The 288,358-nt window shown below is 41.9% G+C and overlaps 10 protein-coding genes across 22 annotated transcripts; 4 read left to right on the forward strand and 6 right to left on the reverse strand.

Annotated features, from left to right (window-relative positions):
- Positions 1–473: 473 nt before the first annotated feature.
- LOC133406055 (insulin receptor substrate 2-like) lies at positions 474–15,113 on the reverse strand. Its single transcript, XM_061683302.1, has 3 exons — positions 12,277–15,113; positions 11,258–11,745; positions 474–3,559 (listed from the first exon to the last, which is right to left on the reverse strand). Exons 1-3 carry the CDS (start codon positions 14,931–14,933, stop codon positions 3,555–3,557), a joined length of 3,150 nt encoding a protein of 1,049 aa, XP_061539286.1. The 5' UTR covers positions 14,934–15,113; the 3' UTR covers positions 474–3,554.
- An 8,416-nt stretch (positions 15,114–23,529) lies between these two features.
- acp2 (acid phosphatase 2, lysosomal) lies at positions 23,530–47,834 on the forward strand. Of its 4 annotated transcripts, none has more exons than XR_009769024.1 (13): positions 23,530–23,717; positions 28,721–28,816; positions 29,237–29,323; positions 30,175–30,235; positions 30,378–30,469; positions 30,549–30,647; positions 30,768–30,857; positions 30,940–31,023; positions 31,109–31,157; positions 36,346–36,434; positions 36,538–36,640; positions 40,952–41,127; positions 46,749–46,837. XR_009769024.1 is itself a non-coding variant. In XM_061683322.1 (13 exons), the coding sequence occupies exons 1-13, from the start codon at positions 23,631–23,633 to the stop codon at positions 46,709–46,711; spliced, it is 1,128 nt and encodes a 375-aa protein (XP_061539306.1). In that variant the 5' UTR covers positions 23,530–23,630; the 3' UTR covers positions 46,712–46,789. The 4 variants fall into 4 exon arrangements, 2 of the variants coding, with proteins under 2 accessions (XP_061539306.1, XP_061539297.1); XR_009769025.1 differs by having other exon boundaries at positions 46,701–46,789; XM_061683322.1 differs by having other exon boundaries at positions 36,538–36,644; positions 46,701–46,789.
- Positions 47,835–50,943: 3,109 nt separating this feature from the next.
- gpr137c (G protein-coupled receptor 137c) lies at positions 50,944–70,143 on the reverse strand. The gene is made up of 8 exons (XM_061683401.1): positions 69,530–70,143; positions 63,579–63,628; positions 63,039–63,146; positions 61,502–61,634; positions 59,006–59,152; positions 55,987–56,109; positions 55,422–55,540; positions 50,944–54,122 (listed from the first exon to the last, which is right to left on the reverse strand). Exons 1-8 carry the CDS (start codon positions 69,890–69,892, stop codon positions 53,897–53,899), a joined length of 1,269 nt encoding a protein of 422 aa, XP_061539385.1. The 5' UTR covers positions 69,893–70,143; the 3' UTR covers positions 50,944–53,896.
- On the forward strand, positions 69,685–108,075 carry txndc16 (thioredoxin domain containing 16). Of its 6 annotated transcripts, none has more exons than XM_061683360.1 (21): positions 69,685–69,900; positions 72,126–72,297; positions 72,382–72,464; positions 72,590–72,663; positions 72,806–72,880; positions 79,382–79,503; positions 82,543–82,633; positions 82,764–82,911; positions 83,387–83,556; positions 83,652–83,712; positions 84,346–84,481; positions 84,562–84,708; positions 87,234–87,293; positions 87,404–87,608; positions 90,606–90,742; positions 90,936–91,020; positions 92,264–92,405; positions 93,392–93,579; positions 97,549–97,739; positions 99,320–99,448; positions 105,069–108,075. In XM_061683360.1, exons 2-21 carry the CDS (start codon positions 72,132–72,134, stop codon positions 105,185–105,187), a joined length of 2,529 nt encoding a protein of 842 aa, XP_061539344.1. In that variant the 5' UTR covers positions 69,685–69,900; positions 72,126–72,131; the 3' UTR covers positions 105,188–108,075. The 6 variants fall into 6 exon arrangements, with proteins under 6 accessions (XP_061539344.1, XP_061539335.1, XP_061539327.1 ...); XM_061683351.1 differs by lacking the exon at positions 69,685–69,900 and adding an exon at positions 70,580–71,128; XM_061683343.1 differs by lacking the exon at positions 69,685–69,900 and adding an exon at positions 70,580–70,893.
- Positions 108,076–110,235: 2,160 nt separating this feature from the next.
- Positions 110,236–130,057, reverse strand: ptger2a (prostaglandin E receptor 2a (subtype EP2)). Of its 3 annotated transcripts, none has more exons than XM_061683432.1 (3): positions 129,940–130,057; positions 120,748–121,670; positions 110,236–110,458 (listed from the first exon to the last, which is right to left on the reverse strand). In XM_061683432.1, exons 2-3 carry the CDS (start codon positions 121,594–121,596, stop codon positions 110,408–110,410), a joined length of 900 nt encoding a protein of 299 aa, XP_061539416.1. In that variant the 5' UTR covers positions 121,597–121,670; positions 129,940–130,057; the 3' UTR covers positions 110,236–110,407. The 3 variants fall into 3 exon arrangements, with proteins under 3 accessions (XP_061539416.1, XP_061539408.1, XP_061539398.1); XM_061683424.1 differs by lacking the exon at positions 110,236–110,458 and adding an exon at positions 113,176–114,448 and having other exon boundaries at positions 120,748–121,666; XM_061683414.1 differs by lacking the exon at positions 110,236–110,458 and adding an exon at positions 113,176–114,448.
- Positions 130,058–135,661: 5,604 nt separating this feature from the next.
- nid2a (nidogen 2a (osteonidogen)) lies at positions 135,662–201,314 on the forward strand. Its single transcript, XM_061683482.1, has 52 exons — positions 135,662–135,951; positions 137,630–137,815; positions 140,527–140,646; positions 148,562–148,663; positions 148,815–148,954; positions 154,854–154,986; positions 155,746–156,072; positions 156,923–157,031; positions 160,407–160,446; positions 160,529–160,638; positions 160,734–160,867; positions 160,971–161,082; positions 162,589–162,789; positions 162,869–163,099; positions 169,863–170,009; positions 171,355–171,483; positions 173,642–173,764; positions 174,812–174,948; positions 177,001–177,106; positions 178,268–178,392; positions 178,472–178,577; positions 178,674–178,807; positions 180,467–180,572; positions 180,664–180,788; positions 180,862–180,967; positions 181,058–181,182; positions 181,258–181,363; positions 181,453–181,577; positions 181,651–181,756; positions 181,847–181,971; positions 182,443–182,548; positions 182,636–182,760; positions 182,836–182,941; positions 183,029–183,153; positions 183,229–183,334; positions 183,424–183,548; positions 183,628–183,733; positions 183,836–183,960; positions 184,857–184,962; positions 185,057–185,181; positions 185,253–185,358; positions 185,471–185,598; positions 186,492–186,597; positions 187,484–187,613; positions 188,575–188,675; positions 188,762–188,934; positions 189,007–189,136; positions 189,217–189,388; positions 191,519–191,676; positions 191,885–192,008; positions 192,116–192,228; positions 200,702–201,314. Exons 1-52 carry the CDS (start codon positions 135,745–135,747, stop codon positions 200,710–200,712), a joined length of 6,690 nt encoding a protein of 2,229 aa, XP_061539466.1. The 5' UTR covers positions 135,662–135,744; the 3' UTR covers positions 200,713–201,314.
- rtraf (RNA transcription, translation and transport factor) lies at positions 201,282–208,139 on the reverse strand. Of its 2 annotated transcripts, XM_061683457.1 has the most exons (9): positions 207,993–208,139; positions 207,738–207,821; positions 206,852–206,976; positions 204,500–204,599; positions 202,659–202,739; positions 202,493–202,581; positions 202,343–202,411; positions 201,800–201,848; positions 201,282–201,710 (listed from the first exon to the last, which is right to left on the reverse strand). In XM_061683457.1, the coding sequence occupies exons 1-9, from the start codon at positions 208,051–208,053 to the stop codon at positions 201,556–201,558; spliced, it is 813 nt and encodes a 270-aa protein (XP_061539441.1). In that variant the 5' UTR covers positions 208,054–208,139; the 3' UTR covers positions 201,282–201,555. The 2 variants fall into 2 exon arrangements, with proteins under 2 accessions (XP_061539441.1, XP_061539453.1); XM_061683469.1 differs by lacking the exon at positions 207,738–207,821 and having other exon boundaries at positions 201,286–201,710.
- Positions 208,140–209,657: 1,518 nt separating this feature from the next.
- On the reverse strand, positions 209,658–213,843 carry sap18 (Sin3A-associated protein). The gene is made up of 4 exons (XM_061691395.1): positions 213,668–213,843; positions 212,492–212,601; positions 210,039–210,161; positions 209,658–209,946 (listed from the first exon to the last, which is right to left on the reverse strand). Exons 1-4 carry the CDS (start codon positions 213,737–213,739, stop codon positions 209,790–209,792), a joined length of 462 nt encoding a protein of 153 aa, XP_061547379.1. The 5' UTR covers positions 213,740–213,843; the 3' UTR covers positions 209,658–209,789.
- Positions 213,844–222,019: 8,176 nt separating this feature from the next.
- On the forward strand, positions 222,020–227,898 carry LOC133410381 (gap junction alpha-3 protein-like). Its single transcript, XM_061691530.1, has 3 exons — positions 222,020–222,088; positions 222,217–222,767; positions 227,115–227,898. The coding sequence occupies exons 1-3, from the start codon at positions 222,020–222,022 to the stop codon at positions 227,896–227,898; spliced, it is 1,404 nt and encodes a 467-aa protein (XP_061547514.1).
- A 6,204-nt stretch (positions 227,899–234,102) lies between these two features.
- hpxb (hemopexin b) lies at positions 234,103–241,071 on the reverse strand. Of its 2 annotated transcripts, none has more exons than XM_061683505.1 (10): positions 241,000–241,071; positions 240,544–240,569; positions 238,818–238,916; positions 238,499–238,656; positions 238,261–238,414; positions 235,478–235,690; positions 235,281–235,373; positions 235,062–235,192; positions 234,485–234,632; positions 234,103–234,413 (listed from the first exon to the last, which is right to left on the reverse strand). In XM_061683505.1, the coding sequence occupies exons 1-10, from the start codon at positions 241,053–241,055 to the stop codon at positions 234,187–234,189; spliced, it is 1,305 nt and encodes a 434-aa protein (XP_061539489.1). In that variant the 5' UTR covers positions 241,056–241,071; the 3' UTR covers positions 234,103–234,186. The 2 variants fall into 2 exon arrangements, with proteins under 2 accessions (XP_061539489.1, XP_061539479.1); XM_061683495.1 differs by having other exon boundaries at positions 235,478–235,711.
- Positions 241,072–288,358: the final 47,287 nt, after the last annotated feature.

The raw sequence follows: 288,358 nt of genomic DNA on the forward strand, positions 1-288,358 counted from the left end.
GTGGCAGAAATGAAGGTAAGGAGTGAGCAGGTTGGAAAGGATTAGAAATGAGCTCATCAGAGGGACAGCCAATGTTAGATGTTTTGGAGACAGAGTTAGGAGAGCAGACTTCCATGGTTTGGACACGTCCAGAGGAGAGATAGGGAGTATATCGGTAGAAGAATGATGAGGATGGAGCTGCCAGGCAAGAGAGCTCGAGGAAGACCAGAGAGAAGGTCGATGGATGTCGTGAGGGAAGACAAGAGGGCAGTTGGTGTTCGAGAGGAGGAGATAGCCTTAAATGGAAAAGGATGACAGGCTGTGGCAACCCCTAACGGGACAAGCCGAAAGGAAAAGAAAAAAAAATAATCACCATCTCTACAAATTAAAATACACGAGACGATCAATGATTTTTAATATGGAAATTAAGAACATTACGGAATGATTCATTACACATGGGCCTCATTGAAAAACAAACAAGGAAAGCAGTGGTACTGGTTTAAATGTATTTATTTAGGTCACTATGCACAATCTATTGAGATCAAAGCAATAATTGACCACCAGAATCCATAAATTGTTATAATTTCTTGTGTCACAATAGAGCATAGTGTTGTATGTACAATGGAAGACTGACAGAAGACAAAACAATTGGTGAGAAGAATATATTTTTTGGAACCACAACAGCAAACCAAACCAAATAGAATCATAAACGAGTTTGTTACATTTGGTTCCACTGTTAAAAACTACATCATATTCATGTCACTATTGCATATTATACTATTAGGTCAAAGTCTGTCAACAAGGCAATTGATTTTTATATTAAAATATTTTGCTTTTAGACTGAAGGAGAAAGCATACAATACACTGTAAAAACTGAACACAATAATAATAATTACGTTTGCGAAAACATTTTTACAGCAATAGTGTATATATGCAGCACAGGTAAAATTTATATTTATTAATTCTCTGTACTCAGTAGAATTGTTTTCAGTTAAACTCTGTCTATTTACACCATATTCACATCCAGGTAGTTAATAAATACTAATACCAGTACCATCATGGTATACAGCTCTAATGTCATAAAACTGTTAAACCTATAGCCAGCTCTGATATTTTGGGACCTGATTCTAAGGTTTTCAAGTTCTTTGTATAGTACCCTGAAAGCGTGGAGGTGGATTCGGCACATGTGTATGACACCATGGAGGAAGGACATCTAATATTGACCGCTTTAAGACTAGAGGGAAAACTGAATACTGCAATCACATGAATAGAGGGCTTAAAAGTGTCATTCACTTTGATAATTGAGTCAGATGATTAAGCATCTAATGACAGGTAAGAGATCTAAGATGTATTATCATTTTAGTATGCAAAATCAGTGCAAATAAATGAGATGTAGCGTGATTAGTAATGTTAGCTTTGATGCTAATGCAAAGACAAATGGTGTGCATAGACCGTGAAGTATGGTGGCGCTCAGCGATGCCGTTCTTATTATAAGCCAGTGTAGAATCCATCTTAAAAGCTCTTTGAGTGACAACTATTAGATATTTACGCTTTAATCTCATCTATATTTTCAGTTCTTCAGACCAGTGGTTCTCAAACATTTTGGGTCCCGGAATACCTTACAGGGGAGACATTTTTCTGACAACTCGCTCATAATGCTAAGGCTGATTACTACTACTTATACCCCTAAATACCATAGGAATTAAAAAGGTACCTATTTTTGAGAGAGAAAAATAAGTTTTGTCATGATGAAAACAAGAATTTCTTTTCAAGATAAAGTAAAAAAGCGGTTTGGCAGATACTGAACAATTATTTTTTTAAAAGACGCTTCAAGCTGTTTAATGCCACTGCCAGTTGAAATTTGCTGTAAAACTTAACCTAAAACAAATAAAATTACATGTGTATTTCAAGCTACCACATAGCTTTGCCTTAAGAAAGTCTGCTTAGCTTAATGCTAAAACAATGCAAAACGTCATAGAGCGGCTAACGAATAGCATCTACGTATGTGGTCGCGTTATAATCCTTTAACGTGGATATCTGAACACAAAAGGTGCATCAACACATCAAGACAAACAACATAATACTCACAGGCATATTGTATATTTTTTATCGTCTGCGAAAAACAACTAATGTTACAGCAGTATATGTAGTTTGTTGTGAAACTCTTCTTTATGTGTCTGTCTATATTATACTTCCCCTGGTGGCCAAGTCATGCAGACTAGAAGGAGCCACAAAACAGTTTAATTCTTTACGTTCTATTTAATTATGCTACTAAGTATGTTTTTATAGAGTGCTATTTATTTAAAACACATTACAAAGATTTTTGGATGAGTCTGGAACAGATTAATGCCATTTCCTTTCATACAATGGGCAGAGATGATTTCAGATACAAGTCACTTGTGTTACAAGCGTGGTCACGGAATGAATTCAACTCTTGTCTTAAGGCACCCCTGTACAATGTTATGCTTGCAAGACTACGCCAATAATTCTGGAAAAGATGCATTTATTTTTTATCGACCCATATTATCCAAAAAATACACCTTTTTTTCTGAGGCGCAAATATACTTTATTCCTGTAATAATATGCCTATTAGTCTATAAAAAATAAATAAAAAAATAAACATTCAGGCAGGGATGTAAGATTTACGTGATGTATCGTCACAGAGTCATATCAGCGTTTTTAATTGGCCTAAAGCTAAGGTAGGGAGAAGTAATTGGTTTATTATGCTGTTTTGGCCGGACCCCATAGGTAGGTATGCACTTTTTTAAATGATACAACTTAATTTATTTAAAATAATTTTGCAGCGGACCCCTAAGCTACAGCTCCCTGACCCACAGTTTGAGAACCGGTGCTTTACAGACAGCAGACCCCCTGAGAGTTTCCATGGTGGTGCCAGATGTTTCAGCCTTCATAGTATAGCTCCTCTCTTCAATACACCTTTGTACCGTTCAATGGCATCATAGCAAGACAGCGCCTGCATGCATGGAGCAAGCATCAGGCTGCAGGCTGGTGTCATGTAGCTCAGATAAATTTTGTATATATTTAGAAATATATCTTCTTAATATTGGTTACAAAAAATAATCTTGTGAGAATAAATAGCAAATTAAGAAAATACTTTCAATGTACTTTTCTGAAATAATACTATTTTCCCAAGCGAATAACAATATAGAAGTCCAAACAGACATACAGTAATAGAATATTTATCTCTTATTTCATTGAAAACATGGAGAATATAGACATTTAAGGCATTGGGTGGTACCCACTAGACATTCGTCCTCTTAAAATAAATAAACTCACCAAATATAGTTCTATACTCAGTGTACTTCATACAGTCTGGTGGCCAGGTTTCATGGTAACAGTGTTCACTGACTGAATTGGTGCTCCATTACGCACGCACACACTCTTACCCTTAGCTAATTCGCCAACATGCATAAACGGTGGCCTACTGTAGACATATATATGTGTGTGCGTGTGTGTGTGTGTGTGTGTGTGTGTGTGGCGTCGAGGTTGCATGCCATCTCATGGGGTCGTAGAGGTAAAAGGGGTCATGTTGAACACAAGGACAGATGACTGCTTCAATCTGGAAGAAATGAGAGAAAAAAAATTATTTGACACTTTAAATCAAATAAAGGACCAATTCAACTACTGTTAATCCATCCAATACTGGGTGGAATTTGGAAAATTGTTTCAGACAAAGGATGGATTCCAATTTCACCACCACACACGTACGCACACACACACACACACATATATATATATCCATCCAACCATTATCAGAGCCTCTCTCTCTCTCTCTCTCTCTCTCTGTATATATATATATATATATATATATATATATATATATATATATAATATATATAGACACACACACACACACACACACACCACGTCCACCTATATACATTGCACATGGATGCGACAGGTTGCCGTGTTTCATGTTATCACTGGCGACACGCCGGTTGATTCTCTGGGGGAAGGCACGCAAATGATGGCGAGCAGAAAGGCGAAGCTCGGTAGCATTTCAGCAACTGTCATTATTACATAATATGGGATGTAGAGTGATGGGTGAAAGGCTGGGGGATCTTAGTCAGGAGGCTGTGTTGCTATGGCCACCAATTGAGCAGAGGACGACCAATTAGAAGCTGTGAGCATGGATTGCTATATGGCACCCAATGAAGTGCAGAGCTACACCAATTGTGTAATAATTACTGCATGTTGTGGAACACTTTATTCGCAAACAATGGAAAATGTCGACCTATATTAATACAATGCTTGTACAGAATAAATTATGTTAACATATGCTAAGGCTAAAACGATTAATCCAATAACTCGATAATATGATTACAAAACAAAGTCGAAGCAAAAGCTCTGCCTTGAAGCTTCGCAGTGTCCATTTTCCCCCACGTATTACTGCAGACTCCAGCACCACCCCATGTAAAAATAAGTTGATGCGATGGTGGTTAGTGAGGAGACAAGCGTACATAAAAGACAAAGTCAAAAGTTTTGGGATCATTTCACACTTAAAAAAAGAAGAAAAAGTGTAATGTGTCAATTGCAGAGCACAACTAACTAACGTACCACAACAGCACTTCTACTATCGCCAAGACAAGGTATTTCGGAGGATTAGCCCATTTAATCAAGCCTACCACAGCTAGTTACAACACATTGTAATGTGTAACACACAAATGCCGATACTTTCAATCGCTTTATTGAACAAAATAAATATGGAATAAGCACATACACTAGCTGCTCCGGCCACAACTGATGTCCAGGTACTTAACAGTACGCAGACTGGCCAGTTAACAGCTAACTGCTAACCACAGCTCACAACAGCCAACTCTATGCTCTCATTTACTAACTCCCAAGTCAATCACCATTTTGTTGTTTCCTAATTCAAAATCTAATTTTATCTGAACACTTCGATTAATCGATCTGCTAATCGGTACAATAATTCTAAAAATATTCCATAGCTGCAGCTCTAATATATACATAGGTCAAAACTTTGGCCAGTCACAAATGAATGCTTATCTGCATTTGATTTAACCCACCGTTTCAGTTCCAGTTTAACTTGTTAGCTACCTCAATGTTGGCATAAGACGTATTTTATTGTTTTACTTGCCTGAATCAGAGTGGTGACATCACATGATATTGCACTTCCCTGTCAATTTCAATTGCATGTTACACCATTCTATTTATGTTGTACGCATCCTAAATAGCCATCCATCCATTTTCCGCTTATCCTCACTAGGGTCACTCACGGGCATGCTGGAGCCTATCCCAGCTATCTTCGGGCGAAAGGCAGTGTACACCCTGAACTCGTCGCCAGACAACCGCAGGGCACATAAAAACAAACAACCATTCGCACCCACATTCACATAACGGCAATTTAGAGTCTCCAATCAACCTACCATGCATGTTTTGGGGCTGTGGGAGGAAAACGGAGTACCCGCAGAAAATCCAGGCAGGCATAGGGAGAACATGCAAACTCCACACAGGTGAGGCCAAATTTGAACCCCATTCATCTGAACTGTGAGGCAGATGTGCTAACCAGTCATCCACCGTGACATCCTAAATATCTGCGCAAGATTTCCATGACTTTACCAAAATGATTTTTTAATAACTTTTCGAGGACCTAGAAAACGCATTTTCAATTTCCATAACTTTTCCAGGTTTTTCATGACCGTACGAACCCTGAATACAATATAGCAAAACAAATATGGAGTAAGTTATATATTGCAATGAACTTAACTCACTTCACAAAAAGCAGCAATTTGGCAGATGGTGAACAATTCTCCCCCAAAAAAAGAGAAATAGAAATTGAAATTTGCTGTCAAACTAAACATAAGACAAAGAGAATTACCAGTTCACGCGGTGTTCTTAAAACAATCAAACAACTTGCCCCTGCAACCAACAGATAATGTAAATGTAATGTAAAGTCATGTAACATTCAACACAAACCGCAACACATGTAGATGGACAAAATCACAATACTGACAGGCATATATTCTTTTTCCTCTGCTAAAAGAAATATCGAAGCTGTTGAATCCCTGAAAGTAGTGTTGACTGAATTGTTTGGGTCTACTCTGTATGGCAGTATTATATTAACCCCCCCTGTAGTTAATTCACATTCTAATTTGATTATATTAATACTCTATGTTTTTATAAAGTACAATATTAATCGAGCGCTATTTTCCTTTTCTCCATTAAAAAACACATTTTTGCAGTTTTTTTGGTGGGGGGAGAGGCTCGAACAGATCATGGCATTTCCATTAAGTACATGGAACAAATTAAACTCGTATCTCAATAGACCACTGTACAAGATAGATCCAAGTTAGACTGGATTGTTCTGACATTCTAGTTCTATCAATATATTTATCATGATGTTATAAACAAGCTTGTATCCAGACATGCTTTGATTCCATAGTAGGCAGCATCTGATCAAGGCCTGCTGTCTAATCTGCCCTGCAGAGGATATAATCTCATTGGAGCCAAGGCCGGCACTACGCTGGCCACTCACTTATCGAGCGGCTCACACGTCTATCTGGAACATCCCAGCCTACTTTATCCCGCTAGACACATACACACCGCACATAAGCACACTATGCACAGAGACTGGAAAATGTCACACAATTTGCCTGCTGTGTTACATTACATGTATGGATGTTTTCTACTGTAGAGTATCAGGTGATGTGGCCCTAATGTTTTTGGATACGCATGTGTGCAGCATATGTCTTTGTGAGCACACATGTCCAGTTCAAAGCGTTAGCAGTTTGATGAAAATGCAATTAACTAAGGGTGCTTTCACACTTGCACCCAATGGTTGGTTTTAATCAAACTCTAGGTTGTTTTCCCTCTTGGTGCGTTTCAGTTGCAGACCAAATTAACTGGTCGGTATGGTTTCAAACCCATTCAAGTGGTTTGCATGTGATGTAAAAGTGTAAGCTACTGTAACAGTATGCACGATTTGAACATTAACACTGCACTTAAATGTAGGAAAATGGAAAGAAAAAAAAGTACTTAAATAACGATTCAATTAAAATGTATTGAACATAAATTAGGCGGCACGGTGGCCGACTGGTTAGAGCGTCAGCCTCACAGTTCTGAGGACCCGGGTTCAATTCCCGGCCCCGCCTGTGTGGAGTTTGCATGTTCTCCCCGTGCCTGCATGGGTTTTCTACGGGCACTGCGGTTTCCTCCCACATCCCAAAAACATGCATTAATTGGTGACTCTAAATTTCCCGTAGGCATGACCGTGAGTGCGAATGGTTGTTTGTTTGTATGTGCCCTGCGATTGGCTGGCAACCAGTTCAGGGTGTACCCCGCCTCCTGCCCGATGACAGCTGGGATAGGCTGCAGCACGCCCGCGACCCTAGTGAGGAGAAGCGGCTCAGAAAATGGATGGATGGATGAACATAAATGACATTAATACCTCAATATTTCAAATCAAAGATCTGTAAAAATTAAAAGTTAAAAGGTCCAATATTTTACCAAACAAAATTGATTTAGTAGTTGGGTTGTTATATTGGCTCTATGGTGCCTTAGTATACATGTGAAATATGAATTAAAATCACCCACGCATTCCTGAGCTCCAGATGTTTTTCTGCCGAGAGGCCTGAAATCAGGTCATTCGAATTTCTCAAACTTATTTATGTCACTAGAGAAGATCTCTGCCTACCTCTCTGCCCCTAAACCAGCACTGTCAACAAAACAAACGTGTGCTCTGGCAAGTGGTGAGGGTTGGGTCTTCTACACGACACTTCTAAACCAATCAGAGGAAAGGGGACAGTCTTAGCCAAATATGGCCAAAGCGGGAACTGGGTCAAACAGAAGAAATAGCTGTCAGAGGGGCCTTTTCTGGACACTAGTGTGACAAAACCTAATTGTTTTATAAATGAAATGGACACTTTTACACAAAGTCCATGTTGGAGAGTCACTCCATGGGGGTCTAAATAGCCAAAATATGGGACCTTTAAATACAACTGAACAATGTACTATACTGGATTTTAAAAAAAAAATGTAAGCCATTGCAACTTAAGCACAGTTTGAACATTTAAATTCACTCCCATTGACAGCTGTTGAATTCAAATATCCATGTTATCATGCGACTAGCAGCGAATGAGTTAATTCAGTGATGATTCTCACTTTTCAATGGAATTGCACTTCCTTGTTCATAAATAACTTCAACCGGTTTTACCAGTATAACATGCAACTGGCCATGAAAGTATGCCCACAACTTGAAAAAATACATATTCCCTCAAGTGTAATGTCTGTTGTGTTATTTGGGAAACGTGTCTCACAGTTCTGAGGAGCCGGGTTCAAATCCGGCCTCGCCTGTGTGGAGCTTGCATGTTCTCCTCATGCCTGTGTAGGTTTTCTCCGGGTACTCTGGTTTCCTCCCACATCCCCAAAACATGCATGGTGAGCTCGTTGAAGACTCCAAATTGCCATAGGAGTGAACGTGAGTGCGAACGGTTGTTCGTTTATTCGTGCCCTGCGATTGGCTCGTGACCACTTCAGGGTGTACCCCGCCTCTCTCGCCCAGAGTGAGCTGGGATAGCCTCCAGCACGCCCGCAACCCGTGTCAGGAGAAGCGGTACGGAAAATGGATGTATGGATGTTTTGTGACTATACCTTGTTGTATATTTACTGTTTAACCTATCGGTATTAATATAGGCAATTTTAAAACATTTTGTGGGTTGCATCAATTTGTAGTTGTTCGCCATTTGTGGCTAGGCACAGTCCCTATCCCCTGCAAATAGTGGGGGAGTGTGCATCATATTTTTGGGTGAGATAGAAGATGAGAAAATATGTTGGTGACACATGGTGGAGCGGCCACACGGTGCGCACCGCGCTTAAGAGTTATCTTATGTACCAATGCTAGTGTGTCATGGATGCGTTATTAGGTTTCCCACATACATTAGTTTCCAGGCAGGACACACCCCACTGCAACAGGGAAGCCCAAACATCACACTCACACAAAAAAAAACCAAAGAACTTTGTTATGGTTAGGTTTAGGGAAAGGGTTGGGTTTTAAAGCGGTTTAGGATGGGTTAAGATTAGGATTAAGGTGGGTTAGGGTTAGTGGGAAACATTCACGCCGCCACACTTAAGTCACATACTGGAAGTAGTAGAGCGTGTTCTACCGGGACACAGCATCCAATCATAGTGCAGCGGGAATGCACATTATACACGAGACATTACGGTACTTAATATGTTAACATGTATGTGTCCATACATTTTTAGCTCAGGTTCACAGCATTGCATGTTTTTTTGTTTTGTTTTTTATGATCACACATGGGTATAGTTCCATTTTTTTGTAATGTGCACTTGATAATGTTTTTTTTTGTACGCATAAAAAGTATTCATAAAATCCTTTACTCGAATGCCAGAAGGGGCAGATTGGAAGTTTGGAATCAAAAATATGTGCGCAGGTTAACATTTGAGGATTTGTATTTATTCTTTTTTTTTTAACTTTAGTATTGTTATTGCCAATTGTTGCAACAACAGTTTTTTTTTTGTGTGTTTTTTTTTTACAAAAAAAACAAATTGAGATTGGACTCCATCAGTCTGTTATGGTTGCTAAAAACATGGAAAACATGTTAAAAGGGCTATTTATGACTTATTATTTGCTAAGGATTAAAATAGACCAGTATTTTGATCTAATAAAGTAAACTGTTATGACTGTTATTTATTTTTATGATTTGTGATTTTCATTATTTTTTGCCCAGTGTAATGTTTTACAGGAAAGAAAACCGATTATTAATAATTACATCACATCGCTGTTGTTGTTAGAAAATACTTTTATTATATTTTCAGATTTCTCTCTCAATTTATATTTGATGTGGAGCTGCATATTTTTCAAGTAGTGAATGAAACGGTAGAGAGTTAGTTACCCAATGCCGCATAGAAACAGAACCACTTTGTTATTTCCCCTTCTTGCCTTCAAGGACAGATATTCACTTGTGCCAGATCACACATGTCAGCTCTCAAAGTTCCACATGCTGTCTCCAGCCTTTGAGGGTTCACAGAAATGTGTGAGCCCACCGTGCACACAGTGGTGGTCAGGTTCGAATTTCACGACATTTGGCCCTCTCGGTTTCCGACGGATGCTGGCCTGTTTTGTTCGTTGTGATATTTTGGGATAGTATTGATCATATGGTGCGGGGTCCATAGAGGTCGCATCGATGTGCAACATATCCTTAATGCCTAGCCGACTGAAAAACAACAAGCCGGCATTACCTTCGGCCCAATGACCAAAACTTTGAGAAAATCTAATATCGACGAGGAATTCTTTATTGTAAATTACAAACCACAGAAACGTGAGACGATAACTAGAACCTCTTTGCCATTTTACAGGGAAGTATTTGCTCCAAGCACTTGAATGACGGATTTCTTTGAGAAATAATTGTTGGCTTTGATTTCAGTTCATTCTTAGAAGTTATGTACAAACTGTACTGTGAGTGAAAGCGCTTGCAGGTTACGCCCGCAGCAGCGTCACGCTCACTCACAGGGTTGTTTACTTCACTGTTCTCGGCCCAGTCACGTTTCACTGCAGCTTAGTGCTGCCTTCATTTACTGGGGGTGAATGTTAGGATTCAACCACATGGTTTCTTATTGTGAAAATACATAAGGTGCAGAATCGCATGCCTCCAGTTATGTCATTAAGTCCCCATTTAATTTCAAGATTTATACTGTGGCCACAAAAATACATTACAACAAACAGTAAGTCATCAAATGTACAGTTTGGAAGCAGAGCACAAGGACATCCAAAATTAAACTAATTCAGAAAGAGGTTTAATCAGAAAGAGGTTTAAAAGTCATAGAAATTAAGGCGTTTTACTATGACCAGTTGTTTACTTGGGATTACTATTTCTTTATTATTGTTCATGATTAATTATAATAATAGCATTTAAACAGAGGATATTTGGATGATCATGTATCACCATTTTCTGTAATTTATAACATGATACCTTGTCTAAGAGACTTTGTATTGCCTTCTGCTGATGAGGAAGTTAAAATAATGTTGAATTTTTAATCACACTCCCTTTCATAATTGAATTCACAATCTGTTTTTGTGTCTGTACGAGGGTGTTCCTTTCCTTTTTTATGAGTTAGAAATAAACTCAGTAGAGCACCTAAAGACAATATATTCACTAGGTACTGTATGTGAAATTGACAGACACTTTTTGAAGTGCATGTTTGCCTTCCTCGTGATATGTAATTGTTGCGAAGTCCAGGAAAAGTTACGGGCAAAGGCTGCAAAAAATAAAAGTCTCACCTTTGGCAGTAGTTGCAGACTCCTTGAAGCCCAAGGAGACATATGGCGTGCTGTGTAATCCATTGATTCCCTGTTTGCAGCTGTTAGTCGGGTTGAAGACAACCAGTTCATCACATTTGTTGTCCAGGAGGTTCAAGGCAATGTAGTTCAGTCTGTTTGGGTAAGCAGCAGAGTTCCGCCGGTTCACGGGGCTGCCGTACTCGTCATCGGAGCCCTCGCTGCTCCGCGATGAGATGTTCTCCACGGAGCTGTGCCTCTTCCCGGTCTCACCGCGGGCAAACGAAGGGAAGACCGGTGTCACAGTGGTCGTGGAGGAGAAAGTCTCAGAGCTGTGGCGTCTCCGTCCTTGCGGATTGGCGCGGATCACCTTGGCAGAGGAGTCGGGGTCGAGTACAGACGAAGAGGCAGCCCCAAGGAGGAAGACTCCAATTTGTTCTGGGACAGCTGGCTCCTCCAGCGAATCCTTTTTCCCTCTGTTGCTCTGGCTACTAGAGAAGCCAATTACAACAAAATAGACCCTTAAATCCAACACACTATTAAAGATCTTACTACCGCTGAGCTGACTATCAATTAGGCCTGGGCCGGTATCAAATTCTGACGGTGTGATAACTGTGAGCAAAAATATCCAGACTTCATGGATCACGGAATTGCATTTACAACTCTTAAATGTATTATTTTGAAATATTTAGGGGGGAAAAAACTACCACTGACGGAAAGTTTTAGCAGTGTTGAAACCATGACTTTTGAAAAACCACGGTATACGTCGAAACTGGCCCAATGCCTAGTATCAATGTGTACAATTTGTTGCCGTAGGAGAGGCCCATTTTGTGCCATTGTAGTATAATAAGCCACAAGCCTGTTTGAAAGCCACTACTTCCTCTAGATATGATCAGTCACGTGCCCTAAAATATTGAACTTGCTTGAGCTTGTGGTCATTCATGAATCAACTACAGTCCGTGGTTTCAAACATAAAATAAAATAAAAAAAATAAAAAATGAAAAAAAAGAAAACCAACATACCTTGTTGTGTTTTGAGGAACAAGCTGTGGGGGTGAGCTGGTCATCCCGAACGTCATCTCAGTATAGTCATTCCTCCCCCCGTTTCCTTCTCCTGGCTCTTTCTCTCTATCCAAATGGTACACTCCATCCTCCTGTGAGCTGGGACACAAGGATAGGTCTGGGAGTGCAGCAAGAGTGTCAGCTTCCTTTGGCGGTTGCAAGGCCATCTCAAGTTTGATGTAGGAAGTCAGACAGGGCCTTCTGGAACTCTCGTAACTGGAACTCAAAGATGACGACTGGCTCTCTGTGGACTCCGTTGAAGGCGGAGAGATTCGAGTGCCACTGAAGTCGATGTTAATGTATTCTCCGGGACTGCGGGGCTCTCCGGTTAGGGGGTACTCGTGCATGCTAGGCAGGGTCCTGAGAGTGTCGAGGGAAAGCCTGTTTGGTCTGCTGAGCCTCCCTCTGTGGGTCAGGTTCTGACCTAGGCTGTGTCTGTCTGGAGAAGCTGTTGAAGGACTCAACGGTGAGTCTTGAGCTGCAACAGGTGGCATCATGGAATAGTAGTCCATACCCGCTGCCCTCTGCCTCGAACTTTGAGGGCTCATCAACACATACTGGTTGCACTCATCGTTGTTGGAGGCTTGGACTTTAGCGGGGAGGGAGAGGGAGTTGGGCTGGTAAGCCGACCTGATGGATGTCAGCTCTCCAGCCATTAAACCCATATAGTAGTCAGGGGAGGGCTGGAGTGCAGGTGGGTTTCCGGGTGACATGTTCATGTATTCTTCGTTCCTGTCTGGGCTCTCCACGGAGGACTTGGAGCCGCGCCACATTCTCATGTAGCCGTTTTCCTCCAGTGAGATGCTGGAGGGGGAGCTGGTCTTGTAGCACCTGCTGGTAGCCCCGTGAGGGTGCACTCTGGGGTTCACAATCTGCTTTGGTGCAGACACACACATGGGGCTCATGAGCACGTAGTTGTCTACCTTTCCGGATTGCTGCGCCGCACCTGGAGTCATGGGAATGTACCCATCGTCACCAAGGTTACTACTAGAACTTCTGGTTGAGCCAATCTCTATGTCTCCGTAATCTTCTGGGTAGCAGATTTTAGGTGAGGCAGAATGAGAGTTGTGTCCATCACGGGCCTGGATGAGTGTGTTCTCATCCAGGGATGCAGAAGACAGCGGCGCCACCGCTTTCTGCTGATGTGGCGTGGTGAGGGAGTGTGTTCGCTTCCTGTAAGCTTTATCCATCACCACCCCTTCGCCACCCGCCCTCGACTTAATGGCATTCGCACCCACCATTAGCATGTAGCCACAAGGGTCACTCATGTCACGGGACGAAGGGGTGCTCGACAGGGAGTCGGGTGTGTCACTGCGGATCAGGGGGAGGAACTTTGATTCGACTGGACTACAACTGTAATCATCACACAGCATGAAGCCGGTGTCACTAAGGGAGCCGGAGAAGGAGGTGCTGCAACTAAAAGGCTGTCCAGCCTTGTTGGGAGTGGAGAGATTATGCCCAGGAGACATGCTGATGGGGATGGAGGCGGCGGGAGGGGAGTTGGGCACTGGCATGGACAGGTTGTAATGCAGGTCGGAGGATGACTCGAGCATCCTACAAGTGCGCCCGTTGCTCAGAGTGTGGGACCTGCTGAGTTGAGTACCAGCGTTTGGACTGGCGGGTCTTCCGTTCACAGGCATCGACATGGATACTGGCCGCGGCACACTTCCGTCACCCTCACTGGAGGTTCTGACCCGGCAGGACGCGAACTTCGCCCCCGGAGATGCGGCGGCCGCGCTGGCTGTTCTGGATCTCCTCACCAGGCCCGTCTGACTCGGGGGCAAGTTATTGAGGTTCCGTCGCGTGGGCACCGAGATGGGGTTGGTGCCTGCCGACTGGCTTTTGCTCCTGGGCCTGAACTCGGAGAGCTCCTTCATGGCCTTCATGGCTTCCAGGATGGTCTCGTGGATGTTCTGGGCCACCACCGAATCCTCTGCCTGCATCCAGAATTCCCCAGCCCCAGTTACTGCTGAACGCCCTACTTCGATGAAGAAGAAGCTGTCAGAGTGGCCACATCTCCTGACGTTCATGAGCTGTAAACATACCGCGGCTGTCTCGGAGTTCAGCTTCACAAAACTGATGGTTCGGCTGGACAAACAGAGCCTATAAACTCCCGTGAGGTTCTTCACCTGACCCAGACCTTTGGATTTTAAATTGACCTGCCATACCTCCTTGTACGCCGCTGTCGCTGGGTTAACGGGTCCATAGTTGGACTCTTCAAAGCCGACGAGGGAGGAGGTGGAAGCGGGGCTGTCGGACACCCTCCTCTCGGCGAGGAGGTCAGTCAGAACCACATACCAGCTCTCCTGCTCCTGCTCGCTGTCCGCAGCCACGGCAAAGTACTCGTCCTTGGTGTAGAGGGCGATCAGGTGTTTGTGTTTGGCGTCCGCCCGCTTGTTGACGCACAGGCAGGAGTCCAAACTTATCACCCGTTTGGCAGCGCCCTTGTTCCGCCATTTCTTCTCGCTCTCGTAGTACTCCAGTCGAGCCGGCGAGTGATCAGCGGACTCCCTCAGCAAGAAAAAGCGCCTGTGTCCGTGTTTCTGCTTCCTCAAGTAGCCGCACTTCTTCACGCCGTGAGATAACAGGTGTTCCACCGCCCCCGGGGGACTCGCCATCTCTCTTGTCAATTCGAATTCGGCCAAATTCAAGATATTACGACGCTACTTTCATTTGATCCATGACAGACGTGTCCGCTGCTGTGTTCAAAGTCATTACCAAAAAAAACAAAAAAACGGTGCGAGCAAGATTGCCCTCGGACTGGTGCGGTTGTGGGGAAAAACAACATGTGACGGGCTGCTCCAAAACCAGAGGAGAACACTGAGTCATAGGGGGGCGTGCCTGTCAATCATCCAGCTCCGAGGCCGCCTATTGGCTTTCTTGATCATTCAAACATGGCAAAACACGCCCCTTGTACATACCTCTGAACAAGAGCCATTGAAAGCCAGTGAAAATTATGTTTGTTCAAAACACAGTAGAAGTTCTGCCACATGATACATACACAGATAAATCAAGCTTAAAAAATGATTTATTTCTGTTGATTTGGAATGAATTTGCAACAATAACGTTGGCACTACCACTTGTAAACAACCCTGACGTCCCAATTGTTATATAAGCATATTCGTGGTGTATTTTTAAACCAGTGAATCTTCCTCTCATCTTATTTCAGTGTAGCACATCACATTTTTTACACTCCCAGGCAGCAAACGGTGTATCTGTGATCGCATTTGACTGCACTTGATTGCAAACCTTAAAACAACAAATGTCGAAGAATACTGCAGTTCGAAACGTTCAAAACCTTGGCAACGGGCCACTTGACAAGAGTAAATAGGCATGGTCTGACTATCATACGTCATAAACGCTGTTGCCGAACGGACAAAACATCCTTACGTCAGAGGGAAGGTGACTTCAGCAAACGTGTCAAAGGATTCAGTGTACTTGCTGTACTGGAACAAGCACTGTGGAGAAATGCTGCCATCCTCTGGCCTTTTAGCTACACTTTGGTCAAGTGAGGAACTCTTTAAGAAAATAATATGAGACGTTACTTAACGATAAATGGGAAACCATTGTGTTTTTACCATTATTTTTATTACACCATTCATGATTAACCTGCATTTTTCTAAAAATGTTCATCACTCCGCAGACTTCTTTTTGGAAGAAGACATGTGCATAAATGTTCTGTATTTAAATCACAAACAGTTCTTGGTTCTTCCTTCCCACCAGTTCAGAATAAACACACCCTTAATGTTCAGACTGAGACACTAAACAATTGAAATTGAAATGACTTGTGTTCCAGGCTATATTGAACTGCCATGTGTGGCAAGGATGTTAGAAAAGCATGCAGCTGGATGTTAAAATGTCAGTAATTAAAAGTTGTTACTGTAAAAAGTGTTATATTTGAGTGACACTCATTCCCTGTTTGAGAAAAGTGTGTTGTTGTTTTTTGAACAATATTTGCTTCAAACATTTTCATCACAACTGCAAGATGTAACAGCTCAGGACTCGGTATTGGCGAGTACTGATAAGTGCTCGTACTTGGTCTCAGTGGTATCTGTGCATCCCTACTATTCTGTCCATTTTAATGAGATCCCCCCTCCAAAACGAGAACCTATCACAAGGGGATACGACTAATCATGGAAAATGTGAAGAACTTACGTAAACTTAAAGAACAAAATACGCATCTCCTTCGGAACGTTATAATTATGTGTGGAAAGCTCAGACAGACGCATCAATTAGAGCAGAGGCGTCATTTTCATCACGAGCCACATTAAAGTTATGGTTTCCCTCAGAGGACTGTTATGACTGCGACCATATTAATGTATAATCACCTCATCTTATTATTACATATACACAACAAATTGATGGGTAACTAGATTTGACATCAGACGAAGGAAAATAGTTCTTCAACTATTGTTCAATTTATTTTAAAAAGGTGTTTGGTAACAACAACAAAACTTGCTAGCAACCTCTCAACATTTTAAAAATAGTCTTGAATTTGACACCTATGAACAAGACTGACACCAGATAATAAACTGACAAGTGCATAAGATTTCAAAGGAATTTGAATACTGGTGTCTGAGCCGCATGCATCTGTGAATGAGGCAGATATTTACCAAATTTACTGCTGGAAAAATTATATCCCTCTGTATGTGTAGCAACACTGTTCAATAATTCTGTTAATTCCCTTTTTAAAATAATCTCTCGAGTGCTTTTCTTCCTTTGTTTTTTTTGTTGTTTTTTGTTTTGTGTTTATTGAGAATTTGTTACTGAATCTGAATGGAGGTTTTTATTTCTTTGCGCATCTGTCAAATCATAGCAGGCGGCGAATGCTGAAAAACACATGCTCCAAACAGGCTTAACCCTGATGAATCAACAGCTCAACTGAAAAATAGGCAAGGGTCAAATGTCAAAGGCTTCTCTCTCCTACGCACACACACACACACACACACACGCACAAGATGGCATCACATTTTGAGATGAACAATGAAGCATGATGAGGTGATTACCCCTAATCTGTAGTATCGGGTAGACTGGTTGTTCGGTGAATAGATAACATCATTTGGAGTCATCCCATCAGCTGTGATTTTACATTTCGTCACACCTCAGTAACCATGTCACAACTTGCTTGATGTAATCAGATCAAACACAGGTGCATCTCAATCAATTTGAGTTAGAAAACATCATGAATTTCTTTTTCTTTATTATTATTATTATTATTTTAAAACCTGTCCTAATCAGCTGTTCCCTTCTATGCCAGAACAGTTTTACTGTGCAACAGTGGAGTTTTTGTTTTTTTTAATTCTCACTTTGGTTCTTTATTTTTTTTTGTCTATTTGTTTACAATATTTCTTTATTATTATTATTATTATTATTATTTTAAAACCTGTCCTAATCGACTGTTCCCTTCTATGCCAGAACAGTTTTACTGTGCAACAGTGGGGTTTTTTTTTTTTTTAATTCTCACTTTGGTTCTTGATTTTTTTTGTCTATTTGTTCATAATTTCAGATGGACAGGACAAGGTTTTAAAGGGGTGCGACAGAAAGAAAAAAATGAACAATAAAAGACAGGACACGAGCTGTAATATAAGTAAGAAAAACAAATCATTATAATATGCATAATACAATGTCATATTGCATTCAAATATTGTAAGAGGGCAGTAGTGCTACACCCTGTGAGGGAAGAACAGGACACGACAGGACAAGGATAGTGGAAACGGCTGTAGAACTGGCGTGTGGTGACAGTGGTTATGTAAATTCTAAACATCTATTGAAATGGAGTGCAAGTGAGTGGGGCCTCCAAAAAAGTTCACAAGGTCATAAGAGTTATTTATTGCGAATAGGGAGTGCCCCCACACCAGGCAACTGAGTCCCGGGGGTGTGTGTCTGCGGACACATGCAACCAAATTGACACTGTCTTGCATGCACAATAACTATCAGAGGTGTCCTGGGAATGCTGTGCCAACACAACAGGAGCTATGGACCGCACTCCACCCAGCCGAGCAAGGGAGTATTCTAATTTATTGAGATGCATCTGTGAATAGAAACCCAAGTGAATAGAAACCCATAGCTTTATGACTATATTTAAGTGAATCATGATAGGTTAGGTTATTATTATTTAATATCATTTCCTGGCCACTTAATAATAATAATAATCCATCATCCATCCATTTTCCGTACCGATGAGCCTCAATAGGGTCACAGCCGTGCTGGAGCCTATCCCGCCTGACTCTGGGCGAGAGGCGGGGTACACCCCGAACTGGTCACTCGCCAAACGCAGGGCACACATAGACAAACAACCATTCACAATCACATTCAAAACTACGGGCAATTTAGAGTCTTCAATTACTTTAAGCTTCCATGCGTGTTTTTGGGATGTGGGAGGAAACTGGAATTCCCGGAGAAAACCCACGCAGGCACGGGGAGAACATGCAAACTCCACACAGGTGAGCCCAGATTTGAACCCAGGTCCTCAGAACTGTGAAGCAGATGCCCTAACCAGTCGGTCACCAATAATAATAATTCATTTTATTTATTGCGCCTTTCAAGAAACCCAAGGTACATCCATCCACCATCCATTTTCTGAACCACTTCTCCTTTTAAGAAGCGGCAATTTAGAGACGCCAATTAACCTATCATGCATGTTTTTGGGATGTGGGAGGAAACCGGAGTGCCTGGAGAAAACCCACGCAGGTAAGGTGAGAACATGCAAACTCCACACAGGCGGGGCCTGGGGATTGAACCCCGGTCCTCAGAACTGTGAGGCTGACGCTCTAACCAGACGCCCACCGTGCCGCCAGGCACCATACAAACAAAGTTAAAAGAAATCAAACATCCATTCATCCATCCTTTTCTGTACCGCTTATCCTCACTAGGGTCGCGGGTGTGCTGGAGCCTATCCCATTTGACTCTACAATACAATAAAAAATAACAAAACATAAACCAATTAAAATGGAAAATAATATGAGAAATATTAAAGTGAATAAGCAGTCCGTAGTAGCTGTGTCTTGAGTTTAGATTTGAAGAGGGTTCATGAGTCTGTGTCTTGGAGGTAAGGTGGTAGTGAGTTTCAAAGACGGGGGCCCAGAGCGGCTGAAGGTGGACAGATGGGCAGAAGGAACGGTGAGGTTCATGGAGGATGAAGCTCTCAGAAAGCAGGAGGGTATGGCAACGTGAAGGAGGTCAGCAAGGTATGGTGGGGCGAGGTTATTGATGGCTTTGAAGGTGCAGATCAGTATATTATATTGGATGTGGTATTGGACAGGCAGCTAGTGAAGGAGGGGGTGGGGGGGCGGTGATTGATGTTTCCTAAGTGAGAGTATGCAGACTGGGGGATGTTGTTTATGTGTACTTGGAAGCAGAGTGTGCTGTCGAGGATGACACCCAGACTGGTAACCTGAGGGGAGGGGGAAACAGAGGAATTATAAGTGTGGAAAAACTTTGTGTGGACTTGCTACCTATGAGTAGGATTTCGGTTTCATCTCTGTTGAGTTGCAGAAAGTTGGATGACAAACAGTGTTTGAGTTCAGAGAAGCAGTCAGTCAGAGAGGAGAGAGGAAGAGTGGTAGAGCTGGGTGTCAATCGCATAACAGTGAAAGCCTAGGTTTAATTCACGGAAAGTTTTGCCAATACTATATTGAGTTTGTTGGTACTTTACTTTTTTTTTGGGTAAAAAAAATAAAAATAATAATCGGCCTAACGACACCAGTGGGTTATGTCCCAAAAACGTTTGGTTTTTATCAGAGAAATTGCACTCAACAGTACGGTATCAGAATCAGAATCAGAATCATCTTTATTTGCCAAGTATGTCCACAACACACAAGGAATTTGTCTCCGGTAGTTGGAGCCGCTCTAGTACAACAGACAGTCAATTTACAGAACACTTTGGAGACATAAAGACATTGACAAAAAACAATTGTGCAAAAAGATGCAGAGTCCTCTAGCACTTAGAGCAGTTCGAATGACTAATATTGCAATAGTCCGGTGCAATGACCATTGTGCAAAGGGCGCTGAGACTTCAAGGAGTGTATGCGGTTTAAAGTGACGAGTAGTGCGATCATCTGGGACAATGTTGGTTGTGCAAATGTTACAGATACTCCTCAATCAGTGTGCAAATGGAGCAGATGCTACTCTGGCATGAGTGGCCAGTATATGCAAATAGTGCAGCATGGCGAGACAACTACAGTGAGTGCACGAGTAATACATAATTGGCCCCACAGAAATGTGACAACGAACACAAGTCAAAAACTTGCCAGCTTGTTGTAATGGAATTATAGGTTAGGTGTTTAAGAAGTTGATAGCAAGAGGGAAGAAGCTGTTGGAATGTCTACTAGTTCTAGTTTGCGTTGATCGGTAGCGCCTACCTGAGGGAAGGAGCTCGAAGAGCTGGTGACCGGGGTGCGGACGGTCCGAGAGGATTTTGCACGCCCTTGTCTTAGTTCTGGCAGCGTGCAAGTCCTCAATGGTGGGTAGGGGGGTACCGACAATCCTTTCAGCAGTTTTGATTGTCCGTTGCAGTCGGAGTTTGTCCTTTTTTGTAGCAGCACCAAACCAGACTGTGATGGAAGAACACAGGACCGATTCGATGACCGCTGTGTAGAACTGTCTCAGCAGCTCCGGTGGCACGCCGTGCTTTCTCAAAAGCCGCAGGAAGTACATCCTCTGCTGGGCCTTTTTGAGGACGGAGTTGATGTTGGTCGCCCACTTCAGGTCCTGAGAGATTGTAATTCCCAGGAACTTGAAGGTCTCGACGGTTGAGACAAGGCAGCTGGACAACGTGAGGGGCAGCTGTGGCGAAGGATGTCTCCTGAAGTCCACGATCATCTCTACCGTCTTGAGCGTGTTCAGCTCCAGGTTGTGTCGGCCGCACCACAGCTCCAGCCGCTCCGCTTCCTGTCGATATGCAGACTCGTCACCGTCCTTGATGAGGCCGATGACAGTGGTGTCATCTGCAAACTTCAGGAGCTTGACAGTCGGGTTCGCTGAGGTGCAGTCGTTCGTGTAGAGAGAGAAGAGCAGCGGAGAGAGGACACAACCTTGGGGCGCCCCAGTGCTGATGCTGCGTGTGGATGAGGTGGCCTCCCCCAGCCTGACCTGCTGTGTCCTGCCCGTCAGAAAGCTGTAAATCCACTGGCAGGTGGCAGGTGAGACGCTGAGCTGGAGAAGCTTGGTTGAAAGGAGTTCAGGGATGATGTTGTTGAACGCTGAGCTGAAGTCCACGAACAGGATCCTCGCGTAGGTCCCTGCACTGTCGAGGTGTTCCAGGATGAAGTGCAGTCCCATGTTGACTGCATCATCCGCAGACCTGTTCGCTTGGTAGGCAAACTGCAGGGGGTCCAGCAGGGGACCTGTGACACTCTTGAGGTGGTCCAGCACGAGACGTTCAAAGGACTTCATGACCACAGATGTCAAAGCGACAGGCCTGTAGTCATTCAGACCAGAGATTGCAGGTTTCTTGGGGACTGGAATGATGGTGGAGCGTTTGAAACAGGATGGAACTTTGCACATTTCCAAAGATCTGTTGAAGATCTGAGTGAAGACTGGAGCGAGCTGGTCCGCGCAGACTTTGAGGCAGGATAGGGACACATGGTCCGGGCCTGCCGCTTTATTCATCTTCTGTTGTTAGAAGATGCGTCTCACATCCTGTTCATGGATGGTTAACGCAGAAGTCAGAGGTGTGATTGTGGTCGCGGGTGCGGCCGGGTGGTTGTGTGGTGTGAAACTGTCCTTTTCAAATCTGCAGTAGAAGGTATTCAAGTCGTTGGCTAGTGTGCTATTGTTCTCAGCTTGGGGGGATCGTCGCTTGTAATTAGTCAGCGATTGGAATGCATGCCAGACTGATTTAGAGTCGTTCGCGCTAAACTGTTTTTCCAACTTTGCTGCATAGATCCTCTTTGCAATGTTAATTTCTTTAGTCAGCTGGTTTCTAGCTCGATTATACAGGGCCCTGTCCCCGCTCTGATATGCATCTTCCTTAGCTTGGCGAAGCGGCGAAGCTGCTTAAGTTTAGCAGTGAACCACGGCTTGTTGTTGTATTGTGTACAAACACACAGTAACAACATTCGTCCCCCCACATAACCTGCTGTTCTTCTTTCATAATATTATGCAACTTAGAGAAAACACACAGCTTTACAACTTAGAGCAAACTTAGAGCAAACACACAGTTGTATTGTGTACAAACACACAGTAACAACATTCGTCCCCCCACATAACCTGCTGTTCTTCTTTCACAATATTATGCAATTTAGAGCCTCCGCTGTTGTGTAAACCACAACATGCCATTAGCATGTTTGGCTCCCGTCTTCTGCAGAATACACTCTTTGTCACTGCATCTCTAACTTTTCTGTCGTAATGGATCTGTTGTCCCCAGCTTAAAATGGTTTTAAACACCCTTGGCTAGTGTTATCTTGTTTGTATGTTATGTTAATTGTTAAATGGTAAATGGACTGCACTTCTATAGCGCTTTATGTTCACCATCCCAGTGCCCAAAGTGCTTTACAAAGCCTCACATTCACCAACATTCATACACCAATGGGCGGCTGCTGGGGAAGCAAAGTATTTTGCTTGCCCAAGATACTTTGATATGTGGAAAGTCGTAGCCAGGATTCGAAGGGTCACTGGACGACCCACTCTACCTACTGCGCCACAGCCACCCTTATGCTATCCCATATGGCTGTGGTATTTTCCATTATATGTTTGATGGAGGTTATGTGGTTGTTTCAAATACACAACGTGTAATTCTATTTGATGGTTAGTTGGACAGTAAACTGGTTGTGGTAATCAACAGCTTAAAACCTCTTTTTTTCTAAAGAACATTAATTAATTATAGTAGCAAACCACTCCTTATTGTCAAGTGAGTGGAGGTTTAGGAGTACTCATATTTCAAGTTTGGGCTTGCAAATAAAAGCAAAAACTTGGCAGATCGATGGCTTGTACTTCAAAATAAAAACCTAAATTGGGTGATTTGTATCTCAAGGCACCACTGTAGCTAGTTTGTAAATCAGAAGCAAAGGAATATAGTGTGCTCAACAATTCTTCAATTTATTTTAAGCAAGAAAAATGCTTGCAATATTTCAATGTGATGAAAGGTGAAGAGAGTTTGCAATTATTGTACAGATTGTAATTACTCGAGTGAGGGTCTGCCACCTTCAATATGGCGGACTCGCTGTCGTATCGTAGGACCGGACCAAGATCTAGCACGTCTGTGCTCGTTCGTGTTATACTCTCGTGGCGTCACGTGACAGACAGCGAGCCGTTTGCTGCTGTGCTAAAGCCACTTGCAGTTGGTTAAACAGAAGCTCGGCTTTTCGGACTCTGTCATGCTTCCTATAGTTCTGCTCCTCCTGGCCGTGGGCTCGCTCCCTGGGAAAGGCACAGCGGGGAAAAAACTGGAATATGTAACCGTGGTGAGTATAGTAAGTCCTCTGTACTGGGTTGTGGGTGCCAAGCCGAACGAGAAGCCGCATAAGGTTATTACAAAGTGGTTACAACGACAACAGTTACGTCAATTATGAAAATATTTTTAAAAATACATGTCTACCATATTGAGCCTCAGGCATTAAATGGTGGTGGTGGCGGTGGGTGTGGGGGGAGGGGGGTAAATATTATGCCGCAATCTATTTAACGTGCGTACAAAATCCACATTTCTGGTGGCGAAATAACTCATGTGTGGCTTTAATATCATTCCTATGAACAACTTGGACGTCTGGGTAAACAAAAGTGACTTAATGGGGCGCCACATTGCTAGAAACGTCAATGCGCGATCGCCGCCCTAACCTGTCCGCAACCCTTGAAATCCCTCTCGCTAAATCAAAAATGATTCCTTGCAGTGCCGAGCTTTTCACAACGTCTTTGTATCTCATCCGCAGCCTAAAATAAAAGTTGATCGTAAGATTGCGTTGCTGCGACCTCTAAATTAGCATGATTGCAGACAAAATGCGCTTGATTTGCCTACCTGACGTTCCAAAACGGAGGAGCCACAGCTACTTCGTGGCTCAAAAATCACCCCCACCCCCACGCCGCCCGTCATGTGTGGGTCGCTGGACTATCTGAATATAGGCTGTACAATACAATGAAATGGTCGTGTAGGTGTCCAGTATGTGAGTGTCACCAATAAATTGTTAATTTATAGCAGGGATTTCCAACCTTTATGGAGCCAAGGCAAATATTTTACAAATGAAAACTCTCACGGCGCACCAACAAACAAAAATGTCACAAAAAGTGGATACATTAATTACTGTATGTACTTCCTGCCATCTAATAGAAGAGCATTTATTTGTTCTGTCTGTCACTATGCCTCACTGGCATAAATAGATGAACAAAGATACATTATTTCCTTTAAATAAAACATTTTTCAAGAATTTTCAATGTTAACATCCTGGCATCAAGCATGGCACGTGTTACAGTGTTACACAACTTGAGAAGGTCCACTGAGTACAATGTCCAGCTAAAAATCTTAACATTGTTTTCCCCCCTCCAAACAAAAGTTGTTTTGTTGGCTGTTGCGTGTTTTTATTGAGCTTATTTTGAAGAGGGCGGCACGGCACGGTGGACGACTGGTTAGCACATCCGCCTCACAGTTCTGAGGACCCAGTTTCAAATTCGGCTTCGCCTGTGTGGAGTTTGCATGTTCTCCCCGTGCCTGGGTGGGTTTTCTCCGGGTACTCCGGTTTCCTCCCACATCTCCAAAAACATGCACGGTAGGTTATTTGAAGACTCAAAATTGTCCGTAGGTACGAATGTGAGTGCGTATGGTTGTTTGTTTATATGTGCCCTGCGATTGGCTGGCAACCGGTTCAGAGTGTACCTACCTTCTGCCCAGTTAGCTGGGACAGGCTCCAGCATACCCGTGACCATAGTGAGGATAAGCGATGTAGAAAATGGATGGATATTCTGAAGAGCACAGAGAAGACCAAAGACCAGATAAGAACAGCAGTAGAGTTTGGGGCGTTTTCAATAGTATGGGGATCAATGTGTGATAGGTATTTGCAAGGGATGCAATGATACTGATATTGTCTGCACCGAGTATCAGTGCCAATAACAGACTGCAAGTTATGCTCTGCTCGGACAGCGACGGCCCCAGAGCCGACCGGCAAGCACCAAGTTTTGAGCCCCATCGCCCTTTTTACTCACTTTATTTTGTAGTTAACGCACAAAGGTAACATGACATCCGTATTCCTACATGTTTCTGTCCATCTTCTTTGTCTCCTATTTCTTCTTCGTCTCCTATCGCCTATGTTTACTCCTTTGATATGGTGCCCTGGAGTGTTCAGACTGAGACACCACATAACTGAATGCGTTATCTTACAGGCTACATTTAAATTAAGTGTATGACGAGACATAGAAAAACATGAAGTTGGATTTTAAAATGTTAATATTGACAAGTTGTTACTCCAAAAAGTGTTATATTCAATAAAACCTATGCTATGTTCAAGAAAAGTTTGTCTTTTGTGGTTTTGGAATATTTTATTTGACTTTTCATAGCAACTGATTCGTTATAAACTACATAACTGTTGCACACTGGTCAATTGTCTATCATTCCTAGAGTCTTGTGACTTTGGAATTTTTGTCTAAATTATGTGGCTTTTTTTCTCTTTTTCTAGATAACCAATTTTAGTGGCACACACAGATAAAAGGAAGACATGGGTTTCATACTTGTACCGGTCATAGAATTTAAAAAAAATAGTTAATACAAGTAAAAACAAAAAACAAAAAAAAACGGTCCCATCTTTCTGCTTAGTCATGCACTATGCCGCAATCTGTATGGACTGGGAAGGCAGTACAATCACCACTGAAACAACTTGAAACCAATGAGACTGGAATTTGCTAAAATGCATATTCAATCCACAATGCTTCTGTGACAATATTCTTAAAATGATTGTGGGGTTTTCTGTAACAAAAGGGTACCAACAAGTTTGCCTGTGCCGTGTGCAGAAAGAGGAAAATTACTGTACCTATTGTAAAACAAACAGCTGGTTCCCCTCCAAACGTATGGGAACGGCAAGGTCAATTCCTTTTTTTGTTGTTGTTTAGTGAAGACATTTGGGTTTCAGATCAAAAGATGAATATGAGACAAACGTTCACAATTCCAGCTTTTATTTCATGGTATTTACATCTAGATGTGTTAAACAACTCAGGACAGCGCACCTTTTGTTTGAAGCCACCCACTTTTCAAATGAGCACAAGTATTGGAACAGACATTATTAGATTAACTTAAAGTGAATTACGTAATATTTGGTGGCATAACCCTTGCAAAAATCACATCAAGCCTGCGAGCCATTGTTGTGTTGGCAGTGTGTTTTGGGTCATTGTCTTGTTGCATGATGAAGCTTCTCCCGATTAGTTTGGATGCATTTTTCTGTACATTGCAAGACAAAATGGTTTTCCATCCATCCATCCATTTTCTACTGCTTAACCGAGGTCGGGTCGCGGGGGGAGTAGCTTTAGCAGGGACACCCAGACTTCCCTCTCCCCAGCCACTTCATCCAGCTCTTCTGGGGGGGATCCCGAGGTGTTCCCAGGCCAGCCGAAGGACGTAGTCTCTCCAGCGTGTCCTGGGTCGTCCCCGGGGTCTCCTCCCGGTGGGACGTGCCCGGAACACCACACCGGGGAGGCGTCCGGGAGGCATCTGAATCAGATGCCCCAGCCACCTCATCTGGCTCCTCTCGATGTGGAGGAGCAGCGGCTCTACTCTGAGATCCTCCCGGATGACCGAGCTTCTCACCATCTCTAAGGGAGACACCCCTGCGGAGGAAACTCATTTCAGCCGCTTTTATCCGGGATCTTGTTCTTTCGGTCACGACAAAATGGTTTTGTAGACTTCAAAATTAATTCTATTGCTGCCGTCATGAGTTACATCTTCAATAAAGGCAAGTGAGCCTGTTCCAGAAGCAGCCATGCAAGCCCAAGCCATGACATTACCTCCATCATGCTTCACAGATGAGCTTGTGTGTTTTGGATCATAAGCAGATCCTTTCTTTCTCGATACTTTGGCCTTTCCAGCACTTTGGTAGAGGTTAATCTTGGTCTCATAAGTCCATAAAACTGTTCCAAAACATTTGTGGTTCATCACTGTACCTTTTTGCAAAATCCACCCTGTCCTTTTTGCAGATGAGTGGTTTACATCATGTGGTATGGCCTTTATATTTCTTCTCTCGAAGTTTTCTTCAAACAGTGGATTGTGATACATTCACCCCTGCCCTGTGGAGGTTGGCAGTGATGTCACTGACTTTTGTCTTTCGGTGTTTCTTCACAGCTCTCACAATACGTCTGCCATCAACTTCTGCTGCTACCCTTGGCCGACCTGTTCGATGTCTATTGCTCAGTACACCAGTAGTTTCTTTTTCAGGACATTCCAAATTGTTGTATTGGCCATGTCCAATCTTTGTGGAATAGCTCTGATCGATTTTCCCTCTTCTTTCAGCTTCAAAATGGTTGGCTTTTCTCCCATAGACAGCTCTCTGGTGTTCATGTTTGCTTAACAGCAAATGCAGTTTTCACAAGTGAACCCCAAAAACTAGCACTATCTAATGTTTAAGAAATCAAGCTAAACGGCAACACCTGAGCAACTAGAAACACCCATCAGTCACATGTTCCAATATTTGCTCACTTGAAAGGCTGGTGGGTTCAAACAAAATGTGGTCTGTCATGAGTCATTTAACACATCTAGATGTAAATACCATGAAATAACATCTGGAATTCTGTACTTTTGTCTCATTTTCATCTTTTGAGCTGAAAAGACGGCACGGTGTACGACTGGTTAGAGCGTCTGCCTCACAGTTCTGAGGACCGGGGTTCAATCACCGGCCCCGCCTGTGTGGAGTTTGCATGTTCTCCCCATGCCTGCGTGGGTTTTTTCAGGGGCACTCCGGTTTCCTCCCAAAACATGAATGGTAGGTTAATTGACAACTCAAAATTGCCCGTAGGTGTGAATGTGAGTGCGTATGGTTGTTTGTTTGTATGTGCCCTGCGATTGGCTGGCAACCAGTTCAGAGTGTACCCCGCCTCCTGCCCGATAATAGCTGGGTTAGGCTCCAGCACTCCGCGACCCTAGTGAGGAGAAAATGGATGAATGGATGGCTCTGAAATCCAAATGGCTTCAGTATACAACAAAAACAAAGAGATTGACCTTGCCGTTCCAATACTTTTGTAGCGGACTGTATGTTCTGTGGCTGCTTTGGTAGATCCGGCACAGGGTGTCTTGAACCTGGGCTGAGTGCAAAGAAAACTCAGGACTATCAAGGCATTGTGGGGCAAATGTGTCAGAAAGACACAGCGAGTAGAAAAAGCAGAATGGATATGACACTGATACTATGAAAGGACAAAACAGGACTTTCCAGAATTAAGGGCTTTGGAATCCACTGATTGGCGACATTGAGTCTGTGACACATCTGGCTTCTCTGTCGTGCAGTTGTTTCGACATGGTGACAGATCACCAGTCAAAGCCTATCCCACTGACCCACACCAAGAGAGCGCCTGGCCTCAAGGCTTTGGACAGCTATCACAGGTACCAGACGTTCAGTAGATATAATACACTATAACATTACAAAAGCATTTGTTTTACCCCCACTTTATACAGAATGTGATTCCCTCTGTGAAGTTACTTTGGTAAATACCAAAACTGTGGTAAATGTAATTTATTATTATTTTTTAATATGTATGAGGGACAGAGCTGTTTGTAATGTATTCCTTTTGTTCTTCTGGGTGCATTTTGGCTGTAGTATGCATGAAAAATTGGCCTCTTTAGGTTTGGTACATAATTCAATGTTGCACTTTGAGGTTTTTTATAAAAACATGCAAAAGGAAGGAAATATAATGAATTTTAGATTTATTATATTAACAAGTTGTTTGAGTATTTAAAATGAAGTTTATTCTAGTCGTGGATAGTATTTGTGATGTCGCGCTGCATGGTTTTTCTTGTTTTCAGGAAGGGATGCGGCAACACTTAGAGCTGGGTCAATTTCTGAGGAAGCGTTATGACGGCTTTCTCAATGAAAGCTATGTCCGACATGAGGTAAATGTATGGACATTTTCGTAATATTTGTAAACTATAGGCGCCAAGGTAATTCCGATCCCGATCCGATCACATATTTTTCAGCTAATCGGATCAGGTGAAAAAGATCTTATTTTTTATTTTCTTAATTTTTATAGGTCATAAATTAACCAGATAATCCCCAGGTACAAAGACAACTGCTGGTACTAGGTATCGGCAGATCTTCAAAATCAAGTGACTTGGGTGGAAAATAAGGTGTTCTGGACATCTCTCTTTGGATGTCTTTGAGTAACTTAGCAAAACGTAGTAGCTAGCCCGTTACTGGATGATATTGCACCATTATTCCGGTAAAAAACTTAACGTCCATTAACCAGTTTAGCTAGTCCCTCAATGTGCATGCTAAAAATATCTAAAGTTCCACCACACCTACGATTGACGCGGCGACATAAATTAACGCCTCTGTTCCGTCTCCCTTCAAAGCATGTTACCTCAGGCAACATGTCTTTTTTTTCAATGACACATCACACAAAACTAGAACGGTAGAGAAGAAGGTAAATTCATCATTAAAGCTGTTTAGCCAGGTTTCTCAATTACTCTTGCCTTGATCAAAACAGAGAAGTGTTTGCTTATAAATCTCATGTCGCCCGCAAGGACTTTTGAAAAGGTTTATTGACATCACATGACCTATGACATGAATGTGTACATGTTTCTTAGACAGTACCTCATTCCATATTGGTGCAATGCCCCTTTTCCAATTCTTTGAACAATAAAGCAGTTGAGAGGTGTTCAGGTGTTATGGCTATCTTATTACTCTCCTCTCTATTTCAAGTAAAGTGTAGTCCAGGCTTCAACTGCAACTCCTGTGTCCTCAGATCTCAGTTCGCAGCACAGACTATGATCGCACCCTGATGAGTGCCGAGGCCAACCTTGCAGGTAATGTCACCTGTTTATTCTTCCGGTTGCTTTCAGGGTTCCCACAGGAGCTTGAAATGTTTGGAAATTGTTTTGTTGACTTTTCAATGTTGGAAACGGGTTTGCATTTTGAACTTGAAATTGTACCTGAGCTGTCCTGCAGGTCTTTACCCTCCCAATGGTGAGCAGGTCTTCTCACCAAACATAAAGTGGCAGCCCATCCCTGTCCACACAGTTCCACAAAGTGAAGAGAGGGTAGGCATAAGGACATATCAGCTATTATTGGGATTTATTATAATATTGATTTATTAGAGAATGTTTGTATACTTTTCAGCTGCTGGCCTTTCCTCAGAGAGATTGCCCTCGTTTCGAAGAGCTCATGAAGGAGACTGAACAAACGGAAGAATTCATTAACATCACAGCTGCTAACAAGGTTTCCCCCCCCACTCGTTTTTCCACAGAGTGAACAATATAATGAGATTAACTGTAATTGAAATAGACCATCTTTATTTGGAAGCAGTGGGATTAGAGAAACTCTTGTTTTTCCCTCTAGGACATAATGGAGTTGGTGCGGAATAAAACGGGATTGAAGACGACGACTGTGGATTCAGTCTGGAGTGTGTACGACACACTCTTTTGTGAGGTGAATGTTTTTTCCACTTCTATTGTCTCGTCTTCTGTGACTTTCCCCCTATATAAATTGTGCATATGTATGTGTTTCTTAGTCACATCATAACAAATCAGCTCCTGATTGGGTGACTCCTTCTGTCTGGGCAAAGCTCCGCTTTCTGAAAGACTTTGGATTTCGGGTAAAAACAGTTTCTTTATTCTCCTGGATTTCAACCCGTTTAGACACAAACTGTTCATAATCCATGTACATGCCAATCTTCTTAGGTTTTATTTGGGGTCTACAATCAGCAGGAGAAGAGTCGGCTGCAGGGAGGTGTGTGTTAAGCCTGGTACACACAAAGATTTTTAACATCCATCCACTCATCCATCTATTTCCTGAGCCGCTTATCCTCACAAGGGTCGCGGGCGTGCTGGAGCCTATCCCAGCTATCATCGGGCAGGAGGCGGGGAACACCCCGAACTGGTTGCCAGCCAATCGCAGGGCACATAGAAACAAACAGCCATTCACACTCACATTCACACCTGCGGGCAATTTAGAGTCTTCAAATAACATACCATGCATGTTTTTGGGATGTGGGAAGAAACCGGAGTGCCCGGAGAAAACCCACGCAGGGACGGGGAGAACATGCAAACTCCATACATGCGGGACCGGGGATTGAACCCCAGTCCTCAGAACTGTGAGACAGACGCACTAACCAGTCACCCACCATGTATCGGCATTATATCAGACTAAATTAGAATGTGTATTCTTAATGCTTTTTGGTGAGAAAATTAGTTTTCCCTTCATTGTACATACTGTACGGTGAATGGTTGTTTGTCTTTATGTGCCCTGCGATTGGCTGGTGTCCAGTCCAGGGTGTACCGCACCTCTAGCCCAGAATGAGCTGGGATAAATTTTAGCTCACCCACGACCCTAATTGGCACAAGCGCTATAGATGGGTGGATGGTTACATTTTATTCATTGTTTATTATTAATATAGATTAAATTGAATTCAATTCTATATTACTGGTACAAAATATTGAAACATTGTATTATGAGTTACACTGGGATTCGACATCCCTAATGCACAAATGCGTGCCATATGTACCAAATATAGTACAGTATACTTACTGTAACTGCATATGGCTATGATTTTGGTGTCCCCTCGTCATGCAAGAATCATATACAAGTGCAAAGTCTAAAACTACTACACAGCTTGAGGTACAGTCACAGTTGTGTAACATACATAACAAAAGCCAAAACACACACACACACAAACACACGGTATATATTTTATGCAATTATAATGGGCATCAATTTCCCCTGGATTTTCAATATCCATCCGGCCTGGTCCCTATCCCTCGCGAAGAGAGGGGGAGGAAGAGAAACCACATTAAATCCTTGCAGTGGTTAGTCGTGGGGTCCTCACATATACAGTATATCATGTTGACAGAAGGCCAATATCGGTTTCTGGTGTAACCAAGTAACAAAAAAGTAATAACGTTTCAAAGTCCTCAGTTTACCTCTAGTGAGCACAATTATCTGATGGGCCACAGTGTTTGAGCAGATGTCATATGACCAGTCAGACCGGCCTTATTACTTCTTCCTCCCTTAACTGCGATTCAAAGGAATATTCCTTAAGCTTAACCAATTTTCCCATTTAAATTTTTTTTTTTTTTTTTTTTTTTAATGTGAGCGATAGATATAAAACAATTCTACAAAAAAGAGACTTCAAGCTGTATACTGACACTTTTGCACATTGCACATTGTGTGTTTAAAACAACTGCATAACTTTGCCTTAGGGAATTCCACTTGCTTAATGCTAACACAAAAATGCAAAACACCATAGAAGGGCTGATGAATACCATCTGTGTCGTCGTTTTATAACTCTTTACAGAACAGATATTTGAAAAGAAATGGTGGAGCAATACATGGGGAGAGACAGTATAGCAATAATCACAGGCACATATTCTTTATCCTTTGCCAAAAACGACTAACATTACTGCACCTTACTGAGCAGTTATGACCTTCTCTTTTATGTATAGTTGAAACCAGAAGTTTACTTACACTATATAAAAAGACGCATATGCTTTGTTTTTCCTCACTGTCTGACATGAAATCCGATTAAACCTTTCCTGTTTTACATCCAATAGGATTGCTAAAATTCTATTTGCTGAATGCTGCCAGAATAATGGAAGAAGAATTTTTTTTGGGGGGACAATTTTTCATTACTTTTGTCAAAGTCAGAAGATTACATACAAAAACATTACTATGCCTTTAAACAATTTGGGAAAACCAAGATGATGAAGTCATGTCTTTGGAAACTTCTGATAGGTTTATTGACACCTGGGGATGTATTGGGGATGTGACGCTTGCAAGCCCGAGAACACCAGCATGTTGTGGGGTTGTTTTGCTCCAGGATTGACTGGTGCACTTCACAAAATAGATGGCGTCATTAGGAAAGAACATCAAAGATGTATATGTGCAAATACTGAAGCAACATCTAAAGTCATCAGCCAGGATGTTAAAGCCTGGGTGCAAATCGGTCTTCCAAATAGATGATGACCCGGAGCACACTGCCAAACTGGTTGCAAAGTGGCTTAAAGATGTTTTGGAGTGCCCAATGCAAAGCCCTGATCTCAATCCTATTGAAAATTTATGGACAGACTTGAAAGGACATGTGCGAGCTACTAATCTGGCTCAGTTACACCAGTTCTGTCAGGAGGAATGGGCCAAAATTCCTATTGTGAGAAGCTTGTGGAAGGATATCCAAAACGTTTGACCCAATTCATGCAGTTTAAAAGCAATGGTACTAAATACTAATTTAGTGTATGTAAACTTCTGACTTGGAAGAAAGTAATGACAAATTCTTTAAAAAAAAAAAAAACATTAATTCAACTCATTATTCTGGCATTTAGCAAATACAAATGTTGGTAAACCTGATTTACCCCAAACAGGAAAAGTCTGTTTTCACATCAGACAGTGAGGGGGGGGAAAGCTCAGAGGTGTCCAAACGTTCATGTACAGAAAAATCTGTATTAAATAAACTAAAAGCAGTCTATCAAGCAATCATATCGTGCAGTATATACTGCGGCTAAAATAAGTATTTAACACGTCACCATTTTTCTCATTAAATATATTTCCAAAGGTGCTATTGACATAAAAATTTCACCAGCTGTTGGGAACACCCCAAGTAATCCATACATACAAAGAAAGTAGAACAAATTATAAATTAAGTTGTGTGTAAATGTGAAATGACACAGGGAAAATGTATTGAACACGCCAACTGGTATTTATTTAATACTTTGTACAAAAGCCTTTGTTTACAATAACAGCTTCAAGACGCCTCCTGTATGGAGAAACTAATCACATGCATTTCTCTGGTGTGACTTTGGCCCATTCCTCCACACAAGTAGTCTTCAAATCTTGAAGGTTCCGTGGGCTTCTTTTATGACCTTGACTTTCAGTTCTTTCCATAGATTTTCAATTGTATTCATGTCAGGTGATAGGCTAGGCCATTCTAGCATCTTTATTTTTTTTCTTTGTAACCAATGACAGTTTCCTTGGCAGGATGTTTTGGATCATTATCCTGCTGAAATGTCCACCCTCGTTTCATTTTCATCATCCTCGTAGATGGCAGCAACAATTAGCTTGCAATGGTCTTGAGACAGCTCTCTGCTCTTACCTATCATAAGATGTGTCTTGACTCACACCTTGGCAACGAGACATTTTTGTAGGCCATCAATTAGTACTGAACCAGCTGATATTCATTTGCACTGACAATGGACTGGATTGCTGTTTGATTATTGATAGATTTTAGGTGTTGTCTTGGCTTTCTATGCCTTTTTGCACCTCCCTTTCTTCATGTCTTCAATAGTTTTTCCCTGTGACATTTCCCGTTTTTACACAGAACTTAATTTCTGATCTTATTTGTTCTACTTTCTTTGTATATATGGATTAGTTGGGCTCTTCCCAACATCTGGTGATATGTTCATGTCAATAACACCTTTGGAAGTATATTTAGTGAGAAAAAATGGGGACGTGTTAAATAGTTATTTCAGCCACTGTATTATAGTTATTTGGAAAAACTGCTACGTCACAGAAGTCTGTTAAAGTTGATTTTTTTTTTTGGGTCAGATTTTGAGGTGGCCCGCTGCTATGTATCCAGTACAATAGGGCCCCCTAGAACTGAGCAGCAGCCGAATCACATCTACACATTTAGAAGCAGAACAAAAGAAATTGTAGTAAGCTGACATTTGTTAAAGCAGTTACTTGAGGGTCATCAAATTGAACCTTGACATGGAGGAGAAAGTTATTCATCAGGGTGTTATGACGACAAAAGCGTTTCTATTTTAGCTGTAAATAGTTTCTGTGTCTGTAGAAAAAAAAAAAATATATATATATATAAAAAATAATTGTAGTATTAGTTTTTAGGGGGTGTGACAACCATGGGGAGGTGGGTGTGCAGCAACATCCACACTTTGCCTACCTACTGTCCCCACCTTTTTGTTCAGTAACATTGTGGGCCGTGTCAGATGTTATTTTTAGTATATGCCGCGGGCTGCAAAAAAATAAAAAAAAACAGCGGGCTGCAAATGGCCCCCGGGCTGTAGTTTCGACACCAAATTACCGTAGTTTTATGATAGTTTATGTAAACTTGTTGTTTCAACTGTATAACAGGTGTACTGCCCTCTGGTGGCCAAGGTGTTAACACCAGAAGGAGCTACACAATAAATTAATCATGACCCACAAACTGCTCAAATCTCTGTATTCTATAAGTATTTTATCATATTTACATGTATTATATTTAATTATGACATTACGGTATGTTTTTATAAAGTACATTATTACAGAGTCCAGTTTTCATTATTAAAAAGATAATACTACATCATACATTTATGGCGCATTCAATGGGGAAAAGATTAAATCTTTCGCGTTACGTGCATGGTAGCTAAATGAATTAAACTTGTAAGTCAGGGTACCACTTTTCAAAGAAGAATAAAAAGAAGCTTGGCTAAATGTTAGCCTATCTGGTAACTACATTGCAGTAACAAATGGATGTCATTTTGTGGTGCATTCTGCCTGTTGTCATGGTAATGAAAACCCTTTGAAAATACGCTAATTTCCACGAGGGGGGAAAGCATTGTATTTTGTTGCCAATGTGTATTACATTGATTATTAAAACAACAATTGTCTATGCTCAGTTTCAGATTTTCCTGGTTAAGACTATATTTGTACTAGTTAGAAGTGTAAATAACCTGATAGTGGATCCTTCATCATATAGCAAGATAATGACCCTAAGCAGACTTTTGAGACTGGCCAGGTCAATCTCCAGATTTAAACCCTAGAGAACATGTATTTTACCTGCTAAAGAGAAGACTGACGGTACATCCAGGTAACATCCAATATCCAAATCCAAACAAATACTTCAGCACATTGTGCTCACCATTAGAGTTACGCAGCATATCATGGTATTGAACTGTGTGGATAACAAGATATATTAATAGCCTCTGTATTTCAGGGATCTTATTGGGTGAAATAGTAAAGAATCTTTCCCGAGCGGCTGTATCTGAAGAAACGCAGCGTCTGAAAATGATGATGCTTTCTGCGGTGAGATACAGTAACTGCAATATACAAATCCTGCACTTCAATAGGGTTTATTCATGTATTTACATTGACTCAGGTAATAACATTGTGTGTGTGCGTTTGACAGCATGACACCACTGTGGCAGCTCTGCAGGTCAGCTTGAATGTCTTCAATGGCAGACAACCACCGTATGCGTCCTGTCACATGATTGAGCTATATTCGGATGATGGCGGGTACACACACACACACACACACACACACACTGGCTGTCTTTTGTGTGTAAGGCAGTGTTTCCCAATATTTATTGAGCCTTGGCCAAGGCTCCAGACTGTATATGATTATTTTTTTAAAAATTAGGACCACAGTGGCCTCTAACTAAAAAATTTGAAGTTAAGGGTTGCAGTATTTTATTTACATTTTCAGTTCATTGAATTTCTCTCCCTGTCATACCTTAGCCAGGTAAACTCACACAGCAACTCATCCTGAAAACAGAGTTTCCTGCCTTTTTTCGCTATGATTGTTTCCTTCCAAATTGAGTTGGACTCAATATTAGGATGTCTCCTCTGGCACTAGGTTTATTGGGGAGAAAGTAAGCACTGATAGTGCTCTAAGCCATTCTTCGTTATTTACAAGAGTTAATGTGAAACGTGTAGATTTGCGCAATAACCCTAATACCCAATCACAGTGGAATTGTAAGAATTGAAGTGAAATTGGAAAATTTTCTGGTGCATACCTGATGATCGCTCACGCGGGGGTTGGGATTCACATGTGCAAGGTACCAATGCCAGATGGTGGGGTTGAAGTCAAGTCACAAATTTGCCATCTTTCGGAACCCACCAATGCTGACAGTGTATGAAGTCGTAACAACCGAAGTTCAGTGCCCAGTCCCCTTTACATTAAAAGTAGGGCTGCACGATATTGGAAAAAATGACTTCGTAATTTTTTTTAAAACTGCAATATGTATTGCGATGTGAAATAATACAGGACCAGTGTTGGGAAAGTTCATTTTCTATGCGAACTAAAGTAGTTCCAAGTACAGTGCACCATTCCAAAAGTGTACTAGTTCAGTTCATAATTCAAAATTTTGAACTAAGCTCACTGGTGCAAAAATAAACTAGTTGATAGTTCTTTTTTTTTTCCAATAGTGTATGACGGCCTATTACCCTCAAAATACTGGCATTTCATTTCCCCATTGTTGCCACCCATTCAGTCCAAACTCGTAGCCCGTGGCAGCTTTCACCCTACAATCTCAAAAACATCAGAATCAGAATCATCTTGTTTGCCAAGTGTGTCAGAAACACACAAGGAATGTGTCTCTGGTAGCTGGAGCCGCATCTAGTATGACAACAGACAGTCTCTGTGACGAAAATAATTTTAGAATATTACTTCCGTGGTTCCACGCGTGCTCGTTTTCGTGAAAGAACTTCGTTCACAACAATGTATAAAAACCAACCAATTTATTCCTGACAGAGGAGTCTATAACTTTTGCAGAGCTCTGGGTTCGTAACTACCCTATCTTATCCTTAGCAGATAAAGTAGTCGAACTAAAACTATCTGATTCTACCCCAGACTTATACAATGTTTCAAAACGGGCCAGTATGGAATCACTGTCGTCTGATTGGTCCGTAATCTGACATCATCGATGTTCGGCAGAATGATGACTATCTGATCTGGCTCCAGACGCCGCCTCCAGGTGTCGCCTGCAGATGTCGCCTGTATTCAATGTTTATAGTGGCTCCACGCAGTTCCTTTCTTCCTTGACATCTGTCTCTTATTTGTCTCCAAATACCCCCTGATGGGGGGGCCTTCCTGCAATATACTCCTATCTGATTATACTCAATTCACATTCTTGCTCTTCCAATCCAGTTAAACCATGAAACTCTATATTGTATTCTATTACATATAGAATAACATATTAGAATATAAAGTATTCTATATTCCCTTTACTACGGAAAGTCACTTAGTAATGAATGGTTGCCAGTAACGTGGTAATGCTAATACAATGACAACTGAACAAATGATGCAATCCTCAAGCAATTTAGAGCACTTTGAAGTGATTAAGAGAGCGATAATCTGGTACAGTGTCAATTGTGCAAATGATGCAGTCCTCAAGCGATGTGCAAAACATAAGGAAAAGCATGTTTGAATGTTGTGTTTTTTTAAATGAGGAATTAAAACAAAAACAGGACTGTAGTCCTTAATCTGCAAACTAAAATACGCAACAGAGTATGACAGAAACAATGGTGAAAGGACATTAACTGTGCATTCGGAGGAGCGCTGGCTGATTATATAAATGCTGATTATACTGGGCGGCTGTGACTTAGTTGGTAGAGCGGGTTGTCAGTAACCGAAGGGTCGCTGGTTCAAATCCCGGCTCCAAGTGTCCGCATGTCGAAGTGTCCTTGGGCAAGACACTGAACCCTAATTTGCCACGATCCGCAATGCCGTAAGGGCAGATCCCAAAAAATAGACTCCAGGTCAGAGGTCCGAACAATTTTAATTAAATGGCAGAGCATGTGATGGCGAGACATACGAAACTAAAGGAACTCACAACCAGAGAGAATCAAAAACAGATAACGCAGGGAGACACGACAAACGGTCCGTGTGGTATAATCGTATTTAGCCTAAATTTGGACAGCGGTCAGAACGGCGGCAAACGAAGCCGTCCGGAAGTCTTTCTCCATGGCCTCACCGAACTCCTCCCATGCCCGAGTTTTTGCTTAAGCGACCACCAAAGCTGTATCCGCTTGGCCAGCCAGTAGCCATCAGCTGCCTCAGGAGTAGCACATGCCAAAAAGGCCCGATAGGACTCCTTCTTCAGCTTTACGGCATCCCTCACCGTTGGTGTCCACCAACGGGTTCGGGGATTGCCGCCACGACAGGCACCGACCACCTTACGGCCACAGCTCCGGTCGGCCGCCTCAGCAATGGAGGCGCGGAACATGGTCCACTCGGACTCGATGTCCCCCGCTTCCCCCGGAACATGAAAGTTCTGTCGGAGGTGGGAGTTGAAACTCCTTCTGACAGGGGATTCCGCCAGACGTTCCCCACAGACCCTCACAATGCTTTTGGGCCTGCCACGTCGGACTGGCATCTTCCCCCACCATCGGAGCCAACTCACCACCGGGTGGTGATCAATTGACAGCTCCGCCCCTCTCTTTACCCGAGTGTCCAAGACATGCGGCCGCAAGTCCGATGACACGACCACAAAGTCGATCATCGAACTGCAACCTAGGGTGTCCTGGTGCCAAGTGCACGTGTGGACACCCTTATGCTTGAACATGGTGTTCGTTATGGACAATCCGTGACGAGCACAGAAGTCCAATAACAGAACACCGCTCGGGTTCTGATCGGGGGGCCATTCCTCCCAATCACGCCCTTCCAGGTCTCACTGTCATTGCCCACGTGAGCATTGAAGTCCCCCAGCAGAACAATGGAGTCCCCAGCAGGAGCGCTCTCCAGCACCCCCTCCAAGGACTCCAAAAAGTGTGGGTACTCTGAACTGCTGCATAGGCACAAACAACAGTCAGGACCTGTGCCCACACCCGAAGGCGGAGGGAGGCTACCCTCTTGTCCACCGGGGTGAACCCCAACGTACAGGCGCCGGGCCGGGTAGCAATAAGTGTCTCACCGTGGGCAACTCCAGAGTGGAAGAGAGTCCAACCCCTCTCGAGAGGACTGGTACCAGAGCCCAAGCTGTGCGTGGACGCGAGTCCGACTATATCTAGTCGGAACTTCTCGACCTCACACACCAGCTCTGGCTCCTTCTCTGCCAGAGAGGTGACATTCCACGTCCCTAGAGCCAGCTTCTGTAGCCGGGGATCGGATCGCCAAGGTCCGCCCAGCTCGCACTGCACCCGATCCCTATGGCCCCTCCCACATGTGCTGAGCCCATGGGAAGGGGGACCCACGTTACCCTTTTTGGCTGTGCCCGGCCGGGCCCCATGGGTGCAGGCCGGGCACCAGGTGCAGGCCGGCCACCAGGTGCTCGCCTTCGAGCCCCACGTCCGGGCAAGGGAAACCCGAATCCATTTATTGTACTCGTCATAAGGATTTTTGGAGCCGTGCTTTGTCTGGTCCCTCACCTAGGACCTGTTCGCCATGGGTGACCCTTCCAGGGGCATAAAGCCCCAGACAACTTAGCTCCTAGGATCATTGGGACACACAAACCCCACCACCACGATAAGGTGACGGCTCAAGGAGGGGCATTTAAATAAATATTTTATCTTATCTACTCTTATATTACAAAACAAAATAAACTCCATATTATCAGTGTGATCGTACAGTGTTCTAACTAAAGTATTCTGATACAAATAATAATTTTCACATCGCAGCCGACCCTGCGATGTGACTATACCGCACACATACATCGCGATGACGCTGCTCAAACAATTCATAGTGCAGCCCTAGCTGAAAGCAATTGTCGCTGTCGCATTGAAGTTGCCATACACTGACTCATCTTGCACACGGCAATACACAGAGAAACGTGCAGGGAAACACAGAGAAACCATGACTAACCTTATGCTTTTTGTTTGCCCAGGTCTATGTCGGTGTCCATGTTTTACCGAAATGACAGCACAGTTGAGCCGTATGCCCTTCAGTTGCCAGGTTGCTCCATCGACTGCCCCCTGGAGGAGTTTGTGAAAATTACAAAGCTCTCTCTTTCTGATGACAGAGAGAGAGAGTGTCAGGTGGCTTCAAGTGGGAACAATAAAGGTAAGCGTTTTACTCTTCAACACAAAAATAAAACTCAGGGTTCGCGCTGGCCGTTTGTCACCTCGCCAATGTCAATTTGAAAAACGATGTGGCGGAGCAAATGTTGCCAATGTTAGCCACGCTGGCGAATCAAAATCGCCTACGTCAAAAGCCCTCTCTGATAAAAGTTAAAGTGAGCGTGCTCATTCTGCCGTATGTGAACATTGTTTATGGTTTAGCTTTTTCTCCCCGCTTCGTTAAATGCTTCAATTCACCGTTCAGCTGCTGCTGGCTGTAAGCAGTCAGGCTCACAGGCTTTCCCAGCGGGGGGAGCGGAGCAGCACATCGAGGAAGACAAGACCCGATGCGTACCGACGTACGTTGGAAATGTTGATTGTCAATGTGTCTTGCAAGTCACAGTTCTTGCAGCTAGCCAGCTGCCTTCTTCACCAGTGCATGAGCTGCTAATCCCACTTAGGATGTAATGCCAAGCGGCGGGGGAACTGGCTCGAAGCAGGGCCGTAGCTAGTTATTTGGGGGCCCAAGGGAAACATAGTCATGCCCCCACCCACTCTCTTATGCAATTCGGACCACTTTGTCCTGCATTTGAAATCTGTTACCATTATCTGACAAAGTTAGCCTTCTAATATTTACCTACAAAGATTTAGAACATTATTTTTTATCTTCAACAACAAAGTTTAAAATGGAGAAAATTCTCCCATTTGAGAAGAGATAAAGTCCTTAAATCCTTCCAGGATTATTAGATAACAATCATCTCACCATTTTTACTGTAATTGAAAAGAACATAGCGGCACGGTGATCGACTGTTTAGCACATCTGCCTCACAGTTCTGAGGACCAGTGTTCAAATCCGGCCTCGCCTATGTGGAGTTTGCATGTTCTCCCTGTGCCTGTGTGGGTTTTCTCCAGGAACTCCGGTTTCCTCCCACATCCCAAAAAACATGCATGGTAGGTTAATTAAAAACTCTACATTTCCAATAGGTGTGAATGTGAGTATGAATGGTTGGTTGTTGATATGTCCCCTGGGATTGGCTGGTTTTATGTGTACCCCACCTCTCGCCCGAAGATAGCTTGGATAGGCTCCAGCACGCCTGCGACCCTAGTGAGGATCAGCGGTACAGAAAATGAATGAATGAAGTTAAATCAATAAGTCAATATTCTGCTGTGATGGAAGTTTTCTTATTAGTAATATCCATCCATCCATTTTCTGAGCCACTTCTCCTCACTTGGGTCGCGGGCGTGCTGGAGCCTATCCCAGCTGTCATCGGGCAGGAGGCGGGGTACACCCTGAACTGGTTGCCAGCCAATCGCAGGGCACACAGAAACAAACAACCATTCGCACTCACAGTCATGCCTACGGGCAATTTAGAGTCTCCAATTAATGCATGTTTTTGGGATGTGGGAGGAAACCGGAGTGCCCGGAGAAAACCCACGCAGGCACAGGGAGAACATGCAAACTCCACACAGGCGGGGCCGGGGATTGAACCCGGGTCCTCAGAACTGTGAGGCAGATGTGCTAAACAGTCGATCACCGTGCCGCTATGTTCTTTTCAATTACAGTAAAAATGGTGAGATGATTTCTATTGATTTCTATTCTTGGCAGAATATAAAACAAATACGCCCAATCCCTGACATGAAAACCATTTTACAACCACTGTTTCATGGTGTACAATTCTTTAAAAATATAAATGGAAAAATTGTTTCTGGTGGTGCTATCCTTGACACATTTCTGCTGTGCAGTTTGAACTGTGAAGTGCACAGTTTTTTTTTTTGCACTGTTAAGTTTTTAGCACACTCCTTCTTTTGTGTGGTTCCACTTGTTTTCACATTGGGGTGTCGAAAATATTTTGTCATGCTTGTATTTCCACCGATGTAGTTTATTTAGCATTGTGTGACAGTTCGACATACGTTGTACTTTTGTCTGCAATGCGCTTGCTATCAGGGTCATACTTAATACCAAAACTAATGTAGTTCCAAAAGCCAGATATGAAGGATAGTGGTGAACTTCGAGTACAGGCACATTTAAGGCATTAGTCATGTTGCAACGGCTAGGTTAGCATGTAGCTGCTGTCTCAGCAGCAGGTCTGAATGAATGCGGGAGGGGCAGTTTAGTGGATCTGTGCTCCACAGTGAGTAGTCGAGCGCACATCCACACCATCAGAAGTTGATGAAGTTAATGTAAAGTTGCATATTGTTCGATGCAGTGGTCATAGTTTGGTAATTCACGATATTTAAAAGTTTGATACAGATATAGGTATTGTTGCACCCCTAATATTATACATATAAACATACACACGTGGACAATATTGTTGGTACCCAGTTGCGAGGCCGGCCTTAATTAGAACTAAATTTAAAGTTGCCTTAGCCCAGCCGATGAATTCGACCTCAAATTGTAAAAATTTTTTAAAGAAAAAAGCATTCTGTGGTGACAGCACACGCTTTGGCTTTGACAAAAAAGTAAACCCCGTGAAAATCAGTTGGGAAACGCTACACACATTTCCAGCTGTGTTAATGCTAATGACCAGGTAATTGGCTGATTTACAACACTGACACAATCTATGAAATGACAGTTAACCACACGGCGACGCGTCAATGCCTCCTCTTGAATTTCTGTGTGTTATGTGTTGGCACTGACTTGGCAGGGGCTTGTCATGGTGCGTACTGCATAGCTATTAGCTAATAAGCTAAGTAGGCACTTGGAGCAATCACTAGCTAATTGAATAGCAAATATGTTTTGCCCAGTGTATCTGATATGATATGAAATGTCTCACCGAATTTTTTTTGGATGGGGCCCTGGAGGTGGGGCTCGAAGGCGAGCGCCTGGTGGGCTAAGGGCTCACCACCTGCGCGAGGGGCCATCGGGGTCGGGTGCAGTGTGAGCTGGGCGGTGGCCGAATTAAATGTGGCGAAAACACAGCGGACGGAATGTGCGAACCAGGCGTGAAAACTGCCCAACAGCTCATTCATTTACTGCTCCAAAAAAATACACAGTCTCCCTGAGTACTGTGAGCCCCCACTCCACAAGCCGTTCCCCCGCTGTGTCCACAACTATCCGTCTATCCATCAATTTTCTGAATTGCTTATCCTCACTAGGGTTGCGGGTGTGCTGTAGTCTATCTCAGCGGACTTCGGATGAGAGGCGGTATACACAACTATACTCATTAAGTGATCCCACAGCTTCTAGGTTGGGACTCGGGAGACGACCACACAAGTACTACATGCGCTGATGAGCTGATGACACGTCAGCCAATCATTGTAGCATGCACACGTCACGTGATGCATATTGTAGTGCCAATGGCTTTTAAGTAGATTTTACTAAATGTTTTTTGTTTTGGTAACACTTTTGACTGTTTTCACTAGGTAGTGTAGGTAAAATTTACCCTATATTTTAGGATACCTCACCAATCTAAAATAATGTAAATTTGAGATGGTTTTCATGGCTTATATTTACCACTCTACAAAATAGTTTTTTTACAGGGTGTATAAAATACATTTCCAACACTGTCTATTAATCAAATCAAAAGGTGAACTTATAAACAACTTACTTCTTCTTTAACAAAGCTAGAGACTAGCAAAAATGTTTTTAATATTGCTTTCCTCTTGAGATGAAATACTCATTGTATTCATACAATTACAAAAGGTCTGCTTTTCTGACAATACACCAAACTTTTATAATGTATTGACTAAATATATAATAATAATAATAAACTATAAATGAATAAAATAATAACTAGTATTTGTATTATTCATTATTATTATTAGTGCCGAGGCTCGCCCTATTTTGGGTTGTCCACCAAATGGTCTTTTTCAAGGTCTAAAAAGTTTGATCAAATTTGAGAAGGGTACTTTCTAAAATTAGGTCATGGGCTTTTAGCCCACCCAAAGTACTTGACCTAGACTTGCCCATGTTGGTACCACTCTGTTAATGAAAGAAAAACCCACAGTGGTCACAAAAATCATTTGAATCTGATCAAAGTAATATTAAATTTAAAAAAATATGAAAATTAACCAATGAAAATCAGACATTGAATTTGAATTGTGATTCAACAGAATTATTTTAACAAAAATACGCCTGGGCAAAAATGATGGTACCCTTAACTTAATGTATTGTTGCATAACCTTTTCAGGCCATCACTGCTATCAAACGATTTTTGTAAGTTTCAATGAGACTTCTGCACCTCTCAGCAAGTATTTTGGTCCACTCTTCATGAGCAAACTGTTGGAGTTGTCTCAGGTTTGAAGGGTGCTTTCTCCAAACGGAATGTTACAGCTCCTTCCGCAGATGTTCAATAGGATTTAGATCAAGGCTCAAAGAAGGCCTCTTCAGAAGAGTCCAATGTTTTGCGCGTAGCCATTCTTGGGTGTTTTTAGCTGTATGATTTGGGTCACTATCCTGTTGCAAGACCCATGAGCTGTGACTAAGAGCAAGCTTTCTGACACTCGGCAGCACATTTCTCTCCTGAATACCTTGATAGTCTTGAGATTTCATTGGAACGTGCACAGATTAAAGACACCCTGTGCCAGATGTAGCAAAGCAGACTGAGAATATAAGAGAGCCTCCCCCATTTTTCACAGTAGGGACAGTGTTCTTTTCTTGGTATGCTTCAATTTGGCATCTGTGAACGTAGAGCTGATCCGCCTTGCCAAAAATTTCCAGTTTTGTCTTGTCTCTCCATAGGACATTCTCCCAGATGCTTTGTGGCTTGTCAACATGCAGTTTGGCTAATTCCAGTCTCGCTTTTTTATGATTTATTTTAAACAGTTGTGTCCTCCTTGGTTTTCTCCTAAGAAGTCTACTTTGGCTCAAACAATGACGGGTGGTACGATCTGGCGTTGATGTACCTTGATCTTGGAGTACACCTTGAATTCTTTGGAGGCTTTTCAATTTTTTTGTCAATTTTCTTCCTGTGGCCATGTCCCACAGTCCTGTCTGTGGATCTTAAACTTCTAGATGGATGGAATATGTGCAACTGTAGTCACAGGACCATCAAGCTGCTTGGAGATGGTCTTATAGCCTTTACCTTTAACATGCTTTTGTATAATTTTCTTTTTAATCACCTGAGACAATTCTCCCCTTCCCTCTGGTCCATGTTTAGTGTGACTACTTGTCACCCTTTAAATAGGCCGACTGACTGATTACGAGTTTATTATTTGTCCTTCACGAAGAACAACTAATATTACTGTGAGTTACTGCGGACTGACATTTGCAGTGTCTATATTATACTGCCCCCAGGTGGCCAAAGAAGAAGAAGCACGGTCCACTGAATTGAAGCAAAAAAAAAATTGGCAAAAACTTTAATTCTTTACGTTCTTTTTAATTACCTCAGACTAATAACTGCATGTTTTTATAAACTACAAAATTAAAGTGCTATTTTGCTTATTTAAAAAACAATATTTTGTTTAGGGAGAATATAATGGATAAATGGCCTTTTGATTCATCTCAATTAGGAAAAACAAATTGAGATACGAGTGTTTTAGTTACAAGCATAGCCATGAATGAATTAGACTCATATCTCAGGGCCCCACTGTACAATATTGTGTTATTATAGGTGATTTCCTTGCAATTTCCTGTAGTCCCAGCCTGACAAGGTGTTCATGGTCATGCATCCCTCCCTCCCGTAGAGGTGATCATCACTCTGGCAGTGTCGGGCTGCCTGTTGCTGGTCCTCATCGTCATCCTCTTCCTGTCCATCATTCGACACAAGGAGCCGTTGGGTAACCAGGGATATCGTCGGATCACCAACCACGGGGTCGCTGAGGAGTCCTGACAGAAGTGCAAGGTCCTCAATTGCAGACCAACGAGCTCCCCATCGTGGGACAGCAGCGATGATGATGATGATGAACTTTGACCTCTTCTACGGAGCGTCGTCGGCTCTGGTTTTTAACCCACTGTGGGTGTTTTTTTTTCTTTTTTTTTGACTACCAAGTTTGGGGTTGGAGAAACGTACAAATGTCTCCCAAAGCTGTCACGATGACAAATTCTTGGAGCAACCTTGACAGATGTTTACCTTTTAACATTTTAGTTTTTTTGCTTGTGCTTTTCTGATTTGTATCCAAGTTGATGGGATCGATGGTATTATTCTGTTTGGTGCAATTGTGCGAATGAAAGTCAAGAATGTGTACCGAGAGATTGTACATTTCTTACTTGCAAATGTTTTCATTGTTGTTTGAATTTTGGAATTTGTTAGGCATAGGTCAAACTAAGGCCAAATGACCATTATGCCTTAAATAATTGCAGTCATCATAGTTTTCTGATGTGGCTTGTTTATGAACCCTATGTGTTCACATAATTTGATTTTGAAAATGTATCAAAATTTCTCGTAGCTAGATTATGATAGCTGGATAATGTGGTTAGTTAATTTGGCACATTTGGCTAAAATAAAAATACATTCGGTGAACTGCTGCACATGTGCTTGTTTTTAAACTGCGTTAATCGGTTTTTATGACTGTAATATGTGGTCTGGTTTTGTGTTGTTGTGTGACCATGCTTTTTAATATTTCCACCAACTCAAATGGTTTGACTTCATCAAAGGAGTAGGATGCTGTGTTTTGTGTCGGCACGTTTTAAACTGCTAGTAAGTTTTGCAACACTGGAAAATATTTCAATGCAAACTTCACTATGATTTGATGTTTACTGCAGTCAGCAGATGTAATTGTGATGTTTTATTATAAACGGGAGCACATAAAAAAAATTGGTCTTGTTCTCAAATGAGCATCAGAAGGTTGTTGCTTGGTCCTTATTTTATTGATTACCCTCCAACTTCACTGTATGGACTACAGTGGGTACGGAAAGTTTTCAGACCCCCTTAAATTTTTCACAGTTCTAAAAAAAACAGAACGTACTACCATGTGATTTGCGATTTGCCAGCGTTGTCACTCACTTCGGACTTCAGTGAACTGAGTGATTCGTTCAGTTGAGCTGGTGTACTGAGGAACCGAACAGTGACCCGTTCGACACGAGCGATTCATTCGTTGAACTTCCTCGTTTGTGATCCGCTAAGGAGCGATGTACTAGTACGATGAGTGATTCGTTTGCGCAAGGAACGACGTACTACGCAGTGAACGTACTCATGAGTGATTTTAACCGCAAGTCCTGACGTCCTCGCGGCGATAGCTTTCACTCGTAGCTTCAAGCTAACGGCTAACTTTTGAGTCAGTCAAGCACATGAAAACAAGCGGACATATTTCAAATAAATGTAAATGAATAACAAATGTTTTGACGTACACATAGATATCATTCCCTCGGCGTCTCTAAGGCGATTATTAAAACCTTTTCTTTGATGATAATAATTCATTTACTGCGATTGGCTGGCGACCAGTTCAGGGTGTACCCCGCCTCTCACCCGAAGATAGCTGGGATAGGCTCCAGCACGCCCGCGATCCTTGTGGGGAGAAGCGGAACGGAAGATGAATGAATGAATAATACATTCAATTTATATATCAAGCAAACGACGGCCCGCGGGCCACATCTGGCCCATTGATCATTTCAATCTTGCCCGTCAAAGATTGGTAGGGAATCCCCCAAATCATATCAAAATCATGACTACATTCATTTGACCTTGTCCTGTAATGACAAGTGGTTCCACCAGGTTGTGGTGTAATTCCCAGTGGTTCCATCAGGTAGCACAGTAGGTACAGTGATACATTGACTTTACTTTGGCTGCTCTGTGTTTACTCTGCAACTGCTCTTAAACCTTCTCCAACCACAAGTGGGCCAAAGAAAAGAAAAGTCGACAGTGAGTGCTGAGTGTTTAACATAGAATGGACTACTAAATACTTTTTCACTGAAGTCTGGTCAAAGGCTGTATGTCTAATTTGTTATGAAACCATTGCGGTTTTAGAGAAATATAACATCAGCATTTAAAATCTAGCTTGCAGGCTCAGAAAAACACCTTTATCTGACAAACTACCATCCAAGACCCTGAAACAGCGCCACGGGAGCTGCAGTTGGAACTGATTGATGTCCAATGTGATACGGTCTCAAACTGGATGAGTTTCATGCTTCATTAAGCGCAGACAAATTTCCAAAAATACGGAAGGTGGCACAGAGGATGCTGGTGGTGTTATGGCTCTCCATATGTGTGTGAACAGACTTAGTGTGATGAACACCAAAAAACATGATCAACAAAACAACACTGTTCCCATTAAAAATAAATCTAAGTATTAACACTATAATGCTAACTACAATGCCTTATATATATATATATATATATATATATATATATATGTAAGCATCTGGTTCTAGCTTGGGTGCCTGTCAAATTTTAAGTCAATGTGGCCTCTGAGCCAAAACGTTTGCCCACGCCTGGCCAAGCATGGACACATCAGGGGATGCGGAGGATGGTCAGTGGCTGAGTTCGCTGCACGCATGTTCATGAGTCACAACCAAAGCTGACTGTTCGAGAGCTTGCTGAGAGAGAGATGGGTAGGTGAAAAATTATTATTTTTTAAAATAATCTCACTGCCTTTCCTAGTTTACATGAAAACAACAATGCATAGTCCTTCGGTGAATGTGTTGAGTGAACGTGAACCTCAGGGATGGATCATTAATTGAATGAGGAAGCACTTGAATGATTTTGTGAAAAAGAACTGAACGACTCAATGAATCATTTTAATGAACTAATTCGAATGATTCAGTACACTCAAAAGAACTGCCGTGTCCATCACTAGAGGGTGGGGGTCGGGTGTCGGGTGGGTCTCGCACAGGCCGCCACTCATGCCAGCACCGCCACTGGCCGCCAGCCACCAGCTGAGGATACAATACAGCAGTGGTCCCCAACCACCGGTCCGCAGACCGGTACCGGTCCGTGAGGCATTTGTTACCGGGCCGCAGAGAAAGAATGACCAATTTATATAATTTCTGTTGTATTGCAATTCGCATGTCAATGTGTTTTAAAAATTGACCGGATCTTCTCATATATATATATATATACATACACACACACACACACACACACACGCCACCACAGCCGGTCCGTGAGAAAAATGCCGACTCCTAACCGGTCCGCGGTGCAAAGAAGGTTGGGGAACACTGCAATACAGTACACATTTAGTTTCGGCATGGGACCGCGCAATCAACTGATTTGGCGCAGTCTTGTTTCGCACCACATTTTGACGAAGCGTCGTAGCTGTGCAGCAAGACCAAGATGATCACGAAGTTTCCGGGCAGTTTTTTGTGCGGCACAGGCTCGTCGTACATTCACTCAAGAGATTCGTTCGTTAGTTTGTACGACCGCACAATGACACACTTTAACCGGGTGTGCTTATATATATATATTTTTTTTTTCCCCCCAGTGTTCATGCGCACCTGCACACCACTGGGGAGCACAATTTTTGTTGAGTTCAGTCTGACAGCTGATTTTAACTCATTTCTGGTGCGGAATCCAAAACTGATCTCAGTTTTTCTCTATCACCAAGTTTTTGAACAAAGTGAGAACAAAGGAAATGTATACCTATGTAAATAAAACACTAAGATGGACTCAATTGTGACTGCACAAACAAGTTGCCACGTAGCTGTAGCTGAGTCCAATCGTAATCAGCTGGCAAGTCTTACTCCAGCTCATCAGTGGAATTTTGCTTATCTGGAGGGTACGCTGTGGAAAAAAACTTGAAAGCAATTTTGGAATCAGCATGCCAATTTTAGTTTTAATCAGCATAAAAATCTAATGTAGAATTTTTTTTTCTTCAAATTGTGTTATGTGCACCCCTGATTATACTGTAAATCACTTCATGCTCAAACTACATCATGTCAATGAAGAACGCTGACGAAACATTATTCGTCAGTTATTAGGTTATATGTCAATTATTAAATGATGATTGGGTACTTTTCTTTGCCGTGCATGTTGCTCCTTTCAGATTTAGCTGGTAATTTCAAGACCTCCAAGAGTAAAAATCATGTGTCTAACTTTGTTTGACTTTTACCTCAGAAACAGTGCAGTAAGCTTTGATTCAAACATAGTGCTCATTTATTTTAATGACATTAGTGGTTTGTCTGTCACAAAACAGGTTACATTCAGTATGGTCCTCATGGGTAAAAGACAACTTTTCTTGAGGGATTATCATCGAACATAAAGATGTTGACTTGTATTATGATGCAGAGCCATGCACTGCACAGGCTACTTAAAAAATGGAACAGAGAACTTCCTTCACTGACCTTTCAAGAAACAAAAACTTTTTGCAAACTGACCACATTTCAAGAACACGCTGGCTGCAGTTTCCTTCTGCCAAAGCTTGTTTGAAATACAGTCTGAATTTGAACTCTACCAGCTTGTGGACCCATATTTGCCACTAGCTTTCCTTTTCTGGAATCTCCATTGGGATCATAATGTAGCTACCTATTGTATCTTCCTTTCAGAAAAGAGAGGGTGTGATTTAAACTCCAAGCTTGCAAAAAGGATGTTATTTTTTTGTAGTTAAAATTTTAATGTTTTTTTTCATGGAAAAAAAAAAGGCAAAAACATGAGATATTGTTAATCTTCTCCCGCTTGAACGTGGGCTTCTCGTCAAGTTCAGGGCATATAGAGGCTACAATCACTTGTTGATCTAATTTCGCTATTAGATTTAACACACGACATGTTTGTTAACTTGCTTTCAGAAAATAGGTCAGACACCAAACACAAAGAAATCATTCAATTAGTGATAATGGGAAAACAATGTAAAAGTACAAACTTGTTAAATCAGTAAAGCTATGGTGAATAAAAAAAAAACAAAAGCATATTAAGCATCCTCGTTGTTCAGATCACAAACATAATGACTTTCAAATAGAAACATGCAAATGATTCAATACATACATCACTTGACCATATCTTGTGCAAACATATTTTCCTAGAGGAATGAAAGTATGAGATTTGACGTGATGGCAGAGTGACGTCTCCTTCCTCTCTCATAGGATAAACACATCCGAGTGCAAAAAGTTGCAGCGAAGCTTATAAAGGTTTTTGGCCAAGCTGTCCAGCCTGTGGACCACGACAATCTTATTCTTGATTACTATGACACCTACCATAGATGGTGCAAATATACTTAGCTTTGTGGTACTGTGTTGATATTTGCAACTGTAAAACTGCTGCAGATCACATTCAGTCATGATGTGTTGGGGTACACTTAATTATTTTCTCAACAGACAGCTTCCATCCATTCATTTGCTTGATGCTTATCCTGTCCTGGGTCATGGATTAGCTTCAGCCTATCCCAGTTGACATGCCTGGACTGGTCACCAGTTAATCCGCAGGTGCATATAAATGCAACCATTCACACCTATGGGTCATTTTGAGTGTTCGATTAACCTAACATGCTTGTTTTTGGAACATTGGGGGCGGGGACGTAGTACCTGGAGAAAACCCTCACGAGCACGGGTAGAACATGCAAACTCAACACATTCAAACTGAAAACATCTGAGTGTTGAGCAAGACGTGCTGACCACGTTTCACAGTGCTCCCCCAGAACCACCTGAGTCACTATCACCGTATTGTCCCTTTTGGGACTTCCCCATCTCACCCAAAATATGTATATATTTTTTATATTTATCCAAATGACTCATGTTATTTAATAACTTGATGTGGAGATAAAACCATGTTAATTTTTTTTTAATTTAGAATCATTGAACCACTTATTGCACTCACTGTACTTGGCAGAGCATTGAGTGGAAAATGCGAAAATCACTATCATCAAATCATCATCAAATGAACAACAACAAAAAATTGCTATAAAAGAAACTGCATTTTGACAAACTTATATTCTGCCACATTTTCATGGTGACTATTGATTCAAAAGAGAACACCAAAGGCACTTCATAGTGATATTGACCAATTTAAATATTTCTTGAAAATGTAATAACTGAGCAGTTAAAAGATCTCAACTCTTTAGACCATCTGGCAGACATTGAAAAGGGGACCTAATCCCTGAAAGGTCTTACTTCAAGGCAAGTACCGCTAGATGACCCTTGAGGGGTTCATTTGGTTTCTGCAAATCACTCATCAGCCACAACACATTACAGACACCTACAGTAAATAATCACACATCAGAGCTGAATCAAAAATCAAAGAAAAATCAAAAAGATAATAGTGTTCCGATTGATGCTGTCAGACATTATGAGCATATTTTGCAAACGGTATCCAAAATGCCCTGCGATTGGCAGGCGACCAGTCCAGGGTGTACCCCGCCATTCGCCTTAAATCAGCTAGGAGAGGTACCAGCTCACCTGCGACCCAAGTGGGGATAAGCGGTGTGGAAAATGGATTGACGGATGGTATCCAAAATATTACAGCAAAATACAACCACAATAATACTCGTGCTATGAACATAGAAAATATGTGTGAATGCTGAGATATGATGGGACCGAGCCGGAATGCCCCCCCCCCCCCCAAAACATGAAATCAGGACATAGATACGGAAAGACAAACAAAAACAGAAACCAAGCTTTTTCGCTTTGGTTAAAGGTTGGACCTTGGAGGTCAGCGCTCTGAGCAAGATTTTAGTTTAATCTGACCTTTTGATTCACTTCTTGTAATGATTCTCATTAAGTGTCCTAATTAAGTGTCCGGTGATAGCCTTTTTGTTTCTTTCAAACGAATGTATTTTCAATTCTAAATCAAGACTATTGTAGGTGGTAATGGATGGATTGTAGTTTTAATGGATGGATGGACCCCCATAAAAGCATGATTGTGAGGATCATGGTCAGGAATTTTGGACCTCATATTTCTCATCAAACAATCGTTGTTCTCCAAGCTTGGAGGAGAAGGGCAATGGTTCCAAAAAGGAGGACTTTTATCTACTCAGTTCTGAGGGGTAGAGTAATAATAACCGTGATGGTGCTGGTTACTTTGTGGCGTGGAGTAGTAGTTGTGGTGGTGGTGCTGGGTGCTCTGGACGTTTCCATAAGCGAATAGGAGCGGGGCCGTGGAGGACGGCAGTGGCTGGGTCGACACAAGGCTCCCGTTACACTGGATAGAGCCGTACCAACTAGACACGCAATTAGGCTGTGCAGTGGAAGAGGGCAGGCTGAAAGAGAAACATGAGAATGATAGTGTGTGTGTGTGTGTATCCATGTACAGTGGTTTCCTTGAAATACAGATGAAACTAGATGTTTAAATACACTAGCTAAAAAAGTGGGACTGGTGCATTTCACAAAATAGATGGCTTCATATGGAAAGAACAACAACACCACCATCAAATCTGCTGACGACACCACCCTTGTAGGACTGATCAAGGGCAAATGTCAAGTCAGACTACAGAGAGGAGGTCTGGCATCTCTGGCGATGGTGTAAAATCAACAATCTGGACTTGAATACAACCAAGACCAAGGAGGTGATCATAGACTTCAGGAAATCCAAAACAACTTAGTAGTCTTTATCGATGGAGAAGAGCTAGAGAGTCCACATCTTGGCAGACCTCACCTGGTCCACCAACATCTGCCAATCGGTGAGGAAAGCACATCAACGATTCTACTTCCTCAACAAACTACGCCAAGCCCGGCTCCCCCAACATCTGCTGATGAACGTTTATACATCCAACATGGAGAGCTTCCTGTGTGTCTTTTTGTTTACGATGATTCCGATATGTTTTGAAGTTACGAATGGCGTGCAATGAACATGTTTGCGCAGTGACTTCAGAAGACGTGGTCACAGTGCACAAGAAGGCAGGCTCATTGAGCGTGGTACTTACTGTTTTTCATTCTTTTACTCTATATTCAGCAATTGTTTTTCATACAAATAGTAACTTACTGTAATTACGACTTTACTACTGTGTTAGTTTTGATTAGCGATAGACTACAGCTTGAGGACCCCCCTATCCAGTTAAATACTAAGTGTATCCCAGGGTGGACTTGCCTTTGAAAAATAACACTATTTTGACACACATGCATGAGAAATTTTATTACTATGGGTAATAAACTTTCCTAAAAAGAAGAGATCAGTGCCAAGATTTAAGTGAAATTCTGTGGTCGTATTTTTTGTGCAACTTTAAAATTGAATTTTATTATTTACATTGTACATACACTTATCATGTTCATCCTATTACTTCATAAGGTGCTGTGAAAAGCAATTTGAACATGTAAGCGTGTGTAGTTATGTTTTTAGAACATGATATATATATGTTTTCAAGGGCTATTTTTTAACAAGGCATTTTCTTTACTGTTCTTCTCGAAAAGTGGGTCAATTGGAAAATGATTTGCTTTCATGTCAAATATGAATGACCTCATCGATTAATCGACTTCAACTCAATTTGCATCAAATTATAATCAATTGCAAATAAGTCTTTCAGTTCAACCCCAAGTGTGTGTGCATGCATGTGTGTTCGCACCTGGCCCGATCGCCCCTGTTGCTTCTGGACAGGTCGTCCTCACTGTCGTATCGCCTCGGGTTGTCAAAAAAAGAATCCTTGGAGCCGAAAGTGTGGCTGTTGAGGATTCCTGCGGGAACCTGGCACACATTCAAGCTCTGTTAAAGCATCTACGTTGGATCATTTATTTGTATTTGCCAAGAAATAAGACAGTGAGGTACAAGTACATTCCTTGATTTTTGTTGTGGACTGAAAACATAACAGTACAGTACACCAAAAATCATGGTTCGCTGTGTACTGTATGTACTACGTACCTTGGTTGTAAGGTCAGGGTTTGGGCACATTCGGTACAGTAAGGGAACAAAGTTTGAAACAACAACAACAACAAAAACAACCCTTGCTTATCCTTTGCATAAACAGTGACAGGTTTAATTAAATGCAAACGTAACCTGGAAACAAAAGTCGAACTGTTGTCCTCTCATAGTCATCTTTTAATGTCAAACTCAGACGTTTTCAGTCTACAGCAAAAAAAAAAAAAAAAAAAGGAATTACTGTGAATTTTAGTAATGACTATTTTTATTTTTACCAGGTTCTGATTGGGCTTCTGGACGCGGAAGTAAAGCAACATCAAACTTGTAGGCAGGAGCTCCCAGAAGAACAAAATGATCCCAAACACCATGTAGGCCTCGCCGCTGAGCTTCAACACAGCCTGCAACAAACACGCAAGCATACCACTTACTTAACGATGTATTGTATTCTAATAGTTTCTACATATTGTTTTTTTCAATCGAATCTGCCCACAACCTTCAAATTCAGTACTGGCTGGTGTAACTTCAACGAGATTGGCGAATGGCACTTTTCTTTAACAAATCAGATTTAAAATGCATCCTCACAGAGCCATAGCACTTCCCCTCAAATGACATCAGCATTTCTCGGTCCTCTGATTGGTTGGTCAGAGCAAAACTTGTTACAACCAACTTTCAACTGGCAAGCATCTCTGGCGAGTATGATATCCATCCATCCATCCATCCATTTTCTGAGCCACTTATCCTCACAAGGGTCGCGGGAGTGCTGGAGCCTATCCCAGCTATCATCGGGCAGGAGGCGGGGTACACCCTGAACTGGTTGCCAGCCAATCGCAGGGCACATATAAACAAATAACCATTCGCACTCACATTCACACCGACGGGCAATTTAGAGTCTTCAATTAACCTACCATGCATGTTTTTAGGATGTGGGAGGAAACCGGAGTGCCCGGAGAAAATTGAGGATGATATATTTTAGTTAATTAAGATTCTGGCCGGCCGGCCGAATGATGTATGTGTCACAGTTGCATGTTGCTGTAGTCTATTTATATATATATATATATATATATATATATATATATAGACTTGTATAATAGTAGTGATATTGGAATATCATCGTGTATAGTATATTATGGTATATATTAGGTATCCTAAACTAGCTGGCCCATGTAAAGTAATAATGACATAATAATTAACAAAGCTAATCATATGCAGTATATTCTATGTATCCAAAAATAACCGGTCCATCCTCCAAGTGTATTGGAGATTTTAATGATTGAAATACACGTAACCACCTATATTCAAGCCAGCATTGCTAACTGCTTCATTATCCTCATAGTTATTTAATATTTGTGTATTTATTTATCATATATACATACATACTACGTACACAGCACACATATATAAATAATCATATAAATAAATAAGCACAAATATGCACCTGCACTCCCCCCCACACCCGATTTGTATATTTCTTTATCATTCTTGTTTTGCACATCTTTTTAAACATCAATAGGGAGCAACATGAGTTCTTTTCTTTGTCCTGTTCGGCTGTTAGGTCAAGCAGAAAGGAAGACCTTTATCCCTTTCATGTCGGAACAGCAACATGATTTCAATTCATTATCAGAATCATTCCAAAAGTTAACTTCTCTTACGGAGAAACATCTGTTTTATATTCGTTCTTGTTTTAGATGTTTTAAATACCCCTTGTCCTGGTCTCTTATTTCGAACAGGCTCAGAGTACTGTGGCAAAGTAGATTGTTGTGAATTTTATATATTATCTGTGCTGTTTTTAATTCAACTAAGTTGTAGAATTTGAGTGTATTTATGTTGATATTAGGGCTGTTAATTGATTAACATTTTTTATTCACATTAATCACCTTTTTGAATTTGGATTAATCACGATTAATCAGAGGCACCAAATATACCACACAGAGTGCCACATTTTGCTTTGTGACGGTATATTTTTTACTCGCTGTGCTTCGATGAAAAGAGAGTTGAGCATTGCACTACAAGCAAATTACCTTTGTCCCCTTCAAAAGACAAATTGGCTGCCGAGCACACCATTCGGAATCTTCTCACTTATCTTTGCACTGGCGTAAGCATTGACCTGATCACTGACCTGTTTGCAACCTGCACCGCTGTTCAGATATCCATCCATGGTTAAGTTAAAGGAGCGTGTGTGGTCCAAATAAACTGTGTGATTAATCCAAAAACATCCTTAGATTTATGTGGAATTGATTGAGGTTCCCATCTTATTTTATCATCAATAATTACTCCAAGGAATTTATTTTCATACACTCTATCTTAGTAGAAGTAATCATGATTTTCGCCTGTTTATTTACCTGCCCAGTGTCCAAAATGATCGATTTTGTTTTAGTTAAATTTAATGATAATTTGTTAATGTCAAAAGGTTTTTCAAAATATTTTATTCACTTTCCACAGCAGTCAGAAACTGTTCCAGGGTTATCCCTGAACCGTATAGAGTTGTGTTGTCAGCAAATAAAACACTTGAAAATTTGGGAAATATTCCAGACGTCATTAATGTATAGTATAAATAACTTGGGGCTCAGCACAAGTCCTTAGGGGACCCCATAAGTGATCTTTAATTTATTTGAGCATACGTTATTAAATTGTACATATTAAAATCCGTCATCCCAGTAACTTTTAATCCAATTGTATGGAAAACCTCGAATGCCATATCTCCCGAATTTTTTCATTAGTATGCTATGATCAATAGTGTGAAATGCTTTTATTAAAGTCTATAAAGACCCCAATAGTGAATTCTCTGTTATGACACGATATCCCCGCCATTAACTCCTTGACTCCCATCAAGATGGACCTTTTTGTTCTGTCACTTTGAAAGGACCGGTTACAAATGTGTGTTAGAAGTTGTACTATATGATTAATAATACTTTCAACTAATATCATGTCAATATTGTACCAATCAGTGGACTTTTTATTTTGTACTATTTTAACTATATTAATCATTTCTTGTTCATTTACTGCACTGATAATCAGAGAGCAGTGATTTGTATTTATATATTTGTCTACATGATATTTATCTCATAACTCAGGAATTCCTTTTGCTACCTCATAACCCGCATGAACAAAAAATAAATAAATCCGTGGCTATATACGTATTTAATTGATTCGGTTATTGGTAGTATTAGTACATTTCTTGACACTTGACTTAATTTCCCAAGGAATAATGAATGCATTTAATACCAAAAGGGATCCGAACAAATCATCTATCCCAGCTGACACACCTCCCCAAATTGAGTAGTGGTGACTATTTACCTGATCAGAAACACTGTACCAGCTGTAGTTGCACAAATCGGGTCTGCCCATTGGAGACAGTGCCGCCACCAGGTTGTAACAAGCTCTCGATGTGTAGAGGAGAATTACCATCGCTCCTAAGGCAGTCGCCTGACACACTGATGTCCCCTGCAGAAACACATGGACTGCAAATGAAAACAGTATATAAGAGTGTCTTAGGACACATCTTCAACCATACCACCATCCATTATCCCATTATTTATTCTACACAGCGTATCCTGTTCGGGGTCACGGGTGTGTCGCAGCCTATCGCAGCTGACTTTACACGAGATGCAGGGCACACCTACGACTGGTCGCCAGTCAGTCACAGGACACTTATAGACAGACAGCCATTCATGCACATCCACAACTATGGGAGGAAGCCGGAGAACCCGAACAAAATATAAATGACCCAAACTGAGATTCAAACCCGGAACCTCTGACTATGAGGAAAATTGGGTGTAAGTAACCACATGCTGTACTGCAGTGATTCTCGAAGCCGTTCCCTTTGGTGGTATGAGAATGACGCTAACAATAAATCCAGTACAGTATATTTGATCAGTACACTTTAGTTGTATTTATCTTGTAATTAACTGTTGAGCATGTCTGCCTCATAGTGCTGAGGTTCATGGTTAAAATCTTGGCCCCTGTTACAGTTATCAAAATCTGCCTTACAGTTCTGAGGGCCCAGGTTCAAATCCAGCCTAGACTGTGTGGAGATTGCATGTTCTTCCCGTGCCTGCGTGGGTTTTCTCAAGGTACTCTGGTTTTCTCCCACATCCCAAAAATATGCACGATTGGTTAATTGGAGACTCTAAATTGTCCATAGGTGTGAATGTGAGTGTGAATGGCTGTTTGTTTATATGTGCCCTGCGATTGGCTGGCAACCGGTTCAGGGTGTACCCTGCCTCTCTCCCAAAATCAGCTGGGATAGGCTCCAGCACGCCCGGTATGGAAAATGGATGGGTGGATACCCATTCATTCCAGTAAATTTCCATATATTCCCTAACTTGCTATTTCGACAACATTTCACACTTAAACTACAACCCCAATTCCAATGAAGTTGGGAAGTTGTGTTAAACATAAACCGAAACAGAATACAATGATTTGCAAATCATGTTCAACCTATAATTAATTGAATACACTACAAAGACAAGATATTTAATGTTCAAACTGATAAACTTTATTGTTTTTAGCAAATAATCATTAACTTGGAATTTTAAGGCTGCAACATGTTCCAAAAAGCTGGGACAGGGTCATGTTTACCACTGTGTTACATCACCTTTTTCTTTTAACAACATTCAATAAACCTTTGGGAACTGAGGACACTAATTGTTGAAGCTTTGGAGGTGGAATTCTTTACCATTCTGGCTTGATGTACAGCTTCAGCTGTTCAACAGTCCGGGGTCTCCGTTGTCGTATTTTACGCTTCATAATGCGCCGCACGTTTTCAATGCGAGACAGGTCTGGACTGCAGGCAGACCAGTCTAGTACCCGCACTCTTTTATTACGAAGCCTTTTATTACATTGTCCTTAAACTGTTCGACTATTTTCTCACGCATTTGTTCACAAAGAGGTGACCCTCTCCCCATCTTTGCTTGTGAATGACTGAGCAATTCAGGGAAGCTCCTTTTATACCCAATCATGGCACCCACCTGTTCCCAATTAGCCTGTTCACCTGTGGGACGTTCCAAACAGGTGTTTGATGAGCATTCCTCAACTTTCTCAGTCTTTTTTGCCACCTGTCCCAGCTTTTCTGGAACGTGTTGCTGCCATAAAATTCTAAGTTAATGATTATTTGCTAATAACAATAAAGTTGATCAGTTTGAACAATACATCTTGTCTTTGTAGTGTATTCAATTCAATATAGGTTGAACATGATTTGCAAATCATTGTATTCTGTTTTTATTTATGTTTAACAAAACGTCCCAACTTCATTGGAATTGTACAAGGAAAAGTTTCATTTGCAACCCTTGCCCCAACTATATGCTTTCTTTCTTGTTTACTTCTATATTGTGTCAAGCTGCTTTGGATATATGGAAAGAAAGGAAGGTAGGTAGGTAGTTAGATAGATATTGTTCTCAGTCTTATCTTCAAACATCCATCTATCCATCCATTTTCAACACCGCTTATCCTGGTTAGGGTCGCGAGGCGCTGGAGCCTATCCCAGCTGACTTCGGGCGAAAGGCGGACTACACCCTGAACTGGTCGCCAGTCAGTCGCAGGGCTAATATAGACATGGACAACCATTTTCACTCACATTCACACCATCACTGAGTGGGAACTGCACCCACACTGCCTGCACCCAAGTCAAGCGAGTGTACCACTGTGGTACACAGTGACTATCTTCAAACATATTTAATGTATTTACAAAATTTAATGTATTTACGAAAGAAATGTATTTCTTTCATTTTTTAAGAGTGGTCTGTAATTGTAACGGTCGGCTCTGTGTGAAGGTGGGCCTTCCTCTCCCCCTACCTTGGATTGGAGGAAAACATTAGCCGAAGACATCTTGGCGATGCGGAAGATGCAGACGGCCAAAGACACAGCACACAGGACAAAAAGACTGTCGTTGATCAGGACGTGAGCCAAAACAGCGTGTCTCACATTTCTGTCATTTGAACATCACAAAACAAAAATAATTTTTTCCTACTGCTTATCCAGTAAAAAAATATGAGTGAGATGCAGTGGAGTGCTTAAGTAGATGGAGGAATGTACATCCGGAGACGCAAGATAGTCACCATTAAAGAAATTATTATTCAAGAAATTTGGTTATCAGCTACAACAATGATTGGTGTCAAATGTGTCGGGTCTTGTGCCGGCCTAGAAACCACCAGCTTCTGCATTTCTGGCAATACAAAAATCTTCCATCTCATCTAAAAAATAAAAAAAAAAACCACATACAAGTCCAGTGTATTTTTTTCAGTTGTTATCATTAGCTAATTTAGCACTTTTTTGTAAGTCAGTTCACAATGTAAGCAAAGCTTAAGAACACATTTACAAACGAGCGCGTTGGCCATTGGCAGGGATATGTCAGTCCGTCCGCCATTCGGAATATGCCAGTTCTGCCTGTTAACATCTCGTCCTGCCTTACGCTCCGGCCGCTCTGTCTTTTCAGTCAGAGCGGCAAAAGTGCACTCCGGCACTCCCAGAGTGTGGCACTCTGAATAACCGCTCACTCCAACAATGCTCTGAGTTTCCGAACGTTCTAGAGTGTAGAGAGCTCGGAGTGAATTTACGAATGTACCCATTGTTTTGAAAGCATAAAATCTTCTTTTTTTAAAAAAAAACAAGACCCCCCGGGCCCCCCAAAAAAACGGGGTTTGTACATAAATGACAGCAAAAATTCATTTCTACTTTTTACTTTTGTACTTAAGCACACTTTTTTACTTTTACTTTGTGAGTATGTACAAGGTAAAGGAGTCAAATCAGTAATTGTAGTTTTTCTTTTTTTTTTACACACGTATCGATCCTTATACTTGAATACAGTGAGAGTACTTTTGACAGCTCTTGTAAGATTCGAACCCAGATCCTCTCAACTGTGAGCTAACCACATGCTACAGTGTGCTACACTTGTTAAAACAGGGATCATTAAACTTCTGTTTCTTGTTTCTTTTATTTTTGTAACATATCTTTTACTTTACCAAATTAATTCTAATGATTTTTATGAAAGAATCCTTTTAATTATCAAGTAATAGTTTTTATTTTTTAATATTGTCATCTTAATAGCATAATGGGCCAAGTTATTTTTAACTTACTGTCACAATTTCAATAAAAATACCAATGTGCTTGCTGAAAATGGACTTTTTTCCCCTGTCTGAGTAGATTCTCAGTCATCCAGGTCACGGTAATCAAGCAATCATTAAATCAAGCAAACTGGACTGTTCTTACTTGTTAACATTTTTTTTTTCTTATTTTCAGAAAAAACGACTTGGGCAATTATGTCTCACGGTATATATTCTTTTTCTTATTATTTTGTATTGTAATTATTCATTTGTTATAACAGTAGCCTTACCTTGGCAATTCAGAATGCTCCAAAGCTCCTCGCACCAACAATGCGCATGTTAAATTCACCACAAGAAACAATATACAGAGGGACAGGAAGAACAATGATAGAGCAACCCTGGAGAGAAAGAAATGCAAAAGACAATATAGTACAGCGTTTTCAAGTTTCATTCTATTCACTGACTGGTCACTTCATGAGGTACAGCTGTACCATGTGAAATAATTAAGTCAAATACAAGATCAGGGTAAATAACACTTTGTTGACAATTGCGGCGGTGGATGCCAGTGGTGTAGAGCTTTTTCTAACATTTAACATTTTTGTCCACATTTTTAAATGCATTATACGGTCAACCCTAAAATAAACATTATAAACCCTTTTACAGCACTTCAAACTACAACCCAAATAAACACATTGTTAGATTAATACATCTCTCAAAGTATAAATCAAACTGAGCGTTATTGTATTTGTAAAGGCAGAATATTTGATGTCTCTTGCAATGGAAAGTGCATGTGTACCTAATGTTACAGCTGGTGATTAAACAAACTTTACCTGTATTTGTTGAGCTCTGGGGAGTACTTGGCCTTTGCCTTAAACACCACCTAAGAAATATATAACACAAAGTATTATTGTACAAAGGCATTACACGTGATGAAGCGTTTGAGTAAGACAAGAAAAAGGAAGGAAGAGGAGTATGTTCCCTTATTTTAGTGGAGCCATGTGAACTTGACACTGTGTGAGGACATTCTTGTGTAATTAAATGAACACAGAACTGGACATTAGGCTTTACACGATCAGGATTTTTGGGGCCGATCAGCGAGTTTAAAAAAACGATAACCGATCACAAGATGGAGCAATGTGTCTATTGAAATGACCTGTTCATTTACTGTATTTACTTGTGTACTTAATTGCCCAAAATAATTATATTTACAATAAATAATGTATCTTTGTTCCTCTATTTATGCCAGTGAGGCATAGTGACGGACAGAACAAATGAATGGTCTACTATTAGATGGCAGGAAGTAAATACTGTCATTAATGTATCCACTTTTTGTGACATTTTTGTTTGTTGGTGTGCTGTGAGATTTTTCAATTGTAAAATATGTTCGTTGGCTCCATAAAGGTTGGAAATCACTGCTCTAGTCAGATCGCGTATTCTAATCAGTCAGGTCAAACCAACATTGCAACGTGACAGAAAGAATGGGTGCGAACTTACTGTAATTAAATTACTTTATTGTAATTAAATTACTTCACCCACACCGAAACTTTAGAGCATGATTCGACAGAACGGCGGCATGCGTGCAAAGAGGAAAAGAACCATCCGGACTGTTATGGACGCAAAGTTCAAAAGCCAGCATCTGTGATGGTATGGGGCTGTGTTAGTGCCAATGGCATGGGTAACTTACACATCTGTGAAGGCACCATTAATGCTGAAAGGTACATACTGTCACGTACTGCCCTGCAGTACTGTCCACCACCTACATTTAAGCCTGCCCGTTCCCGTAAATCCTCGCCAAAGTAGTGCAGCCTCTCCGAGCGGTACCACGGCCCACCGTACCCATGTAAGAGACTCAATTCCTCGTTCCCTTGTTAGCTCTTGTGTTTCCTCGTTCCCAGTGTTCCTGACCCACGTCATTCCTGCCAGCCCCCTGTTCTGTCCACCCCGCCGCCTGTCAACACATCCAGGACCACTTCCGTAACCTTTGCTCAATAAACTGTTCATCATTTTACATCAGCCTCCGCCTGCTCTTAGGTTCAGCTACTTCCAACACGTGATACATACAGGTTTTGGAGAAACATATGCTGCCATCTAAGCAACGTCTTTTACATGGACGCCCCTGCTTATTTCCGCAAGACAATGCTAAACCACATTCTGTATGTGTTACAGCAGCGTGGCTTCGTAGTAAAAGAGTGCGGGTACTAGACTGACCTGCCTGCAGTCCACACCTGTCTCCCATTGAAAATGTGTAGCGCATTATGAAGCGTAAAATACGACAACGGAGACCCCGGACTGTTGAACAGCTGAAGCTGTACATCAAGCAAGGAATGGGAAAGAATTCCACATACAAAGCTTCAACAATTAGTGTCCTCAGTTCCCAAACGCTTATTAAATGTTGTTAAACGAAAAGGTGATGCAACACAGTGGTAAACATGACCCTGTTGCAGCCATAAAATTCTAAGTTTGTGATTATTTGCTCAAAACAATAAAGTTTATCAGTTTGAAGATGAAATATCTTGTCTTTGTAGTGTATTCAATGAAATATAGGTTGAACATGATTTGCAAATCTTTGTATTCTGTTTTGATTTATGTTTAACACATCGTCCCAACTTCATTGGAATTGGGGATGTAATTGTCTTATGTTTGTCAGTAAACTTCAACTGGAAGTGGCATTAAACAGCTTGAAGACTCTTGTTGTGAAGTGAGTTGAGTTGACTGCCACCTTACAGCACTCGTATCCCAATTTTTTGCTTGCAAGTCAAAGCAAAAAAATCGGCGGAACAACGGCTCCGTTTCGAAAAACGTGTGAGATCGGATCACTCATAAGTCAAGGGACCACTGTAAAAACATGACTCTTTGGCACAGTTTCTGAAATGATATTGATATGTTGGCAAATGTTCCTTTTCAGCTGACAACAGAGCAAACAGCACTTCCAACCATCTGCTACTGGCTTTGAACATTAAATGTATCTCCTTACTGGCCTCTTCTTTTTTTTCCAACAAGGTTTTGTCACCAAGTTGGCAGAGGCCTGCATTCTTCTGTATCAGTTTACAGAGCACAAGAGAGTGTTTTAAACATGCTTAATCTGTATTTCAATGATATATAAACAGAAGATAATCATCTTTTCTTCTTATCTCTTTTGGGCTCCACGACTATTGTGGTTAGTTTGTGTGACGTGCTCACTCAGCGTTGTCTCCGTTGACTTTTCAAGTCGCATAACTGCATTTGTGTAAACAATCCGCCTTTTGTGTCAGAATATAGGTCAGAAGGTGACCTGCAAAGTAGGCGATTGTGCCAAGAACACAAAACTGCGGGCACATCCAGGATGGATGTGTAACTGTGTGCGGCAAATGTGGTAATTAATGTCATTATTAGTGAAAGGAAGCGCTCAAAAGTAAGGAGAGGAAGTAAATCACATTCCTGACTCTTTAGTCTGCATGTGTTTGGGGGGTCTATAAGTAGCTATGGTATATACAGTAGCTTGCAGCTCAAGGTTTTTATTGCTTCAAACACAGCTTGCCTGTGGAGTGGGAATGCATGATGTGGACACAAAAGTCCATGTATCAGTGCAATATGAATGCTGTGTTGTTTCCTTGCACATTTGCCACATTTGAGGCAATCCGTGCTCAATCGGGGAGAAACTAAATATGATACAATAGGATGTAATGTATTGATATTATGGCTCTCCTATATCAAAGTAATAAAATACTATACTATATCAAAGTATTTTATGGTGGTTTTAAAATTTGAATATGATGTGAATATCAGTATCCTCATGGATTTCCATCAGTGCATATTAAAAATGTACACACCCCTGTTCAAATGCCTCTGTTGTGATATTAAAAAATGAGACCAAGAGACATCATTTCCCCAAAGAAATCCACCATTAATCTGACCTGTAACCTGGACAACTCCATTGAAAAATAACATTTTTTTTTGAGAGGGAAAGTAAAAACAAACAATATTGTGGTTTCACAAGTATGGACAACCTATTCAATGGGAGTCAGCACACAACTGCCACCATTTAGAGTGACCCGGATTAACCCTAAACAAAGTTCAGGTGTTCTAGTAAGCACTTCCTGATTTTGTTTGTTTGTTTGTTTGTTTGTTTTTGTTGTTTTCGAGAAGAAGCCAGAAGGTTTTGTGCTTATACTGACTGCTATTTGGGCCTTAGTCAAGGTGGAGGGAATTCTGAAAAGTTTCAAATAGCAGTCAGTGTTAGCACAAAAGACAAAACCTTCTGGCTTCTGCCATAAATAACCAAAAATAAAAAATAAAAAAAACTCTGACAAGCCTACTAGAACATCTGAAATTTGGGGTTTATCAGAGGCATTTTAAAGGGTGGCACGTGTGTGCAGACTCCCATTAAAGAGGGTGTGCACATTTCTGCAACCATGATTGGTTAATTCTGAACACAACCACGTCCCAGTTTATGGGAGGGTGTGTACACTTGTCCGATCACATTATCTCAGTTGTTTATATTTATTTCTCTCGAAAAGATTAAATGTGTTTTTGTTCTATTTTACATTTACGTTACACAGGTTACAGGTCAAACTTATGGTGAATATTTTGGGGAAATTATTCATCTTGGTCTCAATTTTTTATATTGCAAAAAAACTTCCATTTAAATAAGGATATATGACCTTTTATAGCCAATGTAACCAACCAATTGAAATAAGTTTCACTACTTATACATTACACACTGCATACACACATACTGTGATGTAAAAAGAGGAGAGTTACATTTCTGGTCCTCGATCTGTCTAAAAACAGTCATGTGTGTTGTGTTTTAGCAAACAAAAGTTGTTTCCAGATGCTGAAAAACATTATTTGCCATTCCCATGTAAAGTGTCCAACTTTGAAAATTGCTGGAACTTTGTAACCCTGATTGGACATATCGGCATTATCCATCCATCCATCCATCCATTTTCTGAGCCGCTTCTCCTCACTAGGGTCTCGGGCGTGCTGGAGCCTATCCCAGCTGTCATGGGGCAGGAGGCGGGGTACACCCTGAACTGGTTGCCAGCCAATCGCAGGGCACATACAAACAAACAACCATTCGCACTCACAGTCACACCTACGGGCAATTTAGAGTTTCCAATGAATGCATGTTTTTGGGATGTGGGAGGAAACCGGAGTGCCCGGAGAAAACCCACGCAGGCACGGGGAGAACATGCAAACTCCACACAGGCGGGGCCGGGGATTGAACACGGGTCCTCAGAACTGTGAGGCTGACGCTCTAACCAGTCGTCCACCGTGCCGCCTAATATAGAATTAAATACAATTTAATTCTATATTACTGGTACAAAATATTGAAATATTGTATTATGCGTTACACTGGGATTCGACATCCCTAATGGACAAATGCGTGCCATATGTAGCAAATATAGTACAGTATACTTACTGTAACTGCATATGGCTATGATTTTGGTGTCCCCTCATCATGCAAGAATCATATACAAAACTACTACACAGCTTGAGGTACAGTCACAGTTGTGTAACATACATAACAAAAGTCAAAACACACACAAACACACACAAATACACAGTATATATTTTATGAAATTATAATGGGCATCAATTTTCCCTGGATTTTCAATATTCGCCATCCGGCTTGGTCCCTAAGGAAGAGAAACCACATTAAATCCTTGCAGTGGTTAGTCGTGGGGTCCTCACATATACAGTATATCATGTTGACAGAAGGCCAATATTGGTTTCTGGTGTAACCAAGTAACAAAAAGGCAATAACGTTTCAGTCAAAGTCTTCAGTTCACCTCTAGTGAGCACAATTATCTGATGGGCCACAGTGTTTGAGCAGATGTCATATGACCAGTCAGACCGGCCTTATTACTTCTTCCTCCCTTAACTGAGATTCAAAGGAATATTCCTTAAGCAGCAGATTTAGCAGTGCACGTGTGGAGGTGTGTGGAGAGAGACACAAACAGCTCTTGGCTAAAAACTGTGACTCATCAAAGGTGTGCCCCCCCAGCACTGGGTTAGGTTTAAACAAAAAAAAAAAAAAAAAAAAAAAAAAAAAAAAAAAGTACATAAATAATGATTCACTTGAAATGTAATGTACACTAGAAAAGTACTTAAATCAATGTTTAAAAAACGACGAGCTCTTAAATATTAAATGCAAATGTCTTGTTCTGGACTTAAAAGTTAAATAAAACTGAATTGTACTTTAAAAAACTTGTTGTTTATGAAAAGTTAAAAAATGCGGAAAATATACACCTTGCTACAACCTTTATTCTAATATGTTTGATTGTATTGCATGTTTCGGTAAACTTTGTTTTTAATTCAGTAATTATTTCTCGGAATTGATATACAAAACATCACCGTGCCTGAGGAGAAACAACCAATCAGAGACAGAAGACATGACTTAGGAGGTGTCACTTATTTGTTGCAGACTTGTTTCTCTTTTTGGGAGGAGCGCGCTCATGGGCAAACAAATTGCAGGCACAACCCCGTGGAATGACATCTCGTTAGTCTTGGCTGCTGTCTCTGATTGGTTGTTTTTCCTCAGGCTCGGTGGTTTCTTGCATCACAAAATAGGGGTCTGAGATGGGTCCAGAGACGGCAGATTTTTGTCACAGATCATATTTATCATGTACTACTGTCAAGTCATAATGACTGTGTTAACAAATCCATCCATCCATTTTCTGAGCTGCTTATCCTCACACGGCTATTGCTACTGTGCTAATTAAAATAAAATAAACTAACTAACGAACTAAACAAACCAATAAATGCCTGAGCGAGGTGATACGGTAGAGAGAGTCCTTACCTGCCAAAAGTAGAGGTTGAGCAGGCAAAGGGTGAAGAACTGGAGGCACACCGGGCAGCAGTAGAGCAGCCAGTAGGCCAGCGGCTGCAACTGTTTGGCCTGCGCCCCATTTTCAAAGTAGAAAGAGAAGAGGGTTGTCCTGAGCGCTGCCCACAGCAAGCACAGGAACAAGAAGGCACTCTGGTAGCTGAAGCGCTTGTATCCGTAGTGCAGAAGGAGCCACAGCTGCAGGTAGACGAAGCAGAAGAGGAGCGAGTACAGGACGGTGTACGCGCTGGTGAGGCTCAGCTCCAAGGCAGGGGAAATCGCACCTCCTCCGGAGCTCAACAAGCTGGACGTGACCTCCTCTCCGGCCGAAAACATCTCCTCTGGTGACTAACACAAGCAAAGCCGCGACCACCAAAACTGGGTTAAAGCTGACTTGAATTCACAAAAGATTCCTTTGACATTTGCCATCAAAGCATTTTTTATGGCGTTAAGGGGCATCGTGCAACTGCGCGCGGTTTTATGGATTAAAATGATAGCTTGAGAAACAAAGCCAGTCCAATTTTTTAATAAACAGTAGGGTCAAACAAGAAAATACAAATGAGATTCTTCCCTCACTCTCATGCAAAAAAACAACTTCGGGGGGCGGAGGAGGGGGTGGTGGCCTCCAGATCAGCTGCGATGCAATTACAGACCCGCCCCCAAGCACAAGTTTTAGACAAGAAAAGTGCGCTCCGTCACCGCCATCTTGGCTCAATAATAGACCCGCTTCAGTGTGATTCAGACAACGCGGGAGCCACCGAGTCCGCACAGTTTCCGAGCAAAAAAGCCCATGTGGGAGATACGCCCACTCCGACTGTGAGACATGTCATTGGCTAAACGTGCCCCAGCCTTCAACACTTCCCTAATTCCATTGGTCCATGAGGATGCCAGTTTGCAAATAACTCAAACTTCCGACAACCCGATTGGATTATAAAAAAGCACGTGGTCTCTAATGGTCAGTGGATGGAAATACGAGGAAAAAGCCTTCAAAATCAAAGCTTGATTAAAACGTTGCAACACGTTTTTGTCTAATTTGAAACTCTGACGCATTTGAATGAAAAGTATATTACTCATCAATCTTTGTTGTATTCCTCTCTGCATTTTGTTCCAGTTACTACGTGCATATTGGCAATCAAACAATGTATATTGAAAACAACAGGAGGAAGTTATTTATGAGACGTAAGGCGACTTGTATTCGCGACACTTATTCAAAAACAACAGAATGTTATGTTGAGGTAACTTCCTAATGCGATTCTCAAGGAACAGTGATACAGTATTCGTATCTAGCTTTCCCTATGGCTACATGGTTTACGTTTTTTCAAACTCTTGGCTCTTTGGTAGGTCATTAAAAAAATCTTTACAACAAGGAACAGCTAGCACAAAATGCTAAAACACTTGTCACTGGTTCTTCTTATTTTCGCCCGAGGCACATTTTTTTGTACTTTTTCAGCTATTTTCCACCCCGAGGAAGGACCTAGCTAGGGCCGTGTTACTATTGACGTTCCAGTATTCACCTGAGCTGAGTTTTCTTGCTATTTTTACATCTGAAAAGACCAAAGTTTATGTTCTCAGGTAGGCTATCCATTAACATCCTTCCTCTTACGAACTTTCTCTTTCTTTTTTTTAAACCATACTGTTGTATAACATTCCCCTACACAACGATTTAGTATACAGGGTGGGCCAAAGTTTGTACAGTACAGTATTATACTTTAAAAAAAAACTCTTCCATTTTATTGTTTCCTTTTCTTTCCTCATATTTTTCAGATTTCAGACTTTCTGTCGTTCATCCTTCCTGCCTTCCTTCCCTTAGACACGCTTTTTATTCTTCCTTCCTGCCTTCCTTCCTTCACGCGTTTTATATCCATGCATCACCCTCCTGCCTTCTGCTTAATGTTTAAATGTTTGCATAAATGTTTCCTGATGTTTTCCTTCCTGATCTCCTACCTTCCTTTCTACCCTCTTTCCTTCCTTCTGTCCTTCTTCCCCTCTTGCTTTCCTTCCCTTAGACCACCTTTTTATTCATAAATCCTTACTTCCTTCATCACACCCATTTCCTTTTCAAGCATCATTCCATCCTTTCTGCCTTCTTTCCTTTCTCCTTCCTTCCATCCATCCATCCATTTTCTGAGCCGCTTCTCACTAGGGTCGCGGGCGTGCTGGAGCCTATCCCAGCTTTCTCCTTCCTTCCATCTCATATGCGTCTTCTGTCCTTCCTGATTTCCTTCCTTTCATCCTACCTTCCCTTCTGCCGTCATCCTTTTGTTCCGCCTTCGCCCCTTCCCTTGGACACACTTTTTATTTTGCATTCTTTTTTTCTTTTGCTTAAAATTACTTTTGTACTTTCCTTCCGTTGGTACCTGTCCAAAACCGCTTAAGAATCCACTGTCTTTGATCTTTACCCCTAATAATTTGACAGTAATCACAATAATTCTAAAATAAAAATAAGACCACTAAATATTGTTTATATCTACAATATAAAGTAACAATTAAAAAACATGCTTTATGGCCTTTATTGATTTTCCTGCACAGTACTCCTAATTCTTTTGTCTATTCTTCTGTTTTTCCACAGCCTTGCATGTCCATCATGTGGCTGCGTATGACTTTCTTCATGCTATGCACAACTGCTGGAGGATGCACAGATATGTTCAACACATCAGGCCTGCTGCTGGAATTCAGGGCTGTTGATTTTTATGACAAAATAAATTCTGGGAAGATGGTCTTTATGTATTTTGAGACCCAAGGTAGAGCAGTACCACACAAAACCAATTTGCTTAATCCTGAATGCCACGAATGAATAATTTCTTCCTGTTCTCCTCTGTCTTCAGTCTCGCCAACTATCTCGCTCTTCTTGGGGGAATTGAAAAAGTCTGCAGATGTTCTGAAAGATTATGGAATACTCGTGGGCAAGGTAACACATAATTTCATGAGCCTTAAATACTAAGAATGTTTAAATATACAGTATAGGATTATTAGTTTGTAGATGACATTGAGAAGGGTTTCCAATGTGACAGTTATTTTTTTTATTTTTTGTAGATCAACTGCAAAAAGGAGATTGTTCCCTCATACTGCATGAAAGAAAAGGTGGAACACACCGCTTTTCTTTTCAGGTAGGTGGTATGGGAGGTTTAGCGCCCAGTACAGTAAATGAGTAGTTACAGTGGTATTCCCAGTATACACAAATTATTTCTTTCATCGGTGATGATGGTTTTTTTATTAATTTTTTTTAACTCCAAATCTCTCTCTTTGAAGGGGTGGTAAGGAGTTCTTGAGTTTTGATTTGGACACTGTGTTTGACGTCAACTCCATTGTTTCTGAAGTCTTGTTGTAAGTCAGCAAACGCTCCATCAGGCTAAGTATTTATTTAAAAAATAAAAACATGCAGTACATCTTCCCCACTTCTACTTTGTCACGGATAGATTAGATATATTAATAAACTGTGTCCAAACGTTTGACTGGGACTATACATAGTAGGGATGCACCGATACCATTGTTGTCAGACCGAGTACAAGTACTTTGATTTGAGTACTCCCCAATTGTGAATACCGATACTTGATAATGCCATTCTTTCTTGCAATTGTTATGAAAATGTTTTATTATGATCAAATATTCCTCAGAAACACAAAGTTTTCTTTTACATGGCATATGTTTCACTCAAATATAAAACATTTTGAACAACAACTTGTCATTACTTAAATTTTAACATCCAACTAATTGTTCTTGAAATGTACTTTGTAACACAAGGCATTTCAGTTAAATGGTGTTTCAATCTAAGCTCTAGTGGGGACTATGTAAAAAGAGAATTCCTCGCATCTCTGCCTGACAACATTAAGAGAATTAATTCCACAGTATAAAATGAACAAAATAAAATTCTTACAACTGTGTGATTGTAAAGCATTACAATGCAAATGTCAGTTCCTCTAGTCAGCTGTTTTATAATACTGTAGAGAAATAAATAAACCCATTCCCTTTTATTTACAAGGTGTCCCGCTACGTACCTTGTGCAGTTGTTGTCACTGCCAATGTAAACATGACTGGTAGCTACACTGAACTGCAAGCCAGCAATAAATACACAACCAAACGGATAAAAAATAACAATGTAGAAACAAACAAAAAGCAACAAAACTGACTCAGTGATGCAGGGAGTTACCTGCAACACACTTTTGTATGCACAAGACACAAGCAACTACAAATTATTTTGTGGAAAAACTGTGTCTATGTCTGCAAAATGTCACTTTGAAATGTAAAGTTTAAAAAAAAAACTATTAACGACAACTTTTGTGAGCACATTACACGGTAAAGTACAAAAGACATGCAGAATATGAACATCTAATTGTCTTATTATTCCAGACCATCAAGGAAAGTGACTTAGCACTGTGCATGCGGCTCGGCGTGTTCGACGGGGCTTGCAAAAGTCTGCGCTTGCCACCGCAATTGGCGAGTCGCCACCCTGATATGACTTGTGACTATTTTGCAGTCACCTAAAATTGTTGATGTTCATAAAGTATCTCCGTTCCTCACACGGCTGACATAGCTTATACCCGGACGGTACAGCTGCGCCTTGAGATACAAGTGACTCAACTTATGAGTTTTTCAAGATGCCGATGTTTTTGCTCTGTTTTGCAAGTGTGAACTTGACGTAAGAGTGCTGTGTGGTGGTAGCAGAGGTGTGGACTCGAGTCACAAGACTTGCAGTCGAGTCATGAATTTGATGACTTTAGACACGACTTGACAATATGTTACAAGACTTGCACTTGAACAGCAATGACTCGTAACTTCACTTGGACTTGAACCCATTGATTAGAAAAGACTTGCTACTTTGACCAAAGCAATCATAAGCAAAATTTGTAGAGTCTCATTCTACAGCTATATGTGTCACTTATTGTTATACTACAGGAAAATACAACAAGTGACAACATAATGTTGTCTTACTCATTATTTACGAGGTCAATGTGTAACACGCCATTATTGCTGTAGTAAGTTCTTATAATCTTTAGACAGTTACTGTCCTGGTGGGCACACTCTTGTAAAGGAATTGACCAAGACCTCATTCTTTCACACACTTTTAAAGTAATGGCTTCATAAATAAAAAAAACGTACAACATAAATCAGCAATAAATGTGTCAGTTAATTAAGATGTACATTCCACGACCCACTGTTAACATACACAGAAACGATGATGACGATTAACAAGACAATAAGGATCCATCCATCCATCCATCCATTTTCTACCGCTTATCCGAGGTCGGGTCGTGGGGGCAGTAGCTTTAGCAGGGATGCCCAGACTTCCGCCTCGTGACAATAAGGATGTTAATGCATAAAAAAAAAAATTAACATCCACATCGCATTGTGGGAATTGCGCGGCTTCACGTCACGTATGCTTGTTTTCTTTAGCATTAGCAGCGTGCTTTGTGAGCGATCACACAAATAGAGACACGGGGGGATGGCCCTGCGCTGTCTGGTCTTCCTTTATATTACAGTCTGGTTCAGTCAGTGTAGTGTTCTCATGAATCAGTCTTGTATTTCTTTTTTTATTCACTTTATTTGCCAATCAATTAGCACACAGCTATCATCTAGTCGACATGAACCTGCATTCTTGATTCTTTGTGTCTTCTTTGCCTGTTTTTTTTGTAATAGTTTTACATAGTGCCCCCTAGTGTTCCAACTGAGATACCACAGTTGGATAAAACTCCCTTTATAACAAAATGACAAACTTGTGTTCCTCTTTTTACAAATTACCTGATGTTTTTGATACTCACAAAAAATGCCTATTTATGTTTGTGTTTGAAACTGCCTCACAAGAAATGTTTGTAGACAAGGAAATGCAGTTTCTTGCAACATGCACAATGTGAATTTAAGAAAAATATGGTTGATTATATCCATTCCTCCATCCATCCATTTTATACCGTTTAGCCGAGGTGGGCAGTAGCTTTAGCAGCGACGCCCAGACTTCCCTCTCCTCAGCCACTTCATCCAGCTCTTCCGGGGGGATCCCGCGGCGTTCCCAGGCCAGCCGAAGGACGTAGTCTCTCCAGCGTGTCCTGGGTCGTCCCCGGGGTCTCCTCCCGGTGGGACGTGCCCGGAACACCTCACCAGGGAGGGGTCCGGGAGGAATCCGTATCAGATGCCACACCCACCTCATCTGGCCCGTCTTGATGCGGAGGAGCAGCGGCTCTACTCTGAGATCCTCCCGGATGACAGAGGTTTTCACACTATCACTAAGGGAGAGCCCGGACACCCTGCGGAGGAAACTCATTTTGGCCGCTTTTATCCGGGATCTTGTTCTTTCGGTCATAACCCACAGCTCATGACCATAGGTGAGGGTAGAAACGTAGATCGACCGGTAAATCGGGAGCATCACCTTTTGGCTGAGCTCCTTCTCTACCACAACGGATCGATACAAAGTCCGCATCACTGCAGATGCTGCACCGATCTGCCTGTCGATATCCCGTTACATTGTTCCCTCACTCGTGAACAAGACCCCAAGATACTTGAACTCCTCCACTTGGGGCAGGATGTCATCCCCGACCTGGAAAGGGCACGCCACCCTTTTCTCACTGAGGACCATGGTCTCAGATTTGGAGGTGCTGATTCTCATCCCAACTGCTTCACACTCAGCTGCGAACTGCTCCAGTGAGAGTTGGAGGATCGCTGCTTGATGAAGCCAACAGAACCACATCATCTGCAAAAAGCAGAAATGCGATAATGAGGCCACCAAACCGGACCCCCTCTATGCCTCGGCTGCGCCTTGAAATTCTGTCCATAAAAGTTATGAACAGAATCGGTGACAAAGGGCAGCCTTGGCGCAGTCCAACCCTCACCGGAAATGAGTCTGACTTACTGCCAGATATGCGGCCCAAACCCTGACTCCGGTCATACAGGGACCGAACAGCCCGTATCAGGGGGTTCGGTACCCCATGCTCCCGAAGCACCCCCCACAGGACCCCCCCGAGGGACACGGTCGAACGCCTTCTCCAAGTCCACAAAACACATGTAGACTGGTTGGGCGAACTCCCATGCTCCCTCGAGGACCCTGCCGATGGTGTAGAGCTGGTCCATTGTTCCACGGCCAGGACGAAAACCACACTGCTCCTCCTGAATCTGAGATTCGACTTCCTGACGGACCCTCCTCTCCAGCACCCCTGAATAGACCTTACCAGGGAGGCTGAGCAGTGTGATCCCCCTGTAGTTGGAACACACCCTCCGGTCCCCCTTCTTAAAAAGGGGGACCACCACCCCAGTCTGCCAATCCAGAGGCACTGTCCCCGATGTCCACGCGATGTTGAAGAGGCGTGTCAACCAGGACAGCCCCACAACATCCAGAGCCTTTAGGAACTCTGGGCGAATCTCTTCCACCCCCGGTGCCCTGCCACCGAGGAGCTTTTTAACTACCTCGGTGACCTCAAACCCAGAGATAGGGGAGCCCGTCTCAGAGAAACCACACTCTGCTTCCTCATGGGAAGGCGTGTCGGTGGAATTGAGGAGGTCTTCGAAGTATTCTCCCCACCGACTCACAACGTCCCGAGTCGAGGTCAGCAGCGCCCCATCCCCACTATACACAGTGTTGGTGGTGCACTGCTTTCCTCTCCTGAGACGTCGGATGGTGGACCAGAATTTCCTCGAGGCCGCCCGGAAGTCTTTCTCCATGACCTCACCGAACTCCTCCCATACCCGAGTTTTTGCTTCAGCGACCACCAGAGCTGTATTCCGCTTGGCCAGCCGGTACCCATCAGCTGCCTCAGGAGTCCCACAGGCCAAAAAGGCCCAATAGGACTCCTTCTTCAGCTTGACGGCATCCCTCACCGTTGGTGTCCACCAACAGGTTTGGGGATTGCCGCCACGACAGGCACCGACCACCTTACGGCCACAGCTCCGGTTGGCCGCCTCAGCAATGGAGGCGTGGAACATGGTCCACTCGGACTTGATGTCCCCCGCCTCCCCCGGAACATGAGCAAAGTTCTGTCGGAGGTGGGAGTTGAAACTCCTTCTGACAGGGGATTCTGCCAGACGTTCCCAGCAGACCCTCACAATACGTTTGGGCCTGCCACGTCGCACCAGCATCTTCCCCCACCATCGGAGCCAACTCACCACCAGGTGGTGATCAGTTGACAGCTCCGCCCCTCTCTTCACCCGAGTGTCCAAGACATGCGGCCGCAAGTCCGATGACACGACCACAAAGTCGATCATCGAACTGCAACCTAGGGTGTCCTGGTGCCAAGTGCACGTGTGGACACCCTTATGCTTGAACATGGTGTTCGTTATTGACAATCCGTGACGAGCACAGAAGTCCAATAACAGAACACCGCTCGGGTTCTGATCGGGGGGCCATTCCTCCCAATCACGCCCTTCCAGGTCTCACTGTCATTGCCCACGTGAGCATTGAAGTCCCCCAACAGAACAATGGAGTCCCCAGCGGGAGCACTCTCCAGCACCCCTTCCAAGGACTCCAAAAAGTGTGGGTACTCTGAACTGCTGTTTGGTGCATAGGCACAAACAACAGTCAGGACCCGTCCCCCCACCCGAAGGCGGAGGGAGGCTACCCTCTCGTCCACCAGGGTGAACCCCAACGTACAGGCGCCGAGCCGGGGGGCAACGAAGTCCATTGTTTGTCGTCATCATTAGGGGTCTTTGAGCCGTGCTTTGTCTCGTCCCTCACCTAGGACCTGTTTGTCATGGGTGACCCTGCCAGGGGCATAAAGCCCCAGACAACTTAGCTCCTAGGATCACTGGGACAAACAAACCCCTCCACCACGACAAGGTGACGGCTCAAGGAGGGGTGTATTTAAACCAACCAAACAAATTTGCCTTAGGAATGCCCCCACTATCTTAAAGCTAATGCATAATGGAAAACCCCATTGACGGGTAACAAGTTGTATCGATAGTCGTGGTATTAACTCTTTAAGCTAATTAAAGCAAATTTAAGTTAATATTTTAACACAATCGGTGAAGCAACACATGTTGACAGACAAAGTCACGATACTCACATGTTCTTTAACCTCTGCATTACTAATACTGTAGTATTGCAGTTTACTGAATCCCCTGAGAACAGTGGTGACTCTTACTCATATATGTCTGTTTGACTGTTTTATGCTCCACCCCTAGTGGCCAAGGCGGCCACAGCAGAAGGAGCAGCACAATTGATTGAATTGAAGCATTAACCCATGATGCACAAACTGTTTAATCACTTACAATACTTAATTATGTTATTACCCTATGTTTTAATATAATACAATATTATAGAGTACACCACCACCACCCAGTGCGCTCCACCGCTGCTACCACCGCCGGAGAGCATTGGCGCCCCAACCACCAACAGGGCCAGATGCAGGAGCCAGCTGCCACCCAAAAACGGTCATAGCCCGCCAAAAGTGAGCCCATATTAAGCACCCGTCATGAGCAAGGACGGGGGCGAGGGCGCCAAAACAGGGGAAAGGAAGGCGGGACCCAAAGTGCAGCCCGACAACTATTCATTTCAAAGGAGAAAGACGATTTGAGAGACGAGTGTTTTGAGTTACTCGCGTGGTCACAAAATGAATTAAACTCGTTTCTCAAGGCACCACCACCACCGTAAATGTAATGCTGGTGATGAGGTATTGGTGAGTAGTATCAGAGACCTTTTAAAAGCACCGATGGTTGTATCGGTGCATCCCCAGTACATACAGTAGTACACTTAACATTGTCTCAGCCATCTTTAAAATCAGACAAACACATTTTAACAAGTACCTATCTTCGTGGACACGACCTCAGTCGCAATAGTCAGAGTCACAGTTCAGATTCTCTCTTATGTGCAGCTTTAGGTAAACGAACACTGTCTAATTTTCCCTTCAGTGCTATTTTACGCGACGAGGTCAAGTACGTGCATTCAGACGCCGACCTCTTTGTCATGGAGAAGTCAGTCAGAGGGAAAAAGGATATCGTGCTTGCTTATGTCAGCAGTCTGGGCACACAAGGTATGGACATCACGGATCAAATGCACATGCCAGTGTCGTGGTTCATGTAGCTGACTAACTGCAGCAGTAGTAGTACACCATTCATAAGCCATCTTTGTATGATTGGTCATTACTCCAGGGTGTAGACTTCCCACATGACTGATATGGTTGTGCTTTCACTGACTAAGCACATGAAACAACCTGAAATTGCATGTAACTAACTGGGCAGTAAACGTACAGGAAAAGTGCATGAATAATACACAAATAAAACATTACTTACTATTTATTTGGCTCCACTGGTTCTATGTTCTTCACGACATTCTGTATTGTTGTACTGGCAATGGTCAAGGTTTGTGTAACGGTTCTTATTGATTTTCAATCTCAGCTTCACAGTCCCTATTTACTGGTAGACAGCTTTCTATTGATTACACCTCTCGTGTAACTGACATTATATGTCGTTGGCATAGATACTGTTGAAAAACAAAAATACATTTTTTGTCGAAAATAATTTTTGGGGGGACCCATTAAGTACAATTGGACAATTCCCCACACCACACTGGTGAGGAATTACTGGTCTAGGCAGGCAATTAGTTGGGCCTGAATTCACTGTGCCCTTCATTTAGCTGGTTGTGGCTAATTAGTGATAATGACAAGTAGGGATTCAGGATTATACCTAGATCATCTCAATACATAAAATTGGTTTACGTGAGACTTTTTTTTGTCATTCTGATTTAAATCATTCCGACTGAAGAGCTCTGGTCAACTGTTTACATGTGGCGTGATCTAATGTGACCGGGTATATACTGTACATGTGCACTACATTTACTACAATGGGTACGGAAAGTTTTCAGACCCCTTAAATTTTTCAAAGTTTTTTATATTGCAGCCGTTTGTTAAAATCATTTAAGTAATTTTTTTCCACATTAATGTACACACATCACCCCATATTGACAGGAGGAAAAAACGGAATTGTTGAAATTTATGCAGATTTATTAAAAAAGAAAAACTGAACTATCACACAGCCATAAGTATTCAGACCCTTTGCTCAGTGTTTAGTAGAAGCACCCTTTTGAGCCAATACAGCCAAGAGTCTTTTTGGGAATGATGCAACAAGTTTTTCACACCTGGATTTGGGGATCATCTGCCATTCCTCCTTGCAGATCCTCTCCAGTTCTGTCAGGTTGGATGGTGAACGTTGGTGGGCAGCCATTTTCAGGTCTTTCCAGAGATGCTCAATTGGGTTTAAGTCAGGGCTCTGGCTGGGCCATTCAAAAACAGTCACAGAGTTGTTCTAAAGCCACTCCTTTGGTATTTTAGCTGTGTGCTTAGGGTCATTGTCTTTTTTTAAGGTGAACCTTTGACCCAGTCTAAGGTTCTGAGCACTCTGGAGAAGGTTTTCGTCCAGGATATCCCTGTACTTGGCCGCATTCATCTTTTCTTCAATTGCAACCAATCGTCCTGTCCCTGCAGCTGAAAAACACCCCCACAGCATGATGCTGTCACCAACATGCTTCACTTTTGGGACTGTATTGGACAGGTGATGAGCAGTGCCTGTTTTTTTCCACACATGCCACATGCCACTTAGAATTAAGGCCAACAATTTCTAGCTTGGTCTCATCAGACCAGAGAATCTTCTTTCTCACCATCTTAGAGTCCTTCAGGTGTTTTTTAGCAAACTCCATGCGGGCTTTCATGTGTCTTGCACTGAGGAGAGGCTTCCGTCGGGCCACTCTGCCATAAAGCCTTGATTGGTGGAGGGCTGCAGTGATGGTTGACTTTCAAGAACTTTCTCCCATCTCCCGACTGCATCTCTGGAGCTCAGCCACAGTGATCTTTGGGTTATCTTTACGTCTCTCACCAAGGCTCTTCTCCCCCAATTGTTCAGTTTGGCTGGACGGCCAGCTCTAGGAAGGGTTCTGGTCGTCCTAAACGTCTTCCATTGCAGGATTTTGGAGGCCACTGTGCACTTAGGAACCTTAAGTGCAGCAGACATTTTTTTGTAACCTTGGCCAGATCTGTGCTTTGCCACAATTCTGTCTCTCAGCTCTTCAGGCAGTTCCTTTGACCTCATGATTCTCATTTGCTCTGACGTGCACTGTGAGCTGTAAGGTCTTTTCTAGACAGGTGTGTGGCTTTCCTAATCAAGTCCAATCAGTATAATCAAACACAGCTGGACTTTAATGAAGGTGTAGAACCATCTCAAGGATGATCAGAAGAAATGGACAGCACCTGAGTTAAATATATGAGTGTCACAGCAAAGGGTCTGAATACTTTTGGCTGTGTGATATTTCAGTTTTTCTTTTTTAATAATTCATCATAAATTTCAACAATTTCTGTAAATATGGGGTGCTGTGTGTACATTAATGAGGAAAAAATGAACTTAAATTATTTTAACAAATGGCTGCAATATAAAAAAAGAGTGAAAATTTTAAGTGCGTCTGGAAACTTTGCGTACCCACTGTACATTTCATTTTCGGAACAGCCATGTGACATTCGCACATCTACATAAACTTCACGTCAATTATCAAGATGGAGGTCCGTCGTCTATTCAGCACAGTAGTTGGGATTGTTTTTCCACTTTTATTAAAACAACAGCTTGATAAAAAAATAAATTACAAGTAGTTAAAAACAAGATCTCCGTGGCATACGAGCTCAAGTTGAAAGCTGCCATGTTTACGTGTGTAAATAATGTCACCATGCATTTGCATCAAGACAGAGCATGCACAACAAGCAGAGCGCAGCCCGGCGCTATTCCAATTAGCGGTTTACACGACGAAAATTGACTTCTGATCAGTTTGACAAAAGGAATATTTCACCCCTGTGAATCTAAATTAAATTCCATTTGGATTCTTCCTGTTTATTCCGATTGAGGTGTTTATATGGCGCATTTTCATGCGGTTTGGGCTTCTAAACCGATTATAATCAGAATGCAGGGCTCCATGTTAACCCCGCTATAGTGACCATCCCAGCCCTCAGTACACGGAACGTGTAATACGGCTCCTGGTGGACAGCCGATTTAATTTGATACTTTACCTATTGTGTCGTATTTTATTATTTCAGAGCACAGATCAGTAATGGAGACAGCTTATGTGTACGGATCCAAATACCAGTTCATCCTCATAACTGGAGGCCCTGTCTTGAAGCACTTAGGGTATGTTTGTCTTCTCTTCATCATGTCTTTGTGAATGATGAAAATAATTCAGAATTCTCTTTTTTTATCCTAAATTTTCAAAAATGAATTGATTAAAATGATTGTCAGCGCTTCTCTCTTTTCCTTTCAGTGTTCACAGAGCATCTCCTTTGTCTCGAGTATGGTTCCTCCACTGCAGGGCTCCCAACTCTGAGCGCTGCCCTCTGACACCTATGAGGACACCACTGTCAACACTAAACCTGCACACCTTCCTGCAAATCATGGAGGCTCCACTCTTGGTAACCAGGCCACTTCCATTCTCAAAGAATGCCAAAGGAAAGCAACAAATATTTAAAAGCCTCATGATTTATTTTAGGTGGCACGGTGGACCATTGGTTAGCACATCTGCCTCACAGTTCTAAGGACCCGGGTTCAAATCTGGCCTAGCCTGTGTGGAGTTTGCATGTTTTCCCCCGTGCCTGCGTGTGTTTTGTCTGGGTCCTCCGGTTTCCTCCCACATCCCCAAAACATGCATGGTAGGTTAATTGATGACTCTAAATTGCCCATAGGTGTGAATGTGAGTGTGAATTGTTGTTTGTTTATCTGTACCCTGAATTTGGCTGGCGACCAGTTCAGGGTGTACCCCGCCTTTGGCCCATAGATAGCTGGGATAGGCTCCCGGACGCTCAGTGACCCTAGTGAGGATAAGCGGTATGGAAAATTAAATAAAAAATAAAAATTTTGTATCTTCTGCTGCTTTATTTGTGTCAACAGTCAGAAGTATATGAAGACCCCTCTGCTGTTCCAAGTCCGCAGTTTCCCTACCAACAGATCCCCCAGGTCTTTCTGTTCTCACATTCCGAAACGGAGCAACTAGATCGGGACACGGCTGACACTCTGGCCTGGAGGCTGCGTGGCCTCGCCCTACTGACGCTAGTGCACAGGTAACGTGCAATGTACTTGTACTTGATCTGTGGTCTCGTACATTTTTTTTAATGAATTGGTTTATTGGAGCGGATATTTGTCTATATGTTATCAGGAAGAGTCCTATGGTGAAAACGCCTGTTGAATATAACGCTGCTTACAGGCTGCCAGACAAGGTTCGGTAATTGTTTACAATAAATATTTCTATATACAGTGGTGCCCTGAGATACAAGTGACCCCGACTCAGGCGTTTTTTGAGACACGTTAAGACGATTTTTGCTTTCACTTGTAGCGTAGATTTGTCATACGAGCACTTTACGTAGCACTGAACTCACTTCATAACAAGCAGCATTCTGGCAGAGAGTAAACCATTCTTCAAAAAAGAGGCTTCAAGCTGTTTATTGCTACTCCCAGTTGAAGTTTACTGGAAAACTAAACTAAAAACGAGAATTACACGTTTATTTAAAACCTCCACATAGCCTTGTCTTATTGAAGTCTATTTAGCTTAATACGAATGCTAACAAGGGAACCACAAGCATACAAACAATATAACAATACTCATAGGCATACAGTACATTATTATAGAGTGCTATTTTTTTCTTATTGAAAAACATTTAAAAAACTGGAAGGCTGCAACTGATTAATGGCATTTTCATTCATTTCAATAGGGAAAGACGATTTGCAATACGAGTATTTTAAGTTACGAGTGTGGTCCCAGATCAAAATGAAGTCATATTTCAAGGCACCACTGTATTTTCAGCACCCTTTTTATTTACCTTGCTGGCTGTGTTATACTTCCTTCCTTCTAGGGGTCTGAGGTTAAGTATTTAACCTTAGACAACCTGGATGAGCTCTTGGACCTCTTCCTCTGTAATGAGGGAGATGAAATCCAAGATGAGGAGTTGGAGGAGGAAGAGTGTAATATTGAGGAAGATGTGTCTAATGGTAACATGGAGACATTCAGATAGATGAACAGAAGCCATGGAAGAAGGAGGCTGAGAGAGATATGTTTTTTTTTTCTCCAGGGGAGTTAGAAGACGAGATTGTGGCATCTGTCTATGTGAACCGAGGCCACGTGGTGCACATGGCCTCCATTACCCAACTGACGTCTGATGACTTCGCCGACACAGTAGTTCAGAGTGGCCTCACGGTGGTGCTTTTCTACCTCAAATGTATGTATCTGTCCCCCCTCTCTCCTGGTGCATTGTCCTTGAACACCGTTCACTTTATTTCATCCATCCATCCATTTTCTTTACCGCTTATCCTCACAAGGGTCGCGGGAGTGCTGGAGTAAGAGCAAGTGCAGATCCATGCCAAGGCTTGTCAAAACATTTGAAATGTTGTCCAGTGTATTACCAGATTAATTCTAACTGCCCTCTGATAAGACTCTTATGGCGTCTTCTTAGGTATTAGAATCTTACTTTGAGTGAACAAATTTCAAATTGCCCTGAAACGAAATTGTCAAAGAAAGTGTCTGAAAATGTTTAACAGGACTTCCCATCCATTTTCTGTACCGCTTATCCTCACTAGGGTCTCGGGCGTGCTGGAGCCTAAGAAGAGGCGGGGTGTACCCCGCCTCTTCGTGCGAGAGGCGGGGTACACCCTTAAGAGAATTTGTGGGCAATTTAGAGTCTTCAATTAACCGACCATGCATGTTTTTGGAATGTGGGAGGAAACCAGAGTACCCAGAGAAAACCCACGCAGACACGGGGAGAGCATGTAAACTCCACACAGGCGAGGCCGGATTTTTATCCCTGGGTCTTCAGAACTCTGAGGCAGATGTGCTAATTGTAATTAATGGTTGCCCATTAATATTTTATACAACTGTCACCAAAACAGACCATCATAAAAATAAATCCATGTTGCTATATCAAAAACCATGAACAGGAAGTCCGTATATCTATTCATCCATCCATCCATTCATTCATTTTCTGTCACTCATCCTGTTCAGGGTCACAGGGAAGCTGGAGCCTATTCCAGCTAATTTTTGGGTGATAGGCAGACTACCATGGATTGGTCACTACGGTGGCCTGGAAGTGCAAAACAATATAACAAATTGTGAAACACTTCTACATTTCAGAAAACAAATTACCAAAAGCTGAAACACTTTTACATTTCAGAAAACAAATTAACAAAAAACGAAACACTTTTACTTTTCAGAAAACATACTAACAAAAGCAGAAACACTATTACAAAAGACGAAACAAATTACAAAAGACACCCACAAAGGGAACGTCCCAGTTTCACAGACATTCTTAGAAATCCCACGCGCTTTCTGGGCAAGACGCGTCCCGCTTCAACATGACTGGCTCTTGGATCGTGGGAAAGGTAATTTACGCAGATATAATGAGATGTCCATCCCAAATATATATATATATATATATATAAAAAAAAGTTTGTCATGGTTAGGTTTAGGATTAGGGTTGGGGTTAAGGCAGTTTAGGATGAGTTAAGGTTAGGATTATGGTGGTTAAGGCTGGCGCACACCGAGCACCGCTGCCAAACCCGACTGAATTATGGCGCAGTGTGCGTGGTTTGGGAACTGATTCCTTGAGCGGCCGATCGGTCGGCCACTGGTTTTGATGCGATTAAAAATTATAATCTCCGTTGCACCGGCGTCTTCACGTCCCAGTTTACATTTAATCAAAATGCACGGTGAAAATACATTTCCGGGTTTGCGAGCACAAGCCATATAAATAGTACGTAAAGCATCAAATGTTGTTTAACATCAATGCTTAAACTATATTCATAATGTACAACCCCAATTCCGATGACGTGGGACGTTGTGTTAAACATAAATAAAAACAGAATACAATGATTTTCAAATCATGTTCAACCTATATTTAATTGAATACACTACAAAGACATGATATTTAATGTTCAAACTGATCAACTAGATTGTTTTTTGCAAATAATCATTAACTATGGCTGCAACACGTTCCAAAAAAGCTGGGACAGTTGGCAAAAAAGACTGAGAAAGTTGAGGAATGCTCATCAAACACCTGTTTGGAACGTCCCGCAGGTGAACAGGCTAATTTGGGAACAGGTGGGTGCCATGATTGGGTATAAAAGGAGCAGCCCGGGGTATCCCCCCAGATCCCCCCTACAGTTTTTTTTTTGTTTGTTTGTTTTTTGGTCACCTTTTTCATGCCTTTGGTGTTTGCATGTCTCTTAACTCTTAATCTATCTTTATATGGTTTAATAAATGTGATCAAGAACAATATATTGTATATACAGAATCAAACGCCTATACAGGCTCGCTGTTCAGGGCGTCCATACCTACCATCGCTATTTGGGATGGACATTTCGTTACATCTGCGTAGCCTACCCTTCCCGTCATGCAGGAGCCCATCATGTTGAAGCGTGGGATTTCTAAGAATGTCTGTGAAATGGGACTTTCCCTTTCCAGGTGTCTCGTCTTTTGTAAAAGCGTTTCTGCTTTTGTTAATTTATTTTCCGATATGTAAAAGTGTTTCGCAATTTGTTATTTTGTTTTGCACTTCCAGGCCATTGTAGGTCACCACTCACCAGTCAATAACAGGGCGAAGATGAACATCAAACATTCTTATTCCCATGCACACCTCTAGTCACTGAGTGAGAATCAATTCCACATCGGTTGCACAAATACAGTATTGATTAAACCTACTAAAGCACTATGTAAATCGTATTAATTGTAGTTTTGTAATGTTACCACCAGGGGACGCCGTTTCAATTGCCTTCCTCAGGTCGTTTACAGAAGTGGCAGAGAGGCTTGCAGGTAAACACTAGCACTCAGCATGACGCGTTTTCTACTCTTTAATACATAAATGCAAGTGATCTTAGTTCTATGTCCATGCTGAAGCTTCTTTTTAACGCCACATGTTCTAGATGCTGACATTGCTGGTGTTACCATGAGCGCAGTGGATTGTGGAGAATGGACAGACCTCTGCGCTGCTCAGCCTGTCGGCTCTCTCCCAGTCTCATTCCAGCCCATCACTGCCTTTCCAAGTGTCCTGCTGCTCCGCCCTCGGGAGCCAATTCAGGAGTACAGGGGAATGTTGGGATGTGAGCCGCTGCATCGCTTCATTTTGCTGTGAGAGGCGAATGTATTACTTTCCTTAAACTGTATGTTGGATGAAAGGGAACGGTGAAACGATGGTTTAGAGAGTTTGGCTTACAGCCTTCCACTAAAAAAATAGATACTATAATGCAGGAAAACGTTTGGACACCCCTGCTCTAATGCCACATTTGACATAATTAGCAGTTACTGAGGAACTATACAAATGTTACCTCAGGGGCTGTGAGCAGTTTGTGGGATAATAACACGAATGAGTGAATAATGCATTGGCATGTTTTTGTCGCTGACTACACCTTTAAAGCTACTGTGTTGTCCCATAGTATTATGGTTTTTAATTGAAAAATGTCTGGACTGAGAAAAGCTTCGTAGATGAACTTCCCATTTTGTTCTGGGATGAATTGTAATCATTAACATACTTAATAATAATAATGACAAACATTACAGTGAATAGGCTTTACATTTTCTTTTCAAATCACATTGTTCTATCGAGTTATAGAAACCCATTAATTCAATTTTAAATTTAAGGGCTACATGCGATATAAATGAGGGAAGACATGTTTTTGACAAATGGCATTAGTGTGACTTGTCAGTGTTTATGTAATAAACCTAAAAAGACCTTGCATTTACCATTTATTCTGGTCAGGATGACAGGGTTGCAGGAGTGTATCTCAGCAAAACTAGGGTGGGAAGTGGGATACACCCTGGACTGATCAACTGTTAATCCCAAGACCGACACAAATAGGCAGGCAACCATTCACAATCTTCACTGAACCTAAAATGCATGGTTTTGGACTGTGCGAAGATGCTAGATCACATGAAGAGAATTCACACAAGCGCAAAGAGAACAGCTCTACATACACAGAAAGCTATGATCTTAGATTCAAACCCAGGACCTTCTTGCTCTAAGGCAGAGCTGTCCCCTCGTGGGCCATTATGAAGTCATTATATTATTATGTGCAGGATACAGAATTTCCCCTGCAATTTGTCGCTATATATTTTTTTTTAACAGATGTAATTTGAAATCATTCGTCATGCACAATAGTGACAACCAAATATTTAAGTACAGTGGTGCCTTGAGATACAAGCATAGATCATTTTACACTTGAGACTATGTAAGTCCTGGGATGCACATGTGATGGAAATAATGAGTCCCAGCCCTGGAACAATGAGTCCCTGCAATTTATTATCACAGAATACAATCGCAGTAATCCTCCGCTCCATTGCTGTTCTTGCTTCATGGTCCCGTTATATTGCAGATTTTTATTACAGTTCTTAATCTTTAATCTTTATTTTTTTTATACTGTTTGTACAATGTTTTTGTGTTCGCCATTTCTCTCGTTCTCTTTCAATATATTGTGTGTTTACGACTGACACGATGGCAATTTTTTTTAGAAAAAAATAAATTCCCAAAAACTTTTAATATAAACGATAGTATTGATGTTTTTTCTGTGCTACTGAATGATATGATAATGTCATAATATCAATATAGTGATAATTCTTCATTGTGCTCTAATCATCCATCCATCCATCCATTTTCTGAACCGCTTCTCCTCACTAGGGTCGCGGGCGTGCTGGAGCCTATCCCAGCTATCATCGGGCAGGAGGCGGGGTACACCCTGAACTGGTAGCCAGCCAATCGCAGGGCACATAGAAACTAACAAGCGTTCGCACTCACATTCACACCTACGGGCAATTTAGAGTCTCCAATTAATGCATGTTTTTGGGATGTGGGAGGAAACCGGAGTGCCCGGAGAAAACCCACGCAGGCACGGGGAGAACACGCAAACTCCACACAGGCGGGGCCGGGGATTGAACCCGGGTGCTCTAATCATATAGAGCATGATAAAGAATTGTACACATCCTACAAATTCAAACATATGAGCACAACTGTGAAATGTTCTCTCATTGACTAAATAAAAGTCAGGCTGCATTTCACAATAAGCTCAAGAAAAGCGAAAGTTATACGTGTTTAAATGAAGTGCCGAATTTCATTCATTCATCTTCCGTTCCGCTTATCCTCACTCGGGTCGCGGGCGTGCTAGAGCCCATCCCAGCTATCTTCGGGCGAGAGGCGGGGTACCCTGAACTGGACGCCAGCCAACCGCAGGGCACATATTAACAAACAACCATTCGCACTCACATTTACACCTATGGGCAATTTAGAGTAATCAATTAACCTACTATGCGTGTTCTTGGGATGTGGGAGGAAACCGGAGTACCCGAAGTAAAACCACGCAGACACTGGGAGAACATGCAAACTCCACACAGGCGAGGCCAGGATTTGAACCTCGGTCCTCAGAACTATGAATCAGACATGCTTACTAGACGTGCTAACCAATCATCCACCGTGCTGCCCAGTGCCGAACTTAAGAAAGATAAAGATTCCCATTTTCTGTTTGGCATCTCGATACAACACTGAAGTGTCAAACAATTTTACGTATTTTGATTTGACAAATCTTAACTGAACCATTTTAGAGGTTATGTTTTTTTCAAAACCTTTGTTTTTGTTCATAATGGCGTTTCACAAATTATATGATCTTTTATTCAGAGTTCCCATTGGGAACTTCCCACTGAGAAATACAAACAAAAATGACTCCCCATTCCATTTGAAGTGCCATTTGTTCGAAATGTTCTCTTCCTTTGTCAGTCGTTTTCTGATCTTTCTCCGTCTTTAACTCAATATTATGAGGTGAGCTTTGTGTAAACATACAAAGATAGACAAGTTGGTGGAGGGGTTTTTGGTTTGACAGAAAACAGCTGTGCCGTTCCGACATTGGGAATAGTGCCCGCTCACTACCTGCACCATGCGATTGATGCAGGTCAAACTTGATGTTATTTAATGTTTGTGACCAAGGATGTAAGGAAAGAAATGTGATGATGTTTCTGAGGGCGCATGACAGGACCCCTATAAAATAGTGTTTTCAATTTGCAGTGTTGAAGTGGTGAACCCCAAAATGATAAACGTTTCACGGCGCCGCATGTATGTCTGTATGTCCATTGTCCTTCATCCAGGAGCCGCCCGGCGTCCCCCCAGCTACTGTCTACTCACCAGGAAGTGACATCATTCCTTCATGGAGCGCCTCATCCTGAGCTAACGGGCTACTACCCTGACAGAGTAGTTGGACTATTTAGGACGCATACACATTCAGGTAATAAAGTAATTGTCTGTGTCATCTGTATAGATAACCATGCACTCAGATAGTGCAAATAAAATTATCCTTTAAAAAAAAAAAAAAAAAAAAGTTTAAACCATGTCATGATGTATGACTGTAATGTGTGCTAGTAAAAGATGGATTATGAGCTCGTGGGATGCAATGGCCATGTGTCTCGTTGTTTTGGCAGGTGTGCCAGTGTTTAATGAAGCAGCAAAGTCATTGCAAGGGAAGGTGCTGAGCGCCATGCTGACAGATGTGTTGGCACAGGAATGGTACGCGCTATGAATTGTTCCTTCTGTTCAAGGTTGTACCAGGGCATTGAATTCCACTGCTGCTTTTTCTTCAAGTTCACTGTAAAATAAATACAGTATCTTCAAGAATATCTTTTATTTTTAATGCAAAATCATTACTGTTCATTCTTGATAAGAGCTATTGCTCTATTATGCTAAAATATTATGGACTAGGTTTTATTAAAAGCGACTATTTGTATGTCACTGCTTGCATTACCCGAAGGTATCTAAAGTGAGTATACCCCTCTTTTCTTGGGAAAACACTGAAGAAAGGGTACTTTGTTGCAATGTAAAGTCGTCAGTGTACAGCTTGTAGAACATTGTAAATTTACTGTCCCCTCAAAGTAACCTGTAAACCGATAGCAACAAAGGTGAGTGCACCCCTAAGTGAAAAGGTCCTAATTTTGCCCAAAGTGTCAATAATTTGTGCAGCCCCAATTATTTTCCTGCACTGCCTGAACTCTCTTGGTTATCGACTTCACCAGAGTTTCACAGGTTGCCACTGGAATCCACTTCCACTCGTTCATCATGGCATCATAGAGCTGGTGAAAAAATAGAAATCTTGTGCTTCTCCACAGAGGAGGATGAGGATGCTGCACACATGCTGCTTTTCAGCATCATTGGAGACATACTTGGTCAGTCCATCACCTTTAACCTCAGCTTCTTTAGCAAAGCTTTGGTCATTGTGGAGATGTGTTTGGGGTTTTTATCATGTTGGAGTACTGTGGTCGACCAAGCGAGCACTGTTGTGAGTGGAACCTGTCCTGTTAAACTCTGCTGCATGGTCTTGGCCACCATACTGCAGCTCAATTTTAGGGTGTTGGCAGTCTTCTTATAGCTTAGGCCATCTTTATGTAACGCAACAATTCTTTATTTCAGATCCTCAAAGAGGTCTTTTCCATTAAGTGCCCTATTGAAATTACAGTGACCAGTATGAGAGAGCAATAACACCGAATTTAACACACCTTGTAACACTAACCAGTCACATGCCAACATGGAGAGAAAATGGCTAATTGGCCCAATTTCAACATTTTCGCGTAGCGTTGTAGTCACTTTTGTTGCAAGTGGTTTAGACATTAGAAGGAACAGTTAATTTGAATACATTGTAATTTATCGGTCAGTATCTCACAAAAGGTGTGTACTCACTTGTGAGCTACTGTACATGGTATTTGTGTGTGTGTGCGTGTGTGTCTGTGTATGTGTGCAATCCATATGTGCTTTGCAGGGCTGCCGATCTCGCTGTCAACCTTCCTGCAGTATTAGTGTTTCCGTCTTGGAGGGGACACTCCCGGCCCTCTGTGTTGTCCCTGTTCGTCTCCGTGGATAACTTGGTCTCCCATATTGAAGCGGCACTGCTGCATCCTTTGGTAATTTTTATTTTAAACTTTGTGAACCTCAATCAAATCTCAGTTGAAGCTCTATGGGAGTGAAGCGGTAATACCGTAATAAATAATAGCCTCAGAAAATAGTCTCATCAGAGCCCTAACAGATCTGAGACTAAGCTGCCTTTTTTTTTTTTCAACATAGCAAATTGAATATTGGTGCTATTGGAGCCGCTCGAGCACTGTCTGTAAAACTGGAATTTTCCTGTCACTGTTCTGCCAAGGTTGAATGATTTTCTGGTTTCAGAAGTAGTATCAGATCTGTAAGAAAGGCAAGACAGAAACTGTGAAAGAGTCTTCTACAATACCGGGACCATTTTGTCTTATGTATGAACTACTTGTCAGTGCGGTTTTATACGGAACAGCAATCAAGAAAAGAAGGCAGAAAAATCACAGCTTTAACAAGCTGTGTAAAAGGGCTGTATAAATGATAACCATGCAAACATGCTTAATACATTTTTAGAAGTGAGTTAGATTCAGGCGGCACCGTGACCGTCTGGTTAGAGCGTCCTCACAGTTCTGAGGACCGGGGTTCAATCCCTGGCCCTGCGTGTGTGGAGTTTGCATGTTCTCCCCGTGCCTGCGTGGGTTTTCTCCGAGCACTCCGGTTTCCTCCCACATCCCAAAAGCATGCATGGTAGGTTGATTTACAACTCTAAATTGCCCGTAGGTGTGAATGTTAGTGCGAATGGTTGTTTGTTTGTATGTGCCCTGCGATTGGCTGGCAACCAGTTCAGGGTGTACCCCGCCTCCTGCCCGATGATAGCTGGGATAGGCTCCAGCGCTCCCGCGACCCTTGTGAGGATAAGCGGCTCAGATAATGGATGGATGGATGGAGTTAGATTCAAGATGAGGTCCAGGCCACAGATATCAACACCATGTGTGGATACAAGGTCATGATAACATGAATAATTTAATTGAATATTTGCTTCTCCCACATTCATGTTTTTTTCCCTCTGTTGTATTGTCAGCCTGAGTTGACAGTGGAAAACCTGCCATCCTTCCTCAACCTGGGAAAAGCCCTTCTCCTGCTGTTTGTTGGAGAAGAGGAGGACGAGATTGGACTGAAGCAGAACAAGGTGCTGCTGGAGGAAATGAGAGACATGTTGGAATTGGGAGGCGAGAGGATGGAGCGCTACTTGACCTGCTGGATCCACCTGTATGCAGCATTTCCATTATACATAACATGATTATATATTTGTTAAGTGTGTTTGTTAGTGTATGTGCGTATTGGCCCTTAAATATGGAGCTTTGAAATCTGTGATGGTCCACTGGCTTATCAAATTATAATAATAATATTATACACTGGCTTAAATTTTGTACCTGAAGATTAGATGCGAAGGTAGTAAACTCAATGTTAAAATACAACTGCCCCCCTCCCCAACCCCCGCCCTTCAGCCCATAACGGTCGCCCATATCAAAAACCGCCCCTGTGTGTGCATGAAGATTTACTGCTCAAAAATACTTTAAACTGACTTGACCTTGTCAGAACAATATGCAAATGTAATATAGTATTGGCTTACTCCAAATCTGCAGTTCATTGCTCTCACACATTATTGTGCCTATTAACATTCACATTATTACAAATATTTAGGTGATTAGGGGACTAACTGACGCAAAACAAGGGGAAATCCTCTGATAGCAAGATGACATGTTTCAACAATGACGTCACTGTCAAAACATGGCAGTTTGGTATCAGAGGATGTCCCAGCATGCTTAGCGCATACATGCAAATCAGTCGCCTTTCGGCGAAGTTCGGCCTTTTGAACTCAAAATAGGCCATTTACGTGAATTGTATAGATCTGATGAGTTTTTCCGGGGGGGTCGCTGTCGTCATAGGCTGTTTCGTACTCCTTGAATGCTGGCAACTAGATCCATTCCACACATCCACCATCGACACAGATGTAATTTCTGAATATTACTCCGCGGCGGACTAATGTGGAATGGCATTGGCCTGAGGTGCCGCCTGTACGCTCGGAACCTGCTTTGGATAAGTCACAGGAGTTGATGAGACCAAAAAAAAAAAAAAAACTTCCGCTGCTTCTGCTGTTAAGAAGTAACGGTACTTTTACTCTGTTACAATGATCTAAATGTTGCTGGCTACTTTTATTTATCAATTATTGCTTATTTATCAACTATTTTGTGCGTGAGACTACGACTTTCACTTCCGCATTGGGCGCTGTTTGCTCCAATCCAATTTAAGCGGGAGTGCCCTGTAAGCCTACCAATCAATCAAACGACACAAGAAAGTCACATGACCTCACACGTCTTCTATTGGGCTTCCCAGCATAGGTATTAACACTACATAAGCCAGTCCGGCTGATCGTCGTGCCTACGTGGCCGCCATGTTGGGAAGGTCGTCGTTACCATTGAAGGCAACGGCGCGTGACTCGTTTTTACATTTAGATGAACAAAAACATCAGGAAAAAAAAAAGCTGAAGTTACTCACTATTTACTCAATACTTGAGTCATTATTTCACTGTGTACTTTTTACTCTTACTCAGGTAATTCTTTGGAGGACTAATTTTGACTTTTACCTGAGTCACATTATTGTCAAGTAACAGTACTCTTACTTGAGGACAATGTTTGGCTACTCTCCCCAGCTCTGCAGCGGACATCCTCTGTTGCTACTCTTACGTTCAAGCAACATTTTTGCTCATCAGATCAGCAAGTGTCATATTTGTTGCACTGGTCTTTTGTATTTTCGCATTGAGGTGCTGCGGGTCGTGGCCCTGGTTGTGGTCCCAGCGGAACCGGGAAGCATACGTAACAAGAGCTTATCCGCTACTACATCTTGTATTAATTAGGAAACGCGCCTACAATTATGTAATTAGTTTACGGATATTAATGTTAAATGTATGAACTAAGAATGAACTAACTTCAAATTCAGAAATGGACAATAAAAACTGAAAAATATTGTATTTAATATGTTCCTGGAGGATACATTTGGGATTAGCCTTTGAAGTTGGTAATAGTGAAAAATGAAGTGAAACAGACAAGGATTTAAGTCAATTATTTTCCAGAATGAGAGTGCTTAAAGAGGGGGATGCAATTCATGTGGCACAGCTTGAAGCAGGCATCTGGTACAGGTGGAGATGGGCCTGGCTCAAGTTGGAGGCCAAAGCAAAAAAGCAAAGAAATGAGGCAAATTTAATTTTAATCTTAAATTTGTACTTGAGCGGTGTCAATACATTTTTTTCTGCATGAAGAAATTTTTTTTATTTTGCCTTATTGTACTCTTCAGTCTTCTAGATTGCTTAATTTATGTTAAAATAAAAAATAATCTCTGCAGTGGCCCGGGGGATCCACCCAGACCCCCTACAATGTTCCCCCAAACCTCACCTTTTTTCATGCCTTTGGTTTTTGCATGTCTGTTAGCGTCATTGTAAATAGTTTTTAAAATGCTTTTTTATGTCAGTTAGTCCCCTAATCTCCTAAATAGTTGTAATAATGTGAAGGTAATAGACCTAATGTGTGTTTATCCCCTCCTCTGCATCTTGTTGTGTCTCAACTATTTATTTTTGATGAATGTTGCAGCAGGAGTAAAAGTGCCAACCAGACACATGACCTGTCAAGTTTTCACTATGTTGTGCAAGCCTGCTCATGTGTCAATGTGCACGTGGAAGGTGGAAAGTATTTTTTTTAAAGCTGCAGTGTCAAAGCTAAACACTAGCATGCTTCACAGCCATAATTGTGTACACATTATTTTGGAGTACATAGATTTTAGTATTTTTAATGTAAGCCTCAATAGAAGGCAAAATAATAGTATTGTAAAATTATAACTGTTTGTCTTTTCTAAAATATATATCTATTTACCTCATTTCATTGTGAAATAATTTTCAAACTATAACTATCCATCCATCCATTTTCAACACCGCTTATCCTGGTTAGGGTCGCAGAGCGCTGGTGCCTATCCCAGCTGACTTTGGGTGAAAGGCGGACTACACCCTGAACTGGTTGCCAGTCAGTCGCAGGGCACATATAGACACGGACAACCATTCGCACTCACATTCACGCCGTCACTGAGTGAGAATTGAACCCACGCTGCCCGCACCAAAGTCAGGCGAGTGTATCACGACACCATCAGTGACTAACTGTAGTTATCCATCCATCCATCCATCCATTTTCTACCGCTTATCCAGGTCGGGTCGCGGGGGCAATAGCTTTAGCAGGAACATCCAGACTTCCCTCTCCCCAGCCACTTCATCCAGCTCTTCCGGGGGGATCCCGAGGCGTTCCCAGGCCAGCCGAAGGATGTAGTCTCTCCAGCGTGTCCTGGGTCGTCCCCGGGGTCTCCTCCCGGTTGGACGTGCCCGGAACACCTCACCAGGGAGACGTCCGGGAGGCTTCCGAATCAGATGCCCCAGCCACTTCATCTGGCTCCTCTCAATATGGAGGAGCAGCTGCTCTACTCTGAGATCCTCCCGGATGACCGAGCTTCTCACCCTATCTCTAAGGGAGAGCCCGGACACCCTGCGGAGGAAACTCATTTCGGCCGCTTAACTGTAGTTACACTGCACTATTGACTTTTGAAGGTTTTATTTGGAAAAACTTGCCCATAATACACAAGAAATTATGGTGCACTTTGTGTATTTAATACAACCACATAGCTTTGCATAGCAGTAAGTCCGTTTAGGGCGGCACGTTGAATGATTGGTTAGCACATCTGCCTCACAGTTCTGAGAACCCAGGTTCAAATTCGTTCCCCCCAATTCTGCATGGGTTTTCTCCAGGTACTCCGGTTTCCTCCCACATCCCAAAAACATGCATGGTAGGTTGATTGAAGACTCTAAATTGCCCATAGGTGTGAATGTGAGTGTGAATGGTTGTTTATTTATATGTGCCCTGCGATTGGCTGGCAACCAGTTCAGGGTGTACCCCGCCTCTCGCCCAGAGTCAGCTGGGATAGGCTCCAGCATGGCCGCGACCTGTGTCAGGAGAAGCGTTAGGGAAAATGAATAAATGAATGAAGTCCGTTTAGCTTAATGCTAACAAACAATGCAAATTGCTACAGACGGGCTAACAAATAGCATCTATGTCGCGCTGTTATAACCCTTTGAGATGAAAAATCGTTTTTTTTTTTTCTTTAAATTTGGAATTTTGACATTTAGTTGGTATTCTATTGCAGTGGCCGTACTCCAGCTGGGATGTCAGTACTGGGCTCTTATCTGGGTTCTATGCCCCCCCTTCCTGCACTGGTTCTCACTCATTTGCCCTCAGGACATGAAGTTTACGAGTACCCACCCAACACACCCATCGTGGCCGGGTCTGTCTTGCAGTGGCTGCAGAGGGTAGAGGAAGCCAGAGAGTCTCCTGCAGGTAAGGTTTCCAACGTCTCTAACACCGTAAGAGAATAAAGTCCAGAAGTTGATCTCATAGCAGATGTGCATTTTAAAAGCTTAATTTAATGGGTCTGAAAAACTTGGAAAGGAAAATATATCACACTGAGTTTCCAGTTTAAACCATGTATGTTACAATTCACACTCATGGTTGCGCACCTTCAGGTAGAGTCGTCAATCAACATCCATTACCTGACTTCAGATTTGCTTTATGGCATTGTTTGGGGACACTATGGTCTCTTTCAAAACTGTTCTTTCTTAACAGGAAAAAAAAAAAAAAAACATTTTTGGAAAGCCACAGAAATATGGTAAAGAAAAATACACAAATGATACCTTTTGGGAAAATGTATTACTGTAGCCAGTGTTTAAAATGACATCTGGAGTTACCGGACAGGCATTTTTTAAGTGGGATTTAAAGTAAATATATGATCAAATGCTCAATTTATGTCCTTTATTTGCATCTGTATTACAACATATGTATCAGTATTCTGGATCATTTTTTAATGTTTAAGTTACATTACCTACAGTATCCATTCTGTTAAAAAAAAAAGTAGGAAACTGGTATGAATGTGTATTCATGTATTTTATGTTTAATTACAGTTGTTGCTATTAAATATTACTTACAGAAATATCTGACATACGTTTAACTCCAAATAATTGAAGAAATACAATTTTTAAATCCTACCTTGAGTTACGTTGCTGGATATTTATGCATTTTTTGAAAGTTATTTTCATTCACAAAGCTTTACAAGACAAATTTATAACCTATTCCTATTCAACCACAATATTACACATTTATCAAAATACTAGTAATATACTAGTCATGTTTAAATTATAGTTACGTAAGTAATCAAGCTACTTAAATCAGTGTTATTTTCTGTTTCACAGAAAGTTTCAAAATAAAAAAAAGGAGCATTGAAATCATTTACAGTCTTTTTAGTAAAGTTTGTGTGGGGTTTTTTTTTTCTGCCTTGGTCGAATAGAAAATATGGAGAATATATACATTATCCAAATACCATCTTACTCCTAATGTGTGCTGTCCCAGAAGAGCGTCATCATCATCATCATCATCATCATAATAGACGCTATTTTGCAATGAGTGAGCATCTCTGTTATTCTAGTTTGAAGCAGAAAATAGTTCAGAAAATCTGACCTCATTTACCTTTTCTGTCTGTTGTAATGGCTCTGAAATGTTTTTCAGAGCCATTAACGTAAACCTTTATTTGGGCCTGCTGTGATTGTGGTCTCACCGCCTAAGTGCATTGTGGGATAATGTGTTGTTGTTTATACTGTAATTAACATACTGTAGTTTGTGGCAACACAGTTCTTGCATTGCGCTCCCCGCTGTATTATCCGGCTTCATATTACTTGAAAAGTCACGTGGATGTTCTCTATGTTTTAATTCACATTAAAGGCTGTACAATCATAGTCATTGAAATGCAACCTCAGTATGTTTTGTATATCATCACTTTTTTGTTTTTTTTTGTTTTTGTTTTGTGGAACCAATATTTGAATGATCTGTACTTTAGATTTAATTGATTCATTCCGCTCTGTTTGTAGGGATGTTAAGGAAAGATGACTGGCCTCCCTCTTCGGAGTTCTATGACTTTCTGAAAATCATGGACGATGAGGAGCCTGGCTTTGCTAAGCAACGCGTTTCCAAAGAAAGGAACGAAGAAGTGGAGGAGGGTGAGACAGAGATGAACATGGAGGAAACAACAAGTGATTCCTCCTACCACACGCCTCATCACTCAGAGTTATGACAAATGATTTTGACATTATTCTGTAATAGTAACAAGGGTCATTGGTAGTTTAGCGGTTCACATAGCTGCTACACAGTTGGACTGCTCGATGCCCCGTTATTTACTGGTTATCAGTCCAGGGTGTACCCGGTCTCTCAGCCTGATAAATAAATAAATAAATCCGATAAAGTACCACCTCAAAAAATACTTAGCTCTCCAAGTACCACCAATATTACTGCCATTAAGATACAGTAGAAGAATAGGCCCAAGTGCTCATCAAAAACAAGGCAGAGGTTTTATTCCTAAAATGTATATTTGATATTGTAAACCACTGTAACATTATGCACCGTTTGAATATTAACACTGGGCTTAAATAAAGAAAAATAGAAACCTTTTCAATTTTCAATAATGATTCAATTAAAATGTAAAAACAATTAAAAAATTGTACTTTAAATAAATGTTTAAAAACAAACCGTACTAAAAGATTACATGTAAATGACTTACAATACTCAAAGATCAGAATCAGAATCAGAATCATCTTTATTTGCCAAGTATGTCCAAAACACACAAGGAATTTGTCTCCGGTAGTTGGAGCCGCTCTAGTACAACAGACAGTCAATTTACAGAACACTTTGGAGACATAAAGACATTGACAAAAACAATTGTGCAAAAAGATGCAGAGTCCTCTAGCACTTAGAGCAGTTCGAATGACTAATATTGCAATAGTCCGGTGCAATGAGCATTGTGAAAAGGGCGCCGAGACTTCAAGGAGTGTATGCGGTTTAAAGTGACGAGTAGTGCGATCATCTGGGACAATGGTTAAATGCAAATGACTGAACTCTACCTAACAAATGTACTTTACTTGGGGAAAAAAAAGCCACTGTAACAAATTTAACAGTTTGAATATTTAATTTAGTGATACTTATTGTGCCACAAGATGGAGCCTGTGCACCACACTTTGAGAATCAGTCGGATAAGCAGTAAAGAACATGAATGAATGAATGCATGTTAATCACCCATAATGCCTTTGAAAGTTAGAATTTTGTATTTTCATATTGCTGTAAAAAAACAAAAAAATCTTACGCGATGGGCGGCATGGTTGAGTCCTTAGCACGTGTTCTTTTACTAAATCAGTCAAATTCCAGTGTCCTTATATTAAGGGTATCTACAGTATGTGTTGGAAATTCCTCTGACTATATTTCCCACTACAAATTTACTCCTGTTCTGTAATAGCAAGCTCATCGAATCCCTTCAATTAGAAAAAGCGCAAGAAGTAACAAACCAGCTACGAAGATCCAAATTCACGCTTAAATACAAATATATGGAAATGTTTGTTTAAATGTCACACAAAACGTAAAACAGTATAGGACAGTATCCCATTGTTTTCTTTGTGTGGTACAACACAAACAACTATCATTCATTTATATTCCTTGTATGTCCACAGTTGCAGCCGTTTCACAGGTTTATGTAAGTTATGCACTGTGCTGATTTTAGTATTTTTGACAGATTTGAAGTTTCGCAGTCTTAAATGAGATTTTTCCTTAATGACGTCAGAGTTCAGCTCATTGGCTGACGCTCAAGTTCACTGAATGATGAGAACACTTCTACACTCTGGCCACTTCATTATGAACACATGCACAATCTAATGAGGTCAAATATGCAAGCTGTATCAAATATTCCGCCTTTCTGCTTGCTTTTCCTTGACACTGTCAGAGAGGTATTCATGCGACAGTATGTTTATTATTGTGGAGCGAGCATTCGCTGCCTCTAATACTTGGGTGTCAGTCTCCAGAAGGATTTTTCCATTGTCAGGTGTATCAAATCGTGTGTATGGGCTATGGTTCTACTTTGGGATTAAAATGGAATGGAATACGATTAAAGCCTGAGCCATGATTCTCAGAAAAAGTGTGATTTGTCTGAGATATGTCTGTTGTCTATGGCACAGTCAAGAGAGACTTTAGTTTTTGTACTTGAGGCTGACATTTGAATGAAACATACGTTGCCTCAGTAAGTTTGCCTCTTAGTGTTAGTATTAGGCATACCCATTCAATTACCCAGATCACCTTGTGTGCAGCTGCAGGCACTTGATAAATGGTCAAAAATTTAAAAAACACTAAATATAGACACAGTCTCACTCAATTGGGAACAGTGGAGCAGAAAACTCAGAGAGGGGGTACTTATTATGCAAATTAGCAGCACTGCTACAGTGGGCTGTAAATTCTGATGGGCTCGCTCACAGACACATTTTTAGAAATAGGCAGATAACAAAAGATTTGCTTGGTTTATTTTGCATGGGTGGACAGGCCCTCCGGAGACCCACTTATTTGTATTCAATGAATTACCAAGTCTTTTTTTTTTTTTTTTTTTTAAATCTTAAATTTGAAAATCTAAATTGAAGCCCATGAAAAGTCTTATATGACATCCAAAATGGCAACCTTAAAAAGTTATCAGTTATCCCGTGACGTCACACACCTCTGGACGCGCACGCGGCCACCGTCTTGGAGGGCGACGCGTGATGTTCCAGTGCTGAGTGTGTGAACAGAAAAAATGTATTGCTCGCCAGCCAACATCAAATAATGTTGAAGTACTGTGTGGCGTTGGGCAGCAACAATTCAGGTGGGAGGGACAAAGTCTCATGTCACCGTTTACCAGCGCCAATTTGGAATCCCGGCCAAAAGAGGAAGGAAAAAATGGAGATTGAAGATTCTCTCACAAAGTTCGGTATGCTTCAGTGAGTGTTGAAACATTTCTTTTTTCAGGTAAACCTTCCCCCTGTGTATGGAGAGAACCATGTTGACTGTGCACCGAATCTTAACCAGAAATATCTTTCTTAATTGTCTATGGCATCTGCTTTTTGTCACAACATGACTGTCCTGCTACTGCTAGCACAAGTATTTGGCAGCCAGCTTACCCTCTTGTTTACTCATTCTTTCGGTAAACCCCCTTGGAATTGTTAAAAATTTCAATTATCACGTTGTGTGTGGAAACTAATCCATGAGGCAATTTGAGTGATTCAGTAAATTAGGGTCCAGTTTAGCAATATTAGCACGCTAGTGAACCAACCTTTACCCCAATATCGTGACAAGTATACATGCTGCACTTATGTCGCGTACGCTGACTTCTCTTACATGTATATATATATATATATATATATATATATATTTTTTAAAAAAGCTATTTCTACAAAATACTATTGATTTATAGCTGCTAAATGTGCCGGTGTCCGCATTTGTCATTGTAACATGTCTTTGCCACTGCATCCAAAGTTCATCTATTCCCTGTCAACTATTTAGCACTCAGCACATCAAGCTGGATGATACAATTTCTAAAATAGCTGATATTAACTGATTACATTGAGACAGAAAAAAAGTTTCCAGATACTCCAAAATGGTGGCCAGGCAAATACTTATCAAAAACTATTGGAAAAATGACTGTTCTGCTTGATGTGACTTCAAAGTCTAAACTGGTCAGGTGCCTTTGAGCAAGGCATCTTCTAAAATTGGTGTTTTATACAGCCACTGATGATAGAATTTCATGTTAAAAGGGATTGTTTTTTTCCATCCTGACTGAGTTTGCTCCTATACAAAGAAATTTTCCCCGTAAAAATACGATGAGTGTGTAGCATGGGTTGAAAAAGGTTTTATTGAGTGCTAATAAATAAGCAGAATGGGGGAGAGTCAGAAAGAGGAACAGCAGAGGTCAGCATTCCTGCTGCTCTTTGGAGACTCCGAATTGCCAACACACGAAATTATGGACCACAAGACAGGACACCCTACATTATCTTTCCCATAGCTATGAATACAATAAGTCAGAAGATGTAAGAAAAACATGCCAGTTATTGCACAAAATAAAACTAAAAGTGATTTGTGTTTTGAACTATGGCTGTGCAGGCCCAAGACTTTGTGGGGCCCTCAGCAGAATCTGATATGTCGCCCCACCATCCCATCATAGTTATGTCTTTAAAAAAATAAAATAAAAAATCCTCACGCTTTTTGGGGGCTTCCGAGTGGCCAGGGCCCTTCGCTTATGTCTCAGGACAGCTCTTTTCTACAGCATAGATTCTTCCATCAGTCAGGCTTAGTTAACAGGCGTAGTGTATTCTTCAATTTCACAGAGTGGAGTTGGAGCACCATGTGGTATAAATACAGACATTACGTGCTGAATAATAATTAAGATAATAATTGCCGTCATTAGTCACAGAGACATGATTCTCATCAAGCCATTTCAACTCCATCCAGAGAAACATTCAACATACATTTCTGCGCTAATGTTAATTACACAATGGGGGTGGGTTCATTTGGGAGTTAAACCATAACATGTGTGTAATACCCAAGTCCCCTGTTGATCTTGCAGGGATTTCCTGGAATCAAATGGCACAATGTGCTTTGCCAGACTTCCATACTAAGCAAAAGAGGGACATCTCAGGAGGTGAAGTAGTGTCCATGATGCTGCAAATCAGGTTGTTGTTGTTCGGAGAAATACTTGCTGCCTGCACTTAAATATTGGTAAATTTAAAAAAAATAATTGACTTGAGGATTTCATTCAAATGTATTGCACATGAGTTAAATAAAAATTGCAACTAAATAAATGTTTACAGTTCTTAAATTTTAAATATAAATGTATTATACTTAAAAATTTAAAACTGAGCTGTACTGAAAAAAAAAAGTACTGTACTAAGTTTAAAACGTTTAAACAGGCTGCATGCATAGGTACAAGCTTCAGTCTAATATGTTTGATTGTATTTCATGAGGCGGCACGGTGTTCGGCTGGTTAGAGCATCTGCCTCACAGTTCTGAGGACCGGGGTTAAAATTCCGGACCGCCTGTGTGGAGTTTGCATGTTGTTCCCGTGCCTGCGTGGGTTTCCTCCCACATCCCAAAAACATGCGGGGTAGGTTGATTGAAGACTCTAAATTGCCCTTAGGTGTGAATGTGAGTGCGAATGTTTGTTTGTTTATATGTTATCCTCACAAGGGTCGCGGGCGTGCTGGAGCCCATCCCAGCTATCTTCGGGCGAGAGGCGGGGTACACCCTGAACTGGTTGCCAGCCAATCGCAGGGCACATATGAGCAAACAACCATCCGCGCACAGATCCACACCTAAGGGCAATTTAGAGTCCTCAATCAACCTGCCATGTTTTTGGGATGTGGAAGGAAACCGGAGTGCCCGGAGAAAACCTACCCAGGCACGGGGAGAACATCAGAATCAGAATCATCTTTATTTGCCAAGTATGTCCAAAAAACACATAAGGAATTTGTCTCCGGTAGTTGGAGCTGCTCTAGTACGACAACAGACAGTCAGTTGACAGAGAACACTATTGAGGCATAAAGACATTGACAAAAAACAGTCACTGAGCAAAAAAGGGTTGCTAGTTATCTGGTAATGCCGGTACATTATTTATTTTTTTTGACAATTGTGCAAAAAGATGCAGAGTCCTCTAGCACTTACAGCAGTTCGAAAGACTAATATTCCAATAGTCCGGTGCAATGACCATTGTGCAAAGGGTGCCGAGACTTCAGGCGAGTAGTGCGATAATCTGGGAAAATGTTAATTGTGCAAATGTTGCAGGTACTCCTCAATCAGTGTGCAAATGGAGCAGATGCTACTCTGGCATGAGTGGCCAGTCCGTGGCAGGCCGTGCTTTCTCAGAAGCCGCAGGAAGTATATCCTCTGCTGGGCCTTTTTGAGGACGGAGTTGATGTTGGTCGCCCACTTCAGGTCCTGAGAGACTGTAATTCCCAGGAACTTGATGGTCTCGACAGTTGACAGAAGGCAGCTGGACAACATGAGGGGCAGCTGTGGTGAAGTATGCCTCCTGAAGTCCACGATCATCTCTACGGTCTTGAGCGTGTATAGTCCCCGATTGTGTCGGCCGCACCACAGCTCCAGCCGCTCCACTTCCTGTCGATATGCAGACTTGTCAACGTCCTTGATGAGGCCGACGACAGTGGTGTCATCTGCGAACTTCAGGAGTTTGTCAGCCGGGTGCGCTGAAGTGCAGTCGTTCGTGTGGAGAGAGAAGAGCAGCAGAGAGAGGACACAACCTTGGGGCTCCCCAGTGCTGATGCTGCGTGTGGATGAGGTGGCCTCCCCCAGCCTCACCTGCTGTGTCCTGCCCGTCAGGAAGCTGTAAATCCACTGCCAAATGGCAGGTGAGACGCTGAGCTGGAGAAACTTGGATGAAAGGAGTTCAGGGATGATGGTGTTGAACGCTGAGCTGAAGTGCACTGTCGAGATGTTCTAGGATAAAGTGCAGTCCCATGTTGACTGCATCATCCGCAGACCTGTTCGCTCGGTAGGCAAACTGCAGGGGGTCCAGCAGGGGACCTGTGACGCTCTTGAGGTGGTCCAGCACAAGACGTTCAAAGGACTTCATAACCACAGATGTCAAGGCGACAGGCCTGTAGTCATTTTGACCCGAGATTGTAGGTTTCTTGGGGACTGGAATGATGGTGGAGCGTTTGAGCATGCAAACTCCACACAGGCGGGGACCCCGGTCCTCAGAACTGTGAGGCAGATGTGCTAACCAGTCGTCTACTGTGCCGCCGTAATGCATGATTATTATTATGATTATTAAGTGTTCAATATAATTGGATGTCAATGACCTACGGGGTCCCTCACGGGTCAGTTCTTGGGCCCCTCCTGTCCAGCCTCAGTATGTTACCATTGGGTCAAATTCTTCAGAACCTAAATGTTGACTATCATAGCTATGCAGATGACACACAGTTATATCTAGCAGTGTCTCCAAATGACTACCGTTCAATTGAGGTGTTGTGTCACTGTCCAAACAGATACAAAACTGCTAAAGTTTTCTTCAATTACCATATTTTCACGACCATAAGGCACACTTAAAAGTCTTAAATTTTCTCCAAAATGGACGGGGCGCCTTATAATGCGGCGCGCCTTATGTGTGCACCGAGTTCCAAAATCTGTAAATGTTGTGTGACTTTAATGAGCGCTCCGCTTGACTGACTGGGAGCATTTCCTGCCGACACGCTGCTTATGTAGAGGAAGGTGGACGTGACTGAGGACAGCATGCGGACGTAAAGGGGAAGGGTGTACGTGACAGAGGAGGCTAAAGACACGCCCCCAGTAGGTATATTGTTCCGGTATGTGCATCGGTTTGGCTAAGGACCCCCGAAAACGGAGCCTACGAAGAGACACGCTTACGAAGCACAGTTTAAAGTGCAAGCTATTAGTTACGCGGCGGAATATGGGAATCGAGCAGCCGCAGCCGGGAGAGAATTCAAGATCAACGAATCCACGGTTCGCAAGTGGAGGAAGCAGGAAAACGAGCTTCGCCAAGTCAAGAAGACAAAGCTGAGTTTCCGCGGAAACAAGGCGAGGTGGCCCGAGTTGGAAGACCAACTCGAGCAATGAATTAATGAGCAAAGAACAGCCGGGAGAAGCGTCTCTAGAGTCCCCATTCGACTGAGGGCAATAACTCGGAACTTGCCATCATTCCGGGAGGCTTGACGAACCGCTGGACATCCGTGTAAACAAGGCGTTCAAAGTGAAGTGAGCGGCGTGGGAGCCATGGATGACAGATGGCGAACACAGCTTGACTACGACTAGGAGGCAGCGCCGGGCGAGTTACGCCACAATATGTGAATGGATTGTGGATGCTTGGGCTAACGTGTCTGCTTGCACTGTTGTTCGAGCTTTCAGAAAAGCTGGCATCATTTCTGCACGGCAACGAGACTGACTCGAACCTGGCGTGTTTGATGGAGAACTTGCCCAACTGTTCATTTCGGATACAGAAGATGAGGACTTTGATGGATTTGTGGATGAGGATTGATCGAAAAATAACTTGAGTACATTGTTAAATACTTCAATAAAGTACAACCGAACTCAGTTTTGCTCCCGCTGCCTTTTTAAAAACATTGTTTTAGCGTGCATGAATGCTACCGTATGTTTTAAGATAGCGTATGTTTTACCATGCCTGCGACCAATAATACGGTGCGCCTTATGTATGCGTTAAATACAGAAATAGGCCCCGTAACTGAGACTGCGGCTTTTAATGCGGTGCGCCTTGTGGTCGTGAAAATACATAGTCGCTCCCTCTAAAAACCAAAGACCAAGTCTTAAACCTTGGTGTTCTGATAGATTCCGACCTGACTTTCAACAGTCATATTAAATCAGTCACTAAAACTGGACTCCCTCAAAAGAGCATTAAACCGATGCAGCCTACGCAGAATGCTGCAGCTCTGGTTCTGACCATAACAAAGAGATCAGAACATAATACTCCAATTCTAAAGTCTCCACACTGACTCCCAGTCCATTTTAGAATAGATTTTAAAGTGCTGCTATTGGTCTATAAATCACTAAATGGGTTAGGTCCTAAATACATGAAAGAAAATAAACCCAGTAGGGGTCTGAGATTTAAAGACTCAGGTCAAATAGTGGCGCACAGAGTACAAAGCAAACATGGAGAAGCAGCATTTAGCTGTTATGCTGCACACAAATGGAATAAGTTGCCAACAGAAGTGACGTCAGGCCCAAGTGTGCATGCTTTTCAGTCCAACTTAAAAACTCTCAGGCTTTTTAGAGCATTTCCACTTTGAAATTGTGTTTCTTGGACTGTACACTGTTTTTTTAAATTCTATTTTTATTTTTCTGTTTGTTTTAAATGTTTTTAAGCTGTTTTCTGTTTTTTTTTTACTTTATTTTTAAATGCTTTTAATCACGTAAAGCACATTGAGTTAGCTTGTGTATGAAATGCGCTATATAAATCAATTTGTGTTGCTTTTCTTTATTATTACTATTATTATTATTACTTTTTCTACATACACAAAAGGCCTATTTCTCTCAAATGGGTCAAAATCCAGTAGTGAGCGCTTCTCCCTTGGTGAACTAATCCATCCACGTCACAGGTGTGGCATATCAAGATGAGTTCAGGAGTTCTCTCCCATCAGATTATGAGCATGTTCGATCCAGTGCGTGTACGTTCTGGTGTATCTATTTACTTTTATGGGGCCTCAGGATGAAAAACATCCTCCTCTTTGTGCCTCCCTTTGTCTTCTCATGAATAACCTGGTAAACATCTTCCTCCTTCAGGAATGCTCTTGATCCCAGAGAGATGTCTGTGTGAATGGGTGTATGAAAGGCCGCCAGGGCATAATTCAGAATTACCTTAAATTCTCATACATACTGCTGAAACTCTCGAAACGCTCTACACACTACAACACACACTACTGAAACACTCTCATGCACGCGACTGAAATTCTCTCATATACACCACTGAAACACTCTTAGTTGCACTACTACAATGCTCATAGGCACTGCTGACTTTGTTTTTGTACACATACACTACTGAAATGTACAGAGATGTACAGAGCCCCTAAAGGGACAAAAAAAAAAAAGAAAAGAAACTTGTTTCTCATTCGAACGAGAAACGTCTACCTGTGAGTGCTAGCGTCCTGCGTTCTGGTAGCCGTACAGTATCTTATTTACAACTTGCTTCCAGCGCATGTCAGCTGAGAGAATGGCAACAGAAGAGGACTTGCTCTCGTTCCTCAAAACATTAGAATGAGAAACACGTTTCGTTTTCTTTTTTCTCTCTCCGTGTTTTTTTTGCTCAGACAAACCACTTAAATGCTGTTAGGCACACTATTGAAATGCTCTCACACAAACTTAATTTCCCTGAAATGCTCTAACACACTACAAAAATGTTAGGTTTATTGAAGACTCAAAATTGCCAACCTGTGATTGGCTGGCGACGAGTCCAGGGTGTACCCTGCCTCTTGTCCAAAGTCATCAACAAAATCGGGGTGTAGATCCTTAACCACACCTTTTGGAAGTTGAGTATCTGGTCATGAGTCATGGGATTACAGCTCGATTGCTCCAGGCTCTGCTGGGAGTCTTCATTTACCGACTACTTGGAACTAGTTCTGACAGGCCTTCCATGATCACACACCCACATGCACTCAAGAATGTGCAACCAGGTAGCGACACGACAGTTGGAGCAGATTGTTAATTGTTTCGTTATTTAGTATCATTTTTGTTGGTCTTTGTCTATGCCGGCAATTTATAGTTACATCCAGAACATCTTCCACTAGATGGCAGAAGGTACAATAAACCTGTGCACCCACCTGTTGCGAATCCACACAACAGAATAAGTCATGGCGTGCACAAGTTAAGTACATTTGTGAGTGAATTGAGAGCTCATCGTTATTTCAGTATGCAGTAAGTACTTTTGTTTGTTTGGTGGTGTGCTTTGAGATTTTTCTCAGTTAAAATATGTGCATTGGCTCATTAATGATTGGAAAACGAAATTTGGAAAGTGTAACATGTCCTAGGATCAGTGGTTATTACACAACACATTGCTGACTCAACAGCTCTCTGTTGTTATATGACATTTGGAGTCAAAGCATAGCCTGTCATCTTCACTTTTTAATCTTTTTGTCTTCTAGTATATTTCACATCATTCATGTCAATAAGCTTGTTAATCTTTAGATATGTGCTGGCAACTGCTCTTGTGCTTTCAAACCAGATCTGCAGGAGTCATCTGTATAACATACAATTCCTCAAACGATAAAAATTGCTGCTCCTAACTGTGCATACCAATCATATCTGAAATGATTTTATTAGTAGTATTGTGGACATACATTTTCTTCTAGTAAGATTTTAAACAAAGTGTCACTATAATCTTATTGCTCCAACAAACAGAGGCTCTATTTTATTCTATCCATGCTGTCCGAACAAATATTTACATTGAACTATTTTCCGTGGGCCATCTCTCATGTGGTAAGCACAATAAATTGATAAAACAATGTTTATTTCAAGACAGATTTTGAAAACACAGACGTGCTGTGTTTGTGTTTCATCATGTGTCTGTCGGCTCGGCTACTCCAGCGTCAGTCAATGTTTTTCGAACAGATGCACGTTTACCAGTGTCCCATTTGTTTTTACCAATGTGGCTTCAAAGACGGTTCAACTTCCCACCTGCCGGGAAGGCCCTGGAAAAACAATTGGTCAATTGAGCCGTTATTTAAATTTACATTTATTGAACTCGAGGGAAAATATAGTCACTGTGCAGAGACGTTTCTGCAGCAAGTAAGACAGTTGGATTAAGCTTTAAGCATGATTTATTTATGTGTGTGATTTTGTGACAAATATAGCTGTTGTAAAGGCTATTAACAGCGGAATGTTCCCTTATTAACGGTGTAGCTGATGAGTTCATTTAAAAATGGAGCTTGAACACATCTTGGTTCAGGTCTGACATTCTAATTAGTATTTTTGCCCCTTAAGTAAGCAGAGATAATGCAAGTTTCCATCCGAGCAAAAATAATGATTGTATTATATCTATTTAGAAAACGAAAACACATAATTAACTTGATTTCAAACATGTGATCAAATTGCACAGAGCACGTTTGCCAGGTCAAAAATAAGTACGTATTCAAATCTTTGCACGTCCCTCTCAGTGAAGCCACAGCGCAAATGGGACAATTTGTCTTACTTGTCGTCTTCCCCCCACAGCTGTTTTTCCACTGCGGCTGATGACCCCATGACCTAGGACTGACTGCCTGTTTTGTTTAACCTTTGACTTGCTCAAGAATCTGTACAAAACCCATTTTCTCTTAAAGAGCCAGGAGAAACCAGTACTTCAAACACATCGTCTTCTTCCTTCCGCCGATTTCGGAGATGATCTGATTAAATGGACAATGCTAATTAATCACCAAATCAATTGTGTTGAATAAACTAGATTAGGTCTGTCGTGTTCCGGGTTCCTGGCTGCTTTGGAGGATGCTAATTATTTATTAGTGCGACAGTACACATGCAGGATACATTACGGGTCGTCGTAACTAACAAAAAACATTTACTCAAATGACGTGTGTTTTGATTAACATATTGGTTGCCAGTGCAGAAACCAGTAACAGTGTTTGTTGCCTCGGGGTGCACTTTGCTTATGGCAAGATGAAAAGAGCAAATTGAAATGCGCCAAAAGGGTGGTGGTGGGGGGAGGGTTAAGGGGACATGCAGATGCAAATTGGTACTGGCGTTTAATGTCTCCACTCTGGGATCATAACTCTTGATCAATGTTATTATCTCACTTTGACTGGCTAATGGCTGCGGAAGAGGAAGGAGGGACAGATCGGGTGAAGAAAGGAGTGAGACCTTGCAGCGGGGAATATAATCCATCACCTGATAAATGTCAAAGACAAACAAAATACTAGTGCAGTGCAACACATCAGAGAAATGTTGCCCTAGATTAAGACCCAGAGTCACATTCAAGATCTTCACTTGAAATGTCGAGATCTAGCGTGAAGCTGTTTTTCACCATTTGAGGTTTTCTGATTGTTGGCTGAAACAACGCCACGTGACGCACTTTGAACTCCAGCATGAGCATCGTGCCTCCCCCACTATATAAGAACTCGAGCGCCTTTGTTCGCATCAGCGGTTCTCCGATGCAATAGTGACATGCGGTTGGCTTGCTAGCTGTGCCGACACCGTGAAAATGCACCTTCCCTTCCAATAGTCCACTGCGTGGGGCTGCTTTAGAGAGCCTCGTTGTGCGACGACTTGGTGGGATATATTCCAGCTACTGGAGGCTTTAAGTGGACATATATTGGGGGCTCAAACATTATGTGTAGGATTACGAAAGACCTTAGCCGAAGTAGCATCCATTCTTCCAAGTTGTAGCATTGGTATTTGAGTAGGGTGTGGATTCAACACATTCATTGGACACACCCACAGCATTTAAGAGTGGAGAACAGCTTGATCTTTCCCAATTTTGTCGTTTTATAAACTTGACCTTTTCTTTTTTTTTTTTGAATCAGTCAAATTTAGCAACGTTGTTAACAACATTCTTTGACATTTAATTTCACTTTCCAGGGACTTTAAATGTATTGTAGGGATGTATAAAGGCAAATAAAACCCTTTCATTGTCCCAATAGTTCTGAAAATAAGTATTTACATATGTGGAATTAGAGGGCGCTTCTACTAATCTCACAATATGGAATCAATTTGAGTGTGTGTGAGAGAAGTGCAACAAAGCAGGTTGGACCAAATATTTACTGGATGACATACAGGCACAATCAGTGAGCTCACGTTCGTCTACAGTGAGTAATTACATGGCACAAGACTTCCACGTTACATTAACAGTCACATAGCATTGTGTTCAAGCATTTTTAATTACTGAGACGTAGATTTCATACACAGCATGTTCCTAACAATAATAAGCCTGCCTGAAATGTAAGAACCTAATAGTTTTAGAATTATATTATTTTGGGGAAATTAACAAAAAGTGACTTCTTGTCTGGATGGGGTGGGGCATTTCGTAATTCCTTAACCACATTTGAAACGGCAAAATAAAGTGTCAAGACTGCAGTGTCCTACTAAATTAGAGAGAACATGGTGACAAAACGTTGACATTTGCATAACCACACACACGCACACTGCTGTAACACGCACATCACATGCACAGTAAGTAAGTGAACAACAGAAATATCTGCTTTAAGCAGCCTAGAACATATACCAATAGAGAAGACGTGTCAAACTCCAAGCCCGATATGGATGGATGAAGTGTTGGTGTGAGGGTGTGCCGTCGCGTTTGTACCAATGAAGGTATATCTTGTGCAGATAACGGTTAACGATAGGGATGGAGCCTTGTCGTAAATAGGGAAAATCCACCAATGATTGATGACCCCCGCCCATCCCCCCCCCCCCCCCAAAAAAAAGGGGTTTTGTAATTTTGTATAGATGAAACTCAAACAGAGAGGATCATAAAGCATCAACACCATACATCTAGCAAGTACACAATCATGAACCCATGGTACATGAAAGACTGTATTCGGTAGTTAAATTACTCAACACAAACAAACCACCTTCACATGAGGTTCATCACTCGTATTAGCTAGCATACTCGCCCAAATAACACGCTAGCACAAAATGACATGACAACGACGATGGGCAAACAAATATGCGCCCTAGCACTTTACACAAAAATTGTCATTTCACTCACTTTTGGGCATTTACACACAAATCAGTGTTAGGAAATACAGCCAAATTGTAATTCCAAAGTCGACTGCATGGCCATTAGTAGCTGTAGCTGGGAGGAAAGGAAAAATAAACATTTTCACTTTGGCTGTGCGCGAGGTGCATTCAAGGACAGCCAACATGAGAGGACATCCCAAACGCAGGCAATGAAACACAGTTAATGAATGACACCTAACAACAATACCTAGATGGCGACAATTTAATAATATTAATGCTTTGGCCTGAGCACAACAAGGAAAATAGCCGAGGTTTTCAGCAAATAACGGATGACGGCTTCCCCCCAAAAATCCGCAAATAGGCAAATTTGTGAATGCCAGGGGATCTCTCCATACCAACACATGAAATATATCTATATATTTTTTAATTATATCTTTGTTGCACATTCTTTTAACTGTATTGTTGTCTGAAAGAGCACATAGCTTGACAGAATACGGACATGCGTGAACATACAGTATCTGTACTACAAGTAGTGTGGAAACAACCCGGAAATGATAAGGAACTGCAAGCGGCTGATAAAAGTGGAACTGCCCAAAAATAGATAAACAACATGGCCAAAACTTCTGTGCCTCATGTGATTAGCAAGAGGTTCCAAATGTGTGACCTTTTGAGAGCTAAAATAAATAGAACTATCAAATAATTAAACAAAGAAGAATAATTATTAGTCATATATTTTCTAGAGGTGGAAATGACTCTCCGTATTCCAGTTCTGTGCGCGACATCTCTACGTTTGCCTGAATCTCTTTGGCCTTTGACGATTTGAGCCGAGAAGCCTTCAAAGTTCTTCGGGGAGATCGGCAGATGGAGGCCCAGCAAAAGTGCAGCACGCCAGGAGAGAGGAGGATGAAGACCCAGGGGTCGATGATGGAGTTGACCGAGATGAAACGGAGTGCAATCAAGTCCAGCGGGTGGGACTCGCTGCGAATCCCAACCGAATTGATGTACACACGTATCTGAAATGAGATGAAAAGTAGGGTGTTGCATTTGCTGGGCAGTGTCTAAGGTTTTTACATTATATCACTATTTACACATTTGTGTGCCGTGAGAGATAATCAGGTGTGAAGCAGGAAATTTTCGAATTTCACTTAATTGTTCCGAAAATGCGGCACGGTGGATGACTGGTTAGAGCATCAGCCTCACAGTTCTGAGGACCCGGGTTCAATCCCCGGCCCCGCCTGTGTGGAGTTTGCATGTACTCCCCGTGCCTGCGTGGGTTTTCTCCGGGCACTCCGGTTTCCTCCCAAATCCCAAAAACATGCATTAATTGGAGACTCTAAAATTGCCCGTAGGCGTGACTGTGAGTGCGAATGGTTGTTTGTTTCTGTGTGCCCTGCGATTGGCTGGCAACCAGTTCAGGGTGTACCCCGCCTCCTGCCCGATGACACCTGGGATAGGCTCCAAGCACGCCCGCGACCCTGGTGAGGAGAAGCGGCTCAGAAAATGGATGGATGGATGTTCCGAAAATTATAATTAATTTACGACAAATAATGTATTTTTGTAAATCTATCTATGCTAGTGACATATAGTGGCAGGCAGAACAATTAAATGGACTTCCACTAGATGAAGAAGGTACCATAAACCTGTGTATCCACGTGTTGCCATTCAAACAGAATAATAGCTTTGTGTTCAACTAAACTGGCCGAGATTTCACACTGAGTAAGTACATTTGTGAAGACATTGACATGAGATCATCATTATTTCAGTATATATGCTTTTTTTTTTTAGTGCCATGAGATTTTTGTAATATAAAAATATGTGTCTTAGTGCAGTTAAGTTTGGGAAACACTGCACTCCACTACAAAGGAGTATTAGGGCCACAGTGAAAAGAAGAGAAAAATGATGTCATGGGAAAAATTTTAACCCTGTAACATATAAGAGACAGGACAAGCATTTTGACAATAATGACAAATAGCACAGACATCTTGCTTTGTCCCACATCCATCCATCCATCCATCCATTTTCAACACCGCTTATCCTGGTTAGGGTCACGGGACGCTGGAGCCTATCCCAGCTGACTTCGGGCGAAAGGCGGACTACACCCTGAACTGGTCGCCAGTCAGTCGCAGGGCACATATAGACACGGACAACCATTCGCACCGTCACTGAGTGAGAACTGAACCCACGCTGCCTGCACCAAAGTCAGGCGAGTGTACCGCTGCACCATCAGTGACCTTTGTCCCACAGTAAAGTGATAATACAATATCAGAGTGAGAAAGGAACAAGGTCTACTTTTTTATCCTTGCACGAAAACAAAAGATTATATGGGGTTATAGTTAACATAGAATACATTTTATAAGTGCAAATGCGTAGATTTTTCTAACAAACTACCGTATAATCATAAATATGACAAAGTCTTCATTTTCGAAGAAAAAAAGTCAGAATGTTTGCAGATAAAATGTTTCATTTTTTTAGTATGTAGTAGTTTTTATTATGAAGGAAGTATTAGGGCCCCCTGAAAAGAAAAAGAAATACACCACAATTTATAGTTGTAATCTTCCCACAATAATATTCTATATTTTGTTTTAAAAAAGCCTATATTTTCAAGATTAAAACATTTTAATATTACAAGGATGACTTAGGCAGCACGGTGGACGACTGGTTAGAGCGTCAGCCTCACAGTTCTGAGGTGCGGGGTTCGAGCCCCCTGTGGAGTTTGCATGTTCTCCCCGTGCCTGCGTGGGTTTTCTCCGGGCACTCCGCTTTCCTCCCACATCCCAAAAACATGCATGCTAGGTTGATTGAAGACTCTAAATTGCCCGTAGGTGTGACTGTGAGTGCGAATGGTTGTTCGTTTGTATGTGCCCTGCGATTGGCTGGCGACCAGTTCAGGGTGGACCCCGCCTCCTGCCCGATGACAGCTGGGATAGGCTCCAGCATGCCCGCGACCCTAGTGAAGAGAAACTGGATGGGTGAGTGGGTGGCCTGAACACTCTTTTGTTTTCTACAACCCCGCCTCCACTTTTCCTGTGTGTCCACACTCAGTCTCGACCCAGACAGGAGCAATCAATCGGAGGAGGAACAGGCTGAGTCTTGAGATCATTTCGCGTCTTAGCAGTTTGTCGTGTTAACAGTGTAGGTGTTTAGAATCGAAACCAGTTGACAAAAGACCATTTCAAAAAAGGGGGTGGGAGTTAAAGGTCTTGTTAAGAACAAAAAATATGCATGTCATTTTGTATTTTTTTTTTACTTTACAAACCTTTGTCTTTCTATTTGCACAGTTGCATATTTCTGTCACTCCGTTAGTTGATAATAGTTTGTCTTCGTTTCATTCACGCACAAAACACTGCCACATTTTTACAGTGATATCGCCACTTTTGCACTGGTGTCAAACTCAAGCCCTCATTATTAGTTTTTATAGCCCAACATTTCTGACTGTTCAGTTCTTTAAAAAAAAAAAAAGAAAAAGACTAAAAAACTACTAATGAAGCACTTTCCTAAAAAGCAAAGACGTAAGCTGTTTATGTTTCATTTGAAGTGTCATTAAATTTGTCCCTGTTTACCCAAAAGATAAGCGGATTGTTCTGCATTTGGATCCCCTTCTGTACTGTAGCACATGTAAACCAAACTGTGAACTTAAAAGCAAGGTACCTGCCGAACTGTAATTTTAAGCATACCATTACACGTCAAACCATTATACATTTATGTTTTCACAGTTATAACTAGTCACTGAGTGCAATCATAACTACAACGGGGACAGTGCCCCATGATGAAAACAAGTTTGACTCCTAGACTATGGTGTCTGTTTCCCCTTGAAGGGAGAATTTGCCGAATTTGAACAATATACATGACCTTTTGTCATTTTTGTTAAAACTGTTGGTGTGACCTGACAGTAGTACATTAGAAAAACTATCTGTGAAAAAAAAATAAAAAAAATTCCTGTCCTTTCTGGCACCATCTTGTTCCTCGAATTTGATTTTTAAGAACTCACAGCGCATGAGGAAAAACAACCAGAGACAGACGGTCTGACTGTTGAGGTGAGGCTTTGTTCAAATCTTGCTACCAGTTTTAAAACTGCAAAACCTTTTTTTTTTTTTTTTTCCCAAGTGCTCAAGTGCCAATTGACAAGTGCTCAATGTCAGGTAGAGTGTGACGAAAGTCTATCTTGACCCATTAAAGCTCTCATACCACAAGCGTGTAAACAAACTGCAAAAAATATTTGGGGGAAAAAAGAACTGCAAAACTTCCATTTCATTACTATGTAGATTGGGTCTTTCCGGTCATCATTTTCTCTCTGCCAATACGCTAAAATATTAACATGCACAGCCCAGTTTTTATATTGGCTGAAAAAGGCAATATGATCCTGTGGGATCAAAATAACCTGTGGTATCATATTGCTCTATCCATGAGAGTATATAAGAAATTCTTCATAAATTATGCATTTCTAGTCGTGTGGAAGTCGTTTAGAATCTTCCTAGAGGGCTGCAATGGGCCAGTTACAATGGCAAAGGTTTAAATAGAAGTGGATCGTAGCCGAACAGCTACAGTTACCAGGATTAGTCAAAAAAACTCACAAAAAAAGTAACACACTTTCCACAAAGGCAACCTTATTAGTGAACAAATCCCTTTACCAACAAGGTTTTCCAACAAATCTTCGAACAGTCTTGGCTTCCACGCAGAATGCTCGGGTTGTGCTTTCTCTTGCGCAGCGTAGACATCGTTCGCTATGTGCGTGACGTATTTCACGCCGCCATATCTTTTACAAAAGTCCAAGTATAGTATTACTGTTTAAAAAAGAAGGAAATCATATCTAAACATGAAAACGGTGTTTCTGATGTTGCTACACAGTTTGGTTTGGCAAAATCGACCATTTGCTCTATTCTTAAGCACAAAGAGGCAATCAAGGGCTCATTTATTTCTATATTTCTTTTTCAACTCAACTGATAAAAACGAGATAAACAAATGTTAGGGATGCACCGATACGATACTGTATGTCTTACTCGTACAAATGCTCCGGTACTACCGCATCCAATATCAATTTACCAGCCTGATATATACCAGGTGGACTAGGAGCCATTCCAGCATTGTGGAGAAACTTTAAGGTAAACAAGGATGACAACACTAAAGCCAACTGCAAATTATGCTTTGCAAAATGGATGACGAACTCCGCAACGGCGGCAACGGAAGCGGGCCTGTCCCGTCAGTGGCAGCCAACACCAAATTTTCTGAGCCCCGTCTTCCGCTCCGCCCCGCCGATCCAGCCACGCCCCCGTCACGTCGCCACGGTGGAGGAGGGTCGGGTTTGCGGGCGCCACACTGCGCCGCCTCTGACTGCCTGGTCCTGGCTACTTCGCTGACCCGAGATAACCACCAGTTGATCGATGGCCCTCCGTGGCTGCGATGTCTCGTTCAAATGTCTGCCCTATCAAATTTCGGTGGTACTTTCTGTGCCTACAATGGGGGGATGAAAACCGACGCAGGCTTCAAGCAGATAATGCAGGGAAGCTTCTCTTCACAAAAAAGAACCCTCACTTTTTAAAAACAAAGAATGCATCACGCAGTTTTATTTTACAACTGAAATGCTTTGCGCTACATTTAAAAGAAATATGAGGCCGGACTATTAGAAAAACATCGAGTTGGATGTTCAAATGTCACTAATGACAAATTGTTGCTCAAAATAATGTTATATTCGAATAAAACATATGTCATAACTGCAAGACCTAGTACGAACTTTGACTCTTACTTGGTTTGAAAAAAAGGTGGTACATGCGCATCTCTAGTAAACATAGTTTAACTTGGTTCTCACTGAAACAACTAACTGCTGTCATATTCAGTTTGTTATCCGGAACTACAGTGAACTACAGTTGCACCTTGACTGACGAGTTTAAGTAGTTCAGTGACCAAGCTTGTAACTCAATTTACTCGTACAGTCACTCAATTCTCCCCATTGAAATTAATGTAAATTACGCTAATCCGTTCCAACCCCCCAAAAAACACCAATATTATTTTGTCACGTTTTTAAATGGAAAAACAAAACAAAACAGCAGTGTATTGCAAAATATAAATATCAAGCCATAATAAAAACATAATAAAAGCAAAAGTAAAGAATTAAACTGGTTCTATGAAGTGCAATTAAGTTGAAAGTTTCACACCCATACACACGCACACACTGTAGTACAGTCGAGTGTTGATAAGCCTTTCAGGGACGGGGGGCCAAGTGAGAGACGTCACAAACGCAGTCGTGGCCTTTAAGAAAGCAGTTAGTTCAGTGCAAGCGTCTTCTCCGTGTTTTCATTTTCTAAATGTGGGTTTGACTGTTTGTCCCGCTCAAGAAATGTCTGTTGTAAAATTCCAAGAATTCAGCAAAATTGCAAACCTTTCATTGGAATAAATGGGAATAAACCAGAAATTCAACATAATTGTAGGTTAGCTATTAATTAGCATCATGCTGACGAAAACATGCAAGTAGGGTAGGGTTTAGCGAAAGAGCAGAGGTTGGGCTTGACAAGCTTGAGGAATGATGCTTTTTTTTTTTTTTTTTTTTGCTGAATGGGCCAATTTAGGAGGGGAAGGGGCTCTTTTCATTTCGCATTTTGAACTGGACTTTGTTAGCGTTTAGGGATGGTGGGTGAATTTATTGATTTATTTGTTTGTTTTTGAATGGGTTGGTCCACTGCGATTGGCTGGCGACCAGTTCAGGGTGTAACCCCGCCTGTCGCCCAGAGGACGCTGGGATATGCTCCAGCACGCCCGTGACCCGTGTGGGGAGAAGCGGTACGGAAAATGAATGAATGAATGAATGGGTTGATCCAGCGGGGTGAGTAATATTGAATTTAATGTTCATGTTTTGGCTTTTCAATGAAAGAATTGATTCTTCAATCAAATATGGAACATTTGATAAAGTTATACGTACGTCTGTTGAAATATCATCCTTTTAAGTCATGCTTATTGATAAAACACAAAACAGTTACATAATCTCTGCCTGGTGAGCAGATTGTGCTGTTTCATGTGTGTAAACAAAGAAAGTACATTTAAGACAGTTTCTTGTCGCGGAATTATGTTATTTTATAAAGATTGTATGTATTATTGTTTCAGCTGAAGTGATATTGTTGGGCAATATCTGAATTTGCACATTCCCATTTTATATTTTTGTCGAGTCGATGTTTATGCTTTGATTTAAAAAAAATCAATCAATCAATCAAAAGTTACTTACCAGTACTGAGTACTTACTCTTATTCAAGTAATTATTTGGAGGACTTATTTTTCCTTGAGTTAGATTATTTTTAAGTAACAGAATAAATTGCAGCACTCTTACCACGAGGGGCAGCGTGCAGATGATAAAGATGGTAGTCATGAAGACCAGCAGGATGAGATGCTCCACCTCCTCCGCCATAGACGTGGGCCAGCGCTCGCTCTTGGAACGTGTGCTCGCTGTGACGGAGCCTCCGTTCCTCCTACGGCGCTGGTACATGCGCAGCAACTGGTAGACTACAAAGGCGTTGCACGCCACTATGGCCAGCACCAGTACTAACATGACAGTGGCGTACAGGTTGGCGTAGACTCGGTCTTTCTTCCACTCTGGGTTCATGTCAATGAAGCACCATGTGCCGGGGCAATATTGTACATATTTCCCAAATCCCACAAACGGGAGGAGACAGAATAGACAAGAGACTAAAAAAACCACTGGAATTGTGATGTAGGCAAATTTTTTGGTGACATGCCGATTGTACAAGTAGGGGTAGCCGATAGCGAAGGACCTTTCTAGAGCCATTGTTAGGAGAAGTGACATGGTTGCCAAGCTGAAGAAGGTCATGCTGAATCCAAAGTAAGCACACACCCCGTGAGTGTTCGGTGACATTCCCTCCAAGGTGATGTTGTGCGAGTACGACAGCTGCACAAGCGGACTGACAAGACACGTTCCGCCCAAGTCTGTGACCACCAGCGACGTGATGAGGACTTGGAAAAGCGCCCGTCGTCGACAGTCCGCGGCCTTCATGTCTCGCCGCCGCCGGATCTCCAGGATCACCAGGGCGGCCACGTTGCCCAGGAGGCCCGCGGCGAACATGATGGCGCTGATCACGGGACTCTTCCTGGAATCGACGTGGTGCTTGCTGTGGCAGGAGTCGTGCAATTCCATCACGCTTGAAAAGTGTGCCAAGGTCATCCGGAAATATGTCTTTACCTTTCCAAAACGGTGTCAAAAACATTTCACTAAGTCGTTGTCGGCAGCCATCCTGTCTGAACACAAATACGACATTGTGAGCAGGATAATATCCAGACCTGACGTCACTTTTATCTCTGACAGTGTCAAGGCGAGTTACAACCTGAGTTGCATTCAGTAGAGGAGTGTTTCCCAACCTTTTAGAAAAGCTCTCAAGGCACACCACCAAACAAAAACGTCACCAAAAGTGGATACACAGGTTCATTTTGTACCTTCTGCCATAAACAGATGAACAAAGATAGGGTGTTCCCTTGAGATACGGGTTTATTTCATTCCGCGACCACACTCGTAACTCAAAACACTCGTATCATCATCTTTCCCCATCTTTCCATTTTTAAAGTTTTTTTTTTTTTATGACGAAAATAGCATTCTATAATATTGTACTTGAAAAAAAAACATCCAATAATTACATAATTAAAAATAATGTAAAGAATTAAAATCAATGGACGTCGTGCCGCTCCCTCTGGCGTGTGCGCCTTGGCCACCTGGGGGCAGTATCATACAGACGATAGAGACACACGCAGAAGAGTTTCACAACTTACTCATTAAGCTGCAGTAATATTATTCATTTTTCACAAAGGATAAAAAGCCTGTGAGCATTGTTTTACTATCTGTCTACATTCGGTCGCTCCACCGTTTGTGTTCAAACCTATGTTTAATTGAATACACTACAAAGACAAGATATTTATTGTTCAAACTGATAAATTGTATTGTTATTAGCAAATAATCTTTAACTTTTATGGCTGCAACACGTCCCAAAAAAGCTGGGACAGGTGGCAAAAAAGACTGAGAAAGTTGAAACACCTGTTTGGAACATCCCACAGGTGAACAGGCTAATTGGGAACAGGCGGGTGCCATGATTGGGTATAAAAGGGGCTTCCCTGAATTGCTCAGTCATTCACAAGCAAAGATGGGGAGAGGGTCAACTCTTTGTGAACAAGTGTGTGAGAAAATAGTCCAACAGTTTAAGGATAATGTTCCTCAACGTACAACTGCAAGGAATTTAGGGATTTCATCATCTACGGTCCATAATATCATCAAATGTTTCAGAGAATCTGGAGAAATCACTGCATGTAAGCGGCAAGGCCGAAAACCAACATTGAAGGTCCGTGACCTTCGATCCCTCAGGCGGCACTGCATCAAAAACCGACATCAATGTGTAAAGGATATCACCACATGGGCTCAGGAACACTTCAGAAAACCAATGTCAGTAAATACAGTTCGGCGCTACATCTGTAAGTGCAACTTGAAACTCTACTATACAAAGCAAAAGCCATTTATCAACACCCAGAAACGCCGCCAGCTTCTCTGGGCCCGAGCTCATCTCAGATGGACTGATGCAAAGTGGAAAAGTGTTCTGTGGTCCGACGAGTCCACATTTCCAATTGTTTTTGGAAATTGTGGCCGTCGTGTCCTCCGGGCCAAAGAGGAAAAGAACCCTCCGGACTGTTATGGACGCAAAGTTCATAAGCCGGCATCTGTGATGGTATGGGGCTGTGTTAGTGCCAATGGCATGGGTAACCTACACATCTGTGAAGGCACCATTAATGCCGAAAGCTACATACAGGTTTTGGAGAAACATATGCTGTACGTCTTTTTTGGACACCCCTGCTTATTTCAGCAAGACAATGCCAAACCACATTCTGCACGTGTTACAACAGCGTGACTTCGTAGTAAAAGAGTGCGGGTATACTAGACTGAAAATGAAAATCTGTGGCGCATTATGGAGCGTAAAATACGACAACGGAGACCCCGGACTGCTGAACAGCTGAAGCTGTACATCAAGCCAGAATGGTAAAGAATTCCACCTACAAAGCTTCAACAATTAGTGTCCTCAGTTCCCAAACGTTTATTGAATGTTGTTAAACGAAAAGGTGACGTAACACAGTGGGAAACATGACCCTGTCCCAGCTTTTTTGGAACGAGTTGCAGCCATAAAATTCTAAGTTAATGATTATTTGATAAAAAAACAATAAAGTTTATCAGTTTGAACATTAAATATATTGTCTTTGTAGTGTATTCAATTAAATATAGGTCGTACATGATTTGCAAATTTTTTTTTTTTTTACTGTGATTGGGTGGCAACCAGTTCAGGGTGTACCCCGCCTCCTGCCCGTTGATAGCTGGGATAGGCTTCAGCACGCCCGAGACCCTAGTGAGGAGAAGCGGCTCAGAAAATGGATGGATGGATGGATGTTTTTATTTATGTTTAACACAACGTCCCAACTTTATTGGAATTGGGGTTGTAGTTGTAGTTTTACTGAGAAGCTCCGGAGAAAATGTTTTGTTTGCGTATATCAGTCACATTGGTGTGAATAGAAATGACTACCCCCCCCCCAAATCACAATGGTATCACATATCTGTTCCTCCATGAACCACGAAGCAAACATACAAATTGGTCCACTTGTCTTTTGTTTTTTAAATAGTTTTGTTGACAGGTATTCTTTTGTACCCTATCTGTATTGTAAGCTCCCAGTTTGAATGCCCCTGAAGTCATAGAGCTCACAGTGTGACCATTTTCTGGAAAAATACTCCTCTATTGAGACCTCTGCATACCTCGCCAGTGTTCATTTCAGCTAGGATCAGCGATTCTTTTTTGTCTTTTAGCTTCAATGGGTGAAGGGTTACTTGTTTTGCAGTTCAAATATATTGTGGTTAACATTTTTACCCTTATGTGGCCGTTAATAATAATAAAATGATACTTAAAATATTGCCTGTACAAATTATAAAGGTTTAAAGTCCCCATCCATCCATCCATCCATTTTCTACCGCTTATCCGGGTCGGGTTGCAGGGGCAGTAGCTTTAGCAGGGACGCCCAGACTTCCCTCTCCCCAGCCACTTCATCCAGCTCTTCCGGAGGGATCCCGAGGCGTTCCCAGGCCAGCCGAAGGACGTCGTCTCTCCAGCGTGTCCTGGGTCGTCCCCGGGGTCTCCTCCCGGTGGGACGTGCCCGGAACACCTCACCAGGGAGGCGTCCGGGAGGCATCCGAATCAGATGCCCCAGCCACCTCATCTGGCTCCTCTCAATGCGGAGGAGCAGCGGCTCTACTCTGAGATCCTCCCGGATGACCGAGCTTCTCACCCTATCTCTAAGGGAGAGCCCGGACACCCTGCGGAGGAAACTCATTTCGGCCGCTTGTACCCGGGATCTTGTTCTTTTGGTCACGACCCACAGCTCGTGACCATAGGTGAGGGTAGGAACGAAGATCGACTGGTAAATTGAGAGCTTCGCCTTTCGGCTTAGCTCCTTCTTTACCACAACAGACCGATACAAAGTCCGCATCACTGCAGACGCCGCACCGATCCGTCTGTCGATCTCCCGTTCCATTCTTCCCTCACTCATGAACAAGACCCCAAGATACTTGAACTCCTCCTCTTGGGGCAGGATCTCATCCCCGACCCGGAGAGGGCATGCCACCCTTTTCCGACTGAGGACCATGGTCTCAGATTTGGAGGTGCTGATTCTCATCCCAGCCGCTTCACACTCGGCTGCGAACTGCTCCAGTGAGAGTTGGAGATCACGGCTTGATGAAGCCAACAGAACCACATCATCTGCAAAAAGCTGAGATGCAATACTGAGGTCACCAAACCGGACCCCCTCTACGCCTTGGCTGCGCCTAGAAATTCTGTCCATAAAAGTTATGAACAGAATCGGCGACAAAGGGCAGCCTTGGCGGAGTCCAACCCTCACCGGGAACGAGTCCGACTTACTGCCGGATATGCGGACCAAACTCTGACTCCGGTCGTACAGGGACCGAACAGCCCGTATCAGGGGGTTCGGTACCCCATACTCCTGAAGCACCCTCCACAGGACTCCCCGAGGGACACGGTCGAACGCCTTCTCCAAGTCCACAAAACACATGTAGACTGGTTGGGCGAACTCCCATGCACCCTCGAGGACCCTGCCGAGGGTGTAGAGCTGGTCCACTGTTCCACGGCCAGGACGAAAACCACACTGCTCCTCCTGAATCTGAGATTCGACTTCCCGACGGACCCTCCTCTCCAGCACCCCTGAATAGACCTTACCAGGGAGGCTGAGCAGTGTGATCCCCCTGTAGTTGGAACACACCCTCCGGTCCCCCTTCTTAAAAAGAGGGACCACCACCCCAGTCTGCCAATCCAGAGGCACTGTCCCCGATGTCCACGCGATGTTGCAGAGGCGTGTCAAGCAGGACAGCCCCACAACATCCAGAGCCTTTAGGAACTCCGGGCGAATCTCATCCACCCCCGGGGCCCTGCCACCGAGGAGCTTTTTAACTACCTCGGTGACCTCAAACCCAGAGATAGGAGAGCCCGCCTCAGAGAACCCACACTCTGCTTCCTCATGGGAAGGCGTGTCGGTGGAATTGAGGAGGTCTTCGAAGTATTCTTCCCACCGACTCACAACGTCCCGAGTCGAGGTCAGCAGCGCCCCATCCCCACTATACACAATGTTGGCGGTGCACTGATTTCCTCTACTGAGACGTCGGATGGTGGACCAGAATTTCCTCGAAGCCGTCCGGAAGTCTTTCTCCATGGCCTCACCGAACTCCTCCCATGCCCGAGTTTTTGCTTCAGCGACCACCAGAGCTGCATTCCGCTTGGCCAGTCGGTACCCATCAGCTGCCTCAGGAGTCCCACAGGCCAAAAAGGCCCAATAGGACTCCTTCAGCTTGACGGCATCCCTCACCGTTGGTGTCCACCAACGGGTTCGGGGATTGCCGCCACGACAGGCACCGACCACCTTACGGCCACAGCTCCGGTCGGCCGCCTCAGCAATGGAGGCGTGGAACATGGTCCACTCGGACTCGATGTCCCCAGCCTCCCCCGGAACATGAGCAAAGTTCTGTCGGAGGTGGGAGTTGAAACTCCTTCTGACAGGGGATTCTGCCAGACGTTCCCAGCAGACCCTCACAATACGTTTGGGCCTGCCACGTCGGACCGACATCTTCCCCCACCATCGGAGCCAACTCACCACCAGGTGGTGATCAGTTGACAGCTCCGCCCCTCTCTTCACCCGACTGTCCAAGACATGTGGCCGCAAGTCCGATGACACGACCACAAAGTCGATCATCGAACTGCGACTTAAGGTGTCCTGGTGCCAAGTGCACGTGTGGACACCCTTATGCTTGAACATGGTGTTCGTTATGGACAATCCATGACGAGCACAGAAGTCAATTAACAGAACACCGCTCGGGTTCTGATCGGGGGGCCATTCCTCCCAATCACGCCCTTCCAGGTCTCACTGTCATTGCCCACGTGAGCATTGAAGTCCCCCAACAGAACAATGGAATCCCCAGCGGGAGCGCTCTCCAGCACCCCCTCCAAGGACTCCAAAAAGGGTGGGTACTCTGAACTGCTGTTTGGTGCATAGGCACAAACAACAGTCAGGACCCGTCCCCCCACCCGAAGGCGGAGGGAGGCTACCCTCTCGTCCACCGGGGTGAACCCCAACGTACAGGCGCCGAGCCGGGAGGCAATAAGTATACCCACACCTGCTCGGCGCCTCTCACCGTGGGCAACTCCCGAGTGGAAGAGAGTCCAACCCATCTCGAGAGGACTGGTACCAGAGCCCAAGCTGTGTGTGGAGGCGAGTCCGACTATATCTAGTCGGAACTTCTCGACCTCACACACCAGCTGGGGCTCCTTCCCTGCCAGAGAGGTGACATTCCACGTCCCTAGAGCCAGCTTCTGTAGCCGGGGATCGGATCCCCAAGGTCCCCGCCTTCGGCCACCGCCCAGCTCACACTGCACCCGACCCCTATGACCCCTCCCACAGGTGGTGAGCCCATGGGAAGGGGGACCCACGTTACCCTTTCGGGCTGTGCCCGGCCGGGCCCCATGGGTGCAGGCCCGGCCACCAGGTGCTCGCCTTCGAGCCCCACCACCAGGCCTCGCTCCAGTGGGGGGCCCCGGTGACCCGCGTCCGGGCAAGGGAAAACGAAGTCCATTGTTTGTAGTCATCATTAGGGGTTTTAGTCCCCATAAAGTGAAAATATGTAAAAAAAAAAATATGTAAAATATGTCTTGTAAATTTTACACACCAGAGTTGTTAACAACGGTGCCTAATTTGAATTATTTTTTAAAAAAATTATCTCAATTGAGGCTTCAAAACGATGCAAAATCAAGCCATTGTCTCCGTTCTCAAACACTGTGGGCGTGTCCACTGAAAGCGTAAAACTATGCCCCCCTGAAAAATGGATGCTATTTCATCAAGCATCTTTTTTATGCCTACATATTCCTACATATAATATAAAATATATCCACTTGAAGCTTCCGGTGGATGGAATTTATCCCGACGGGTCATCGGGGCGCTTTCCATGCTATGACAAGAGACGCTAGCCACCAGCTAGCTCAAGAGCTAACAGGCTTCTTTTGGCCGGCAGGTGGGCGTCACATGCTTGTTTGGGAATTTATAAAATGACAGTAAGTTGTTTTGTAAGTTGTGGCATCAAGGTAAGACGCATTTCCGGGGTGTAGGCGTAGCTATCTAGCTACATTGTACACTGTAGTTGTACAAATGTGGCAAGTAATAAAAACTATGTAACTCACAATTGCACCGCAGAACCGCAGATGCCAATGAAGGCGCTCAAATGTTTACATAGTGGGGGAGAGGTGACTTGCACCGGACGCCCAAGTGTGTGGCTGGGTGCCAAACAGTTTCACAGTATATCTCCACAATTGTGTACTACATAGTTGTCAGTCTTTGTGCATGTTTTCAACAAATACTGTATCTTCAAACATGAATCATGTATTTTCGAAACATATCTGATTTCATTTTACAGGGTCTTTTATGACGTCGACAGTTGCGTTAAATGGATTAATCCAGTTTTCTGTTGGAAGAAAACGGATTCTAAATTCAAATAAATCAGAGGTCAACTTGCATCATTAAATAGATTGTGATCAAAGGTCTTAAAGCTTTTGCGTGGTACTGTACCGTACTCGGCAAATGTCATGAAATGGCGAAAGCATAAGACACTCATGCAATAACTAATTGTGCATTGTGTGTCGTCTTTCGTGAACAAGAAACCACTTTCCAATGTGCACTTTTTGTTGATGCTTTTCTAAATAAATCAGTGTCCTTCGTAGGAGGTTTACAAGGCTCTCGGGATGATCATTACACATCACAATTATAGTGATGAGGATATCAGTTCAAAAAGAAAGATAAACAGCAACAACAAACATCATAAATACATGCACTAAAGTTTTATTTTTAATACGAAAATATAAAACCAGCAACTGTACCTTTTGCCCATTGGAAATTATAACACACAAATTGTACTTAAAATGACCCAGACAGCATGATGACACCTCAACTATTTGGCACGGCAATCACATATACTCAAACAAATGTTTTTTTTCCACCCATTCATCCCTACTAGGCTCCTCTCCTTGGACTCTTTCCATTTTAGCCCAGGTGGGGCACTAAATGGACATATAACGTAACGCGCTCCTTCCCTTTTGACAGTTAACAGACACCAGACAGCCTGGAGCGCCATTAAATGCTGTCCGAAAGCTACACTCTGAAAAATGAAGGTGCTTCAGAGGTTCTATATTGCACTCTGTGTGTAAATACTCCACAGCATTGCAGACCACCTGAGGTCTTTTGGGGTTCGTGACTGGTTCTTCGGAAAGGGGAGAATTCTATATCGCTGCCATGATTCTACGTATATAGCTCCATGGAGTTGTTTCGACGTTCAGGTTCAGACGTTTGGTTCTCATTTGCTAGACGCATTGGATAATGCTTGATTCCACTAAGAATGGGTGCTAAATAAGACCCAAATCAGTCCCCCCCCCCCCCTTTTTTTTTGCGCAAGGCAAAGAACCGCGTTTCGGTACAATGTCGAAACTTTTTTTTTTCTTTTTTCTTTTTTTTTTAATATGATTCCCACCAAATGAAAAGCATCCAAAATGAAACATATACTTCCTCTTTTCGCTCCAAAATGTGTCTTTCCGATTGCTGCATTGACATTGTTGCATATTTTATGTCATTACATGCGAGCTCACCTTTTGACTTGCTTTACCTTGGTCACAGTTAGAACTAATTAAATATCTGTCTAGTTGAATATTTGTGCGCAACTGTGTGGAGAATTGAAATGGGAGGGGCGGGAAAAAAACAAATATCGAATGCTGAATTAACATATTACATATAATTATAAAAGAACGCTTTGGACGTGAGTGGGTGTTAATTTTGTTGTTGTTTTGTTTTATTCCTCCTCCCCCTCCAAGTCGCGTCAAATGTGAACGAGCGTTCCCAGTCAAACTAAGAGCACATCCAAAACAATGTACGACAACAAAGTTATCACCTTGGCGCAGCGGTTCGCTCCTCTTCGTCATGTATCCAGTCCTCTGCGTGGGGAAAAGCGAGATCCGTGCGTGCGCGGAGATGAAGAGAAATGAAGAAGGAGCTGACATAAAGGGACACTGGCTGGTGGGAGAGGTGCGGTGACGTCATGCGGCGTGACCACGCCCTCTGCTGCACAGTCCTGCACAGTCCTGCACAACTCGAAAAGTAAGTAAAAGTAAAACCACAGAGAGGACTGTAGTCACTGTACTTCCAGAAAGTAAAACCACATACAGCCCTGCACTCATTGTATTTCCAGAAAGTGACAACAGTCACGTGCAGACACTTTTGGTAATCTATAAAATGGAAAACGATTGCTCTGAAGACTTTCATATTGCAAAAGCTGACGGTCTAAATCATTATTCATACAATACAGGTAACACTCGTATTAATCACAGACAGCAAAGTACTCACATAAGTAGAAGTACAGATACTTGTATTAAAAAAGAGCCTAGGTGAAAGCAGAAGTATGTTTTAGACAGTGATACATAATGATATAATTCTGATTTATCATACAGTGCACCCAATATGTACAGTTTAAAAAATTGTTGATATGCGTAAGATGTACATGTATGCATCATAGTTGTATTGCATGCTAAAACTTGAAAGACCTTAAAACAACTAAATGTTCTAATCATATAGTCAAATTTTACAGTCACATTTTAAATATCATTAAATCAGTCCCTGTTTACACAAAGATGAGCAGTTTGAATTGCATTTTGTTCCAGGCAGCATCAACTATTCATCACAGTCATAATCAGCAACAACAGGACAGAACTTTTTGTTGTTGTTGTAAAGGGCAGTAATGGAACGCAACGAAGTACAAATAATTTGTTACTGTACTTAAAGCTATAATCCAGAACTTTTTTTGGTTTTAAAAAAAAAAAAAGTAATTTTCACCCAAGCCACAACTACAGGAAATGACACAGTGCTGATTAAGCCATTCATCTCCTCTAACATCTTGCTTCATTTGTCAGTATATTACTTTTTATATTTAGTGAATGCCCTATTCATTTCCCGCGCTGGCCCGGTTGGTGGCGCGCACTACAAAAGACGGTGCGGAAATGACGCGTGTCCTTCAATACAGAGTAAAAATGTTGTAGAATCACATATAAAGGGCATAGCATGCATTGCCTATGTCATATTTAAGCGACGGCTCTATTCTTTTGTTGTAATACAGAATTCAAGCTTTGGGGTGTGTAAAAACAACATACTATATATAGCTTGAAGTTTGAAGTTAGTTTTTTGGTGTCTGCTTTATATTAATTTTTACTTTTGAGTTACATTTCAGAGTTTGTGCTCTTTTCTGTTTGTGAAACTTTTACTTCAGTGAAGGAGTTGAATCAGTACTTTGACCTTTATCAGAGACCTCTGCATACCTCGCTAATGTTCATTTTTCAAGTATCTGCACTTCTCCAGTGTGAGTACCTTTGTCACCTGTGGTATGGCGACGAGGTTATTGATCGAATCCTGTTCTGTAGTATTATTGTGGTAAAATAATATATAACTTTAATAAAATGCAATCACTCAGTTTACAACAAACTCGAAATTACATTACAGTACTGTAGAGATTCTCAGTGTGGTGTTAGGACATTAGTGGTATGTGGGCTCCCTCTAGTGGTACGCGAAAGAATCACTGCCTAAAATATACTAGTTGTATTTAACGTTTAAATTCAACAGATTTGCATTTACTTTCTAAGGAGTGATGTTTTTTAAAAACATTTATTTTGGTAGAATCTTAACTTATATGCAATACATCTTAACTGAATTATTTGTTGGGCATTATTTTTTTTATTTGACTGTATTGAGGCGCATTGTTGATGTTCAAACGATATAATATTACAGTGGCTTACAATAATGTTTAATATACTTTTTAGGAATAAAACGTCTTTCGATGAGATTTTATGAACACTTAAGCCAACTAGGTTACTGTTATTTTCATGTTGGTCAGGCTGCTACTTGGAGAGCTATTTGATTTAAGTGGTACTTTGTAAAAAATAAAAATAAAAAAAAAAGTGTGAGAACCATTCATCCATTTTCTGAGCCGCTTCTCCTCACTGGGGTCGCGGGCGTGCTGGAGCCTAACCCAGCTGTCATCGGGCAGGAGGCGGGGTACACCCTGAACTGGTTGCCAGCCAATCGCAGGGCACATACAAACAAACAACTATTCGCACTCACATTCACACCTACGGGCAATTTTAGAGTCTCCAATTAATGCATGTTTTTGGGATGTGGGAGGAAACCGGAGTGCCCGAAGAAAACCCACGCAGGCACGGGGAGAACATGCAAACTCCACACAGGGGGGGCCAGGGATTGAACCCGGGTCCTCAGAACTGTGAGGATAACGCTCTAACCAGTCGGGCCACCGTGCCGCCGTGAGAACCATTCCTTAGTAGTAATTCCTGCTGTAAAATTATGCAATGTACTATTCCTGACACTAGATGGCAGCCTACGCCAAGTCTATTAGTTTTGAATTCATCGCAGTCACATGAATAATGTTCACTCTATGGACTACTAAGGTTTTAAGAACACGCGCACACAAAAAGGTCCTTATTCCTCAAATTCATGTTTGGACTACTCTGGTGTGGAAGAACGTATTTAAGAGAATTGTTATGGGCTCTAAGAATGATTTGTGGCAAATGTGTTGTGTTTTGTTTGTCTGGTGTTCACTAACTCTCCATCTAATATAAAACAACAACAACGACGACGACGACAAAAACCCAAACACATCCAGGTAAGCTGTATTTCTTCAGGTGTCATCATTAGCTAATTTAACAGTCAGCTCACAACATTAGCTTAGCTATGGGCTCACTTTCCGATATTCTGTCTCCTCCAGTGTGTCTTTTCCCCCCTTCTTTCTGTATCTGTAACTTCCACTGAAGTACCGAGCGTGAGTACTTTTTCACCTAGGCCTAATTATTTCGACATGAAATGGTAAGTTTCAATTTGTAAGCACTTTTTAAATGTTTGTGTTCAGGGTAGTCAAAGCAGTGAGCCTCATTCCCCTATACTAAAGGTGAAGAGAGCATCACGAGCAAATGGGGGTTGAACATCTTGTTCAGTTCGCTATCTCAGTATTGACTGTTTCTTGCTTGAGGATACTTTTACTCTGGGATTGAACCTGAAACCTTCAGGACCATCTTGAGCCAATCTGTCCTTAGCTGGTGCTATGCCATCCATCCACGGGTGAGCTGGAGCCTATCCAAGCTGACTTTGGGCGAGAGGCAGGGTGCACCCTGGACTGGTCGCCAGCCAGTCTCAGGATATATATAGACAAACGACCACACACAATAATGTTCACACCTATGGTCAATTTAGAGCAGGGATGCACAAACTATGGCCCAGGGGCCATTTGCGGCCCATGCCTTGCCTTTCAGCGACTCGTGGTATATACTAACCTAACAATTGACAAGGCCTACTACTTACTTTTTACACTGGGTGGCAAAGCGGGAGAAGACAAAGACTCATTGCTCACTTCCTTGTTTTCCACCAATCACACATAGCACAAAATAGTAAAAAACATTATATGTATAACATCACAAACAAGTAAAGATAATTCAGCGACCGTGGTGCAAAAATGTAAGATTTAAGTGCACTTTTCAGACACCTGCCGCTAGATAGCAGCAGCAACCTTAACCACATCTGGCCACCATCAATTCGAATGGGTTTTCATGCAGTGGAAGGGCAATATCAGTTGTTGGCCCTAATGCCCATGAAGCTGGTTTAGCAACCGCCAATAGAACCCACAGGAAAAGAACAAGGAAAGACAATACATTAGGTACTGTTGTGTTTTGTGCTGGTATTTTAGATGTTTTCAGCTTTGTTTGCATGTATTCATATTTTTCGGTACAGGGGTGTACAGAGTTCTCACAAGAAACACATTAGGTAACGGACACAACGTGTACAGTGTTAGCCCGCATATTTATGATTTGCAACTGAAAACACTGTCTTTTATAAAGGTATTGCTTTGTTGCCATCTTATGGCATCATAGTGCCAAGGAACTATGTTGAAATTAGTTGAGGAGCTTCAAGTAGTGTTTTTCTGCCATCTTTTGGCATCTATGACAATTATAATCGTTTTTTTTTTGGGAAGGGGGAAATGCATCATATTCATGCATATTTTTGCTAACCGCAGTCCCTATGTACCTGTACCTGATTCACTGTCTTGAACACAGTGCAGCTCTACCTCTGGTTGGCGTTCATCTCATGGCTCATGATAGGCTTTTGGCAGTATGTTAAACTCATTTCAAATGGCGATTTAAAAATGTTATATGCTGCGTATGTGTTTTCAGAGGCTATTTTTAAACAGTAAATGTTCTTTATCGTTTTTAAGCTCTCCAAAAGTGGATTTAATTTAAAAGTGCAATTATTGAAAAATGTGGGTCTATCTGGAGAAAAATGCGGGTGTATCTGGAGAAAGCCCAGACAAGAACGAGAACATACAAACTCCACACAGGAAGCGGAGCTGAGATTCAAACGCTGAACCATGGAACTGTGAGGCTGACGTGCAAACCACTCGTTCATTGCGCTACTCGCTTGTCCTATGGCGTACTTTAAATGACATTAAATTAGATGACTACAGTGGTGCCTTGACATATGAGTGACACGACTTATTTGCGTTTTTAAGATGAGAGCGGTCATTTGGCCGATGTTTTGCTTTGACTTGGAGCAAAAATTTTAGATACAAACAATGTATGGTGGCAGTGAACTCAGCTCACTTCACAACAAGCAGCAGTTTGGCAGCTAGAATTAGTTAACAATTCTTGAAAAAAGGGGCTTCAAGCTGCTTATTGCCAGTTTAAGTTTACTGGAAAATAAACTTTGCATTTTCCATTAGCTTAATACTAACCCATAATAGGAAACGCCATAGACGGGCTAATGAAAAGCATCTGTGTGGTGGTGTTATAACACTTGTTCCAATATATAACACTCATAACAATGAATATTTGAACACAAATGGTGCAGCAACAAATTTAGACCCAAAATATACCAATACTCACAGGTATATATTCTTTATCCTCTGGGAGAAATGACTAATATTACTGAAAATTACAAAGTCACTTACAGCAGTTAAGTGAAACTCTTCTTCGTTTGTCTGCATCACTGTATTATACTGCCACCTGGTGGCCAAGTCACACATACCAGAAAGGGCTGCAATTAATTAATTATGGTGCACAAACTGTTTAATTCTGTGCATTCTATTTAATTATGTTATTAATATTTACAATATGTTATAAAAATACAATATTAAAAATTCCTATTTTCCTTTTTAAAAAAACATAGTTTTTGTTTGGAGGGGTGTGGGGGGGAGGGGCTGTAACTGATTAATGGCATTTCTATAAATTTCAATGGAGAAAGTTGATTTGAGTTACGAACCTGGTAAGAAATTTCTATCTGGGCACCTCTATTCCTGTGAAGAGAATACAAGCACTCCTTGATGAATATGATCAATGTCCAAGTATGTGATTTGCATTACCTTGGTGATAGTATAAGTGTGTAAAATAATTAATGGCTTTGGTTGTTGTGAAACAGCATTTTTAATCCAGATGTAACTATTTGTTTTGTCTTAATTCGAGACAGATGTTGCCTCCGCCGCTGTCACCACCCACTAACCCCCCCACCCCCAGCATCCCCTTAACTCCTCCCTCACTCTCCCAGAGTATTAGCGCCTCTGTTGAGTGGAGTTGAGGAGTTCTTCCTCTTTCTTGTCCTCCCTGTGAGTCCAGCTGTCTCCTTGTTGCAGCTTCTTCTTCTTCGGCCCTCTACAATGGAGAGAGGGCAAATGTTGCCTGTGTGCCTTCTGAGCCTGTGCTGCAGCCTGTGTGTGGTTGCAGCCATCCAGAGGGTCCAAATGTTCCCCTATGGCATGTTAAGTGGAGATTCACTTTTGGAAGAGGGAGATGATGAAACCTCCAAAGTCTTATCTCTGCCTAAACCCTTCTACTTCTACGACACCCCCTTCTCTCAGCTTTATGTAAGTACATTTGCATGCTTTTACTTGCTCTTTTTGCCCCCCACTTTTGCAAAATGCATTCAAGTACTCTTACTTGGAAAAGTGAACATCTCTGTTTTCTCAAATAGCATGTAATTATTTTCTTTATTTAACATGTACATGCAGTGGTTCAACGAGCCCAAGACTTGAGCTTTTCCATTGAGTGCCAAGCAAAGGAAGCTAAATTATTGTCAACATATCACAAATTATTCCTGTTAGGTTTATGTTAACTTTTTTATTATTTTTTTTTTTTTACTGTTTGTGAGCTATATAATCAGATGGTGGTCTAAGTAAAAGGTAGTTAACACTGGATAGGGTAAAAGGGCTCATGATTGAACCACATGTGACCATTTTAATTGTGCAGGTGTTTTATTTTTTGTTCAAACTTATTATATTTAATATTTGGTTGCGTCTAATGTAGGTAATTAATACTGTATGAAGTACTGAGTAAATCAGAAATGCAAATGCAGTGGATATTAAGAACAGACAAGTAAACCGGTGTGTAACCACAATGATTTGAGATACAGTACTTGTGTAAAACACACCACTCTCTTACCATCACTTACAGTGGGTATAAAAAGTCTACACACCCATGTTCAAATGCCAACTAGTTTTGATATCATTAAATGAGATCAAGATAAATAATTTTAAAACATTTTCACCATTAATGGGAGCTATAACCTATACAACTCAACTGTTCTTTTTTTTATTGTTTTCAAGAGGGCAAGTATGATTGAAATAATGTGGTTGCAGAAGTATCCACACCCTATTTTAATAAGGGTGTGCCTACTGTATGTTCAGAATTATATTCAAATTTATGTGGGAGTCAGAACACACCAACCACCATTAACAGTGCCTCTTATTAATCCCAAATAAAGTCCAGATTTTCTAGTAGGCTTTTCCTGATATGTTTTTTCTTTCTAGTAGCTTACACTGACTGCTAGTAGCTTACACTGACTGCTATTTTGAACTGTTCATAATTCCCTCCAACTTGACTAAGGCCCCAGTTCCATCTGAAGAAAAACATCCCCAAAGCATGATGCTGCCACCATTATGCTCCACTGTAGGTATGACATTCTTTTGGTGATGAACAGTGCTACCTTTGGCATTATGGTCAAAATGTTTAGCCTTGTTTCATCAGACCGTACAAAAACATGTGAGGAAATGTGTTTTGCTGGAACTGGGGTCCAAGACAAGGTGGAGGGCATTATGAACAGTTTGAATTAGCTGTCACTGTTAGCAAAAATTCTTCAGGCTTCTGCTAGAAGGGAAAAAACCTTTAGGCACTTTAGATTGTGAAAGATGTGTGCTGACTCTCATTTAACATGATTTGGAATGTGATTGCTTAATTCTGAACACAGCCACACCTCAGTTATGAGAGGGTGTGCACACTTGTGCAACCACATAATCTCAGTTTTGGACAAGATTGAAAAAAAAAATAATAATTTGAGTTGTACAAATTTTTAAAACAATGTATCCTGGTTTTTTTTTTTTATATCCCAAAAACAAAAGCTTTCAGTGAAGTGGCTTATGTTCCTCACAAATGTTTGTGGTGCATTAAAAAAGGACTTGAGTCTACTCGAAGTCTCGGTGGGGGTGCTCATGTTTCCATTGCTCAAAAATACAATTTGAACTTTTATTTCTTCGTGACATTGTCTAGGTGGCCACAAACGGGATCATATCAGCTCAGGACTTGCCAATGGAGAAGCAGTATGTGGATGATGGCTTCCCCACGGACTTTCCGGTGGTGGCGCCGTTTCTGGCTGATATGGACACCAGTGGAGGACGAGGACAGATTTATTACAGAGTGACGGAGACGCCCAGCGTGCTCAACAGAGTGGCCCAGGTGTGTTGACATAAGAAAAAGAGCAAAGGGTTGTTATCACTTTCAAAGCAAATTGCACTCAAACAAACATTTTTAGCATTGTGAGTAAGTGGCCAAAAATTTTTGGGGTTGATTGATTGAACTTTTATTTGGAAAATGCAGGACAACAAACAAACAAAACAAAAACATTAAGAAATTAAACGTATCCCCCAAACATATCCCACCAAAATACATATACACACATACTATACATATAAACACACATACATTGAAACATACAACCCCCACATACCCAATTTTCCTTACGTGTGCACTGGATATAAAAGGTCTACACACCCCTCTTCAAATGTCAGATTTTTGTGACATAAAAAAAGAGACCAAGATAAAAATTTAAAAACTTTTTCCACCATTAATGTGACCTATAACCTGTACAACACCATTGAAAAATAATGTTTTCGAGAAAGGCAAAAACAAACAACTGAAATAATGTGGTTCCACAAGTGTGCACACCCTCTTATAACTGGTATGTGATTGTGTTCAGAATTAACCAATCATATTTACTATCACCTTATGTTAAATGGGAGGCAGACAGAGGTGAGTAGAGTGGGAGTCAAGTAAGAGTACACTGTTACTTTAGAATAATATCACTCAATTAAAAAGTAGTCCTCCAAATAATTACTTGTGTAAGAGTAAGAAAGTACCCAGTGGAAAAAATTACTCAAGTACTGAGTAACTAGTGCGTAACTTCTGATTTATTTATTTATTTTATATCAGAGTATGAATGTCAAATAAAATAAAAATAAAATATGAATGTGCAAATTCAGCTATTGCTGAACAATATGACTTAATCTAAAACATAATAAATAAAGTCTTTATAAACTAAATCTTTGTAAAATAACAAATTAAGGCAAATTCAACTCCAGGAAATGGTTTTATACTGTTTTGTTTCTACTTGTTAAGCAGCACAATACTCTAGGCTCACCAGGCAGATTATAAAAACAGGAACAAAGGTGCAGTGGATATAAAAAGTATACACACCCCTGTTCAAATGCCAGGTTTTTGAGCTGTAAAAGAATTTTGACCAAGATAAATCATTTTAAAACTTTTTCCACCATTAATGCGACATAGAATTTGTACAATTCAACTGATTTCTTTTTTGTATCAAACCCTAACCCTAACCCTGAAATCAACTTGAATGTGATTGACTTGGACTTGACGTTTAACTTGCTGCCTTCTTGGCCAGGTCACCATGGCAAAAGAAATGTTCTGTTTTAACTGGTCTTTTACAAGGTGAAAAAAAAAAAGTTTTAAAATAAATAAAAATGAATGTGGTTGCAGTGCGGTGACTGGTTAGAGCGTCTGCCTTACAGTTCTGACGACTGGGGTTCAATCCCCGGCCCCGCCTGTGTGGAGTTTGCATGTTTTCCCTGTACCTGCGTGGGTTTTCTCCGGGCACTCCGGTTTCCCCCCACATCCCCAAAACATGCATGGTCTCTTAATTGCCCCTAGGTGTGAATGTGACTGTGAATGGTTGTTTGTTTATGTGTGCCCTGCGATTGTCTGGCAACCAGTTCAGGGTGTACCCCGCCTCCTACCCGATGATAGCTGGGATAGGCTCCAGGAACTCCCTCGACCCTTGTGAGGATAAGCGGCTCAGAAAATGGATGGATGGAATCTGGTTGCACACGAATGCACTCCCTCTCATAACTGGCAAATAATGGGGTTGCACAAATCTGCACACCCTCATATGACTCGGATGTTACTGTGCTATGAATTCACCAATCGCATCCAAACTCATGCCACCTTCTAAAGTGCTTCTGACTAAACTCAAATAAAATAAAACTCAAATAATAATAATAATAATAATGTCACAGTAGGGTTTTCCTGACGTTGTTTTGCTTTCTAGTACAAGCTTGAAGGTTCAACCTTGGTTTCATCACACATTAATAAAATCCTGTGGGAAATATGTTACGGACCAATGAAACCAATGCTGAACCTTTTGGCCATAATTCCAAAAGCGCAAACACAGCACTGCTCATCACCAAAAGAACAACATACTTAAAGCGAAACATGGTGGTGGTGGCATTATGCTTTGGGAATGTTTGTCTCAGCTGGAACTGGGGTCTAAGTTAAGGGAATTGCAAACAGTTCGAAATAGCAGACAGTGTTGGTACAAAATCTTCAGGCTTCTAAGGAAGCAAAAAACGTCAGGAAAAGGCTGCTAGAATATCTAAACTTTATTTGGGGTTAATCAGAGGCACTTTAAATGGTTGCAGGTGTGTTGTGATTCCCATTTAATTTGAGTTAGAATGTGATTGGTTAACTTTAACACAGCCACATCCCAGTTATAACGTGTGCATCACTTTATTCCAGTTGTTTACTTTGACTCGAAAATATTTTTTTAATACAATGAGTTGCACAAGTTATAGGTAACATTAATGGTGGAAAACGTTTTTAAATTATTTTTGGGTTTTGTGTCTTTTTTTTTTTACAGCACAAAAACCTGGCATTTGAATAGGGGTGTGTAGAAACGTGACCTACTTGTGCATATGTTTAATATTCTAAAGTTTTGTTGAGCCTGGAATGGCAAATTTCCTTCCCTTACACCAAAAAGATTTCAAATGTTTTCTAGGACTGTTTTTGGCCTTGCAGATTTTAAATAAGTAGAACTGCTTTTTTAATTTTCTCTTCCCGCGTCCACCATGTGTTTGTTTATTCATCTGCCCACCTAGGAAGTCCACCAAGGGTTCCCGGACGCCAAATTCACACCCACCCACGCTGTGGTGGCAACGTGGGAGAATGTGGCTGCATATGAGGAGCCAACTCGAACCAGTGGGGAGGCGTCGAACAAGGTAAGATACATCCGGAGGACTTGAGTTCACGAGGAAAACACACAGTGAACAATTAGGCCAAATTCCTGGAGGCTTTGTACTCATTCCTCATCTTCTAATCTACCTCTTAATGTTTAAAGAGGTCAGAGGTCATATTTAAGGGCCAGCAAAATGTTTTCCCCTCCCTTCCCTTTCAGTTTACACACAGGTAGACACAAACTGTCTCAATCCCAAACTCTGTTGGTGACCACTTCCTCCTTTTGTTTAATCTTCCCATACCAGTTAATAATTTAACAAATGGTTGTCCTTTTTAATAAAAGCTGGGGAAAAACTCCACCTGAGGTTATCTTAAAAATGTATCTCTGAAAAAATGCCTGAATATGTATGCTGGAAGATGATCTAAATTAATATTAGTTGCCTCTGCCAGGGGTTTGCACTATAGTGAGTTTTGTATTTTATATATATATTTTTTTCGGGAGTCGAATTTCACATTTTTGCATGTTAAGCCAACCTGCAATACATTAACCTAATATTTTAGGAGGCCACAAGGCAGACTACATCTACTCCAAGAAACGCTCTACTGGAAGTCGAAATGTACCCCCCCAAAAATAAATTTAAAAAAACAATTGAAGAAGAAACAGAACCTTTGAGCAATGACACTGAATGTATCACCACTCAATGTACATGTACAGTACAATACACCCAAATGCTCTGCCAAGCGATTTAGTCAGTGGTGGGAAGTAATAAAGTACAACTATTTCTCTAATGCACTTAAATAGGATTTTGAGGTATCTTTACTTGAGTATTTATTTTTCTAACAATGTTTTACTTTTGCTCCCTACGTATGAAAACAGGTACCCTTGCAGTGGTGCCTTAAGATACGAGTGACCCGACTCACAAGATTTAAGAGTTAAGATTTGGATTGAGGGTCGGTATCGTATATAATTGACAGTACAAATTCATTTTTTCTTTTTACTCATGTGCTTTTATGTACCGGCTCTGAAATGTACTTAAGTACATCTACCAAATTCTTTCTATCTTTACATTTCTGGCACATAAGATGGATAGATGGATGGATGATGGAGGGAGTGGTTGGAGGAAAACCACAGGGGATCGCTCTGTGTCTTGCCTTCCCATCTGTGTTTGTCTTTGCTTGTGTTTCACAGGCTGTTTTATCTCGGGCCTCAGCCTTCCTCTTCCACCAACCCGACGGAAGGCAATATCAAACGTGCAGATATTAAATAAAATGCTAATCTCTTAGTGATGACAATTGCGTTGAAGCTGAAGACTTTGTGAGAATAGCGACGCGAGCCTGTGAACATATTAAATTGTTGAACATGTGTTAAGAGGAAGTTGTGGGCGGGGGTTGAATGGTCTTGCCCGTCCCAGCAGTCTGGGGGTCTCTGGACTGATAGCATCTTGCTTTGAAGACATTAGCCGGAGGTGCTGGGTGGAGTTCAGTGGGGGTGGAGTGTTGGGGGTGAGCGAAGTGATTAAGCGGAGTCCTGTGTGCCCGTCAGGATGTGTATTAGAGGAGATGCTTGTTCGGTCGGGGGAAGGGGGTCCATGATCTGCTGTAGAGATGACACTGCACGAAAATTTAATATCACGATTACATTCATCAAAATGATCTCTGTTATCAGTAATATCACTGATGCTTATCTGCTGCTTATTGTACAATGTTTATTTTATTTCTTCTTAGTCTATGATATCTTTATTTTATTATTACCAGCTATGTGTCTTGTTGCACCATCGGACCTAGAAGAATTTCTAGTTGGGAATGTACATTTTACTGACAATGGCAAAAACAAAACAAAACGATTGCGATTGTTTACCAATTACCATTACCACAATATTGCTAAAACAAACAAACATACAACTCTAGAAAAAAAATAAGAGACCGCTTCAAGCTGTTTATTGCCACTTATTGTTGTAGTTTACTGTCAAACTTAACATAAAACAAAGAAAATAACTGTTGTATTAAAAACAAACACATAGCTGAGACTTTAAGTCTGCTAGCATGTTAATGCTAACATATAATGGGAAATGCCATAGATATGCTAACCAATAGCATCTATGTTGCCATGTTATAACCCTTTAAGCAACAGATATTTGAACACAAATGCTGGAGAAACACAAGCAGACAATATAATATAACAATGCTCACAGGCATATATCATTCTTCCATTGCGGAGAACAACTAATATTACTTCTGAGGAGTTGGGACTGAGTTGTCTCCATGTATATCAGTATGTCAATTTTATACTGCCCCCAGGTGGCCAAGGCATACACACCAGCAGGAGCAGCATAATGTCCATTGAATTCAAGCAAAATGTGTCGCAAACATTGTTTACTTCTTTACATTCTATTTTTCCTCAGTAAAATACACATATTTTTTTTTTGTCTTGAGTTTGTTGTCACATTTCTGTTGGGCCAATTGTAAATACAAATATTGTCATGTATTTGCAGAAAATAAAAAAAATGGTCAAAAGACCCCAAACTATCCAGTGTTTTTGGTCTCTTATTTTTTTCCCAGAGCTGTACATATTAATCCCAAAGCACTGCAACAGCCCTATAATCCTAATGTGGCCCCCAAATAATATTGGCAGTATTCCACTCTTTTCTTACCTGGAAATGCAAATTAATTTTGTCTTCCACTTGATTCCACTTTTCCTGTGACTTTTTAAACTGTGTCAAAGCTGTGTCATTGTCGTTGATGTACTTTTGCGTCTTCTCAGTGTGTATTTAGACTTTCATTTCCCCCACTGTGTAAAACAATAGGAACTATTATGATGATCGACACAGGTGTTCTTACTGGCTCGAAGCCGATTGAACATTTGGAACTCCTTTCTCTCACAGTGTTTGTCAGGTGATGAGGGAATACAATGACACTGACTTAAACAATTCCTCAAGAGGTTCCTGTGTGTTGTTGTTCACCACATAATTGTATTTTCTGAGACTCTACGGTAAACTGAATTAGATTTAAGCATCTTTAATAATCCTTTTGAGTACGCTTCCAGGACATAACCCGTAGAAGCCCGGGATTGACTACTTTGATACAGTAAAAGGGCTTTAAAAACGTTTCCCTACGCTCTGCAATTCAAGCTTCAAGTTTACCCACTGGCATAAAGGAAGGAAGGGTGAAGGGAGGAAGGAAGAAAATAATGACAACAGGAAAAGGAAAGGTCAGATGAAAAACGTAAAATACAAACTTAGTTGTCACTGGCCCCAAAGTGATGCATGATGTAAAGTTGTGAGTTAAGGTTAGCAGTCGGGTTTTATTAGAACTATAAAGGTACCTTTGGTGTCCTCATAGGAATCAGTCGGTCATCATGACAATGTAGCAGAATAATAAATCTCTGAGGTCTTACTATAAGTGACCAAATATTTGCACACATACATGCACAATGATAAGTCTCTTAAAATGCATTTCTTTCATTTTATACTAGGCTTTACATGATCATGATTTTTGGGGACGATCACCGAGTTTAAAAAAAAAAACGATAACCGATCACCAATCCGATCACAAGATGGACCAATGTGTCTATTTAAATGACTTGTTCATTTACTGTATACACTTGTGTACTGTATACTGAGTGTCTTTAAAAGTATTCTCTAGTCAGGTCATGTATTCTAATCAGTGAGGTCAAACCAACATTACATGACAGAAATAATGGGTGCTTACTTACTGTAATGAAATTACTTGATTGTAATTAAATTACTTCTCACACACTAAAACCTTAGCGCATGATTCGACAGAACGCCGGCATGTTTATGTACAACCTATAGTGCTAGTACTAGCTTACGAGGCTACATAACGTTTTGTTATGACAAACGAGCCTCATTGTATTAAAAGTACGTGAACATACCTCAAGCAAGCCTTGAATTAAAGTACTCTCCCGAGCACCGGTGACCACTAGCACACGTTTTTTTCCCCAATTTGTTCTTATAATACAGTCTGTGCGATCCATTGTTATCGTCGTCGCCATGGTAACAAGCATATCCGGTTGCGTTTGAGTTGACAAGATAAAGCCCTGTGATGGTAAAAGATGGGATGCGGTGGTATCGGAATACAAGATTTTATTGCAGTAGTCTGACATAGTGCAATCGTGAAAGAGCAAATTTGTCTTGTAGTCTGATCCGGGCATTACGTGTTGTCTGCCTCGGATGTGTTGCCTGTCCCACACTGCCGACATGTTTTAAAAAAAAAATATATATATATTGCTTGTCAGATATTTACAGTACTACGTCAAAAGACTTGCGACAAGGCTAAACATAAACTAGCTTTTGGATTGAAATATACTGTTAACGATGACAATGCGACGTAAATGTATTTTACGGATCCGATCAATGACGTCGTTGAATGCTAATTATCGGCTGATACCGGTCAAGGCAATCAGGTAAAGTCTATTTTAGAATATTTTTTCCCATTGGATGTACATTATTTTGGCATGTCACACACACTGCTCTGCTAACTACAGTGTGTGTAAGACAAATAGTGACAGACGAACATTTTACAAGGTGACCCAACAGCAAGCGTTTGTTGGTGGTCACAGAGACTATTAAGTGTGTGTGCATGTGTCTATATGCCTTCCCTCACACACCCACTGTTCCGCTTGTAAAGGAAAGGTGACAAAAAAAGCCTTTGTATTTTTTTGTGTGGGGTGTCTGTGTGTTGCAATTAGTTGTCTTTCACCTGTGTGTCAAACACACACCTACACAAAGGGACACTCAGTGCAAATTGGCCTGGGGGTGGGTGCGGAGTGTGAACTTTTGTGGTCAGTGTTAAACTATATCGTGTCTCGTGTATAATGGACATTGTTCCCCAAAAAATTGTCAAAAGTCAATAGTGTACATTATACATAGTTATATGGGAAAATGAAATTATTTTTTTATAAATGTATGCTGCCATCTAGAGGTTATGAAAAAGCTGTACACGTTCATTCTAATATACCACCGCCACATCGAGGTTATGAAAAAGTTGTAGCCTACACTTTCTTTCCAATATGACAGGGCTACGTATGACTGCACATATGTTCTCATAAGTTTACATACCCTGACAGGCAGTGAAATATTGCTTTTTTCCCCAATAAGACTGATGACTGAACAACAACCACCATTAATTTCTTTATGGTTATGTTTTTTTTAAATGATAATGCTTTTCTCAAATGCTTGACAGATTAATTTGAATCCCATTAAAATACAATTAAATGTGTTTCGCCTGGCCCATCATGTTTTCTCTAAAGAATTGTACCCATCTTACAAATTCTGCCTGGGTAATCAAACATATGAGCACAACTGTGTTTTCTCATTTACTAAATAAAAGTAGCCCTGTAAATTTCAAAATAAGAGCAAGTAAATGAAAATAAAGTATTACATGTTCAAATAAAGTACTTAACTTCAGAATAATTCTTTGAAAAAAACTAACAAAGTACAGATAATACTTCATGTTTTGATCACAGACGTAGAAGCATTATCATGCATTTTAAAAATGCATTATACATAGGTAGAAGGGTTTTCCAGAATTTTGAGGTCAACTTTGGGAGTTCGTATTATACATTCGTATTATACATATTATATATCAAAAAATGTCATTAGCATCTTCAGAAAACAAATGAAACCTCATTTCGGACAACTAACAGTAAAGACATTTTGGCATCAAAAGTTTGAAAAATATTACTTGAGATTATTTGTTTTCTTAGAAGTGATGATCTTTTGATGGATAACTGCCAATAATTCAAATACTCATCAATAAAATTAATTGATTTTCAAAAAGAAATTCTGTGGGCCATGTCTTTACTGTTATTGGTCAAATTATATGAAAAAAAAAGAACCCATGTGTCCTTCCACCATTCTTTTCTGTCCGCCTACCTACACACATCTGTGTTTGTCAGTCTGTTGACAACAGTATCATCTATCTATCTATCCATCTATCCCCATTATCACTCACTTGTTTATAGTGGTTATAAAAAAATTCTACACACACCTGTTCAAATGTCAGGTTTTTGTGATATAAACAAAATGAGACAGATAAATTATTTCAAAACTTTCCCCCATTAATGAGACCTATATCTTGTACAACTGACTTGAAAAACAAAAACATATTTTCGTGCAAACTCTTATAACTGGTTGTGCTCAGAATTAATGGCCAAACTTATGTTAAATGGGAGTAAGCACACACCTGCTCCTATTTAAAGTGCCTCTGATTAACACCCCAAAAAGTTCAGCAAGGCTTTTCCTGACATTTTCTTTTTTCGCTTTCTAGTAGAAGCCAGAAGGTTTTGTGCTAACATTGACCGGTATTTTGAACTGTTCATAGTTCAACCTTGGTATAATAAGACCATAACAAAATCTCCCAAACACGTGCAGGAAAATGTCATGTTCTCATGAACTCAAGGTTTAACAGTTTGTCTATAATTACATAGATATTTTGGAGCAAACACAACACACTTCACATCACCAAAAGAGCACCAAACCTGCAGTGAAGCATGGTGGTGCCAGCATCATGTTTTGGGCTGATTTTCTTCAGTAGGAACTAGTGCCTTAGTCAAGAGGGAGGAAATTACGAACCATGTAAAATAGCAGTCAGCATCAGCACAAAACCTTTAGGCTTCTGCTCAGAAGCAAAAAATGTCAGCGAACAGCTGAAATTTATTTTGGGTTAATCAGAGGCACTTCAAAGGGTGGCAGGTGGGTGCTGATTCCCATTTAACAGGACTTTGAATATGATTGGACAATTCTGAACACAGCCACATCCCTGTTATAAGAGGGTGTTCACGCTTGTGCAAACACATAATCTCAGTTTGTTATAAGTCACATTATTGGTGGAAAAAGTTTTATCTTGGTGTCATTTTTTTACATCACACCTGGCATTTAAACATGGGTGTGTAGACTTATTATATCCACTCTTGTCATCTTTGATTGATTGTCCCCTTCAACATTACACCATGAATGTCACTGTATTAAACACAAAGCAAAAGCAGATTTCATACAGACACCCCGCAATCTCCCAGAGGAGACCCACTAATTAAAACAAGCCCAGAGGCTGCAAAACAACAGTAACAAGGAAGATGGTTTAAAGATGTTGTGGTAAACAATTAGGAATGCCACACATGTACCCTTTCCATGGATATAGGTAAAGAGACACCTGTGAGTCCTGCTCATATGTCTTTAACATCGCCATGAAAGATGTCCGCACACACAGGAAGACAGCTGTGCACATCATTTGGCTTGGGAATTGTGTGCGCATGTGGTTGTCTGTACAGATGATACATGGAGTTAATCACAGTCCTCCTCCAAATATACTGTAGAAGCCTCTTCTTGCGTGCTCTGTGGAAAGGTCTTGAAAATGATTGGATTTTAATACAGTAAAATTCATTTAATCAGGAATTCCTGATTTTGGGGGCGATTTGGGGAGTGTGTATTATAACCGATATAAGCGTATCATACAGGAGAAATTAGAGTATTCTTCATTTGTGTCTGCGTGACTGTGTTATACTGTCTGCCTCCCGGTGGCCAAGGCGGCCACACCAGAAGGAGCGGCACAATGAACTGCATTGGAGCATTAATAATGATGCACAAACATTTTCTTTCATTCTTTACATTCTATTTAATTACGTTAAATTAATCCATGCTTTTCCTCATTAAACACACACAAGTAAACATTTTTGGGGTGTTTTTTGGTGTGGCTGAAACACATTATTGGCATTTCCATTCAGTTATGAGCATGGTCACGTAACAAATTAAACTTGTATCTCAAGGCACCACTGTACAATGAAAGTAAAGGTTACAAGTTAAGCTTTAAGGGGCTACAAATCACTCTGAGAATTTGCTATAGGAATAACATTTACTTTCTGAGGTACTTGAAGTTTGAAAGGAATGGAAATCACACTGTATCTTTTTTAATTGAAGAGCAAACTCCCTCCCTCTTGTAAAGGTCAACACCTTCCAGGCTGTGATTGGTTACGACGAAATCAACTCGTACGTTCTCTTCCTCTACCCTGAGGGTGGCCTGAACTTCTTTGGGACCAGACCCAAGGTAAACTGAGCAGACACAAGGAGGTGCTTGTTTTTTGGTGAACACTCCCGCATGCAGATGCTCAGCATCATAGCTTAGCATCCCCCACACACCAGTGAAAATATAACCTCCCCTGTCCAGACAAGTTTGCATTGTTTGTTTATTTTCCCAGGAGTCGTATAACGTGGAGATAGAGCTTGCTGCTCGTGTCGGATTCAGCAGAGGAGAAATCACCTATCTCATTTTTTCCCGAACTGAGGGACCTCACTACAGTGTGACCAGCAATGAGCAGAGTATCAAACATCTTGACCAGTTAGTACAAACTGTAATAGCGCACTTCCTTTACTGGCACTGCTTTCAGTCATACATGTGTTTATATTTAGAACAGGGATGTCCAAACCTCTACAAAAAACAAAGGATGCAAGGGCTACTTTAACATTGTTTGACTTTAATTTATTAAACACATTGACTATGTCCCTGCACACATTCCGAACCAAAGCAAGAGCAATCTATAGTAGGATGACAATATTAATGGTCCCATATTTTACCAAACAAACATTTTTTAGTGTTTGGGATGGTATATTGGCTCTATGGTGCCTCAGTAAACATGTCAAATATTAATTAAAATTGTCCACGCATTCCTGAGTTCCAGATGTTTTTCTGCAGAGAGGCCTGAAATCAGGTCATTCCAATTTTTCAAGCTTATCTATGTCACTAGCCAAGATCTCCACCTACCTCTCCGCTCCAGAGCCAGCACTGTCAACATAATAAACGTGTGCTCTCACAAGTGGGTTTTCTGCACGGAAGCAACCAATCAGGGGAAAGGGGGCAGTCTTAGCCCAATATGGACAATGTGGATACAAAACTGCGTCAAACAAAAGTAGCTGTCAGATGGGCATTTTCTGGATACTTGTTCATTTTTTAAAAATGAAATTGACACTTTTTTTTGTTACTACGTTCATGTCAGAGAGTCACTCTATGGAGGGATAAATAGTCGAAATATGGGACCTTTAATGGAGTTACTTGAGGGTCATTAATGTGATTCGTTCATAAATCGGATCAAATCGGAAACCATTTTTGCTTCTGAAACGTAATTATCTTTATTTAGTGGGACGTTACGGGGGTTAACATGGAGCCTTCTATTCCGATTATCATTGGTTTAGAAGCCCAAACCAAATGAAAATGCTCCATATAAGCACCTCCATCAAAACAAACAGGCCGAATCCAAATAGAATTTCATTCGGTTTCCTGGGGTGGAATATTCCTTTTCCCAAACTGATCAGAAGTAAATTTTCACCTTCGTAACCATCATTCAGAATAGAACTGGGAAAAGCTCTGTCTGCGCATGTTTCACCTTGACGTACAGTATATGCACGATAACGTCATTGTTTACGCACGACAGAGTTCTTGTTTTTAACTACTTATAACTTGTTTTTATCAAGTGTATTTTCAAAGCGTATAAAAACAATCTCAACTACTAGGCTGAATAGATGATGCACCTCCATCTTGATAAATGACATGACGTTCACAACGAGGTGCGCATGTCACATGGCTGTTCCGAGTAAATGGAGCGAACAGGTATACACCCAATTGGAATATTTCACGTCACATGTAAACAGTTGACCAGAGATCTTTAATCGGAATAATATTAATCGGGGTCTCCTCCCGGTGAGACATGCCCGGTACACCTCACCGGGGAAGCGTCCGGGAGGCATCCGAATCAGATGCCCTAGCCACCTCATGTGGCTCCTCTCATTGTGGAGGAGCAGCGACTCTACTGTGAGATCCTCCCAGATGACCGAGCTTTTCACCCTATTTCAAAGGGAGAGCCCGGACACCATGTGGAGGAAACTCATTTCGGCCCCTTGTATCCGGGATCTTGTTCTTTCAGTCACGACCCACAGCTCGTGACCATAGGTGAGGGTAGGAACGTAGTTCGACCGATAAATTGAGAGCTTCGCCTTTCAGCTTAGCTCCTTTTTTTTACCACAACGGACTGATACAAAGTCAGCATCACTGCAGACGCTGCACCGATCCGCCTGTCGATCTCCCGTTCCATTCTTCCCTCACTCATGAACAAGACCCCAAGATACTTGAACTCCTCCACTTGGGGCAGGATCCCATCCCCGACCTGGAGAGGGCACACCCACCCTTTTGCGACTGAGGACCATGGTCTCAGATTTGGAGGTGCTGATTCTCATCTCAGCCGCTTCACACTGGCTGCGAACTGCTCCAGTGAGAGTTGGAGATCACGGCTTGATGAAGCCAACAGAACCACATCATCTGCAAAAAGCAGAGATGCAATACTGAGGCCACCAAACCGGGCCCCCTCTACGCCTCGGCTGCGCCTTAAAATTCTGTCCATAAAAGTTAGGAACAGAATCGGTGACAAAGGGCAGCCTTGGCGGAGTCCAACCCTCACCGCGAATGAGTCCGACTTACTGCCGGATATGCGGACCAAACTCTGACTCCGGTCGTACAGGGACCGAACAGCCCGTATCAGGGTGTTTGATACCCCATACTCCCGAAGCACCCCCCACAGGACTCCCCGAGGGACATGGTCGAATGCCTTCTCCAAGTCCACAAAACACATGGAGACTGGTTGGGCGAACTACCATGCACCCTCGAGGACCCTGCCGAGGGTGTAGAGCGGGTCCACTGTTCCACGGCCAGGACAAAAACCTCACTGCTCCTCCTGAATCTGAGATTCAACTTCCCGACCGACCTTCCTCTCCAGCAACTCTGAATAGACCTTACCAGGGAGGCTGAGGAGTGTGAGCCCTCTGTAGTTGGAACACATCCTCCAATCCCCCTTCTTAAAAAGGGGGACCAACACCCCAGTCTGCCAATCCAGAGGCACTGTCCACGCGATGTTGCTGAGGCGTGTCAACCAGGACATCCAGAGCCTTTAGGAACACCGGGCGAATCTCCTCCACCCCTGGGGCCTTGCCACCGAGGAGCTTTTTAACCCCCTGGGTGACCTCAAACCCAGAGATAGGAGAGCCCGCCTCAGAGAACCCACACTCTGCTTCCTCATGGGAAGGCGTGTCGGTGGAATTGAGGAGGTCTTAGAAGTATTCTCCCCACCGACTCACAACGTCCCGAGTCGAGGTCAGCAGCGCCCCATGCCCACTATACACAGTGTTGGTGGTGAATTGCTTTCCCCTCCTGAGACGCCGGATGGTGGACCAGAATTTCCTCGAAGCCGTCCGGAAGTCTTTCTCCATGGCCTCACCAAACTCCTCCCGTACCCGAGTTTTTGCTTCAGCGACCACCAAAGCTGCATTCCGCTTGGCCAGCCGGTACCCATCAGCTGCCTTAAGAGTCCCACTGGCCAAAAAAGCCCAATAGGACTCCTTCTTCAGCTTGACAGCATCCCTCACCGTTGGTGTCCACCAACGGGTTCGGGGATTGCCGCCACGACAGGCACCGACCACCTTACGGCCACAGCTCCGGTCGGCCGCCAAAGCAATGGAGGCGCGGAACATGGTCCACTCGGACTCGATGTCCCCCGCCTACCACGGAACATGAGGAGGTGGGAATTGAAACTCCTTCTGACAGGGGATTCTGCCAGACATTCCAAGCAGTCCCTCACAATACGTTTGGGCCTGCCACGTTGGACCGGCATCTTCCCCCACCATCGGAGCCAACTCAGCACCAGGTGGTGATCAGTTGACAGCTCCGCCCCTCTCTTCACCCGAGTGTCCAAGACATGCGGCCGCAAGTCCGATGACACGACCACAAAGTCGATCATCGAACTGCGACCTAGGGTGTCCTGGTGCCAAGTGCACGTGTGGACACCCTTATGCTTGAACATGGTGTTCGTTATGGACAATCCGTGATGAGGACAGAAGTCCAATAACAGAACACCGCTTGGGTTCTGATCGGGGGGGCCGTTCCTCCCAATCACGTCTCACTGCAGAACGATGGAGTCCCCAGCAGGAGCGCTCTCCAGCACCCCCTCCAAGGACTCCAAAAAGGGTGGGTACTCTGAACTGCTGTTTGGTGCATAGGTAGAAGCAACAGTCAGGACCCGTCCCCCCACCCGAAGGCGGAGGGAGGCTACCCTCTCATCCACCGCGGTGAACCCCAACGTACAGGCGCCAAGCCGGGGGGCAATAAGTATACCCACACCTGCTTGGCGCTTCTCAACGTGGGCAACTCCAGAGTGGAAGAGAGTCCAACCCCTCTTGAGAGGACTGGTACCAGAGCCCAAGCTGTGTGTGGAGGCAAGTCCGACTATATCTAGTCGGAATTTCTCGACCTCACACACCAGCTCGAGAGGTGACATTCCACGTCCCTAGAGCCAGCTTCTGTAGCCGGGGATCGGCTAGCCAACGTCCCTGTCTTCGGCCACCGCCCAGCTCACACTGCGCCCGATCCCAATGGCCCCAGGAAATGGTTAGCTAAGACGAAGTGGGACACTGAGAGGACCGAGGAGAGGTGAAAGGAATACATTGAGATGCGACACAGGGCAAAGGTAGAGGTGGCAAAGGCCAAACGAGGCATATGATGAGATGTATGCCAGGTTGGACACGAAAGAAGGAGAAAAGGATGTATACAGGTTGGCCAGACAGAGGGATAGCGATGGGAAGCATGTGCAGCAGGTTAGGGTGATTAAGGATAGAGATGGAAATATGTTGACTGGTGCCAGTAGTGTGCTAGATAGATGGAAATAATACTTCGAGGAGTTGATGAATGAGGAAACTGAGAGAGAAGGGAGAGTAGAAGAGGCAAGTGTGGTGGACCAGGAAATGGCAATGATTAGTAAGGGGGAAGTTAGAAAAGCATTAAAGAGGATGAAAAATGGAAAGGCAGTTGGTCCTGATGACATTCCTGAGGAGGTATGGAAGCATCTAGGAGGTGGCTGTGGAGTTTTTGACCAGCTTGTTCAATAGAATTCTTGCGCTTGAGAAGATGCCTGAGGAATGGAGGAAAAGTGTGCTGGTGCCCATTTTTAAGAACAACGTTGATGTACAGAGCTGTGGGAACTGTATAGGAATAAAGTTGATGAGCCACACAATGAAGTTATGGGAAAGAGTAGTGGAGGCGAGACTCAGGACAGAAGTGATTATTTGCGAAGAACAGTATTGTTTCATGCCTAGAAAGAGTACCACAGATGCATTATTTGCCTTGAGAATGTTGATGAAAAAGTACAGAGAAGGTCAGAAGGAGCTACATTGTCTCTTTGTAGATTTAGACATGAGGGAAGTTGGTGTTCGAGAGGAGGATGCAGGAGATAGGCTTCCATGGAAAAGGATGACGCGCTGTGCCGACCCCTAAAGGGACAAGCCGAAAGAAAAAGAAGAAGAAGTAGTAGTAGTTAGAGGCATCTTACCCATTGGGGATGTGAGCGTCGCAACACCCCCCCAAATTTGTGACACCCCCCTGCTGCTAGAAAATGGCCCCTGGTCTGTAGTTTGGTCACCCCTGATTTAGATGTTAATACAGCAGTGAAAAGAAAATATTTTGTTGAAAAGATGAATTATATGGATAAAAGTCTTGGTAATTCATAAATCAGGGCTTTGCTAAGTCTTCCTGATTCTTAATTGTTCATCTTAAGAAGACATTTTGAACAATTGTATGCTTCCAACTTTGTCCGAGCAGTTTGGGGAATGGCCTTTTCTGTTTCTTGTTCTATAATGGTATGGCCGTATGGGTTTGGTGTGGAAGACCCTTACCTGAGCCTTGACCTCAAATCTGTCATACACCTTTGGGATGAACTAGAACAGAGATTGTGAGCCAACATCAGGAGACGTCTAACCTCACAAACGCACAAATGAACAAAAATTCCCATAGAATGGTGGTCATTCTTCCATGTTCACTTCCAGATGTCCTGATCGTTTTATCCATATTGGATCGCTCGACTACTAACAACAAGGCTATTGTTTTTATTCAACCATGAAACGATGATTTACAGGGACTCGTAAAATTGTGTTGTAATAGCCTACAGTTGCTGACAACCACAAAAAAACGGCTTTGTATCATCACGCCATTAAAAAAAACAAAAAAAAAACAAAATTAATACCACAACTCAATTGTCTCTAGTGTCTGCTACATTAACTGTGGTTGATGCTTTAGTACCCTTCCCAAACATGGTGTACTAAACCGAAGAGACGTACTGTACTTCATGATGAAATTGGGTTAAGTGTTAGTTAAAGGGAGATATTTAATGCCAAATTGCTCAAGTGACTGTTTTTTCCCATTCAAGGGTTGGTAACACTGGTATTCCAGGCGTTTGGCTTTTCCACACTGGGAACCGCTATTCTTTTGACAACATTGTCCCTGCATCTGTTGGTGGTCTTCTTGCGACGCCTTCCCCAAGAAAACATGACCAACCTCTGGTAATTTCTCTTGCTGTTTTTTTCAAGTCCCTATAAAGTGAAAATAAACATGTCTTTTAAATTTGACGAACCACAGAAAAGAGTGTTGTTAACAACCCTGCCAAATTTGAATGATTAAAGAAAAGCATCATGTAATTTTTATAAAGTGAGGGTTGAAATTTTTTTTTAAATCAAGCAATTGTCTATGCACTTGAACGGTATCAACTGTCAATCCAATACCACACATCTTTCTTATGCCATTCCTTCATTTTTATTATTATTATTTTTTTAATTTAACGTGCATTTAAGAACACTTTTCTCATTTGCGATGGCGACCTAGCTGCAGACAGCAGCGTAAAACAAAGCAAAATAAAAGTAGATACAAATACATATTCAACAGATTATACAATGTGATCTATTTACAATATTTACATAATACATTACATTACATCAAAGCGTATAGTGAATAAAAGGGGGCAACGATCATGTACAGTATCCCTTACTAACTTTTTAAACAATGATATGAGCTGAGGTTTATAATTTGTTGGAGAGCGTTCCAGTCATTTGAGGTAGAAAATTGAAAAGAAGATTGACCATAAGTGAAAAACAGTTTAACGCTATACCTCCACAACTGACGACTACATACAGTAGTTCTCAGTCCTAGCACATGTTTCCGGCAATTATTTTCCAAATAGTACAATGTATTTCATCTCACAAGGTCTTTAAGTAATAACTCACCAAGTATATCATGCCTGAGGCCTTGATGGTTGTTCCCTCCAGGGCGCCACTACCCCCGAGTACAAAGACTTTGAAGAGTACACAGACAACAGCAACTTTGACTCTGCTCATCAAGAGCAGGACAGTGATTTCCCTCAGACAGCTGAAGATAAGGAATTCCAGCCAGTGCTCGCTGGTGAATCCCTCCAGCCGGGAAGCTCTGACCTTCCTTTGTCAGCATCTGTGGCGTCCCATGGCATTGAAGATTTACCTTTGACCTTTGAACCCAGGCAGGGTTCAGAGGTGGTGGGGAGGCAGTATGCACCGCTTCCTCCACAAGAGGCCATCCCAGATGGAGGTGCTCACTGGTCCCAGGAGGAGCAACCACAGGTAAACCTGGAATAACCAAAATCGGAACGTTTACCAGTTTGAAATGTGCTTGAATTTTGATCAAAAAAAGTCAACTCTCTTTCTAATGGAATATTTTTTTTAATGGGAGAATTCAAATTTTTGGGATGTGGGAGGAAACCAGAGTGCCTGGAGAAAACCCACGCAGGCACGGGGAGAACATGCAAACTCCACACAGGCGAGGCCGGGATTTGAACCCCAGTCCTCACAACTGTGAGGCAGATGTGCTAACCAGTCGGTCACCATGTTGCCATATATTAACATATGTACCATAAACATCAATTTTTATACCTCAATTTGCACACATGCTTCAATATTTCATACCTGTTGGATGTATAATTCATCATGTCATTATATACTGTCTCTTACAAAAATGGGTAAACACCCGCACATTTTTGTCAATATGTTATTATATCTTTTAATGGGACAATTCCCCCATTCACACCTGAGATATGTAACGGTAACAAGTCACGTGACACCTGGGAGGGAACATGGCTAACTGGACCTAAATTGGACATTCTCACTTAGGGCTGTGCTCACTTTTGCTGCCAGCAGTTTAGACATAAATGGCTGTCTGTTGAGTTATTTTGAGGGGGACAGTCACTTTACACTTTTATGCAATCTTTTCACTTACTACTTTACATTGTAGCAAAGTGTCATAAAACCTAATCTAAACAGATGGCAACAATGTGGGCATGAACCTGTAAATATTGTCATTCATTCCCTGTATGAGTACGTACTTTCTTCGCCGTCTGCTATTTTGTTTTTGTAGTGTAATATCATCTCTTTTAATGTAATATAAAAATGCTGTCTCAACATTATCCTCCTATAGGTTCCTGTGGAGGTGGGAGATTTTCATCCCCCTCACAGAAATGAGCCACCCCTGTCCCGTGGAGGTCATGTGGTCAGTGTGGAGGAAGATGTTGCGTTTGACACAGGAGGTAAGACACCGTTGATAGAAATGTACATTTATGGTGTACATACAACCCCAATTCCAATGAAGTTGGGACATTGTGTTAAACATAAATAAAAACAGAGTACAATGATTTGCAAATCATGTTCAACCTATATTTAATTGAATACACTACAAAGACAAGATATTTAATGTTCAAATTGATAAACTTTATTGTTTTTAGCAAATAATCATGAACTTAGAATTTTGTGGCTGCAACACGTTCCAAAAAAGCTGGGACAGGGTCATGTTTACCACTATGTTACATCACTGTACCCTGCCTTCAACCCGAAGATAGCTGGGATAGGCTCCAGCACTCCTGCGACCCTAGTGAGGATAAGCGGCTCAGAAAATGGATGAATGCACAACGTCCCAACTTCATTGGAATTGGGGTTGTAGTTGTAAATGTATGAAAGGAGGATGCCTGAAAGGAAGTGGAGGGAAATGATACCTCACCCTCAGCAGCTGCACTACAATACAGCTGTTGTGCAGCTCCCAATTGTGTGTGTTTTTGTGCACTCATGTACATGCATATATATGTGTGTGTGTGTGTGTTTGTGTGTGTTTCTTTTAATGTCCCTTGCCATAAATTAGAATCTGTTCTCAGTAAAATTAGACACCCCCCCCACCACCCCAGTTCAGGGTGTACCCCGCCTCTTGCCCGATAATAGCTGGGATAGACTCCAGCATGCCCGCGACCCTAGTGAGGAGAAGCGGCTCAGGAAATGGATGGAGGTTGTCGATAAATCAGAAGAGAAGATATCATGTGGCGTTTCCCCAAAATTTTAAAGGCATAGTAGTCTTACTGTATGTAAACTTCTGACTTTGAAAAAAGTAATGAAAATTTTATTTTAAAAAAATCATTCTGTCATTAGTCTGGCATTTAGCAAATAGAGCACATTTTTGTAATCCTACATGACCTAAAACTGGAAAAGTTTAGTCTGATTTCATGTCAGACATTGAAAAAAGGGGGAAAAAGCATGTCTTTTTATATAGTGAATACAAACTTTTGGTTTCAACTGTATATACAGCGGCTGAAATAAGTATTTAACACGTCACCATTTTTCTCATTAAATATATTTCCAAAGGTGGTATTGACATGAAAATGTCACCAGATGAGAATCCAAGTAATCCATACATACAAAGAAAGTAGAACAATTACGCTCAGAAATTAAGTTGTGTGTAAAAATCTGAAATGACACAGGGAAAAAGTATTGAACCCGGAAACTGGTATTTATTTAATACTATGTAAAAAAAACATTTGTTTGCAATGACCACTTCAAGACGCCTCCTGTATGAAGACACCAGTCACATGCATTGCTCTGGTGTGATGTTGGCCCATTCCTCCAAACAAGTGGTCTTCAAATCTTGATGGTTCCGTGGGCTTCTTTTATGGACCTTGAGCTTCATTTCTTTCCATCAATTTTCGATTGGATTCAAGTCAGGTGATTGGCTCGGCCATTCTAGCAGCTTTATTTTTGTTCTTTGAAACCAATTGAGAGTTTCCTTGGCAGTATGTTTTGGATCATTATCCTGCCGATGTCCACCCTTGTTTAATTTTCATCATCCTCGTAGATGGCAGCCAATTTTGGTCAAGAATGTTTTGGTGCATTTGCCCATTCATCCTTCCTTCAATAATGTGAAGTTTATCAGTACCATTTGCTGAAAAGCAGCCCCACACCATCATATTCCCACCTCCGAATTTCACTGTTGGCATGGTGTTTTTTGTGTGATGTGCAGTGCTATTTCTCCTCCAAACGTGGTGTGCATTATGGCAACAGTTAACTTTTGCTCTCATCAGAGCAGACTATATTACCCAGTATTTAACTGGCTTGTCCAAATGTCCTTTAAATGAGCTTTGACATGCTTTTTTTTTCAACAATGGGGTCTTGCGCGATGAGGGTACATACAGGCCATGGCGGCGGAGTACATTACTCACTGTTTTCCTTGTAACAACAGTACCTGCAAATTCTAGGTCTTTTTTAAGCTTTCCACAGGTGGTCCTTGGCTCTTGGACAACTCTTCTGATTATTCGATGCACTCCTTTGTCCGAAATCGTGTGAGGAGCACATGATCGAGGCAAATTTATGGTGGTATGATTGGCTTTCCACTTACGTATTATGGCCCCAACCGTGCTCACTGGAACGTTCAGAAGCTTAGATATGCGCCTGTAACCAATGCCATTGTTATGTTTTGCAATGGTTACTTTGTGATGATTTTGAGACAGCTCTTTGTTCTTACCCATCATGAGATGTGTCTTGACTCACACCTTGGCAATGAGACCTTTTTGTAGGCCATCAATTAGGACTGAACAAGATGATATACATTTGCATTGACAAGGGGCTGGATTGCTGTTTGATTATTGATAGATTTTAAGTGTTGTCTTGGCTTGCTATGCCTTTTTGCACCTCCCTTTCTTCGTGTGTTCAAACTTTTTCCCTGTGTCATTTCACATTTTTACACACAACTTAATTTCTGAGCTTATTTGTTCTAGTTTCTTTGTATGTATATATACAACCCAAATTCCAATGAAGTTGGGATCTTGTGTTAAACATAAATAAAAACAATTATACAATGATTTGCAAATCATGTTCAACCTATATTTAATTGAATACACTACAAAGTCAAGATATTTAATGTTCAAACTGATAAACTTTATTGTTTTTAGCAAATAATAATTAACTTAGAATTTTATATTGTATTTTAAATATAGGTTGAACATGTTTTGCAAATCATTGTATTCTGTTTTTATTTATGTTTAATGTCCCAACGTCATTGGAATTGGTTTATATATATATATATATATATATATATATATATATATATATGAAAAATTGTTTTGGTCATTATCTGCTACTGGAGGTGTTGTGTGAGCGGCAGAGTCAGCAGCAGGGGCTTCCATTTTGTCAAATACTCCATGCAAGTAAATCATGTGCCTAACTCTGGGCAGGCAGGACTATTCTTCCACAGGCATTTTGTAAACCATCAATTACTTGTGATTTTACTGTATATTGCAGTAATGAAGATAGTTGACATATATTGGAGTAAAAGTTTAAATTTTATTTAGGAAATATAGTGAAGTGAAAGTTGCCAGAAACATAAATAACAAATTAAAGTACAGATAACCTGAAAATTCTACTTCAGTACAGTATTTGTATTTCATTACAGCATTGTGTGTGCGTGCATGTGTTTGCGTGCATGTGTGTGTGCGTGTGTGTCGGTCTGTGTTTCAGCAATGTTTTCCCATCTTCCTTTCTGTCAACAGTATACTGTATATTTACCATAAAAATAAGTATGTGTTGCACTTTTCATCCAATATCAGACAGTACTGATACTAAATCTTCAGCTTTTTGTCTGTTTTTAGTGATTCAGTACACCACTGAGAATAAGGAAACGTGTGCGAGGTACTTTACCGTTCGAAATAATATATTATGGGATTTTCTCAGCCTGTTAATATTCAGGGTAATTGATTTGTGTTTGTTGCAGGTTCCAGCAGCAGTGCTCTCAGAATGCATTTTGCTCTGACTATGCTACGGGCTTCTGTTGTCACTGTCAAGCCGGCTTTTATGGAAATGGCCGTCACTGCCTGCCGGAGGGTTAGTCGTCAGTTCCCACTGTCCTCCTCTCATATTTTTTAAATTCAGTGAAACACACTGAGCAGTGATTAACTTTTTGGTGTTTTGGTCTTCAGCGGCCCCCCAGCGTGTCAGTGGAAAGCTCAGTGGAACAGTGACCGTGGGTTTGACTCCTGTGGAGCTGAACAACATCGATCTGCATGCTTATATTGTGGTTGGAGATGGAAGGGCTTACACAGCTGTCAGTGAGGTAGTAATACTTCCAAAATGAATTGAATGCAGCTTGAAAACCAATGAAAGATCAACTGCATTATCCACATTTCATTTCTGCGGGCCTTCACATGATTGGTTAGATCCCTGAGCCAGTGGGTTGGGCCTTAATGCCGGCTGCACCAATTGGAGAAGTGTTTGGATGGCTGTTTGCTCTGGAGCTGCCCAACAGCCAAGCAGGATTCAAAACAACAGGTATAGCACTCTTCTCCATGACATCATGTACTTGTGAGGGGCAGTTAGGGATATACTGTAATTAAGGTTCACAGACTTACAATTCAAATGCTATCATATACACTACTGAAAGGCTCTTTTACACAATACTGAAATGTTTTCGCTCTTAAAAACTTTTCAAATGTGCTCATAAGCGAGTGGACTGCTCTCATTCACATGACTGAATGTCTTGCTCTCATATACACTACTCAAACGTGCTCACGTGTGTATGTAAGACATGCTCATGCGTGTGTGTGTGTGTGTGTGTGTGTGCGTGTGTGTGTGCGTACACATGCATGCAAGGGTCTCATACTCGTGGACACGCGGAGTGTACATGACGTGCGCATGAGCGTTTATGAGATGCGTGTACGGGAGCATTATTGACATACATGCATGAGTGTGTTTGACGTGTGTGTAAGCGTGACCGACATGTGCTCAAGTGTGTTTGACATGCGAATCTGTACGCATTTGACCAGTGCCTGCGCTTGATATGGGTGCGTGAGCGTGTTTGACATGCGCGAATGAGTGTTTGACATGTGCGCATGAGTGTGTCTGACATGCACGTGTGAGCATGTTTGACATGCCTGCCTGAGTGTGTTTGACAGGCGCGAATGAGAGTGTTTGACGTGCGCACAAGAGTGTTGGACTTACATGTGTGAGTGTGTTTGACATGCAGGCATGAGTATGATTGACATGCCCACGTGAGTGTGTCTGATATGCACTTGTGAGCCATGTTTGACTTGCGTGCCTGAGTGTGTTTGACATACGCGCATGAGCGTGATTGACGTGCATGTAAGCTTGTTTGACATGCGCGCACGAGCGTGTTTGACATGCATGCATGAGCGTGTTTGACGTGCACATGAGCGTGTTTGACATGCGCGCCTGAGCGTCATTGATATGTGTGCGTGAGCATGTTTGAGTAGTGTGTATGAGAACAAGACTTTCAGTTGTGTGTATGAGAGCATTTCACTAGTGTTTATGAGAGCATTTGGCAAGTATTTATGAGTGAAAACATTTCAGTATTGCGTATGAGAGCCTTTCATTAGTACAGTATGTATGAGAGCATTTGAATAGTAAGTGTGAGCGCAAATACCGGAATTATGTCCCTAACGGGCCCTTATGCATACTTGCCTTTGGCATAAGACAAGTAACCAAACCCTTACATATCATATTACCAAAACAGCCTTGAAAATGCCTTGAATCATGATGTTAGCCTTCTTCTCTACATCTGTAGTTTGAGTGTGAGAGGTGTCAGTTGAAAAGATGTTATATGAGAAAATTGGGGGGAAAAAAACGACTAAACCTTTTGGGGTCTCTCTGGCAGTCCAATCCCGACACAACAAGTTTTTGTCATTGTTTTCAGTTTAAGTCAATATTAGTCACGATTTCTGCCACCCGGAAGCACCTATTGTTTACAAATAGTATGAAAAGTTCTATCATAAAGATGATAAAAAATGAGAATTGCTGACATATTTTTTTTGTTAACAGGGGCTGAGTTCACTCGTCACGCCGAGCTGTTTTTTTACCCTGGCAACCAGCGCCTGTCAATCACTCAGATAGGACGAGGCCTCGACGACCACAACCACTTCACTGTGGACACTGTGCTTAGCGGCAGTGTACCTTTCCTACCTCCTGCTTCTGAAGTGACCATGGATCCCTTTAAGGAAATATACCATTACTACCCATCAGGTAAGCACAATGACCACTGAAGTCACCTGACACCAAGGTGTGCTGTTTGCTTAAAAGCACCTGTTACGTTCGTCTTCAGTTGCCACGTCCAGCTCCGTGAGGGCGTTTACCGTGGTCTCACCGGACCGGGGATCCGAATCCTTCTCGTTCCAGCTGAAACAGAACATCACCTACCGTGACTGTCGACACGGCAACCGCGCTCCGCCTGTGGAGACACTGCAGATCACCATGGAGAGATTGTTTCTGATGTATGTGAAGGAGGAGCGGATCTTAAGATACGCCATCACCAACAAGATCAGCCCAGTTGGAGGTTAGTCGACACACAAACTACAAATTGTTTGATTTACGTACCGCTTATCCTCACTAGGGTCTTGGGTATCCTAGAGCCTATCCCAGCTGACTTCGTGCGAGCGGCAGGGTACACCCTGAACTGTTTTTGGAATGTGAAACCGGAGTACCCGGAGAAAACCCATGCAGGCATGGAGAGAACTCCACACAGGAAGGCTGGATTTGAACCCGTGACCTCAGAACTGTGAGGCGGTTGTGCTACCAGGTGTCCATTGTGTCTCCTTCAATAAAACCAATAATAACAAAAATATATCTTTACATTGAAGCATAACCGCTGCTTTAACATAAGCATAATCTACAATTGAATAGATTAAATAAAAAAAAAATTAGAAAACCATGAAAAATAGCCAAAATAAATGATAAATACCAAATTGTACTTTTAAAGTGCTAAATAACAATTCAAGTTGAATTGAGTTTTTTATTATTATTATTATTTTTTTTAACTCTCAGTATATTATTATCAGTTGCATTGCCACGTGCGGCGATTCTGCATCGTCCAGCCACACTGGGGCTCGAATCCGGACCGCTACATCGGTTGGAAGGCGAGTGCACTGACCGCTGAGCGAAAAGCCCAGGGCCACTAACTCAGTGGCCAGCACCCTCTTTTAAGGATTGGAGAGTGAGGTTTCTTGACATACATTCAAATCTTCCACCTGTTACACTAGTACCTCAACTAGACTTTCAAAAGATGAAGAGAGCATCAGACTGTCATTTTGATTTGATGTCACATTTATTAGAAGAACGGTTACGAAGATGTACACATGCAAAGGCCTGCACGTGCGGACGCACCAATCACTCCCCCCCCCCACCCACACACACACACTGAGCACAGCTGGAAAAGCTTTTGGGGATCAGGGGTTTTGTAAACATGGACTAAGTGCTATGTGTGTGTGTGCGTGTGTGTGTGTGTGTGTGTGCGTGTGTGTGCGTGCGTGTGTTTGTGCGCGTGTGTGTGTGTGCGTATACGTGCATGCAAGGGTCTCATACTCTCTGGGAAATAATATCCTGTCCAATGACAGATTTTGAGGAAGGGGGTGGGTTGCCGGGCAGAATAGCTTCCTTATGATGTCATGAGAATCACTGGAATTGAATGGCACTCAATAGAACACAGACCTCCCCCAAGGCCACTCACAATTTGGATCAGTACCAAACTGCAAACCCTCATACAGTAGATTATGATGGGAACATTTGGAAATTCTTCATTTTTGATATACATACACTTTAGCCATTTATAATATTGAGAAAATAAGAATATGTTGCAAAACAAAGGTTATGCTTAACTGACAAACTATGATGAACCTATAGCTGTCAGTGCATATGTAATGAACAGTGTTTTGAGGAATTAATTAAACAAGGGAGGCTGATCCACATTAAAATGGGGGAAAAAAAACTTTGGTATGGGCCTGCAGTGTTCAGTCTAAAATTTACACGCCTGGTTCACTTAGTCAGACAGGACCAGCTGCAGCTCACCCACGTGCTTTACGCGTTTTTAAAAAAAAAAAAAATTTTTTAATGGCTTTAGATAATCAAAGCTGTTTGTTAGTCAGTTACTGTAACTGATTAGTACTAAACTTTGAAGGGGTGCAGCAATTCAGAATTCAAATTTTGGTGTGTATTCTCAGAAATGTTTCTCACTTTTTGCTTTCATTTATCAGTGAATAATGAATTTTTTTTAAAAAAATAAGCTCATACTGTACATAGACAAGAGGTGGAAATAAATAAAACCTGGGCTGATCGAAATTATGATTGCTTCTTCTTGGTGGATGTCTGTGTGGATGATAATAAGATTACGGACTTTCTTAACCTGACGTTGAGAATCCTGTTCTGCTAAATTGACGTTCGTCAAAGTTGTTGTTCAGTTATGTTCTAAGCCGGTGCACTGTGGCCATGCTGTTGTATTTCTCAACTATCACGCTGCGTTGTGATAGACTGTTGGCGGCCTTCTGAAAAGCAATACGAGGGACGTTTATCTGAAAAAGTCACCTTAGTGCACCTCTCTCCTGTACACACTCTCCGAATGACTTTAAAGTCCCTGTAAAGCAAAAATAAATGTGTCTTCTAAATATGACACACCACTGAGAAGACGTTGTAACAACCCTGCCATATTTGACTGATTAAAAAATCGGCAAGTACAGTGGTGCCTTGAGATACGAGTTTAATTAATTCTGTGACCACGCTCATAGCTCAAAACAGTAACAGTTAACTTTCTCTGAAGTGTCTATGTGTGGCGCATGGAGCGAGACTGTGAAGGATTGCAGACCGCAGGTGGAGTCGTCCAATACGCCACTGCCTTGCTCCATGCACCACGCGTGGCATAAAACTGCCGGCAACATGAATTTTTGCAGATTGAAGGCATAACTTGATACCCAGCTGCACGTTGTAGTGGTAGAAATGGACCAAGCTGTTCTTACCACTGATGGAATGACGGCACTCAGTACTTACTGTATATAGTGGGGTAGGGCCAACTTATGCCAGAAAGCCAAAGTGCGTAAATGGGCTTGGCTTTAGCCAAGGCCCAAAAATCCAGACAACTGAAATGGTGAGAAAGAGTTTATCGCTATATCTCACCATTTTAGTACTAAATTGTTCTCAGTCTTTGCACACGTCTTCAAACATATTTAATGTACTCAGAAACAAATCAGTTTAAAGTTTTTAAAGGGTACTAACATTGCAACTATTGATGCTATTCATTAGCCCGTCATTGTATTTTCCATTATGTATTAGCATTAAGTTACCAGGGGCATTCCGAAGACAACGTCGTTTTGTTGTTTTAAATATAGAATGTTTAGGTCTAGTTCTCTTTGTTTTATTTTAGTTTGTCAGTAAAATGTAACTGGGCGTGGCATCAAACAGCTTGAAGCCTCTTTTTTGAATAATTGTTAACTGTCTGTCAAACTGTTGCTTATTGTGAAGTGAGTTGAGTTGAGTTCACTGCCACCATACAGCGCTCGTATCTCAAGTTTGTGCTCGCAAGTCAAAGCAAAGAAATCGACCAAACAACACTTTGTATCTAGAAAAAGTCAAGTTGGGTGACTCATATCTCAAGGCATAATAGACATTTTCTCCATAATCTCATAATAGCTTTGTTTATGTCGAACTGCCGAGCTGCTCACGGTTTCCCTTATGACGGCAGCAGTGATCACTTTCCTCTCAAAAGCAGCAGAGTAACTTTTTCCTTTTCCTCGACATGTTTTGACTTGGGAGATGTCTTCCGTCAAGTGGCAGTACAAGAAACAAATCTGCCGTCAAGTAACGACGCTAAATCCAAGTCCTTAAACAGACGCGACCACGGGTATGATATGGGGTGCATTTGGAAATGCATTACTAGTGAGCTCTCGGACACTCCGGCCCGTTTACAGATATCGATATGGCGGTGCCCGCAAGGCCGTCGTGATTCTCAGTAAGCAGTGAAAAATACCTTATTAAATATAGGCTACATTTGTAACATTAGATATTACATATCGTAGTACACCTTTTTCACAACAACCTAGGTAGAGCTGTACTTTTATACATTTTGAAAAGGTTTTTTTTAAACTGTCTTATACCTATATATAATACGCTGTATCGACTTTTGATGATTGTTTTTTAGGATTAAAATGCATATTATACACAAAAAAAATTAAGGTACAGCATCGTCTAGCATCTTTCTTATGCCTACACATAACTGCATGTTTGAGTTGTGAAAATCCATCCGCTTGAAGCCTCCAGTGGCTGGAATCATCGTGTGGTTTTCCACGCTGTGACGAGAGGCTCTAGCCCACCTAGCTCATGTGCTAACAGGCATGGGCCTAGTAATAATAAGAAGAAGCTCGCTGTTGCGTTTGAAACGATGGTCCTGAAGTTCTTATATAGTGGGGGAGTTCGGACTCATGCCGGACGCCAAAATGCATCACTGTGCACTGTTTTAGCCATACCCAAAACAATCAGGAGACCTGAAATGGTGAAAAACAGTTTACCCTGTATCTACACAATTGAGTACTACATAGTGCTCAGTCTTTGCACTTTTTCTGCAATTATCTTGAAACATGTACAATATTTAGAAAAAAATCTCTGAATTGACTTTACAGGTCCCCCCCCCCCCCCCCCCGCCCCCCCACATAAATGCTTTGTGCCTGTCCATGTCACTCTCTGGTGTCCACATTTGGGACGAGGCTTGATTTGAAGCAAGCATCAAGCTCTGGCCTGAGGAGATGGAAGCAATCCAGACTAAACTTCAGTGTCTGTGTGCAGGGAACTGTCTGTCTGTCTGTGTGACTCACTCGACTGTGAATGCTGAGTATCATGTGATTAAATGCGGAAATTTAATAGTGTAGTAAAGTAATTCTCTACTCTAGTACACGAGAGAATCACTCCCTAAGTACAGTTCAGTTGTATTTCACTTTCAAGTTCAATATACTGCATTTAATCCCTAAGAAATGTTTTTAAACATTAGGGTACAGTTTTTATGTAATTTTTGTGTACAAAAGATTTTCACTAAATCATTACTTAAGTACACTTTTTTCCCCCTCATTTGTCTCATTTTTGTTTAACACTAACACTTGGGTCTACTCCACTACTATATTTTAAAGTTGGTTATGAGGGTGGCACTTGAAGAGTTAAAACAACTCTTGCGGGGCGGTACTTAGAGTAAAACGGTTGAGAAAGTAGTGTATCAGAAAAAAAATACCTGTATTTTCTTCTGCTGCTTGAGTTCATTTTGGAAATATTTTCTTAGAGATTTTGAAATATTGAATTTTTTTTGTGGAAGAAGATTGGAAAAAAAAAAAACAAGGGCGGTGAATCAGAACATGTAGAAAGCATTCAAACAGATTTTGCTTTGATTTGATCCATGTACTAGAACCACATGACATCTATTAACACTAGTTAATCAGGCAGAGATGGGATCCAGGATTTCAGATCAGTGACTGCCTCTCTCAGCATTCACATTGGTAAACAGAATAATGTGAAGCTATATTTTCCTCTTTTTTTGGAGGAATGTTGAACCACTGTGCCAGTCGGTGGTTGAGAGATTGAAAACATTTCACTTTGTAACACATGGTCAATGTGAGGTCATGGTGTAGGAAACCTTTCACACACATCCGCTCACTCATCATGCCGTGTGTGTGTGTGTCATGTCTTGGTGTGTCTAACTTCAACCATGTGTTGAACCTCAAGAACATGAAGGAAGTCACTTCCTAAAAAGAAGCCATCCTATGGGAATTGGTCTGACATGTTTACTTAGCCTTATTTTTGTAATCATTCTAAGCGCTTAACACTAAATAGTCCAAAGGTCAACTCAATGTGAATTTAGCACATTTCTTGTCTCCTTTCCTCTGCCGTTTGTTTTCATGTATGGCACTTTTTATGTTGTGTGCACGTTGCCACAGTATTTGACATTTCACCCAGATTTTTTATATAAATGAGAAGTATTCTTTCCAGTAATAATTCCATAAAACGTTTGTAGATCTCGACCTTTATGAACAAAACGTGCTGTGCATGCATAATCAGAAACTATGCAGTGAAAGGGGAAGCCCTGCCGCGAATAGTGAAAACCCGTGAGTAAGTGAAGCCCCCCGCAAAAAGATATAAAACTGCCTATATTTTACAATTACACATTATGTATTTAAAAAAAAAACATAGATGGGCTAGCAAATAGCGGTGTTGTGGTTTTATACTCCTTTAAGTAACAGCTATTTAAACACAAACAGTGAAGCAACACATGCAGAGAGAGAATATAAAAAACTCACAGGAATATATTCTTTATCCTCTGCAATGAACGACTACTATTAGTGCTGCTTACTGATGACCTGAGACCATTTATGTGTACTGTATATCAGTATGTCTGTATTGTCATCAGAAGGAGCAGCACAATGTCTATTAAGCAAAAATTGTGGAAAAAAACGATTAATTTATCCATCCATCCATTTTCTTTTCCGCTTATCCTCACTAGGGTTGCTGGAGCCTATCCCAGCTATCATTGGGCGAGAGGCGGGATACACCCTGAACCGGTCGCCAGCAAATCGCAGGGCACAACACAACAAACAACCATATGCACTCACAATCACACCTACAAGCAATTTAGAGCCTTCAGTCAACCTACCACGCTTGTTTTTGGGATGTGAGAGGAAACCGGAGTGCCCAGAGAAAACCCACCCAGGCACAGGGAGAACATGCAAACTCCACACAGGCGGGGCCGGAATTTGAACCCCGGTCCCCAGAACTGTGAGGCAGATGTGCCAACCAGTCGTTCACCGTGCCGGCCACTGATTAATTAATTTAAATTCTAATTAATTATGTAATTACTGTATGTTTTCCTAAGGTACAATATAGAGTACTATTTCCTTGTTAAAAACACATTACAGTCATTTTCTCTGTTTTTATTTTTATTTTTTATTTAGAATGCTGGAACAGATTAATGGCATTTCCATTCATTTCAATGGGGACAGATGATTTGAGATATGAATGTTTTCAGTTTTGAGCGTGGTCACGAAACAAATTAATCTGGTAAAGTTACAAACTGTAATGCCAAGCCACATTTCCTCCATTGACAAATTTGGTATCAGTTTGACAGTAACATCTATCTTTCAATTAATTCAAAATGTCATCAGATTAACAAAAAGGTCTGTGTTTTGTTGGTTAACTTTTTCCCCTGGTGCTCATAAAAACTATTGAAGAAACATTTAATAAATGGTTACAATTTTTGTTGTTGTCATAAAAAACGATTTCTTTCTCCTGCATTACTTCAGCGGGGTCAACAGGACCAGAGCTGGTTAACCCCTGCTATGATGGAAGCCACGACTGCGACACGACTGCCCAGTGCATCCCGCTGGAGGACAAGGCTTTCCAGTGCCGATGTGGAACTGGTTACAGAGGGGATGGACACAACTGTTACGGTATCTCTCTCTCTTTCCGCTTTGAAAAAGTGTCTTGAGATGCATTTTTCCTAATTATTGACATTTTTATGGTTTTCTGAGGGACAGTGGTGTCTACCTTACACCAACAGAGGTGGCACAAGTACGGTGCACTTATGTACAGATACTTGCAGAAAAAAGACGTACTGGTTCAACCCATTTACTTCGTAAAAGTTTTAAAAAGTACAGACTATAATGTACTTAAGTACAAAAGAAAACCTTTTTTTTTTTTACTGTCAATTGTAGACTGTACCTGTTTTTACCTTGGCACAATGAAAAAACATCTGGACACAAAATAGTTTCACTCTTTCATTGCCTTGCAAAGTGCTCGTACTATCAAAACTGTGTTCCTGTAGCTTTGCTAATGTTGTGAACTTACTAACAAAAATGCTACATTTTCTATTGATAACAACTGAAAAAAAATGCACCTTTCATGTTTTTTCCCCAGATTAGACAGATTTTGTTTTCTAGTGGAAGAAGCTGGAGGTTTTTAGGATGAGACTACTCAAATAATCATTCTTGTAGCTGACAACATCAAACAATTCTCTTAAAAGGCAATGAATATAACTTGCTTTTTCAAATCCTTTGCTGTTGTGATTAATGCAACCTGGTTCACATTCCTTTATATCGCAGCCCAAGATCCCATAAATCAGTCAATCATGACCGTTACCTGTTTCTATTTACGTATTTTTTTTAGGCTGTGTCATTCTCTGTGGAGGTTAAAAAATAACAAGCCTATTTTGACAAAGTAAGGAGTAGAAAGTCGAATGTAGGATGTAAAATTAAAAAGTCGTCATTGTCAAAAAAAAAAAAGAAGTACAGATACTTGAAAATTCTACTCAAGTAGTCGCAAACTATTGGTAAATCATTACTTCCCACCAATGCACACCAAAAACATGCATAGCCACTTCAAGACAGTTCAAGGTACTGGGGCATCTGCCCATCCAGCGTGTATGGAAGGAATCATCACTCCCTCTTCTCCTCCTCTTTGTCTGTTCCCCCTCCTTGTGTTTGATGATCTAATTAACAGGGACTTCCATTGCTTTAAGCTTGTCCATGGCCTCTCATTAGCCCAGTATTACGTCTGTGTCTCCTGCTGACAGCACTAGGAAAGCCCCAGGCTCTGCCTTGGTTCCCATGGATGGGCCTCACTGTCTCTCCCTGACCACATACTGCAATCACAATGTCTTGTACAGTACTAAGAACGGAGTCTTGGCTCCAGGTGTTCACACTCACATATGGACATGTTCTTCAGCTTACGAACATGTTTGTTCTCTCTCTCTCTCTCTCTCTCTCTCTCTGGCTCGCTCTCTCTCTTCCTGGTTAGATGTCGATGAGTGTGCAGAAGGCCTGCCAGCATGTGGTGCTCATTCGCAATGCATCAACTTACCTGGTAGCCATCGCTGCCAGTGCCGGAGCGGCTATGAATTTGGCTTTGACGGACGTACATGTGTGGGTGAGTTGTTAGCTGCAGCATGTTAGATATGTTGAAGACCAGCATACACGACACAGGTTGGATTCTTCATGAATGTATGTATATTAACCTATTTTGGCAAGTCACTGTCATCTGAAATAATTACTTAACAATATTTAAAAGGTTTCATGACAAGACAACATGATCGACATAATAGCCCTACTTTTCAGTGAATTTTTATGTTTTTCACTAATTCAACCCAACAACTATTAGTTTTTTTTTATTGCTAGTGCCACAGAATTTAAAATAAACATTTTAAAGTCAGTTGTTAAAAAACATCAGTTTCAGTACTATTTCCAGGAGGAAGACTTTTGGCCAAATATTTAGGTCCGCCGTACACCGAGCGACTCAGCCTCAGCTGAAAGTTCTGGGTGCTGGGTTCGGCAACTTGTTTTCACTGGCCCCTGGTTTTTCTGTGATCAAAAATTTGCACATGAGCGAGACCCAGCTGTCTGCCAGTGTATAGAGTATATGTAGTTTGTTTTACAATAATACTTAACTATATTTACAATTTCATAACCAGTTGACCCCAGCATACTTGCGGTTTGAAACCCGCGGATTCACCTATTTGTGGATTTCTTTTCCAATTGTTTTTCAATTGTTTTCCATTTTTTTCCCATTTGTTTGTCTTTTTTCTTTTGGGACCCCCCCCCCAAAAAAAAAAAAAGATGACCAGGTTAGGGTGTACCAGTCAGCTGCGATAGGCTCCAGCATAGCTGTGACACTAGTGAGGAAAAGAGGTACAGAAAATGGATAGATGGACCTGTGGAGCTAAGCGCGGAGAGTCTCTGTCACCAAAATGCACGGGTTGCGCTCAATGAATGGGGTGATCGATCATTGCCAACAGCCTCTAAAAATAGTCACACTGCTTTATTGTCACCCGTTTCCTCATCTTTGTGGCTATCTGCTACTTCCTTGACAATCGCGCCATGTTTTTGTGGTGCAGTAAAAAAATAATAGAGTCCAGTATATTGTATGTGGAGCCTCAAAGCCTGAAACAGGGTCAGGGTTTTTCCGTTGCAGCATGCCGGTAGATGTGCGGTGTTCAATCACTTGGTGGGTGGCAAAGAGTCGCCGACTGTAATTTTTTCGCAATGGTCCATTTCAGTCGCATTTGGCTGCGTTGCTCAGTGTGTGCCGGGCCCAAGTCTCACTAGTCAATATTTGGCCATCACAGCCAATCGGTGGTGCTGAAGATTATGATTGACATGTAGAGTGCCAAATGATTGCATGAACAGTGAAAAGCTGGATGGCAATAAGGTCACATTGTGCAAACTCAACAGAAATGTTTTAAAACTCTGGCATCTAGTCACCCAGAGTTTAAAACATATTGTAACATGCGCTACTGAGATTGTGGCAGATATATTACCAAAATATGTTTTTAGCTATGCGTAGCTTTGTTACAGCTAATGGCAATACATTAAATTACATGAACAAAAGTAGCAGAACCTTTTTAATGCGGTACTCCCAAAGCACGCAGAATTGTTGGCCTGATTTATTATTACTTTTTATTATTTATTATTATTAATTATTAAATATTATATATTTATTATTACAGTTCTTGTGAAAAGTTCTTCTTAATGCCCAATCCATTGTAATCTTTAACATGATATCTCAACATTGAACTGAGAATGTCGACATTTGAACGCACCATACACACAAACACAGACGCATACACTCACAAACTGCTGACTAACTGCAGAACACTACAACTCAAGCCACAAAACATGTTGCTTCATGCACTGCTTATAGCCACACAAGGACTGACCGATTGGATGGGACCCTCGTGTTTGCGAGGGTACAGTCAGGGTGACCAATGTGGAAAATGAGATGGGAAAAAAAGTGTGTGGCCTGATTGGAGGAAAGCTGGAAAACAAATATGTAAAGACAATAGAGATTGCTTTGTGTGTGCGTGTGTGTGTGTGTGTGCACGACCCTCCTGCAGCCAACATTGTGAACTTTTGATGAACTTCCTCTGAACATGCTTTCTTCTCTCACCGCATTTTTTTTTAGTTGTTTAAAATTACAATGACGGTGTAGCTCAGGATTAAATCTGTCTGTCCAGTAGTAATATAGCATCTATGGCAATACATCAGCACAGATATACAGTGTTCCTTTCCCTATGACTGTATGTCCTTAGACACAGATGAGTGCAGCTCCTCCCCATGCCACATTAATGCGAGATGCACCAACAGCTTGGGCTCCTTCCACTGTCAGTGCCAGAACGGATTTTATGGAGATGGTTTCCTCTGCTCCCAACGAGGTCAGTGATCCTGCCATGGGTATGTTTTTCTGTGCATTTATGATGTTTACATGTAGACAAATAACTTTTGGCCACACCTCCAATCATTTTTACCTCAGTCCAATTGGCACAAGTGTATAAAAGCAAGCAAAATTTTTTACCATTCCATTTGTTTTTTGCTCAACAACCACTTATATTATGCTAAAAAAAATTAATTCGTCCAAGGTGGTTTCCATACCACCTCTGCTGCCGATCGGGTTGCAACAGTAATACAGTGCAACTGACACGTATATGCATTGAGTATGACATGCTGATTGCATGAACAGTAACTGAAAAATGCTGTTCAGTGGAAGCATACATATCGACTGAGAAAATTGTAGCCAGACATGTTTTTGTAGGCACCACAAACTGGAGATGTTCAGGGAAAAATAGGACATTTTCACAACTTAGAGTATGTTATTTTTCCCCTTCCAATATTACATCGTTGACTTTAATGAATGTTTTTGCAAAGTGGAACTGTGCGCATAAAGTTACAGTCAGATGTTGCTATTAGGCTGACCCGTTTTTTTCCAAACCTTTGCTTGCATGAACATAAAACATGTTTCCATGGCTGATCTCTTGTATACAATAATTATATCATCAAGCACAATGTTAAATGTTGAATGTAGTGGTGTCAAACTACCAACTGTGGAAACATAGTCCATGGACTGACCAATTCTGCTTCTTCATATAGGAGTCTGACAACTCTTCCACTTGTAGTTGTGGAAATGGACAAACTAAAACCAATAAATCAATTATCTTCTCGAGCATTTAGGATCAAGCTGCAGCATTAACTCAATGAATCAAACAGCTTTGGGATGAAATAGGACAGAGATTGGGAGCCAGGCCCTATCTCATAAATGCTCTTCTCGATGAAATTGGCAAAATTAGAAAGACACACTGCAACAACGAAGCTCCTACAACTGGATGGATTTAGAATAGAATGTCATATAAGGAGTAATGTTCTTCATACCGTTTACATAGAGTTATTGCAAAAGGTGCCGAATTATCATTCATACTTGTCTATAGGGCAGACAGATGGTACTAAGAGCCAGTGTGAGCAGCACAGAGACAGTCTACAGAGTGATCCGGAGCAAGGTGGTCAGCCACCTGTTGGGGTTTTTATCCCTCAGTGTGACTCTGATGGACAATACAGACCACTGCAGGTGGGTACTGAGAGCCAGAAAGTGGATTGATGACTACTGACCAGAAAATGGAGCTCAAGAGGTTGAATACTCATTTGCAGTGCCATGGCTCCACTGGACATTGTTGGTGTGTGGACAATAGGGGGCAGGAGAGAAGCAGGAACCAGGACACCTCCTGGTACTGCACCAACAGACTGTGATAGACATGGTGATGAGCACACACAATAAACAGTGACAGTTCATGTACAGTACATAATTTCAACAACTTGAACATTGCCTTGCTGTACTCATTAAAGGGATCGATTCAGGACATTATGTTTGCATGCTTTGTCTGCCTCTAAACCAACCAGAGCAACCAGTACAACTTAAAACCCAATGTGAGCGCCACAAAGACAGCGTACAGACCACCAGTCCTGAGGGTGATCCTATATTGGGTGCCTTCATACCTCAGTGTGATACTAATGGACGGTACACACCTCAGCAGGTAAGAACTTTTTAAACTATAGCACAGATTTGTGCTTAAATCGTGCCTACGCAATTGACGTACACATCTCTAATTCATCATTGCATTCGTACTTCAATTAGAGTGTACGCTGCGAACAAATTTAGAACTTAACTCATCAGACCATGCTTAGGCACAAATAATGAAGGATCAGCTTTCGAAAAAACGTCAAACACACATCTGTTACCCAAGATGCACATTGTATTCAAACTATAGTCATTTATAAAAGTGAAAATAATCATTTTAATGATAATAACTTTTAAACAGGGTATTTGCTAATGAGTGGATTAATTTTCAAAATAACCATGAAAAGGACACTTCTCATCACTTTTACCCTCATTCCGTTCAAGTGCTTGCATGTGCATTTATGTATCCACCGCTGGCTGGCTGTGTGCAGTATGACGTTGTCACTTAACGAGCAGGAAAATTGCCCTAATTTATTCAAGGCTTCATGCAGTTATTCCTTTTTATCCCTACGATAATCTGATTTAGGCTCTATTTTTTCTGTGATTTTTGCGTGTGCAAATGTGATGTAAATTGATCGAGTCGCACACACACCGCCATTGGCATGGTTGCTTGTGGTGTCACTCTGATTGGCATCGGCTCATATAATTTCATGAACTTTATCAACTACAAATGTCTATTTGCTGAGCTATATGTATTCCTTATGACTGTGCATTTCAACAACTTTTGCACTGTTTGTTCATTCGGCTCAGATTTTTTTGAAACGTATGTTATGCGCCACATTCTCTAATTTAACATTGGAATTAATAAAAAATTGTTCACATGATTATGAAATGTTTTCAGTTTTTGTGTTTAGCAAGCTTTCCGTTATTACCAATCTTTTGAAAATAGGATAAAGATTAGGAGAGTTATAAATGTTTTGGGGCCTCATCTCTTGTGACTATAAACCTTTGTGTATTGGCTTTCGATGCGTCAAATTGATGTCCTTTTCATAGAGAAATAGGGATGAGTCCAACGGTGACTTTGAGTATACCCTCAAACTTTTGCACAGAGTTAAAGCATTCCTACGCATTTAATAGTGAATTAGGCCCAATGTGTTTGCCATTTGATATGTTTTTTAATCTTGTTGTTATTTCAGTGTCACAGCTCTAGTGGACATTGTTGGTGTGTGGACAGCAAAGGACAGGAAAGACCTGGAACCAGAACTGCACCTGGCACAACACCCATCGACTGTGAGAGACCGGGTATGAAAAATACTCCGAGCAGATCGACATTTCATTAGGCTGTCACTGTCATTAATTATATGATGGAAGTTTTGTTGTTGTGACAATGCATGTGCTTTCCATTCTCTAAAATGAGTCTTACATCCTCAGATGAACGTCCTAAAACCCTTTGTGAACACCATAGAGAGAGCGTACAGACCACCAGTCCAGAGGGTTATCCACTCGTTGGAGCCTTTGTACCTCAGTGTGATGCTAATGGACAGTACACACCACTGCAGGTCAGGAGAAGATGCCTGAGCTAGCGATGTTTTTATTTAACACTTTATTTCATCTAACACATAAACATTTAATTTGTACAAAATGATTAACACCCATGTGTCACAGTGTCATGGTTCTACTGGGCATTGTTGGTGTGTGGACAGTCAGGGACAAGAAAGACCCAGAACCAGAACTACGCCTGGTGCACCACCCACAGACTGTGACAAACCAGGTGAGAGAAAGAAAAGTACACACGGAAAGGTGGAGTTCTTCCACAAATCTCTAGGTCATTAAACTGTTGTGTTCTTGGCTGTAAAAGAACCATTGCCGCAGCTGTATTGTTTCATTGTGTCACAAGGCTTTCCTTGATAAACAATGGCCTTAGAACACCATCATTGTTCAACTCAATAACAAGTTGAATAGGCATCAATTTGTAAGTGGTGCTCCCTTGAGGTCAGGTGATTACTTTAAAATTCCTGGAAAAAGGAGATGATATCATTGCAATAAACATATGCATGTGTAAGTTTCTATCCAGCACAAAGAAAATGAAGATATTTTGTTTGTTTTACTTTTCAAAAGAAAACAATGGGTCAAAGGCCAATGGTCGGCTGTGGCTCAGTAGGTAGAGCAGGTCGTCCAGTGACCGAAGGGTAACTGGTTAAAATCCCGGCTACAACTGTCCGCATGTCGAAGTGTCCTTGGGAAAGACACTGAACCCTAATATGCTCCCAGTGAGCCTTGCAGAGCAGCAGTCGCCCATTGGTGTATGAATGTCTGTGTGAGTGGGTGAATGTGAGGCTTTGTAAAGCGCTCTGGGCACTGTGATGGTGTAGATAAAACGATAGATAAGTGAGGTTCATTTACCCAAGTCAGGGCTTAAAACTATACTTTAAAAAAGGATTAAAAATCATCCCTTCATAAGAAAGGCTAGAAATCATAGGGAAATCTAATTACTTTTACACAACATGTTCTCTGTCTATCTTTCTCAACCAGAGGAACCAGATTGTACAAAAACCCACTGTGAGCGTCACAGGGACAGTGTACAGACCACTAGTGCATAGGGTTATCCTGTAGTGGGGGCCTTTGTGCCTCAGTGTGATGCAAATAGGCAATATACTCCACGTCAGGTAAATACTGTATGTGAAGTGTTGAGGCATTATGTCTTTTATATATTTTGGTTAGACGAAGACGTAATGCTTATTTTAGTGTCACGGATCTAGCGGACATTGTTGGTGTGTAGATAGTCAAGGACAGGAAAGACCAAGTACCAGAACGCCACCTGTTGCAACCCCAATTGACTGTAACAAACCAGGTGCTAAAGCTCAATATTTTCAGGGTTGCTTAAACATCTTTATATTTCTTAATATTGCCAACTTTGCGTTTTAATGTCCAGAGCATCCTAAAAGCCACTGTGAGCAGCACAGAGACAGTGTACAGACCACCAGTCCAGAGGGTTATCCACTAGTGGGAGCCTTTGTACCTCAGTGTGATTCCAATGGGCATTACACACCTCTACAGGTATTTTATTTTATTTTATATTGGAGACGTTACGTGTTTACTGGATGATATGTTTTATTAAAGCTTATTGTGCATTCAGTGTCACAGCTCGATTGGGCATTGTTGGTGTGTGGACAGCCAAGGACAGGAAAGACCTGGAACCAGAACTCCACCTGGTACACCACCTACTGACTGTAACAACCCAGGTTCTAAAACCAAATCCTTCTCCATATTTACCACTGGCTTATATGTTTAAATCATATGGTTGAGTACAACCTGTATTTTTCCATTCACTGTAAAAGAAGGACCGGATCGTCTTAAAAGCCATTGTGAGCAGCACAGAGACAGCGTACAGACGACCAGTCCAGAGGGTTATCCACTACTGGGAGCCTTTGTACCTCAGTGTGATGCTAACGGGCAGTACACTCCTCAACAGGTAAATTGTATCAAGTTTGCGCATCATGTCTTGTACAGCGGCTGAAATAAGTATTTTAAAACGTCACCATTTTTATCATTAAATATATTTCCAAGGGTGCTATTGACAGGACAATTTCACCAGATGTTGGGAACAACCCAAGTAATCCACACATACAAAGAAAGTAAAGCAAATAAGTTCACAAATTAAGTAATGCGTAATAATGTGAAATAACACAGGGAAAAAGTATTGAACACACCAACTGTTATTTATTTAATACTTTGTACAAAATCCTTTGTTTACAATAACAGCTTCAAGACGCCTCGTGTATGGAGAAACTAGTCGTATGCATTGCTCTGGAGTGATTTTGGCCCATTCCTCCACACAAGCAGTCTTCAAAACTTGAAGGTTCTGTGGGCTTCTTTTATGGACCTTGAGTTTCAGTTTTTTCCATAGATTTTCAATTGGATTCAAGTCAGGTTATTGGCTGGGTCATTCTAGCAGCTTTATTTTTTTGCTTTGAAACCAATTGAGAGTTTCCTTGGCAGGTATGTTTTGGATCATTATCCTGCTGAAATGTCCACCCTCGTCTAATTTTCATCATCCTCGTAGATGGCAGGAGATTTTCGTCAAGAATGTTTTGGTACATTTGCCCATTCATCCTTCCTTCAATAATGTGAAGTTTATGAGTACCATTTGCTGCAACGCAACCCCACACCATCAGCTTCCCACCTCCGAACTTAACTGTTGGCATGGTGTTTTTAGGGTGATGTGCAGTGCCATTTCTTCTCCAAACGTGGTGTGCATTATGGCATCCAAAGAGTTAATTTTTGGTCTCATCCGACAAGACTTTATTCAGTATTTAACTGGCTTGTCCAAATGTAGTTCAGAAAACTTTGACATGCTTTTTTTTCAGCAATTGGGTCTTGCATGATGAGCGTGAAAACAGGTCATGGCGGCGGAGTGCATTATTCACTGTTTTCCTTGTGACAACAATACCTCTAGTCTTTTTGAAGCTTTCCACAGGTGGTCCTTGGCTCTTGGACAACTATTCTGATTATTCGATGCACTCCTCTGTGCGAAATCGTGTGAGGAGCACATGATCGAGGCAAATTTATGGTGGTATGATTGGCTTTCCACTGACGTATTATGGCCCCAACTGTGCTCACTGGAACGTTCAGCAACTTAGATATGCGCCTGTAACCAATGCCATCGTTATGTTTTGCAACAATTAGTTTACGATGGTCTTCAGACAGCTCTCTGCTCTTACCCATCATGAGATGTGTCTTGACTCACACCTTGGCAATGAGACCGTTTTGCAGGCCATCAATTAGGACCGAACAAGCTAATATTCATTTGCACTGACAAGGGCCTGGATTGCTGTTTGATTATTGATTAGATTTTAGGTGTTGTCTTGGCTTTCCATGCCTTTTTGGACCTACCTTCAGGTGTTCAATACTTTTTCCTGTGTCATTTTACATTTTTACACACAACTTAATTTCAGACCTCATTCTACTTTTTGTATACATGGATTACTTGGGTTGTTCCCAACATCTGGTGACATTTTCAGGTCAATAGCACCTTTGGAAGTATATTTAGTGAAAAAAATTGCTACGTGTTAAATACTTATTTCAGCCGCTCTGTATCATATATTCAACGAAAACATATTGTGTATTTTAGTGTCACGGTTCTAGTGGACATTGTTGGTGTGTGGACAACAAAGGGCAAGAAAGACGTGGTACCAGAACGCCTCCTGGTGCAACACCCATCGACTGTAACAAACCAGGTGCCAAATCTTAACCTTTCCTTGTGTTTACACTCTATGATAACGCTCTTATATTTTCAATTCAAGTATAACTTTGTAATTCAATCTCTAGAACGTCCTAAAAGCCACTGTGAGTTGCACAGAGACAGTATACAGACCACCAGTCTCGAGGGTTATCCACTAGTGGGAGCATTTGTACCTCAGTGTGATTCTGATGGACACTACACTCGTCAACAGGTAAGTTAAACAAGATTTAATGCATTATGTATTTTGTGTATAACTTTTGTGACTAAAACATTGTGAATTTTAGTGCCACGATTCTACTGGGCATTGTTGGTGTGTGGACAGTCTAGGAAAAGAAACACCTGGTACTAGAACTGCTCCTGGTGCAACACCCATCGACTGTGACAAACCAGGTCAAAAGCTTAACCATTCTCTGTGTTTACAATCTATGATGACTCTCCGATATTTTCAATTCAAGTATAACTTTGGAATGTAATCTCTAGAACGTCCTAAAAGCCACTGTGAGCAGCACAGAGACAGTATACAGGCAACGGGTCCAGATGGTTATCCACTAGTGGGAGCCTTTATACCTCAGTGTGATGCTAACGGACAGTACACTCCTCAACAGGTAAATTCTAGGCGGGTTGAGGCATTGTGTCCTTTGTTTATCAACTAGGTGACTAGAATGTATTGTGTATTTTAGTGTCACGGTTCTAGTGGACATTGTTGGTGTGTGGACAGCCAAGGACAAGAGAGATCTGGAACTAGAACTCCCCCACGTGCAACACCCATTGACTGTGAAAAATCAGGTGCCAAATATTAACTGTTCTTTGTGTTTACACTGTAATTACTCCTTAACATTTTCAATTCAAGTATAACTTTGCAATGTAATCTCTAGAACGTCTTAAAAGCCAATGTGAGTTGCACAGAGACAGTATACAGACCACCAGTCTAGAGGGTTATCCACTAGTGGGAGCATTTGTACCTCAGTGTGATTCTGATGGACACTACACTCGTCAACAGGTAAGTTAAACAAGATTTAATGCATTATGTATTTTGTGTATATTTTTTGTGACGAAAACATTGTGAATTTTAGTGCCACGGTTCTACTGGGCATTGTTGGTGTGTGGACAGCCAAGGAAAAGAAACACCTGGTACTAGAACTGCTCCTGGTGCAACACCCATCGACTGTGACAGACCAGGTCCAAAGCTTAACCATTCCCTGTGTTTACACTCTATGATGACTCTCTGATATTTTCAATTCAAGTATAACTTTGGAATGTAATCTCTAGAACGTCCTAAAAGCCACTGTGAGCAGCACAGAGACAGTATACAGGCAACGGGTTCAGATGGTTATCCAGTAGTGGGAGCCTTTATACCTCAGTGTGATGCTAACGGACAGTACACTCCTCAACAGGTACATTCTAGACGGTTTGAGGCATTGTGTCCTTTGTTTATCAACTAGGCGACTAGAATGTATTGTGTATTTTAGTGTCACGGTTCTAGTGGACATTGTTGGTGTGTGGACAGCCAAGGACAAGAGAGATCTGGAACTAGAACTCCCCCTACGTGCAACACCCATTGACTGTGAAAAATCAGGTGCCAAATATTAACTGTTCTTTGTGTTTACACTGTAATTACTCCTTAACATTTTCAATTCAAGTATAACTTTGCAATGTAATCTCTAGAACGTCCTAAAAGCCACTGTGAGTTGCACAGAGACAGTATAAAGACCACCAGTTCAGAGGGTTATCCACTTGTGGGAGGATTTGTACCTCAGTGTGATGCTGATGGACACTACACTCGTCAACAGGTACATTCTAAAAGGTTTGAGGCATTATGTGTTTTGTATATCATTTATGTGACCAGAACATATGGTGAATTTTAGTGTCAGGGTTCTACTGGACATTGTTGGTGTGTCGACAGCCAAGGACAAGAAAGACCTGGTACTAGAACTCCTCCTGGTGCAACACCCATTGATTGTGACAAACCAGGTACCGAAGCGTAACTGTTCCTTGTGGTTACACTCTAATGACGTTTACATTTTCAATTCAAGCATAACTTTACAATGTAATCTCTAGAACGTCCTAAAAGCCACTGTGAGGTGCACAGAGACAGTATACAGACAACGAGTCCAGAGGGTTATCCACTAGTGGGAGCCTTTGTATCTCAGTGTGATGCTAACGGGCAGTACACTCCTCAACAGGTACATTCTAGACGGTTTGAGGCATTGTGTCCTTTGTTTATCAAATAGGCGACTAGAATGTATTGTGTATTTTAGTGTCACGGTTCTAGTGGACATTGTTGGTGTGTGGACAGCCAAGGACAAGAAAGATCTGGAACTAGAACTCCTCCAGGTGCAACACCCATTGATTGTGACAAACCAGGTACCAAAGCTTAACTGTTCCTTGTGTTTACACTCTAATGACGTTTACATTTTCAATTAAAGCATAACTTTACAATGTAATCTCTAGAACGTCCTAAAAGCCACTGTGAGCAGCACAGAGACAGTATACAGACAACGGGTCCAGAGGGTTATCCACTAGTGGGAGCCTTTGTACCTCAGTGTGATGCTGATGGACACTACACTCGTCAACAGGTAAATTCTAAAATGTTTTAGGGATTATGTGTTTTGTATGTCATTTATGCGACCAAAACATACGGTGAATTTTAGTGTCACGGTTCTACTGGGCATTGTTGGTGTGTGGACAGCCAAGGACAAGAAAGACCTGGTACTAGAACTCCTCCTGGTGCAACATCCATTGATTGTGACAAACCAGGTGCCAAAGCTTAACTGTTCTTTGTATTTACACTGTAATGACTCTTTTACATGATCAATTTAAGTATAACTTTGCAATGTAATCTCTAGAACGTCCTAAAAGCCACTGCGAATTGCACAGAGACAGTATACATATCACCAGTCCAGAAGGTTATCCACTAGTGGGAGCCTTTATACCTCAGTGTGATGCTAATGGGCAGTACACTCCTCAACAGGTAAATGCTAAACAGTCTGAGGTACTGTCTTTTGTATATAATCTACAGTATGCGATAAAAAATGTGTTGGGTATTTTAGTGTCACGGTTCAAGTGGTCATTGTTGGTGTGTGGACAGCGAAGGACAAGAAAGACCTGGTACTAGAACTTCTCCAAGCGCAACACCCATCGACTGTGACAAACCAGGTGCTAAAACCTAACCTTTCCTACAGTTTACATGCTACAATGACTCTCTTATACTTGTCCTGTATTTTTCAATCATATATAAATTTGCAATGTAATCTTTAGAACATCCCAAAAGCCACTGTGAGCAGCATAGAGACAGTGTACAGACCACCAGTCCAGGAGGTTATCCTATATTGGGAGCCTTCGTACCTCAGTGTGATGCTAATGGACAGTACACACCTCAACAGGTAAATAAAAGACGTATCAAGAATATGTATCTTTTTTTGTGTAATGGGACGTCAGCATCCATGTTGGATGCTTTTAGTGAGTGTGTGCTAGGAATGTTGGACAGTCTCCTGTCTGATCTTAAACTCCCAATTCTTTAACTGGACCCCAAGAGAGATAGAGGATGTTGAGTCCGAATGAGTCATATTCTACGCCTGCAATTCTTGCTTTAAAGCTGCCGGTCAAAGCTGTGGTCAAAAGGTGTTTGTTGCCCATTGGAATGGTAACCCCTGAAACAGAGTGGATGCCTGAGGTAAACAGGGGTGTCAATCTAGAGGAGTTCTACTAAGCTTGGCTATCTTTTAGCAGAGGTTTGAGACCAGTCACATGACTTGATTCAAGTCAGACTTAAGTTGCCAATTTTAGGACTTAGAACCTGCTTGGCTAAAACTCATGAAAGACAGCACTTTACTTTGCCTAGGTATTTATAAGACCCCACTTGACATAGAGTACAGACCTGACATGTTTATATTTAAAAATAATAATTTTCAATATCGTGTGCCATTTGTCTTGTTTTTGGAAAAAAAAAAAGATTCTGCGTGAAAACCTGGCAACCCAGCCTGCTGACATGAACTGGGCTTATAAATGCAGATTCAATGGAGTCACTAACACCTTTTCCAAATAGGAAGCAATGTCGGAGGACGCATACAGTATGCGATCTTCAAGTTTTATGGCTGTAATTTTACCTAAGGGTGCATTCCCACTTTCTGGAGGTGAGGCTGCCCAGGAAAGTCGATTTACATCGACTGAACAAGCGGGTCTGGCCATTCAGATCAGCTGAATTCCTTCAATAGGTGTATTGATATTTCATAAGAATAGATAGAAGAATGGTTGGACTGAAACTTCATGTTTGTTCCAGTGTCATGGTTCAAGTGGACATTGTTGGTGTGTGGACAGTCAAGGACAGGAAAGACCTGGAACCAGAACTCCTCCTGGTGCAACACCCATTGACTGTGATAACTCAGGTCCTAACCTAAATGTTTTTCAGTGTTAGTGTGCAAGGGTGACTGTATTAAATAAGATTGAAATCTAATATATTATATGAACTCTACTTTCCAGAACGCCCTAAAAGCCACTGTGAGCACCACAGAGACCATGTACAGACTACCAGTCCCGAAGGTTATCCTCTAGTGGGAGCCTTCGTACCTCAGTGTGATAGTAATGGACAGTACACACCTCAACAAGTAACCACTATTTAAATTAGAGGCATAATGTCTTTTCAAAATTATGTTTGTAATTGTTATTGCTGTTTCAGTGTCAAGGCTCTACAGGACATTGTTGGTGTGTGGACAGCCAAGGTCAGGAAAGACCTGGAACCAGAACTCCACCTAGTACCACACCCATCGACTGTGAGAGACAGGGTAAGAAACAGACTCTCAGCAAAAAGATGTTTTATTGATAATTTTCTTTGATTATATGTTGATAGACATTTTACAATACTTGTTCTTTCCATTTTCTCAAACAAATATTTAGATGAACGTCCTAAAGCCCTTTGTGAAAACCACAGAGAAAGTGTACAGACCACCAGTCCCGAGGGCTTTCCTCTCATTGGAGCCTTTGTACCTCAATGTGATGCTAACGGACAGTACACACCACAACAGGTAAATTTGAGATTCTATAATGTTTCAAGCATTTGTCTTTATATATCGTATATTGCACTTATATTTTTATTAACAGACGTTTCAGTATAGAATACAGTTACCCCCTCCATCGCTGAGGTTAGTTTCCAGACCCCCCGCCCCCGCGAAAAGTGAAAATCTGAAATATAGAAACACCTTATTTAAATACACCCTAGGCATGTTTTTATAGCACAGCATTTAATATTTTCCTTAAACACAATTTTAAAACTAAAAACACATTTACTGTAAACACATAATATATTGAGGAGCAAAAGCAATGGATAACAAAAAATATTGTACAAGCAGTATAAAAAAATAATAACTGTAATAATACTGACCCAGCGGCACGGTGGCCGACTGGTTAGAGCGTCAGCCTCACAGTTCTGAGGACCAGGGTTCAATCCCTGGCCCCGCCTGTGTGGAGTTTGCATGTTCTCCCCATGCCTGCGTGGGTTTTCTCCGGGCTCTCCGGTTTCCTCCCACATCCCAAGAACATGCATTAATTGGAGACTCTAAATTGCCCGTAGGCATGATTGTGAGTGCGAATGGTTGTTTGTTTCTATGTGCCCTGCGATTGGCTGGCAACCAGTTCAGGGTGTACCCCGCCTCCTGCCCGATGACAGCTGGGATAGGCTCCAGCACGTCCGCGACCCTAGTGAGGAGAAGCGGCTCAGAAAATGGATGGATGGATGGAATACTGACCCAAAAAAAATCTACAATACAGCGGGACCGCAATAAGTGAACCGCGATATAGCGGGGGTTTCATGTACATCCTGTATCCTACTTTCAACGACTTGGTCTTTACATCAAAATGTAAGTTTAAATGTATGAAACTGATTTTTATCGTATCAAATCATTATCATTCTATGCATTAGTGCCATGGTTCCATTGGACAATGTTGGTGTGTGGACAGCAACGGTCAAGAGAGAGCAGGAACAAGAACTCCACCTGGTGTTTCTCCTATAGACTGTGACGGTCCTAGTAAGCAGAGACCATTCTTCATCCACACATTTCATGTCCTTTTTTTTTTGTTTTACCCTTTGCCCTAATGTCCTTACTCACCCTCTCGCTGTCTGTGACACACACACACACACACACACACACACATGTATAGGTTAAAAGAAGTTCTTGCTGTAAACTACTTTTATGACTGTCCAAACATCTTCAGAGTTTGTTTTGTGGGAAGACGGATGGATTGTTTCGTTGGCAACCAAACAGCTAACAGCCTGCTTTTTCATGGTTACCCCACCCACCTAAAAGGTTGTTGTCACCTGAGATTGAGTTGTAGGCTTCGGATTTTCTATGTGATTTATTTATAAACCACCGCTATCATCCTCCTCCTCTCCATTTTGGCACATGCAGTCTTCTATGATTAACAGCTGCAGCTTTTAAAGCTCTCTAACAAAGTGAGTTATTATAGGGATTTTAAAAGATAAACGCAAAGGCAAGACAAAGTGTGTATGTGTGTCAACAAAGTCCCACACAATTAATCACACACTTCCCATATACTGTAGATGTAATATACTGTAAACTCAAGCCAGAAACACATTGAGAATAATTTGCAGAGGCTGAATCGAGGCAGCTGGACTCTTCTTGTCCGTTGAAAACATTTCACTTTTAATCCAAAAGGTTTCTTCAGTTCTAAATTTTAGATTTGGAGTCTCCCTATTTATCTCTCTGGTGTGTGTGTGTCCCCTGGGGCTGGTCACGTCTTCAACAAACAAGTGTCCAGCTGCTTCAATTCAACCTTTGCGGATTACGATGACCTGGTTGACTGAGAATCTACACAGACACCCTGAGAATAAGCACAAGGGATGACTATAAATCATAACAGAGATGTTTAACTTTGTCGATGTGTCTCTCGCAGTTCACGTGACTCCGACCGGGCGTCCCGAGAGTGTGTGCGAACGCTGGAGGATCAGTTTAATGGAGCATTACGGTGGGAAGCCAGAGCCGCAACAGTACTTGCCCCAGTGTGAGCCAGATGGACAGTTCAGGTAGTTGCTCATCTGTGCTAGACTAGCCAATTACTGTATGTATGTGGCAAAAGTACTCACACTCTATACTTAAAGACCCTTTCAATTGAATTCAGAGATTTGTTTCTAAGTACATTATACATATTAAAACATAATTGCTCAAAACATGCTCCGACTCACTTGTGGAGATGTAGCATTAAACTGTTATTCCGTATTTAAATTTTCCCAATTTTGGGGGGCGTGACTAAAACAGGGCACAGTGACGCACCTGGGCCCGGCTTCGGTCGCCTCTCTCCTACTACAGGTACTGTACAGTATATAACAACTTGAGTGCCTTCGTTTGCATTAGCAATTATCCGCCACAATTGCGATGTGGAGTTAGCATGGCTACACTCTGAAAATGCATCTTCCCTTTGGATAGTGCGCTGGCGTGGCTGCTTGAGTGTTTTGTTGTCGCACCACAGGGGGAGCTAGGCTTTAAGCGAATATATTTTTGCAGCTCAAACATAGTTATGTGTAGGCAAAAGAAAGATGCTAGACGAAGTGGCATCCATTTTTCCAGGTTGTAGTAGAGGTATTTGACTGACAGTTAACAGTTGAGCGGGGTGTGGTTTCAGAGCATTCAGTGGAGAGTGTTCAAGAGCGGACACAAGGGCTTGATTTTTCATAATTTTGGAGCCTTTTTTTATATATATATACTATTCTACTATATAAATTTGGCAGGGTTGTTTACAATACTTCTCTGTGGTGTGTCAAATTTAGAATACATTTATTCTGACAGGGACATATACTTGTGTAGAAAAATAAGACTGGTAAAAGTAGAAGTACTGATTCAACTCCTGTTGTAAAGCAAAAGCCAAAAAGAACTACTTAAGTAGAGTACCAAAGTACAAATTCTTCTCAGCACAGAGTATCACTTTGCCATACAGCACCATTCCTTGTATAAGACTGATTTGATTTATTCTAACGGTTCTGGCATCAGTCCAATCCAGTGCTATGGGGAGACCACCTACTGCTGGTGTGTGGACCAGGATGGGCGAGAAGTTCCGGGCACCAGGTCAAATGATGTCGTTAAGCCTGCATGTGAGCGTTGGATGATTTCTGTTGCATCATATGTGAAAACCTTCCGATACATGTGCCCACCAATTTCCCCCCCTATTTTGTTGTAGGCCTTCCCTCAGTGGCCCCGCCAACCGTACACCCATTACCCCGCCTGGATGTGACTCCTCCCTCTAACACTGATATCACACTGCTGTACGCACAGGGACAGAAAATAGGAGCACTTCCTCTCAACGGGACCAGACTAGATACAAGCCGCTCCAAAACACTACTGACTCTACATGTAAATGCATAGATGGACACTTTGGTGTGAATTACTTTATTATAACTATTTTCCCAATGTGCGTGGATGCAGGGCTCCATAGTTGTTGGTCTATCTTATGACTGCAGACAGAACCAAGTGTATTGGACTGATTTGTCGGCACGGACCATTAATAGAGCATTAATGGTGCCAGGAGCTGAGCCAGAGATACTCATTAACTCGAGTGAGTGATCACAAACACATTTATACACTAGCTAATATTTTGAGTGATTTTTATTTTTTTTAACAATTTGCTCCTTGTAGATCTGGTCAGTCCAGAGGGTTTAGCTGTGGATGTCAATCGAAGGCTGATGTTCTGGGTGGACTCCAACCCTGACCTGATTGAAAGGTCCAACTTGGACGGCAGCGATAGAAGGACGCTTTTTGACAAAGACTTGGTCAACCCCCGGGCCATCATCGTGGTCTCATCCACAGGGTAATCCACTTTTCTCTTAACCACGACCCTCCTCCTCCTATTAAAAAAATAAAAATTAAAAAAAACACCCAGCCAGAAACCTCCCAGTGATACATCCCATAGGTGATCCACTGTCTGTATCTCATTCATTAGTGAAGACGTCTTGTTGAGTCTAGTTTGTTCCACACTGGTGACATCGCAGCCTCCATACAAGTCCATCGCTAGTTGATAAAATTTCAATCACTGGGTTTTTTTTAGCAACATGTGTTTACTCTCTGTAAGACACGAGCAAATTTTAGTGCTCTCTTAGTGACGGCCGCCAAGACTCATGAATTCAGAGTGAGCGCACAAGGCCATAGTCAGTCTACTTTTCAGGAATAGCATCTGCTTTTCATCATTACAACTAATTACAGATCATCAACAGGTTTATGTGTGTGTGTGTGTTTGTGCACGCGTGTGGGTTAGAAAGAGGAGGAAAGTGTGTTTGTGTGTTTAATCCATCATTAAACACAACAGCCAAATCAGGTAATCTAAAATATTTGTAACAGTTTAGTTTCTGACTTCAGGCCAACTGAATGTGTGTTCATGCATGTGTGTATGTGTGTGCGTGCGTGCGTGTGCGTGCGTATAGGTGTGTGTGCACACTTAAGTTCCAGCTAGTGCTCTTTAATTTCGTAACATGCGTGTGCCACGCTTACACGCACATACACACATATGCACGAACACACGTACATCCCACACACTAATGGGAAAAGCAATGAAATGACGACAAACATACACATCGGTGAGCATCTCTTACACAAACATCTGTTCAAATGTACCTTTTTTTTTTTAAACTGATTAACTGCCACAAACTGTGTGTGTGTGTGTGTGCATGTGTTTGGAATTTGATAGCACATGTGGTGTGTATTACTTGTTGCTCCCAATAGACTCGCCACATGTACGTCAGCACCCACCCCCCACGCCACACACACACACCAAAACTGTGATCATCCCGCTGAGCATCTTTGATTAGCTGATTGAACTTGTTCTATTCCCTACTGTAGGGTGGTTCCGATATCTGGATGTGTTAAGTATCGTGCAAAAAAGTCTTAAGACTCTACTAGTTTTGCTTTTTCAATAATCTCATGTTATTTTTAGTTCAGTGGTGCCTTGAGATATGAGTGACCCCACTTATGAGTATTTCAAGATACGAGCTGTCGTTTGGCCGACATATTGCTTTAATTTGAGATACAAGCGCTGTATGGTGGCAGCAAACTCAACCCAACTCACTTCACATTAAGGAGCAGTTTGGCAGGAACTGGAACAATTCTTCAAAAAAGACGCTTCATGCTGTTTAATGCCACTGCCAGATAAAGTTTACTGTCAAACAAAAACATCAAACTAAATGAATTACACCTTATGTATTTAAAACAACCAAACAAATTAGGAATGCCCCCGCTAACTTAATGCAAACACATAGGAAAAAAAAAAATCCATATTTAATTCCAATTAGCGATCGATAGTCGGGGTGGCATAGCCCAATGTCTATTTGACAATACACCAATTTGACAATACACCAATACTGTGAAAAATGACCAATATTATTGCTTCCTCTTGTATGCTTTCAATTGACTATAATGTTCTACTGTAGTTATTAATCCATTTTCTAGACCTATGCCTCCTGACTTTAGACAAGAGGTGGAAAAATAGACAACCAGTCACGTTCACACACGATGGATAATTTTGAATCTTCAATAAACTTAAATGTTTTTGGGCTGTGTATGAGCTGCCATCCGGAATATAATTCAGGATTACCTCTCACACACACAATTGAAATGCTCTCATACACACAATGGAAACACTCTCACAAACACACTACCGAAGCACTTGCAGACACGACTGAAACGCTTTAACACACATTCCTAAAATGCTCTCACACAACTACTGAAACATTCTCACACACTTTTGCAACGCTCTCATAAGCACCACTTTGGGTCTATCGCTGCACGCCCCTGCTCTCACATGGTCCTGCAAACCCGATACTCAAGCAACCTTTATACAGCTTTTTTGTGCATGTATGTTATTGTGCACAAAGTTAACTGATTGTGTTTATAATATTAAATAAAAGCGGAAATGGTCCAATCCAAATCATTTTGTACCCCGTTGCAGTTCTCTGTACTGGACAGACTGGAATCGAGAGGCTCCCAAGATTGAGAGCGCATCAGTGGATGGACAGAACCGCCGGGTGGTGGTTTCTGAGGGTATTGGTTTGCCGAATGCATTGACTTACGATTATTCTTCTGGGCACATCTGCTGGGCCGATGCAGGTAAACAAAACACCTGGGAGACCACATTTACTCTTCAGCTGGACACTTCTCATCTTAACCCCTTACTGTTTGGGACAAATTTGACCCGTGTTGACATTTGACATCAATAAAAATGTAATGCTTTCTTATAAACAATATGTTAGAGTTAAGCAAAATGATTGCTTACCATTTGGATTGTTCTCTCTCTCTCTCTCTCTCTCTGTGCTAGGTACTAAGCGGTTAGAGTGTATATTCCCAGATGGTTCAGGGCGAAGAGTAGTAAACCCCAGCCTCAACTACCCATTTAGCATGGTGTACCACAGAAACCACTTCTACTACACTGACTGGAGGAGGTGAGGATCTTCATTTATTTTCACACAACTGAATTTTATCCATGAACTTATCTCAAAACCAATGAGTGCTGCTGCTTACACTGTGCTCCCTCAACACTTCTTTGAAGGGACGGTGTAATCACAGTCAGCAAAGACAGCGGTACGCTCACTGATGAATATTTGCCAGAGCAGAGGTCTCACCTGTATGGCATCGCCATAGCAACATCCCACTGTCTATCAGGTGAGCCAATATAAGCAGTACCCTCCACAGTTTATTGTACACTATATGGACAAAGGTGCTGTACTTGGACACCTATTTTTTTCATTATTTTATTTTTTATTTTTTTTGCTTTGAAATGAGAGTAAAAACTTGAGATGAGCGCTGTATGGTGGCAGTGAACTCAACGCAACTTATTTTACAACAAGCAGCCATTTGGCAAATAGAATTAGTGAACAATTCTTCAAAAAAGACGCTTCAAGCTGTTTATTGCAGCTTCCAGGTGAAATTTACTGTCAAACTAAACATAAAACAAAGAGAATTACCAGAATTTCTCATGTAGAATATGCTAACCCTTTTTTCCTAAGGGGGGGGGGGGGGAAACAAAAACAAAAAAAAATCAGCAAAAGGCCATCCATACATCCATCCATTTTCTGAGTCGCTTCTCCTCACCAGGGTCGGGGGCAGGCTGGAGCCTATCCCAGCTATCACCGGGCAGGAGGCGGGGTACACCCTGAACTGGTTGCCAGCCAATCGCAGGGCACATACAAACAAACAACCATTCGCACTCACATTCACACCTACGGGCAATTTAGAGTCTCCAATTAATGCATGTTTTTGGGATGTGGGAGGAAACCGGAAAGCCCGGAGAAAACCCACGCAGGCACGGGGAGAGCATGCAAACTCCACACAGGCGGGGACTGAACCCCGGTCCTCAGAACTGTGAGGCTTACGCTCTTCAGCCAAAGTCGATAAAGCATATTATATAGGTTAGGCGGTATACTAGGCTATAAGGGGTGGGGGTGTGAAATACATAAATAAAAGAAATATCATTGTATAAACGTATAACAGTACCTAGGGTTGTGAAAAATCATGTACTTTAATTCCAATATGATATGTAAGATAGCAAATGTATACACAGTGGAACCTCGAAAGAACGGACTAATCGGGCGGTGGGGGTTGTCCGATATAGCCGATTGTCCATTACATTGAAGCACTTTTGTTTTTAGGCCATAGGCACCCATATTACTGTACAGTACAAATTTATTGTTTTGTAGGGTTCTTTTCATGGCCTAAAACGCCCAGTACAGGATAAACTAATCCATCCATCCATCCATTATCTGAGCCGCTTATCCTCACAAGGGTCGCGGGAGCGCTGGAGCCTATCCCAGCTATCATCGGGCAGGAGGAGGGGTACACCCTGAACTGGTTGCCAGCCAATCGCAGGGCACATACAAACAACCATTCACACTCACATTCACACCTACGGGCAATTTAGAGTCTTCAATCAATTTAGAGTCTTCAATCTAGTTGCCATGGCCCATGGCGCTGCCTTGTCCGAAAGCAGACTCATAACAAAAGCTACTCGGGAACGATCAGTAGAGTATGTAAGCGGTTACTGATCAAAAACCAAGGAACATTGGTGGAGGAATTGTCCACATGATCCAAAATCTCCATAATAACGTGGTGGATGGGGATATTTGGCTCGCAGGTGTTTACAGGAATAGCAGGTGGCGTGTGTGGGGGAACGCTTTTCGTCGAATCTGTAACAGCAGGAGTTGCAGGAAGGAGAGCGCAAACCTGGTCAAGGCGTGAGTCAAGTGAACTAATGTTGTTATTGAGTGCATTGATAGCAAACATAATCTCCCGGAGTGAGTGATCATGTTGGCTAACCAATTCCCTTTGGCTAGACAAAGTCTCTAAAACATGCTCAGTGCTAGCGAGGTCCATAATGGCCGATAAATTATATTCTGGCTGCGTCAAACCCAATATATTTGGACACCAAAGAAAAACAACAGAAGATGCATGTTCACAGACTTTATTCAACAAAGGGAGCACGCTGACGTGAAAAGATGACTAAACAGAAAGTAACGTGACAGAAGGGCAACGTGAAAAAACCCATCTAGCAGACCGGTACTTAAATAAGGACAGTGGACGGAGAGCCACAGGAGGAAAACACTAAAGGAATGCTAGGATGCTAGGAGAACAAACTCTAACCTACACAAGGAAGAGAAACGAACAGAAAAACACAGTATTACTTACTAGAAAAACAGCAGACGAACAGCGCTACTGGCAGGACGGAATGCGCGAGAATGTAACAAAGCTGGCAATGTAATGACAACAAGCGAAGTACAATTTCTCAGCATTTTCCTCCTGCGTCTCCCATGCTTAAATGCACTGCTGATGACAAATCACCAGCAGCTGCATCGCGAGAGACTCCGGCCACCGACCTACATCCAGGGACCGCAACACAACAGAAAATTCCACACAGGAAACAAGCAAACAAAACAGGATATGACAAAACTTACCATTTAGTGTGCTTCATAGTTCCAAATCTATTGCCAAAGGCGAAGAGCTTGACAAAAAAATCCATTACTGTACCCAAAATAACATGTTCCAAATTCCCCCAAAAATTGTTTTGTATTCCTCAGAGCCATGCTGCTCTCTCTCGGTCTATGCGCCATACACACTACATAGAATCATTATCACATGGCCGCCACGTCAATGCCCCACATTAAACATGGCCACCACATAGGCACGGGAGGTACGTTTTTTACAATTGGATACACTCATATTGTATATCTGTGACACGGAAATACAGTCAGTCAGTCCCATTCTCTGCCTGCATTGTGCCAAAGCACCAGTCAACAACAGCGGACAATTCTGGAACTGACAGACTTTGTCAACGGCATTTTAAGCGACAAATGGAAACAATTTTTGGACACATTGTTCAGTCCCGACGATCCGTTTTATCTGATATCTGTTATATCAAGGTCCGTTTTATCGAGATTCCACTATAGACAGGATAATACGGTAACTTTTCACTGCCCACCCGAGAATCATGACGTCCTTGCAGGCGCCTCCAGACCATATCATACCTGTTGCTACTACGTCCGTCCGTTGATGGCGTCGGGTTAAGCGTCTTCACTGGACGGCAGATTGATATTGCCAAAGTTAAAAAATGTCGGGTAAAAGAACATGTTCTGGAAAAAAAACACGGTAGTCCAGCACATCAAAAACACATTAATCGGCTTCTAGTTCTGTAGCGGAATTATGTCAACCCACCACCACTGTACTTTAATTGCCATATGATATTCATTCATTCATCTTGTGTACTGCTTATCCTCACTAGGGTCGCGGGAGTGCTGGAGACAATACCTGCTGACTCTGGGCGAGAGGCGGGGTACACCCTGAACTGATCGCCAGCTAATCGCAGGGCACATATAAACAAACAACCATTTGCACTCACATTCACCCCTACGGGCATTTTACAGTCTTCAGTTAACATACCGTGGATGTTTTTGGGATGTGGGAGGAAACCGGATTACCCAGAGAAAACTCAAACAGGCACGGGGAGAACATGCAAACTCCACACAAGTGAGGCCCAATTTGAACCCGGGTCCTCAGAACTGTGAGGCAGACGTGCTGACCAGTCGCCCACCCTGCCGCCCTTGCAATATGATATGTAATGTCTAATATTATTTATTTATTTATAATCCGCAGAATTTTCGCTGCTCACTGACAATCATGGCGGCCTCGCAGGCGCCACCATATTGATATCTGTAAACAGTGCTGAGTGTCGCAGAACGTGCTTGTAATGCATTTTCTAACACACCCATTATAATATCTGTTGCTACTGCATCTATTTGACATCAGATTTAGCGTCTTTACTAGACGGCCAATTTATTTATTGGTACTAGTACTACAGTACTAATGTTATACTTAACATATCATTGAGCATTGATTTGAATTGATCACCATCTTTGTTCATTGCTAATATGAGAAATTGAGAACACGAGTATAAATGGTGAGAAGGCGACACAAACGTTCAAATAAAAAATAATAATGTTTTTTTTTTTTAAATGTATTATGTAAGTGCATGCACACAGCAGAATATTTATTTGAAAAACCTAATAAAATATGTATAATACTTCATGTTTTGAGCATGGATAGCAGCAAAGAACTGGTGCATGTAGGTAGCAAAGAATGTGCATGTAGGCAGCAAAAAACTGGTGCATAGGTAGAAGGGTTTTCCTGATTTTTGGGGTAGGTCTATGATACTCGAGAGCATATTATACACAAGAAATTATGGTACACGTTGGGCAGGTTAGTTTAAAGATAACACATAATCGGAGACACAATAGACGGGCTAACAAACATCATTGGGATTTTTGGGGCCGATCACCGATCAGCGAGTTCAAAAAAACGATAACCGATCACAAGATGAAGCAATGTGTCTATTGAAATGACCTGTTCATTTACTGTATTTACTTGTGTACTCAATTGCTCAAAAAATTATATTTACAATAAATAATGTATCTTTGTTCCTCTATTTATGCCAGTGAGGCATAGTGACAGACAGAACAAATGAATGGTCTTCTATTAGATGGCAGGAAGTACATACAGTAATTAATGTATCCACTTTTTGTGACATTTTTGTTTCTTGGTGTGCCTTTGTTTCTTGTGTTCCTTGGCTCCATAAAGGTTGGAAATCAAGGTTGGAAAGTTCTCCAGTCAGAACGCGTATTCTAATCAGTCAGGTCAAACCAACATTACATGACAGAAATAATGGGTGCTACCTTACTGTAATTAAATTACTTTATTTTAATTAAATTACTTCACCCACACCGAAACTTTACAGCATGATTCGACAGAACGGCAGCATGTTTACGCACAACCATTAGTGCTAGTACTAGCTTGCTAGGCTACATAACGTTTTGTTGCCTGCTTGCAACCCGTATCGTATTAAAAGTACGTGAACATACCTCAAGCAAGCCTTAGTCAAACGTCCTCTCCCGAGCACCGGTGACCACCAACACGTTTTTTTCCCCATTTTCTTCTTATAATACAGTCGCGGCGCGATCCACTCTTGTAGTCAGTAACGAGTGTATCCAGTCGCATTTGAGTTGACCAGATAAAGCCCAGTGATCGTAAAAAACGGGACGCGGTGGAATCGGAATACAAGATTTTATTGCAGTAGTCTGACATAGTGCAATCGTGAAAGAGCAAATTTGTCTTGTAGTCTGATCTGGGCATTACGTGTTGTCAGTCTCAGACGTGTTGTCTGTCCCACGCTGCCGGCATGTTTTTAAAAAACAAAAACTTTATTGGCCGTCAGTTATTTACAGTACTACGTCAAAAGAGACACGACAAGGCTAAAAATAAACTAGCTTTTGGATTCAATTATACTGTGCATGATGGCGAAGCGCGGCACGGTAGCCGACTGGTTAGAGCGTCAGCCTCACAGTTCTGAGGACCCGGGTTCAATCCCCGGCCCCGCCTGTGTGGAGTTTGCATGTTCTCCCCGTGCCTGCGTGGGTTTTCTCCGGGCACTCCGGTTTCCTCCCACATCCCAAAAACATGCATGAATTGGAGACTCTAAAGTACCCATAGGTGTGACTGTGAGTACAGATGGTTGTTTGTTTGTATGTGCCCTGCGATTGGCTGGCAGCCAGTTCAGGGTGTACCCTGCCTTCTGCCCGATGACAGCTGGGATAGGCTCCAGCACGCCCGCGACCCTAGTGAGGAGAAGCGGCTCAGAAAATGGATGGATGGATGATGGCGACGCAGCGTAAATGTCTTTTGCGGAGCCGATCAATGACGTCATTGACGTCGGTGTAAAGTCTAGTTATTATAACCTTCTCAGCAACGGATGTTTGAACACAACAGTGAAGCAACACATACTCACAGGCATACTGTATATTATTTATCCTCTGCGAAGAATGACTAATATTAGTGTGACTTACTGAGGACTGACCTGTCTTCATGTTTATCGGTTTGGCTCTATTATACTTCCTCTAGGGCGCCAAGGCACACACACCAGAAGGAGCAGTCCAATGTCCATTGAAATGAAGCAAAAAAGTATGACAAAAACAGTTTAATTTTAAGGTCTATTCAATATAGGACATACAGTACAGTGATACAAAACAACCTTATTCACCATAAAACAACGTGTGTCTGTATGTGAGTGTGTGTGTCTATCTCTCTTACATCCAGGTGTAAAGTCTACTTGTGGTCCATAAACCAAATACGTCCGCCAGTGTCATTTGATCCACTGACGTCATCTACAAAACCTTTGTAAAACACCTGTAAATTAAGTACAAAGCTTCACACTAAACACAGGATGATGCCCAAAGTAGTACCTTGCGACTGTCCCCCATACAACCCTGACATACAAGCACACGTCATGTGTACTTGACACTGGCTAACGCTGTCATAACAGCAGCCTGCTTCAAAGACGTTGGTGTGTAGTGTAATTGTGTGCATGATGACAGCTTTGAAACACACTGACTTAAAAGCTCTTGTTGTTCAACACACCCAGACACACACTTTAGTGAAGTTGTTGGATGTCGCTTGGTAAGGATGTTCCAGTTCTTCCTCCAGGCCACTTTACACCTGAGCCAATATTTTGTAAATAGGAACGCATTAGCACTGTGAACAAGCCTACGTTAGCCACAGCTTCTACGTGAGTAGCATGACTTATCCGTAATGGAGTGTTACTGTAACACTAATCGGTTTGAATTATTTGTATTTTTTTTAGCATGTACAATCAATTAAAAATCAAATAGAGGTGGCAAACCTGTTGAGCAGGATTTGCTAATTCAGCTTCACTTCTGAGTCCACTCAGCTGCCTGAGGTCCCGTCATTGTTTCTGTTAGCTAGTCCAATCCCTGTTGGCAAATAATTGAGGGACATTTTTTCTATTTTCCTGAGGTGGATATTCCGCCATCATTTCAGCAAATCTCCTGAAGCGCAAGGTCCAGGGTTGGTGGACTTCCTTTGTGCGCAGTAATAGCTCCAATAACTACCAGCTGATGACACGATCGAGTTAACTGCTGCGTTGATAGTTATCGTTAGCTTGCAGAAATATAATGTTCAAGGCGAGTGATGGTGATACGAACGATCGTTGGACGGGATAAAGACACGAGGTCCATGTACATATTTAAGTCGCCAGCAATTTTCACCAGCTCATGCTGTAAATAATAAGGGTACCTGCTAAAATGTAATGCTCCGGTCATGCATGGATCACTGCATCCTCTTCTGTATGTAGAGACGTCTCCATGCGAGACTATTGCCCTGCTTTTAAAGGGAATGAAAGAAATCGCTTCGACCGGACGGGATTGAAGTCGGCTGTGACGATGGCCACACCAGCGCAGACAACACACCTTTAAATGCACTGTGTGTACACTCATCCACGAAATTACCAAAACCAAGTCTAGCCCACCCCCTCGCAAAGTTACGCCGAGTGCAGCAATGGATTTGTGCTTGTCACAAATATGAGCCCGCAAACTTGAAATCTAGAGTCAGGAGGTTTGTTCGTTGCGGTTTTTAAACGAAACATTACCTAGTGTTTATTTTCTAGCGTAAACCTCCAGATTCTACCTTTGATTAACAAACGCAACGTTCATGTTAAACATAATACTTACTTTCACATCCACATGTAGTCTGTTGAAAGGTCAGCTTTACTTCCACAAAGCATGTACTGTACGTGTTATCCAACAGCATTCCCAACTTGTCAAACTCAGCCAACTTCATGAGGACGGGCTCCATCGAGGCGGTCCTTTGTCACAGATTCCATTCATTACATTTATGGACCGAATTTCGAGCCACAGCGTTGAGGGGGTCTGGTTTGGTGAGCTCAGAATTACGTTTCTGCTTTTTGCAGATAATGTGGTTCTGTTGGCTTCATTAAGCCGCTATATTCAACTCTCACTGGAGTGGTTCGCAAAAGAGTGTGGAGTGGGTGGGGTGAAAATCAGCACCTCCAAATCTGAGGTCGCAGTCGGAAATAGGGGCTGACATTTTTCAGGATTCCCACCGGATGGGAGTGAAGATCAGCATGGGAACTATGACAACAAAGTCACGGGGAATGGACTTGAGTGGAAACCATGATGGGAGTGAAACCAGAATGCAGTTATTTTTTATTTATTTTAATCAAATCAATATTTAAATATTTCCCCTCCGCATCAAGCTAAATATTGCTAAACTATGGGACTAATACGGCATTTGTTATTGAACTTTTTGTTTTTGTTTCTTGATCAGTCCGGTTTTGTACTGCATATATTATACAGAGAAAGGAAAAACAGAGCAGGATTGACTGGAAGAAGGGGGGAGTGGAATTTTGTTTTGAGATAGGAATCAATCTCTGTGGGAGTGGGATTTTTTTTTAAACACTGGGGATCGGGCGGTCTTTTTTTAAACAGCATTTGGCAGGATTTTTTTTTTTTTTAAACACTCGGGATTTGGCGGGATATTTTTTTAAACACTTGGGACTGGGAGGGAGTGGGATCGATTTCTGGTTAGTGGGAGGGAGCAGGAGTCAAAATCCACTCAATCCGTGTCAGCCTCTGGGCGGAAAAGGATGGAGTCCCCTCTCCGGGTTGATGAAGCGATCCTGTCCGAAGTGGAGTTCAAGTATCTCGGGGTCCTGTTCACGGGGGAGGGAAATTTTTTTTAGGAAAAATTCCTTCTAAAATGTGTTGTGTATGTGTCTCAGGGAATCATTAACAGCAGAACAGCAGCCACATGGTCCTTTGGTGCTGAAATTCTGGGGCCATTTTTGAGCCGAGGGTGTGATGAGCCCTCCTGGTGTCCCTCAGAGGAAAAGGATGCTCCCAAAGGGACATGGCTTCCTGTGGATCAGCTCTCCGCCATCCCTCCAAAATATAACCACACATTAAATGTTTTGTACATTTGTTTTGTACCTCATTTCCATTTTTTTCCCTACTGTTTTTTGTTTTTTAATATGCAAGTTTGTTTTTTTTAGCCACCAGCGCAGAAGAGTTATATCACATGTTTTAAATTTGAATTGTGTGTTTTAAGCAACATATCTGTAAAACGTTTGCACCAAACTTGGCTGTGCAGCAGTTGATAAGCTCAATTTAGATTAGCATGAAGACAGGAAGCAGGTGGAAACAACCATGCAAACTGAGGAATGTAATCAGATTACAATCATTGAGGCTTCCCTCCACTGTGTCAGAATGCAGCAGCTCCATTTATGCCACCATTTCCCTGCACCACTAATAATGCCCCAACCCCCCCGCCTTCTGATTTTTTTTCTCTTTATAAGATGTGATATTTATAACATTAAAATGTGTTTTGGTACTGGACTTTGTTTATTTTTTAAATTTGAAGCTCTGTGGAAGCGCACACGGGGGAAGGGGGAACAATAAGATAACCAGTCAAAACTGCCATTTTCTAAATCAAAACAAATGGAGGTATCAATTTTAAACCAAGTCTTTGTAAAATGGAAGATAGCAATGTGCACAAAAAGGTGTCACACAGAAGAAAAATGTCAACCACAGGCTTTGAAATAATAATTCCAGTCCCTAGAGAAATCCCACATGGCCCTCATCTGCCGACCTTGCCCAGCCTGTAGTCTGTTTTTGGGTCGGCAATGACGGCTTGGACTGCTACAATGGCTTCATTTATCCTGGTCTGAAGCTCCCTCAGCTCCTCGATGTGCAGCAAACGTAGGATCTGAGCTGCTTCATTCAGCGTGGCATCTAGTGCGGAGACCACAAATCACATTTATGTTCCTACACACAAACATGCATGCATGGGATGTCCTTATTTCGAGGGGGGGGCAACTCACCCCCTGTATCAAAACCCAAGATGTGCTTGTCTAAGGCTACTGGGACACCCTGAACACACAAAGAGAAGACATTTACTGCCTTAGCAGAATAAACTAGAGAATGCAGTTTCTGTAGGAATTCTGTGTGAAAGGCTGAAAAGCAATGCTATGAAATTAATTGAAATGTCGACCGTCAGACTTGAAATTGGAATGGTTTGAATCGGTCAAGAAATGTGTCAAATATATCTTAAATGTAGGAATTTTATTGTGAAAAGTGTGTAATTTGAATGTGTACAATAGTTCCCATGATGCTCTGAATGAGCTGAACAGTTTGAATCAGCCAGGAAATGTGGGAGGAGGAGATAAATGCGGAAAATGTCAGCATTACACAATAATACAAAATCTATAATGTATCCAAAATCATTAAATGTTTTGGGCACACGCTTATGCGAACCCTTGAGGAGGAACCCCCCCTTTTTTGTTTGAGGAAAATTCTAGCACAAACACTGAAAAGGCAAAATATAAATTCAAAGCCCCATTACAGTGCTCTGCCAATGTATTTACCTCTCTGCTATGGCTCGTTTTAGCGATGGCCTCTGGTGAAAGTCTTTCTTGGATGAGGATACGAATGGCCTTTCAGGAGGAGACAAACCATTAACCGGGTGGTGTGCAACTTTCAATCAGGTTGATGAGGGGGAACCTTTAAGCACTTACCTTGAGCATCACCAGGTAATCGTCATGCCGCTGTATCTTGAGGATGTTGGCCAGGGCGAGCACGCCTGCTTTGAAATCCGGTGAGTCACCTGAGTCACACAAACACATCACAAGAGCCTCAGTTCACCCACAAGAACGTGTTGCGGCTGTCCTGTGTGATGCCTACTGTCGAGGTTGATGAGGGGGTCCGACGTTGCCCTGCTTTCACTGGAGGCTTCCAGTGGTTGACAGTTTCTGTACTTGTCCACTAGGAGGGGACACAAAACACAATCAAAGAACCCCAATTCCAATGAAGTTGGGACGTTGTGTTAAACATAAATAAAAACAGAATACAATGATTTGCAAACCATGTTCAACCTATATTTAATTGAATACACAACAAAGACAAGATATTTAACGTGTTGCAGCCATAAAATTCTAACTTAATGATTATTTGCTAAAAACAAAGTTTATCAGTTTGAACATTAAATATCTTGTCTTTGTCGTGTATTCAATTAAATATAGGTTGAACATGATTTGCAAATCATTGTATTCTGTTTTTTTTTATGTTTAACACAACGTCCCAACTTCATTGGAATTGGGTTGTACACAACTCGCAAGACGTTATAGAACTATTCGGTTGTAATTATTGCATGAACTTGAAAATAGGGTACAACCTTTAGTAGCAGAGGGTGTGACTCAGTCGGTGCTAGCGTATACGCTTTCAATCAGCTGCTTGCGTCAATGACAAAGTACACTGTAAGTGCCTTGTTCGCATTAGCCATTGCCTGTTTTACGAGATGCTAATTCGGGAAAGTTACCATGTGTCTGCTTCCGGGAAGTGATATGCTTTGGCTTTCAGAATAAGAGCATAAGACAGGTGCTGTTAAGTGTAAAAGTCGCTAAGTGTGAAGCCTCTGAATAGAAGAATAGAAATTCAGTGGAACCTCGATCAAACGGACCCCGATAAAACGGATATAAGATAAAACAGACCGTCAGGACTGAACAATGTGTCCAAAAATAGTTTCCATTTGTCATTTAAACTGCAATTGACAACGTCCGTCAGTTCCAGAATCGCCCGCTGTTGTTCACTACCACTGTGCCGGGAATGCAGGCAGAGAATGGGACGGACATATTTCTGGGTCACAGATATAAAATAATACTAGATCCACCCATGTCTACGTGGCGACCATGTGACGATATTTATTGTCTGTTGTACACAAGAACAGAGAGAGAACAGAGAGCGGCGTTAACGCTGAGGAGTGCAAAACAAGTCTTTGGAGTTTGCCTAGCCCTTCATGTTTGCTTTAAAGAATTGTACCAATCTTACCCATCAATTCTGCCTGGGTAATCAAACATATGACCACAACTGTGTGTTTTCTCATTTACTCAATAACAGTAAGACTGTGAATTTCAAAATAAGAGCAAGTAAATAAACAAGTATGACATGTTCAAATAAAACGCTTCACTTCAGAATAATTCTTTGAAAAAATACGTTGTGTTGATCATATGGGTAGAAGCAAAATCACGCATTGTAGAAATGCATTATACATAGGTAGAAGGGTTTTCCAGAATTTTTAGGTCAACTTTGGGGGTGTAGTAAGTATTGAAGATTAACATCTCGTTTTGAAAGTACCATATTGTGATTGATTTAATGCGACCCTAATCTTTTTCTTGTTTTTTTTTTCTAAAAAAAGCACGAGAAGTAAATGGTGATTTCGTCACGGTCTTCTAATTTTTTCAATTCCTGATTTCGTGGGTTCTATGAGCTGGAAGCCCAAATTATGTAAAAATAAATAAATACTTGAAATTGTTTAAATTGTGGGCCCTGAATCTATAATCTATGAAAGTTTAACTTTTTGAATGGAATTACGGAAATAAATAAACTTTTCCATGATATCAATTTTTTGTGGGAAAGGGTCTGTATATGTCATTGCTTGCTGGCAAAGTATTCATTTTTCCGATGGCGCCATCTATTGACCAAGCATGGCAAGAAATACACAAAAGGAGTGTCCGTTGCCCTCCTACCATTGTCTCCATATTCATATCGCACCGCCAGGCCCAGCAGCCAGTCCACAGTCTCCGCTCTCTCAGACGGTCCAAACGGACAGTTGACGTCCTGTAGGTACTGCACGGAGGACATGGACACGTGCCGTTACAGACGCCAGTTGTACCTTCTTCAATTCGCCTAAGGCGACCAATCAATCTTTTCATCACTAATTGGTTGTCCCCTCAGAGGGAAAACAAAAACAAGGGCAGGAAGGAAAGAATGAAATGCAATCACAGGTTATCCTCTCCTGCATGTTTGTCAATTTCTGAATTGGTTGGGTCAGGGGGATGAGGAATGTTTAACTCAACATTCATGATTTTTGTTCTTCAATAAAATAATTGTTAAATAATATCCAGTGCACCTCCCAAAGTATTGGGACTGCAAGGTCAATTCCTTTGTTTTTGTTGTGTACTGAAAACATTTGGGTTTCAGATCAAAAGATGATCGTGAGACAAAAGTTCATAATTCCAGCTTTTATATCTAGGTGTGTTAAAACAACCCAGGATAGAGCACCTTTTGTTGGAAGCCACCCACTTTTCAAGTGAGCAAAGGTATTGGAACAGACGTTATTAAATTAACTTAAACTGAATAGCATTTAATATTTGGTGGCATAACCCTTACTTGCAATAACAGAGTGTTGCATTCTTCATTTGAAATGCTTTTCCAGACCTTTACTGCAGCCTCTTTCAGTTCTTGTTTTTTTCTGGGGATTTCTCCCTTCAGGAGATAAAATGCATGCTCTATTGGGTTAATGTCCGGTGATTGACTTGACCAGTCTAAGCCCTTCCGCTTTTTCCCTCTGATGAAGTCCTTTGTTGTGTTGGCAGTGTTTTGGGTCATTATCTTGTTGCATGATGAAGCTTCTCCCAATTAGCATTTTTCTTTAAATTGCCAGACAAAATGGCTTTGTAGACATCAGAATTAATTCTTCTGCTACCATCATGAGTTACATCATCAATACAGATTAGTGAGCCTGTTCCAGAAGCAGTCACGCAAGCCCGAGCCATGACATTATCTCCACCATGCTTCACAGATGAGCTTGTGTGTTTTGATCATAAGCAGATCCTTTCCCCTTTCCATCACTTCGGTAGAGGTTTATCTTGATCTCATCAGTCCATAAAACTTTGTTCCAAAACCTTTGTGGCTCATCTCTGTACTTCTTGCAAAAATCCAATCTGGCCTTCCGATTCTTCTTTGCTGATGAGTGGTTTGCATCTTGTGGTATGGCCTGTATATTTCTTCTCTGGAAGTCTTCTTCGAACAGTGGATTGTGATACCATCACACCTGTTCTGTGGAGGTCGGCAGTGATGTCACTGACTGTTGTCTTTGGGTGTTTCGTCACAGCTCTCACAATGTTTCTGTCATCAATTGCTGTTGATACCCTGGGCCGGCCTGTTCGATGTCTGTTGCTCAGTGCACCAGTAGTTTCTTTCTTTTTCAGGACGTTCCAAATTGTTGTATTGGCTACACCCATTGTTTGTGCAACAGCTCTGATTGATTTTCCCTCTTCTCTCAGCTTCAAAATGGTTTGCTTTTCTCCCATAGACAGCTGTCTGGTCTTCATGTTTGCTTTACAGCAAATGCGGTTTTCACAGGTGAAACACAAAGCCAAAAACAAGCACTAGCTAATGTTTAATCAATCTAAAAGGCAACACCTGAGCAACTAGACACACTCATCAGTCACATGTTCCAATACTTTTGCTCACTTGAAAGTAGGTAGTTTCAAACAAAAGGTGCTCTGTCCTGAGTTGTTTAACACATCTATATGTAAATACCATGAAATAAAATCTGGAACTTTGAACTTTTGTCTCATATTCATCTTTTGATCTGAAACCCAAATGTTTTCAGTATACAAAAACAAAGGAATTGACCTTTTCGTTCCAATACTGTATTTGATACTTGAAAATAAACCTGTCATGCTTTTTCATTCTATTATTTTACATGGATGTCTGCGCATGACAACATTTTTATATTATTTAGGCTAATTTCCAAAATTCCCCAGCTTAATTTTTTGTGGGAATTTTTGGGTAAATTTGCAGCGCTTTGCAACCATAGTGGGTTACATTTTTGCGTTACATTTTTACGCTTTTCCTGTCCATGGCAGTTGTAGAGATGTATTGATATGTATCGATATCGGTCTGAAAAAAAAAAAAAGTGGTATCCCACATCCCTACCAGCCACAATGATAAACACATTGCGAAATCTTTACAGTGACAGCAGCAATGTAAACCGAGCCTCAATATGTTCGAAATTTGTGATGACGCTCGTGCAACGGATGTCATTAGATTGTGAAGTGGACTGTAAGTCCAGGCCAGCTGGGAGAACTCACCTTCTGGTAGGCTTTGGGCCAGTCTGAGCTGGGGATGTTTCGCAGGTTGCCTCGGTCTTCAATCTTGTAGTGTCGAATCTTCTGGTCCTCCAGCCACACCACAAAGTTCCTGAACTGGGTCTCATCTGGGAACCAACACAGACTATAGCACTGATTCAATATTCTACTTGAGCGCTGAATTGTCCATGTACTAGTACGCCATTTGTCCTCACTAGTAAGACAACTCAGCAAACTCAAATAGTGACTATTTCTTACTAGTAACGTTTTTCCACCACTGTATGACAATTTTGGGCACTAGCAGAATCACTGGAACACAATTGTAGAATGTTACAAGTGAGGTCAAACAGTGCACAAGTAGACAGCTGCACGCTACTGATACTACTAATGACATCATGAATTTGTCAAGTTAACATCGAGCACTTCACTATTACTAGTGCGCCCTTGTTATTCTATTAGTCCGGTGAATTGTCCATGTGCTAATACACTTAGTCGTTAATAGAAAGACAATTCAATGCACTAGTAGAATTGTGTCTTACTAATGAAGACAAAGAGCATACTACAATTCAGTGCACTAGTAGAACGACTGTCTTACTTCCCCCCCCCCCACTACTGTATGGTATATTCCTGCACACGAGTAGAACGATTAGCACCAGGGACGTTGTCAACTACTGCGCAGTTTTGCATGACTAGTAATGTGCCATTTGCTCTACTAGTGTGCCGTAGAACTTCCATCCAGCTTATCTTCACTGGGGTCGCGGGGGTGCAGGAGCCTATCCCAGTTTACTGCGGGCAGGAGGCGGGGTACATCCTGAACTGGTTGCCAGGGCACATATAAACAAACAACCATTCGCATCTATGGGCAATCGAGTGTCTTCAGTCAACCTACCATGAATGTTTTTGAGATGTGGGAGGAAACCGGAGTACCGGAGAAACCCACCCTCACAGTCGAGGCCGGATTTGAACCCCGCGTCTGTGAGGCAGATGTGTAAACCAGTCCTCCAGCATACAACTTGTGCATGTACCATTCATTCATCGCAATAACAGGATATCGAATAAATCCTCACAACGCTTGCCGTAATGACCACGTAACTAAACCGCACACTTGAAGCGAACAAAATTAGTACATATCAGTTTGTCTTACCCGCACAGTCGAATCCACCCGGACTGTGATAGTCTAAGGCGGTGAGTTTTCTTCGAAACATTGCTACGTTTGGCTTTCCAACTCGTCACGTATGCAAGCTTGTGCCACTAGTAGCCTGCTCGTCGCCTTCAGGTGACGTCGGCACGCATGCCCAAAGCAGTCTGCCTCGCCTTGCGGCTTCCGTCTTCGTCTTCTTCTTTGGTGTTTTAGTGGTTGGCAAACCAGATTCAAATAGTGCAACTGCATTTTAGAGAGAGAGCGAGAAAAAAAAAAAATTATATATATAATTTTATTTATTTTTTTCTCGGCACCGACATTTTTGAAAATTGACCATTTATTTCATAAATTTACGTTTTAACGAAAAACAATTAATTAATAAACCACGACATATTAGTTTTTAAAAAAAAATAAAATAAAATTATATATATATATATATATATATAATTTTTTTTTTTTTCTCGGCACCGACATTTTTGAAAAATGACCATTTATTTCATAAATTTAAGTTTTAACGAAAAACAATAAATAAGCCACGACATATTAGTCGTGCTCAAACATCAACGGTTCACTTTCCAATACTAACATATACTGTGTTTTACTGTTAAGCATAACTGTTACAAATACTCGGGAAACATTATTGCTTAATAAAACTTCTAAATATAAAGTTTAATTTAATTTGAATATTTATTTTAGGATTACTCTAATAAGAGTAACAGGGTTGCAAATCAATGCTAATGTTAAAAATTTTTTGCTCAAGAGTACGTTGTCAGCTGCTGCGGCAACAGGTCAAGAACAAACGAAAAAAACGTCTTTACGGCTGAAAAAAACACACACACGTGTATGTATATTTATATACACATATATATATATATACACACACACAATTATGTATTAATTCAGATTAGTCACACGATTTATTTGGATCGCACACTACTTTACCTTAGCCGCAGATGGACATCTGAAACAAAGCACAGGTTGCTAAAAGGTAAATGTTCAGGTCAGTTCTTACGCCAGTCCAAAGATGAGTGAGGAGACTCAGAGTGGTGTGCTCAGCCGCAGAATTTGCCTCAAAAGTCACCCTTATTGGACTTTCGATAAAACAAAAGTTCATTTGCATATAGTGGAGTGCTTAAATCTGTTCATGGGAGCACAAGTTTAAAATGCCATCTCAAAGCAAAACGTATTATATGTGGTAGAGTTGGCACCTGTGATTAATCAAAATTCAAGTGATTAAGCTGGTTAAAAAAATGTAATCGATTGATAGCCCTGAGACATACACAACCTGAGTGCATAATTACTATTTAAAATGTCTGCGATAAAGCAAAATGTTTTATTAGAGGGAAAACAAATCAACAAAATCATGGCCCCAAAACCTGATTAAAAAGTAGTTTGCTATGCAAGTTGGTCATCAAGAAGTAGGTATGAGAAAATAAGCTATTTTCATAGAGCTATTTGGTATTTTAGATAAAACGTAGGAGTCACTTTTACTACATCTTATCTCAGGACAACTAATTTTCACACGTATAGTATGTGTTTCTGTATTTTGCGCATGGATTATTTGAAATTTCATGAGCGGTGGGGGGAGGGGGCTCCAAGGGCTGCCAAAACACAGTTTCACTTGAACAGAGAAACAGCAACAAAATAAAATATTCAAAAGATGGGGGGTAAAAAAAAAAACTAACATTTATTGAACATCATATTGTACAAGATGGGAGCCAAAAAGTCTTAAGATGATACCTAAAACAACAATAACAATGCAACATCAGGTTAACAATGGTGGTGGGTTTCTGTATTTGCTCAAAAGGGCCTCATGCGTGGACCAAGCGGTTGGGCTCTGTTGGGAGGCGTGATGGCTATGTCCAGATAGTCTCCAATCTGAAAGCGCTGAGACTGCAGTGTCATGGAGTCGTCGGCACACTTCTTGCCAGACACTGTATTGCCAATGTCTTTGAAACTAAAGGAAGAGGCAGGGGAAGGGAACATTTTAGTAGTATTGTAAGCAACGCAAATGCAAATGAATTTACCAGGTGGTGCTTTGGCACTAACCGATACACTTTCCCTCGAAGGTCAGGGAAGACGATGGCAAAACTGAAATGGGTTCCTTTTTTCCTGGCCTCTGGATACACCTCCTTCACGAGGCTGGTCAGCTCCCGCAGAGTAGCGTCCATCCTGGAATAAGCACCCACACATCTCAGAAAGGTGTCGCAGTGCACTGTACCCACAAAGACTCCTTTCCCATACTGCTGTTTTGGAGGAAAATTGCATTATCTGGCAAAAGAGGCTCCAGAAGATCCTTGGTTTATGACGGTGCCGACACAAAGCCATTACGAGGTTATGTAAGGCACGCGGCGTAAGATCGAACGCTTCTAGCACGAATTAACGTATTGTTTGACAATTTATTGGAGTTTATAGGAATAAAACAGGAATTCACCAAATTGAATGTTGCTTCTTAATGGTGACTTTAAATACAGTTGGGAAAATATTTTAATATAATCTTGACTAAGACCAGAATTCATGCAAGTACAGTGGTACTATCTTTTTTTTTTTTTTTTTTTTTTTATAAAAACGGTCCTGTTCAGCTGCATGGTCATGCAGAATGGTGGATCCGTATGACTTTTGTGCTGGAACAGTTTTGCTGTGCAATTTTGGATTTTGAAATAATCCCACTGCGTATTTTTTATTTTCTATTTATTCTGATATTTGTAGCTGGACAGAAAAGGGGTTTAGAGGACAGACAGAGGGATAGAACAGCCAAAGGGAATAGCAGTGCAAACCACAGCAGAACAATAGGTAGACAGTCTCGATATTTGACCACAAGTACCGTTACAAAATCGGGGAGACACCTGGTGAGGACATGCAATAACTAACCAATAGGACAAGATCAGAGAGGACAGAAAAGTGCAGGACAGGATGTAAGAAATGTGCACGGCAGTGCTACTGATGAGTGGTGTGGTGGAATGCTTTTATAGTGGCTTAACACCTGCAAGAACCTGTGAGTTGATATGTTAGTATAACCTGTGTTGTTATTAGTGATCTAGCGCAAGCAATTGAAGCCTATAGCATGTCTATGGAACCTATTACTGAATGAACACCTTATGACATGTACAGTGGGTACAGAAAGTATTCAGACACCCCCACACTTTGTTATACTGAAGCCAATTGCTAAAATCAGTTAATTTCATTTTTCCATTCATGTACACACAGCACCCCATATTGACAGGAAAATAACATAATTGTTGAAATTTTTGCAGATTAAAAAATGAAAAACTGAAATATCACACAGCCATAAGTATTCAGACCCATTCCTGTGACACCCATATTTAACTCGGGTGCTGTCCATTTCTTCTGATCATCCTTGAGATGGTTCTACACCTTCATTGGAGTCCTGCTGTGTTTAATTATACTGATTGGACTTGATTAGGAAAGCCACACACCTGTCTATATAAGACCTTACAGCTCACAGTGCATGTCAGAGCAAATGAGAATCATGAGGTCAAAGGAACTGCCTGAAGAGCTCAGAGACAGAATTGTGGCAAGGCACAGATCTGAAAAATAATTCTGCTGCAATTAAGGTTCCTAAGAGCACAGTGGCCTCCATAATCCTTACATGGAAGACGTTTGGGACCTTAAACTCAATTGAGCACCTCTGGAGAGACCTGAAAATGGCTGTCCACCAACGTTCACCATTCAACCTGACAGAACTGGAGAGGATCTGAAAGGAGGAATGGCAGGATGCCAAAATCCAGGTGTTAAAAACTTGTTGCGTCATTCCCAAAAAGACTCATGGCTGTATTAGCTTAAAAGGGTGCTTCTACTAAACACAGAGCAAAGGGTCTGAATACTTATGGCTCTGTGATATTTCAGTTTTTATTTTTTAAATAAATCAACAAAACAATTAACAATTCAATTTCCCCCCCTGTCAATATCAGGTGCTGTGTGTACATTAATGAGGGAAAAAAATAACTTTGATTTTAGCAAATGGTGGGTCTTTATTTACATTTTTTTTTTTTTTTTTTTTTAAATTAAGCGGGCCTGAATATTTTCCGTACCCACTGTATGGTGTACGCCGTTGCTGTGCCAGCACATCAAGGAAGAGCGGGACAGGGCCCCTCCACCTGCAAGGGGGGCCGAGCTAGCGCGCCCATCCCGTCGGGGACCTAGTCAGGGGGGCGCCACCCACACCCCAGGACGGTCCCCCAGCCCCACTGAAGCACCTCACCCAAAACCCCCAGTAAGTGAATCCTCAGGGCATTGAATCAACTACAATTGGAATCACTAGCTTAGTTACTGTGATGATCCCAAACTTTAGACACTCTCTTTTAAGGACTCTCACTTGCAGCCATCGCACCAATTTATTGATTTTTTTTCTACATGGAGTAGTCCATGTGAAAACATTATCTCTGCGAAGCTCTGAGGCAAAAATTTGGCTTTCTACCTTTTTTTTGGTAATCAAATTATTATTTATTCATTAGTTATTTGATTCATTTTTGTAGTCTCACCATGTGTATATCTGCAGTTCACTGGAGGGAACATTGCCACGGGCAAATTCATCTTGTCGGTGGTGTCGGCCATTGTTGGTGGTGAAAACTCGCAGAAGAAGGGGACAGGTCTGTGACAGAGACGAGTGTAATTAAAACCCCATGAACATGGACATCAAACTACAAAGAATAAGCTTTGTTCTTGTCGCAATATGTCCAAAAACCCTTTATCAAAGAAAAAAAGTGGGAATAATTTGAAAAATAATTATAGAAACCATATACCATAGATAGAAGCGCAGATCCCATAGAAATCTTTAATCACAACCATTTCATTTAATCCATTATCATCCCTTTAAGCCTATTTTACAATTTTAAACCCAGTAAGTACATCAAGCATGTTGACAAAATCCCTAATTTGTTAGTAAATAATACATTCCACTCTATGCGGTTTATAGAAAGTTAACAATAAGCATGGCAAACCAGTTAGTGAGATCTTGCCAATTGGTGTCACCACAAATTGGCTTTTACACTCCATTTCCAATTAACCTTTCCCAAGCAGGAGATGATACCGTTTATTATTATTATTATTACTTATATGGTTTCCTCTTGTAGTATGCATAAAATCACTGAATAAATGTTCAAATTGTGCATAACATTGCCTACAACATAGTCACTTTATGAAAGTACAACTCAATTGTATTAAACTTTTAACATTAAATTTATAATTCATCTTTAACAGCTGTTTTCAAACATTTATTCCAGTACAATTTTTGAGCAACACATTGTAATTGAATAATTGACGTGCTTTTTTTTTCTTGAATCTATGTTTTAGCGCTGTGTTAATGTTTAAATTGTGCATAACGTTACAGTGTCTTACAATATTATAAAATATACATTTTAGGGAAAAGAAACCTCAGCCTCCTTTTAAAATGAACGACTTGCCCTAATCCGATACCGACATTTTAATGTTAGTCATTGCTGTGCAGATTGAGGAACATGGGGGGCGGGCAAAAAATTGACTACTACCAGATAAAGAACATGAAATGTGTTATGCACTACATGACTCTTGATGAATAACACTTTCGACGTGTCCTGGGATTTTAAATAAGAAAATAGGCTACAAAGCAACCCATATTAGCTAGCTAGCTTTATGCTAACAGTTCAAATGAGACGCCCATGCGCTGCACAGCTGCATACCTTCTCTCTGTCGATGGGCTTCTCTGTTTCCTTCTTGATTTCTTCCTGTGTAATACGCGACTCAAGCGCCATTTTTCGATTTGTTTCAACAGCGGATCTACGCAGTTTATCGGAACTTTCCAACGTCTTGTTTGGATGGATTCGTCGCTAACTTGAACACGGAACAAAACCGGTCACACTACTTCCGTTTCCGGTTTGGCTTCTTTATTGAATATATTCAATTTACAAACAAAAACAGACGAACGGACAAGGTAGTCTTTAAAACATAAAATAGTACAAAAGAGGGCTAGAGGAAAATTTACATAAAAACATTAAATGAAGAAAATAAATGAACAATTTTAACATCTTTTTTTTGTTTTTAAAGTTAAATATTCTGCTCATGTATTGTCTGGTTTAATAATAATAATAATAATTATTATTATAATAGTGAATCATAATTATTAATATCGACACATAATATTTTGCAATGATAATCAACAAAATAAAATAAAAATAAAATTAAAAAGCAGTTTGTCAATAGTATAACAAGTTTTTGTTTTTTTTTTACCTACAAAGAGAGATTGCTGCATAATAATCCAGGATAACCCCACCGCCTTCATCAGGAATGTACGCCCTTTTAAAGAAAGAGCTCTACTTAACCATTGATTATTTTCTTCTCAGTTTTAGTAATAAAATCAAAGTTCTCATTACAGCTCGCGTCCTCATTTTTCATTATGATACTCCCGAGATAGGCAACCTTTTATTTAATTGGTATATTTTTGACAGAAGGCGCATTACATTCGTGAATAGGAAAAAGCTCCAAATTGTTTAAAGTTAAGCAGAGTCCAGAAGCGGGAGAGAACAGTCTGACTGTTTTAATAGCAATGAGGACTTGACTAGAATTCTTCAAAAATGAGGTGGTATCATCATCAAGCTGATTAATTAAAATTTCTCTCTCTCTCCAATAGACCCTTCCCTAAACTGTCACCTTATCGTAGTGGAGGGGTTTTTGTATCCCGATGATCCTAGGAAATAAATTGTCACCATGGCAAACGGGTCCTAGGCGAGGGCCCAGACGAAATACGACTCAAAGATCCCCTATGATGATTACGAGCTTTGGAAAACATTTTCCCTCGCCCGGACGCGGGTCACCGGCGCCTTTCTGGAACCAGGCCTGGAGGTGGGGCTCAATGGAGGGCACCTATGGGGCCCGGCCGGGCACAGCCCACAGAGGCAACGGGGGTCCCCCTTCCCATGGGCTCACCACCTGTAGGAGGGGCCAAGAGGGTTAGGTGCACAGAGAGCTGAGCGGCGGCCGAAGGCGGGGACCTTGGCGGTCCGATCCCTGGCTACAGAAGCTGCCTCTTGGAATGTGGAAGGTCACCTCTCAGGGAGGGTGGAGAGACTCCCTCGTTCTTCTGGGGGACTTCAATGCTCACATGGGCAATGACACTGAGAGCTGGAAGGGCGTGATTTGGAAGAACGGCTCCCCTGGTCAGAACTGAGGTCGTGTTCTGTTGTTGGACTTCTGTGGTAGTCACGGATTATCCATAACAAACACCATGTTCAGACATAAGGGTCTCCATATGTGCACTTTGCACCAGGACACCCGAGGTCACAGTCTGATGATCGACTTTGTGGTGGTGTCATCGGACTTGCGGCCGAATGTCTTGGACACTCGGGTGAAGAAGCCGCGCATGCTCCTTTGTGGCAAAAACACATGCATTGTCATAGTAAATCAAGTAAACACACCCTTCCTTTGCCTTTAACAGGGTAAATGGCTTGAATGATGATTTTAGCTTTTTTCTCTACCACACATCTAGACAAACAACCAATTTAGTCTTCAATGAACCAAACATGCATTTATTTTTTAATGTGGAAGGAAGCCTCAGGGCTACCTGCAGAAAACCAATGCAAGCACATAGAGAAAATGCAAAGTTCACACAGAGTCAAGATTCAAACTGTGAGGCCGACATCCTATCCCCTGCTCACTGCCTTTTCATGCAGATGTTTACTGTAGCCTACTGTAATTAGCAGAACAGGAGAGTGGCAGTCCGCACGTCTCCCTTACAGTTCGGACATTTGGAGTTTGAATCTCGGTCTCCCTGTCTGGAGTTAATAATGTACGGCATAAAAACAAGTCATTAAAAATACAACTCACTATTATGCTGGATATTGTAACTAGTGGGAGTCCTGCACTTGTGTCTATTCAAAGAGCTGGTCGCATCGGATAATGGGAGACAATGACACGTGAAGTGTGTTACTTATCCCCAGTCTACTCTATAAATGTTTAGGTCACCATCAATGCAGAAAATCCTACTTCACAAAGGTAGAATGTTGGAAGTGGAAGGAAGAAATTAAGTGCTTATTTATGACAATCTCTGGGTATTCTGCCTTAATTTTAATCCACGCTTGTCTTTTGATGCTTGGTCTCCATATGCAGAAGAAGTTTTGTATGCTGGTCTCATTTGCAAGCCTGTCGTCACCAATTACACAATGCATGAGAATCATCTGTCCCGATAAACCTGTATTTTAAGTATAGGACTGCTGATACGCTCTCTTAAATGCAGCTTTCTTTTCCAGGAAGTTGCAGGTTCTTCTTCTTCTGCCTCATTATCCGGCCCTTTCCCGTTTTTGAAGAAGTTCTCCAAAGACATTTGTTTTTTACTTCTATTTTTGCTAACATGTGGTGCTTACTTTTGAAAAATAATCATATAGAGAGCGATTTGATTTGTAAAGAGGCGACAAGACACATCTGGTTGCACCCTTATTTTCAAGATAAATCTTAATATAAAATATTTTTTGTTCACTCTCAGTGTGTGGCCCAGTACCAAATGGCCCACTTTCTGGTCCTGACCCAGCGTCTGGTGGTTTGGTGACAAACACGGTGTCCCAGAAGTTACTATGCACTTTTTTTCCCATTTCGTTTCAGGGATCATTCAAGCAGACGTGAGCCCATCATCATTTGACAGCCTCGACTTTATGGTTTTCGTCCCTTCCCCACGGGTTGTTAGTTGATATTGTTATAGTGTTGCAAAATTGCTGCCTGGTAGGAGTTTTTTTCTGTCCCGACTGCAGAACGGCGCCAGTTTAAAAGGCTTTAAGGGCGTCACACTACTCCGATGCGTTGTGAGATTTACATTTCACTTCTCTGAGCATCATAATCTTCCACTTGAAGCCTTTGAATAACCTAAAGTAGGTACGGGTCAAGCTTTATCACTCTTTGCTCACAGAGAGACTTTCCCTGGCTTTGTGCGAAAGCCTGCTCCAGAAGTTTGGTGTTTTCATCCGTTGTGGTAGTAGCAGGCTCTCCGCGCTGTGGTTTGTCAATAGCAGATCCTGTTTTGAGAAAATTAGCATGGATAGTGTAAATTGTAATACACATTAAAGCAGTGGCCGGCACGGTGGACGACCGGTTAGCACATCTGCCTCACAATTCTGCGGACTGGGCTTCAAATCCCGGGCCCGCCTGTGTGGAGTTTGCATGTTCTCCCCTCGCCTGCGGGAGTTTTCTACGGGCACTCCGGTTTCCTCCCACATGCCCAAAAATATGCGTAGTAGGTTGATTGAAGACTCTAAATTGCCCATAGGTGTGAATGCGAGCGCGAATGGTTGTTTGTTTCTATGTGCCCTCCGTTCGGCTGGCATCCGGTTCAGGGTGTGCCACGCCTCCCGCCCAAAGATGGCCTGGATGGGCTCCAGCATGCCCGCGACCCTAGTGAGGATAAGCGGTGAAGAAAATGGATGGATGGATTATAGGAGTGTGGCGGCCATAAAGCTTTTCAAACTGATGCTGAACTGCACTCGGTGACAGAAAATTATCTTGCTAGGCTGCAATTTTGCCACACTGCTCGCTCCAATGTCAATTGGCAAGCAAAAGGGGCAAGGGAATGATATGCTTACAAAAACTGCAATGGGCTCACATCTGTCCGGATGATACCTCAAATCGAAAAAAGAAAGTGGAAAGTGACATTGGGGGCACTCAGTATTCATTTCAAGAAGTATTTGCAAAAAAATAAAAATAAAATAACACTACTGGGCGCACACATGCTTGCACTCACTCTGCCTTCCCACATACCACTACACATGCCACCCAACCTTAGCCACACACCACCACACTAAACCCCCCCAGCACCCCACCCAACCCCCACCATCCCGTGCACCCCCTATGCAGGGGCACACTGTGTGACAGAGGCGGATGGCCTTGGCCACGCGGGACGCAGCCACTGCGCTTGGCCTTGGTGGGACTCGTCGTTCCACACGCGCCTTCTTCACACAGGACTTGCCTCGTTCCTTCTTTTGTTTCATTTAAACTCTCCCTTGCTCTCTCAGCCAGTCTCTCTCTCTCTCTCTCTTTGCGCCCCCCCACCCCACTCCCCACCCTTCCCCCCATCCCCACTGCTCATCACCCCTACTCCACGAGTGGTCGCCTCCTACCCACCTGTGGGAGAAGACGGATTGGAGAAGATTTACTTGGGCAGATGTGCTCGGAGGAGAGTGGGAAGAAGGTGGGTGCAAAGTGATGCTCTTGTTGAAAGTGGGAGTGAGGAGGGATCACCCGGCATCTCCCATGTCGACTCACTTCTCTGATCATGGTGATGGAAAACAGGGATTTGGGTTATTTTGCGCAATGTTAATCTCTTAGAAGAACAGCTGAGTAATTGTGAACCAACTGACCGAATACTACTGAAAATGTGTCAGACATCAACGCTTTAATGATCATCTTATTAATGAGAAAAGTAATCTAGCAACTTTGCTGGGCAAGTTTTTTTCCCCTCAGACCGCAAGGATTCTTTAAATAAATAAAAAAGTCTGTATTGCTTTTGGAGTTCAATGAAGTAGTTGCAAATAAGGAATTGTCAGTAGTTATAACAGATCATAAAAAAGATTGAATGCGCACTGTTTCCACCACACCCGCATTCGTTCTTAATAATAATTGTTAGTGATGTCAAAGGTGTAACTTACTGGCATTTAATGTTCGAATGTTTGAATTCAGCAACTTTATAAATTCTTTTCATGAGCAAGTGTTTTTTTTCTGCTTAATGCACACGATTTTCATCATGCATCTTACAATTTACAATTTTCTAATGTGTTACTGCTATCATAATTTGTTAATAATAAATACATACGATAAAGTACTTTGTACACCCCCATTCCGCCCTCCCTGCGACCCTATACAAGATATATACTGCATATTCAAAATAACTTTTTCTTAGCCATTTTGCACACATCTTTATGTATGCACAGGGTGAAAGATCTGCAGCTAAAATCTTGTAATGTTTACATCCACCCGTTAACATGCACCTGACCCGACCACGCGTGCATTGACTCTGTGTGAGTTAAAGTTGAACTGAGTGGTTAAATGAGACGTCAGCTACTTATCTTTAAACATTTTTTGTGTGTGCTTGTTTTTTTTGGGTGCAAACAGTCGGTCAAGAGTTAACCATTTGACTGTTTGAGCACAAAGAACTCTGCGCCATCAATAGTGCACGGCCCCGCTGGGACAATGTCCATCTGGCAGCTTCTCTATTATGTGTCAGGGCGGGTGGCATTTCAGCACGTGAACAGATCATGTACATGTCTGCATGCATCTCAGTCACAGTGCTATAGCTGGTCATTTTTTATTTTTGTATTTTTTAAAGAGATGGATTGCATCATTTGATATGGATTTCTTTTTGAACGTTTATTGCTTTTAAGGCCAACATTTTGAGCTGTATCTTCTATCTATACACAAAGATTATTACCTTTAATTCATGCTTTAACTTTTCATTTTCGCATCATGTGATGGAATTGTTGGAATCACCTATCAGTAAAAATAGATTGTCGAACTTCGCTCAGGCCGAACAATCAAAATTTGGACACCTACACAGATACCTGGCTCCTACATATTTTGTCATCAGGATTTAAGCATTATTCCCTGGGAAACCAAGACTGTTATTTGGTAGTTTTTGTGTAGTCTTGCTGACTAACAAGTCCCAAAAATGTATTGTATAAACAAAATACACTGCGGATGGCTTGGTCCACCTCTGACAATTCGGTGGATTAGACATACTGTAGTCGAGCAGGCTACTGTGCGTGTGTGTGTGTGTGTGTGTGGGGGGGGGGGTGTTTGTGAATATCAGTTGATCCCAGGCAAACATTTGCCCTCCTCAGCATTCCTGGGATGTGATGAGTCCAGCATTCAACTGGGACAACCTGTTATCCACTCATTCACTTCCCACAGATGGCCAGCCATTGTCTAGCGCGCGTGCACACACACACACACACACACACACACACAGACACGCATGCACACACACACACACACACGAACAAGTCTGGCGTGTAAAGTTGATTTCAAGGTAGCACACATTGCCATTAATGTTACCTTGGTGTATTATTGTTTAAAGCAGCATGTGTGGTTTACATGTTACGATCATCACTGATCATTTTATACTACACTACATTTGATCATTTTACACTAGTACAGTCTCATTTGATTGGTTTCAGATATATTCGGTCTTTAGTTTGGGCAAAAATAAACTGATTTCATTGTTTTTCTCCTTTGCAGATATCCTTTTTCTTCTGCTTTCTAGTCGATGGATTTATCACTGGCAACGCAACAATATTTTAGTAAGTTTTACTTGCCTTTAAATACACTGTATTCTACTGCTTCCAAACAAAACGAACGAGAACACATCTGACTGTGGTTGAACTCAATGGAAGACCGTAGATTTGGGACAAAATTCCCTGACCACTTGCTTAGCATTATAAAACCAGGATGAGAGATGCCTTCCTTTAGGAATTGGGAATAATTCCAGTTTTAAGCAACACTAAATTTCACACCACATCTTATCATTTAAATTACACTTATTGAAATACTATGCCATTCTAAATCGTTCCTTCGGGCAAAAAAAACAATATAACGTAGTACATTACAACTGTTTAACTTTGTCGAAATCTAGTTTACGAAATGCAATCATTTTTATTGTCATCATTGACTTATCTGATTGGCTGGTTCTACTGTCTTATGTGACTGAGTGGATTTTGCCTTTTGTTTAAGATTCCAAATATAAAGTGTACTAATGCCCCTTCACAATGTTACTCAAGTAGTTATTCCACAACAACACAAACAAAAAGTAAGTGTTTTGTTCCATGGGTCCAAAACATTTGATAAAATCGGTTTATTAGTATGTTTAATGCATCCAGTGGTTCTCAAACATTTTACACCAAGTTTCATCCACAAAAAAAGCCCTCCAAGTACTGTACCACCATAATGGCCAACATTAGAATAGTAGGCCTAAGTGTTTATCAATTTATTCCTGTAATATTATTGTAAGCCGCTGTAACATTATGCAGTTTGAACATTAACACTATGTTTAAATATTAAAAAAAACTTGACATAAAAAAGTAATGATTCAATAAAAATGTATTGCAGAAAAAAGTTCAAAAATTCAAAACAACTGAACTGTACTTGGGCACTGATTCTTTCGCAAACCTCTAGAGCGTGCCCAAATACCACTAGCGGCACTCGTACCACACTTGGACAATCACTGCTGGAATCAAACAGAAACATACACCCCAACCTTGGTCCCTTCATCTTCCTCCACTGTTTGATGTTCCTTCATTTAGTTTTGGTTTGGTGTTCCTCACTTAGGGGTTGAACTGGTCGGCTAGGTAGCACGTCAGCTTTACCACTCCCGGTTATAGATCGAGTTCAATAAATAGCCAATCCTGTGATTTGGAAACAACACAGACGCCTCGCTGAAACCAACAGGTGGTGGGTTCGCGCAAGCGTGTGGAAATATTTTATAACAAAAAAACGACGCGGTCACGTGCAAAACACACAAGTTTATCCTCAAATATAACAAAAGCACAAGTGCTAGGCACACCCATCCGAAAATGCGCCTGATAACACTAGCTGACGCGCAGCCTTAATACCGCACGTCAGCTGTTAGTGAATTCACCAAATGCCCCCGTGACAATATGCTGTAGCGTCTGCTTAGAAGATGACATGGAGACAAGCGGTGGTCGATAACCTGTTTATGGCAAAAATGAGCGATTAATGTCGGCAAAGAAAATGTCCAACTGGGGTTTCTCACAACTGTCAGCCTTTCTCCAGCAAACACGCTTGCAATACACTTCCTCCTTCCACTGGCCCAAACCGACTCACTCATCCAATCACAAAGCACAGACACCTTCAGGTTCTCACAGCCAGTCAGATCTTATAATACTTCCGCAACAATCCATGTAACACAACTGCAGGTTTGCGACAATACATTATTGAAAAGCGTTCCCTCCTCCTGTATTTGACCTTGGCATCGACTGCAAAAATATCTGTAGTCGTCTTAACTACAGACTAATTTCCCTCCAGGTTAAAAAAGCGAGTGAAGCATGGGTGACTGGAGCTTTCTGGGGCGACTTCTGGAGAACGCTCAGGAACACTCCACTGTGATAGGAAAGGTGACCGATTGATGGCTTTCTCTCACATAATCAAACTCCGTTGACCACCAGTCAGAACTATATTTAGCAAAGATGTTCCTCTGTGCTTCTTCTGTGCTCCACAAAACCTGTGGTTATTCCTCCCCAAGGTGTGGCTGACCGTCCTCTTCATCTTCCGCATCTTGGTGCTGGGAGCAGCAGCTGAAGAAGTTTGGGGTGACGAGCAGTCCGACTTCACATGCAACACGCAGCAGCCCGGCTGCGAGAACGTTTGCTACGACGAGGCCTTTCCCATCTCCCACATGCGCTTCTGGGTGCTGCAGATCATCTTTGTGTCCACGCCGACCCTAATCTACCTGGGACATGTGCTGCACATTGTCCGCATGGAGGAGAAGAGGAGGGAACGGGAAGATGAGAACAGGAAGTTGGGCCGGCACCTGGAGGACCACGACCCCCTCTACCGCCATGGAGACGGCGGGGGCGGTTGGAAGAAGGAGAAGCCACCAATCCGCGATGAGCACGGCAAAATCCGGATCCGCGGGGCATTGCTGCGGACCTACATCTTCAACATCATTTTCAAGACCCTGTTTGAGGTGGGCTTCATCCTGGGACAGTACTTCCTCTACGGCTTCCAGTTGATGCCGCTCTATAAATGCCGCCGGTGGCCCTGTCCCAACACAGTGGACTGCTTTATATCCAGGTTAGTAACTACCTACTTTAAGGACCTTTGCTTGTGGACAATGTCCTTTCTACAGTCTTTGATACATCAACCTGGATTTCCTTACTATGATTAGATATCTCTATCGATCAAACCTTTGCAAATTGCAATGTAGGGCGAGAAATTGCAATACAAACCAAATTTCTTCTGTGCCCACATGGAGAATTTGGTACAAATATATATTTCAAATGGCAAATCCCATCAACATGCTCAGATATTTATAGTACTATCAAATGTCATAAAAATCAGGTTGTAATTTGGGCAGAATAATTACACCTCCAAAGACCTCACTTTTCAGTCAAGCAAAAAATCAATCAATCAATAAAAGCCTGTTTAGCTATTAACATTGCATCGTTAAATAGAGCAAGCCATTTTCAACACTTTAGATAAACAATAATTAGAATAATTTGTGAAAGTAACCAGCGATCCCATGCGTTACACTAATATGACCACTTTTTTCTTGTAACGATTAATCTCGCTGTACCTGTCTATCTGTTACTAATTTCAAATTCATAATCAGAATAAAGTTACTTATCCTAGTCACTGTGCGTTACTATTATGGCCAGGATGAGTAACACAAGAATAGTCGAGGAACTTTAGCTTGCCGAAGCAAATGCTTTTAAATACAATGGAAATGACTGTGAGGCCACTATGCACGAGTTAAACGAAAATAAAATGAACGTGCAAGATCAAGGCCAATTAATACTTTCTGCATCCGAGTGTCCACAGGGTTGCGCGTTGGTCCTTGTAACATAAATATCATCATTTGCCCCAGTGCATGAGGGTCGCATACACTTTTGCGGTTCGCCTGTGCGCACCCCAATTGTGTGTTGACCACGGCTCCACCAGAGCATTGTGCCTGCTTTGCATCGCATTTATGTGAAAAGATCGGGTCGTATCCCCATCTTTATCATTCAAATTTAAATGATTAGAAAGATAGCCAGATGACTCAAAACGTCTTACATGAACTATCCCAAACATTACAACAAACACAGGAGCTGTTTCTTTTAGCTTTCGCGGGGCCTACAGTACATTTGGGTTTATTTATGCAGATGTGCGCAGCGGGGATGCCCGGACCAATGCGCATGCGTGAAACACGTACCGATGTGAACCCCGAAATGTAGTACAAATGGAACCACATGCGCATCCGCGGTCCACGTGCAGGCTGTGAACGCACAATGCGGAAAGTATGATTTGGCCTTAATTTGCACACACATTCTTATCCTACAGTGCAACACAAATAAGTACAAAATACCAATTAACATCAGTTACTATGTACAAAAGATTCTTGTTTATTTCTTTTGGTAGGCAAATTCACAATATTGAGAGTTATGCAGTTATTTATGTTAAGCAGCTAGCAATAATTCACATATCAATGAAGATAGTTATCTAGTGTGTGTGTAATTGTAAAGTGGACGAAGTTAAGTCCATGTCGTATCGACCTGTTATGTGCTAAGTTAGCATGCCATGCTAAGTTCTGTCCTACGTTAGTTTAGCGAATGCTATGATATGTCCATAAGTAAGGCTCGCATTGTATTATTGTGTTCAGCTTTAAGTTGTGTCTGATAATATGTATGTATCCTGGTTAATGTTATGTAATGTGTTAATGTAATGGTTAAAACACCCGCTATAATCGTGTTTAAAAAAAAAGAAAAAAAAAAAAATATATATATATATATATATATATATATATTTTATTGCGCAATACATTTTTAAGGCAATTGATAGTACAGGTAGTCCCTCCGGGATACAAACACATGATTTATTTGTACTGTATGTCTTATTATTTTTTATATTTCTTTGCTTTTTTAAAAAATCCATTACTCTTGCAATTCTCTCGCTCTCTCGCAATATATTCTGTTGAAATGTCCGTGTATTGTTTTAAAAGTGTGTTTGAAGACCCTAAGACAATTTCAGGTATAAATAAATTTAAAAAAAAAAACCGATTCCAAATTTTTGTTTTCATATTTCTATTGTTATTTCTATAACACAGATTTTCACTTATTGCGTAACCCCTGCGATGGCGGGGGGTTTACTGAAAAGAGTTGTGACTTGGGAAGAACCCATTAAAGTGTCGTGGAGAAAAAAAAATAAAAATAAAAAACAATTCACAAACTACAAAACATATTTAAAAGACCTAATGAAATGGAAAAAGTCAGTACAGGAAGCGATTGTTTTGTTACAGTAAAAGCATGAAACCTAACAACTTACGAAAACAGGATTTATAACGCAGTACTTACAACAAGCATCACTATTGGCTGACAGAAGTGGCCTTCAAATTGAGCACTTCTGCGATATACCACATCTCCCCTATTTACTCTACATTGGAGACACACTACACAAGTGCAGACCACATTGGATGATGAATGTAATGTTTTCATTAGATGGTATTTGGTACTTTTGTTACCCGTTTGGTTTTGGTAGAGGACTTGACTTCTGTTCAAAAGTAGCTACTCAACATAAAAGTGTCTGTGTAGATACTTAGTCATCCAAGTCATGGAAATCAAGGTAACTTCTTCATCTTTTTTTATCAAACAAAAAGAATCTAGCTTCCTCGATTCAACCGTTGCGGATCATCATAAAAATTTGAATAATGCAATGCGGGGGCAATCATATTACACATTAGGTAAGGGACAAAAAGTATGCCTCGCGCTCTCGCCACACATTTTGTCACTATACAAACAGTGCAGCTCAACTTCTGGCTATCAGATGTCCTGACTGGTTTAAGAAAAATGTGCTGTGCAAACACTAAAAAAAACTTCTAGCAGCTTTTAAACAGCCTGAAGAAGACAAACCACTGATGTTGCTTTTTCCGAAAAAGAAAACATTCTAGCAACTGATGTTTCATTTAAAATTAATAAAATATTAAATGTATCCATGTTTACACGAAATAAAAATCAGTTAGTTTTGCATCTTCTTCCTTTACTGTACCAAATGTGAACAGAACTGTGACCTGGAAGCCAAGGTACATGCCGGACAATGATTTTTGGCAATGACCCAAACGATGATATGTGTATGTGGTTTCACCGTTATATAACCGACCTGATGGCAACCATAACTTCAATGTGGCAAGTTTGACATCTCTGCATTACTGTATAGTGTAAGATATATTTCGATGCTGTTGCTCACAGGACACTAGGACAAACACACTAGCTTTTGTTTGTTAAAACTGACCACACTATGATATGAACACACTCACACACGCACACACATACGTGCGCGCACACATGCACTACAGACATACTGATAACATTCAGACTGAGAACAGGCGAGAACTGGTTTGATAAGGAGCCGCTGAGGGAAATGGCTATTATCTGAAAAGAGGAGCCACTCAGCTTCAGGATCTCACAAGAGAAGGAAGAGAGTCCAGGACGCTTCTTCCCAACTAAAGCTTTTGTAATTAATAAATACTCAAAAGACAAGTTTAGTGTATCAGGATTCTTATTTGGAAACAAGATCACCACCAAACATTAAAAGAACCGGGAAGAAGGAATTCCATCAAGAATTTTTTTTTTTCCCTTGTGCCGGACCTCGCTGAGAATTCCTTACAATCGCATTTCACAACCTTTATTGAGTCAAGGCATCCATCCATTCATTATCTGAGCCGCTTATCCCCACAAGGGTCGCGGGAACGCTGGAGCGTATCCCAGTTATCATCGGGCAGGAGGCGGGGTACACCCTGAACTGGTTGCCAGCCAATGGCAGGGCACATGTAAACAAACAACCATTCGCACTCACATTCACACCTACGGGCAATTTAGAGTCTCCAATCAACCTACCAAACATGTTTTTGGGATGTGGGAGGAAACCGGAGTGCCCGGAGAAAACCCACGCAGGCACGGGGAGAACATGCGAACTCCACACAGGCAGGGCTGGGGATTGAACCCCGGTCTTCAGAACTGTGAGGCAGATGCTCTAACCAGTCGTCCGCCGAGTCAAGGCACATCATTGACATTAAAAATAAAAAATAAAATCTCACAGCACATAACTGAACAAAAATGTAGTAGTAAATCTAGTAGAAGGTCATTATCGAATTTTTCTGCTTGCCACTAGCATAAATACTGTAGGTGAACAAAGATACATTATTTGCAGTAAATCAATAATTTTCAGATCACTGACAGTAAGTAAAACTGGAAAGTTTCCCACTGCACACCTGATGAACTCTCAAGGCAAACTAATGTGCCACGGAACACTGGTTGTCAATCACTGATGTATAGCATAGCTAAAACTACAAAATGTAATGGTGATTAAAGCTGGGTACACACCGAATGATATTTGCCCATTTTTACTTGTCCCCTGATTACTGTTCTTCATCATGTGTTGCTGCAGGCCAACTGAAAAAACTATATTTATCATCTTCATGCTGGCGGTGGCTTGCGTTTCTCTGCTCCTCAACCTGCTGGAGATCTACCACCTGGGCTGGAAGAAAGTCAAGCAGAGCGTCACCAATGAGTTTGTCGCTGACAATGAGTCGCTGCTGCTGGGTGCAGTACGAGCCGGAGACGCCAAGACTCTTCCTGAGGAGGTCAGTCCACCGGCACTCGACTGTTTGCCGACATACGCCAGTGTGAGTGTAGTTGGGGGCAGTGCAGCCGAGGGGGGTGCTGACAGTCCCGCCGAGGTGATTTCCTTAAGTCCTGACATGGCAACTGGTTCTGTCAAGATGGACCGCACATTGTTCCACCCAGATGATCTCTTGTTACAATCGCTACCTGCTTCCTTTTATGGCGGAGTCCACAGACAGCTGACAGAAGAGAAGCAGAACTGGAGCAACATGGCGTTGGAGCTGCAGGATGTGGATGGAAAAAATTCCTCCGGCTCGTACCCTCCTCCATCATCTAGAATCTCCTCCTCCTCTTCCCATCCGGATGAGACGATTGTACCCCCTCCGCCAGAGTCGCAACACTCCAGTTTTCCTACACTCCCTTGCCATGCTCGCCTCTACCTCCTCTCACTGGAGGAGGCTTTGGCAAGTGAGGAGAAAGCGATGCCGAGTGACGACTTCACTGTGGTTACCAAAGCAGAGATGCATCAGCCCCCCGGCATGCAGAAGCCAAGACGGGTGAGCGAGAGCAGCGGTGCCCGGGCTCGCCCCGACGATTTGGCTGTGTAACCGCAGAAACATGAACATTATCCTACATGCATCTGGATACAAGTAGAGGAGGTGCACATAAGTCATCAGCATCAATATAAACTAGACAAACTCGAACAAAAGTCTGGACATGGCCGCAAACATTTACTTCTAAAATGGCACTCAATAGAGAGCAGACCTCCGCCAAGGCCAAATGATCATACCATGGATCAGCATGAAACTGCAAAAAGTGAACCATCGCATATTCGCAATTTCACCTAGTCATTGATTTTTTTTTTTTTTTTTTTGGGAGGGGCAGGGGGCGCGATCCTTCGTTTTTCACATGACTTCGGTGCCATCTTGTGGCATCTTGGTCCCAAGGAACTATGTTGAAGTGAACTGAGTAGTTTCATCTAGACAACAGTATTGCTTTGCCACCATCTTGTGGCATGGTGGTGCCAAGGAACTACGTTGAAGTGAGTTGAGCAGTTTCATTTTGACAAAAAGAGTGTTTTGCTGCCATCTTGAGGCATCTGTAGGCAATTACAAACCTTTTTAGGAGGGGCAGTCAATTACTCCCAGAAAGGCTTGCTCCCTATCTCCCACAAATGGCGACGTTTCACTGTATCGTCATACCTCCTATACAGAAGATGTACGCAATATTCACTGAAAATCAACACCTTTACCCAGATGTGCACTATTATTTAATGCGTTCTTCCTTGGCCCACGCCCAACCCCTCCTCAAGGTCCTCTGGAAATCAGTTGAATAATTTTTTGTGGACTCCCGGTAACTGGGAATCCAACAATGAGAACATACAGTACCTCCTTGGCGGAGGTAACTAATATTTCATGGTTAGATGACATAAGGGGAGACAGAATTGTAGTCTACATTTTCTACTGGAAGCAATATTTGAAGATTCTCAACACATAAAAAAAGTGTGTAAGATAAATAGTAGGGATCTCTGTCTGTAATCTATTTACAAATAATCATTACAAAAACAGGCATGGGGAGCAGCAGTGGCCACATTGGAATCCAGTACAGAAAGCACAGAGTGGATCTGAGGTCAACATTCAAAAATTCTCTCATATTGAGCGTGGACACGGCACAAAAAAGAAAAGTGCAAAAAACAATGTCATCAAGAGCCTTTAGCTGCGGTATTGTAATGTTAGCTTTCAGCTAGCTGTGTTGACGAGGGAGGTTCACATGATTATTGCAGAGTTCACATCACAAACGTGAGTTGTTGTTTTTTTTTCGGAATCGGAACTTGTCGGTGCAGGCTGCCATTTCTCCTACATCCTGAAGGATGTAGGAGAAAGGCTAAAGGGGTACACATATACCGAAAATCAAGCCTAAATTGAGCATGTTCCCCTTCCGACCAAAGTCACCCAATGTCCTCGAATGTCTCTAAAAGATTATCCTGACCGATTATCCTGTGGTGATGAGTGATATTTCCTCCCCGATCTGCTCGTAGAATGGTCAGGGCAGACAATTGTACGTTAAACCTGGTAAATTTTTACCATCGCAAATTTGAAGTCTTATGGTTCTGGTCAACACCGTGTTCGGCCGAACCATGGACGAAGTGATTGCGTGTTTAGTGGATGTATAAAGTGTCAACCAAGTCATTCTCCACAATTAAAATGACAAAGAGGAGATTTTGCAACTGCAATCTAGGCAACTATTATTTCAATTACTGCTACCACTACGACTACTACTCGTACTCCATTATATTTTCTGTCAGTTTGGATGCCCTATCGCACCAAGCTGCCTCTCACATGTCAGTCCCGGTATTAGCACAGACATCTGATTTAGCAGAAGAGCATCAAAATGGTCGGTGGAGGTGGCTATGCGTTTGGTGTCTTCTGTTGGTCATCTGGAGAACACCACACACTACACAGGGTGTGTCAGGAAAGTTGCACGACTGCTGTCACAAAACATATTTTCAAGTTTTCCCTTTCGAAGTAATGCCCCCGGAGTCTAATGCACTTCCCCAGCCTTCTCAGCCACGCTTCATACACCCCTGGAAGGATTCTTCCTGGATCCTCCACAGCTCATATTGAGGTTATCCACATCTTCAGAACGGGCCCCCTTGATGATCCCCTTGAACTTTGGAAAGAGGGGGGAAAAAAGCCCCGCTGAGCCAGGTCAAGTGAGTAGGGAGGTTGTTCCAGCACTGCGATGTTTGAAAGGAACTGTCGTATGCTCAAGGCACCCACGGGTTGTCCTGCCTCAACTCTCACCTCTTCTCCTGCATTGAAGTCAGTAAACGCCGCAGGATCTCTTCATAGACGTGCTGGTTGGTCGTCTGGCCCACATTGAAGCGGAAAATTCATAGTTTGTAGTTTGGGGATTGAACTATATCTTCGGTGACACCAGTCCTGGAGCCTTTCTGACACAGCTCATAAGAGCACTAAGCACACACTTGCTGATTTTTTTTTCCTCATCATGTGGCGGGTCTCTCACATTTAAAAATTGGGTTGATATGCTAAAAATCGGGATATGTTTGCGCCACTTCAGCTGATTATCCATATTGTCAGACATGCACACTTAACACACACTTTGACCGAGAAGTTGTAGTAATGATGATGATGATGTTTGGACTAATTTGTAACTTTGGGAGCTTAAAGGCAGCAGAACGGCGTCTTCATATTTGTCTTTTGTGCCTTTGCTGGGAGAGACACAAAGACAGGTTTGCACTTTTGTTTCTTTTTATTGATCATGATGGAGCTGGACACATGGGTGTGTTGGATTCGTGTGTATGTGTTCATTAATATTGTTTCAGTGTTGACACAAACGCATCTCTGCTGTTACATCAGGGTCAATTATAAATATATATACAGTATGAATAAGGAGTAGAGGCTACTATAGATCACTCAACATGTGATGCAGGATTTCTTTTTTACCCCAACGGTTTCTGGTTCAATTTGGAGATTTTCCACTATTTCACAATAAGAGGGCCCGGGTAACAAAGACAAACATCTCCAAAGATCATACTGTAGTATACAAAAGCAAATATTCAACATTGAGCGATATAGCTGAGCATCTCTGGGGGTCCAAACCCAAATGGGTTGTTTTGGTTGGAGGACTTGTTGTACATCTTCTTTCTGAAGCTAGTGTTTGCAGTGTGTTACAGAACTGTTGACTTCCTTCTAGCTGTTCTGTATAGGACGAGTTTCATTTTCTAGACTAGCTGTAGAATATCATTGTGACTTCAAGGTTTCAGGAGGGCTGGGGCGGGTGGGGGTGTATGATCCTTTTTTGTTTGTTTTTTACTAGACATCTCATGTGGATTTTTATTATTTTCCTGTCCCTCTCATGAATTCCTGCCTGTCTCACACAGTTTCACTTGCAACACTGTACAACGAGATGAGCTAGCTATCTATTCATCTTTCTTTTAAGTAGATCATCAAGACTTGAGGGTGACATGAAGCTATCACCCCCAACAGTGAATGAAACCCAAAGATTCTGTTCTTACAGCACTTTGAACATTACAATTCCACAAAAAAAAAAAAAAAAAAAAAGACATACTGTTTGTCTCTAAACTGGGCTCATTTGACTAAATGTTAGCGAGCTGTTTTCTAACCTTTAATAAAGGATTGCACATTGACTTTGTAGCCCGCTATAATTAGGGTATGATGATGCTTATACAAAAACAAAGAATTGTCTTAGAAGAATTTAGAAATTAGATTTGCAATGATGGAGAAATTCATCTAAAGTGACTGTTCTTATTTTGTTATATGTGTATGGATCAAGAGACTTCCACCTTAAACACATGTGCCTGAGGGACTTCCATGACAAACACTGTTAGTAGGGGCAAACCCTGCTTTTAATCCACAACGTGTGTGTGCATGCGTGTATGTGTGTTTGAATGAGAGAAAGTCTTTCTATAGAAATTTCTGTTGAAGAACATGTCGATGTAAATGTCCATTTACCTCAGATGTGGAAAAAAAGTGTTACTTAATAAACTTATTTTGTACCGTTGCCCGTCTGCTTCTTTTATCGTCGGTTTACAATGTGCGTGGCTCAAATGGTTTGCTGTGCGTATGCATGTGTGTGTGTGTGTGTCTGTCTGTGCGTGTGTGTGAAGCCATGCTGAGGCCAGCACTCCCTTTATTGTTAGTGAAAGTCACAGGGATTTTAATTGAACAAAAAGTGTGGAGGGAGTGAAAGGGCCTTGAATGCTTGCTAACGCCAGCGTGACCTCTGGACTCTTGTGGGCTGCAGTTATACTGAATGTTGAGCTCATTCTTTAACTTTTACCAATGTGGAAAGCAATTGCTGTGATATATAAACCAGTGTTATATTCCTCAGTGTTTTACTTTCTATACTATTTTAAACAAACTCGCATCAATTCACGCACATTTCTGATGGAGTTTTGATTTCTAGCAGTAGTGTTAACACTGGATTTACATTTTTTTTTTTTTTACTTTTCCTTCCATGTTCTCCCCATGCTTGCTTGGTACTCTCAGGTACTCCAGCTTCCTCTGACATTCCCAAAAACATGCATGTCTAAAAAGTGGACATGTTTGTGCAAATCCAGATGTCTGTTAGATGCTAGTGTAAACCGCTAACTAGCTAGCCGCCTACTAGCTAGCAGCTGAGAGACATGTCTCTTGGTATCCGACATATAGTGGGTGTTACTGAGTGATAGAACATTGCTGTCAAAAAAGACGTGCATGCACACGTAAACTGGAGGTGCGTTGTAGAGTAGGCTAGAGCATCAGTTCAAGTCTGTAAGAATAGCATTCCGAAATTATTATAGGCTACTGTTTGAGACGTAATTTACACGTGTGTAGGGTCACAGGTGAGCACAAGATGAATTCATTCTCACTCTACATGCGTTGAAACTACTGTAGTCATGGGAAAGAGATGACTCCCGTTTAAACAGGAGGAAATAACGACACAGAACAGAATCCCGTAACGTGTTACAGTTACCCTGGACTGGTAGCCAGCCGATCACATGGCACATATCGTAACATTTTAGAGGAAGAGGATCAAAAGTCAGATGGACTTGACTCAGGAGAAATGACATCAAGTTACTTGCTTTAACCACATAGGTACACAAGGTAAGTCCTCTCATCTATGTCTTATTTCCCCCCCCCCCCCAACTGTTTTTAGTTATATTGGAGTGTGTCACTCAAACCAATGCAACTCTGTTACTAATATTAGCAGAAAAAAATCAAAGTTTTTCTTTTTGTAATATGCAGCCAAGTTTGTTCTTTACCTGTTAGCATAGAAGCTAACACAGCAAGCAAGTCCTCTTGAGTAAAATATTAGCAATGATTTACAATTCTGGGATGACCCATTTACAATGCCGTTTCCATCCATTTTCTACATTGGTCACCCTGTTCAGGGTCATGGTGAGCTGGAGCCTATCTCAGCTGACTCTGGGTGAGAGATGGGGCACAACCTGGACTGCTCACCAGTAAATAGCCAGGCCCATATTCTGTCGGATGCTTTCGGAAATTCAATCTGACGCCCGAACTCTCCTCTGAGCGTCCGAGTGTTCCGAGAGGCAGAACGTGCTCCCTTTCTTTGAATTTACGAATGACCGTTATTTTGTGCTGTTGTTGTGTTGACAGGACGGACAGTTGTTTTTGCGAGATGTTCATGGTCGTCCTGCCGCTTTGTCTCCCCTGTCAAAGCGGCCAGAATACACTCACCCAGAGTGTGTGGTGCTCTGAATTACCAAACAGCACATTCCAATAACGCTCCACGGTTCCAAACGGTCCAGATTGTAGAAAAGGGCACATTTCCGAATGCACCCATAGACATTTTTCCTGTTGGTATTAATACAATATTCTATTGTTCAAATAAGTCAAGATGTTTTGATGTCTTTTTTTTTTTTTTTACTCTTGACATCAGATTCATATCTATAGAGCCAATGTAAATTTAAACATCATTTCAATTCTGCTATCATTTGAGAAAAAATGTAAAGCACAGTTTGTTCTTGTTTATAAATTAGAAGGCAGGGAAAGTGCCCTAAAAACACTGAATTTTGTAAAAGTAAGCATTCAAGAGCCCTGCTTCATCAGTTTAAAGAGTTGTTTTATTGAATTAACATATTGATATTGCCATGATTAACTTCTTTTGACTGTAGCAGTTTGCGTTTTGAATGGATTCTTTAAATTTGTAGGTCAATCAGAATCCCATTGCAAAACAAATAATGAAATAATGCTTATTTGTTCTGTCAAAGTAATGATCAATATTCTTATAATGGCAACACAAACAACATATATAAGCCAAAATTCTGTGAATAGTTTCCAAATGTTTATTCACCAAAACTGAATCATTCACAAGTCCTCATATTGACATCGAGCAAAGGTTTGCGTCTACTCCTGACATCCCATCATAGCCGGGGTAATTTTTTCAGGCACAGGGGCTATTCTGGTCACAGCCAGGGTAAACGCATTGTCATAATGGTAGTAAGAGGGGCCTTTGAACACATCAACTCCTTCCTGACTGCACAAAGCAGCATCAACGTCAGAAAAGGGAAGGGGAAAGTCTCTGGTCACAGCTCTTGGTGTGGCCGACAGGTCAACGTCACGAATCATGCTTCCTAAAAATCATTAATTGAATTGTTAATGCAATGTTTGATAAAAGTGTAAAATGAAGATCCAAACGACTTACCTTGGATTATGTGAACTGTATCTTTATTGGGGCACACAAAGGCAGCATCAACATGTCCCTCGATGCCTAACTCTTCCTTCAGGGTTCTAGGGTAGCCTTCGATGAGGGTGTTGTGCGCGTCCGATTTATAGATGTACACTTGATCATCCTGCATGTGAAGAATTTTACCTCAATCAGTGAGTACAGCAACTCCCAAGACATTATGTGTATTTGCATTGTTGAATAATGTCAATTTAAGACGACAGGATTAACAAAACAATCCTTGATCAGGCTACAAGGCCCTTTAAAAAAAACGGAAAAAGCAGCAATCAGCATCTATCTACCTATCCATCCATCTCCAGTACCAGGAAGGTTAAAGACTGGTTGGTATTCAAAAGCAATGACAACAACTCAATTGGGACCACCCCCAGGGGTCACACCCATCAGAGACATACTGTAAATAGGGAGACGCCACACCTAAATATTTAAAACTGAAGAAGTATTTTGGATTAAAGGATTACCACGACCTGTATGACTCAGAGTCTACACAGATAACTAAGTTTTCAGTGGGCGCTAATGGGATTTTGACAAGGTCTACCTTAATCATGTAGGTTTTGTCGTTGTAGGAGAAGACAGCATCCACCCCATTGATCATCTCTTTCCACGCACTTGTGATTGGGAAGGCGTGAAGACCATCGCGGTGGCTGTCCAGACGCATGTAGATTGGACCTTTACAGAAAATAAAACTCAAGCACGGTTCATCTTTGAAGTTTCTGAGAATATTTTCGGGGAAAAAAAAAAAAAAAAAAGTCCTTACCTGCAAAAAAATATTTTTTGCCTTGCTCATCCGTGGTAATGGCATCTATTTTGACTTCGCTGCATTTAGGGATTTTATAATCACCTCCATGGCCTACAAACCCACGCACCGGATAAAATTTAATCTGATTGCCAGTTAGAAATAATAGTAATAATAATAATACAATGTATTTTTGGAGGAGTACTTGATGAGCTCACCAAAGTTGGGACACTTCATGAAGTAATGGCGCGCATCCTTTGGGTAGTTACCGCTCACCTCTCCTGAGACCGGGTTAAATCTGGTGAAGTTGTGACCATGGAGGCAGTAGTAGTGCTCCAGCCAGCGCAAAGCAGACGTGCAAACAGGCAGGTGGGACCACGTCTTTGTTTTGATCAGTTTTGTGTCAATGTCATAAACATGCACGTCGTGTCCTGTGAGGGCATCATGAGTTACTACACTTTTTTGAGAAAGCAAAAAAATGATAACAGGTTATCATAAAAACATGTATTTTAGACACCTAATCCTTACATACTGTTCATTTTCTATCCACACATAGTATGTTTAGGGTCAATTTTGACCTGGACCAAGAATATCATTGTGATAATTGTCAATATCAAATGAATGAACTACAAATATTTTCAAAATTGTATTAATAGTATGTTTGACAATGAGTTGAACATTTGTCTTTAATCAATGTTTAAGAGAAAAAGGGAAAATGTATGCTTTTTATGTTTTACGATACTCGATTTGGCCCCCCCAAAAAACAAAAACAAAACAACTTCTACTACCAAACAATGTGATGTCTCATTTGATCAAAGACATGAAAAATAACAGCTATGATCGTCCTGATCCTGCCACCGTCTCGAGATCGCTCCAGGACCCTTACAGTTCACGGGAACCTGTGCAACTGTGGTGGGAACACATTTATTGGGACTAGTTGAATTTACCTCTTGAACACTGTTCTCACTAGCCCATAAAAATACTGTACACACCTTTTTGGCATGGACATTTTCACAGAGTCAAAATCAGTTTTGATTTTAAAAAAAACATTGGTAAATATGAAATGAATTTTAGGATACATGGGTCAAATTTGACCTGGATACTGTCTCAATGTACAAAGACTTTGTAGCGCCTGTAAAGAAGATTGTACAGTGGCCAAGACGGGTCACAACAACTGCAAACGCCACAACGGAAATGCAAATGCCACAAGACAAAAACATTACTAGGGACTCATATTGCCGATAGACCAACGGGGTTCCCTCTCTCTTTAATAAGGAAAAATGTATTAATGACGATCCATCCATCCATTCGCTGAACCTCTTATCCTCACTTGGCTCGTGGGTGTCCTGATGCCTGTTCCAAGTGACTTTGGGCAAGAGGCAGGGTTTGAATTTGGGAATACAACTAAATACCTCACTCTACCGATATCACAAAAAAAACACTTTTCAAAACAAATGAAATCTATGCTTGTAATTACCTTGATGAATAGAGTTGAGGGAAAACATTTTAATGAAGGAAGTTGGAAAATGAAGTTTATGTAAGCTATTCCATTCTCTGTAGTGCTTATCCTCACTATGGTTGCAGGTGTGCTAGGGCCTATCACAGTTTACTTCGGGCGAGAGGTGGGGTACGTGCTTAACTGGTCGCTAGCCAATCACGGGGCTCATAGAAACGAACAACCATTCATACTCACGTTCACACCTACAGACAATTTAGAGTCTTCAATGAAGCTAACATGCATGTTTTTGGAATGTGGGAGGAAACCGGAGTACCCGGAGAAAGCCCACGCAGGCACTGGGAGAACATGCAAACACCACACAGGCAGGGCTGGGGATTGAACCCCGGTCCTCAGAACTGTGAGGCAGATGTGGTAACCAGTTGCACACTGTGCCGCCCAGATGTAAGCTATTTTGGAACCATTTCGGAGAGTAAGGACTTCCGTATTGTCATCAATATTCCTATTTTGTTTAATAAAACTTGTGCAACTTCCCAATTTAGTCACTTGGTCCGTCGGCAATATGAGTCCCATGAGTGACTACGATGAGTCAGAACTGTTTTTGTGTCATTGGGCTATATTTTCATAGAGTGTCCAACGTGCCCTGGATTGCAAATGGTTGGGTATCTTCATTTTCGTGCAAGCAAAAAGCTCACTTGAGTGTTTGCCAATTTGGTAGACCGGCCTGCACCAAGATAGGCATACCGACGCAACGAGGGTGTGTCATTTGACATCTGGGAGAATTTGGTGACTGCAGTCTGTCAAAATCTTACGCCTACTCTGACAATGTCTAAATTTTGGTGCAACATAGACCGCTGGGCTAATGTGATTTTGATTAATTTGATCTGGGCACAGGCAGACAGATATGGAGGACAGCTGACATATTTAAGTCGTCAACGGTTATCAGTAGCTCAATAAGGGTAACTGCTCACATTGTCTGTTGTCACACAGGGCAAAAGCGGTGACAATTTTACACTCCTCTTGCTCACAGAGATTACTCCTCTCTCTGTAAACACACCAACAGTGGCGCAGTCCGCCCACTCGGATCCACCTGGTCTACGAAATTACCAACACTGGTCTAACCTGTCTCTGGCGCACGGTTGCGTCGCCACCTGTGCCAGATTTACTTCAAAATTATCAGCCTTTGCACGTTTTGAGCAATTATCTTCAAACATGTATCATGTATTTGGAAACAAATTTCTGAATTCACTTTACAGGCTGTTCAAATATTTTCATTTTCACACACTCAGGAAAAGTCATCAAAATTCAGGTTGAAGGAATGACATTTAGGGTATTTTTATTGCTGTCAAAGATCAAAACAGGTCAAATTTGACCTGAAAACTATCTAAGGGTAAATTATTTGCCTCAGTCCTGATCATGTGACTCATCCCTGTAGTAGCAAATTTCACCCTCTTGTGAGAAAAATATATATTTCTATAAATATAATGGATAATTGACTGCAATGGATTTTCTCAGATTTTTTTTTCCAAGTGAAAGCCAGCCTACCCTTGAAGAACAGAACTGAGTTGGCTGCACACTCTCCTTTTGGACACTCCACAGCTGCATCCAGGTGAGAGGGGACTCCTGGGAAGTCATCCTGTATTGGTTTCGGATACCCGTTCTCCAGAGTCTGATTATAGTAGCGAAAGACCTTGTCATCCTGGACAAAAATTTGACACATTTGTCACACTGCAACTATCAACATACTGCAGCCCACATCACCGATGAAAGGTTCCACTCATACCAGGAAGAAATACACGTGATCGTGCTCATCATGGTTCTCTGGGTTGTGCATGCGAAAGGCGGCGTCAACGTGGCCGATGTTATGATCATCATCAAGTTCCTTGAATAACTCATTGGAGAGCTCAGCTGGACCGTGGAACCCCTTCCACAGGTGTTCACCTACAGGGAATGAATCACAATAGTGTCGTTACATGGGAATAGGCTTATGAATGTGCAACAGTACAATATATTGAAATGAAACAAAGCAATCCTCAGGAGAGCAAAGTCTATAACGTGGGCTTGATGAATGCAAATGTAATGTTAGATGAACTTTGTTATACCTTTGAAGAAGATAGTGTTTCCTTTCTCATCTGGAGTGATGGCATCAAACTCTATCCCATCACATCGGTCTGGCAGGGTTGCATCATGAGCACCTCCATCTTTATTACACACCAATGAAAATACAGAGATGCACTACTTGGAGTCTTTGTACACACACACACACACACACACACACACGCACGCACTTGCAAACTTCAGAGACTGTTGTAAGTCTAGCGCCCCGGGAAGGTGAAACATCATATTGCATGTTTTGATTTAATTCACTGCTCTGATGGCGCCTTCACCGGGGCCAGTGACGCCGTCGATGCACCCTAGATATCCATTTGGAAAATATGTCACACTATAAAAGTGAGATAAAGAAGTTAATCAACGCCGCACTACTGATGACGTGCCCACCGCTCCGTTCATAAATACTGTTGCTAGGTGCGCACACATTTGCCGCTTGCGCAAGGTGTGTTGCAGATTATGGTCCTATATACAGTAATTAACTAGAACGTGCAATTCCTGAAATTTTTTTTTATGTGAATGCTCAAAAGCTGAAGCTGCACTGAAATGCTGTAGAATTAATTGAATTGTTGAAATGTAGAATGTGAAGCCTTGGATGGTTCGAATTGGTAGAGAAATCTGGGAGGAGGACGTAAATGTGTAAAATATATCTTAATTTGGTAATGTGACAAATAGTTACTGAGATGAGCTGAATAAGCCAAGTATTTTTACCTTGGAATGGTTTGAAGCGGTCAAGAAATGTGGAAGGAGGTGGTAAATATCTCATAAATTAAATGTGGGATCTATTGGAATATTAAATATAGGTCCCAAGATTCTAAATACAGTAAGATGAAAATTCTAAACTTAGAATATTTGAAATCAGTCAAGAAATGTAAGTGCAGGAGGTAAATGTGTAAAATCTCTCTAAATTAGGAAATTTTATTGTGAAAATAGTTCCCCAAATAGCCTGAATGAGCTGAATATTATTTTAAATTGGAATGATTTGCATCAGCCACGAAATGTGGAAAGAGGGGGAAAATGTGTACAATATTTCTTAATTTTGGACTTTTATTATGAAAATTTGGGGATTTTACTGTGATAATTGTGGAATTTGGGGATTATGGTAGTTATTGGAATGTGAAATATAGTTCCCACGATGTTCTGAAAGAGCTGGACAGTTTAAATTTGCAACATTGAAACAAGTGAATTTTCACTTTATTCATGTGTGTGTGTTTGAAAAATGTGGAATTCAGGCTTAGCTGGGAATACGGGGAATGTGGAAAATGGTTCTGCGGAAGTTGCAATGAGTTGAATCAGTGGCGAAAATGTGGAAGAGTAGAACAGCAAAAATTGGCAGAGCAATAAGAATAAAGTTTTGGGGTATAGAATATTGTATAATATGTTTCAAAATGACAATTTGAGGAGGCCAATGGGGCCAAGGTCATGTTCCAGCATGGCTGTGCCCCACTGCACAACACAAGGTCCACGAGGGCATGCTTGAATGAGTTTAGTGTGGAACTTGATAGTTAACCCTAACCATCAACCCCATATTTGATTTGATTTTCATTTCCTGTATCATGACTTTAATTACCCCAAAAATATCATGTTATTCATCCATTTTATGTATCATAGCTCTCATAGAAAATATATGTGATTGCAGCTGTTATCTATTAGATTATCATTAACATTGGAATCTTGATTTACAGTCCACCAAATAAACAGGATTAAAAATCAGCCCACCTGCACTGGTGACATCTCCAAGGGGTCTGTCAAAGACGAGAAAAAAAAGCTTTATTTTCAAAGTCTTGCATTAAGTCTCCAAGTCAGAGTCCAACATGATGAGTCAGCACCTTGCATGAGTCAACACCCTGCTCTTTGTTCAATCGAACCACTTTGTAAACAAAGTTTTGAAATACGAGTGTCCGGTGAACGACTGCTCGATGTTGACTGCACCATGACATAGAAAAAATTTACATTTGCACAAAAAAACTTTTTTTTTTTTAACATCAAATACATTTGTTATGGAATGATTGTATTGGTTTGCATTATGTTAGTTTGGCTGAACATACGTATTGTATGACAAAAAGCAACTGAATACTACAAAGTATCACAGCAATCAAGTTGACGTTATATCAAATCAATTCAAATTGAGGCATATTATTTAGAATTTCAATTCATTAAACTAAGATGACTTACAGTGATGCACCGAGGCAAAGTAGGAGGCCCAAGTAGAGAACTGTGAGCAGCTTCATGCTGAGCGATCTTGAGCCAATGTCCACCAGTTGGGCTTTTATACCTGGAACTGTGTGTCATTGCATGACTGTTTACATATGTGAGTCATTAGTATGTCAGTGGTTTCAACATGCAGTGCCAGTAAAGGCACTGCATGTTTACCGTCCTAATGTCTTCGGTGGTGTTTTTGTCCTGATTTTAGTAATTAGAGCAGTGTGAATGTGGTCAAAGTTTTACTTTCTGTGGGTGTCTGGATGATAAATTGTTTGCACAAGTCTGACACGATAAGATAAGAAGAACAGGGAAAACAACAACTCTGTGCAAAGTGTATTCTGATTTGAAGTTTTATTATTTTTACTCACACACATTGCTTACACACAATGTACAAATTACCCCATCACCATCTCAACCTGTCCTTTTATAAAAACTCAACAACAAAGCACAATAAAATTATTCTTTTTTTTTTCCCTCTTTCCTCAACTATCTGGAAGGCGGCACGGTGACCGACTGATTAGCACATCTGCCTCACAGTTCTGAGGACCGGGGTTCAAATCCCGGCTCCGCCTGTGTGAAGTTTGCATGTTCTCCCCGTGCCTGTTTTCTCCGGGTACTCCAGTTTCCTCCCACATTCCCAAAACATGCGTGGTAAGTTGATTGAAGACTCTAAATTCCCTGTAGGTGTGAATGTGTGAGTGAACAGTTGTTGGTTTTATATGCGCCCTGCGATTGGCTGGCGACCAGTTCAGGGTGTACCCCGCCTCCTGCCCGATGACTGCTGGGATAGGCTCCAGCACGCCCACGACCATTGTGTGGATGAGTGGTACAGACAATGGATGGATGATCTGGATATCTATTTTATTCAATTTACATGAACTGTTCACAATATTAGGTACACCTGCATCAGTGCAATGAGGTCCTAGATGAGCTGTACCAAAAAGTCTGCATTTACAACCATAATAATCGTCCGTTTTAACTGTCTGTGCAGGTGTACATAATGTTGCATTTAAAGTGTGTAGATGTGTGTACTAGAGCGGCTCCAACTACAGGAGACAAATTCTTTGTGTGTTTTTGGACATACTTGGCAAATAAAGATGATTCTGATATCATTGTCACAAAAAAATGAGTTTAATCTCATAAAACATGACTATACATACCACTGTTGCTAAAATTGTTAGTTTATAGCTGTTTAAATTACTCATGTTTGACCAAGTACAATAATTACATGTGATAATTCACATGCTGTAATGTAATCAGAAAGTTAACCAAAACGTTTCCTCCAAAACTTCTTTCGTCTTCTTCATCCTCTTCAGGTCATTTGTAGCGATAGATCTTGATGGAATGATTCATACTGTCTGATACTGCCATGTGGCCGTGAGGGAGCAGCGCTAGACCTCTTGGGCTGTTCAGATTATCTGTCACTAGCGGCCAGCCGACACCCTTGGACGGGTAGAGAAGAACCCGATGATGTTGCTTGCCCCAGTCTGTCACCAGTACATCCCCACTGCTGTCGATACAAAGGCCCCAAGGACAGGACAGGACGGGCCCGAGGCCAGAGCAGACCCCGAGGATTCGTATTGTGCTCCATCCAGGATCAAGGACCCGAATACATGGCACACGGCCAGTCTCATTGCCTCTTTCGGACAGCACCATGAGCCCAGTTGTGAGACAGGCTGCCACCAGGTATGGTCTGTGGTAACCTGTGATAACTGTACGCTCTAGCCTGGTCCCGGTTTTGGGGTCCAGCTTCATGGAAGTTAGGGAGCCACGCTTGATGTCAGCAACCAAGAAATCATCTTGACGGGTCACAGTCACCCCCCGAGGAGCATCCAGTTCTTCATTGTTGGAACCATTCATTGTGCCGCCAAATGTCTGCAGTAGGCGTCCATGACGGTTGAAGACCAACACGGCTCGTTCAGCAGCACAAGTCAGAGCAATGAGTCCTTTTGAATTGACAGCCACGTCAAAGTAATTGCAGATACGGGAAGGTCTCTCCGGTCCGGAAGGGGACACCTGCTGCACAACGTTCTTCTGGAGGTCGGTGATCTGAATCCGGGCGTTTCCGCAATCCACCACGAACAGCTGCCCTTTAACAGTTGCATGCACACCACTTGGTAGGTTGAAATCAGTGCGGCCTGATCCTTGCTTTCCAAATTGTTTAACCAGATAAGCAGAGTCAAGCGCAGTTGAACCACGCTCTTCCTCCAGCTCCCTCAAAGCTGCCACATCGTTCTGTTTGTTGTCATTTTTGTATTGCTGTGATTCCTCCCTTTTTATGTCTGGCATGGACAAAGATCGATTCACAGGATTTAAACCAAACATCTTTCTAATGGATGTATGGGGTCTAGAACATGGTTTCTCTGCATCTGTAGTGTTACTGTTTGGTTCTGACTCTGAGCCATGTCCATGGCCTTGTTCAAGAGTTGATGGTTCAGCTGCCAGGTGTATTCTGTTGACCCTCCTGATGGCTCCAGAGACACCTTTGTCACCATGGCTCACAGGGCTTAGTTTGCCAGAGAATTCGTCAGGTGAAAGTGAGAGGCGCTGCTCCTGCTTGAAGGATTTATTGACTGGTATAATCTCAGGGTACACGTAAAATGAATCCTCACTGGCTGCTGGGGATGGAGGGCTTCCACTGTCCTTTGATGACTCATTTGACATGGATAGGGCTTTTTGAGAAAATGAATTAGCTCTTGTGGAAAGGTGTCCAAGACTGTACCTGGAAAGGGAATCACTTTCCAGAGGGCAGAATGTTTCTTCACATGAGACAAGGACAACGTTTTTTTTCTTTTTCTTTCCCTTTACAGTGTAGCGCCTCTTGGTTGCATGCCATTTGCCATCCGATTCATCACCTTCAGATTCACCTTGACTAGAGACTGCTGGAATAGTGGTTAACAAGTCTTGTCCATGTATGTCTGAACACACTGAGTTAGCTTGCTCCTCTTGGGGAGACTCTGATACTCCACGATATTTTGGTGTGGGGGCCATTGATGATCTGAGCTCCTCATTTTCAGTAGAATTTAATAGATTTTGTTTCTGGAAAATTTGCAGGTTCCCACACTTTGTCTTTGTGCTCTCCTCTGGACTTTGCCTTTGCTCAGCTTTGACTGTTGAAGGTTCTTTATGAATCTCTAGAGGGGTGATGTTTGAAAATGGTGAGTCTCCTGAGTGCAATGCACACTTCTGTCCTTGGACACCACAGACACCAATCGGATAAGTTATACCTTGATCATAGACATCGACTTTCCCCAAGCATAAAGTTTTTGACTCATGTGGTAGGAAGCTGACCCTTTTAATTGTAAGAGAGATTTCCCAAGGTTGGGTGACCTCTGCTACCCCTCTCTGAAGCTGATTTTGGTTGGCACCCCCAGCTGTACTGCCCCATCTTTGTATCTGCTCCTTAAGGTGCCACATTTTTTTAAGTTGCTGATCAATTAGGGATTGCACAACTCTTATTGTCGCTGCATTTTCACCCTTAACCTGACTCAGGCGGCGCTGGGCTTCTTTGTGATTCCGCTCAACTTTTTCAAGAAGACGGCGCTCTTCTCTCTGTGCATCAATCGCTGCATTGTCCAACTCCCGGTTCACCTCATCCACCTCAGCCTGCTGGCGCTCCCTGAGGCTTAGCAGTTCTCTCTCTCCTTGCTCCAGGTTGGAAAGTGCCTGTGTTGCCCAGGGTGGTGGCGAAGTAAGAGAATGCAATATAAAGATGGACTCCTTCGGACTCCTTGGAGGCACTGTGGATGCTACTTGTCTTTGTTGGGGAATGCTTTGCGTTAATAGGGCTGAAAACCCAAGGAGAGGTCTTCTGTCTTGAGAGCGCAGCAACATTGTGGCTGGCAGTAAAAACCACTAGTCAGTGTGCGCTTCTCCACATTTTCGGTCTATGAAGACACAAGAGGACAATGTTGGATCAAAATCATGAAAAATACCAAATTAAAAGATCAGACAGTTTTAACAAAGGGTTTCACAATATAATCTTGGATATGAATTAGGTCTTCTAGGATTTTTCTTTGACCCATCTATACACTCGGATGTGTTACACAAACTTACGAGGGCTCATGTGACTGTTGTTTTTCCTAAAACTGGGGCAAATCAGCACTTTGAAACTGTATCAACTGAACAATATTCAGTTTCTCGAGAGACTTCACAGTATTCTTGGATAACTTAGTCTCCTCAGTCCTCAAGGCTGCAAACTCAACATTTTATGTCATGAGCCACTTTGCAGTACCATGGTTGGAGCCTGGGTGACGCCTTGCGCCATTTTGCCGTCTCTCTCTCTCCCCTTCCCTCTCTCTTTTTCCAGCACCTTCCTCGGCTTTGCACCTGTCACCAATCAGCCCTCATTACCATCTGCATAAAAAGCCTGCCAGATCCCGGAAACCCTTGCCAGAGTATTACAGCTTCTCCAGCGGTACAACGGCTCCCCAGTCTCCACGTAAGATAAACAATTCCTCGTTTCCTTTCTGACCTCCGTTTCTCTCCTTGTCCTCAGTGTTTCCTCCGTATTCATCGCCAAGTGAATTCCTACCGCCAAGCCAGCCGCCTGCCCTCATCACCGCCTGCCACGCAGTCCCTGCCTCCACTACCCACCAGCGCACGTCAAAAACATCTACTTTTCCCCTTTTCAATAAACTGTTCATCACAACCCCTCAGCCTCTGCCTGCTCTTGGGTCCAGTCTCCATCCAATTTGTGACACTTCGGTTACTTAAATGTTCCAAATTGAAATATATCTATGACAAAATAAAATAATATCTAATCTCAATCCATCCACTCAGGTTGTAGGTGTACTGGAGCCTATCCCAGCTGACTTTGGGGGAGAGGCAGGGTATACTCTGAACTGGTCATCAGCCAATCTCTGGGCACATATGGAAAAACAACCATTTACACTCACATTCATGCCTACGGACAATTTTAGAGTCTTCAATTAACCTACAATGTATGTTTTTGGAATCTGTGAGGAAACTGGAATACCTGGACAAAAACGACACAGCAACAACATGCAAACTCCACACAGGAAGTCTGGAGCCTGGATTTGAACCCCATGACCTCTGAACTGTGATGTAGTTGTGCTAACAAACACCGTGCCTGAATGTCTATTTCTGCAATAAATCCCCTGAAATCCCTGCTTCCAACACTCATTGTTTCATAAGCTGAGACACGGAATATGAACAATCAAACAACAAAGACCTATACAAGATTTTAACATGAAGCATCATTGATTTGAACAGCAACTCCCTTTAGCTCTTACAATAAACCATTTTTTTGCTTTGACTTGCAAGTGCAAGATACCAGCACTGTTTGGTGACCACAAACTCACTTGAACTAAGTTCACGTCACAAAAAGCAGCAGTTTTGGCAGATAGTCAACAATTCTTCAACAAAGAATGCCTTAGAAACTAAACAACTTTACCTTAGAAATGCTCCCGCTTGCTCAATGCTGACACATAATGGAAAATAGATAGTTGAACACAAACGGTCACTAACCCTAACCCATGTAGACAGACAACGTCCCAATACTCACAGCCATATAGTCCATGTATATTCTCTGTGAAAACTATTAAAATTATTGCAGTTTATTGAGTCATTGAGAGTAGCCGTGACTCTTCTTCATTTAGGTCTGTATGATTGTATTATACTACCCGCCAGTAGCCATGGCGGCCACACCAGGAGGAGTAGCACAATTACTTGAATTGATGCATTAAATAATGATGTACAAGCTGATTAGTTCTTTACATTCTATTTAATTATGATACTGTATGTTTTTATAGAGTTCTATTTTCCTTATTATAAATACACATTACCCCCCAAAAAATGTTTTTTGCGGAGGACGGATTGAGTGAATGCCATTTCCATTCATTTCAAAGAGGAAATATGATTTGACATTTGAGATACAATTGTGGTCACAGAACAAATTAAATTGGGCTCTCAAAGCACCACTGTATTTGTACACAAGCCAGTTAAAAATAAATTTTCCATAATATGTCCCCTTTAAGGCGGCACGGTGGTCGACTGCTTAGAGCGTCAGCCTCACAGTTCTGAGGACCCGGGTTCAATCCCCGGCCCCGCCTGTGTGGAGTTTGCATGTTCTCCCCGTGCCTGCGTGGGTTTTCTCCGGGCACTCCGGTTTCCTCCCACATCCCAAAAACATGCATTGATTGGAGACTCTAAATTGCCCGTAGGTGTGAATGTGAGTGCGAATGGCTGTTTGTTTGTATGTGCCCTGCGATTGGCTGGCAACCAGTTCAGGGTGTACCCCTCCTCCTGCCCGATGACAGCTGGGATAGGCTCCAGCACGCCCGCGACCCTAGTGAGGAGAAGTGGCTCAGAAAATGGATGGATGGATGGATGAATGTCCCCTTTAACAGTTTTATCCCCCATATGATTGTTAAGAAGTCAGCCTGACCCTTGAACGAATAATTGCAAATTTCATTCCAGTGGAAACTGGGTTTACGAACGGCCCGGTTTACAAAAATTCGGTTGATACATTTTGTAAATGAAAAATTACCTCGACTTACATACAGTACTATTTTCGGTTTACGAACAGGCTTGACATGGCCGTGAGACATGGTATTTTTTTCGCGCCACATAAACATAATTTGCTCCATTCTTCAAGTATCTGTATTTGGCATAAAATGGCAACCACATCTCAAAATACAATGCAAAAACTGCGCTGTATTGTGGAAGGTGGCGGCCATTTAGCACTAGCAGTAACCACAGTGAACGTAAAAATTACCGTACCCGAAAAGGCCACACTACACAGTGATTTGGTAACCAAAGTGAACCAACTTTTATTCCGTCATTAGAAATTGTGTTTTCACCTATTTCTTTATTGCACAGTATTTCATTTTGACAACACAATGTTAAAATAAGGCACATACAGTATAATGTTGTTTTGTGGCTGGAATGAATTAATTGCATTTCCATTAATTTCAATATTAAACATTACCTCGGTTTGTAAACTTTTCAGTTTGAGAAAGGGACACGGATCAAATTAAATTTGTAACCCAAGGTTCTACTTTATTTCCTAATCTGTTTTGAATTCCAGATAAGTCAGAACAGGTTATATTGTACTTTGGTGGTTTCATTTGACTTTTAGCTTATGCTATGCTCACCTGTGGTTCAAAATCATAAGTCCCATTCCTCACAGATCATCAAAACATTTCAACAGTGTCAAATAGCTTATCCTGAAGTAGCACAGACACTTATTGTTCCACTCCAGGCATTGAACATGAGCTCTGTCTTTCAGCAACAAGGTCACGAGGACTTAAGCTGCCACCACCGAGGGGGTCACGTTGGCCCCCTTGAGAATGAGCTTTTATTACTGACGACGTACGTGTGAAATGGATGGGAAGATGACGTGACAAAGCAATTCTTGGTATCACTGCGCACACATTTGCACTTTCCCAACCCCAGGACTCCCTTGGAGATAAAATAAGATAGCTTTTGTCAAGAATGAATGGCTGAGGTGTCAGGTTGCCTCTGGAAACATGTGACCGGCAAAATTTCACATTGCATGATGGAAAAAGAAAAAAAATGATAGCAGAGGTTAGATTATTTGTTTGACGGGGGAAAGGTAGAATAAGAAAATTAAAAAAAGTCACCATGACAATTTTTACTTCACACAATGGATGGTTGAGAGAAAACGAGGAGGATGAATGTGAGCGTCAATCCTTGTGACCCATGTGAGACTACTCTCACATTACACACCATTAAAGTTAAATTAGCTGTGCAGGTGGCCAAGTTATTAAAGGACCTTTTTTCTGCGGTCCTGAGACAAAATAATTTTAAAAAATTACAGCAGCTATAACAGGGGCGGGCAAACATTTGTGCTCAAGGGGCACGTTTGAATTTTAAAACTGAAAGATGCAAATATATTTTTATTTTATTATTTATATTAAATACACTAATCAAGTTGATAATCTTTTTAAAAAACAAACAAACATTTAATTAACCAATTTTGTGAAAACTGCTAAAGTAGAAAGATAAATGTGTGAGAAATAGTTTATTTTAATAAAATAATCATCTAATTCATTCTCACTTTGAGTTTCATTATTTATAATACTTTAATTACAATTAATTATTTAATATAATTATTTTTTAAAGTAAATAAATGTACAGTATGTGATTTTCATTTTACTTTAGCAATTATTTAATGAGAAATTATTTGAAAAAAATAAATGAATTAATACATTTTTACCAATTTTGGGGAAATCTGCTAAGGTTGAAAAATATGTATGTAAAATACAGTCATTTATTTTTAAGATAAAATAATTCATTGCCATTTTTAATTTGTAAGTATAATTTAATTATAATTGATTAACCAATTATCTAATACAACTAATTTAAAAATATTAAATGTGTTTTATGTGATTGTTTACACTAAACCAATTAATCAATTGTTTAATGAGATAAATGAATACAATCGTAAATTAAACAAATAAAACATTTTAGTTGCCTAATTTTGGGAAACAAACTGCTCAATTAATGCAACTAATATTACATGACTTTTGATGATGCAACTGCTCGGTTGCAGATTAAAGAACGGAGCGGGCCATACTTTGCCCAACCCCTGTCTATAAACATCCAGCTTGTCAATAAGTCTAAACATTAAGAGGTTTACAGACAGTGCAGTAGAGAATTCAGCATGGATCAATAATGAATAAATCTCCAAATACATTTGAGCAAACCTACCTGCATGCAAGGTGCTCTTCTCCACTCTGGCCGCCAACCTGAACTTCTTGCCTTCACCAGCCTCGGAATCACACACTCCTCCCGCACAACTTGTCTCCCCCGCCCCACTCTCTCTGACATGCATTGTTTGAAATCTCTTTGTACGCCACACCCAATCAGTTATGTTCAGTGTGTGGAGGTTATGACGACCAATATGCATGGTATGATATTGTATATGAATATGCATATATAGTATGCTCTCTTTTCATAGAAAAAAAACATAAGGAGGTAAGCAAATTTAATTATTTTAAAAGAAGGTTAGGTCAATAACACAAATAGGACAATGAGTTTGAAGGATTTTGCCTTTGACCTACAAGCCTTTACTATAACTTTTGTACTAGTAATAATATTTCTGATGATTTGTTTTTCGAAACAAGTGTGGGTATAATAAATTTATAGACCTTCATATCACAATTCGCTTACTTCATCAGTTTTTAGTCAGATTAAAATTATTTTTTTGTAAAGAGCTTTTTCATTCGGTTATGCGTCATTGCAGAATTGGAGGACAATTTAGGCACCAACATTTTTGAAAAAGGGACCATTTATTTTATCTTTTTTGTTGTGTTTAAAAAAAAAAAACTGGTAATAAACCATAATGCAATTTGGTTCGTCCAGCTCAAACATGAACGGTACACTTTTTAATGGGATATTTTATTTGTCATACGTATTGTTTGCTGAGCTTGGCACACCCTTGTTACAATACTCAGGTACCTAAAAAACATTTTTTTTTTAAAGATATTGCTGAATAAATCATCCATCCAGCCAGCCAGCCAGCCCTTTCCCAAACCGCTTATCCTCACTAGGGTCGTGGGGATTCTGGAGCCTATCCCAGCCGACTCTGGGCGAGAGGCGGGGTACACTCTGAACTGGTCGCCAGCCAATCGCAGGGCACATACAGTATAAACAAACAACCATTTACACCCACATTCACACCTACAGGCAATTTAGAGTCCTCAATTAACCTAGCATGCTTATTTTTGGGAGGACCCTGAGAAAACCTACACAGGCACGGAGAGAACATGCAAACTCCACAGATGAGGATTTGAACCTGGTTCCTCAGAACTGTGAGGCAGATGCGCTAATCAGTCACCCACTGTGGCACCCTGAATAAATCATTTACAATTAAAAGTTCTATTTTATATTGATGGAAAATTGTTATATACTATTGCATAAAAATACAGTGTTGCTGTAGCCGGGAAGTTAGTAATGCATGCAAAGCTCCTCACCTTATTGCTTGAAGCAGTGTTACTTCCCGAAGCAATAGCAGTGTGCGGCACACACAAAATAAAAAAACGGATCGCGGTTTCGATAAGAAATGCATATACAGACAAAACAGGTAAAGAAGCAGCTGTCAGTATGCACGATGTGATGGGTGTGTGTTGCGGTTGTTGTCTTCCCCCTGTTTCATACACACCTGCTCCTGAGAGCATCTTCACCACCTGTGCCTCGTTCACCCTAATTACCCCTTGCATTTAACCTCGTGTCTCTTTGTTCCGTTCATGACACACGACACATTTTCAGTAGACCAAAAAATAGATGAAAACACACCACTCGACAACACAAGATTAAATATTATACAATACAATATTATGCACAAAAGTGCACCAGAAAGTGAAAAAACATTTTGGAAAAATAAAGGTGCAATAACAAATGATGATGGTATAATTTGTAGTGAAAAAGGTAAACCCATCCTCCCGAAAGACTTGTTTAAGTGGGCCTTGCCAGGTCTCAACAGGAGGGATGCTACAGCTCGTGGAGCAACACTTTGCTATATATGGATTCAATTATTACTCTAAAACCTTTTGTCGAGCGTGTGTGACTTGTGCAAAACATAATTCACAAGGCAATATCAGGCCTAAGAGAGGCCAAAATCCACACGTACAGTGTCCTTTTTAAGCGGTGCATATGGATTTTATTGAATTGAAAGTAGGACAATACAAATAATGCCTCGTGCTGATTGAAGTATTCTCAAAATGGGTTGAAATTGTTCCAGCAAAACACCCAAATGCTATTACTGTGGCAAATTTGTCACACTGCAAGAGACAGGTACCACTGACAAGCAGCTCACCCGGTTGTGGGGCGGAGTCTGACGACAAAGGGGGTTAGCCATCTCCGTCTCAACGTCAGTGAAGAAAGGGGCTTGCTCCCTAGAACTCCCCCAACTTCTTAAGAGCTGTGAAGTCGCAGGACCTGAGCATCGAGCGGGAAGTGACTGAGAGGGTATCCAGTGCCCCTCCCGCATCAACAAGAAGGAAAAGTGCGATCCAAACCATCACGGGCCATCCTTCTTTTGTCCTTCCTGAAGGGGCGAGAGTGAGAAGTGGCACAGAAGCAGAATAATACACGCATTTGGTCAAGAACGGGACAAGAATACTGTTAGTTGCAAAAAGAGAGGTGAAGTGCTAGGAACCTCTCACTCTCAGAAGATAGAAAGATGATTGCTTTCTGGCTTAAGAGGAAACCAGGAATTGAAAAGACCAGGCGACATTGCATTGACTGCATGCCAAGAGCAATATTATGTATCGTATTGTATGTAGTGTTCATGATTCCACCACTGATATGGCTTTTGCATGGAAGGGAAGAAAATGGTATTGATATTATTGCCAAAAGAACACCATTTGTGTCAAAAGAACATCATGACATACTCCATGAAGGTTGGAATGTCCATCCATCCATTTTCTGAGCCGCATATCCTCACAAGGGTCACGGCAGTGCTTGAGCCTATCCCAGCTATCATCGGGCAAGAGCAGGGTACACCTTGAACTGGTCGCCAGCCAATCGCAGGGCACATATAAACAAACAACTATTCGCACTGACAGTCACACCTACGAGCAATTTAGAGTCTTCAGTTAACCTAGCATGCATGTTTTTGGGATGTGGGAGGAAACCAGAGTGCCCGGAGAAAACCCACGCAGGCACGGGGAGAACAAACTTGAACCCCGGTCCTCAGAACTGTGAGGCAGACGTGCTAACCAGTCGGCTACGTTGAAAAAATGGATCCAGTTGTTACGTATGGAGAAAGATGCAATGCTTCCTCAATGCACCCTACATGTCTATTTGTATAAATACTAGCATTAAAGCATGAGAAACAAATAATGAGGAAACGACTGACATGGGGGTAATGGTTTTATGAAATCGGATAGTTCTTGATATTAACTGCGGCATAGGGAGGAGTTTGCGCCATGATCAATGAAACATGTTGTACACATATTCCTGAAAATGCTGGAGACGGACATGTAATTGCTGAAGCCATACAAAGAATGTAAAATATAAGAAAAGCTCAATCCCAAGATTATGTGAACAAAAATTGGAATCCCCCGACATGGTTTACATCTGGTAGATGGACGAGAGTCTTGGTGAAAATTATAAATAGTTGTTACATTGCTGCTGTTTTGTTTATTTGCTGGATGCACCTCGCCATGCCTTCGTAACGTCATATCCAAAATCGTACATGGCACGGTCACCGGATTGATGTTGAGGGGAGGCAGATGTTAGAAGATTCCAGCTCGCGACGGCTTCTCCTCTTGCCGCAAGAGATAATTCCTGACTCAGGTTGTGTTTTGGTCTCTCTCTCTCTTGTCTCTTTCCGGTGTATGCTAAATTGAAAATATCTGTCGATTTACAGATTAACTCCGACATATATGAATACTAATTTTAGTATTACTCAGTAACGGGGTTAAAATCAATGCTAATGTTCGACTTTTGCTCGAGAGCACACGCTAGCTGTGTTAGCTGCTATGCTAAATGGTCAAGAACAAACTAAGATATACAATATAAAACAAAAGTTTTGCTATGAATATGTCTTTATCTAATAGCATGAGTAACAAGGTTGGAGTTGGTTTGAGTGACACACTCCATTATGGCTACAAACCTAAAATATACATGTAAAAAAATAGAAGACAGGACTTACCTTAGTTGTATGCACTGTCTGAATGAGCTAAAGGATGTCATTTCTGCTGACTCATGTAGCTATTTTTTTTCCTCTTCCTCTATGGTTAAAAAAAGTTTTAGCAAGTGTTGTGTTTACTGAAGGACATAACTTCAGAGCATAATTACTACCATTTCAAATACAGTGGAACCTCGATTTAACAGACTAAAAAGGGGGGAGGTGTCGTCCGTCAACTCCGATTGTCCGTTAAATCGAAGCACTTTTTTTGTGGCCTAAAAACACCCGGTACAATACGAAATCATTGTAAAAAGATATCAAAAAATCTTTGAAATGTTTGAAAAGTTTTACAGTTTATCCAAACTTACCTTGCCGGTCGGTGCATGGAAGGGTTGATTTTGAGTTCCGGTTGGATACTATTTTTTGTCCGTTAAATACAAAGTCTTTTGAACCGGGGTGAGTTAAATCAAGGTTCCACTGTATGTCTGGGATTAAACAAAATGTTTAAACAATTTCAAGGAAGACATAAAAACAGCTGATTTAAGCAGACTTTTTATCTGTTATATATTATATGAAAATTGGTTATCAAGAGGGAGGGAGAAGAGAATAAATACATTTTAGCTGGTTGGTGTTGAAGAGCTAGTTGGTATTTTCAATAATATTTGGGAATCACTTTTAGCACAGCTTCTGTTACAGTTTGTCTCAGGACAAATATAAATTATACAACAACTGCATGTTTCTGGATTTTGTTATTTGAAATTTCATGTGGGGAGCGGCAGAAATTGTCATCCATTTCTGGAATGACCCCTAAATTAATAAATTCCCATTTTCTGTTCATTATAATTCCTATGTATTAGTTGACTTTATAGTAATACATGAAATATTTTTGGGGGGAACCAAATTTATTGGAATTTCTTTTATACCCTGCTGCTTCAGATATGAGCCAGTGGCGATAAATAAATAAATAAATAAATAATAATAATTATTATTATTATCATTATTAGTTGCTGATGTTGTAGTGGTACATTCGCCTGACTTTGCTGCAGGCAGTATGGGTTCAGTTCCCACTCAGTGACGGTGTGAATGTGAGTCTGAATGGTTGTCTGTCTTTATTATGCCCTGTGACTGACTGGCGACCAGTTCAGGGTGTAGTCTCCCTTTCGTCTGAAGTAAGCTGGGATAGGCTTGCTTAGTGCCCCGATTAGTGTCCCGTGACCTTGAATAGCGTGTAGATGGATGTATTATTATTATTATTATTATTATTATTATTATTATTATTGACGGTATGTCTCTGAATCACCACCAGATGTCAGCAAACACCCAATTTTAAAGGGCCCAAGTAGAAGTGCATATTGATTCTAACTGTCCATCCATTTTCTGACCCGCTTATCCTCACAAGGGTCGCGGGATGATTCTAATTAAAATATTGTATAATGAAACAACCAGCCATCCTTGCAGTTGGGCTTCATGAAGCAGCCACATAAAAGCTCTATGTAAAAAGACCAAACTACTGCGCAGTACATCATTTCAACATTGCTGGTTGAGCAAGACCAGAACACTTTGTCGGAATTTATTGCAAGACATTTTGCAAATGGCTGCACAGGACAGCCACAGCAGACGGAACAGCCAATTAGACGCTCACACATGCTTTCTTTAGCAAGAGAGCAAGTGTTAGCGCAATTTGCCCTCCCATGTTTTCAGCCAATATTTGTCTCTTATTGGTGGAAGCGAGCTGCGTGTTCACAGCTGCTGTCAACAAATGGACCCAGAAATGCATCTATCTGCACTCCAGTGGACGTCATTTGCTGTTTCATTTGTCAAGTGTTAAGCCGAGACCCAGACCACCTCTGTCGCTTAGGCTTGATGAAGAAGGTTAACCCTTACAAAGTTTGGGTCAAATTTGACCTGTTTTGACATTTGACAACAAGACAAAGACCCACAATGTCGTTCTTTCACCTTGTAATTTGTGTACTTTTTCTGAAGTTACCCAAAATACACAAAAAGAAATATATTTTAAAACGCCATTATTATTATTTTTTTGTACAGGTTAGCTACAAAGCATGTTTACAAAGAGGCCGTTCGGATCAAATTTGACCCGCGCATACTAACTAACATGGATTTTGGATTTTGAATGGCAGTAACACTGGGAATGTTGAAACTCTGAGAGTGTACATTCCATAAATGTATATATTTTTTATGGGACAGCGAGACCGGTATTCGCAGGGGAGTTGAAACAGTCCGGAAACTGTCTGTGTTCCCACCATATTTGTACAGGTTCCGGCAGAAACGTGCACCTGTTGGTCTTTGAAACAGTGAAAGAGTAAAACAGCTTAAGAATGATCAAACATAAGGAACAGAAGTTATACAGCGGTCAGAGGGTGCTGTGGCACAGGTGTGAGACCTACACCTAAAAAAAACTTGCAAAAATACACTTTCTCTGATACAGGATTTTATTTACTTTTTCCACTTCAAGATTAATTTTTTCCTTAGTTAACACAAGAACATTGCCTAAACAGGCTACAGGAACAGGACAAAAGTTACAATTAACAAACTTTCTGAAACATGATTAAGGATTACTCATCCATTTATTATTGTCACACAGGCTATTAATACATTAAAAAAAGAAAAGTGCTATAGTTTACAATTTGTTATAAACAATTATAAGGATATTCTTGCACCCCAGAATGTTTGTTTTAAAAAATAAAACCCCCCACATCGTTTTACGTGGCCCGCGAAAGCAAATTATGTGCGTCGACTTCAGGTTTCTTGCTCAAATAAACAAATTTGCAAATCGTCTTTGCTTTTAATAACACTGAGATATTGCAAGCATTTTCGTGACCAATCCCCATTTTGAAATAAATTGAATAATAGTTGAAATTTTTTTATTTTATTGTCTTCTGATTTCAATTCCAATATTTATCCGTCAATTTGATGTGTACTGTAATAATATGAGGCGATCATACATTTATATGGGTTAACAGTCATAACGGCCCTCCAAGGGAAATCACAACTATTATGTGGCCTGCGACAAAAAGGAGTTTGACACCTCTGAGGTCCAGTATCCCTCACTAACGTTTTAAAACAACGATATTGAGATGAATGAGGTGAGTTTTGTTATTTTTGGCAGAGTGCTCCCGTCGTTTGGGGCACAAAACCGACCAAAAGTAGTGCCGACTTTCAGAATGAAGAGGACATTAAAGCTGTTAGAGCGGAAAGTGCGGATGGTATGCATGGTGACCAGAGAGTGAAGAGATGTTCTGTGACCATGCTCGGAACTCAAAACACTCCCAATGAAATGAATTGAAATGCCATTAATACGTTGCAGCATATATATATATATATATATATATATATAGTTATTTCATCTGTGTGAGGATTATGAGGGGTCCTTGGAAAATGTTCTTCCCGTTTGGTCCCCGGCCCTCAATGAGTTTGCTTTACATAATGAATGAACTACTATGAAACCCTTTTGAAAGTGAGACAGAGCTCGTCAGAATGTGGTGCTCACTTGGCTATAGAAGCCACAAGCAATCTCCTCCAATTCTGCGATCCTCGCACTCCCCACCGGACACGCCTCACACGGGGGGTCCTACAGGCAGTCCGGCTGCCTTTGTGACTGATTGTTTCTATCTCCGGACCTGTCAGCAGAGATAGAGAATTATTTCTGCCTAAGGTGGCGCCCAGCTCACCCGTTATTCTTTTTATTATTGACATAAGTGATAAGCCTTTGATGCTCGCTTCACTTCCAACATCGATGCAATTAAATCAGCGCTACATCCGGGCTGGCTGGCGCATGGCAGAGTAATGGGTCCAATAGCTGCCTCAACAAAATAATAATGTGATTCTGCAAGGGAAAATTACAGCCTGCTACTGTATATGTGCTTCCATATAGATCAGTTTGATACACGACAGGAAGGCTAATGCATTATTATTACCTTGCAGCTACCAAGTAGACCTGTTGCTTACAAACAATGAAAAAAAGCCATCACAGATGGCATTAAAAAGGTGGTCAAGAAAGTCTGGCCCACTTTACATAAAGAAGGTAATATGAGGTGATGAATATGCTAATGGCTCTCATTCTAGGGGGACTGTCTCTTTTTAGAGGGGAAGATCTGCTTCTGCTATAGATTCGATTAATTCCTCTTCATGCCACTCCTCATTTTGGTGTCCCACTCCCACCTCGCCTCCCGCTTCCCCGCTCATGCTGTCGGCCCGATGATATTAGACGAACAATCGCAGAAACAAAATGAGCTGGAACAACCAAGATGGGAACAGATGGCACGTAATTGCCTGGCGGAGGAAGCCGGGGAGTCAATTTTTACCCGTCCCAGAGGAGTTGCACTTGTGGAGAGAGAGAGAGAGGGGGGGGGGGGCGGGGGGTGGGGAGGGGGGGTTAGTGCAGGTGCATTTGTTTTGATCAGATATGGCCTGGAGGAAGCATCTGAAAAAGATTCATCACAGGCACATTAAGATGAGAGATTTAACAAGGCGCAGTGGCTGAGACTTCAATCGGAAGTTTTGACTGGGCCAAGACATCACACATTAATATTACACTCAAGTGTTGCACAAACTGTCAGACAGTCCCGAGATCGGCCAACTCAATTCAACTCTCGTTTGACAAAGTCACATGATAAATAAGGCGTGACAACTTTGCATCGAGAGCGAAACCATAAAGATGATATATAATTAAAAACTTTTTTTTACAGATACCAAACTAGGATTTATCGCAACCGTTTTAGTCATAACCCTGTCAAAATTGTAATGATTAAAACCTTGCTCCGTATATAAGGCTTAAAAATTGTGAAAAATCAAGCCGTTGTCTCTGCTCTCGAGCGCTGTGGGCATGTCAGCTGAATGCGTTGAAACCACGTCCCACTGAAAAATGGATACTACTTCATTGAACATCTTTCTTGTGCCAACACGTGTCTTTCCAACACTTTATCTTCACAATTCCGTACTACGTAGTTCTCAGTCTTTGCACGTTTTCAGCAATCATATTCACAATTGTATTATGGATTTGGAACCAAATCCCTGAATTCACATTGTAGGGTTTATGACAAGAATATGGTCACTAGTCACATCATTAGGTACACCTGCACAATTGCGATCCAATGGAAGAGCGGTATCAAATGTTCTGCCTTTTTGAAGATAATAATACAGTGGAACCTCAATCTGACGGACTAATAGGGGCAGGGGTCATCCATTAAACCCATTAGTCCATTAATTTTAAGCACTTTTTTTCCTGTCCTAAAAACACTTTGAACAGTACAACATTACTGTATGTAAATACATTATATATGTACATAAAACACATCTAACTTCACTGCAAAATAGTTTTTCCTTACTCCTACATATGTCACTTAGTTTGTTTTTTCATGCCTTATTCCTCACATACTCTGGCCACGGAAACTCCCAAATCCAACTTCTTAATAAGTTCCAATTTGTCACTGATACTAAGGTTAGTGTACTTCCTTTTCTCACCTCTGTTACAATTGGATTATAGTGACAAAAAACAAAACTGTATCACAACAGTTTAAAATGTGCGAGAGACGTTGCACGTGTGTACACGACGCGCGCTCAAGAAAACAACAGTGACTATTCCCGAAACTACCAGTTTCTGTTGATTGCGCCAGTAAACAACAGCGACCAATTCTAGAACGAACAGACTTTGTTCGCTACGCGCAGGAGTTTTGAGTTCCAATCGGAAAATACCATTTCTGCAGATTTTGTCCATTAAATCCGGAGTCTTGTTGGTTCTACGACCGCTAACTCGAGGTTTTACTCTATTTAGACTGACACTGTCACAGAGCTATTCATTTTATGTGTTTATTGCTGAAATTGTACCATAATCAAAATGTGTTGCTAATATTTTAACCCTCCCTCTTAGCAATATGAAATACACACATCAGAACACATATCAGAATCAATCTAAACCGAGCATTACTACTCTGCAATTGCTGACTTTATTATACCTGGTGGGTAAAAAGTAACTCGCCATTTAAAATTGGTAATAAAATCCATATTCCTATTATCAATTTATTGAAACAAATGACGAATGTTTTTTTTATGACATGGGAAAATGAAAGTAAATCTTCACATTTCAACATATGGACCAGTGGTCGTCAACCAGTTTCCTCAAGCGGCCATGGATGGAATGAACAACCCTCTGAAGGACAGTGTCCAGGATATCACTAAGGACCTGCTAAATATTTTTTCTTGAAATAAGAAACATGACAGAAAGAAATCCACATTATTTTTTTCTGTTTAAAAAATAATTTCCTTAATGACTTCATTGATTAAAAAAAAAAATCTATCAGCATTTTCCAATGTTACTTTTCACCCATCCTCTATTGTAATGCATTATAGTATCAAGGTATTGGTAATAAAGTGACGAGCTTAAGTATTAAATTAAAAAATAAAATAGTTTTGTTGTACACAATAGTTGTATTGTAACAAGTGGTATCAAATTATACTGCAGTATTTTTAATATTTATTTTATCAATCTATTGAGATATATGACACTGGACTCGAAAAAAACAATACAGCGGTGCCTTGAGATGCAAGTTAAATTGTTCTGTGACCAAGCTGTAACTCAAAACCCTTTTATCTCAAATCATCTTTCCCCATTGAAATGAACGAAAATGCCATTAATCAGTTCCCTCCCGTAAAAAAAACCTAAATATTTTCTAATGTTTTTTAACAAAAAACATAGCACTCTATAATATTGAACTTTAGTTAAAAAAATGTAGTCACAAATTATTACAATAAAATGGAAAGAATTAAACATTTAATTCATGATTCAATTATTTTCACTGTGCAGCGAGTTCTGTGGTGCATGCCTTGGCCAAGTGGGGGCAGCATAATACAGATATACGGATATACATGGAGACGTTCATAACTTAGCTCGGTAAACTGCATTAATATTAGTCATTTGTCGCAGAGAATAAAGAAAATATGCCTGTGAGTATTATTCTATTGTCTGTCTACGTGTGTTGCTCCGATACTATAAGATAGCACCTCTATGGCATTTTGCATTATTTCTTAGCGTTAAGCTAAGCAGATTTTCCAGAGGCAAAGCTATTATAGTTGATAAATACACAATGCATAATTCTCTTTATTTTAAGTTTGACAATAGACTTTAACTGGGAGGGCCCTATTTTCGTGAACAGTGTAAATCCTGTGCAGCGGGAGGCACAACTGTGTGGGTGAAGCGGGTTTTGTAGACTAGCACAAGTTGGCGTATCTGAGGGTGGAAAAGCTTTGCCACTGTAGGATTGTTTGCAGCCGACTTCAGTTGCCGGGAATCAAAGCTGGCTCCTCTCATCCTCTTTAATGATGGAGCAACCGACACTCTCGATTTAGACATGGATTCTTTGTGCAGAACAGGACGAGGCATAATCGCAACAATCCGTGCGTGAGTGGAGCATTGTCACTGCTCAGGCCATTGGCTTGGTAACAGATAATGTGGGCGGGTACCCTTATTAAATACTGTACAGAATGAGATGGTGATGACCGCTGGCGACAAATATGTCTGCGGAACTCAGTATGTGTCTGCCTGCACCCCCACAAATTCACCAAAATCATGTTAGCCACGACTTTGACGTGGTCTGAGCAGGCATAAGTTTGGCTTTACTTTCTGCCACCAACTTGTCACTATGCCAGGCGCATCTCCAAGGAGACGCCCTCGGTGCGCCGGAATGCCCAGGTGCAGGTGAAATATCATAATCGTTAGTGATTTGACAATGGCTGGGCTGATGTAGTTTCTAAATACGCAGGGAGGCCCCCGTTTACTAAAACCCAGGGGGCCACACATGCTAAGGGGCCCTGGGAAAATCTTCCCTTTTGTCCAACCACTTCGACACCCATGCACTCACTTGTTATTAATTTTTATTCATAAAGCATAACATTTACCATTTCAGTGTCATTTTACAGTTATGTGAAAATTTCAGACTTGTCTGTTTTTGAAGAAGTTTTGAGATGCTAGGACATCAACCACCACTTTAAAAGATATTTTCCATAAAATATATATATATATTTTTTTCAAATTAGCCTCCTAATTGCTTAATTAATTGCTCACAAAAAAATTGTAGATGCCTGTATTTGCGTTTGAGCTCTTCAATTCTGCTGAATTGTTTTGAAAAGGAGCCTGCGTGCATTAGTACTGGAGATGTTGATGACGTTCATGACCGATTCTGGACGACTGACGAAAACTGGGTGCAGCCACTTCATCCTTGGACATGAATCAGTCACACACTGTTCGAGGGAATATTTTTTTCTGGACACTTCAAGCCTTCAGACCACATCTGTTCAATTACCAGCATGGAAAGTGCATTACCATTGGCTTTGTTGTTGGAGATGCTTGATTTTCTTGGTAGAAAAAAAAAAGTGGATGAATTTGTAATGCGGTGATCCCCGTCACTTCTTTTTACAATCTCAAACTTGCGCTGGACTGCTCAATATCAAACTAATAAATTACAGCCACCATCTCCTACATAACTGGCTGATAAATAAAAAAAAAAAAAAAAGATTTGCCGTAGTCTGCAGCTGTGACCCAGGGTTACCTAGCAACAGGTCATGCCCAGACACGACGCACAAGGTGGAGATACACCTCTCTAAGGAGCGAAAGCAGGGGGAGGGGGGTGTCAGGGAGGGTGACGACGGGTCTCATTTTTGCTCTCTATGACCCTTGACAGATAGAAAACGCACTCAGAGGAAACGGCGTTTGATTGACAGCTATAGTTGAGGAACCTGAGATTCCCTGGTTCGAGTAGACACAATACGCATAAGCTTTCCATTGCAGACATGAAGCTTTGCCCAAATGCTAAGAAAAGCTTGACAGTTTGTTTATATCTTTTACTTACAGGTACCTACCTTAGTGCACAGATATTTTTATCAACATGTTTAAAAAAAAAAAATCCATACCAATAGACTATTTGATCATGATGACAAGGCCAGTGGTGGTTGGTCAGGGCTAGAAATGTCTTTTCTGCTGGCCTAAACACAATCAGAAGCACTTACCTACATTCATTCAATCATTTTCCGTACCGCTTACCCTCACACGGGTCGTGGCCGAGCTGGAGCCTGGAGCCAGCTATCTTTGAACAAGAGGCAGGGTACACACTGAACTGGTCGGCAGCAAATCGCAGGGCACATAAAAACAAACAACCATTCGCACTCACAGTCACACCTGCGGACAATTTAGAGTCTTCAATTAACCTACCATGCATCCTTTTGGGATGTGGGAGGAAACCGTAGTACCCGGAGAAAACCCACACAGGCACGGGGAGAACATGCAAAGATCCACACCCGGATTTGAAGCCGGGTCCTCAGAACTGTGAGTCAGATGCGCTAACCAGTCGGCCACCGTGCCGCCACTTACCTCCATTCACAGCCAAAATTCTAATATTTGTTCCATGAAATTGTTTTAATTTATTTCCTACAGTCGATTCCCTTCATTTTGTAGCGTTTCTCTTGGCAGCACTGCTTCCAGTAATGTGCTGGTTGGATATTTCTATCCAATCAGATTACAGCCTCTATGTGCTGCCATGTCCATCTAATCTGCCCAGGGTCTTCAGAATCAGTGGTGCTTGCCGATGGAAATTGTCTTCTTTTCTCCAACCAGTATTTAAATTCAGCCTCACAGAGCCAGAGTGATGGCTCTCGATGACATCAGCATTTTCTATCCTCTGATTAGTTGGTCAGAGCAAAAGTTGTTACATCCAACTTAAACTAGCAAAACATTAACATGATTTATAATCAGAATCTCCTGTCTACTATATTTTATTTAAATCTTTTATACACAGGAATGTACAAAGAAATATACGAAGACTCTCCTGTATGTCCGATAACAACCCACGCTAAACCTATTTCCTCCCTAATTTACAAAGGTCTTTATCTCTCAGTCGGGATGTATCACTTCAACAATACTTACCTGACACCAATTACTACTTTCATATTGGTCAAAGCTTTAGTGCCCTCTTGTGCTTTTACAGAAAGAGCACAAAAATAAACAAATCAAATGTGAATAGCTAAAGATAGGTTCCATAGGGGGGAAAAAATATTTGTGAATAGTGAATCACGAACAGGCATTTTATGTTCCACTATGAGGAGCTTGTGTTTATTTCCAGTGTCAGCATGCACACGTGCACATTTGCTACAGTGACCAATCAGATTTGAGAGCATTGATTGATGAAAAGCTTAAGTGACAAACCTAAAAAGATTGCACAACCACAGCGGTGAGCAAAATCTTTGCCAGAACAGCACCGCATGAAAATGAGAGATGCTGCTTACAGTAGCTTCCACCCCCTTGCGTCCCTCCTCTTCCTCTTACTCCTCCTCTGTTGCCTGTGTGACGAACCCTCAAGGGGAGTATGCAGCTGTGTGGGGTTAGCACATGGTCGAGTGAGGGGCCACACAGACACACACACACACATACACGCACACTAAAAGATTGCAAAATGTTCTGCTTTAATAACAATATTTTACTGGGCTGTTTCAGGGCATTTAATCCTCACCAATGTAATCTTGTAAACACACATCTACTTTCATTAACTCTGGACTATGTAGTGGCCAGTCCATGTGGAAAAGTGGCATTTTGCTTTCTGAAGCACGCTTGCACAATAAGAGCCTTGTGAATCCTAGCATTGTCACCTTGGAATATGATCGTGACATCAGGGAATAAAAGTTAAATAAAAGTAATGTCGAGTTAAATTTAAATGCACTACCGTTCAAAAGTTTAGGGTGACTTGGAAATTATTAAATAATAATAATTTAATACATAAATCAAAATTAGATAATAATGACATTTTGATTGATGGTTGGATGGATGGATGGATGGATGGATGAAATAAATTTGCATATATATATATATATATATATATATATATATATATACACACACACACACACGAAAACTGAATTTGCTATTAAGCAAACATGACGACCAGAGAGCTGGCTGTCTATGGGAGAAAAGCAAACTATTTTGGAGCTGAGAGAAGAGGGAATATAGATCAAAACTATTGCACAAACACTGGCCATAGCCAATACAACAATTTGGAATGTCCTGAAAAAGAAAAAACTACTGGTGTACTGAGCAACCGACATCGAACAGGTCGGGCCAAGGGTATCAACAGCAGTTAATGACAGAAACATTGTGAGAACTGATAAGAAACACCCAAAGACAAGTCAGTGAAATCACTGCCAACCTCCACAGGGCAGGGGTGAAGGTATCACAATCTACTCTTCGAAGAAGACTTCGAGAGAAGAAATATACAGGCCACACGACAAGGTGCAAACCACTCATCAGAGAAAAGAATCGGAAGGCCAGATTGGATTTTGCAAAGAAATACAGAGATGAGCCACAAAAGTTGTGGAACAAAGTTTTATGGAACGATGAGACCAAGATTAACCTCTACCAAAGTTATGCAAATGCCAAAGTATGGAGAAAGAAAGGATCTGTTTATGAACCAAAACACACGAGCTTATCAGTGAAGCATGGTTGAGGTAATGTCATGGCTTGGGCTTGCATGGCTGCTTCTGCTTCACTAGTATTTATTGATGATGTAACTCATGATGGTAGCAGCAGAATGAATTCTGAAGTCTACAAAACAATTTTGTCTGGCAATTTACAGAAAATTGCATCCAAACTAATCGGGAGAAGCTTCATCGTGCAAGAAGACAATGACCCAAAACACACTGCCAACACAACAAAGGACTTCATCACAGCAAAAAAGTGGAAGGTCTTAGACTGGCCAAGCCTTAACCATGTATTTTACCTCCTGAAGAGGAGACTGAAGGGAGAAACTCCCAGAAACAAACAAGAACTGAAAGAGGCTACAATAAAGGCCTGGAAAAGCATTTCAAATGAAGAATGCAACAGTCTAGTTAAGTCAATGGGTCACAGGCTTAATGCAGTTATTGCAAGTACGGGTTATGCCACCAAATATTAAATGTTATTCACTTTAAGTTAATTTAATAGTGTCTGGGCGGCACAGTGGATGAGTTGTTTAACACATCTAGATGTAAATACCATGAAATAAAAGCTGGAATTCTGAACTTTCGAACCATGTTCATCTTTTGATTTAAAGCCAAAATGTCTTCAGTATACAATAAAAACAAAGGAATTGACCTTTACGTTCCAATAATTTTGGAGGGGACTGTGTGAATATATATATATATAATTATTGTGATTTTATAAGTTTACCCACTGACAAAGACATAAACGGTTTATAATTTTAATGGTCGGTTTATTTTAACAGGGAGGGAGGGAGGTTAGTCTAATTTCATGTCAGACAGTCAAGAAAAAATAGCAGAATGTCTTTTTATAGTCATGCTAAAAAAATATTGGTACCCCAGGGGTGCCATTATCATTATTATTTTTTATTTAATTCCATGTTTTTTTAGCACAACTGTATCATTGGCTAATTTTGGGTTTTTTTTTTTATGTATGTGGTGCGCCGTGTTGGTCATCTCAAATACACCACATGCTATACAAGTGGTAAGCACACACGCGTGTCATGTGTGTGGTCCCTCACATCTTAAAAATCTGTTCTGATGCCAAAAACTTGTGTGTACCCCGCTTTAAACCCTGGATTATGGTAAAAGTGCCGCCAACACACTGTGTGCCAATTCAATCCTTAATGGTTTTGTTTTGTTTTCAAAACAATTCCTATTTTCAAGGACCTAAAAAAACGAAAACCATTGTAGTATGCATGCCAGACCACTAGTTGGCAATATCTGAAATGTTATCATTTTAAAACGCTTTTTTCAAATTCTTTATTATGGAACAGAAGCCTAGAAATAACATCTCATTATATGTTTCCTGTAAAATGAGATGGGATTCACTAATCTAATATTTGCAATACATAAAAAAAGTTATTTTCTTGGCCACACGTGACATATGACTGGGTGCCTGTCTAATTACACAGCGGACACCATCGGAAGTGGGTGTGAGTAAAGCGGCATCCATGACAGATGCTAACAGCTTTGATTAAAAATACATAGTGTGCAAGCTGCCCCCACATCCCAGGATCTAATTGCAATTGGTCTCTGTTATGATCAGACCAGGCCATCGTTTCGCTGATTTTTCATTCAAATGTAATCATCATCATCAAGTTGATCTTGATCCACCTTTTTACTGGGCTTTCACCACAGATAACATCGAGTAAGAAAAGGTGAGCAAAGTGAATCCATGAAGGACAATTCACATCTTCGTTTTGAGGAAGACCACCAGGCACCCAATTTACACCTTTCTCCGCCCTGCAAAGCCCATTCAACATCCCCTGGTGGCAGCGCTGTGCTGTCACCTCCTGGTTGCTATGATAAGTATGTGTGTCTGTGTGTGTGTCTGAGTTCGAGAGAGACCTGTGCTGATGGAACACTGTTATAGCCTAATATTTCATTATGGGGACAGGTCATTTTGTTGACATAGACTTGAAGGGAAAAAAAGAAGAACCAGTAAATAACGCTTTTGCTTAAAGGAAGTAGTTAATAGTGAGAACTTTGGCACTTATTCTATAATTCTGGACTTAAAAATGATATCCGCAAGGGTTAGAGTTAGGGTAAAATGGACTCAGTAATAATTTTTGGGTCATCTTCTGATGAAATTTTGATCGGCCCACATTTTGGACATGTCAGCCTGAAGAAGGAAGAAGATATACCCACGTCATCCTACATGAAGTAATTCTTGAAGATTCATTTCTACATTTGTGAGCTTAATTTTGTATTGATTGCACCACAAATGCCTCTAAAATGTTTTATCACAAAGGGGCTTCTGTTGGTGGCATTGTGTGACAGACGGGGACTTTGGTTTCGGGCTGTCGAAACGAGGGCATTTCCCTGCCAAAAACATTACGTTGCTTATTGTCCCAAACCTACAACAGATAGTCATCAAAATTTATGGGTAAATGCCCATTTATGCCCACTTACACCACAGAAAATATCAGAACAATCGGCCAGTTATTTATGATTTCTTAGGTCAAAGCGTTTCCACACCCACCGAGCATCATCCCACATGAGGAAGTGCTTTGTAGATCCACTTCCGCATGTATGCACGGATTTCCTCAGCTTAATTTTGTATTGATTACAAAACAAATGCCTCTAAGATGTTACAAATTACAGTAGTTCCTATAGTTCACAAAGGTATTTCTGTAGGTGGCATGGTGTGACAGACGGACATTACGCCGGATGACCCATGACAAGGGTCTCCCATCCAAAAGCGTTACATCGCTTTTTGTCCCTAAACTGTGGCCGTCACTAGAATATATGATCGCATCCCGATTTATGCCCACGTACACCTCTGAAAATATCTGAACAATCGGAGCAATATTTGTGAGATTGTGGACCGAAACATGTTTCTCCCCATTGACGATCATTTGAGAAAAAGGAACCCGCGTAATGTCCATAAAACTCGAAATATTAGGCCGATCATTGTAATATTTGCAGAGGTTTGAAGCTGCCATGAAGAGAGATGCCCGTTTAAATTTTGGTGATGATTGGTGACAGTTTAGTGACATTAAGCCATGTTGCTTGGGTTCATGCATGAGGCTTGCACACTAACCCAGATTTGTATTGAACCCAAAGAGACGAGTACCATAATTGCTCTGGTACCAGTCCTCTTGAGTGGGGTTGGACTCTTTTCCACTCTGGAGTTGCCCATGGTGAGAGGCGCCGAGCAGGTGTGGGTATACTTATTAGCCCGCGGCTCGGCGCCTGTACGTTGGGGTTCACCCCGGTGGATGAGAGGGTAGCCTCCCTCAACCTTTGGGTGGGGGGGACGGGTCCTGACTGTTGTTTGTTCCTATGCACCAAACAGCAGTTCAGAGTACTCACCCTTTTTGGAGTCCTTGGAGGGGGTGCTGGAGAGCGCTCCCGCTGGGGACTCCATTGTTCTGCTGGGGGACTTCAATGCTCATGTGGGCAATGACAGTCAGACCTGGAAGGGCGTGATTGGGAGGAACGGCCCCCCGATCATAACCCGAGTGGTGTTCTGTTATTGGACTTCCTGGTCAGGAGACGGCCACTGGACGAGCGCCGCCGGAGCGAGGTCAGGAGACGGCCGCTGGATGAGTTCCGCCGGAGTGAGGACGGGTGGCGGAACGGGAGCCTGGTGCAGCTGCCGAGGAGCCGGAACGTGAGCCTGGCGTAACTGCCGAGGAGCCGGAACGGGAGTCTGGCGCAGCTGCCGAGAAGCTGGAACGGGAGCCTGCCGCAGCTACCGAGGAGCAGGAACGAGAGCCTGCCGCAGCTGCTGAGGGGCAGGAACGGGGTCTGCAGTCGATGGCCTGCCGCCACTGAGGTTTGAGAGTGGAGGGTACGAGAGGGGCTGAGTGCATAGGGACTTGGGAAGGTAAACTAGAAAAAACGGGTGGTACGGAACAAGGTGGTTTGGGGGCAGGGTTGGATGGACGTGAATTAATTGGAGGCGTGGCACAAGGTGTGGGACCTGGTGAAAAATTAAGTGACTTGGGAACAGGCGGGGAAAACCGAGAGGGAAAAATTTGACCTTTACTTGGGCGCCTCCGTTGGCCACCACGCGGCGGTCCCAGATAGATGGCCAAACGGGTGCCCAAGAAAAGGTCAGAGGGAAAGGACTTGGGCTTGGACTCACTGGGGTTGGAAAAGGGGAGACGTGACAAAAACTGACTAGGACTGGAAAAACTAGGGAAGGAACCAGAAAAATCTAAATCCGTGTCGGAGTCAGAATAAGAATCTAAAAAAAAATGTGGGGGTAAAATTGTAGGGCACGGGGAATAACTAGGAAAAGTGGGGGACACGGGTGAAAAGGACAGAGAAGACGGAACGATAGGGCTTACTGGAGGAGGGTCAGTATGGTTGGCAGGATGAGGACGGTTGGAGGCAGTCTGGTGGTGTCCAGGGTGACGCCATTTTCTTCCCGCTGGGTCCTGTTCTGGTCGGTCACGATGGAGGTTTTTGAAGGCAAGGAAGGCAAGGCAAAAATAGGGAGTACCCAAGTGGAGGGAAGCAGGGAGGCAACGCAGTAGTGCAGGAATATATAAATGTTGATGACTAGAATGCAAGTCATTTTTATGGGAATCTAGCAGTCTAAGGTCCGACCCTGCTGAAATCCCCGGTAAACCGACCATGGATGAAGAAGGTGGGCAACCGGCAGCTCCTTCATTAGTATCCATCCATCCATCCATCCATCCATTTTCTGAGCCGCTTCTCCTCACTAGGGTCGCGGGCGTGCTGGAGCCTATCCCAGCTGTCATCGGGCAGGAGGCGGGGTACACCCTGAACTGGTTGCCAGCCAATCACAGGGCACAAAGAAACAAACAACCATTCGCACTCACAGTCATGCCTATGGGCAATTTAGAGTCTCCAATTAATGCATGTTTTTGGGATGTGGGAGGAAACCGGAGTGCCCGGAGAAAACCCACGCAGGCACGGGGAGAACATGCAAACTCCACACAGGCGGGGCAGGGGATTGAACCCGGGTCCGCAGAACTGTGAGGCTGACGCTCTAACCAGTCGCCCACCGTGCCGCCCCTTCATTAGTATGTAAAATAAAAATAAATCGCCTTCCTCATCTGTCAACAAGATACAAAAAACAGCCTATACCTCTAATTACAGTGTTTAAATAATGACAGTGGCTAGCTCTCAATCATCTATTTTATAGTCTAAGCTCTCAACGGATACAGCAACACTGCCACCGAGCGGATGGGCTTTCCCACACGTGTGAATATTTTCAACTTGTGCGTGTCTGAATATCTTGAAAATTATTCGGTTTGTCTCAAAAATAAATGTGCGTGCCTGCTGGTCCACATTCACACCTTCAACAATTCAGAAGCAGAATTTAAAAGTTATGAAAGTTAAGTGCACACACAACATTAAAAAACTCCTGTGTAAATCACGGCTATATTTGTGGATTTGAAAAACACGTGCGTAAAACACGGATATATTTGTGGATCTGAAAAACATGCTTTGCCCGACAGGTAGGATGCGACCTAGAGGTGAAAGAGAAATTCTGGAAGGAGCTGGACGAAGTAGTTCTGAGTATTCCCAGACAGAGGAAGAGTCATGATTGGTGCAGATTATAATGGACATGTTGGTGAAGGAAACAGGGGTGATGAAGAAGTGATGGGTAAGTTTGCCATCCAGGAAAGGAACTTGGAGGGACAGATGGTGGTAGACTTTGCAAAAAGGATGCAAATGGCTGTAGTGAACACTTTCTTCCAGAAGAGGCAGTAACATAGGGTGAGCAACAAGAGCGGAGGTAGAAGCACACAGGTGGATTACATCTTGTGCAGGCGATGTAATCTGAAGGAGGTTACTGACTGTAAAGTAGTGGTAGAGGAAAGTGTGGCTAGACAGCATAGGATGGTAGTGTGTAAAATGACTTTGGTGGTGGGGAAGAAGCTTAAGAAGACAAAGGCAGAGCAGAGAACCATGTGGTGGAAGCTAGGAAAGGAAGAGTGATGTGGGGCTTTTCGAGAAGAGGTGAGACATGCCCTGTGTGGACAGGAGGATCTTCCAGAAGACTGGACCACGACAGCCAATGTGATCAGAGAGAGAGGCAGGAGAGTACTCGGTGTATCTTCTGGTAGGAAAGGGGAGAAGGAAACTTGGTGGTGGAACCTCAAAGTATAGGAAATCATATAAGGAAAGAGGTTAGCTAAGAACAAGTGGGACACTGAAAGGACAGAGGAAAGGAGAAAGGACTACATGGAGATGCAACGTAGGGTGAAGATAGAGGTGGCAAAGGCCAAATAAGAGGCATATGATGACAAGTGTTCGAGGTTGGACACTAAAGCAGGAGAAAAGGATCTATACAGGTTGGCCAGACAGAGGGATAGAGATGGGAAGGATGTACAGCAGGTTAGGGTGAATAAGGATAGAGATAGAAATGTGTTGACTGGTGCCAGTAGTGTGCTGGATAGATGGAAAGAATACTTTGAGGCGTTGATGAATGAGGAAAATGAGAGAGAACGAAGAGTGGAAGAGGCAAGTGTGGTGGACCAGGAAGTGGCATTGATCAGTATGGGGAAAGTTAGAAAGGCACTAAAGATGATGAAAAATGGAAAGGCAGTTGGTCCTGATGACATTCCTGTGGAGGTATGGAAGCATCTAGGAGAGGTGGCTGTGGAGTTTTTGACCAGCTTGTTCAACAGAATTCTAGCAAGTGAGAAGATGCCTGAGGACTGGAGGAAATGTGTGCTGGTGCCCATTTTTAAGAACAAGGGTGATGTTCAGACCTGTGGGAACTATAGGGGAATAAAGTTGATGAACCACATAATGAAATTATGGGAAAGTAGTGGAGGCTAGACTCAGGTCAGATGATTTCATGCCAAGAAAGAGTACCACAGATGCATTATTTGCATTGAGGGTGTTGATGGAAAAGTACAGAGAATGTCACAAGGAGCTCCATTGTTTCTTCGTGGAGCTATAGAAAGCCTATGTCAGAGTACCCAGAGAGGAACTGTGGAATTAAGGTGGAGGTGGGACTACATCAGGGTTCAGCTCAGAGCCCCTTCCTGTTTGCAGTGGTGATGGAGAGGCTGAAACATATATTTTTGAGATCTATTTTTGTCTGTTCTGTACCTTTGTCACTATGCTTTATTTAAATAACTGTTGTTGATCAGTATGACCACACTAATCGCCTCTTTGTCTCTATTATTTTCTCAGATCCACTGGAATTGTTACTGTCTGTCTCACAAATTCAGAATACCATGGTGAGCAAACGGTACAGTACAACCTGTCAACTTCCCACAGTTGGACTTACAGGTTGTCTGTGGCGGCACGGTGGCCGACTGGTTAGAGCGTCAGCCTCACAGTTCTGAGGACCCGGGTTCAATCCCAGGCCCCGCCTGTGTGGAGTTTGCATGTTCTCCCCGTGCCTGCGTGGGTTTTCTCCGGGCACTCCGGTTTCCTCCCACATCCCAAAAACATGAATTAATTGGAGACTCTAAATTCCCCGTAGGCATGACTGTGAGTGCGAATGGTTGTTTGTTTGTTTGTATGTGCCCTGCGATTGGCTGGCAACCAGTTCAGGGTGTACCCCGCCTCCTGCCCGATGACTGCTGGGATTGGCTCCAGCACGCCCGCGACCCTAGTGAGGAAAAGCGGCTCAGAAAATGGATGGATGGATGGGTTGTCCGTCATCAGTGTCCTGCCGTAGATTAACACAGCTAAGGCCTTTTTGATCTACTCAGGTGTTGCAAACTCAACTCAGCAGAGGCCAAGTGGAGTTTTTACTTCAATCTTATGTCTGTCTCAAGAAATAACAACGTACGTATAATATATGTATAATGTAATTATAAAAATCCATGCTTCATGACATTACTGAGTTTTTTAAAATTATTTCTCAATGAGATCAGGTTTATTTGTAGTAATTAAAAATAATAATAATAATACATTTTGAGTTCATGTTTGTCAAAATGTGTAAGGAAAAAGAATGTCATTAGTATTTTGGTTGTGTGTGAAATGACTTTAATAGTTAGTGTTATATAAGTGTGTTATATAAGCGTTATATAGGGCACTGATGTTTATTATCTGGAAGGAGATATGAAATGTAACACTTTGATTTCTGAGTAGCCATTGTGAAGAAGGAACCATTAATTTTCAGTTCTTTATTTATAATGATTGAGCAATTTCAAAATGGTAGAGGTAAGTGTGCAGACATTCCTAGAAGTAAATTATAAAAATAAGGTGCAAATGGCTCTACAAATATTGATCAAGTAATTTAACATGCACATGTCTTGTGGATCAATGCTTTGAAAATATGAAATGTGGTTCCTCGTAGTCTGTTTTGTCTGAATGCTATATAATGTCCTTGGGGATTTACCACATTACATATTGGCGATACGCAGCCTTAGCGGAATTGTCTGTTGTTCTCTCCAGGGTTACAAAGCTCATCAGCTGTCCGGATGTCATTCCAATTTCATCTGGCTCTGCATAAAACTCCCTCGTTCAAGATGGTGTCCGTGAGGTTTGTCCTGTGTCTGCACTTATGGCCAACACCATTCCGTTGATCGGGAGCTGAAGAGTCGGAGGAGCTTCCCTAGATGTCTCGTGGGGGATGTCAAAACATGGAGCTAGGGTCACGTTGCAGAAATTTCTTCATCATCAATATGTGATGAGTCTAAAGTCAGTCTGTCAACTCTCCAGTAAAGCAGGACATGGTGATTAGATTTTGTGTTTGTGAAACTTGGCTTTCCATTGTTACAAATATTGCACCTATTCTTTCTGATGTCCACAGATAAAATCCGTTTAAACAAGTAATTAAAAAAATTCCCTCATGCCAAGCTAATAACTTTGTAACTATAATGCCACAAGGTAGTTTTCCACTTCATATTCAATATGATATAATCTTTTGATTTTTACTTACTGGTGAACAAGACGTGATGAAAACGGCAAAGTAGCTGCTGCAAGATGACCACGGTAAAGCCAGCTGGTGACTTGCGTGTGCACGCCTGCGCGGGGCGTGGATTTGGCCACAGGGGAGGGGAGTGGGAGGCAGCAGTGAAGTGAGGCTACATTAGAATCTTGCTAGCAGTCTCAACACTAAACGATGCACCTTTAAGCAATGGATATTTGAACACGCAACACAACAGATAATATAACAATACTCGCAGACATGTATTCTTTATCATCTGAATAATATTACTGTTTAGGAGTTGTAACGTATTCGTGTGTAGCCGTATGTCAGTATTATACTGTCCCCAAGTGGCCCAGGCCCGCACTAGAGCCTGACATGGGAATTGTTTTTTGACTCCCGCTCTCTCCCACTCCCATAGGGATTGATCCCACTCTTTCCCAATTCTGAGCCAAAACTTGACAGAATCCACTCCTATCGTCGCCCCTTTTTTTTTTTTTTAACTCCCAATCAATCCTGCTCCGTTTTTATTAATAACTTCAACAAGTGAATATGAGTGGAACTATGGTTTCCACTACTGTCCGCTTCCAATGAATTTCACTCCCGCTCCTGTTCAATCCTGCAAATAATAGTGAAATTAACTCCCATTACGTGGGAATCCCCCAGGAGCCACACGACCCTTTGGGAATCCCGAAAAAAACTCAGCCTCTAACCCGCACACCACAAAGGGAAGAAAAATGACCATTGAATTGAAGCAAAAAGTGTGAGAAAAGTGGTTTAATTCTTTACATTCTAGTTTATCATGTGATTACTGTATTACAGTACATTATTATAGAGTGATATTTTCCCTCATTAAAATACACATCAGAATCAGAATCATCTTTATTTGCCAAGTATGTCCAAAAAACAGAAGGAATTTGTCTCCGGTAATTGGAGCCGCTCTAGTATGACAACAGACAGTCAATTGACAGAGAACACTTTTGAGAAATAAAGACATTGAGAAAAACAGTCACTGAGCAATAAAGGGTTGCTAGTTATCTGGTAATGCCGGTACATTTTTTTGTGTGACAATTGTGCAAAAAGATGCAGAGTCCTCTAGCACTTAAGAGCAGTTCGAATGACTAATATTACAATAGTCCGGTGCAATGACCATTGTGCAAAAGGCGCCGAGATTTCAAGCGAGTAGTACGATAATCTGGGACAATGTTGATTGTGCAAATGTTGCAGATACTCCTCAGTCAGTATGCAAATGGGGCAGATGCTACTCTGGCATGAGTGGCCAGTATTGGTCAAAAACAGATATGCAAATAGTGCAGCGTGGCAAGACTACTACAGCGAGTGCACGAGTAATGTATAATTGGCCCGACAGAAATGCGACAACAAACTCAAGACAGAAAAATGGCAGCATGTTGCAATGGAATTGTAGGTTAGTTGTTTACGAAGTTAATTGCAAGAGGGAAGAAGCTGTTGGAATGTCTGCTAGTTCTAGTTTGCATTGATTGGTAGCCCCTACCTGAGGGAAGGAGCTGGAACAGCCTGTGACCGGGATGTGGAGGGTCCGAGAGAATATTGCACGCACTTGTCTTAGTTCTGGCAGCGTGCAAGTCCTCAAGGGTGGGTAGGGGGGTACCGACAATCCTTTCAGCAGTTTTGATTGTCCGTTGCAGTCGGAGTTTGTCCTTTTTTGTGGCAGCACCAAACCAGACTTTGATGGAAGAACACAGGACTGATTCAATGACCGCTGTGTAGAACTGCCTCAGCAGCTCCTGTCGCAGGCCGTGCTTTCTCAGAAGCCGCAGGAAGTACATCCTCTGCTGGGCCGTTTTGAGGACGGAGTTGATGTTGATCGCCCACTTCAGGTCCTGAGAGACTGTAATTCCCAGGAACTTGAAGGTCTCGACGGTTGACACAAGGCAGCTGGACAGTGTGAGGGGCAGCTGTGGCGAAGGATGCCTCCTGAAGTCCACGATCATCTCTACAGTCTTGAGTGTGTTCAGTTCCAGGTTGTGTCGGCCGCACCACAGCTCCAGCTGCTCCGCTTCCTGTCGATATGCAGACTCGTCACCGTCCTTGATGAGGCCGATGACAGTGGTGTCATCTGCAAACTTCAGGAGTTTGACAGCCGGATGCACTGAGGTGCAGTCGTTCGTGTAGAGAGAAGAGCAGCGGAGAGAGGACACAACCTTGGGCGCCCCAGTGCTGATGTGCGGATGAGGTGGCCTCCCCCAGCCTCACCTGCTGTATCCTGCCCGTCAGGAAGCTGTAAATCCACTGGCAGATGGTAGGTGAGACGCTGAGCAGGAGAAGCTTGGAGGAAAGGAGTTCAGGGATGATGGTGTTGAACGCTGATCTGAAGTCCACGAACAGGATCCTCGCGTAGGTCCCTGCACTGTCGAGGTGTTCTAGGATGAAGTGCAGTCCCATGTTGACTGCATCATCCGCAGACCTGTTTGCTCGGTAGACAAACTGTAGAGGGTCCAGCAGTGGGCCTGTGACGCTCTTGAGGTGGTCCAGCATGAGACGTTCAAAGGACTTCATGACCACAGATGTCAAGGCGACAGGCCTGTAGTCATTCAGACCCGAGATTGCAGGTTTCTTGGGGACTGGAATGATGGTGGAGCGTTTGAAACAAGATGGAACTTCGCACATTTCCAAAGATCTATTAAAGATCTGAGTGAAGACTGGAGCGAGCTGGTCCGCGCAGACTTTGAGGCAGGATGGGGACACATGGTCCGGGCCTGCCGCTTTGTTAATCTTCTGTTGTTTGAAGATGCGTCTCACATCCTGTTCATGGATGGTTAACGCAGAAGTCAGAGGTGTGGTTGTGGTCGCGGGTGCGGCCGGGTGGGTGTGTGGAATGAAACTGTCCTTTTCAAATCTGCAGTAGAAGGTATTCAAGTCGTTGGCTAGTGTGCTATTGTTCTCAGCTTGGGGGGATCGTCGCTTGTAATTTGTCAGGGATTGGAATGTATGCCAGACTGATTTAGAGTCGTTAGCGCTAAACTGTTTTTCCAACTTTGCTGCATAGTTCCTCTTTGCAATGTTAATTTCTTTAGTCAGCTGGTTTCTAGCTCGATTATACAGGGCCCTGTCCCCGCTTTGATATGCAAAGCTGCTTAAGTTTGGCAGTGAACCACGGTTTGTTGTTGTTGAATGTGCGAAATGACTTTGTTGGTACACACACATCTTCACAGAGACTGATATAGGATGTGACAGTGTCCGTATATTCATCCAGGCTGCCAGCTGAATTTTCAAAGACACTCCAGTCTGTGCAGTCTAAACAGCTTTGAAGTTCCATCTTTGCTTCATTGGTCCACTTTTTGACTGTTTTCACTGTAGGCTTTGCGCATTTAAGTTCTTGCCTGTATGATGGTATTAAGTGAATTAAGCAGTGATCAGATGAGCCCAGTGCTGTACGAAGTTTGGCACGGTATGCATTTTTTAGTGTAGTATAGCAGTGGTCCAAAATGTTATTTTCCCTGGTAGGACAGTCGATGTGCTGCTTGTATTTAGGGAGTTCGTGGTTGAGTTTAGCTTTGTTAAAGTCCCCGAGAATAATGAGGGGTGAGTCCGGGTGTTTTTTTTTCAATTTCGTTGACTTGTTTGGCGAGCGTTAGCAGTGCGATGTTCGTGTTAGCTTGAGGCGGAATATAGGCGCCAGCGAGAATGAATGACGCGAACTCACGCTGCGAGTAGAATGGCTTACAGTTCAAAAACAGCGACCCCAAATGCGGGCGGTAGTGTGTGCTGAGCTCCGTGACGTCTGTACACCATTTTTCGTTGATATAGAAGCATATTACAAAATATTTAGTTTTGGGGGGGCCCGAAAGGATTAATTACATTTCCATTCATTTCAATGGGGAAAGATAATTTGAGCGTGGTCACAGAATAAATTAAAACTTGCACCTCAAGGCACCACTGTATTTTACAGTTAGGAAAACTGACATTATGTCACTTTTCACATATGGTTGTAAAATAAATCCTATTATGCAGACCAAATTTTAAATGTGGTATTGAATAAAATTTTTACTTTCTGTTGCTTTACCCCTAAAAAAGCACTCCTCTCTGAGCGGAACTGAATTAGTAGGTACCGATAAATGGTAGCTTGAAGAACCATAAAATGTGACTGGCAGGCTTTGAAATGATACACTTAGTGTACATGAGTCCCGTTTAAACATCTTGACAGGATTAGAGCGGAGTTAAACTGCTTTGCGGGCGCAGTTAATTGAAGCGGATGAGCTTTTTAATAAAACGTGCGGTGTTAGCAGCTGACAAATGGCTTGGCTGACACACGGGGGAAATTGCATTTAATGGCATCAGGTATGCGCTTTGCTAGAGCTTATCACATTACACTGCTGGCTGCACATACACACGTGCACATGTGCACACACAACTTGCTTGCTTTTGTGTGGGTGTGTAGGCGTGGGCATGCTGGCCCACTTAAACACACACACACACTCACACTTATCTGAACTGCTCAAGGTGAGCTCTCTTAGGGAACAATTCAATGTTCAGTCGGATGCCTTGTAAAGAACTTAAGGCCCTTTTTCACCAAAGAATTTGTTCCTAGAGCAAAAAGTTCCTTTGACCCTGTGTTGTTTTGCATTCCCACAGATACATAAAGCAGGGATGTCAAACTCATTTTTGTCACGGGCCACATCGTAGTTATGACTTCCCTCGGAGTGCAGCTGCAACTGTGAAACCATATAAATGAAAGATTATCTCATATACATTGATGACTAGCCAGTTTTGAAATCAGAAGCCTATAAAAACATGTTTTTAAACTATTACATTTATTTTCAAAGGGGGATTGGTAACAAAAAAATGCTTGCATATATCTCAATGGTATTACACCAGAACACATTAAGCAATTTTAATTTGCTTTCGCCGGCCACATAAAATGATGTGGCGGGCCGGATCTGGCACCCGGGCCACCAGTTTGACACCAGTGCTATCAAGCAACAAGGCACATAATATTATAAATTCACAAAATACTGTCATGTTTTTAATAAGAAAAAATAGCACTCAAGTCTATAATATTCTACATTATAAAAACATACAGTAATGGCATAATAAAATAGAATGTAAAGAACTAAACAGTTTTTACCAAATTTTTAGCTTCAGTTCGATGGACATTGTGCTGCTACTTCTGATGTGGGCAACATTTTGAGATACAAACACTGTAGGGGCAGTGAACTCAACTTAATTTGCTTCACAACAAGCAGCAGCAGATCGTAAACAATTCTTCAAAAAAGAGACTTCAAGCTGTTTAATGCCACTTCCAGTTGAAGTTCACTGTCAAACTAAAAATTAAACAAAGAAAATTACATCTTGTGAATTTAAAACAACACAACTTGGCCTTACGCTAGCTTATTGCTAACACACAATGCAAAATGCCATAGACTTGCTAACGAATAGCATTGATAGTCGCAGGGTCAACGGATATTTGAACACAAACGGTGCATCAACACATGCAGACAGACAGCATAACAATGCTCAAGAGGCATATGTTCTTTATCCTCTGCGAAAGACATCTAATAGTATTGGAATTTACTGAGTCACGGGACTCCGGGATCCTCCTACCCTCCCTCTGATTGGCCGTGTGCGTGGCTGTGTGCCTGTGTATGTGTGAGCGCGTGTGTGTTGTGAGTGTGTGTGCGTGCATGTGCGTGCGTGCGTGCTTGCTTTTCAATGTGGGCACTAGCGTACTCAAATCTAAGTTTTCTGATGGCAAGCAGTAGTTGTGCAGTTACAGAAAGTTGAGCAGCATCAATGGAATTAGTTCCAAAACCTAACAACACCGTGGCAATGTGGGAACCTTTTGGATTCAAGCCAGATGAACATGGCTATCCCACTCACACCAACAAACTGGTATGTTGAATTTGTATAAAGTCGCAACAAAGACAACACAATTTCATACCTCAAAGTGACAAAACCCATTTCAAACACACAAAAAAATTGTTGATAATGAATGTTTCCTACCATGTGACAGGGTGCATACGTTTTGATATTTCATCTTTACCTACTCTGGGAAGACATTTTTATAGAAGAAACATACTGTCATGAACTGCCCTGCAGTACTATTGTTGGAGCCTGGTGGCGCTTTGCGCCTTCTCGCCCTCTCTCTCCCCTGCCCTCTCTCTTTCCAGCACCTTCCTCAAGCCGCGGATCTGTCACCAATCAGCCCTCGTCACCAGCTGCATAGAAGCCTGCCTGATCCCAGAAATCCAAAGTATTGAATTCTCCAAGCGGTACCACGGCCCACCTGCCTCACATAAGCCACACTATTCCTCGTCCCTCGTCCTTGTAGCCAATTTCTTCTCAACTGCACCCTAGTTTTCAACCTTCAACCTTACATTTACCCCACCAACCAATCCAAGGTACCATACGTCACTAACCTCATCCGTGGCAGAGAAGCTAAATGGTCCACTTCCTTATGGCACAACTCTCCTCCCCGGTACTCCATTCATTCAAGTCCTTTTCCCCTGAGCTCGCCAAAGTATTCGACCACCCCGTTCAGGGCAAAGAAGCCATCCGTCGCCTCCTCACGCTCACTCAGGGCGCTAAATAAGTAGCAGAGTACTCGATTGAGTTCCGTATACTTGCGGGTAAATGCGGGTGGGATGATGCTGCACTTAGGGGGATTTTTTTCGAACGGCCTATCTGAACAACTCAAGGATAAGCTTGCGGTCCGGGGCAAGCCCTCCTCTCTCGAGGATCTCATCGTCCTTTCTATCCATCTGGATAACAGAGTGCGAGAGAGAGCATGAGAGAGGGGGCTCCGCTCGTTTAAGGTCCAACAAATCACCAATACCCCTCATTGACCTGTCATTTGAACCCCTCTGCGATGCCCAAAATATTCACCAAATTGGACCTACATAACGCCTACCACCTCATCCGTATCTGAGAGGGGGATGAATGGAAGACCGCTTTCAATACCCCTCTCGGACACTTCGAATATTTACTCATGCCATTCGGATTAACCAACGCCCCTGCAGTCTTCCAAACCTTCATCAATGACATCCTCTGTGACATGTTAAACCGGTTCGTGTTTGTGTACCTTGTGACATCCTCATTTTCTCCCGCTCCGCCGAAGAACACCGCATCGATGTACGCCAAGTCCTCCAGCACCTCCTCGAGAACCGTCTATACGTCAAACCAGAGAAATGTGAATTCCATCTCTCCTCAGTCTATTTTCTCGGCTACATCATCGCAAAAGGACAAGTGCAACCAGACCTCGCCAAGATCCAAGCCATCACCGACTGGCCCATCCCCACTACCCGGAAAGAACTGCAACGCTTCCTCGGATTTGCCATCTTCTACCGTCGATTCAGCCGCAACTACAGCAAGGTCGCTATCCCCCTCACCAGCCTCACATCCACCAGCTCCCCCTTTCTGATGGACCCCGGCAGCCTCCCAAGCATTCAGTCAACTCAAAACCCGGTTCATCAATGCTCCCATTCGGCGCCACCCTGACCCCTCCTTCCAGTTCGTGGTGGAGGTTGATGCCTCGGACTCTGGAGCTGGGGCTGTCCTCTCGCACCGGTACCCCACAACCCAGAAATTACACCCCTGTGCTTTTTTTCCCATCGCCTGTCCCCTGCAGAGAGGAATTATGACGTCGGCAACCAAGAACTGCTGGCCATAATATGGGCCCTGGAGGAATGGAGGCACTGGCTGGAGGGGAATGAACTGCCATTCATCACTTGGACTGACCACAAGAACCTTGCTTACCTCCGTTTCACTAAACTTCTCAACCCCTGAGAAGCTCGCTAGGCACTATTCTTGAGCCAGTTCAACTTCAGTCTCTCCTTCCGTCCTGGTTCCCGTAACACCAAACCCGATGCCCTGTCCCAAATTTACTCACCCCCCTCCAGCTCAGCAGAACCAGAACCCATTCTCCCTTCCTCCTGTTTCATTGGAGCAGCCACGTGGAAGATCGAGCAGGTGGTCAAGGAGGCTCAAAAGACCCAACCAGATCCCAAGACCGGGCCTCCGAACCAAATTTGTAACGTACTCTATGGCGTTCTACAGTGGGCCCACAACTCGAAACTCACTTGTCGCCCTGGCATCACCCGTACTACCCAGTTCGTCCAGCAGCACTTCTGGTGGCCCAGCCTCATCAAAGACACCCGAGAATTCGTCCAAGCCTGCTCCGTCGGCGCCCGAGGGAAGTCGTCACACCTGCCCCCAGCCGGTCTGATTCTTGCCGATTCCTAGCCGCCCTTCGTCTCACATCACCGTGGACTTCGTTACCGGCCTACCCCCCTCAGAAGGTAACTAACTCAGTTATTCTCACATCATCGATCGCTTTTCCAAATGTGTCGACTACGTAACCCTTCCCAAACTACAGACTGCCTTTGAAACTGCTAACCTCCTTGCCCAGCATGTCTTTAGACTCCACGGTATCCGCATCGACATTGTCTCTGACCGAGGTCCTCAGTTTTTATCCCTGGTCTGGAAGGAATTCTGTAAAGCGGTGTGCGCAGCAGCCAGCTTGTCCTCAGGATATCATCCACAGACCAACGGCCCAGGAATCGACCCTCCGCTGTGTTGCCGTACGCAACCCCTCCTCATGGAGCTCATTCCTCCCGTGGATCGAGTACGCTCACAATTCCCTCACCAGCTCCGCTAACGGTATGTCCCCGTTCATGGCTTGCTACAGTTACCAACCCCCGTTATTCGAGGAACAGGAGCAGGCAGTGGCAGTTCCCGCCATTGAGAATCACCTCCGGAGACCCCAGACAGTGTGAAAAGACGTCCAGGTGGCGTTGACCCAGTCCATTGCACGCAACAAACAGCTCGCGGACCGTCATCGCTCCCTGACACCCGAATGAATACAAGGTGGGTCAGTCCGTCTGGCTTTCTTCCCACGACCTCCCACTCCAAACTGAGACCCGTAAACTCACTCCGTGCTTCATTGGTCCTTTTCCCATTACCAAAATTATCAAAACTACTTCCGTCCAATTAAAGCAGTCCTTAAAAATTCACCCCACATTCCACGTCTCATTGCTTAAGCCTGAGTCTATTGTCACTGTCATAGGAAGAATGATTATCAGTTAGGCATCCCATAATCTGCAGTCTTGAGGTAAAACAGAAGCATGCAATACATCAAAAAGACACTTACTTACAGAACATATACAGTTATGGACATTTGGAAGAATTTCCAGTTATGATGTATTGGTAATGGTGTGATTAGTTACTTTTAGGTATTGCAAATTTTTTAAAATTTGAAAATTTAAAAAAAAAAATTTTTTGAAAATTTAAAATATGTATATAGGAAATGTATCAAACAAGTGAACATACATATGTATGAAATAACAATATAACGTTAAGAACATAAAAACAATTTTAAATACAGTAGCTACATTTTAACCGGAAAGCTGTAAAATGCTATTTTTTATTTTTTTTTGCTTCAGTCTCATGTCATTTTTGTTCGTATTGCTCTAAAAGGAATTTTATAATTGCATTTTGTGACGGTTGTCATTTTGGCACTGGGCTTGTATTTTTGGAGTTTTGTATGCTGTTGTAGAAGACGGTTGTCTTGTCACGTCCCTGCGGAGGAAAAGGAGCCCAGTTAGTTACACTGTATAACCTTGACCAGTCCTCGTTTCGTAAACCCAATGTCGGACGAGGATATTTAAACACTAAGCGAACAGCTTCACGACAATTAATTACTGCATTACATGAGTTGTATAATGAGCTACAGCTTAACTATATGGAAAGTGAATGTCACAGTATACTCAGACGTGACATTACTAGCCATGTTACATTAGCTGAATAGCTTCTTTATGTGACTTAGCTATCTAATAATTCTTTCTAATCGTTCATAAAAAGAAGTACATTGTAGTGAAGTCCGTTTAATGTGAATTTGTCCCTGTAGTCTGATGGTAGACTAGCAATGTGCAAGCTCATCATAATGAAACATTTACCAACAATTCCCAAAACATTAATGATATTTACATTGATAAAAACATGACTGGCATTAGTATGACTATCAATAATTATGTTCACTTACATTTATGTACTTCCTTGTCCTTTCCGCTGTCTTGTAAGCAAGCTCTTCGCCTGTCAGTGGGGGCGCAGTCCCATACCCATTGCTTTCAAGTGAGCACTTGGTAGCGCTTCCTCTGGGAAATGGGATACCCCTTCACGCGCAAAACCAAGGGCTAAAATGAAGGGGAAGGGCAAAGGGATACAATTGGGATTGGCCCTAAATCGGGCTGCACAAACTGTTTAATTCTTTATATTCTGTTTAATTATGCTCTTACTATCCTGTGTTACGAAGTGAATATAAGAGAGTGCTATTTTCCTTATTTAAAAAAAAAAGTGCTGGGTTTTTTTTTTTTGGGGGGGGGGGGGGGGGGGGGGGAGCTGTAACAGATTATTGGCATTTCCATTCAAAGAGGAAAGAGGATTTGAGGATTCAAAGAGGAAAGAGGATTTGAGATAGTGTTTCGAGTTCAGCTCATGATCACGAAATGAACTGAATTCATATCTTAAGCCACCACTGTACATCACAAACTGACTCCCAGATACAAAAAAAACACGCCCTTAAGATAAGGTATTTACGTGTATATGAACACATTTTAGAATACATTTAAATTGGGGGGGTGACAACAGTATGCACGCGCATTTTACTTTGTTGTTTTCATGTAAATATACCGAGGTTTTGTACTCCTTACAAAATTAGCATGGTACCCAACTTAAAATAACTCACTTTGTTTTCCATGCCTCTCTTAATACTACACAAAGCTTAACAAAAACAAAGGCGTCATTCTGTTATTGCTTTATTTTCTCAAAGGTCAGTATCTCGGACGCTGTGTCTCGGTGCCACAAAGGCAAGAAACTGTCACAAAGGAGCGTATGAATTATTAGAAGTGATATGTTGGGAGACTACAGCCTTAGGAGTTGTCACTTTGATATCTCACCAAGTGCACATGCACGCACACACACACACACACACACACACCATCTTAGGGTAAGCCTGTAAGATATTCCTCATTTATGGGGAACAATTAAGAGTATTTCATTTTGCTCCCAATATCAATCACTCAGTTCATGAATAAAGAAAATTAGACCCTCATGATTCCATACAAGTGCATCTGGCCTTTGAGCTCCAGAGCAATGTCTCATGGGTATGCGGCGTGCTCATCACCTCCACTCAGCATGAGCCAGCTCAGTCAATAACACACAACAAAACAGAGGAGGCACAGGCCCTGTTTTCAGACTCCATCCGATTCTGCGGATGCGTGTCACTCTTCATTAGAGAGGCGGGTTAGCAGGGGACGCCCTAAAGGTGAGGATGGCGACCGAGGGGGAGCGGGCAGGCGGAGGGGGTGGTGTGGCGTGGCAGCTGTGGAACAATGACAGAATGTGTGTCCATGTCCCCCTCAGGCAAAACACCAGCTATCCTCCACCCTACACTGATCTCTCGCCTCTAGAGCCAGTGACAGAGAAGGCAGAAATAGACCACCGGTCCCAGTCAGTGGACTTCCTGTCTTTGCCCGGTGCTGATGTAACATATCAAATGAGTCTCATGTCATATTCATAGAACCGTGATTGGTTTAGGTCAGGCGTGCAGGGCGTCTCCCCCACAGCAGAGCAGCTTTGATAATGTCACGTATAAATCTTTCATCACTTCCATTAAATGAAGCCCTTTGATTTGCTTATTATTAATTTAAACAAATGGTAGCAATGTTGCGGTCCATATGAGCAAAGGATGCTATTAAAGATAGTTCTTCACTTGGACAGACATCGGGATGATGTTCTCGTAAGCCAACATAACGTAAACATTGGTTTTATAATTATCTGTACACTGTTCTTCAGCAGTTTTTTTAGCCCTGAACACATACAGTACATTATGCAGATGGGGAAAATATTGTTGGAATTATCTGTAATTAATCAATGCATCGTTAAAAACAACAACCGATAAAGTAAAAAAAATGTGAGTAAAAGTTTTAACATTTATCAAAACTCAAAGAGCTGGGGGGTAGGGGGATGGGGGGGGGTCTTGACATGACAGCCAGCGTGTGGACCAGAGCTTCTGGCTGGCATGGCCACATTGGAGCGCCTCGTTGTCAGCTGAGAGTGCGTGCATGTCACGGAGAAAAGGCAGAAGACCGAGGGGGAAAAAATGTCTGACGTGACAGCTAGCATGCAGACAGGGGTTTCGTGCTAGCATGGCTGCTTTAGAACACCCTATCCAGACATTTGTAGTTATTTCCACCATTTCGTTCCGTTTTTTTTTTTTATGTTTGTACACTGTAGAGGATGCATAATATAAATAAAAATAAAAACATGAAAAATATATTTTCAGTATTCTAATTACCTCACAAAGATTCAGGAATGAATCTTGGCGTCAGGAGGATAAGGCATAAGATAACATTTTAATGATCCTGAGAGGGGATATTCAAGTGTTACAGCAGAAAACGGGACACAGTAGTGTACAACAGATAAGAGTAACAATAAATAAGTGGCAGGTGACTTTCTTTAGCCACAGTTAAGAACAGGCATGATTCATGAAACTAATGAAACACTGGGAATAAGAAGTAGTTTTAAATTTGAGGTTCACTGAAAATTGATTAATTTGCCCAAAGCAGTTTTAAGCATTTGCAAGAAAACCAGCTTTGCCTTCCTTGGTTTGTCGCCTTACAAGTACATGAGATTTTCTTTTTTGTCTTCATATTTATCTTGATACTGACACATAACTTTCCTCCTTTACTACATTTAGTATTGTTGCTCTTGTTACTATTTCGTTAAGGGTGTTTCTGCTACTTGTTGCTTTGGGCATGAGCTTGACAGCATCCAAATATGGTACAATGTGGATGAGATTTACTTCTAAAAAACATTTGTGTGAACAGAGGCTTTTTTTTAAGTGGGGGGATCGACATTTGGATGGCACAGACTTATTAGACAGGTCAAACATCATCAGTGATAGACACAGTGGGGGTGCTTGATTATGGCTGGCAGCTGGCAGCGGGGGCCATCCTTCAGGGGCCCAGGTTATGCCCATGCATGAACCAGACCTACCCTCCTCCACCCACCCACATGGACCAAATTGAGGAATAAATCTAACCCCCTTTTGTTCGCAGGGAAGCACACTGCAACCCCTTCATCTAAAGCATGAATGAGAATGTGAATTGAATTTGGGATTAATAGATGGGAATGATGTATTAAATTGAATGTAATTGTACGAAACAGGCGTGAACGTGTGTGTGTGTGTGTGTGTGTGTGTGTGTGTGTGTGTGTGCGTGCGTATTTACTTTGTTAGTTTTTGACGGGATAAAAGGCTGAGATCCTGTTGACAAAAACATTGTCTCAGAACCTTTTATCAAACAAAACAACAAGCTTCTAGTATGTAACCTGCCTTTCTCAATATTGTTTTACAATAATCCACAATAATTGTTTGCCGCGCTTCAATCCTGATGCATGTCACAGTATAATCATTCTGTCGCACACAGCAGAAGGACACAAACAAAAAATGTTGCTACCAACTTAAAGGCCATAAAACAATGACTGCTATCCATTCAGTTACCACCTGTACAATCTAATGCAGTGGCTAAAATATGATAATACAATAGAGGTATACAATGATAATAATGATCAGTTTTGGTTGAAATTTACAGTGTTAATGAAAAGTATTTGTGTTAATTTAACAACATGCTTATCTATACTACAGTGGTGACTTGAGATATGAGTTGAATTTGTTCCGTGACCACGCTCCTAATTTAAAACACTCACATCTAAAATCATTGTTACCCATTGAAATGAATGGGGATGCTATTACAGTATTTCTAAAATTGCTAAGACGCAAAACCCTATTGTCTGAACCATATCCCAAGAGCCCTGAACCCATTTATTGAATTGATCACGCTTTTGGTTCCACTTTTCACATAGGTAGACACAATTTGCCAACATATTTTCACCCACTAAAACATATTTTGCCATTTGATGCACTTGTGTTGCATAGGTAAAGCACAGGTAGCAAAAGTAAAACTCAGCACAGGTGTCTCAACAAAAACACAGCAACTCAAATTTGATCACACTTGTAGCTAATGATGCAAAGAAACCAGTGTAAAACAGTGCAGTATGCACTGTTTTTTTTTAAGTTTGACTGGATGGAGACAGCGGCACGGAGGTCGACTGGTTAGAGCGTCAGCCTCACAGTTCTGAGGACCTGGGTTCAATTCCCGGCCCCGCCTGTGTGGAGTTTGCATGTTCTCCCCGTGCCTGCGTGGGTTTTCTCCAGGCACTCTGGGTTTCCTCCCACATCCCAAAAACATGCGTTAATTGGAGACTCTAAATTGCCCGTAGGCATGACTGTGAGTGCGAATGGTTGTTTGTTTGTATGTGCCCTGCGATTGGCTGGCAAC

This window comes from Phycodurus eques, chromosome 1 (assembly GCF_024500275.1).
Source record: "Phycodurus eques isolate BA_2022a chromosome 1, UOR_Pequ_1.1, whole genome shotgun sequence".
Taxonomy (NCBI): domain Eukaryota; kingdom Metazoa; phylum Chordata; class Actinopteri; order Syngnathiformes; family Syngnathidae; genus Phycodurus; species Phycodurus eques.

Coding starts and splice junctions, on each gene's coding strand:
- LOC133406055 (XM_061683302.1), bottom strand. CDS start 14,933: ATGGCGAGTCCCCCGGGGGCGGTGGAACACCTGTTATCTCACGGCGTG. Junction 11,746..12,276: donor GTTCCTCAAAACACAACAAG/GTATGTTGGTTT, acceptor TGGCTTCTCTAG/TAGCCAGAGCAACAGAGGGA.
- acp2 (XM_061683313.1), top strand. CDS start 23,631: ATGCTTCCTATAGTTCTGCTCCTCCTGGCCGTGGGCTCGCTCCCTGGG. Junction 30,236..30,377: donor TGCCGAGGCCAACCTTGCAG/GTAATGTCACCT, acceptor GCTGTCCTGCAG/GTCTTTACCCTCCCAATGGT. Junction 36,645..40,951: donor CTATATTCGGATGATGGCGG/GTACACACACAC, acceptor TTGTTTGCCCAG/GTCTATGTCGGTGTCCATGT.
- gpr137c (XM_061683401.1), bottom strand. CDS start 69,892: ATGTTTTCGGCCGGAGAGGAGGTCACGTCCAGCTTGTTGAGCTCCGGA. Junction 61,635..63,038: donor GAGCATTCTGAATTGCCAAG/GTAAGGCTACTG, acceptor TTCAAATGACAG/AAATGTGAGACACGCTGTTT. Junction 54,123..55,421: donor AACAGGGGCGATCGGGCCAG/GTGCGAACACAC, acceptor TTTCTCTTTCAG/CCTGCCCTCTTCCACTGCAC.
- txndc16 (XM_061683343.1), top strand. CDS start 70,852: ATGGCTACATGGTTTACGTTTTTTCAAACTCTTGGCTCTTTG. Junction 83,557..83,651: donor CTACTGACGCTAGTGCACAG/GTAACGTGCAAT, acceptor ATATGTTATCAG/GAAGAGTCCTATGGTGAAAA. Junction 83,713..84,345: donor CTTACAGGCTGCCAGACAAG/GTTCGGTAATTG, acceptor CCTTCCTTCTAG/GGGTCTGAGGTTAAGTATTT.
- ptger2a (XM_061683424.1), bottom strand. CDS start 121,596: ATGACCTTGGCACACTTTTCAAGCGTGATGGAATTGCACGACTCCTGC. Junction 114,449..120,747: donor TCTGCACGCTGCCCCTCGTG/GTAAGAGTGCTG, acceptor ATCTCATTTCAG/ATACGTGTGTACATCAATTC.
- nid2a (XM_061683482.1), top strand. CDS start 135,745: ATGGAGAGAGGGCAAATGTTGCCTGTGTGCCTTCTGAGCCTGTGCTGC. Junction 161,083..162,588: donor AGCAGGATTCAAAACAACAG/GTATAGCACTCT, acceptor TTTTGTTAACAG/GGGCTGAGTTCACTCGTCAC. Junction 185,599..186,491: donor GACAGTACACACCACAACAG/GTAAATTTGAGA, acceptor TCTATGCATTAG/TGCCATGGTTCCATTGGACA.
- rtraf (XM_061683457.1), bottom strand. CDS start 208,053: ATGTTTCGAAGAAAACTCACCGCCTTAGACTATCACAGTCCGGGTGGA. Junction 206,977..207,737: donor ACATCTCAAAAACATTCATG/GTAGGTTGACTG, acceptor GTTGGTTCCCAG/ATGAGACCCAGTTCAGGAAC. Junction 201,849..202,342: donor AAACGAGCCATAGCAGAGAG/GTAAATACATTG, acceptor TTGTGTGTTCAG/GGTGTCCCAGTAGCCTTAGA.
- sap18 (XM_061691395.1), bottom strand. CDS start 213,739: ATGGCGCTTGAGTCGCGTATTACACAGGAAGAAATCAAGAAGGAAACA. Junction 212,602..213,667: donor AGCCCATCGACAGAGAGAAG/GTATGCAGCTGT, acceptor TCTCTGTCACAG/ACCTGTCCCCTTCTTCTGCG. Junction 209,947..210,038: donor CTTCGAGGGAAAGTGTATCG/GTTAGTGCCAAA, acceptor CTCTTCCTTTAG/TTTCAAAGACATTGGCAATA.
- LOC133410381 (XM_061691530.1), top strand. CDS start 222,020: ATGGGTGACTGGAGCTTTCTGGGGCGACTTCTGGAGAACGCTCAGGAA. Junction 222,089..222,216: donor ACTCCACTGTGATAGGAAAG/GTGACCGATTGA, acceptor TTCCTCCCCAAG/GTGTGGCTGACCGTCCTCTT. Junction 222,768..227,114: donor GTGGACTGCTTTATATCCAG/GTTAGTAACTAC, acceptor GTGTTGCTGCAG/GCCAACTGAAAAAACTATAT.
- hpxb (XM_061683495.1), bottom strand. CDS start 241,055: ATGAAGCTGCTCACAGTTCTCTACTTGGGCCTCCTACTTTGCCTCGGT. Junction 238,415..238,498: donor ATCACGTGTATTTCTTCCTG/GTATGAGTGGAA, acceptor ATTTTTGTCCAG/GATGACAAGGTCTTTCGCTA. Junction 234,414..234,484: donor TACAGTTCACATAATCCAAG/GTAAGTCGTTTG, acceptor AATGATTTTTAG/GAAGCATGATTCGTGACGTT.